A 288358-nucleotide genomic window follows, 5' to 3' on the forward strand; every position below is an offset into this window, starting at 1 on the left:
TCTTGGGGTAATCATTCATTATAATTCAGTGCATTTATGTTGTAAATATATTTGTAAAAACACAGCACTAAGTTTCCATGTAAGCAATGTGCAGACTATGAGCAGCTGAGCTGTGGCGACATATCAGGCAGTTGGAGAAGTCACAGACATCGGAGTGGCTGTAGCAGCTGGGCAGACAGGCCACCATGCAGAAAAGATGGCTAAGTCAGTATGCCACCCCTGTCAGCAGGGGGTGATGTAGCAGGTGATGGTGACCCACTTAGCGACCACAGGACAGCTGGTCGACATGACGTCATCGGGCTGTGTGAAGAGGGTCAGGAGCTGTCATCAGGTGGCTGGTGTCCAGCTGACATTGGCGCACTTTCGCTGCTGTTGCCACTACAAGATCCCCAGGGACCTACTGCTGAATGGATGTCCGAGGCCCGGGCCAGCAGGCACGCTGGGCAGTGCTGAGTGGAGGTATTCAAGTGTCTGAAGACACAGTCGGCGGCATCGGCGATGGCGGGAGGTGATTCACCTCAAACCTGTGTCCATATGCTTCCCGGGTCTTCCCATGACAGTCTTCGACAGCAGCAACGCATTGCCAACCACCACATCATCCAAGACGGTCAGTAATCGAGACGCCACTGATTGCTGCCACAGACAAGGTCCTGCCACACTGGGGGTGCTGCCGGTACTGTACATGCCATGAAAAAGGGGTAACCCATCTTGGCAAACTCTTCCCACGTAACTACCACATCTAATCTCTTACATGACATGTGTAGTGCAGTATTTTCATGTGACAATTGTAAATTAAAAAAAATAAATAAAAAATCAGACTCCCTAAAGACCTTTGAGAAGGGAGCTGTAGGAAGCTTTGTTTTCATTAATTGTTTTATGTATGTTTGTTTTACGTGTTTTATATGCGCCATGCTGTTTTCATTTTTACAAGATTACATGTATTTACCATGTTTTATTACCAAGTTTTATTTTTTCTTTAATGAACTAATGTAGTATTTTTTTCGTTTTGTGTAAAGATTCACCTGTTTTATGTCAATCATATGTGTTTTGTTGTTTTAACACATATCTTTTTACTTAAGGCGCAGACTGACACATTTTAGAGAAATAAATAGCACAGATAACACATGTAAAATGAAAACTAGGAATCTTTCATTTTGGGTGAATGTGAGAGCATTTGTAATCCTTGTTCTATCAAGGAGGAGGGGTAGTAATTTTCTATGGGGCAGAGAATCCTCAAGACAACACTATTATATTCAGGTTAGGGAATAACCTTCTCTGGCCCCAATTTCAGGATGAATGAGTAGATAAATTTATCCATGACACTGTAACCGTTTAGAAATTGTCATTTAAGTCTGAGTCTTCACGAATATGACCTGACAGTATGACCATCACATTTTTACTTACCACTTTAATATTGTAGTCATGCAGCAGAGAGTGTATGGATAACCCCTCAGTGAATGTAGTAAAGACAGGGAATAACATTGTGCTGGTATTTATGGTGAACAAAAGTTGATTCATGTTTGTTTCATTGACAACGACTCAAGTAAAGTATCACTATTTATTCTCTTCTGTGTCACACTAACCTTTTAAAGTGCGACACTTGTCATTATTAAATTAGAGAGGAATGGGGAGGATTTGAGAGATTGCGAGGCACTCTCACTTCTGATTCAATGTTTTGCCACTTCATGTTCTTAGGGAATATGATCTTTACTGCAATTTGATTTCACATATCTTGATGAAATGGTGGGCAGTAGTTAATGCTCTTGCTTGCATGCTCTGGGGAAGGAATAATGGTAAGCTTTACCTGCATTCAGAGGAATAGGGTGCCGACGGAAATGGCAGCTGTAAAAGCACGGTGATGGTGGGCCGAGGGAAGCGCGATTTTTCTGCCTAACTTGGATGGAAACATTTCCGGACAGCTGAGTTCCACGGTCTCATTGTAACAACGTTGGTTGGCGCTGGTTGGTGGGCAGCTGCGTCCTGGTAGACTGACTAGCACCAAGAAATCGCCGCTGCAGTGTCCAGCGCATTGTCGACCGGCAATAAAGCAGACGAGGGCCCTTGTTAGGCAGAAAGCCGACAAGACAATTGTGAGCATTCTGCGAATTTCCGTGGGACGGATCATCGGCTTCCATACCTCCACATTCTGTTACAAAACATATTTGTGAAAGCACGAGGCTTTTAGCAAGTTTACGACCGTTTTGGGAAACTTCGAAATGGACGCAACAGGTGCGATAACAAGATATTATGGAGGGATGTGGTTCCATCCTGATCATGTAGTTAGCAAAAGACAAGGAGTGGGAAAGAGGCCGCGAAGCTGAATCTTTTTTTTTTTTCTTTTTCCCAATTATCTTTAAAGTCTTAGATTGGTCAAATCAGTGTATGCAGAGCAAGGAGCGCTATCCAAGCTTCAAATACCATGCTCCAGCTCATGATTGGCTTTTGCTAAGGTGGGGGAGTCTAAGATGTAAACAGGCTTTTGCTACCAAGCTGAGGAAGAAAGCGGACAGAAAGAGAAAATCACTTTTGTACTGACGCTTCGCTAGTAATGACTTGCAGGTCTCTACCTAAACAGTGAGACTTGTGTCCTCTGCAAGTGTCCCACTTAGAGCTTGTGGCAGTCACTTTCTGAACTGTCAGAGGTACTGCTTCTAGCATCACACACACAACGAGTGATGTTTGGGTGTATTTATTTGTCTTGAGTCGGCCATTTATACATTTGACATATTCCGTCATGCATAGTCATGGCAAAAAGTCGAATTGGTTTGACAGACCAGCGAACAGGTCCACCTGCCCACTGGAAGCCACCGGGGTTTCAGAGGCTCATAGGGAAGTACCCGCCTTCCGTATTAACTGAAAGTGAGACCGCGTACTTGAATTTTTCGGGCGAGCGCCATTAAAAACAGATTCCGTCCTTCCATGACTTCAGTCGCCGAACGCATTGTGGAATGCCGCTTCACCAGCAGGATGGTAAAGTATTTGCTGCTACGGCATAGGGTTCCAATATATGTTTCTCAGCATCCTGTTCTTTCGAACCATATTTTTCTTTTTTTGAATAGTAGAGTATAGATGCTTGATGGTGATGTAGTTTTGTGCCATAACCTGTATCCACGTGTATGAAGTCAGATAAAGCGATTAGTGTTCTGGTTAGTGTCGTGTGTCGATCCCCAACTAATCACTTTGTCCATCATGAACCCCATGTTTCGTTTGTCAAACGAAAATGTTTGTGTGACGGATCTTTAATCATTTTTTCTTTGTCTTGTGATGTTAAGAATGAATAAATCTATTGTCATTTAGATCACAGCTTATGGATAAGTTGTGATTAGCAGTACCTTGCCATTTTTATTAAAGTCCAGATTATAAAAGACTGTAGCAAGCTTGCAAAGGTACCAACAAGGATGTGGAGCCGTGCCGAGTACAGTGTCTTGACCAGCTGCATTGGGTTTCTTAGGTAAGGACCCATGGCGGTAATAGCCCGACTGAGTTTGTCCCACAGATTCTCGATTAGGTTTTAATGCGGTGAGTCTATTGGCCAGGGGTGTACTGTAAATACATTCTGATGATCTTCCAACCATGCAGGCATACTGCGATGATGATGATGATTTGTTTTGTTGGGTGCACGGTCATCAGCGCCCTTACAAAGTCCTAATTTTTCACGCAGTCCAATTTCTTTACTCAGTCGAACTTAGCCGTTGTCACGAATGATGATGTTGATGAAATGAGGTACACAGTGAGGCGTACGATATGCTGCAATTTTCTGCTAGTAAATGCCACCAAGGAGAAATAAAACTGCATCTAGAGATTGTCTTGGTCCCCAAGGACAGATGTACACTTCTGTTGATGCACTGTGCCTTCCACAATAACTAGATGAGCCAGGGGATGCTATGAAAACATTTCCCATGCCGTAAAGTTTTCTCTTAGATGCAGAGTGTTTGTTTTCAGTCGTTTCGCACTATAAACGTCAAGAGCCATCTGTCCAATGGAGCATAAAACGTGACTAATCTGAAAAGACCGCCTGCCGCCATTCAGTGGGCGTCCAGTTCCGCTGCTGGCGTGAAAATTTCAGCCCCGGTTGCCGGTGCACAGCAGTCAGTACAGGTGCCTGCTGTGGAGCCCCATAGAAAGCAATGTTCGCCAGACAGTCCTCCAGGAGACGCTGTTGTTAGCTTCTTGGTTCATTTGGACGGTCAGTTGTTCAACAGTTGCGCGTTTATTTGTCTTTTTACGTCTCTGCAGCAGTCATTCACCCCCATGATCTATGGCCAGTAGTGTACACGCAACGGGAGTTTCGGTTCCGGTTTTGGATAGCGTCTTTTTGCCCTGCACGTTGTACTTTAACCACAGCCGCATGCGAAATGTTTGCAAACTGAGCTGTTTCGTAAATGCTTCCAGCATTGTCCCGAAAGCAAATGACCACGCCCATTTAGACGTCAATTAAAACGCTCCGTTTCCGCATAACGACAACGACCGCACTGTTGTCATCCGTTCGACAGGCATTATACACCTTCCACTGCCAGTTCGGCCACCTGCCGTCTGTGACTTGTTATTGCGTGTTGACGTCGAACGTAAGAGATGGTCACGATAACATGACTGGACCGTGTAATTAGCAACTGGAAACTAACAGTCGAATCCAGAAATCTTAACTACCGTTAAGGGCTTCTTAAAAACGTAATATCCTCCTCAGTAACACACAAAAATAAAGAAACACAGTATTTTAAGATGTGCATAATTTTAACAGAATTGGTGAATTCGGCCGTCAGCGAAATGAAGCTGGAGGCTTACCACAGGAGCAGGGGGGAGGTAGCGGGACCACTGTGCGGTTACGGTTAAACGATGTGAAAGAGATATTATCTCAACCCTTGTCTTCCACTACTGACGACTCATGAGCGTGCTCGATCGAACAGCTACAAAAATGGCCATCTGCAAATGCAATACACATTTTTAGCATGGGATATCAAATTAAATTGAGGCTTTTGTAATACAACGTAATGCGTTGAAGAAAATTGTTATTCGAAGTATTTAGTTAACATTTGTGATCGTCCCTCACACTGCATAATGCGTTACGTATAAATACAAATACTATTATTAATGAATAAATCAGACAACAGATCAAAACTTCATCAGGTAATTACAGTGCAACAACTTAGGGCTCGCTAAGGATGGCAGCAATCTGGAACAGAGAGCAGCAAGCACGAACTGTTGCGAATAGTACCGACTTTCGACGATCAGTATTAGGGGTCAGCAGCCAACTTATTGCGCCGTTGCTATATATAATCAAAATGGGGCTCATAACATAAAACTTTATATAGTTTATCAGTTAATAAGATTGCCACATATGCGGCCCGAAGTGCCAGCCCACAAAGACAGCATCGGCCTTGAGCAAAAGGGTTTGACGACCGCTGATCTAGATGGCATGGCACGGGGTCGAAGAGGTGCGTTGCACTTCCGGCATCGGCAGGTGGAGCCTCTCACTGGCGCCGATCTAAGGGGCCTCAGTGATGGTTTGTTTTACCTTCGATTTTACCCGGCATGGTTGGGAGAAGGCTGATTCGGGGCTAGTAGTTGTTGCGATAGCCTAGTTACCGGGCCATGCTGACGCAAGAGCGCCAGGCTGCTACTGCATTGAGTATTACATATTTGTAATTAATTCAGTGTATTATCACGAAATTATGTAAAGTACTTAATAGACAGAAAGATGTTGAAACGTTGACGAAACACGTTCCTGTTCTCTTCTTTGGATCCGTATTCGTTACCAGACTCGTTTTTACCCTGTCGCTTCCCGTAAGCTGCTCGTTGGCCAGTCCACTGATTTATATATACCAGCCTCGACATTTTCGGCGAACTATCTCCTGTTGGTCTGGGTTTCTCCATTTAATCGTTATTTGCAGGAACTGGTAATTTTAATTTGATCTTAGATGATCCAAATAATCAGTTTTCCTTCTTTTTATTGTGACTAGAAGTTAAATTTTTGTTTAATTGTACATAACTTAATTTCTCACTTGTTCTATGTAATATCGAGGAGAAGATTGTAGCGTGGCACGTTCCACTCCACCCCACTCCATTTTTTGCTACTTGCTGCATAGTAGTCTGATTACTTGTACAAAGTAGCAAAATAAGGTGTGCTGTATTAGAAATGTTTTGGGGTTATTCTGTGTACCTTAATTCTCTCACGAGCTACTGTGAGTCTGACTTTTCCTCGGAAGGGTGCAAGAGATACTAAGGCTTTAGCAGCTAACATGGTTGACTTCACAGCGTTTCTCACTTCAGAAGCGTACGTGGCGAGGTCTTTGGCTGACGTAACAGAGAGACACCAGTGTGGGACCTGCCCGCTGTTAAAGGCTTGGCGCCGAATTCATTTCTGGTCCCTGGGTGAGCAAATAAATGAATATCTGTGTCTCACTGGAATGAATAAAACTGTTAATAAAAACTGACTGTACTTTCTCATTTCCATAAACTTTTAATCTTAGATAAGACAGCATTATATTTTGTAGTAAATGCATTATAAGCCATTTTTACTCTTCTGTTGTTTGCTGTCCTGCCATGAACACAAAAACTTATCTACTTCACCGTGGAGGTGTAGTTCTTCCTCGTCAATTTCACTGATTATTTATTACTTTTGTCTTATAGTAACTGATTTTTAGGAATGCTTTCCAACTTAATCTGTAAAACTCTAAGCTGTTAAGTAGCCTATTATCTGCTATGGAGGTGTAAACAGAAATCATCACCAACATGAAGCTGTTTCATATGCCTTCATCAGCATAGTTTCCTTCTTCTTTCCATAACGTTTAATGGTATGAAAGACTCATCTAGGTAATATGTTTGTCGACAAGGAATCAGCTTGTCTGACAATTCCTTCATTATTCTTCTTGTCCTTCTTCTTCGCTTCACATATTAGGCACAGAACGATATTAGGAAACGAAAGATAATTTAACATGACGAAATTTGTGCTATGAAAATTGGTTCTAACCTAAAATACAAGAGAATAATACTACAAAATGTAACATAGTAATATAATGTAATTACCACAAAATACGTTTATTGTACGTATAAAAAGGAACGTGTATTATAGGCCTCTGAAAGTGCTTCACAAATGAAGAAGCAACAAGCGAACGGCAATAGACAAAGTGCCTTCAATAAGTTGCATAGACGGAAATTACCTCCACGAATTAAAATGTTTGACTTGCTCTATGATTTATTATTCAAGACTATTTTAGACTTTACTGGAAGTCTGCCCTGAAATTTCATCACTTTCATTTTATTTACCAATAGTTTTAGGTTGTAATTTGAGGCTATCTACTGCACTTATAGACTCAATCTGAAGGTCATCTCCATTCTCTGTAATTGAGTTAGGTAATCTGCAAATAAAATTACATTTAGCCTAGTGTCACGATCTAATGGGACTCCACATACAATAAAAGTTCAAATAAAACAATTTATCTATGTCAGTCACTTTTTATTTTCTCCTACGACGCATTTGTAAAGGTTATACTCTCATCTTCAGGTGGAAAACGGTGATATCTTGTTACATGTGTACCACCTGGATGCAGCTAGTTGTCTGTATTGGTTTCATTATGAATCTGTTACAGTGGACAGAACCCTGCAGTTAGTCATAAATAAACATTTTTGACTTGATTTTTTACACAGAAACACAAACCACTAATATAATACATAATTTGCATTAGTATATAATTTATATTAGTGGTTCATGTTTCTGTGTCAAAAATCAAGTCAAAAATGTTAATTTACGACGAACTGCAGAGGTCTGTACACAGGAACAGATTCACAACTAAACCAAAACAAACAACTAGCAGCATCCAGCTGGTACAAATCTAACAAGATATCGCTGTTTCCCACCTGAGGATGAGTGTATAAAATGGTTCAAATGACTCTGAGGACTACGGGACTTAACATCTATGGTCATCAGTGCCCTAGAACGTAGAACTACTTAAACCTAACTAACCAAAGGACATCACACAACACCCAGTCATCACGAGGCAGAGAAAATCGCTGACCCCGCCAGGAATCGAACCCGGGAACCCGGGCGCGGGAAGCGAGAACGCTACCGCACGACCACGAGCTGCTGACTGAGAGTATAACGTCGCAAAACGCGTCGTAGGAGAAACTAAAAAGTGACTGGCACATACAAATTGTATTCTTTTTTAAAAACTTTTACTGTCAAAATGGTCGCAGTTTCCTTAGAAAGTAGTCCGACATGGCCGACGCAAAATTAACTCTATTTAAGTTCAACACTTTCCATTCGCTGATAGCTTATCGTACCCCTTTTTGTTTATGTGTTGGCTTTGTTGTTATATTTCTCATACCTATAACAATTTCGGTCTTTGTGTATAGAACATTAACAATATTTCTGAGGTGAGATGGATAATCTCATTCAGCGTCAATATTCCATAGCATTTCTCTTTTCACATTATCGAATGCTTTCTGAAAATTCACAAAAGCAAGATGGGTTTTCCTACTGAAATCTTGTCTTTTTTCTGTAACTTGATGCAGTGTAAAAACATTACCAATAGTTCATCATCTTTTTATAAAACCTGCTGGTTCTTCAGACATTAGCTTTCCCATGATATTTCTGAGTCGTCCAGTCAGGATTTTGGCCTTCAATCTATAGGCTGCATTTAGGAGTCTTATCCCTCGATAATTACTACATTTATTTTTATTGTGCTTTTCAAAGATAGATATCACTTTAGCTCTTAGCCACTCTTTTGCTACCTTCTTATTTCTTAAAGATTCGTTAAATATGTGAATAACCCTCCGTATTTCCACTGTTCCATGTTAATATCTGTTAAACCAGAGACTTTGCTGTTTTTGTAGGTTTGTGATATTCTATCAGTCCTCTCATATCACTAACGGCCAAGCTTTTTGTGTCATTCGGTTCAGGTAACGTCTGAATAAAAGTATCATCATACTACAATTTTTTACAAGTACCTTTATCCAGCTGAAGAGCTGATGCACTATTCTGTATATTAATCAGTATATATATATATATATATATATATATATATATATATATATATATATATACTTCTCCAAGTCTCTTAGTGAAGGTTTCGTTGAAACTTGCTCCAAGTCTCTAATGCGCAGTTGAATAGACAGTAGGTCATACCTGTCAGTTTGTTCCATAATGATTAATTGTGCAATACTTAATAAATCCAGCTTGTTGCTTTGCCTGATTAAAATATAATATTATTTAAATGCAGCTGGTGAAACTATCGTCCCGCGTACTATTGAAGGGAGCGCGTCTAGAATTTTTTTATCTACCATTTCTTCTTCTGTTACAGAGCAATTACACACTTGCTTTATTATGGCCTGCCTTTGGATTTTCTGTTATACAGTTGATATCGTTTTTCTGCACGATACTTCAACGACCAAAATCGTCTTGTTACGTTGACAGTGCCTTACTTACTCCTTTTCCACCAACTTCAATAATTTTTATTCTTTTCATGGCGTCTCTGTTTCTTCATACTGATTTTAAACTCATTATTAAGCATTTTTTGTGAATGTGAAGTGGAAATTCTCCGATAGAATGAGGACTGACAATGTCAAACGATGATATCAATTTACGAGGAGAGCAGTGGAATAAAGTGTTTCAAAAGGTATATTACAAGGCGTGGTGGTTGGTGGACGGGTACCATGTGATCATATTGCACTAATAAACTTATGTTCAAAAACGCTTCTGTTGCGCGATAGGGCTTCTGAAATCTGGGGGATGACGTAGGCACTTTGGACCACACAAGCTTGCAAGGAGCAAAGGAGACGATGTACTTTATCACCAGCTCAGCTCACTTACCGAAGGTGCCCAATAAGACACTCACCAATTCGATGCACTTTGTGAATCGCCTAGTAATGTCTTGTCGAACCCTTGGAAAGATTCCCGGCATATTACGCGTGAGTCCAGCTGCTACACCTATTCGTACCACAAAATTTTATGGTGCCTTCATGGATACCACTCACATCACGGTTCTCGTTTATTCCCAGATATGAGAGTCCAATAGTGTCAGCTTCGGTGAGCGATGGCGCCAAGGTTTCGGCAAGGCGTCACATGACAATACACAAAATGTAGTTAACAACTGTCTGTAAATAAATTAAACTGATGTTTACCGACAGTAATGTACATTGCCAGGAGAAATTTCGTATGTTTGGAAGGTAGGAAATGAGATTCTGACGAAAGTAAGGCTGTAAGGACGTGTCGTGAGTCGTGCTTGGGTAGCTCAGTTAGTACCTGCCTGCAGAAGCAAAGGTCCTGAATTCGAGTCATGGTCAAGTACACAGTTGTAACCTGCAAGGAAGTTTCGGTAACGTACATTGCCTTCTTTACTCCTTGTTTAGATTGTGTGCTCCAAACTCTCTACGTCATCCTCCATATGTCAGATCTGATAGCAAGCAAAGAATGCGTTTCCAAACAGAAGTTTATAAGCACAACGTGCTCGAATGGTACCAGCCTATAAACGACATCATAATCATGGCTGGGATGCTACCACAGCACTGGAAAATCCGTGAATGACTCAGAGAGTATCCCATATCGGAGATAAAAAGAAAATGGCTCCGAGCACTAGGGGACTTAACAGCTATGGTCATCAGTCCCTTAGAAATTAGAACTACTTAAACCTAACTAACCTAAGGACATCACACAACACCCAGTCATCACGAGGCAGAGAAAATACCTGACACCGCCGGGAATCGCACCTGGGAACCCGGGCGCGGGAAGCGAGAACGCTACCGTACGACCACGAGCTGCAGACTCCGGAGATAAAAGGCAGTAAATGTAGAAATGCAAACAGTGAAACTGGGAACGCGAAATATAGGGCACCTCTAGTTGAAGAGGAATTGTGAAGAAAATACGTCGGAGCTGATGTTCGAGTCATGTAAAGAAACTGAAAGTGAGAGCTTAGAAAACGTTAATACCCTATGGTAACTACATACTGGAGTTGCAAGTACATAACAAAGAGCATACTTACGGTGTCAGTAGCTCGAATGTTATTCAAACTCTCTGTGTTTTATCGCACTAATTGCTAACTCACGGTACACCAAATGTAGCAGCTGAAAGTTTTCAAGGCATATTGTGAGTACTGCAGTATCTATTTTGTGCGATATAAGAATGAGCAAGTTTTCAATATCATTGTAAACTATATTCGTAAAATTACAGACAACGATAGTCTAAGAAACATCGAGGATGTTGCCGTTAATATGATAATTTTGAGCCAGCCGCTGTGAAGGAGTGGTTCTAGGCGCTTCAGTCAGGAACCGCGCTGCAGCTACGGTCGCAGGTTCGATTCATGCCTCGGGCGTGGATGTGTGTGATGTCCTTAGGTTAGTTAGGTCTATGTAGTTATAAGTCTAGGGGCTGATGACCTCAGATGTTAAGTCCCACAGTGCTTAGAGCCATGTGAATTTGATAATTTTGAGGCTTATGGTACCAGAAAGTAAATTATGCATTATTATGGCAGAAGACAGAAAGGATAAAAGGTTGATAGTTAAGACCATAACTACCAATGGAGAAGCCTTACGACAGAAGAGAAAAAGCTGACTATCACGATGAGAGTAGAAAACAGAGACAGGCATTTAGTAAACAGTGCACATGTTACGGATTTCCGTTTGTTGCATTACTTATTAGGTTAACGGTAAACATTAACTGCATGATATGAGGGATGTACATAAACCTAAAACATTGCATGACAAGAAAAGGGAGAACGACGATGCATGGTACTAACAAGTTAAATAAGACTACCCACTATTACTCTAATAATCACACATATGCAAATTTAGTATTTTGTAAATCTGAAATGAATAATAATGATAATAATGAGAGTCTATTCCAGCATGGATCGCTTAGAGGTAACTCCCCTCATAGTCATGGAGCGTCCGTCAGATGTGAAGCAGACTTGATATTGTAAAGGTATAAAATAGGAACTTTTTTTAGAGGATATGTACTCTCGCTTCTCACTGTGAAATATCTGTAAACTTTGTAAAAATTACGTACCCGGTGTTATTAGCAGAGATTTATGTAGGAATTATGAGTAATGTGCAGATGGAGATGCAGGCAGACGGATGAGTGAGCAGCAGTGAGTGGATGGCAACACAGAGGGCCGGAAAACGGTGCATCAAGCCTCAGGAAGGAAGGTATTAGCATTGGGCCTGATGACATGACTCAATTTCGCCAGCGTCAGAAAGGGTGGCAAAGCGGCGCAGAGGCATACGTCTACACCGGGACCCTATGGGGATTAGTAATCAGAAGTCGCATGGCTACGTGCGCCGCCTTGTGTGTGACGGGTCGCCAAACCAGCAGATTTCCGACAGCTTAGCTTTGTGGACTCTCATGCGGTACAGTGGAGATACCACGTAACACGGTTGGCATGCACCATCCACCACGATCGAGAAGGGACATTTTCCTTTTGCGAAACTGCCCGAAACAGCTGAAAGCGCCAACAAAAGCGAGAGGTGATATTGTAGCTGGTTTGAATGCGACAAGATGGGCAGGGTGCAACACGTGCCGAACTACACAGTATGTCAGTCCAGAATACCAATCAAATTCGTCTTTTTCACACCTTTCATGTTGTGCCGTGTAAAAAAAGAATCAAATGGCCTGTCCTCAACCAAGTTTGCTTACACCACCACGCCTTGTAAGGCACCCCAGAAAACGATGGTGGAATGTAAACTTGGTAGAAGCACCCTCTGGGTACCGCTAAAAACGGCTGATGGTGTAGCATTACTCTGAGACCCTATGTAGCTACACAGGGAAGCACGCTTCTCTGGACCAGCAAGCAAGGACTTAAGAACGTGGGGTCGATCTCAGACACAAGAACAACAGTGTATGTTATGCCAATACACGGACACCTATCGGCAACAAGCCATGACACACCCACGAAATCCCATTGTAGTTGATGCCACCGAGATGAAGAGACAGCAATGCAACACATGCGCATACCAATATGCCAACTCTTTGATGCCTTCAGCCGACGAGTAACAGTGTACCTTCACCCCCAAGTTCTGAATCACTTGCGTCTCTCTCCGATACCCTGACGAAACGAAGCAGTGCGTATCTCACTTTGTGCGCATGTGCCATCAGTGAACAACATGTTTCACGTATGAAGCAAACTTAGTTTGCTACTGTTGGGAAAATGCCTGTTACGGGAGCTTCCACGATTTTTTTTCAGCAAGACGTTACTGCTCTCAGTGTTTACTATTCTGTTTGAATACTCTGATTGTTTCTTGTACATTCCTTGACATCACAATTGAGAAACATAAAGCAACTTGTACAGGCATTCACATTTAACGACCACATATACTAACTAAATGAGCTGATACTTTTTATTCTCATATATGTACATTGTGTACAGCACGAACAGATACACTCAAATTACACATGTAAATTACTTGCAGTTGTGGTGTACGCATGAAAGATTTGCTACATTTTATTTGTTTTATTGTCTTAGGTCTTGTAAACTGGAAGTTATTTCTGATTGCTCATTTTTATTCTATATGTTTAGTTTGTTTTCATGTAATGTAAATGTTATATCTTCTTCCCTGAGAAAATGATGTATACTATAACGGCACGACCATATACTGATATGCACCAGTACATTTATAAATGCACTGGCAATATTTTTTGGTATAATCTCATTGTTTAATAGCTATAAATTTCTCACAGTTTCCTTTCTCTCATAAATCGTGCTCTGATATAGGTGGCATACGTGCGGGTGGACTAAGCAGTAATTTTGTTTCATGTAAACATATTATTAAGAAAGTCACCTATAATTTCTAGGAAGAGTGTTTAGCATGTGCACTCTTACCAAAATTAATGATTGAATGATTCTCTGTTTGCCAAGGTGAAACAAATTTTAATTTTAGACATTTTCTCCTCTGACATTGTTTGCTATTAATTAATAATTCCGAACATTAAATACATCATCTAATGAACTCCTTCTGTGGAATGGTCAGCTATAGTATGAGTACAATGATAACTCCCATTGAGGAATGTATGTGTTAGGATGTAGTTCATTGGGTAACCGCCCTGTTAAATTGTTAGAAGCTTAGTCAGCCGGTATCGTAATTTTCAAATGAGAGCCGTAGGAGGCTTCCTCGATTCACCAAGTGTCTATTTAGAAGAAGAAGGCTCGTGTAAAACATGTTCTCACTTGCGTCTATGCGTATAACTCACACGTCAGTGATTAAATCACTGACACTGAATAACTAACTGCCATTGGATAACTATACATTGCCCCGTTCATTCTTTTACCGTTCAAAAAGAACTGTAGCTCATGAGACCACTGGCTAGTTTTTACTAGTTTATACCCACGTTCGTTATTTGCTCTTGTATTTTCTCTTAAAACTGTATTGGTGTACATATTGCTCAAAATATTTCATTACACAAGTTGGTAGGTGAATTTCTTTTCGGACAATACGTGCCTCTAGTATTACAGTTCGCGATCTCGATACTATCTTACACCTCACAGGGCATAAGAGAACACGTTTTCAAGAACAACAGCACTCCTCTAACTTAGGATCGTGCTACAAATGCACTTACACAGCGAAACGCCTACACAAAAAAATTAATGCACCAAAAGTGCTAATAGAAATTGTTTCCGAATGAGGCAAAATTTGTGCAGTAACTACCCGCGAGTTACTGTGGGGGGGATTTCATCTCTACGTCACCCAAGAGTGTAACAACGCATGGCACACATCAAACCAGTATAATGAAATAAAAACACACAAATAAACAAATCACTAAACTTAATTTCACACATAAATAGAAAATTAAAATGCTAGGTAATACGAACTACAGACTGATAATGAAGCTTGGCTGTTTTGTGCTATACTGCTTCCTAAGTCTGTGTCTGTGTTTGTACATGATTTCAAGTCAGCGTGTTCATCATTGTATCACTGGTATGTGCAGAGAAAATCGGTGTATGTATTTGTCTAACATCAGTGTAGATTATTAGTACTTTAATGCCGAAGAAAAGATAAATCATTAAAATTCTATAGTATTACCGAGCATCAAGAAGTGTACTTCTCAGTGATCTTGGTAATATTTTATAAAGACGATCATAAATCGTAGTGACATTAGTTTAGCTTTGTTGCTTCTCATCGCCGGTTGAAGTCTCGTAGCATCTAGATGAACGTCACCTGTAAAAAATTTGTTTGTTTCGGCATTACCTAATTTCTCTGCCGGTCAGTTTCCTACAACTTACTTCGTACATATTTTATTTATTTTATCCATCTTTTTTTTTTTTTTTTTTTTTTTTTTTTTTTTTTTTTTTGGTAAGAGACGGTGTTAAGTTTGCCACAGATGACGTTTACAAAGCGTACCTCAACGGTGTACCTGTTCTCAAACGTGCGTATAAAGTTGAAAAATTATTTGTATATGTAAGACCACTAGTTTTTATTCATTGGTTATATATTTAGATGAACTTTACTTGTGTGTGTGGTGCCAGTATGTAGCACGCTAAACTTTCATTAGCAGCCAGAAATCATTTCATCATCGCAGTATACAAAAAAATAATACCGTTTTGCTCCACGTATTCGTAGATAATGCCTGGTGGTGCGGATACGTCAAAAAAAACCTCTCTGCAACATGGCATGTACTTGCGTGACCATATACTTACCTTACCATATACTTATGTACCTTAGGGAGTCCAATATTTTCTGTAACTTACCCTATACCTTACAATCTTGATGCGCAAGTGGCATACACCTACCTTGTTCCGAGGTCTGTGCTAGTTGTTCACTCCAGAATTCTTCGTACTTAAACTTAAAAACTAAGATAACACTGTGATCATAAACTATTCAGTCAAACCTTCCAAGTACACCCTGCGCTAACATTGCTATTCATCAATTCATGTGTATGTCTTAACTTGCTTGTGTATTGCATCCACAGTCACTGACAAATGTAAACAAATGTAGTGAAATGCTCTGATTCACGTAGCTGCATAAAATATAATTACTCTACCCTAATCGTATTCCTTCTTTTTTCCCACAGGTTACTTATTTCACTTGTGTGCGTAGATAGATGTAAAGTATGATTAACATGGCGGAATTTCCTCAAATCTCTGTGTGCATAGATTGCATAGAGTGCAACACCATGTAGCTGTTTGTCAAAATGTTTCTTACGACGTTGAGCTTGTTCTGTACTACAGACCAATACCTGGCTTACCTTAGATCGCCCCCACGGCCATCAATGGTCAACACTGGGGAGCAATGCCACGGTTAGTTTAACGCCCCATTATTACTGTCTGTAGTTGTTTCGTTTGTCACTTCTATAATATTCACTCCCGCCGTGTTGTTCCTCTGATGCGCATTCTGACCATGATTCTGCCCTGAGTCTATAGGCGTAATGTTACTTTGCGCTTGGGACTGATAGGGTTGATTACTAACCGGGTACTTCCACTGCTCGGTCAGGCGTGTTGTTGTTGCTAAATTGAGGCTGAAAATTACTGTAAGCGTTAGCCCACTGATTCCTGTTCTTGTTTCTATTCCAGTTTCGTGTCTAATTACCGGAGTAGCCAGAGTAGTTTCTGTCGCCATTTTTTCTTTTCGTTTTATACCCTGCGTTCAAATTTTGGCTATAGTTATTACTAAAATTGCCTCCCTAACTCGGGCCTGGCATATGCGCTGCTGCGACGGGGTCGACAAAAACCGGTCGTGACTCGGCCGCGCACGCTACGTTGCTGACGGCGTACTGCGGCTGGCGCTGCGGAGTTTGGTTGCCACCACTGCTACGGAAATTATTTTGGTTGGTGTGGATCTGTCTTGCATCTTGATTAATTAAGTCAATAGAGTCCAAGACAGATAGAAAATATTCCAAATTGCTGCCGGGTACTTGTACTAGCTTTTCCAGAATATTAAGCGGTGGTTTAGCTTTCAGAATGCGTAGGCCGTCAGTGTGTGTCACTGGCTCATCCCAGAACCTCGTCTTGTTTAAATATTTCTCAAAATACTTTCGCAATGATCCAGATTTTGGATTATATTGTTCAGGGTTGAATAGGGCTTTTCTTAGTCTCTTTTAAACGTCATGTGACCAGTACATTGAAATAAAGGCGTTTTCAAACTCTTCTAATGTCTAACAAGTTTCTGGCATTTCGCTGGACGGTGTGGTCGTGCGGTTCTAGGCGCTTCAGTCTGGAACCGCGTGACCGCTACGGTCGCAGGTTCGAATCCTGCCTCGGGCATGGATGTGTGTGATGTCCTTAGCTTAGTTAGGTTTAAGTAGTTCTAAGTTCTAGGGGACTGATGACCACAGATGTTAAGTCCCATAGTGCTCAGAGCCATTTGAACCATTTTTCTGACATTTCCATCGCCCATAACGCTCCAATTCCTTGGATATAACACGTAAAATATTGTATCTTTTGCTGTTCCGACCACGTTTTAGGCAATACATTTTTGAATGATTTTATAAAAGTTACCGGATGCACAGACTTCTTTTCAGAGATAAACACTTGAAATTGCCGGTGTTTTATAAGACTCTCTTCTAACAAAACTGATGACAAAGTGGGTTCAGCTATCTGCTGTTTCTTTCTTTCGTCACAATGTCGTACATCTTATACTTTGCACTTGTATCGGTATGGTGTCTGTTCTTTCGGACATATCCGAAAGAACAGACACCATATCCATATAAGTATATAGTTCTGGCAATACCGGCCATGACCTCCTTCTTATGTGCGGATGCACACATATTTCCCGAACTCTTACGGGACTTGGTAATAATGTCTTCCACGAGTAATGAGTGTGTTGGGGTGGGACACTACGAATGTAGTGTGTGGACATACAAGGTGAGAATGTGGGTTTCGCGGGAGGTGTGCGCGAGATAGTCCCTGCAGTACCACTATCCTCCGTGCCATGGCTCAGCGTGTTCGGTCAGAGGGTTTAGCTACCCTCTATGATAAAAAACTGAGTGAACGCATCAACTAATAACCTGAACGAGTGTCATCGGACGCCCGCCACGAACAAAGTCAACGAACAATACAAAAAAATGAGAGTAAAAAAATGAGGGATGGATAGAGCGTCTGCCATGTAAGCAGGATATCCTGGGTTCGAGTCCCGGTCAGAGCATACAATTTCATCTGTCCCTGTTGATGTGTGTCAACGCCTGGCAGCAGCTGAAGGTATTAATATATTTCTAATTTCATCCTATACTTTGGTGAACACACATGTACATTCAAGGTATGATAGCCCCTAATTATACTATTGCTTTCACATGTGGGTATGTTGTCTAGCTCTTCTTCTGCGTCTTGGTGTCGTTCTTTCATTGTACTAAGTTTCTTGTTAAGTTGCTCGACTGTTTGAATTTGCCAGCCTGGTAAGTACTGTGTCAAAGTTTTCTGTATCTGTCCTACGTCAGTTTGCAGTTTAACTACAAACGTGTATTGTACAGTGTACACTTGTTCCATTGTGTTACTTATTGCTTTTTGTAGCTCTGTTTCTAGAGTAGGGTTTATGTGTGTGTCTTTTCCTTCTAAAAAATCCTCAAATTACTGTTTTTGCTGTTTTGTCATGCCCCCAACTTGCTTTTCAGCTTCCTGCATTTTTGTATTGAGCTCGGTTTGCTGTAAACTCATAGCATTGAAATTTTTATTTACTTACGTATCTGATCTGGCACATACTTAACTGTGGTTTCAAATTATCAATATCCTGATTCACGGAATTTAAGTCTTCACGCACCACTTCCATTGCCTCTGCCGCTACCTTTCTTTTTAGTTTTGTCAGTTGTGTCGTCAGCTTATTGTGCATATCAGTAACGTTTTTTACATCACTGTCTGGCTTGTTCATTTTTGATGTTACATTTCCTACGGTGTTGTGTCATTGTGTACCTGTGTAGTGACATTGCTTCTCTGTGCTGTGACAGTTCTTATCTGTGTTGTGACATTTTCTATCTGTGAATTCATTTGGGCTGTTACATTCCCTATCTGGGTTGTGACATTTCCTATCTGTGTATTCATTTGGGCTGTTGTCTGAGCTACAAATAGTGACATCAAATCTGTCTGAATTACTCTAAACATTTGCATAATGTCTGACTCTACTGGACCTCGTGCATTTGCGGAATCCGGAAGAGTTTCCAAAGTTGACATATTATCGTCTGTCGCTTGCGACTGAGTACCACTAGTCGCTGCAACTGCGTTATCAGTATTTGAAATGTTTCTCCCTCTATTAGGTATAGGCTGAGCAGCTGATTCCTCATCGGCTGAATTATCCACCATTTTGGTTTCTTATCTTAATTTCACCATAGCTGTATATAGCCGTAAACTAGCGTGCAGCCAAACTTCACTACTATTGCGGCTCGTGCTACACGTAAACAAATCACAAATGACGTCGCGCTCGCTCGTGAAATTCAATTTAGTAAAATACGTTTCTGGTGAAGCAGTAGACTGATACGTAACTTCGACGCGCGCTGTCAATGAAAATGATCCGCAATCTTGTGATACATTCACGTATAATTTATTTACAATCTACAAAACTGTCAAAGAAAGAAGTTTTGGAAAAAAATGCGTGCTACGCAGTGGGTGTCGAAAAAATGCAATTCACTCCCATATGATCAACAAAAAACGTAGTAGTGCTGTTGCGTATTTTCTTTTGCCGGTCGGTTTTCTTGGTAGGAAATTTAACGTTTAATGTTACAAAAGTTCCTTCTTTTCCAAATTTTTTTTAGAATAAATATTTGTAAATTTTATGGACTGATTTCGGTTGTAATTTTCTTATCTGGTACGCAGTTCACGCAACATGTAACAGACACAACTGGTTATAGCCACAATAATGGATCGAAAAGATTACTTAGGTATTTCAACTTAAAATGTATACTGATTTTTCCTGAAACAATGGTTATGGCACTCGGTCACCATTGTAACCGCCCTGTTAAAATGTTAGAAGCTTAGTAATTTTTAAATGAGAGTTATTATCAATGTCGCGTAATAAGTATTTCGCGTGAAGCGCCGTTGCGACACAGGCAAAGGTTAATTGTGGAAACAAAGCCACTGAATATTATAAGTAACGTTATTAAAGAATACACCCAACTGACTACACAAAATAAGAGGGTACGTACATTCGCGGGTGAGTGGTTCAAAATAAGAATTAATACTGCGAAGGAAATGGGTCATAAGTATAGTTAAGTTGGTACACACTCTATGTACGCGAACGTACGATCGTAATAGAGGCACGTACGTTGTAAATACTATCATTCCCCGTTGCCTGGGTAAAAAGAACTGTGGTTAAAATGCATTTATTCATCTGAGAAAGAAAATAATCCGACTTCGTAATTAAAAGAGAAGAGCGAACGCAGGTTCTGAATGTCGCGGCAAATATATTGAAACTGACAATGGCGGCCACGAAGGGAAAGAGATGAACGTATTCACGTACCTGTATTGTTGAGCAGCGCCGTCGTGAAGATCGTCGCCTCCATCTAAATTCTCCATATAAAATGAAAATAATAATAATCTTCCAGAGTTACAGGAGGTTCCGTTGAATAAATTGCTTTCATTGTATAACACCATTTAACTTTAAAACTGCACAAAACGTCTTATCACCAGGACATGAGTACAACGAGAGGTAATTAATAGTAAAACTAATAAACGAAGAGCGTAAATCTTCTTTTGTCAGTCCGTGTTAAAAACTTTTAGAGTGGATCTTTGGTGTGAGAGTCGAATAATTATCCATACGGTACATTTATCAATAAGAAAAAATTATTAAGTTCCTTTATAGTTGTTGTGTTTTGTGCTCCATGATTTCTTCCAATAACAATTTTTCAGTTCATCGTATGGTGAAAGGTTCTGCTATTCATGATAACTACCTACTAGGAAAAAAATTGCTTTTAGAGTACGCACTACGTTCCAGAACATGTATCATCGACCTCGCAGTTTTTTCAGATGTAAGAAGGAGGTGATGAAAAGTGCCAAAGCAGTATGCCAGATGCCTTTTCATTCCGTGACAAGTTATTATGCAAATCAACAACATTTGTACATGCAAATTATTCAGTTTGACATGCAAATTACTTACATTTTAGTTAAATTTAATAGAAGTCGAGAAGACTGCAGAAAGCATCTTTATCTTCAATTGCAGTAAAACAACAGTGATTACATAGGTGATTTCTTCTTTTTCTTTTATCTTGGCACTTGTAGACGTCCTTGCCTGTTTACTGGGAACAGTGTGAAACGACTTCTGTGAGCTGCATCAGCTGGAGAGTAGACAGGATAGTTCAACAGAAGAACCCCCAATACTTTTATGGTTAGCTACTGCTGGCCAATAGATCTGGAACAATCGCCGGACAATTTCAGTTATATGACAACCACGATAAGCAATCACTGTTGTCAAGTCGCGGATTTCAAATGGTTCAGATGGCATTGAGCACTATGGGACTTAACATCTGAGGTCATCAGTCGCCTAGAACTTAGAACTATTTAAACCTAACTAACCTAAGGACATCACACACATCCATGCCCGAGGCAGGATTCGAACCTGCGACCGTAGCGGTCACGCGGTTCCAGACTGAAGCGCCTAGAATCGCACGGCCACACCGGCTGGCTAAATCGCGGATTTGGTAGGTTAAAATTTAATATGTTAGAGTGCTGAACTTACCATGTGCTTCCTTTCCTAAACTTTGCCAATCATAAGTCATTTCAATCTTATTTTTTGTTTTATCGTTATTGTTGTTATATTTGGCGTATCTTTTACTTGACAGTCACATATACTTGAAAATGTCTAAACGAAATCAATTTGTTATAATAACCTCAAGAATTTATCATAACTGTGAATTTCATTTTATGGTGCGTCATCCCTGTGAACAATTAATGAAATTTTATGGTTAACCCACCCTTCTCTTCAATAGCGACGCGAAAGAGGGGGGGGGGGGGGGGTTCTGCAACTTGAAGATCGCTGTTACTTGCACGTTTGCGTTGAACACTACTGCGCCACTACCACCGTCATAGCTGTCATTCCAACCTCTAACAGGTCTTCTGACACCGTTTGTAAAGGATATGCCGGAGTGGAGCGATTGGTTCTCTTCAGAAGGTGGAGAGCAGGTGTAGAAGATGATTATGGCCAATTGTGACAAAAAATTTACTAGCTTCTCAATCTGACGTGCATAAATGCACGCCCATGGGTGGGGGGAAGGAGGGTGGGGGGGGAGTAGCGGCCAGTATGGGCTGGCATGCCGGTTTCAATTCTTCTGGCGCTGTCACACCCAGGGGCTCAGAGCTGAGAGGATATTAGCTCAATGCCCGGCCCATTCAGCTACAGTTGGTGGCTCCGTTGGGATGGCGGAAGAGCTTTGGCGGCCTGTACGATGGCAGCCAACACACAACAAATGCCGATTTGAAGCCGAGCCGCCACAAGACAGCCACTTTTATAAATAACAAGGCAGATTTTTTTGCAGCTGTGGTGAAGCACGCAGCTCGGCAAGTCTTGGATAACGTCTGGAAACGCTCAGTATTGCCCAACGACTAGGCGAAAGTTGCAAGCTTCTGGGCATGGCGTTAGTGCTGAACTAGGAGTGTCGACAAGCGCCTGAATTTCGGCATCGGGTCCCAAGTTGTGCCTGTAACATTACAATTTATATCAAAGCTTTACAGAATGGGATAATTTCCACTTCATCCTATAGAAATCCAATAAGAACCAGAAATAATGAAATGTACCGGCATGAACAATGGATACGATCCTTACCTCATTAATCGATTGTCAGAACAGACAAAAAATAAACTGAACAAAGAACAACAAATGACAGCACAAGTGACAGCACCCCACCACATAAAGATGTTAAAATGCTGTGCCTTGGTGTAACATATGGCACATAAGTTAGATTATTCAAAGTACACTCGGAAAAATCAGCTTCGGCACTAAACAGAAACCTTTATGAAGCTTATTCACAATATTATACCGTCAAGGGCTGTACCCATGGCCTAGATGTAGCATCTTTGGCTAGTAACCAAACTGTCTTCAGCTCCGTGTTCGTACCTCACAACTACTTAAATTTTGAACGAAAATCATCAGCTGTGATGGCCGAAGACTTCTGGCAACGGCCTTGTCATAGAGGGTGGAGGAGCTAACAGAGGTTTAGGGCACTCTCTTGCCCTTTGTGTGGGAAGTCACCCCCAAAAGGCGGAAGAATTAGCAATGATTAACGGCATGAGAATACAGGCAATCCTTAGGATAGTGACATGCTTATATAAAGATGGCAGTAGTATCGTAAGCACAAGGTATGAAAAGACAGTAAATTTTTACTCCACTGATTCATGTGAAAAGGTCTCCGACGTGGCTATGACCGCACGACGGGAAATAATAGACTCTGATCGCAGAATAGTAGTTGGAGCTAGACGCCTGAGACATTCGGGAAATCGGTAGGGAATTCAGTATTCCGAGATCCACAGTGCCAAGAGAGTGTCAAAAATATCAAACTTCTGACATTACTTCCCACCACGGACATCGCAGTGGCCGACGGCCTTCACGTGACGACAGAGAGCAGCGGAGTCTGTGTAGAGTTATCAGTGCTATTAGACAAGTAACGCTGCGTGAAATAAGCGCAGAAACCAATGTGGGACGTACGACTATTGTATCCGTCAGGGCAGTGAGGTGAAATATGGCGTTAATGATGCGAGTGCCTTCGCTAACAGCGCGACATCGCCTATAGCGTCTCTCCTGGGCTCGTGATCATATCTGGTGGACTCTGGACCACTGGAAAACCGTGGCCTGTTCAGATGAGACCCGATTTCATTTGGTAACAGCTGATGGTAGGATGCGAGTGTGGCGCAGATCCCACGAAGCCGTGAACCCAAGCTGTCACAAAGCACTGTGCAATCTGGCAGTAGGTCTTCGCCGGTGTAGGCTATGTTTCCATGGAATGGACAGGGTCCTCTAGCCCAACTGAACCGACCATTGACTGGAAGTGGATAGGTTCGGCTATTTGGAAACAATTTGGAGCCACTCATGGTTGTCATGTTCCCACAAAACGATGGAATTTTTACAGATGACAATGCGCCATTTCACCGATTTGAAGAACATTCTGGACGATGTGAGCGTATGATCTGCCCACACAGACCTCCCGGCAAGAATCTCATTGAACATTTATGGAAGATAATCGAGACGTTTATCTGTGCACAAAATCAAACACCTGAAGTACTTTCGCAATTATAGGCGGTTATAATGTCAGAATGGCTCAATATTCTTGCAGCGGACCTCCAACGTCTCGTTGAGCGCATGCAACGTCGGGTTGCTGCTCTATGCAGGACAAAAGGAGGTCTTACACGATATTAGGAGTTATCCCATGACTTTTGTCAACGCAGTTTACAGAGAAATGATAAAGAAAATTGAGAAACTGTTAGGCGACAATCAGTTTGGCTTTATGGAAGGTAAAGGCAAGAAGGGGCAGTTCCAAAGATGCGGTTAATAATGGAAGTGAGACTGAAGAAAGTTAAAGAACTTTCGTAGGATATGTGAACATAAAAAAATTGCTCAGCCGTGTAAAATGGTGTAACGTGTTCAAAATTCTGACTAGTATAGGGGCAAAGACGTTAATACACAATATGTACAAGAGACAAGAGGGAAAATGTGAGTGGAAGACCGAGAAGGAAGTATTCAGATCGAAAGGTGTGTAAGAAAGGAATGCAGTCTTTCACTCTTATTGTTTAGCCTATACACTGAAGAGGCAGTGACGAAAACAAAAGAAAACTTCAAGAGTGGAATTAAAATTCAGGTTTAAAGGATATCATTGATGTGATTTGCTTTTGACATTGGTAACCTGATTGAATGTGAAGAAGAATTGAGGATCTTATGAATGGAATGAACACTTTAATGAGTATAGAATATGGACTGAGAGTAAATGGAAGAAAAAAGAAAGTAAGGAGATGCAGCAGCTGTGAGAACAGCGGGAAACTGAACAACAGATTTGGGGATAGCGAAATAGATCAAGTTAAGGAATTCTGCTACCTAGCAACAAAATAACCCGTGAAGGACCGAGCACGGAGGACACAAAAAAGCAGAGCAGCAGTAGTGACAAGGGAATTCCTGCCCAAGATAAATCTACTAGAATCAAACATAGGCCTTGTTTTGAGGAAGAAATTTCTGAGAATCTACTTTTGGAGCATTGTATGGATGTGAAACATGGACTGTTGGAAAACCAGAACAGAAAATAATCGAAGCATTTGAGATTTGTTGCTACAGAAAATTACGTACACTGATAAGGTAAGGAATGAGGAGGTTCTCCGCAGAATCGGCGAGGAAAGGTGTATTGGGGACACACTGAGAAAGAAAAGGGACAGGATCTCAGGACATACGTTACGATAGCAGGGAAAAGCTTCTACGGCATTAGAAGGAGCCTTGGAGGGTAAAAACCGTAGAGGAAAACCGAGATTGTAATACGTCCAGCAAATAACTGAGAACGCAAGTTGCAGGTGCTACGCGGAGATGAAGAGGCTGGCGCAGGAGAGAATTCGTGTAGGACCGCCTCAAATCAGTCAGAAAAGTAAACGTCCCGTAATATACAGGTCATGATACATCTGACATTTACAAAACTGCCTGCGGCAAAAGTAGCAAACATTGTGTGCAATATATAGGCGAAACGGGCAGATATTTCAGAACTCGATTTATAGAACATTTAGTGCTACAGAGTTGATAATTGTGACAAACAGCAACCACACACACTAGTCGCACAGGCGGCTCTTCACCCCGAAGCACCTTCAAATATGACTCACATCCGATAATAGTGAAAAAAACGTATGTTATGTAAGAAATAGAATATTCTTTCACAATATAAAAAGTTGAGATAACCGCTTTCAGAAACTCAGAATTCGTCAGTAGCCTTAACGCAATGCTAATACAATACATTTTAAGAATTGAGGCCCAAAGATCCGCAGGAATTTCGGAACCTCATGAGAACGGACGTGGCTTATTTCGACAAGTTGCTGTCGATAATAAAGGAAGTAATTCGTTCAAGTGACAGAGTAATGCCGGTGGCTGTTTCACCTAGTCGGAAGTAAGAATTAAACTATTTGTCAATTGATTTTGTGATCGGACTCTCTCGCTAACCATTGTTGATTTTTCCTACCTCGCATGCTGAAATAAATCAAGAGAATCGGTCAAATCAAACGTGTCCTATCGTCAAGTACGGTATTACTTAAACCAATCTGAAATCACACATATAAATTATTCGCACATTCACACAGAAATAAACCATTTCCGCCGTACCTTATAATCATACAGTGTGTCGTGATAAACATACGGACAACTTTCCTCACTATACGCCTGAATTAGGACCCTTAACACAGGTTTGGTCTAATCCATTCCTAAAATACCAAGCAGTCGGTGCAAATGATGCTTTTTGTAAATAGGTTGTACAATAGAAAGTTCGTTGGCATAAATATTGCTTTTGTTTAATTACTACAGTTGTGAAAATTTAATCATTGGAAAATTCGCGAAATGGTCAATATGAAAACCTGAAGTTAACTGCTGGCCTCACTGTCAACAACACCTGGAAACCGTATACAATAACAGGCAGAATGCACGTTAGACGACACATATATTATTAATGCACTTGGGAGTGAGGACGCTAAGTCTGTTTATCGCAACTTAGTGCGTAATGGGAGTTAACAGTGTATGGACAGTTGACCTGATAGCATTGTCAGTGTGATGCGTCTAAGTGAGCACTATACTTGTTTACTGTAACGTTACCACGTGTCTCGTACGTGCTGCCATCTTCTGCGAACGTTTGGAATTCTGCGAACGTTTGGAAGCTGTCGCACCACTGACGTCTGAATAAATCGTATCTGTTTCTCGTGCCAAATTGTCAAGGTTGTTTGTTTTCCGAAAACTTTCATACGCCAGTAGGAAACTGCGCAAATTAAATTACTAACACGTATTTATTTTGAGAGTTAGATGTTCCGAGACCTCTATTCTTTCATATCAATTTTTTTTAATTTACATTTACTGCTAAACAACCTCAGAGTTTTAAAAAGTCTGCCATGGGTGCCATTGCGTGACAAACGACCGGAATATGCAAAAAGGCAACACAAAGTCATGTAGCTCCATGATAACGCCTCATGACACACATCAAAACGGGTCAAAGAAAAGATCGAGGCGATGAGTTGGGAAATACTAGAAAATGGCTCTGAGCACTATGGGACTTAACATCTGAGGTCATCAGTCCCCTAGAACTTAGAACTACTTAAACCTAACTAACCTAAGGACATCACACACATCCATGCCCGAGGCAGGATTCGAACCTGCGACCGTAGCGGTCACGCGGTTCCAGACTGAAGCGCCTAGAACCGCACGGCCACAGCGTCTGACGGGAAATACTAGGCCATGCGACTTATTTTCCAGACTAGGCTCCGTCCGATTAGCATATATTTGCATCACTGGGACATGCTCTCGCTGAAACGTTTCAATTTGTTTGAAAATGTACGAAAATGGCTCGCTGACTGGTTCGCTTCAAAAGAACTGTTTTTTTGGGCTTGGCATTCATAGCCTGCCGGAGAGGTGGGAGAAATATATAAACAGCAATGGAGATTATTTTAAGTTAAATATTGATACCAGTTTCAAACAACAGACGTGTAAGTATTGCAAACAGATTTGGGTTTCATGCCTGGTAATCTTACGGATTTTTCGCACATTGTCTGTTACGTTGCCCAGACAGAGCGGTCATTCAGTTTTCTTAACAGAGTTAAGAGAAAAGTTCTTCGAGGATTACAGTGGGGCAGGAGCGGCTTGTTGGATTAGCTGTGCTCAGGGCAGATTCAGAGTAAGCCCTCTCGTTAGATTATACTGGGATTATAAAAGAATTCGCATCTAAAAATACTGGACAGGAACTATACTTTTGTAAAGTATCGAATTTATGTAAACCGTGAGAATTGAAAAAGGTTCTTAAAAATGCGTTGTTTGATTTTTTTATATTAAAATTTTCTGGCAAATCAAAAAACCAGAATTTAAAATAAAGTGTTGAAGGGTGGGGCCTAAGAATGCTTACTCGGGGCGCAAAAATCCTAGTGCTGGCCCTGCCTATGTATTTGCTCTTATAATCTTATGTGCCGGCCGGGGTGGCCGAGCGGTTCTACAGTCTGGAACCTCGCGACCGCTACGGTCGCAGGTTCGAATCCTGCCTGGGGCATGGATGCGTGTGATGTCCTTAGATTGGTTAGGTTTAAGTAGTTCTAAGTTCTAGGGGACTGATGACCTTAGCAGTTAAGTCCCATAGTGCTCAGAGCCTTTTTTCTTCTTATGTAAATGATGGTAATTTTAATTCATAATAACATGGCCTACATTATAAAGTATGTGTGTCTCGGAGTATTCCGCGGCGGCATGTCTGAATAAAATCTTCTCAGTTTTCAAACCGCGTCAGTTCACATAAAATTCTCGAGTTTTCGACGGTCATATCCGCCATCGTGGTCAGTAGTAAACCACTGATTACCGGGGCTTCCACGGTTTTCCTCTTATATGGTCATTATAATGTATAAAATTAACACAGAAGTCGTTTGCAAATGTATTAAGACCTAGTTTTCTTCTGCGCTATACATGGAAACAAATAGATTATCGTGCAATCAGTTCCTTATGCATCAAATTTTTCTGACTATATGTTGTGAAATGCTTCTTCTAGTGAAGAATGAACAGCGCAGACAACATTGCTTCTTAAATTATCTCAATAATATTATATGCTGAGAAGCAATAAATTATTCCGCTGACAATGCGCTGTAAATATGCAACATCACGAAAAAATATTATGAACACGCTTGAAAGTAATAGGCACATTGTTTACTCGTTTGGTTGCTTTTTTTGTTTTTTGTTTTTATTTTTATTTAGTCACACGGATCGCACAGACTGTCGCGAATATTTGTTTTAGACCTGTAAGAATGGACAGTTAAATAGCACATGAGTTTTTATCTGATAATGTCATGAAACTGCTGAAAGAGGCCACAGAAGGTCACACAGACGGTTTAGAATTTGGAGGAGACTCTGACGGACATGATGTAGCTGTTATTTATACTGTTCCAAACAGTAATACAGTAAGTTATCGTAGTGTGCATAACACAGCGTCAGGTGAACCAACAGCTGAAACGTCGAGTACTGATGCAGCACATAGGTAGACCGTTTCCCTGTGCTTGAAGATGCATTTCGTGTAATTCGTGACACTCTCTCTGTTAATGAAGTGGCTGCAAGTTTGGGGTATGTGCATAGTCTAAAGCTGGTTGTGAAACCCAGTCCTTTGGAAAATGTCTTCCTTTTGAGGGTATACGTTTACTAGCAGAAGTCGATATCACTAATTTCCTACAGATTTTACAATTTTTTCAGCACATACTTTGTGCACCTGATTCATCGGTATGAATTCATGTTGGATTTATAAGTACATAATAAATTGAAAGCCGGCCGGTGTGGCCGAGCGGTTCTAGGCGCATCAGTCTGGAACGGCGTGACCGCTACGGTCGCAGGTTCGAATCCTGCCTCGGGCGTGGATGTGTGTGCTGTCCTTAGGTTAGTTAGGTTTAAGTAGTTCTAAGTTCTAGGGGACTGATGACCTCAAATGTTTAGTCCCATAGTGCTCAGAGCCATTTGTTTAAATAAATTGAACAGTTGTATTTATTATTATTCCCAAAGAGTATACACTCGCATGTATTTAAGTGACATGCCAAATAAAACAGCTTGTCATTTACGAGTGTATGTGTTGTCATGTCTGTATGAGGCAGTGTAGTTCACATTTATCAGTGCAGACTCGCTATACGTGTTTATATATGTAATAATGTGTGAAACTTGAAATAATTCTACAGTCTATGTGATTAAACAATCCTGTCTGTCATTATTACAGATGGCTGTACGGTTGTGAAAGTCGAAGACAATATGAAAACAATTCATGGGGCTAAATGTGTTTCACTGTCGTCTGTGTACATGTATACTGAAGTCAAGAGGTGGATAATGAACTTAGGATCACAGCGAATCTCGCTGGTTGAACTTCTGTTTTGTGCTTCTGTTTTAGTTCACTCTGCTAAGTTCAATTCTTCATCGTGGGAGCTGAACGTGGGATGCACTGGATCCTGATGCCTCGGACAGGCTTGCCCGTGATGAAGACTGCGATCTCCTCCAGCTCCTCCCTAGTGCAGCTGGCGACGATGCGGAACTGCCGCATCACCATAGCCAGCGTCGTCTTCATCACCAGCATGGCGAAGCGTGCACCCACACAGAGGCGCGACCCAGCGCCGAACGGCAGGAAGCTGTAGGGGAAAAGTGCACCAGCGACGCCGCCCTCCAGGAAGCGACGCGGCTCGAACTTGTCGGGGTCGGGGAAGAGCGCCGGCTGGCGGTGCAGCAGGTTCAGGAAGACGAAGACGACGCTGCCGCGAGGCGCCACGTACCGCCCGTCGCTCAGTGGGATGTCTTCCGACGCGAACACCGGTGCGACTGGTACCGCGGGGAACAACCGCAGTGACTCCTAAGGCAGGAAGCAGGGAATCACATCGTTTTTATGAGAATAATTCGGTGTTAAATTAAATAACCTGGATTCATGGGGATAAAACTGATGGAGATGCAAGGAATAATTAGTACTAGGATTTCACCCGGAACAAGTTCCGCCCACTCACCCCCGGTTTTCCCGGCCTCTGTTCGGCGCCTGGGCATCGTTTCAGTTGACCCACGTGGTTTACCGCGTTCGGCTGCACTTGGAGTGAATGTTACATTAATATCCTGCTAGGTCTTAAATTTTGCCAGGTAGTTAAAAGACACGTTACAAAAAAAGTGCACAATTGGCCTCAGCTGTGCCAGGTACTTCCACAGCAAAATAAGGGAAAAAAATTTAGCACTGAATTCTTTAAGTACGAGAACTCAGCATTCAGATGAATAGCCTATGAAGAAACGTACTTCCAAGTGAGGAAAAGCACGCAAAGCTAAAACAGGATAAACCTACCCTCAAAGAATAATTTGCTTAGAGAAAGAGGAACCATAGTATACTTGAACTCAGACAGTATATGTGAAACAAGCACCAATATTCACTATACTTCCAGAGGGCATCAAAATTACTTTGTTCTTGCTAGATCGATCCAAGCTGTTTTTGCGTGCTATTCACTGAATAGCTTTGCTGAAAAGTTTTAGGGGTGAAAGAAGAACTAGCACAGCGTGAAGGACGTTTACAGCCGTGAAACACCGCAGCATTTATCTCCTCCATAACTGCTCTGTGACATACATACCCATTATTTAAAAAAAATGGTTTGAATAACATTTACGAAATTAATCAATCTTTTGGTTAAAAACACACAGGAAAAGAATAACGACACATTATTTTCCTGAGACGTTTGCAACAGCATATAGGTTACTAATCACACAGAAACAGTCAAAATTCTTTGTAACCTCGTTTATAATGCGCAGGTATGGTATTGGAAGAATTTACAAGTTAAATTTCAACCATTACCCATGCAAATACTAACGAAATATGTCATACAAGCAAATATCTTACTGCTTTCATTAGGCATTTCTACTTTATGACATTCTTATCTTCTTTAACTTTCGTGAGCTACTATGAGGGCATACATAAACAAAACAACCTTCACTTATTTCTATATAACGTTAATTTTAGACAACAGAGTTATTCGACTGCATCTATGGCTTTACTACCGACATGACAAATTCAAGACCATTGTTTTCGCAGTGTATGTTTGCTCTGCTGTTTCCCTCAAATACACGTATTATAATAAGTGAATTAGTTAATGAAAATTTGTCCTTATTGCCCTTAAATAACATCACGTAATTTTTTGTTTAATATTGCTGGCGGTACTTTCAATTCTCTATAAATACTTTTATTTCTTTAATAACGCAGATTCATATTACATCACTATCCAGAAAAACTTAAATTTCTTATCGTTACTAAATTTCATCACAGTTTAAGATGTGTTGGACTGTGACGATAACAACTTTGTTGTAGCTTCCAGTTTGATGAACTGGCGGCTGTTTAGGGGAGGGCCTTACACTATCGATGGGCATGGAGGGGGGTGAATGGGCGGGACTTGTTCCTGGTGAAATCCTAGCGCTAAGGGCACGTGAAGATGCACTGACATGAAAATAGATATCTGACGGATAACACTTGAATCTACAAGTGTTATGCTTGGTTTATATAGTACATGTCATCTTAAAGCAGGGTCATTCTATGTCAAGTGTCCCAGTTTAGAAGATGATCCCAGCCCGACCACCTTCAATTTTGATGAAATTTGTACAGGATGTACCTGAGGGCCCTAATGAACTTATGCAAAGTTTCAGGCTACCTGTAACTTGGTTGAGGTGCTAGAGCCATTTTCGTGAAGACAACTTTTACAGAGACCGAAAAGCCGTGAGGAAATCGTCAAGTTTGGCGTTCCATTGTTCCTAATGTAAAAGAGCCGGACTCTTGCTTCTGGGTATAGTGGTACAACTTTGTGTGCTCTACACACAAATGTTGAAAGTAGAGTTCAGAAAGAAATGCATTTGACGTAATCTCAGTTCAAAGTGGGCAACAAATCATATCACGAGAAATTTGCCCCATAGTTTAACGAGGCATACGTAGTGGATAAAGTTCGCTATGGGCCTGGTCTGTTGTCAAACTGCTGTTTGTCTGGGTGTTTAGTATATCACAAATTTTGGCCTGACTCGTGTGTTTAATTACTGTGCTACCATCCTGTAAATTTGCTAAAAGACTTGAACGTATCAAATATACCCGTGTTCAAAGCCATGTATCTCAAAATGGACACCTACCACATTACATTCATTAACACCATTCAACAGAGCACATTTCATTCTATTAGAATAACTTATTTTCATTTTGGTGTCTCTTTGGGTAAGGTGCAAAAAGTAACCTAAAATTTGGAATTTTGTTGATTATGTCTTCATTGTTTAAATATTCATTTTGCTGTTTGTTCGGTGATTTTAAACCTGTTTGTGACAGGTCCATTGCTAAATTTAACCATTTATGTGTACTAGACACTGCTACATAATTTTTTGGAAGCTGAATGCTTATTAATTTTATTTATTTTCTTTATTTAGGACTCGACAATTTGATTTTAGTGCCTGAAGCATATCAAGTTGTTGCTAAAATGGAAGAACAAGATCAAGTTAATGTATGCAGTTTTGGAAATACTGATTCCCCATGCCACTTAACGACCTACAGTGCCTTAAAAGGACTGAAAGTTGTAAAGCAACTTTCCTTACAAGAACAAGAATTACCCACTAGACAGAGTGGTTTACACTCTACTGAATATACTCAACAGTGCTTCCATCATGAAGCTTTACTCCTAAGAAGGTGCTCACCTATTTTTTAAGTTTTCCTGTTTTAACTGGACCTGACGAAAAAATGGCGCTGACTAGTCATTGCAGCAGTGCAGCAGTGCCAGGACTTTACCACCTATTTGAAGCCAAGCTCCTAGAACAGATAATGGCCGCAATAAGTATGGTAAAATTACGTGGCAACACCAGCAGCCTCTTCAGGATTTTTAAAAGTTGTATCTGGGTATAAGGTGAGTACTAGACTTATCCCCATTAAGCAAAGTGGGAGGTATGAGAACCACGTTCCCATGACTTCACCTGTAAACAAAGTAACAATGAAGATCAAAAACAAAATAAACTTTACTTAACTGGATGCAAAATAAGACTCTTCTGCAATGCCTCAGAAAGGCCAGCGCCCTCCCGTAGAGTAGGGAATAAGATGTGGTAAAAAAGATCAGATACTAATAAGTTTCTTTAATAAGTTTCTTCATATCGAGCAATAAATTTGTTAAAAGACCAACATTTCCCACCTTTACTGTTAACAATCACTGTTATTTATATCAAACGACGAGATAATCTCAGCACTGTGCCATTTGCAAGTACTACTCCTAGTGCCGTAATTTTACACCGTAAGCCTGTGTTGTTCCTCTTGGTATTCATATAAAGGAGCCTTCTTCGTTAGGATCGAAACTAACGAAGCACCACTTAATTTAAACGATATTAACCAAATAGTCACTGTAGTTTCATTTATTCCATTAGGTGTTAAGTCTACATTATCCGGCTCCCTTGTCGACACAGCAGCAGCTACCTGCCTGCCATGTGGCGCAATCTATCGACGCTAGTAAGCTTTCAGGCAAGAAGTGCCTACAGTTGGATGGCAACGGTACAGAAGACAGTAAAATTATATTATGGAATGGGCATTTGACCTTACATTAATAATACTGATTCGTCGGCAGATATTTCTTTTCTTTCTCGTGTAACGGCTGGAGACGAAATTGAGTTCATATCATGAGTGTGATAACATGACTGGAAACTTTTGTCCGGGAAGGAAATCCACCTAGGAGCTTCTACGAAGTGCTGGAAATCAGTGGCTCAAGTGAGCAAGCACACACGCCCAATTCTGACATGTCGCCTGTCAAAATTGTGGGGAGGAAAGTGGGAAACCAAGAATTGGCAAGCTTCTCCTCATCGTCGGCGAAGAATACTGCAGAAACGGAAGGATAAGATGGAGAACGAAAACCGAAGGCTACTATCGTCTTTTCATTTTAGTAGCTTCAAAACTGATCATTTTATATTAAAAAGTGAGGTTCAATAATTTCAGTCTGCGGATGGTTTTTTCTTTCTCTCAGCTTATCACGCGACTGCGTTTCCGCGCTTCCGTCACCGATGGAAAGTATAAACATAGAAAACAGAATCTTCTAAAACAGAGTAATCCTCCTTCTGCAAACAGGAAATTTTTGATAGGTCCCCGTAAAATTGATTCCACAAAAAATACATCAGCCCAGGATGCTGAGTGATTTAGACAATTAGTGAGGCCTGGAACGGTACTTAGATACTCTAACGTATCAGTCGTACGCAGGTAAATGAGTGAGGCGTAATCAGATACTGTGATGGTTAAGGTGCCTTCTCGCGACAGTCAGGACAGCAGAGTTCGAATCACTGTGAGACGGAAATTTCATTCATACGTCAGAATGTGGAAGCTGGAAACAAAAGTGAACAAAATGTAGCAGCTCAGTTTTGCATTCAGTTCACGAGAGAATCCATTCGCCAGCAAGAACGTCAGTATGAAAAACCAAGAAACTTGCCATGATATTATTTGTCACACTGACGTAAAAAAAAAAGAGCTACAGAAGAATGTTGAAGTTCATCCGGAATGGTGAGTTAATGAATGACGAAGTACTGAGAAGAATACAAGAAACCAGATCTGTCTGAAACCACATCTTAAGGAGAAAAGCTCTTAGGACATATCTTAAGACAACAACATCATTGAAAAAATAGTCGACGGAGAAATAGAGGGAAAGATTCCCTAGAGACAACTATACACACAGAAAGTTTTTTAATGTACGGATTGTACTACCGAAGGACGAGATGGACAGAAAAATGGAATCAAATCAAAGGGTCCTTACCTTCTGAACGCTAGGCAGAGAGAGAGAATTCGGGAAAGAATGGGAGAGATAGGGAGAGTGAGAGAGATAGAGAGAGAAAAAGTAGGTGATGGGGAGGCTAGAATGTGGTGGTGATTATAATGTGTTTCGGACTTCATGCTGTTATGTGAGATGCGTGACAGCTTACAATTCTTTCCTGACTTGAAATAATGTACAGGCAGCGATAAGGCCATTGGCTGTGTATCCTTTTCCAAAGCGATAGACATGAATGCGCTCTTCGGAGTTGGGAAGTGAGGGAACAGTATGGAGTTTTGAGGCTGCAGTGTTACTCCTTTCGTTGGCACGCAGAGTGTTAGCGCTCTGGCTTGTGAAGATATAATAATCTAAAATTATCGTTCACTACAGTCGCTCATCTTCATCCTACAATCGCCAGTCTCAGTGCATGCACTACGACGACAAACGAATTGCCTCAGTCTTCCAGCTACCCCTATTGCCTATTATGCAACGACAACATTCGGATCAACGTCGTACCTCTTCGGTTTTTATTTGGTTTTCATAAACTAATGACTTAACGTAATCAAACAGGAAAAAATCCATAGGAATGTCACCCTGGTGTTCACAGGTAGCTTTTATCGGCTATAGTCGCCAAATTACATCGAATTTGTTCATTCTACTGGAACTGCATACTTTTTCTGAGGCATTTGAAAGAAGCTTCTAAGGGTCTGGGGAGGGGGGGGGGGGGGGGGAGAGAGAGAGAGAGAATCGGTAGATGTGATATATCAGAACACACAAACAGTTATTCGACGTGGCATTGATTGACAGAGTTGTTGGACGTCCTTTTGAGGGATATCATGCCACCAAATTCTATCCAACCGTCGCTTTAGATCGTCAAATTCTGTGCTGGTTGAAGGGCCCTGCCCATAATGCTACAAACATTCTCCACTGGGGAGGGATCCGGCAACCTTTATGGCCATGGCAGGGTTTTGGAAGCACGAAGACTAGCACAACAAACTCTCACAGTGTGTAGGCGGCGTTATGTTGCTGAAGTGCAAGCCCGGGATCACTTCCCACGAAGGGCAACAAAACGGCCGTAGAATGTCGTCGAAGTGCCGCTGTGGTTGCCACGGATGACAACCAAGGGGGTCCGGCTGTGTAAGGAAATGGCACAGTAGCCATCACATCTAACTGCTGCCTAGTTGTCGCCAGCCATGTGGCTCGACAACCAGGAGTGATGGGTCGGAGTGCCGTTTCATATCACAACAGGACACCTTTCGTTTTCATCGGCGGCATCCGTGGAGTACATTACAAGCCATCCGGGGCTTGAATTTCAGTAAGATAATTCCCGCCCACAATTCGTGAGTTTGTAGTGCTTGTCTTTGTGCTTGCGAAACTCTTCTTTGGCCAACAAGGTCACCGGATCTCTCCCCAATTCAGAACGTCCGGAGCATTATGGCTAGGTCCCTTCAAACAGCTCAAGATTTTGTCGATCTAAAGCACCAGTTGGACAGAATTTGGCGCGATATCCCTTAGGACGACATTTAATAACTCTATCAGTAAATACGAAGCCGAGTACCTGCTTACATAAGGGCTAGAGGTGAACCAACACTTTATTGACTTGTCAATTTTTGAAGCTCTTTCTATTAAAAAAAATAAATAAATAAAAATCATAAAATTTTCTGAAATTTTAATCATTTGAGTCATTTGCTTGTCTATGCATGTACATCACATCTACCGGTTTTCCTCCCATTCGGATAATTCCTTCTTGGTGTCCTGTCATTTCTTTTCACGGCTCGTAATACGTGTGGGACGTGATAAATTAGTATCAAGATATTAGTACCACAAAGCATCGTCCCATCATCAGGAAAAGAGGATCCACAAACGTCTGCCGTATTTTACCAAATACCAAGCAAGCACTTGGGTATAGTTTATGTGTTTCTTATCATGGCAGTCATACCAAGTGCTCAAAATGGTGACGTTGAGCATTGCTATGTGCTATAAAGTTATTCTGGAGATAAGTTCAATTTCATGTGGAGTTAATGGTAGCACTAATTCGGAGGCTCTTCATACCTCTAGAAGTTTTCGCTGTTTCCTAAAAGACCTCTTTTTTTGATTTTCGCCTCAGGTAAAAGTATAGAAGTTAGGAGAGTGTTCAGTCCATTTTGCGTTTCGTGAACTATAATTCTGACGCTCTTCAAATATTGTTTTAATGGGGGTTTCTCATTTCACGCGCAGGAAGGGAGGGGCGTCCGTGGTGTTGGTATCACACTGACGCACTGATTGCCTTAATTTCTGTGGAATTCTTCCATTAACTGTGGCAGATGCATATCTTGGGAACTCCAGATACTTGTGTCTATATAGATTCCCGTCAATTAAGCAGGAACCAATGATGCAGGTTTTGAAGAACACGCACCGAACATTGATAGACCGAGAGCGTTGTTTTTATCCACTTCTGTAAGTTAGACTGGGTTTTTATCTAACGATTAGCGCATATTGCGAAGACTGGTTTGTCCATGGTTTTTAAATGATGCTTCTTCCTTTAAAAAATTTGGCAAGGCTATGCCGTACCACTTTGCACTTTCCATATATAACATTCGGAGAACTGTAACCTATTTTAGAAGTCATTGCAATGACGTGGTAGATGCAGTGAAATGTAAGGAGGATGAAATCCGATGGAGTGTAATATTCGCAGAATACTTGTTTAGTTGCTCTCTCTCGTACTTCCGTGATACCTCTTAGCGACATTTGCACTGTGTGTCACTGCTGCTAAAATATTAGTTTCATTCCTTTCAACAATCGCTCTTCGTTTTGCTTCGCGAATTTTATTCTTCACACTTCCAATTTTTATGAACGTTCTTTTATAATGTTTGGAAATCATGATGGCTTGGCACAATCTGGCTGCTCTTCAACGAACAGCTACACCGCTGCTCTAATAATTTGGTGACATCCCCTATAGAAGTTATCAGTTTTTGTAATGTCGTATACATAGTGAATGTCTCTAGGGCTTTATGAGCAAGTTGCCTGGTCGCTTCTGTGATATCGATAGCTACGATACCACAACGTATGTGCGCTCTACTAGGTTGGCACTACGACACCGACACCTACGACAGCTCCCTCTAGCCGGCGCTGTGCTCTAAGAGCGCCGCTCCAGATTCAGCACATTCGATTCCCAGTAGACATTATTTCTATTTCATAGTGGGCGAGCCACTACTGATTTTGCCTTTGTAACTTCTAGCCGCTGTTAGATTTGATTGGTGAATGGCTTCGCGCCTACGTGCTCATCTGTACGCTAAGTAAAAGAGTTACAACCATACGCAGTACCGAAGCATTTCACCTTTTGCTGCTCCTACTCACTTCCTACATTCGGCCTACTCGTCTGTTTACAGGAGCAGACTCACGCGCCGCCTTCCAGGCGGGATACAAAGCTTCAATAACAGAACACAGACTGTTGGGCTTCAAGCACACTTGTAAACACAACCATCATACGTGAGTCACATGTTTGCTTATATTTCGTATAATGAGGCAGATGGTTCTGGAACCTCTTCTCCTGTCTATGTGACAGTCGTTTGTGGTGCTGGTATCTTGTAAATATTTGATCAATTCCGAAAGTCCTATATCCGTTAGGTTGTAGAAGTTCTCTTTCAAATGCCACAGAACAAGTTTATATTCCCTAAGAAAAAAACAAATTCGGTGCCGTTGTTCAGTGACTATGAGCTTTAACCATTACACGCAAATGTCTCGAAATTTGCCACATTGTCCGCTATAACTTGAGCAAAACCGGACCTTATATATTCATTTATTCCGTAGGTATTTCGGGTGGCCTGTCTTAGCTGCCTCACCCTATTTTTTCGAAAACACTATATCAGAACCAACAGCAAGCTATTGTGGGAAATTCTGCTCCACATTGATGGAGTAACCTACCAGACATTCATCAAAAGCAGTGATACCAAGCCGCCTCAAGAAGTAATTCCTAACAATGTATTCACATCTGATGACGCTGCAGTGGAAAACCAGGATCAAATACAGAAACGTTTTTGATTTGGCTGTCATAATGAGGTTGACCTGTTTTATTTGAGTCAGACATGTTGCAGGATACTGAAGCAGTTGGTAAGGGATAATGCGAAACTTATTATCACTTTCGCCTGCTGGGGTGGCCGAGCGGCTCTAGCACTACAGGCTGGAACCGCGCGGCCGCTACGGTCGCAGGTTCGAACCCTGCCTCGGGCATGGATGTGTGTGATGTCCTTAGGTTAGTTAGGTTTAAGTGGTTCTAAGTTCTATGGGACTGATGACCTTAGAAGTTAAGTCCCATAGTGCTCAGAGCCATTTGAACGATTTATTATCTTTCAAACAGAGCAGAATTAATTTAAAAAATATTTATCAATAGTATGTAGCAAACAACATGACATTCACTGAATTTATTACCATATCCTGGACTCACATGCAGTAGGGCTGAATCGTCATTTATAAAACGAGAGCCGGCCGGATTGGCCGAGCGGCTCTAGGCGCTACAGTCTGGAACCGCGCGACCGCTACGGTCGCAGGTTCGAATCCTGCCTCGGGCATGGATGTGTGTGATGTCCTTAGGTTAGTTAGGTTTAAGTAGTTCTAAGTTCTAGGGGACTGATGACCTCAGAAGTTAAGTCCCATAGTGCTCAGAGCAATTTTTGATAAAACGAGAGTATTGAATGACAGACGATGCAGATGAAACATCTAAGAGTTTCTATTTAAAAGAAAGTGTACAAATATATAACTGTGTCAGTATATTATAGACTATGGGCAAATGTGCACACATGCAGTTTACTCCTTTTGAGTGGACGGTACACTGGCCAATCAGTGGTCTAAACTCTGATAGTTAAATTAAAGCAATTAACATAGACTTAACGGAACTGGATAGCATTAACAAGGCAGCTGCTACAGAAGGCGAAATGTATGGATCTAAGGTGGAACAGTTGGATGACAGAATCGAGCGATGTGATTCTATGTTGAGGGAAAAACTGAGCAGACAACGGAAGTCTCAACGGACAAATAACGTAACTGGATGGGTTTATCACAGGAGGCTGAAGTGGTGAAAGAGAAGAAGAAGAAGAAAAATAAGGAGGATGTACTGTCTGTTACGGCGTAAAGTCAGCGCCGGAAAGCCAGTCGGGAACGAAAGGAAAGAGAAAGCTGTGAAAAGAGGTCAGCCAATCGCAAACTGACGGACCTCTTTTCTGGACCACAGTGCCACAGCAGCGGCCGCCAGTTGAAGACGACGTAAGGATCATGCCCCACTTGTGACAGCCCACTTCGATAGCACCATCAAAGATAGGCACTTTTTTAGCTGATGCATCGTAGTCTCTTCATTATAATCTCTACGTAGTTCAGTTAGAAATCAGCAGTCAGTGCAGTTCAGTTGATGTTGTATGTCGCCCTTTGATTGTGACACATCTGTGTAATCAAAGATAAGTACTTGTATTTGTCTAGTTGTAATAAGACTCATTAATATGAGTTGTTTGATTGTTTGTCTAGCGAACCAAGTATGCTACATTCCTAGACACAACACTGTTAGCAATTTGATTAACCGCCACGGTGTTCGCCAAAGAGGTGCGACCTACAGGGTGTGCCAGGACCAACTGTATGTGCTGGGAAAGCATCTTGTTTACTTAACCGAGTATGTAACCCAGAATGAAAAATACTCCTATCATAGCACAAAATAGGCAAGTATGTCCTGGGCTGAGTTGGGGATTAAAAGAACGGAACTACCGTTCCTAAGAATATGGCAGCTTCAAAGACATTTAAATCATACCATCTTGGCATATTTGCGCTTTTTTACATGTTATTATTAGTGTCCAAATCTGTAGTATAATGTACCGTGTCAAGTAAAGTACGTTGATACGAGGTGTCATATCATATAACATAAACTTGCCATCATGTCATCCAGCATGGCGTTTGTCAAGTCATACAGTATGACACAATGTGTCATAAGTTTAGAATGTGCCTCCATTGTGGGACACATCCTATTATACGCAAATCAAAAAAAGTTTTGCATCATCACGGTTATCAGAACTCCTGAAGATAGACGTTGACTACGGATATTGCATCACAGACACAGTCCCTTTGATTGGTCAGAGCTGTCACTAAACCCACCCAAAGATGTAAACAACCATTCATGACCAGCGCTTATTAGAAGGAGGAGGTCAGATAGCTGCTCAGTTCCAGTCATTCCACCACGAAGGAAGTACACAGCTCGTGTTGTCTGTAGTTCAACCATGCCTAGACGGTCAAATCCTCGGTTAGATCGCGTCCGCATTGTTACTCGGTGCTAGGAAGGGCTCTCAACAATGGAAGTGTCTAGGAGTCTCAGAGTGAACCAAAGTGATGTTGTTCAGATATGGGGGAGATACAGACACACAGGAACTGTCGATAACATGTCTCGCTCAGGCCGCCCAAGGGCTATTACTGCAGCGGATGACCTACCTACGGATCATGGCTGGGAGTAACCGTGACAGCAACACCACCACGTTGAATTAAGCTTTTCGTGCAGCCAAAGGACGTCGTGTTATGACTCAAGCTGTGGGCAATAGGCTGCATGATGCGCAACTTCACTCTAAACGTCCATGGCGAGGTCCATCTTTGCAACCACGACACCATGCAGTGCTGTACGGATGGGTCCAACAGCATGCTGAATGAGCCGCTCAGAATTGGCATCAGGTTCTCTTCACCGATGAGTGTCGCATATGCCTTCAACCAGAAAATCGTGGAGACCTGTTTGGAGGCAACCCGGTCAGGCTGAAAACCTTAGACACATTGTCCAGCGAGTGCAGCTTCTTTGAGTAACATTTGGACCTATAGCCTACAGTATGGTGAATATAAAAATTTTGATTGTGCTTTGGTCATGGAGAAAACGTTTGATGGTCGTGCATATTGTAAAATAAATTTTATTGTGAGTAGAGAACCAATGGATTTGTCTAGTTTTAGAAGTAATCGAAGTCATGGTTGGTAGTGTGTATTGGTTATGGACAGTGTAACTCTGAAGACCACTCAGTGCTCTGTACAGAATACGTTCCGGTAAAATATTATACTTGTAATCGTTGGGGGTATGTGGCTAGGCAACGTCAAGAGTCGAGGTGGCTCATGATTAGACGTAAGAATTAAGGTTATGTAAATAAAAACACCCTGAAGAAAATCACTTTCAAGAGTTACCGAAACGTCTGTAGTTTTACGTACTGGCAATGCAATCACAACCCCAGAAAAAAATTACTGACTGTGACAATGGTCACGGAAGCTTACATTTGTATCAATATATTCCGTTCTCTTCTCTTGTGAGTGTTAGTTCCGAAAATGAATGTTTTTAAGAACAAAGCTTCGACAGAAACAGAGATGTAAGGTGTATCAGAGCCAGAAGCAGTACGCATATTGTTAGAAAAGGTAGCACAATTAACAGTCCATAATATAGAACTGTGTGGGTTGCTAGAATCGCGATTGTCATAATGGTGTGAAGATTTGTCAGCAGCAATTTTAATTGCTCCTCTTTCTAGTAAGGCAACCAAGGTTGCGCAGGCCTTTGTAGGACACCTTGGAAATCTGACTGAGACGAAAGGTTGGTGTGATAAGGAACTATTGAATGTTGCAAAATTGAGACTAAAAGGGGAAGCTAAAGCTTATGGAGGGTATACATAAGCTCTTAAGGAAGCTACAACGTGCTAAGAATTTGAAGAAGGCTTAATCCAGAAATATAAGAAATTAAATAGTGCCAAACACTGTAGGGAACAATGGGGTAGTAACTAAGAGAAATACGGAAACTGTGGAACAATATGCGGATATTATAAGGAAACTTAACGGATGTAACTATGAACTGTGACAGGCTGACAGGATGTTGCAGTCAATGAAATTATTTTGCAAAGTAGCTGTACAGAGGACGCTCGAAGCTTTTCAAAGAGGGTTTCATGCGCAAATATCAAGACGTGTACTGACAGGGACCCGATGGATTTGCACACAGCAGTGTGGTTAGCTATAGAGCGCGAGGAGATGGATTTGTCAGCTGAAATGCGGGGTAAATGGACAAGGTTTGCATTTGGTACAAGATGTTTCAGGGGTAGTTGAATGAGACAGTGTCGCCTGGCTCTAGGCGATGTGGGTAAGGTAAGAGGAAGTAATAGTTTTAGAAGCAGAGGATTGGGTAAGAATAAGGTGTTAGCGACCAAGGTATTCCTAACATTGAGTACGGAAAAGTGTAATTTTGTGATGGAAGAGGTGGCATACATATAGTAGGTCATTTCATAAGTAAAGATGGGGTTAAGACAGACCAATATTAAACAGAACTACACGTGAATTTTCTATCGCAGAATCTGTAAAGGAACATGCCTTTAAGCAGGTGAAAGAAGCTTTAACATCGAGTCCAATATTGGTATTTCCTGATTTTTATAGAGAACTTGCTTTATCATGTGATGCATCAAACCATGCATTTTTCTGTGTGTTGTCACAAGAGGTAGAAGGCGTAGAACATCATGTAACTTACCCGTCAAGCCAAGTAAATTCTGCAGAAAGAAATTATCCCACAAGGGATATAGAGATGTTAAGCCTTATTTATCGAATCGAATATTTCAGATGTTACCTATACGGGGAAATAACAGATCAAGCGGTATTAAAATGGTTCTTGGGTTACAGGATCCATCTAGTAGGTTGACGCGATGGGCACTAAGTCTGAGTGAATTTGATTTCATATAAACCTTGGAATAAGGATGGAAATGCTGATGGCCTGACTAGAAAAGTAGCAGTGTTACATATTGGGGGTAATGAGTATAAGGAATGGCGAACTGCACAGAGTGCGGATGACGAATGTAAGTAGTATTTTAAATAGTCACAGTTTTGTATGCAGCCGGCCGATGTGGCCGAGCGGTTCTAGGCGCTATAGTCTGGAACCGCGCTACCGCTACGGTCGCAAGTTAGAATCCTGCCTCGGGAATGGATGTTTGTGATGCCCTTAGGTTAGTTATGTTTAAGTAGTTCTAAGTTCTAGGGGAGTGATGACCTCAGAAGTTAAGTCCCATAGTGCTCAGAGCCATTTATTTTTGTATGCAGGATGGATTGCTATCCAGAGAAACCAAGTTCGGACCATGAGTAGTAAATCAGCGAAGCAAAGGAATAGAGTGCTACAAGAAGCTCATGATCAAGTATTAGTGGGTCATGCAGACTGCAAATCTACCAACAGAAGGGAGTCAGAAAAGTACTGGTGGAAGAATAGGCAGACGGACGTAAACCAGTATGCGAATAATTTTATACAGTGTGCACAGAAAGCAGACTTTTGTCGAATAAGGAGGAGGTTATCTGAAGCTTGGCACAATTCTAATTTATGGGGATTGATGTTTTAGGTCCATTCAGTAAAACACCTATAGGGGATAAGAACGTACTCACAATCACAGATCATTTTTCAAGATACGTAGAAACGGCCATGATGTCAAACCAGCAGGCAGCAGCAGTGGAACAAGCACTAGTGTATAATAGGATACTGGCGTTTAGAGTACCTGAAACAATAGTAAAAGACTAGGAAACGGATTTCATGTGAGATCAATTCAAGAAACTGTGTAGGTTACTAAACATGAAGAAATTAAGGACGAGCCCTCGCTATCCATAAGGCAACAAAAGAACTGAAAGAGTGCATAGGACAAACGGAAAGACGCTTGGATACTGCGTTGAGATACGTCACACCAGCTGAAAGTCCATTTAAAGTATGTCGTCTCTGCCTACAGCTCAAAACAGCATACAAATACAGAAGTAGTTCATGGTCGTAAAATGCCACCACCATTCGACATAATGAAAACGAGGAAAGGCAAGAGTGGAGAGTGTGTTAAGGAATTTGCCAAAGTGATATGGTAAATTTGGAATGGAGTACGGAAGACAAATACAAGAGTACTAGAGGAATAGGAAGAAGCAGTGGGCTGTATGGCAATAATGCTGTAATAAAAGGTTGGCCAGTGGATGATGCTATCAACTACGTATACGCCGAAGGGAAAGACAACGAAGTTTTTTACAAAATATCAGGGTCCATACCAAGTTGTACAGACCATGTCGCCAATAAATGTTAAAATTCAATTGCCGATGAGAACGACAGTTGGACCTATAAGGGCGCTGAAACCTTTTGATGGGAGTCCGGAATTTATTCCAGGGATAGGAGATTCACACCAGAAGGAAGAGTGAGGAGAAAGGCTTCGTAAGACAAGCAAGAGGTTGTGAATGAAACGATAACGAGGAACTCGTGTGGATTAAGGCCTAGGAGATAGGCATTTAATATTTTTATGGTTGGGTACAGAGTTAGTGTAATTAGTATAAGCAGTTGCGGAGCAACAATGAATTTAATGGGGAGGAAAGTAATATGTATTCCTGCCCATAGGTGAGACGCAGAGAAGGCGAGACGATGCTGTTCATAGCGGGACTACTGTTCTTCGTTCGGGTGGAAGCGTTACAAAACGAGCACCTGGAAGGGGGCGTGCTGTTCTCAAAGCAGGTTGACGTAGTCGTTACTAATCATCGCTGGGCGATACAGATGGTATTCGAGGCATGGGAAATGCGTAACGAGATGAGAGGATTGGAAGAAGCATTCCACAAATTCTGTCAGTGAACAGAAGGCACGGGATACACAAAGAAAGCGCTAGGTATTTGAGACAGTACATGGAGCGTACGAGAAATTAAGGAGTGAGGTAAACCAGGTGCTTGGGGTTATTCAACATAAACGAAAGAAGACAGGTTGGATCGATGCAACATTTGGCAATGCTGATGAGGGTGACATTCGAAGGTTGAACGACAAAGTAGAAGAGATTAAGCAGTGGGAAAAAGGGAACAAAGCTGTGAGTGATTGGCACCCTATGTAGATTGCGAGTTTAGAGAAGGGCGTATTGAATAACACACGACTACTACGGCAACTGACTAGAGAAGCAGTGCGGTATGCCAGAGCTGTTGAAGAGGCAGGGAATTACAAACCGAAGTAGAAGTCTTCGATAGGGAAGTAGTAATGATATAATGGTTGCCGTCCTTAGAAGGTAGTGTTTGGGAAGCACGAGGGAAAGTAATAGTATTACAGTAGGCTAAGCAGCAGGCTGCACGACGTCAGCTAGGGTGATGTCGCCACAGCAGTATTTAAAGGGTCTAACGAAAGTACAGAGGTTCTACAGCCAGAGTCGGCTTTGGCCGAGCACAAGAACTTGCCATTTAATTTCAAGGTAGCCACAGTATCGATGAGAACTGATGGAGCGAAAGTTTAAATTTCCATTTCTCTGCCAGTAGCAGGCATTACGAATGGTACATGGTTCATACATATCCTATCAAGTGGGGGATACTGAAGAAATTTGTAAGAGTAAAACCGCAGTGACTATTATTAATGGGAAAAGATAAAGGGAGATACATAGAAATTGAAAAAACAAAGACGCAAAAATGCTACTGATGGGGAATCACAATCGGATGTTGGAGCGCCAGGTACATATTCTACGGCCGCTAGCTCGGCTCCAGTTCACCACCAGCAATGCAGCGTGAAGCTTTGACATTGCCAGCCACTCGTGCTGGCGAAACGTCAGTAAAATCAACAGACGAACGGCGGCCGAAGAACTGGAGACAGAAGCCAATAGGCAGTTGGTGCCTAAGATTGTTGCCAGTGATTTCGCCAACGTATCTACTCGTTTCCCTTTTAGCTGTTCGACATTTATGTTCGGGTACAGCATCAGTCTGTCTTTTATAGCAATCCATAGGGCCGTTTTGTCTTTAATAGGCTCCTAATGTTTCTTAAATTTTTCTACGATAATTTGTTCCTGATCTTTTGAAAGTTTCTTTTACTTTTCGTTGCTAAGTCTTACTGAACCTTAAAGGACTGCTCTAATATATTTAATAATTCTTTCTTAGTCTCATTCTGTATGATGTAATAGTTTTTAGCTTACTCATCATTGCATAACTTGACTAACCAGTGCTACTGTTATAGATTCCTGCTAGTCAGATTCCTTTTTTTAGAAAAATAAGAATTTTAATTCTTTCCTGCATGCTAGGATAACTATTTTAAATACTACAGCGTTAAGATTTAAGTTAACCAATGAGATGTAATGACTTCCAAGACCTGTAGATAATCTAAGAGCACCTCTTGCTCATGCAGCTCTACTCACAAATTACCATCACTTAGCAAACTGCAGCATATTGCAATTTGTTCCATGGCGTGAACTGAAAATTTTCTCCACATATAAATTTACAGTAAGCAAAACTAGATGCAGGGAACTATCAGCCAATAAAAGGAAACTTCTAAGTTTCACTTTCCAACGACAGTGGTCGTAATTAGATATCTCCCTCACAACGAATATGGATTCTTCTCTTGCCCATGTACACTCCTTCCAACTCAATAATGATTTTTTTGTTGAACACAGAAGGGCAGTATGCAATAATTTACTGGAATATAGGGTCATGTCATGGTCGACAGCGTGACAGGTGATCAAAAGAAAATTATTTATTTATTATTATTATTATTTTATATGCCCTCTCTGACAATGCTCTCGTTCAAAGATGATGTGAAACAAGAGAAGTTGAATTTTCAGGGAAGATTATAATATGTGTAATAGCAAGGAAAAATTCTAAGCATTTCTAATATACTTAAAGCTCCACTGAAATTAAAATAGCAGATCATGTAACATTGCTGGCTAATTATTTCGATAGTTAAAAATCGACAATAAGCGTCAACACTACTGCCTTTACCACTACTGGGTGCTCTGGTCTCTCAGTGAAATACAACGCCACAATGTATTTGAATAACGGTCTTCACGGAACAGAAAACATCGCAAATTTCCAGAATGAGATTTTCACTCTGCAGCGGAGTGTGCGCTGATATGACACTTCCTGGCAGATTAAAACTGTGTGCCGGGTCGAGACTCGAACTCGGGACCTTTGCCTTTCGCGGGCAAGTGCTCTACCAACTGAGCTACCTTTTTTTTAAGTCTCATTTTGTTCGCTTTTGTTCGTTGCATCTGCTCGGGGCGGACGTCGTAAGACATCCGTTTAAGTTTTTGTTGATCGATTAACTCAGTTTTTTTTTATTACAGAGGTCTGCTAACCCTCTGACCGAACACGCTGAGCTACCGTGCCGGCGGCTACCCAAGCACGACTCACGCTCCGTTTCAACATCGCAAATGTTAATAAAACCTACCATTAATAAAATCTACCAAGTAAGTAGGCAGAGATTTAACCTTTATCTTTTTAATTAACTTCTTGATGAGTAGTTTCATGCGGACGTGTTTACAATTATCACTACACCTCATAATGCGTATCTTAATATCCTTTAATGAATAACATTTATTCTGTATAATTATTCAAGTTAAGTGATAATTCATTTAGTCATTCATAAAATGTGCAAAACGTTTCTCTTTTATAGGTGTATTTGACGGTTTATTGCTCTTCTCTGAGAGTGAGTCGCAACCAAAGAGAGAATACATAGGGAGAGTGTGGCATGTTATTCAGCGTTCCCTGCAGTGTCATGCCATGGTTGTCATGTTGTAGGAAGTTTTTCCATGGCTCTTTTTAAAGATAGAGAGTTCGTGTATGGTTTTGTAAGCCACATAATTGCTGAGTTTCATTTCGGAATCGTAACTCCCAATGTGTTCACAATATAAATGTACGCACATGTCTAGAAAAAAGGTATAATTATTCTTATATATTGTGTTCTGTAATTCTGCTGTGTTTTGTGTACAGTTATCTATTTGTTTACCTGTGTAATGAAGCTTGTTTCATACACATTCTTCTATGCATATGGTATTCGAAGAGTTTTGTGATGATGGATAAACTGACAAAGGTCTGCATCATACTTAGTAGCACTTCCGAAATGCCAGGAGCCTAAGATCGCCAGCCTTTTTTGTGATGGAAAACTTAGTTGCTGGTTTGAAAGTGTGGTCGATTATGTCTTTTTCGTACAATTCATTTTTTTTTTGACATTTGCGATAGGGATTACGCCAATAACCGTTTTTGTTGCTGTCTGGAAACTAAGTGAAGTTTGCTTTCACATTTGAAAATATGGATTATGGGAGAAAAGGTCAATAATTCCCACTGAACTGATAGTTTTTTGTTTTAAATTTTAACATCAAATTATAATATGAGCCCATTATAAGTAAAGTATAAAGCACAAACTACTCTGTGAGTCAATCTTGGTACGATTTTGTATGTGGACAAGAATTTTCCAAAGTTTGGACATACAAAGTAGTTGCATATTTTGAATTATAGATTCTGGTATTTCCGTAGACAAGGTATAATATACAAGGTGTAAATTAATCTGATCTAATGCTGAAACTTAGAAATCAAATGCAGAAGGGTAGTCATAGAGCTAAAATGCGATATCGGACGCCAACCCTCGACCCCCTCCCCGTGAAATTTTGGTTGTGGTGACCCAGACCTGTAGCAAAGCTTAATGTTTACTTTCCCCCTAATTTAACCGCTCTCTTACGTATTTAACGCACTTTTCGTCATAAAATCTAAAATTGTGTAGTAAATTCAGATAACTCATATTAGAAACAGGGCAAGTCTCCAAGTGTTTTGATGCAATTACGTACATATATTATAAATAAACTACGAAAAATGTAAGGGGGCAATTTACTACATAACTTTCTACAGTTTTTCTCTATACGTAACTATACATAAGCCGAGTAATCTGATTTGTGCGTATACAACTGCCTGCGTGCCTTAGGTCGTAAGTGTAGTATACCTGTTTTGTGAGGCGGTGCTCCCTGCTCAGTGAAACACAAGTTTTGCTTCGAATGTGAACTGAATGATACTTACAATTGAAAATAACGTAATATTGCTGTAAACGTTCGTCTATGAAATTACTGATACTCTTTGAAAGTTTTCTGTAGAAAAACGTGTACCAAATTACACGAAGATGTGTTCTAAACTAAATGTTGCAGACAGTAGTATCTTTTACTTCTAACTGTTGCACTAGTGACATCTCGTGTTACAATATTTATATGAAAGTTACTAATACAACAGACAGTGTATATGAAGTATCAGTGCACTGTACTCAGAAATAATATTATTAATAAACGTTTACAGCAGCAATTTCGTAATTTTCTTATGAACTGTCACGTACCACACCCCATTGATTTCACTTCTGAAAACGTGGTGCAGGCTTCTTCAGTTTTCTTCTCTCTGGTTTTAATATTGCCTCTCTATGTTATTTTATCTCTTTGGTCACCTACTTTCCGCACAACCGAGAAAAGTTGAAGGGACATGACATTTCTGCCATAAATTCCTCAACGTGTTTACTACAAGCGAGTGTTTTTCACAGTATCAAATTGACTGCCCTAGCTACGAACTGGTATGTGTGGAAATGCTCTTAATGTTTAAGAATGCTCACCATCAGGAGTGCTGCCCCTTTGTCATTTATGTGAATTTCGAGTGTCTCCTAGCCCCTGTGGCACATTGTCAAGGTGAACCCATTACCTCCTTCACTAACGCTGGCTGAAGGATTATATAGATGTCAATAGCGAAAAGAGGTCTGTCTGAATGTGTGATTCTGAAAATAATTTCTTAAAAGTCAGTATACAACTCATTTTTTTGGAAAGTGGTACCATCCCAATGCATTCGACACTTCCTAATATGCAGCTGATAATCCTAATGTTATTACAACAAGAAGATTATTATCGCCCTGATGAACGAGGTGAATAGCTTACACATTGCATAGTATGTGTGACTTAGATAAAAAAACGTTCCCCATACCATACTGACATGTGTCATCCAAATACAGGCATCATGTGGTCATAATGACTTTAAAGACTGATGATTACAAGGATTACTCAATGATGTTGGTAGTGCCGCAACTCACACCTCAACCTCCGCAATTCGTGCATCAAGTAGTCTATGGATCACAAAACCACGTGACACATCCTGATATCGCAGCTTAAGTTGGTCTTTCCCACCACGATGACAAATGGTTCATCTGTGGGAACAGGATCAGAGCCAGCCCATAATCATACTACTCACGTTCGTGATAGTGTTAGTAGTAGAATGGATGAATTTCTAGAGTATATGTGTGTGGATTAGTAGTAGGAACCGTTTGTCACCGATCTTTGTATGTCAGTAGTCACTGGATGTGTCATTGTGCACTATCTGTGTGTGAGAGTGTTTTGTGTGTGAGTGCGCGCGCGCGCGCGCGCGCGCGTGTGTGTGTGTGTGTGTGTGTGTGTGTGTGTGTATGTGCGTGCGAGACAGACAGAGGGAGAGAGAGAGACAGAGAGAGAGAGAGACAGAGAGTTAGTAGTACCAATTAGTCTAGTGAAATGTATACATCGTACGGCAAACTCAGTGCTCTGAAAAGATAACTGGATTGTTTAAAAAAGGTATGTCAGTAACGAATCGGAAAAATGACTGGGAAACGTAGTAGTATACACATTCTTTACTGATAGTTTCTCATTTTGTATTTAAGATTTGTCCCTGTTTGTATATAAGTTTTCTATTGAAGTTCAAGAAAATAACATAATGTAAAACATAACACTGAATACAAAAAATGTACTTAACAAACAAGATATTTGTTATATTACTGTTATTGTTTACGAGGAACGAGCTGTTACTGTAGGGTACAGAGCACGAATTATGAGGAGGGTAATGTAATTGCTCTGCAGAGAGAAGGAAAAGGAGGACGGGGTTGAGAAAAAGCTACTGTTATTAAAATCCTGTTATTAATTTGTTATTATAATTTATCGAAAATACCTACAAGTTGATCCTAAACATACATGATCTTCTCACTAATACAGAACTCAAATGACTAATGGATTTACAGTATGAAAAGGGAGGGGTGAGGGAAGGGGAGGGGAATTTCATTTCGGTTGGTAGGAGGTTTCCCGATTTTTTAAATACACGTAATCGGCCTAGATTGTTATCTGGCCTCGTATTGATATAGTGAAAGGATGACCTTGGTTTTCCCACTTTCGCAAATGCCCGATGTGCAAAACCCCACTAGACGTCGTAGTTGAGGACGATCCCAGAAGTCTTATCCTGTCAGTGAACTAGGGGTAGGATTGTTAATGGGATCAGAACATGCAATGCTGCTTTACTGTTGTTGAACGGTTACTAGATCGGGTGTGCTCCTGCTTCGGTATTCCAAGGACGTGTGGCTTGCGAGAGCCACCCCACACAAGCATTGCGATTCGTCTGGCTGTGTATGATGGGTTTTTCCTACTTTTATGAGCTGTTCGTGTATTAGACGATTGTGTGCGTCTCTATAGAGTTACTTTGTTGCCTTGTGCCGTTGACTGTTTGGCTTGAGTATTCTCCTTGTGCGTTTTGTTCCTTAATCTTGTTGTCTGTATCTATTGAATGGACGTTTGAGTACATATTTTAAGTGGGTGCCTTGGGTTCACCAGTGTCTGAGTTGTGTAATGTCATCGTGTGTTTGAGCATTAAATTCAGTAGTAAGGAACAATGTGTGGGTCCATTCGCTTACTCAATCGGTAGGATGAGCGCTGTACAGTGAAGACTATACCTGGAACGGGTTTTCTTGTACCAAACGCTATACCAGGGTTGGCACACTGATTATAGCAAGGCTGTTGCCGTATGCTGGTATGCTACAGTCAGTGCTGATCAAGCTAGTGCAGTATAGTTATAACAGGGCTGAATTCCTGACGTAAATTCGAATTGTGGATTAAGCTATGGCTAGCACCGTTTATCATAAGTGGCTTACCGTTCCGTGGGTGAGTAGTATCTCATGATAAACGACTATCGCCTTCGGGGTAAGTTACGCCGCCATCGTAAGTGAAACTAATTCATATGGCAGCTCTGGATTAAGAAGTACAGTAGCTCAGGTGTAGCTTAGTGAGTGGCTGCTACAGCATTCACAATATCTTCACTGCTAGCCATGTATACGGCAATAACTGCCTTGTATAGATAACTAACTCTGCTATGGATGTACAGGGTGTCCCACATAAAACCATTACGCCTCACGCACGAGATTAAAGTAACAACACGGTAACTAAAAAAGAAAAGACAACAGCGACGTTAAAAACACGTAGTTCCCTGTTTATAAGAGGTGCTCTAAGTGATGGGCATGGACTTTATGCTGACTTCGTGTGATGACTTCACAGCAACACACTGTAGTTCTGCCAACATGATGTTGTCAATTTCTCTAGTAACGTCCGGTCTGAGATCGTCTATTGTGCGAGGATTGTCAGCATACACTTTCCTTTTTAGTGTACCCCACAAATAAAAAAACACACAATATTAAGTCTTGGGATCTAGGGGCCAGAGGCCAGAGGCCTCTGGTCTGTCTTCAGAAAAGACATTGGTGGTGGGGGCCATACTTCGGTTGGAGTGTGAGCGGTTGCTGCACCTTGTTGTAATACAGCATACAGCTTCTCTGAGACTGTTAATTGTGCATAGAAGGGGTCGAAGATCTCTAGATAGGTGGCACTGTTTAAGGTGTAATTGAAAAATATGGTGCCAAAAATTCGCACGCCAGGCAAAATAAACCAAACTCCCATTTGAGTGGAGAGCTTCTCCGTGCCAAATGTATGGGTTGACTGCGACCAGAATCTGCAACTGTGTGAGTTTATGTAACCTGACTAATGAAACCAGGCCTCATCTGAATAGAAGTAAAACAAGGGGTCCAAGTAACCTTTAGCAATTTATGTTGACAGCCACTTACAATAATGAAGTCTTTCTTCATGATCCGCAAATTTCAACTCTTGCAACACACTCTTATGATAGGTTTTTAATTTCATACCTTTTAGTACACGACGATACGATGTACGAGATACATCAAGGTGCTGCAGTAATCTCCTTATCAACTTTCGGGGACTCCTCGTAATGTCCATGCAAATTCTGTCTGTAATTCCAGGGATCCTCTCTGTCGGTCGGCTATTGCTCTGCACATTCTGGACGGTTTCTACAGCCCCCCATTTCCTGTACAGATCTTGAGTAATGCTGGTCGTGTGGAGTTTCCTAACGGAATACATCGCTTGAAACATTTCTTTACATTGCTTGGTGGAGCCCGTCGTTACGTAACACACCACAATATCAGTTCCTTCTTCTAATGCAAACCGTCTCATTTCTGCAACAACTCAACAGTACAAGCTTCTTATAATAACTGACGCATGATTCACAGCTGCCCTCAATTTTCCAGTAAAATGCAGTGTAGCCAGCTTTCGAGAGAGAGTTGCACCTTCACAAGCAGTTCGACTACAGGTAGTTAACTGGTCCCCGAAGAGTATCAATTACGTGTGGGACACACTGCAGTTTGTTATTAATAAGCTGTAGTAGAGTCCATGCTGAATAACGTAGCTGGTAGATGTGTAATTAGCAGGGCACCCATGCAGAGAGCAGAAGTGATGGGAGTTACAGGCAGCCACTGTGGGGGAAATGGCGAGTGTTGGAGTGGAAATGCCGTTCTAAACTAAAGCCTACACTCACATTTTTTGTAAAAACTAAGTGGAGCTCCTCAACGTCCGCACTTGCATGGTGACCATTCTGAAAGATCTACTCCCACCGTTACTTCGGCTGGTATCTAAAAAGAATTCTGCTGAAAATGCAATAACAGTAGCGATTTATATTCACCTGGCTTGTTAATCACTTGTAACTTTCAGAGAAGTGTCATATGTGGTGAACTTTGAGAAAACCTACACATTTGTCTTGTTATCGTGTTAAAATTTACTTCTTTTAACAAACACAGTGGAATTTACACAATGTCACCTCACTAACATGTTGTGCAGACGCACTTGTAAGAGACTTTTGAAACAATGATTTCTTAAGTTTGTTTCTTAACTGAGGAGCTGAGGAAAAGTGGCGTCAGTAGTTTACGAAGTGATTCATCCTCAGCACAAAAATTAATGGGTAATGTCTTCAGGTATGTTGTACCAAAACCCACAGAATTTCTCGTTTCACCAGCTATCGATGGTCCTTAAAATTTACATTCTTTCATCGAAAAACTCTGTAGTTAGTGGAAAAATACGGTAGATAGTGAAGTTCATCATAATAACCATATAGCAAAATACTCTTTTCTTTGCGTGCTATCATTTGCCAAAATCTCACTTTGGCATCTCGAACCATTTATGAAATGCAATGAATGTTGTTGATATTTCACTCTGGCTTTATCGCTGGCGCACGCGATGAGAAGTGTGTGTCTGTCATCAATCTTGAGATAACTGATCTGATGTAGAGCTCCACCCAAGTCTAAAGAAATATTCAATACGTTAGCTAAATTTTGTATACAGAAACTTGTTATGTAGTATGTATCAAATGCAAAATAATGGTGCCCCTACTTTTCATTGCAAGCTTTCTTGAATTTCGCGCAGTGTCTTACTTCCATGCAAATATCACAGTAGTTGTGAGCATTAACGAAGCGATGGGCAAATCACCATGAGGCTGACATGTGAAACTTTAAGTTACATAAAAATGAAATTTTTTAGCAAATATTTTCTTTGAAATCGTTTGAGAAAGGCCACAGGGCGTTTGACTCGATCCTGTCATCGCTGACCGACCGAAAGGGGGCAAACACTGTCGGCCTCCCGGTCTGAACAAACGAATGAGCTCGCCCAGCGGTTTGGACGAAAACTGGTCACTGCGGACGGCCCACCATACACTGTGCGGGCTCTAACATTTGAACCTGTGTGTTTACGAGTGTTGGTTGGTTGAGGTGAGGGGACCAAACACTGAGGTCATCGGACCCATCCGATAAGGGAAGGACGGGGAGGAAAGCCAGCCGTGCCCATTCAAAGGAACCCCCCGGCATTTGCGTGAATCAGGATGACCGGAAGCGGGTTTGAACCGTCGTCCTTCCGAAGGCAAGCCCAGTGTGCTAACCACTGTGCTCGTCGCTCGGTTTTACTAATGTCAGCCCCTGGGTACAGCTGTGTAAAGTAGCGTGCACTGATTGTGTGCGTACAATCACATACCGAATACAAGTGTGTTGGTGCCTCGTCGTTTAATGTTTAGTGAGCTCAGAAAGTCATTTCTTGAATTTTCTATTTAGTGGTGTTTAGTAGTACGCATTTTTCCTTAAGTCTTAAATCGTTTAATCAAATGTGGTTGGTATGCCTGAAATGTTGTCAGCCAGTGGTATTGTTAGTAGCAGTCAGATAGGTCATATTAGTTATTCAGATTCTTGTTTTAGAGCAAGAGCGTTTCCGCTTTCTAATTGTCTTCCAGCCTCTGCAAAGATTCACTCCGTCATGCTACCAACGCCTCACTGCTCGACCTTGTTCATGTTCTGACGTCTGGTGCCGGGTAACTCTCAAAGTGTCACGTGTTCCACATCGCGTAACGCACCGAAGACGAAAAAAACTGCATATTCATGAAAATTGAAATCAAGAATTGAAGGAAAATATTCTTCACCTCAACTTACTCTCAGCTGGAAAAGGCCAGCGCTCAACCTGCCAACCACATTCTATACCTCACTGTCAACGGGTTTATTTGTTTTGCGCTTAGTAGATATAACTGGAGCCGTAAATAGCTAACATATAGTTGTATTCGCAATGAAATCATTCATACAAAGTCTGTGAGTAGACTTGCTCCCACACGTTTCGATAAAACCAATCCACGTGATCCGCGAAACGTGTAACCGTCAACATGTTTCTTTATCCTCTTACATCGGTGATGTCCTTAGGTTAGTTAGGTTTAAGTAGTTCTAAGTTCTATGGGACTGATGACCTCAGATGTTAAGTCCCATAGTGCTCAGAGTCATTTTTGAACCAATGGGAAATATCTGTGCCGCGCGATCGGAGGCTCCTTTTTTTAAGTTAGATTACGTAGTGCGTAAGCTTAGGGACCGATGACCTGAGCAGTTTGGTGCCGTATGACCTTACCACAAATTTCCAAAAAATATCTGTCTTGCTTCATAAAGTATTTAATGAAGTGAATGACTTGATTTTTTTGAGTACACATCAATGCCTGTAAGCCTGTCTGTCTCTCTCTATATTTCTCTCACACAGACACACACGGTACGAAAGTGAACCCTGAGTGTTGCTTACCTTTATGACAGCCTCAGTGACCTTCAGCTGAGCAAGGTCACTGTCGATAGCGGGTCTCAGGTAATGATCCCCAGTTCCGAAGATTTCGTCCACTTCCTTTTGAATTGCGTCCTGCCATTCTGGGTGCAAACCCAGAAGTGCAAATATAGAGCTCAGAGCCGTTGCGGTGGAGTCACTAGCCGCTAGTACAAATGTTCGTACCTGTTGAAATGCAAAGATGACACACGAATGAGTGTTTGACGAAGTGTTAGGACAGACAGCGTTGTCGAAGATAAATGCGGCATTACGTGAAGGTACAGAGAGTTGTTCAACGTGAACATTTTTAGGGAAATACATGAGTAGCAGTAAATATGTAAGGCACATGAAGAATGGAACGTTTCGAGTTAAAATATGCATTACTTTTGCGGCAGCTGTTTGAATCTGACCCACAAGTTGCACGGATCAACACGCTTGTATTACGATATAAGAATACGCAGATGACACGCACTTAACGTATCAGTTGTGACATTCAATAGACAGTGATTATCTGAGCTGTCTGAATATCAGTACTGACAACAAAGCTGGACATACGCGCACCTGGAAAATTTAGCTGCCCTCGACGGACCTTACGATGATGTCGATGGTTTATGTTACATTGCGCTAATTAACGGCGTCATCAGCGCCCTCACATGAAATAAAAAGAGAAAAGAGCGGTGAAAAATAATGTAGAAATTAACAACACATCATCAAACGAATCAGTATTAACAAAAATAAATGTATACATGGTGGTCAGAAACAATCTGAAAATCTTCTAAGGTTGATGCCAGAGAGGTTGTTCTGATATTTAATTGTTAAGAAAGGAATAAAGAACATTGCGCCATTTCAGATTCAATTAGCATTGAAGTTAGCCAATTAAGTTGTTGCGCCCGAAAATTCAAGCGACCCGCCAGATGCAATTAGTGTCAGTTGTTGTCTTCAAGCATATGATAGGGCACTAAACCGTCCAGCCTTCCACTCAGATTCGATTCTTACTATTATCAAACGTATTGCTCTCGCGAAAGCTTTTAGGAAACAGAACAAAAACACGTTTTTGAGACACTGTCTGTGGCGGGCCGCGCGAGTTTGCGAGTGCAACGGGCTGACTGTCTATCTTCAGGGCAAATTAACTCGAAAACGGCGTAATGCATAGAAAGCTTTTTTTAACAATTATTTCTCAGAACAATCTGTTCTGCCACACTCTAACGAGCTTTTCAGGTTGTTTCTGACCACCTTGTATATGCAAGTAATCTCTGCCTCTCTCTTTCTCTCCGTCCGAACAGGCCATGAGGCACAACGGTACCGACCTGCCGCTGTGTCGTCCTAAGCCCACAAGCTTCACTGGATGCGGATATGGAGGGGCAGGGGCATGTGGTCAGCACACCGCTCTCCCGGCCGTATGTCAGTTTACGAGACCGGAGCCGCTACTTCTCAATCAAGTAGCTCCTCAGTTTGCTTCACAAGGGCTGAGTGCACCCCGATGTAAGTAAATTGGTGTCTAAAATTAAAGCAAAAAACGGAAATTTAGCAAGGTGGCGTTTATTTTGCCAAAAAGCAGTATAAATAGGTGACAGTAATGTAGAAACAATGTAAAGAACACGGAATGTAAACAACCGCAACACACGTAGCGGTAGACGAAAATATTTTTCGTTTTTTCCTGGCTCCTGGATTCGAATTATTCATTGCTTAATTTTTGTATTTTTGTATGAAAGTCATAAGCAATGGCGGCATAAGAAGTCACCCCAGTCATGACAACGCACTCAGCAAAGAGGGTGGGGAGTGGACTGATGTTCTGGACCACTTCTAAAATGCAGATGAATTAGCAATGATCAAAGACGTGAGTATGCAGAACTTAATCAAAGTACTGCTTTAAAGATCCAAAGGTGCTTCCACAGGACATTTGGTCTGTAATTGACATACACATGTGACACGTGCCGGACACTCACCTGAAGATATTTGGACGGTTACCAGCCGAAACATTATGGCAAGAAGTCAACATGACCCGGCTGCAGTCCCTTAACCTCATAGAGTATTCAGTACGCAAGGAAAACTTCAAAAATCACAATTGACTTAGTGTCATTATGACCTCTCCATTTGTGAAAGATTACGGATTGATCCCACTCGGATTTCCCGAAGAGGAATGTCCAGGGGGAGGTCACCAGGTCACCATGAGAAAAAGGTGCAACAGCAAACGAAAAGGTGACATTCTACGAGTCGGGTGTGTAATATCAGAAGGTTGAACATGGCAGGGAGCTAGAAAATTGAAAAGGGAAATGCTAACAATCAATCAATATACTGTATAATGGGGGGATGTGAACTGAAATAGAAAGAAGACAAGGATTTCTGGTCCAACGAATACAGGGTAATATCAACAGCACCAAAAAATGGCGTAAGCGAGTGGGATTCGTTATGAATAAGCAGATAGGGTAGAGAGTGACTTACTATGAACAATTCTGTGATAGGATAGTTATTTTCAGCATCGATAGAAAACCAACGCCGACAAAAATACACTCCTGGAAATTGAAATAAGAACACCGTGAATTCATTGTCCCAGGAAGGGGAAACTTTATTGACACAGTCCTGGGGTCAGATACATCACATGATCACACTGACAGAACCACAGGCACATAGACACAGGCAACAGAGCATGCACAATGTCGGCACTAGTACAGTGTATATCCACCTTTCGCAGCAATGCAGGCTGCTATTCTCCCATGGAGACGATCGTAGAGATGCTGGATGTAGTCCTGTGGAACGGCTTGCCATGCCATTTCCACCTGGCGCCTCAGTTGGACCAGCGTTCGTGCTGGACGTGCAGACCGCGTGAGACGACGCTTCATCCAGTCCCAAACATGCTCAATGGGGGACAGATCCGGAGATCTTGCTGGCCAGGATAGTTGACTTACACCTTCTAGAGCACGTTGGGTGGCACAGGATACATGCGGACGTGCATTGTCCTGTTGGAACAGCAAGTTCCCATGCCGGTCTAGGAATGGTACAACGATGGGTTCGATGAAAGTTTGGATGTACCGTGCACTATTCAGTGTCCCCTCGACGATCACCAGTGGTGTACGGCCAGTGTAGGAGATCGCTCCCCACACCCTGATGCCGGGTGTTGGCCCTGTGTGCCTCGGTCGTATGCAGTCCTGATTGTGGCGCTCACCTGCACGGCGCCAAACACGCATACAACCATCATTGGCACCAAGGAAGAAGCGACTCTCATCGCTGAAGACGACACATCTCCATTCGTCCCTCCATTCACGCCTGTCGCGACACCACTGGAGGCGGGCTGCACGATGTTGGGGCGTGAGCGGAAGACGGCCTAACGGTGTGCGGGACCGTAGCCCAGCTTCATGGAGACGGTTGCGAATGGTCCTCGCCGATACCCCAGGAGCAACAGTGTCCCTAATTTGCTGGGAAATGGCGGTGCGGTCCCCTACGGCACTGCGTAGGATCCTACGGTCTTGGCGTGCATCCGTGCGTCGCTGCGGTCCGGTCCCAGGTCGACGGGCACGTGCACCTTCCGCCGACCACTGGCAACAACATCGATGTAATGTGGAGACCTCACGCCCCACGTGTTGAGCAATTCGGCGGTACGTCCACCCGCCTCCCGCATGCCCACTATACGCCCTCGCTCAAAGTCCGTCAACTGCACATACGGTTCACGTCCACGCTGTCGCGGCATGCTACCAGTGTTAAAGACTGCGATGGAGCTCCGTATGCCACGGCAAACTGGCTGACACTGACGGCGGCGGTGCACAAATGCTGCGCAGATAGCGCCATTCGACGGCCAACACCGCGGTTCCTGGTGTGTCCGCTGTGCCGTGCGTGTGATCATTGCTTGTACAGCCCTCTCGCAGTGTCCGGAGCAAGTATGGTGGGTCTGACACACCGGTGTCAATGTGTTCTTTTTTCCATTTCCAGGAGTGTAGTTTCAAAAACATGGCGACGTCGCCAGTAGATAGTAAAAGTGTTTGAGGATATTGAATGGGTAAGTCAGTACGGAAAGTGAGACAAAAATCTAATAATGATGGACGACTGGAATGCGGTTGTAGGAGAAGGAGTACAAGAAAGTGTTACGGGAGAATATTGGCCTGGTGGCAGGTATGGAAGAGGGGAAAGAGTTCTGCTATAAATTTCGGCTAGTGATAACAAATACTATGTTCGATAATCACAAGAGGGGGGAGTATTTGTGGCAAAGACCGGGAGAAACAGATAGATTCCATCTGAATTACACCATGGCCAGGCAGAGATTTCGAATTCAGATATTGGCTTGTAAGGCGTAGCCAGGAGAAGATATAGACTCGCGTCAAAATTTAGTAATTAAGAAAAGTAGATAGAGTTTAAGGGAAGCGTACGGATGAATCAATGTGGAATGAAGTGAGATACTCAAGTACTGAGGAAGGATGAGGCGTCTGATGTTCGCTGATGATGTGGATACTGCAACAAGCAATAACAGAGTATACAGTTCAACTGAGGAGAAGTGGACATCTCGAAAAAGAACCCTCTAGGATATTGGAAAGACAAACATAGGTGTTTGGAAGGTAACTGTGCAGAAACCATGGGTAACAGAAGAAATGCTTAAATTGATTGACCTGAGATGGAGATACAAAAATGTTCAGAGAAGACAGGAATACAGCAATATAAATCACTTAGATATGAAATAAATGGGAAGTGCATGGAAGTCCAAGAAAACTGTTTGCAGGAAAAAATGTGAAGAAATATTAAAAGAAATCATCGACGGCAGGCCTACCCCAGCATACTGAAAAGTCGAAACAACCTTCGTTGAAGTTAAAAGAAGGGTTTCACATTAAGAATGAATCGAATGCCACTGTTAAAGAAAGAGGAGAGAGCGGATAGATGGAAAGAGTACGATGATGCCCTTTACGAGGGAGAGGACTAGATTGATGACGTATCAAAAGAAGAAAAAAGGAAATCGAAACGAAGCTGGAGTCAATGTGGAAGAGATAAGAAAACTATTATCAGCCAGAATTCAGAAGGGATTTGGAAGACTAAAGATTAAACAAGACAGAACGGATTGATAACATTCCACCTGAATTTCTAAAATCACAAGAGTATATGGCGCCGGCCGTTGTGGCTGTGCGGTTCTAGGTGCTTCAGTCTGGAACCGCGTGACCGCTACGGTCGCAGGTTCGAATCCTGCCTCGGGCATGGATGTGTGTGATGTGCTTAGGTTAGTCAGGTTTAAGTAGTTCTACGTTCTAGGGGACTGATGACCACAGATGTTAAGTCCCATAGTGCTCAGAGCCATTTGAACCATTCATTGGAGTATGTGGCAAACAATCGACTAGAATCTTTGAGAGTGACGAAATACCATCAGACTTCGTAAAGACGTCATTCAAACAATTCCGAAGATAGTAAACGCTGGTAAATGCGGGAAATATCACATACTCAGTTTAACAGCTCATTCATGCAAGTTGCCGACAAGAGTAACGTTCAAAAGAATGGAAAAGAAAATTAGTGGTCTGTTAGATGATCAGTCCGACTTTAGGAACGGTAAAGGCACCAGATAGGTCGTTCCGACGTTGTGCTTCATAATGGAAGCAAGACAGCTGAAAATTCAAGACAATTTCATAAGATTTGTTGACCTATAAAAGCGTTTGCAAATTTAGAATTATAAAAATAAGGGTATGTTATAGGGAAAGACGAGTAGCACATCTTACGTATAGGAACCAAGAGGCATCAATAAGGCCGGAAGACCAACAACCAATTCCTCCGATTAAAAAAAAAAAAAGAAAAAAGTTCAAAATTTCGAGAAAGGGATGCAATTTCTTGCCCCTACTGTTCAATCTAAATATCAGAGAAGCAATGACAGATATAAAGGGATGTTTTAAGACCGGGATTATGATTCGTGACGAAAAGATATCAATGATAAGATTTGCTGATGACAGTGCAATGTGAGGAAGGATTACAGGATCTGTTGACTTGAAGGTTGGGTTAGGTTAGTGTTTTTTGACGTCCAGTCGACAACGAGGTCATTAGAGACGGAGCACAAGCTCGGGTTAGGGAAGGATGGGGAAGGATATCGGCCGTGCCCTTTCAAAGGAACCATCCCGGCATTTGCCTGAAACGATTTAGGGAAATCACGGAAAACCTAAATCAGGATGGCTGGAGACAGGGATTGAACCGTCGTCCTCCCGAATGCGAGTCCAGTGTGCTAACCACTGCGCCACCTCGCTCGGTGTTGACTTGAAGAAACAGTGCTATGAATACGGCATTTGTAGTGAGAGTGAACCGAAGAAGGCCATGAGAAATAGCAGAAACGAAAATAGCGAGAAGACTAACATCAGAATTAGTGATCAGAAAGCAGACGAAGTTAAGGAATTCTACTACATTGGAGGCAATATAACCGATGACAGTCGAAGCAAAGAGGGTGTATGAAGCAGACTATCACAGGCAAAAAGGGCATTTCTGGCCATGAGAAGTCTACCAGTATCAAATATGGGCTTAATTTGGATGATGAAATTTAGAGAATTTATGTTTGGAGCACGGAATAGTACGGTAGTGAATCATGGACTGTTTGAATCCTGAACAAAGGAGAATCGAAGCAGTTGAGATGTGATGCTACAGAAGAATGTTGAGAATTAGGTGGACTCATTGGGTAAGGAAAGAGGAGATCCACGCAGAAACGGAGGAGTAAGGTTCAAATGGTTCAAATGGCTCTGAGCACTATGGGACTCAACTGCTGAGGTCATAAGTCCCCTAGAACTTAAAACTACTTAAACCTAACTAACCTAAGGACAACACACACATCCATGCCCGAGGCAGGATTCGAACCTGCGACCGTAGCGGTCGCGCGGTTCCAGACTAGCGCCAGAACCGCTCGGCCACCAGCGGCCGGCTGAGGAGTAAGGAATATATGGAAAACACTACTGTCAAGAAGAAAGGGCAGGATTATAGGAGACCTGTTAAAACATTAGGAAATGTAGGGAGCTATAGTGCGTGAAAACTGTAGACTAAGACAGATATTCTAATACATACAACAAATAGTTGTCGTAGTCTGCAAGTGCTGCTCTGAGATGAAGAGATTGGCGCAGTAGAGGGATTCATGGTGGACCGCCTCAACCAATCAGCCATCTAAACCTTTATGAAGGTAGCAATGGGAGATGTTTTTAAACGTCATCTCCTTCCTCTTGATCACAAGAAGCACATTTTGGTTTACGACTTCGTGAGCGTCTTTACTAAAGCCAATCGTATGTCCATAGTCAGCCTCAGTCTTTTGGTGCAGTAGGAGTGAACACTTCCAGATGGTGCACTCATTGAGTTTGGAGTTGTGTTGTGTTAGTGATTCATCGTGTGGTTCCCACGAGCAGCTAGAGATATGAAATTCCACCCGAACAGAGCCCCACTTGCCTGGGTTAAGCCGATCATAAGTCAGGTATGCAAGATGTCCCAGAGGCTGTCCACTAACGACTGCTCCGCCTCAGCAGTTATGTATCATCACCAAGTAGTACACCTTGAGATTAAGGTTTTTTTAAAGATCTTTTTACCATCCTCTCTATCTGGGCGTACGTGAAGGTTACAAACAGGCTGCACATGTTACTCTAACACTTGGTGTGTTCCATCTATGGTCTGACAGAGGAGGTGGCTGTCCTGCTAGCCCGTCACTCAGAATGATGACAGCCTGGCTTCTCCGATGCCATAGATTGACAGTCCCCATTCCATTGTGGGAACAGGGTCTACTAGCCAAACATCGGTGTGAGATCAGCGCGCGTTCCACTGGGTAATGAGGCGGGTCGTACTCCACGGACGCTGACGTAGGACGACTAAAGGCAGCTCGCTTTTAACGTGGGATGGGCAGCTGACGTGTCCCCTTAGCGTGTGACAAAGAAGGGTGGCCCAGCTCTTTCCCTCAAGCAGCTGGAGCTAGTAACTCGGCTCTTGAGCGTGGACCAACATTTGCCTACCAAACACCTTCACTAGTTTACAACAGAAATTTACGAACATTACTGTACTCAAGGCATCTTAATATTATATCCCATTTTCCAGAGTAATATAAAAAGCACTTCTTCAGATAACAAGCCCCGTTTGCTGTCGCCTAAATAAACCTCCATAATGCATAATTCAAAAATTTTGCAATGTTCTACTGATTCACTGAGTGGCGTCCTCACCAATGGGAGTGCGATACAACCGTATTCAAATAAACAAACAGCTAAAAATATCGTCTTATAATAACGATAATAAAAAAGTAAGACAATTTACGTTAACACGATGGAACTTTTACTAATTTATTACTCTTTTGCACGATTGATAGGAATGTTAACATTTACCTTGCAAACAAAGGCGAAAAAATGCCTTAAGGGCATTAAACCCATGTACTACCATTTCATCTAAAGTACAAGATCATACCAACTAAGTACATGTCTACTTTCTACACTCCACACCTTAGTAAACTGTTGATCTATCCACAGGCTGCAGTTTCAGAAGTTACCCACAATTCATTCGACTACATTGACCAGCTCATTCACATCCAACTTTCCTATGAGTCAACTTCCACTTTTAACCTTATTTTTGAAATACTAAGGCCGCTTTCTTGTGAACACCAGTGATCGCTTTCTTATGTTTCCAACGCGTCATATGAATTACTTGCTACACAAAAATAGTACCTGTTTCCTCTTCAATTACATAATTTAGCAAATACCATTGGTTACCTTGTTGGGATGTTTTGCTGTCTTTTATATCACTTCCTTGCTTGCATCCCACATTCAAAAGTGTTGTTATTTAAGATTTTCATCGCTATCCTTGTTGAACTCATCCACCTCAATAACATCTTTCAGTTGTCCTCTTGCCTTTAGGACTCCATGAGAGAAGAAAACTAGAAGAAGTCATGGTGAGTTGTCAATTCACAAGAGAGGAAAAAGTCTAATTCTGAGTGTTCTCTCTTTCCACCTGCTAGGTTCCACTCATTCCACTTACCACTACATGCTCACGTCCATATTACATCTCCTTCAGAGCACATTTTGTGCCACAGGGTCAGAGTATTCCCAGCAGCAACAAAAACAAATACTCAACAACAACTCTCCTTTCCAATATAAATAGGCACGGTGCTACTTTGGCAGCTGAAATTTTATCATACAACAGCCTCATATCCTGTGTGTGGGCACTTAATTAATCAATGTCACTACTAACAGTAACAAAAGAAAAGGTGAAGCGTAAAAGGCATTCATATGATCCAATAGCTGTCCAGAGCCCCACACACAAGTTCTTAAACCTGCACTTCCTTTGTGTACAGATCACTTCCACAAAACCTCAACCCTATCCTAACACCATAAGACCCAGGACCATCTATTATACAACCAAGAAGGCTTAATTCAACGAAGATGATGGCAACTAACTAAAGAGGCCCCAAAAATCACAAATAAACTGCTAACTTGGAGGGGCCCAGGCTTATTAGGTTACGCATATTTGGGGTGAAAAACAAATGAGAGAAAAAGAACTTAGCAATCGATGTCCATTATGACGATTAACTATCAGTATCTTCAAATCTGAAACGTGAAGCACTCCCCTGAAATGTTTGGGCGAGAGGGTTTCTAATTCTATACTGTTCGGATGTAAAATCTTCCTTATGTGAAAAAGCCTGTAATAAAATTTAAAAACTTGTTGAAAAGGTATTTCTGTCTCTTCAACAACCAGTGCACTTTTAGCAGAACTTTGTCCAGTTTTAAGTTTCTTCTTTGAAACTGCTTCCTGCAGTCTGCGCTTCCTCTTCTCTGCCTGCACTGTGTCGACTCTTTTTACATTTACCTTCACTCCCGTTTTATTCAATAAATGTTCACTTCCAAGTGATCGGTTGCTGAAACATGCCATGAATTTAGGGTTGTGGTCCATGCCTCACCTTAAACCTGGCATTAAATTCGCATTTCCTGTACCCAGACAACCGTAACTGAGCATAACGCCATCGTGGCGTTCCCATGGCTGTTCTTGAACAGATAGCACGCACATCTCCGTCTTCCTTTGCTTTTTTGCATTTGCGCAACCACTCGTTCCCCACTTTGCTTATTTCATTGCCAGCTCGTGTGAAGGCGACAAGAGGTTTGTTCATCAGTTCTGCTCAATCAAACATTCGGAGCATCTGAGACAGAATAGGCAGCCTGAAGTTGTTGCAACCTTTTGAGTTATACAGATTACACAGCCAACTACAGACTTGTCTGAGGTACTGAATCCCCCAGTAGATCTGACATCGGCAACAAATGCGTGTCGCAGTATAGCTGCTTCATTCAGTGCCAAATCACTTGCCTGACGTCCCACAGATTTGATTTCAACACAGACATTGCTACTTGTATCAGTGGTGCTTTCAAGATCTTGGTCACACTTCGCTTGTCTGTGTCTGTTAGCATTAATCTGCACTCCGCACGTTCGTCAGTCGTTTCGCGATGATCTCCAGTTTTACTGCCGGCAATTTCCTTTTACCTTGATATTGCTCCGTTCCGAAATTCTGCTACTGTCACACCTAGCCTACTACTAAATTTTCTAATCTCTTTTTAAATTTATTTCTGTTCCTGATACGGTTCCTGGAGTTCCTTACTCCGTTTTTGGTCTTTTATAGAAATAGTTCTCGGAGTTCCTTACTCAGTCTTCTGAATAATCCTCAAGAATGTTAATACCAAGTGATAGTGAGACTGTTTCCTCTGCAACGCCCATTGCTATGGGTGGGACTGCCTCTTGCACAACGTGCCAGACCGATTCTACTTCTACATACTCAAGTCTGGTGGCTGAAGACGAGATCAATTGATGTGTCTCAAGATTAATTTCCTCACTCATTATGTTATTAGGATGATTGCTTATCGTCCCTTGCTGCAAACTGTTCCCATGCTTGTCGAACTAGTGGCCTGAATGTTCTGCATTTCAAAATAAACTGTCTCATCTCTTGTTTCACTCAATGTTGATCGTATTCTAGAGCTTGATCGAGTGGTTACCCCGTTTCCTACTAATTTTTGTCTACAGATAACTGAGCAAATCTCACTAACACTACAAGGTAACATTTTGCATTTCCAATTTGTGTAGCATGCCAAAATTGTAAATAACTTCACGTGAGCAAGAATCATTATAATATTCAAGCCCACATCATTACAAATTGAAAATAAAACAATAGAATACCCCCAAAAGAAAAAAAGCACCAAAACATCAAAGTGCTAACAACAAAATATCAAGTAACAAATCAACGCAATTAAGCAACGCCATTTAAGTGCAAACGTAGAAATGTGTGACTTATGGAATTAAAAACACAGGTTATTAAATGACGTTCTACTATATGTTTTATAGAAGATCGCTAAATAAAGATTGTCTTAAGTGGGATGTATCCCATGAAAGCTTACCTGTTCTTTGAATTTTACTGTGAACTTTTTCTTCCATCTCTCATTGTGAGGTCTTCCTCCCTCAAGTCCGTTCATTTCCCTGGCAATCTGATGAACCACGTACCTCACTTCATAATTAGTCCAATAAAATAATTAATAACATATCTGCTGCTGATGTGCAGTCGGTAAAGACAACAGGAATTTTTGGATTTCAGGATTACCATAGTGGAGATCGGGGCATAACTTCGCAATGCTGTCCTCGACTTAAGTAGTTTAACGCGCACGAGACGCAGTTTCCTTTTAATGGTCGCTACACTTAAAACTGTCATTCAAATTATACACCTTGTACAGTCTCACTGGGTGTGGATGGGAAATCCGTTATGAACTATGGATCTATGATTAGTCATACCTAGATAACCTGACCACGAAAATAATTTATTCCTTAACATCAAAATTGAAACCTGTTCAGTGTACAGTTTCCTGCTAAGACTTTTGAAAGCAATATAACATATCCCGTTACGAATGGTCCCGTATGAAGACGTGCCATGCTAGATACCTAAATGCAAAAGGTAAAATCATGACATACAGTTCACTACCTAAGGGTCAAAAAAATGGCTCTGAGCACTATGGGACTCAACTGCTGAGGTCATTAGTCCCCTAGAACTTAGAACTAGTTAAACCTAACTAACCTAAGGACATCACAAACATCCATGCCCGAGGCAGGATTCGAACCTGCGACCGTAGCGGTCTTGCGGTTCCAGACTGCAGCGCCTTTAACCGCACGGCCACTTCGGCCGGCACCTAAGGGTCAGAGGATCAAGTAGGAAGAGAAGGGATGCATGCTCGAGTAACTTGTACACTAATTCATGCAGTATGTCATCATTTCTAATCTAACTAGCAAAATACGCGTCAAAACTTAGACTACACTGTACAGTGTCAGAGTGGTACATTTAGGTGGACTGGTGTATTTGACGATCAACACATCTAAGAAGAGAGAAACACAAATTTCATTCTGACACCGTTCCTCACAAGTGACTTCTAATAAAATTGTGTGCCTGCGGAAAGTCGTCTCAGCTGCGTGGATGAGTTCGTGATTTCCTGCCAACATGGTCACAATTCGTAGTAACTGACGGAAAGTCATTGGGTTAAATAGAAGTAATATCTGGCGTTTCCAAAGAAAGTATTGTAGGCTCTCAGTTGTTCCTGACCTTCCTTAAGGATTTAAGAGACAATCTGAGCAGTCCTCTTAGCCTTTTTTTTTTTGAAGATGATGCTGTCATTTACCGTCATGTAATGTCGTCAGAAAATCAAAACGAAGTCCGCCTGCTTAGCTGAGTGGTAACGTACTTGCTCTCTCATGCACTGGGCCCGCGTTCAATTGCCGGCTGGGTCGGAGAATTTCTCCGCTCAGGGACAAGATGTTGTGTTGTCCTCATCATTATTTCATCCTCGTCACCGGCCGCAGTCAGCCTTCGGCGGCGCAGTGGTTCGGACGGTGTTTACGTCCCTGGCGCACGTCTGCGCGAGAGGTGTTCACGTTAAGTGTGTAGCGGTGTGTCGCGGTATACATAGAACGAATCATGGCCTTGTCGTTCCGCAAATCGACACTGAAATTTAGTTTTGTTAACGAATATGCTCGACCGAAGGCTTACGAGGTCGAACGTTATTTACGGGACGAGGTGAAAATCGAACCTGGCGTTCTAGTTGGAATACACTTATCTATAGTCAGCAGCGTGGTCTTTGTCAAGCTCAGCAATGAAGCGGCATGTGACGAACTACTACTTCGACACCGACAAGGACTTCGTTGCTGCCATTCGGACGGGAATGTTGGAGCGGTAACAGTTGAACACGCCGGCATGAACCTCCGAACGATCCGCGTCTTTGAGCTTCCATTCGAAGTGCCAGAAGAATTGGTGACAGACGCCCTGCGTCCTTACGGAACGGTCCTATCCCACGTGGATGAAAAATGGGCGAGTTTCAAGACGTATCCTGTCTTCAATGGCGTCAGACAAATACGGATCGAACTCCCAAAACACGTCCCGTCATACTTGTACATCGCCGGTTGTAGGGCGATTGTCGTTTACGACGGACAACCAAGGACGTTCTCTGGATGTGGGAAGGAGGGACACATACGTTCTGAGTGTGCTCAACGAAGGTTATTACAGCTGCCACAGGATGATCCACCCCTCACGCCGCATCCGACTGTGCACCCCATGACTTACGTCGCCGCATTACGCGATGACGTGGGCCGCGAGACAGACGCGTACCAGAACACACAGACAGCGGCGGATCGCGGCGAGCCACAGAAAGACGACGTTGCGCTGGACCGCCTCCAGCAGTCACAGGACGCCCTCTCTTCGGTTCCGCTTGCGGCCCCTTCAGATAAGGCACTTGGAGACGTCGATAATACGACGGCGCACGATTCCGACGCCCCCCACGAACAACTGGAGACCATGCTGATCTCTGATTCCGAGGCCCGGCAACGTTAACAGCGATCACCAAAACGCCGGAAGAAGCGCCGCCTCACGGTGGAGAACGACCACTCTGATCTAGCAGACAATTCTGAGAAGTTTACGGGTACAGCACAGACGACCATGGATACAGAAGAACTGCCTAGCGTGGATGCAACGGTGGCCAGCGGGACGGCGGCACGACCTACCGCTGACGATGCTCCAGACACAGCGAAGGAGCTCGATAGACGGCAACAGGCTACTGAGGAGGCTACGGCGCCTGCACCGCCCGACAACGATGGGACACTAGGGGACTGGTCAGAAGAGCCATCCCCGTGCGGAACAGATGATGCCGGAGGAACTGTTCCCACGCACTCTCCCGGTGTAAGACCGGCAGAGTGCACGGAATAATGACAGACCATACGAGGGGACGGCGGGGGACGTTAGTCCGACAGCAGCCTATGTACGGCAAAATTAGCGACAGTACGGTACCCTATCTACGTTGACCGCCACGCAACAAGCTTATCGGATAGGGTCTGTTAACATCAATAGCATTGGGACGCCGGTAAAAATCAAGATGCCCAGTGACATGATAAAGGCTGCGGATTTAGACATAGCACTATTACAAGAAGTTCGGGTACTTCGCCCCTCGGACTTTTACGGTTACGACATTTACTGTTCCCCGTGTGACGAGAGAGGCGTTGGCACAGCTATACTATTAAAGGAAGGGATACTTGCAGTCGAAGTAGAGTAATTGCCTTCTGCCCGTGGTACGGCCGTGACCATAGGTGGAATACGTTTGATCAACATATACGCACCGTCAGGCTCGGATAAGAGAAGGGACAGAGCAGATTTTTACTCCCATGAGGTTACACCATTGTTCCAGGGACGATACGATGGTTGCATACTCGGCGGAGATTTTAATTGTGTGCTCGACAGAAAGGACCAACAACCTAACTATACAACTAGTCCAGAACTTAGGGAGCTGATCAACGGGATGGAATTAGTCGATACATGGGACCTGAAGTATCGCAACCAACCAGGATATACATTTTTTACTAGCCACTCCGCGGGCCGTTTGGACCGGATCTACATTTCAAGGGCGTTAGCAATGTCGACGGTGGACGCAGAAATATGGCCGACAGCGTTTACAAACCACGAGGCATATATTTGTACCGTTAACCTTGATAGACAGCAGGTGTGGAGACGGAGGGGTAATTGGAAGATGAACGTTTCCCACCTGCGAGATGCAGAACGCCGACGCATGGTGGAGGACGCGTGGCATGGCTGCCTCCGTCGACGAAATTCTTTAGGTTCTGTCCTGCAGTAGTGGATCGAGTGCGCGAAGCCAGCTTTACGGAGGACGTTAATAGGTTATGGGAAGGAGGTTTCTCAATGGCAGCGCACGACCACTGAGTTTTACTTTACGGCTCTCCGGGAACTGTTAGCTCAGCGACCTACACCAGAACGCCAGACGGCCGTCCACCGAGTTAAGGCGAAGCTGGTACAACTTGCGACGCTGAGGATGGCAGGTACGATGATACGCGCGAGGTCGCAGGATTTCCTGCCCAACGATTTTCCCTCGATGCATTATGTGATAAAGGAAAGACGAAGAAGACGCAGGAATTTAATACATGAGATCGATCTCGGCGATGGCCGTCGTTTTACAACACAAAGGGGCATAGCACAGGCGTTCACGGATCATTTTAGCAGATTCTATGCGAGAAACGGGGAGGGTCAGAGGGAGCTGGGGAACGTCCTGGAAGAGATCCCAGACGCGACGAGTGTGAACGGGGAAGCGGACGGGTTATCTGAAATTACGTGTGAAGAGCTGGAGGAAGCGATTACATGAGGTGCTTGCAACAAGTCCCCAGGTCCAGACGGATTCCCGTTGGAATTTTACCGTGCCTTTGTGACCATTATGACACCGATGTGGCTATGTATGTTTAATGAGCTTCTGCGGCAAGAAGTACCGGTTCACGTTCAATTCACGGAAGGGCTGATGATACCGATACCGAAGCCCCGTGGTGGCAAACGGCCTTGTGATTATCGCCCCTTGACCCTCCTTAATAGTGACTACAAGATCCCCATGCGCATCCTGGGAAGTCGTATCAAAAAGTCGCTGGAGAATCGGATACATGCCGATCAGACTTGTCTTGGCGGCATCAGTAATATCCACACAGCCTTGGGAGACTATCGTGACGTCGTCGCCCTCCCGGCTGCATGCCGCCTCCGGGGGGCGATGGTTGCAGTAGATTTCGATCATGCTTTTGATCGCGTGGATCATGTGTACCTCGCGGCGGTGATGAACAGGATGGGTGTCTCGCCATTATTGACCAATGCTGTGATGCGGCTGTTGCACGGCGCCAGATCAGCGATGGTGGTCAACGGAGGGAGAACTGAGTATTTTAAGATCTTAAGATCAGTGAGACAGGGTTGCCCCTCGTCGATCCTCCTTTGTGCGATCGCCTTAGAACCGTGCCTCGCAGGCCTTCGCCGCCGTCTTACCGGGATCTCCCTACGGCATTTGTCATTCAAATGCAAAGCATACGCGGATGATATTGTGTTCCTCGTACGGAATGATAGGCAGACTCAAATAGCACTGGATTGGCTACAGGCTTATGGGATGGCAGCTGGAAGTGTGGTCAACTACCGAAAATCACAATTCATGCATGTGGGGCGTGGACTAGAACCAGGAGCGGAAGGACCCTTACCTGCGGTGGAAACCGTCCGCTGTTTGGGTAACACCTCTCATTAAGAGACAACGAGAACGGCTGCGGACAACTACCGAAGACTGTTACTCAGAGTCCGCACGGCAGTACGACTAAACGCCCTACGGTCGATGGATATGCTGCAGCGATTGCTACCGTCAACCTTTATCTCGCGCCCATGATGTGCCACCTGACACACCTTCTCCCCTTGACGCGCACGATGGCTTTGAGGATTCAGGCGGCTTTTGGGTACTATGTGTGCCTGGGATAACTCTTTAAGGTACTGTACAACACGCTTACCCTCCCAGCGCGAGAGGGGGGCGTTGGTTTAGTGAAAGTGTACGAGAAGGCGAGTGCCATGTATATTAATACTATGCTGAAACGGTGGCGCAACAGGAATCACTCTCTTACGGGGACGATCATCGAAGAACTCGTACCAACATCGCATCTTCCTCCAGTCAGTGTCGGCCATATATCGCCCCCTTTGACGTATGTGCGCACGTTCATCGTGGAACACAGTTACGTTCGAGAGCGTTTACCGACGACCCGACAGTCGACATCGAAGGATGTGTACCATCTGCTTCTTCGACAGATCGCCCGGAATAGGGTGGAACGCAAACATCCAGCTGTTAATTGGCACGTGGTGTGGCGCACGGTCCACCACCCCCACCTACCTACATCAGTCAGATCAACATGGTACATTGTCGTGAACCGAAAATACCCTACAAATGATAAAAAGTACGCAATACATTTGGCGGATTCGCCCTTGCGTCAACAATGCGGCGTGCTGGATACGGACGACCAAAGGCTGGTCTGCGGCGAGGCATTGGCTGTCTGGACTCTCGCAAGAAAGATAATAGCGTTCATGCGGCCCACTATCTATACAGCAGTCTGTTCTGACATAGTCTTTTTTCCAGAGGAAACGTATTTTCCGCGTCATAAGGCGAACGCAGTGGCGTGGATCACAGGTATGACGGTCCATTACATCTATAGAGACACACGTACGAACTTACTGAACGTCCTGGATTACTGGCAATACTTGCAAGATGAACACACAAAACTATTACGGCTACAAAAGTACAAGGATTGGTATGCCAATTTCCTAGTAACGGTTTTTGCGGACCCGCCATATACTTGGGGTGTGCCGGGGGCGCAAAGATGAGCGGCGGTGCTTTCGTTGTGAAACCGACCAAGTAATGTGATCGACTAAGAACACTATGCGAGTATGCGACCTACGAAAAACACAGGCTTGAACAGTTAGCAAATGGATGTACTTCAAATTTTTTTTTCATATCCATAAATACTTTTCTTTAGGGTGCCGCAGGTGGCCCCACTTTGATTTTGTTGTTATTTCATGCTGCATGGTAGGACGGCAGCGAGGTTCCTTCCCGGACAGTTATCATGTGTCAGGACGTATTATGTTTATTTTGTGAATAATAAAGGTTTCTGTTTCTCCTACCTTCCTTCATATAAAATAAATAAATGAATAAATAAAAACCCCTCATTCAAAACAAAAAAAAAAGTGGTAAGGTACTTGCTTCTCATGCACTGGGCCCGGGTTCAATTCCCGGCTGGGTCGGAGAATTTCTCCGCTCAGGGACAAGATGTTGTGTTGTCCTCATCATCATTTCATCCTCGTCACCGGCCGCAAATCGCCCAATGTGGCGCCGACTGGTTTAAGACTTGCAACTGGCGGCCGAACCCGAATGGGACATCCCGGCCAACGGTGCCATACGACCATTTCATTTCATATCAAAACGAATTCCCAATGATATAGGCAAGATATCTGCGTTGTGCAAAAAATGTCACTTGACTCCAAATCATGAAAACTGTGAAGTCGTCCACATGGGAAGTAACACGAATACGCTAAATTTCAGTTACACGATAAATCACACAGACGTAAAGGCTGTAAACTCAACGAAATATTTAAAGATTACAATTACGTATAATTTAAATTGGAACGGTCACATAGAAATGTTGTGAGGAAAGCAAACCTAAGACTGCTACTCACAGAAGACTTAGAAAATGTAACAGGTTTACTAAAGAGACTGCAGTACAGTTATGCGATGTGCGATCCGCGTCACATAGGATTGACGGAGGATATCGAAAAAATTCAAAGAAGGGCAACTCGTTTTGTATTAGCGCTTTATAGAGGAAAGAGTTCCACGGATATGATAGACGAATTGGTGTGGCAGTGTAACAAATGCACTTTCCGCTGCGGCAGCATCTTGTTTATGAAATTTCAATCACCTACTTTCTCCTCAGAATGTGAAAATATTATGTAGGCACCGAACTACTTACAGAGAAATGATTATAATAAAATAAGAGAAATCAGAGCTCGCACGGAAAGAATGAAGCGTTCGTTTTCCCCTTGCGCTGTTCGAGAGTAAAACGGTAGAGAACTAGCTTAAAGATGGTTCCATGAACCCCCTGCCAGGTATTTAATTGTGAATTGCAGAGAAATATTGTAGATGTAGATTAAATGGAAGGAATTTTCCACAAGTATATATGTGACAATCTTATATAATCAATAAGTACAATTCGTAATCAGTCCATGTGGTTGGCTCCTGGCTAAAAGATGCAATCGGTTTTCAGTACATTCAGAAAACGCATATAATTCAGAATTGAACATTCATATGGGTACTCTTTAAACTCAGGACAATGAGATCTAAATTCTTAACATAGACACAAACAGAAAATACAATGAGGTTGGCTAATTGCTGCTTACTGTCAAACACTCACAAAGGAACCTGTGATAAAAATAGGAAAAATCTCACAGATCCGATCTGATATGTGGATGGTTGAAACACAGAAACCCTTTGCAAGCAACATCCCCGCTTTTTACGTTACCACAGACACCAAGAGTTAAGAAGTTTGACGGTCGTCCTCCCAAGGAAAAGCAAGACAAAGAATACTCATTGAACGTCAAAAAAGCGTGATTTTGCAAGATGAAAAATTTAGATTTGAAAATTCCCATGAAACCTTTGCACTAACTATCTACAAATCTGCTCCAAATTAAGTGCAAACTGCAACCAGACTGTTCTAATCTAATGCTTGGTCTATGGTTCCAAAGCAGAGCTCGCGAAAGCGCTTGCTTCACTTGTGAAATCTCACGTATCAAACAGCTTCAAACTTGTGAATAATTTACAAATAAGTTAACATTTTATACATTTGATGTTAAGTGTGTAGAAAAGGTCTGAAATCATGTCTAAAGTGTGTTGGAAGTTATGAAGAAGTGCTTTCGTTGCCAAACACTGGATGAGGCTTGTCTGGGTAATCTGCGCTCCGTTTCAAGCAAAAGCTGGTTTTTTACGCAGCTCAATGTTTTTGTCGTCATATGTTTGGAGCTATGTGTCACCGAATTACATAAATTTGCTGTTACATTCAGTGGCGGGCGTTGATATCGTCTGCATGATGTGTTGTGAATAGAGTTATTAGTACAGAAACAATAAATTACATCGCCGTGCCTGATCGGTACCTCTACTGCATGGACAGCGGAAGTGTAGGAAATAATTTTTTTTTTCGTTTCATCATTTTGTCGAAGGGGTGGGGAAGGGGGTCGGCGAGAAAAAGTTTCGCAAAGGTTTCAAATTATGTATATTCTCAAATACTGGACGAATATATTCTGGGTGTCTGAGCACGGTGATTTACAGTGCCTCAAGACATACACACTGTTCCAAGTGTAAAACTTGCGTTATTGTGTTAAATCTTTAACATCAGACAGTACTTTTTCATGAGCAGATTATGACATCATTTTAAATTTTTAAATTCATGAGGTAATCTGCAACTGAAGAAGTGTACCATGAATCATAAAACATGAACCGCGAACCATGGTGCCGGAAGGTGGGGGGGGGGGGGGGGGGGGGAGGAGAGGGGGAGGGGTGAAACTGTCGGCGACCAGCACACAGGTGGTAGGTTCAAATGGATTCCGACTCCACTAGATGTGCAGAAACCAGGAGGCTTCACAAGATAGATAAGCTTAGAGAGCTCCATCTTCGGAATGAGGACCACAATAATAAAAGCAAGGGAAACTGTCAGTGGTAAGTTACCGGAAGTGTTTGAGCACCATCTCATAAACGTTTCCTGATTTCCCGAAGTGCGCCATGGCACAAGCGAATAATAACACCAGTCTACAAAAAGTTGAACAAGGGGATGGATTTCCATGGCTGACGTTAGTCGCTTTAGCAAACTTTGCAAGTGTGAGTGGAGGTTTGAGTTTTGAAAGACGCACTCAGTGCTGGAGTTCATCGTATGGCGTCCCTTCTTCGCGTGCATTTCTGTCATCGACCGATACTATGAGCTAGATATACCATGTGTATGTCCCCATTCGTAAAGACCATGAACGTAATCTTCATGACTACTTACCGAACTGCGATAAGCATCAGCGCTGTATCACAGGAACCCTGTTTCCGGGTGCACTAATAAGTTTTAGAAGCTGTTACTCGACACAGACGGTAAAAGAACAAGTCCAGTTCAGATCTTGTGTAACAACCGCAATCGAGAGCACACGAAGAGTGCCAGTATCGCAAAGCCATGAAAACGACCGTATCTCATTGCTATGCAGCAGGCAGAGCTCTAGCAAGGAGCGTAAACCGTGCAGCACTACGGCACCCAGAACGTCGTTCTGCAAACTCCACAGTGTGAATTAGTAAGAAGCCAAATCAGAGGAACTCCGCCAATCCTAGGCATGCTAGTATTTTTGGCAAATGCAGAGGCAAGGCAAACTGCCCGTACTTCAGACCCTTCGGTGCGGACATGACTGAAGACACCTCTGTTTAAAAGAGAGCGAATGGCCACCTAAATTGTTATAGTGACATCTTGCCCTCAGTATATCTCTTCACTCCATCTGCATCACCGAATCCCATAGAACGACAGTTTCAGTTTTTACAAGCCAGAGCTGCTGAAAAAACAAGAAGTGCTTTTGCCACCTGTCTGAAGACTTTAGTTTGTGGGTGGACTTCGCTCCACGCCGTAGCTCCTGATAGGTGCAGCCGTAAACGACAGAAGTTGCAATCCTAATAGGCCTTCTTCTTGGTGAGTGACCCGGCCGACTGACTGGAAGCGGCCATCTGCGTGAGCGCCTGAGTGCCAACTCCGAGGTTTAACATGTAACGTCTTCCTGGCTGTACGCTGTGAGTGCTGAGGCAGCCCTGAGCTTCCATCTTCACGAGGACCGCCATCCGCAAGATGCTGTGGGTGTAGGTGTAAGCGCGCGTTCCTCTTTGAGTGCGCCGAGGCCTTACGAGTTCATAGCAGCTCTTCCGCGGGCTGCTACACGGGTCCCGATTGCGCTCTCGCGCTGCTTCGCTGTCAAGCAGATTGTCTGATCTGGTGTAACAGTATGCTGACTGTTTGGGTCCAGTGTCCAGCATTTCTCGGCGACACCGGAACGAAAAGCCTGACCTGTTTTCTGAGCACCAGAAGGAGAGTACTCACTGTGGCAAACACGTTAACAAAATGCTATTTCAGAAACCGCTTCTCCTCTGGTGCCTCCAGGCGTAAGGATGAAACACTCACAAGCTGTCGGAGCTCGGCCTGCGACATACTGTGAGATTAACGCCTCACCTGTGCAATCTCAACGACCACTGATCTCCCGACCCGAGTGGTGGCAGTAAGTGTTAACATTTACACCAAATGAACACCAGGATTTTCTCAGCCAGTAACAAAAACGATCCAACAAACCATTACGTACAAGCAGGACCTTTATGAACGCAAGTATTTTCACCAGCATTTGCGTCAATGCAGAGACCACCACAGTACTTAGACCCATCTCCACTGCAGAGTACAAATCAGACTTCATCGACGTCACAAGAAGTGCTACCGCCAGGAGTACAAATTAAACTACTTATGCAGTTTTTAAATCCACAGCTATAGCCCCATCAGAACAACAATGTCGCCTGAGAGTTGAACGAAAATTAGCAAAAATGGCTCTGAGCACTATGGGACTTAACAGTTGAGGTCATCAGTCCCCTAGAACGTAGAACTAGTTAAACCTAACTAACCTAAGGACATCACACACATCCATGCCCGAGGCGACCGTAGCGGTCGCGCGGTTCCAGACTCAAGCGCCTAGAACCGCTCGGCCACTCGGGCCGGTGAAAATTAGCAACAGGGAACAGAAACTATCTGAAATGACCTATCTAATGCACGTTACTTGAAGCTGCCTGAAGCGTAACCAATTTTGTACAAGCGCTTCCTTATTACTGGACTTCGAAAATGTTCAGATGTGTGTGAATTGCTAAGGGACCAAACTGCTGAGTTCATTGGACCCTAGACTAACACACTACATAAACTGACTTATGTTAAGAACAACACCACACCCATGCCTGAGGAAGGACTTGAACCTCCGGCGAGAGGGGACATGCAATCCGTGACGTGGGGCCTCATACATCGCTGCCATCCCGCGCGGCGCGTTCTGTGAGACTCCTTCGGTACATAAAGGTAATTACTTGTTTTCGGTACGTCTAGAATAGCTTGACAATCAAAAATCATAAGATTTGTTTCTTAATTAAGTTTACTGTGGTGCGTGTCAAAAAGAAAAAGTCAGCAATCTCTGATCTGTCAGTTTATGCATAACCGTGCGTAACACCACATACGTCACAATGGCTTCGTCCTGTGATTCCTTTAGAAACTTCTAGCTCTTGTACTTTGTGTCTTCAATTGGTATCTTCGACAGAATGAGAACTGTAGTCACGTTCAAGGTGAATAAATGATTTAAAGTACTTACCTCGTCAAAGACTTCGTTTTCGGAGAGAAGGAAATTTCCACGATCATCTATCATTACATCCAGAAAGGTTTTCCTCTTTTTCGGTAAAGCTTTCAATTTTTTCTCCCTTAAAAGCGCAATTCCCTTCTTCACTATGCCGTTTAACACCGTCATCTGTTCTTTTAATGCTTCCCCGTCAGGTGTTAGTGAGATTATCCAGTCAATTTGCAACCATGGCTGGTAAAACCGCTTCTGTTAGAATAAACACGACAAACTTGGAGACAAGTCATTTAAATTAGGAACACTACATATCTATCTTCCACACAATGGGTTTGTTACATGGAGACTTTGGAGAAAACTTTGTAGCAAGGTAAACCTGATTAAACCTAGATATAAAATTCAAAGTTTTCATTTAATTCCTTGCACACTTGTTGATAAGACTCCACAGATTAACCTGATGTTCAATAATTATTTATGCAATTCATTAGACTGAAAATTACCATATTAAGTGAAAAGCGGACATTAAGGTAACACATTAAATTTTTAAGTAAATTATTTTATATGGAATGTTTCTTCAGCGCCACCCTTATGCGAAAAATCTTGTAACACTAAAACAGTGTGAGGTATTTTTGTCAATTCTTCCTTCAGTAATAATGTTATAATCAATGCATGTTTTATTTTCGTTAGGTTAGTGATACAATAGGAAGTTATTGTCAGTCTTGCGTATCGAATCAAGCAACTCTGGTATCTAGTAAGCCTGGAATTTAATTACTGAGTCTACAAAGTCATGTCATCCGGTCTAAGGTGTTGTTTGGCAGCTAAATGCTTTAATTTATGTTGTAAGTAAATGCTTGCTATCAAACTAGTTTTGGTGATCTGTTTAGAGTGTAATCGCCGACATACTAGTAGATTCACTCCATGTATGATAAACCACAACTCATTCAGAAGCATATTTATAATCTGTTGTTATGTACCCTAATGGTTGAGTGTAACGAGAAGCTTTTTTAAGGAATAGATATGGCTTCACTTGGCAAACATAGAGGAGAACTGTGTCAGGTAGAAAGATCACTTAGCTACCCTCACATACGCGAAGATTTACATGGCAGTTTTAGTACAGTCAATCATTTTTCTGACAGCAAACGCAGAAAGGAGAAACTCATCAAGAATAAAATGGAAGAGATTAAAAAGGTATAAAATTGAAAGTTGCGGAAGGTGGAGATATCTTTCTACTTAAGAAATAAACTCGCACAAGATAGCGGAAATATGAATAATAACAGAAACAGATTACAAGTGAAGGAAACCCTTTTCATGGAAGTATGTCTACTTATTTCAGATCTACAAATGAAAACTAATCGGAAGCTTTTGACGTTGTACATCGAGGGCATGGCGTGTTATAACAGTTAAATATCGACCACGAAAAATCTGAAGACGTAACATATTTAGGAATGTTAAATATCAAATTGTTGCACTGTCTACGAAATGATGAGGTACAGCGTTGGACAAAATGAAACCACAGCGAGAAATACATCTTTGAATGTAAATGCAGATGCTAGCCAAGCCTGCATTTGCCGCTGTTTTATTGAGCACGAACGCCACCCGTGCAATTTTCTCGACGTGTTGACTGTTTCAGTCGTGCTCAGACAGTATTCATGTAGTTGTGAGTGGATTATGTCACAACCAAGAGAAGTCGAACGTGGGAACATTATTGGTGGTGGTATGGTGCCCCTAAAAGGTGGAAGAATCGATGATGATTAACGGCTTGAGGGTGCAGAAGGCAATGGAAACCACTTCATTAAATACAGGTAATTTCTATCCACAGAACATGTGGACTGTAACTGAAAAAATGACATCAAGATCTCACCATTGGCAAGGGATTCCGAATTTAGATCCCAGTTCGGCTCTTTTATCGAGGAGTGCCAAATGGGATGTGCCCATGAGGAAAAGATGGAATAACTAACGTCGTGGTAACATTCAACGAGTCGGAGCATGGTATGCTGGAAGTCTGAACGTAACAAGAAAGCTAGAAAATCTGAAAAGTTATATACAAAGGCTCAATCTAGATATAGTGGGGGTAAGTGAAGTGAAATGGAAAGAAGATAAGAATTTCTGGTCAGAGGAATATGGAGTAATCTCAATAGCAGCAGTAAATGGGATAACGGGAGTAGTATTATTTGTGATAGGGTTGTTTCCATCAGAGAATGTGTCTAAGGATACTGAATACGTAATTCAGTATGTGAGGGAGGTGAAAATCTAATAACTACGGAGGACAGGAACATGATTATAAAGGAAGCAACAGAAGCAAACTTATGGGAGAATTTTGGCTTGGCATTTAGAATGAGACCGAAGAATGGCAATACATTTCACCTTGTAATAGTGAACATCTCATTCAGAAATCACAAGAGGAGGAGGAAGGGAAACGGCAGGGAAGTATCGGAAGACCCAGCTGGATTACATCTTAATCAGACAGAGATTCTGACATCAGTTATCGGATTGTAATGCGTACCAAGGTGAAGATGTAGACTCATATTACGATCTATTAACGATAAAGTGTACACTGGAGTCAAAGAGAATATTCCGGCAGAATCAGTGTGGACGGAAGTGGAATACTGTGGAACTGAGAAATGACGAGACACGTTACGATAGCTGGGGATGTGGATAATGTGATAAGGATTACCAAATTAGGGAATTCAGTTGAAAAGAAGAAGATATCTGCAAAAAGGGTAATCACAGATGTTGGACAGCTATAGGCACATCTAAGATAACTATAGAGAAACACTGGGTAATAGAAGAAATACTTCCATTAATCGAAGAAACAAGGTAGTACAAAAACATTCAGGAAAAGGCAGTAATACGACAAAATAAAACCCTTGTTGTTGTTGTTGTGGTCTTCAGTCCTGAGACTGGTTTGATGCAGCTCTCCATGCTAATCTATCCTGTGCAAGCTCCTTCATCTCCCAGTACCTACTGCAACCTACATCCTTCTGAATCTGCTTAGTGTATTCATCTCTTGGTCTCCCTCTACGATTTCTACCCTCTATGCTGCCCTCCAGTGCTAAATTTGTGATCCCTTGGTGCCTCAGGACATGTCCTACCAACCGATCCCTTCTTCTAGTCAAGTTGTGCCACAAACGTCTTTTCTCCCCAATCCTATTCAACACGTCCTCATTAGTTATGTGATCTACCCACCTAATCTTCAACATTCTTCTGTAGCACCGCATTTCGAAAGCTTCTATTCTCTTCTTGTCCAAACTATTTATTGTCCATGTTTCACTTCCATACATGGCTACACTCCATACAAATACTTTCAGAAACGACTTCCTGACACTTAAATCTATACTCGATGTTAACAAATTTCTCTTCTTCAGAAACGCTTTCCTTGCCGTTGCCAGTCTACATTTTATATCCTCTCTACTTCGACCAACATCACTTATTTTGCTCCCCAAATAGCAAAACTCCTTTACTACTTTAAGTGTCTCATTTCCTAATCTAATTCCCTCAGCATCACCCGACTTAATTAGACTACATTCCATTATCCTCGTTTTGCTTTTGTTGATGTTGATCTTATATCCTCCTTTCAAGACACTGTCCATTCCATTCAACCGCTCTTCCAAGTCCATTGCTGTCTCTGACAGAATTACAATGTCATCGGCGAACCTGAAAGTTTTTATTTCTTCTCTCTGGATTTTAATACCTACTCCAAATTTTTCTTTTGTTTCCTTTACTGCTTGCTCAATATACAGATTGAATAACATCGGAGAGAGGCTACAACCCTGTCTTACTCCCTTCCCAACCACTGCTTCCCTTTCATGCCCCTCGACTCTTATAATTGCCATCTGGTTTCTGTACAAATTGTAAATAGCCTTTCGCTCCCTGTATTTTACCCCTGCCACCTTAAGAATTTGAAAGAGAGTATTCCAGTCAACATTGTCAAAAGCTTTCTCTAAGTCTACAAATGCTAGAAACGTAGGTTTGCCTTTCCTTAATCTTTGTTCTAAGATAACGTGTAAGGTCAGTATTGCCTCACGTGTTCCAACATTTCTACGGAATCCAAACTGATCTTCCCCGAGGTCGACTTCTACCAGTTTTTCCATTCGTCTATAAAGAATTCGCGTTAGTTTTTTGCAGCTGTGACTTATTAAACTGATTGTTCGGTAATTTTCACATGTGTCAACACCTGCTTTCTTTGGGAATAAAACTCTTAGGAATGAAATAAATAGGAAGTGCAAGGCAGCCAAGGCGAAATGACTGCAGGAATGAACGTCGGGAGGATTGAATCAGCATATAGAAAAAACTCAAAACAACCTTCGCTGAAATTAAAAGCAAGGATGGAAAAAAAATTGAGTGCAATGGGAAATCCAGTGTTAAACACAGAGGACAGAGGGCTTATGTGGAAAGAGGACACTGAATGCCTCGGTGAAGTATAGTCTGTTGACGCGATAGAAGAATAAATTATAGTCGACATAGAAGACATAAGAGGGCCAGTATTTGAGTCATATTTTAAATGCCTTTGATTGACTTGAGATTAAATAAGGCAGATGGGATTGGAAACATAACACCCGAACTTTTAAAACCATTATGGGATGTGGTACCAAAACGACTACTCAAGTCGGTGTGTGAGATCTATATGACTAGCGACATACCGTCAGACTTAGGGAGAAATAGCACCCACACAATTGCAGCTTAACAGGCATTCATTCTAGCTGTTGAGAAGAATAAGATACAGAAGAATGGAAAACAAAACATAGTATCTATTAGGTGACTATCAGTTTGGCTTTAGACAGGGTAAAGGCAACACAGAATCTGTTCTGACGCTGCGCTTGATAACCGAAGTAATACTGAAAGAGAAAAGTCAAGACCAACTCATAGTATTTGTTGACTGTTAAAAAGGGTTCGACATTTCGAAATGATGCCGTATGTTTGACATTCAGAGAAAAATAGAAGTAAGGTATAGGGAAAGAGGTGTAAGTACAAAAACGAAGAGGTAACAATAAGACTTGAGGAGCAAGAAAAATGAACTCGGAGTGAAATGGTGCAAGACAGGGTTGCAGTCTTTCACTCGTACCGTTCAATCTATAGATTGAAGATGCATTGAGGAAAATAAAAGAAAGACCCGATGATAACAGCTTAGATCTTTCGAAACCAGTAACAGTAATAAATAGAATTACTAGCTATTTTGTCAACTTTGATTCTTCGGGAATAATAAAAAAGAAAAGTTTAAGAGTGTGATTAAAATTCAGCGTAAAAGGATATCAGTGATAAAATACGTTTATGTCATTGCTGTCGTCAGTGAAAGTGAAGACAAATTGTAGTATCTGTTAAATGGTAAACAGTCTAATGAATGAAATGAAATGCCGTGTGGCTAGGGCCTCCCGTCGGGTAGACAGGTCGCCTAGTGCAAGTCTGTTGAGCTGACGCCTCTTCGGCGACTTGCGCGTCAATGGGGATGATATGATGATGATGAAGACAACATCCAGTCCTTGAGCAGAGAAAATCCCCGACCCAGCCGGTAATTGAGCCCGGGCCCCTTTGCAAAGCATTCGGCCGCGCTGACCACTCAGCTAACGAGGCGGACAGTCTAAAGAATACAGAATGTGGATTGAGAGTGAACGGCAACAAACGAAACTAACCAGGTGTAGATTTAATGCGAATAGTGAGAAACTTAATAACAATATTGATGATCACGAAGCAGACCAAGTTAAAAAGATCTACTAACTAGGAAAAGTTTAAAAGATCTACTGACTTGGAAGCAAACGAACTCACAATGGACCAATTAAGGAGGGCATAAATAGCAGATTAGCACAGACAAAGTGGGCATTACTGGCCAGCAGAAGTTAACTAGTATCAAACACAGGCCTTAATTTGAGGAAAAACTTTCTCAGAATATGCGTTTGGATCACGTAATTGTACGGTAGTGATCGTGGATAGTGGGAAAACAGGAACTGCAGACAGTCGAAACGTTTGGGATGCGGTTCTACAGAAGAATGTTGAAAACTAGGAGGATTAATAAGATAAACAGTCAACAATTTGCCTGCAGAACCGGGAAGGAAAGGAAAACATGGAAAATGCTGACAAGAAGAAGGGGCAGGATGATAAGATGTGTGTTGCGTCACCGGGGAACAATTTCCATGGTACTAGAGGGCGCTGCAGAGGGTAAAAGATGTAGGGGAAGACGGAGATTAGAATACTGAAGACGTCGGGTGCAAGTGTCTGACGAAAAATAAGAAGACAACAGCTGCAAAATTCACTGCAGAACACAATGTCGCATTCGTTAAACTGTCAGCACCCATACAACATGAATCGAGCACCTTGGCAGGGAATTCCAAGGCGAGCTGGAATTACAAAGGAGTCATTAGTAGTGCAAATGTACGAAACAGGAAAACGTAGGAGAGAAGACATAAAACATGGACTATGGAGCAATGAAAGAAAGCCGCTTGGTCGGATGAGTGTTATTTCACACAGTTTCTTAGTTAACGTCTCGAAAGCGAAACATGGCAGAGATTAAGTGACTATTTGTGCAGCCATGTCATGATATTCCATGAGTCCCATTGCTATCCTGAAAGGTCGAATTACTGCCTAGGATTTTTGAACGTTTTGGCTGATCAGGCCATCCGTGGTACAACGCTCATTTAGTAATGGTGATGCTGTGTTTGAAGATGGCAAGAGCCCCTGTTCATACAGATTGTATCGTCGAGGTCTGGTCCTGTGAGCACAATAATAAATTATCACATCTGTCATTGACACCACTGCCCACAAACCTCAGTATTATTGAGCCTTTGTGGTCTACCTTGGGGAGAATGGTGGGTGACCGCTGTCCACCTTCATGATAGTTATCCGAACCTGCCACTATTTTGCAGGATGAATGATATAAGGTTCCCTTGAAAACCATGCGAGATCTGCATATATCTATACCGAGTCGACTGGAAGCCACCGCCTTTCCTACGCTCTATTAGGCATGATAATGTGTTTTAGGTGCTTCCATATATTTGTCCACTGCTGTACTAGAAGGAACTTAACAGGAAAGAAATCTGTCTTTCCTTGCCAAAACTGGAAACAGAATGGGGCTGTGTAGACGTGTCTACGACACCTATGTCCCATTGCATGAGACAGTAGTCAGTAATAGATGAAAACTAAGGCGAAAACAGGACCATTGTTTTCTGACATTGCTATGATGTGGTGCTAACGAATTATTCTCGTATGGGGTATACCTTTGCAGGAGCATACTATCAGAACTTCCGGTTACGGGTGGCGGTCAAGACGAAACGTTACGGGAGCCTTCCAAATGGGATGTCATGCTCCACGATACCACCCCAGCAGGTTCTGAACGGGAATAAGTCGCAAATGCTGCTTTTTTAGGTTATCGAATTTTGCCTCACACCTAGTATTCTCCTGACATTGTACCCAGTGGCTTATTCCTCTTTCGTGGCAGATATATGATTTGCAGAATGACGACGGTGTGATTTTCGAAGTGGAACATTTCCTAGGCAGCGAAAATGCAGCCTTATACAACCCAAGGCCTCTGGAAGACGTCCATCGCTGGAAAAGAAACAGTTGAACTGGAGGATGCTTATGTAGAGAAGAACAAACGGCAAGTTTCTTGATTAGTTCGACAGCATTACAAAGATTGATATGAATACTGCTCAGACTTTCTGTCAAATAATAAGTGATGTGTGTAACAAGTTTCACTCAAATTGCTCCGACGTTAAAAAGTTCCTCAAGGATATACACAAACAGACAAACTGTTAATTTATTTACCTGAATTAGTTCGAGGGCGGCGAGGGAAACGGTAACGAATTCAGCTTGTTTTCTTCTATCAGGTTCTAGTTCGTCGACACTGATACCAAAAAGAGAGAGTGCGAGAACATGGAAAGACGTATGGTGAAGCATCTTGCTTATGTCTATTGCAACACCCTTTGCCTCTTCTAGTTGCGAACACAGGAAACGTGCACCTTCATTGAATGCCTCCATGTAGCCGTTCAAAACCTGCAAAATAATTAGACTGCTTTAATTGTAGTACAATAGCAAATGTGTTATTTTCCTCATTATTATTTTTTTGCCAGTTTACTTTCTTGAATCAAATGAATGAAGCACCTGATATCTGAAAAGCTCTTTAAATCTTAGTTTCTACACTAACTTACAAGTATTCGACCATTTTATTGCATTACTTAAGTGTCTGGCTTTCACCCATAGTCTTACTGTTGTTACGGATAGGATGGTTGCCCTTGTTAGCTTTTTCTTTAGTTTATTTCCCACTGGAATCGATCACACACACATACACACACACACACACACACACACACACACACACACACACACACACATGGTATCTACCAGCAGTGCAGCGCAAAGTGTCACACATGTCACAGTGTTCTTTCGTGATTCGAAGAACTCCAAGCTTACCGTACTACTCTGGCCACCAAATTCCTCGGATTTAAATCTGTGGATCAACCTTGCGCGGACTGTTCGCACCATAGATCCTCAACCATGAAACCTAGCGGTGCTAGCCACGGCACTGTAGTCAGCATGGCTCCACATCGGTGTCATTACCTTACAAAACCTCACTGATCTCTTCCTACAGATCTCTCATGTGGCGATTATCCAGGCTTCCATCAGGTGTCACTGGACAATGTATTTGTGCTTATATTCGACGATTAAACTTTCTCATGATACAATCTGAGGCGTGACTACGATTTAAATTGGGGAGCGTTGTTGGGAAAACGAACTTCATTGTACCTCGTGTAGTAATACAGTGGCTAGATAATCTAGATTTCATTTCGTCCTCCAGTGCTAATGGCACGATGCCTGACTACATATATCTGTGTAGGTCTAATGCTGAGAAAATTTCTGTATTAAATCAGAGGATTAATTTTTGAAATGAAAGAATAATTAGTGTTAATTTACTTTTAAGTCTCTTTCTTGTTGGTACTGGTTTCCGTGCTATTCAACACACTACATTCCACTCTGAGATAAGTACCTACACAAAATGTTCACATTACGCACATCACTGATTCTCGAGACCAGTTGATTTTGGCAGTCAGACTATTATCTTTATTGTGTAAAACAATAGAGTCTTCAAATGGCCGTCATGAAAATTTGTTCATGATATATTACCAGGTCAGTATCGATAATCAAAGAGGAATGATAAGTCACGCTCCATTCTATTGTCTCTTAAAAATAACATTTCAAAGTTTCTGCCGCGGTGAGAAATCTATACAGCAAGCAAAAGTTAACACTGTCTCATGCAGTTTGCTATGAAATTGTGCATTTCCATAAGATGTCCAGCGGAATCCAGGTTTCAGAATTAAATATCTCGGAAACTGAGATCGGTAAACGTGTTAAACAAACAATATTTTTTTGCGAATGCTGTAAGAACTTTATATAGAAGCTATACAGAAGTTCATAAATAGTTCGAGAATTTGCTAACAGATAGCGCTGTAATGCCAATAGATAGAGCCTGTAAATAGTGTGGCGCAGCTCAGAGCGATCAGTTCCACCGATCAATCGTGAAAGGAGTCTGTCGTGCCTGAGCAATGCCGCAGTTTAGTACACCGTCCTACTAGAGTCTAACAAATGAATCACGAAACTCGCAGAGATTTTCTGCAGTTTGCTACTATAGCGCTGCCAAGTGGCCGGCCAGCATGAACGTAACATACTGTGAAACGATTGTGTGTGTGTGTGTGTGTGTGTGTGTGTGTGTGCGTGTGTTTGTGTGTGTGTGTGTGGAAGGGAGAAGCACATAAAACTACGGTCGTAATTTGGCTCTTATTGTGGTGCTGTAAACTGTTGTACCAATCAAAAATGTAACCCGGAAATATCTCTTTCTTCGATTTCCAAAGGAGGCTAAGAGATAGGTGAATAATGTTTCGAATAGGAATTGCTCATTTTAGGGATCCTATCTATACTCTCGGGAATGTGGAAAAATATTTAACATTTAGATTCACTTGTAGTGTCTTTAGAACTTTGGCTCTTAATGGGAACAGCAAAATCTTAACCACCAATTCATGGTGTTAGTATTGAAGTGTCTGGATGTTCCTCTGTTACATATTAGCAATCGACAATTTTTTCAGTTGGACCTACTTAGTTTCCTACTTAAACTATAATATTTTACTGATAGAGTCTTCTGGTCCAACGCACACTAGGTATGGCTTTTTTCATAAAATAAAATCTTATTTTCACTCCCTAGGAGCAAGAATTAGCTTACAAATACGAGAAGAGCCGATCTTATGAAGAAGGATACTCAGTAGTTCAACATATGCACATAAATAAGAAGGAACTCCAACAGGTGGACATTATGATACCTTGGAAGCAGAAAAGATAAATATGATGGGTTCGCATAAGGTATATAAGCAAGGACAAGGTGAATAGGGCGTTTATAAGAAGAAGTAGCACCTAATTTCCAATAATGTAAATATCATTTCTAGTTTTGAATGTATTAAAATCCGCTAAAAAGCTCGCGAAACGAACTACAATCGGCGCGAAGCATCAGAAAGTACTCGCCAGCCACCCGAATATAACCATAATCAATTCTTTTTGAAACCGGCCAGAGTGGCCGAGCGGTTCTAGGCGCTTCAATCTGGAACCACGCGACTGCTACGTCGCAAGTTCGAATCCTGCCTCTGGCGTGAATGTGTGTGATGTCCTTAGCTTAGTTAGGTTTAAGTAGTTGTAAGTTCTAGGGGATTGATGACCTCAGATGTTGAGTCACATAGTGCTCAGAGTCATCTGAAGCATTTGGATTTTTTTTTAATTTAAACGCATCTGGTTACAAATCGTGTCTCGTCCTATACAATTTTCGACTATAATATTAAGACTTTTTTAGACTGAACTGTATGTATGAGGGTCGTTCAGTAAGTAGTGCCCCACATATTTTTCTCAGAACATATTTATTGTTAAGAGTCAGAATTTGGTGATAATGTACATCAACATGTCTTGTACATCAACATGTCTTGTACATGACCTGTTTTTCTATGGCCGTACGCCAACGTTGTGGAAGAGCATGTATTCCCTGCTAGTAAAGGCTCGTGTCCTGTAGGCGTAGCCATGATTTCACTGCATGACTGACACTTTCGTCATCTTCAAAGTGTGTTCCCCATAGAAAATCTTTAATCTCCAACAATTAAGATGAAATGTCCTTTATTTGAATCTTGTGGTCTGCTGTGAGTATTCGTGGAACGCATCGTGAGCATCTCTTTGAATACTCGAGAGTCTCTGTCATTGCAGACGCACCTCCAATGCTGACCGACAGCTACAGACCCAATTGTCGAGTTGTGATGCTCCGGTTGGCACGAATAACGGCATCCGCACGATTCAGCATGTCTGAATCAGAGGCTTTGACAGGAAATCCCGAGCGTGGCCGATCATTGAGTTCTGTGTCTGTATTTCCTGAGGCTGTAACTATTTTTACCCATCGCCCAACTGTACAGCATCGCCATACACCGCACAATAACGTTTATGGATGTTCACCACGGTTTCTTCTTCTGCGCACAAGAATTCAATTACTTCCTGTAACGTGAGTCGTATGCAGAGGCCATTTTGACGCTGTACTATGATTCTGCCATCTGCCAGAGCGGTTCGAAACTTAACCAGCGCACAGAAAAAACATCAAATGTGAATCACCAATAAGGAAGTTTGTTTATGTATATTAATGGCTTTTCAAAATATGTGGGGCATTGTTTATTGAACGATACTCATATTACACTGCACTGCCATATTATTATTATAGATTGATATTAAGACGAGGTAAGACATACTTTAATCACATTTTCTTGTTTATTTTGGGAAATTCACCACCACGATTGGTGACTAGGAAATATGAAGTAGTAGCATTAAAAACAGCAAGTTTTCCGGTTGTATCATATCATTCTTGTGTTATTATAGGCTAGCTGCTTGGAGCGCTAGAATCTTTCAACTGTCAAATGGTTGCACCTTTTACCTACAGATTTTCGCGACTGTTTGTGTCAGACTGTGGCCCTACGCCAACCATTCTTCGCAAGCTATTCGCCAAATTCTAACGAACAAGCAGCGTGGCTGGTCACGTAGATGGGATATTGACCGCAGGCAAACTGTAGTTACTCCTGAAAATGACGTCAATATTTCCGGAATTGTTTAGCAAAATCCAAGGAAATCCGCCCAATAAATTACAGCAGAGATTGATTTGAAGCGTTCTAGCAAGCAAAAAATGTAGCGACAGGGCCTCCACCTGTTTCCGTTCCAAATCGAAAGTCCCCAGGCCATATCCGTACGAGCCGTGTGACAGAGAACTGACTTTGCGAACTGGATTCTCAAGATGACTGATAAACAAAGATTTGAGGTAAGTGGCATCTTGTTTACGTATCAAGCACACTTACACCAGAATGACGTCGTGAATAAACAAAACTGGCGATTTTGTGATTCTGAAAAACTCTATTTGGGTCAAGTGAAATCATTGTATTCACCCAAAGATAATGTTTGGGCAGTGATATGCAGCAGAGCCATTATAGACCTTTTTTAAGGCGAAAAAAATCACTAATTAATGTTACGTTGCAATTGAGGGATCGATCAGGTACCGCGTACTTCATGCAAGATGGGGCCAGACTACGTCGCCTCGATCAGGGGTTTTACTTTCATTATGAAAAGTTCGGGAACAGACTCATTTTGTTGGATTGTTGCAAATTCACTGGCGTTGGAATGGATTGGCTTCCATATTCTCCCGGTATGGCTCCCCATGACTACTTTTCGTAGGACACATTGAACGGCATTGTCTATCGAAGCCATCATATGAAGCTGGACGAACTTGAATCGGTTATCTGTGCGACATCTGAATCCATTTCCTTTGAGACACTACTCATGTGACGGCAAATATCATTATTCATTTGTGCCACCTCCGTGCCATTAGTGGCGGGTACTTGGAAACGACTGTGATTTGATTGCAAAGACTGCTTGCAGAAGACGAATTTAATTATGCACGCTGATAAGGTACATGCATGACAGGGTACAGCGACTTCTGTTAGAAGATTTTCGAATTGCTTCGAAATTTCCTCATAAAGTTCTTACAGCTTCTACAATAAACATACCTTTTGTTGCATTCGCCTGTCGATCATAGTTTTGTAGATATTTAATTGTGAAATGAGGGACTGCTTTGCTGCACAAACTGATTGTGTCTATACCAATGTGCATTGAGATATATGAATCTAGACGAGCTCATACAGCAGTTCTTCAGAGGAATTTATGTACTCTGTGATGAGCAAATTACTGCGGTTCCCCTGTATCCCAGACAACAAAGACCAAAAACTGTTCTACACTGCTATAGAAAAAATTGATTCCTGGTCAACTTCTAACGCAATTCCAGCTTTCTTCCAAGATAGTCGACTTTCTTTAGCATGAGCTCTGCTCGCTTTTCAGTTTACAGACAGACTGTCTTGTCAGCATTTACTGTCCTTTCCTCTTCTGTAAGTAGAAAAAATAACTTCACTGAGTTGGTGTTCATGTAGCCAAGATATTTATAGTTTACTGTGTCCCTGTTTGCAGTTGTTGAGTGAGCTTTTATGTGAAGTATGTCTCTGTATACAATCGCTGAGAAGTGCTTAATTTGCAAGTGTGATGTTGTCAGTGACAGATGTATGTTGGTGGGAAAGGGACTGGATGGGAAAATGTCGTATTTTGCAACTGACTATCGCTAGCAGCTTTTTGTAAGGACATGTAGTCACTTGATGGTGAATTAATGAGTGACCAAAAAGTTACCGCACTTCCCTCACCATTAATTGCGTTACTGGTAGACTGCAAAAATCTCTCCCAGGCAGTAATTTCTGGTGCTTGAAGGTTAACTGCACTGAGTGGAGCCACTTATCACACATCCTCAGCATACCTTGCGAGGCGACTGTCAACGCACTTGACAGAATAGGACTGACCATGTTTAAAGCTACATAGATCAGTTATCTGCTGTAATGCATTGCTTGACGTATGTTGAAATATCTGAAATTCTGTAACACATAGGTGTCCCAATTCTGTTACAAGGGAGCCAGTTTAGCCCTAGTAATTGCAACATATTTTTGATAGCGTGCTTTAACAACGGAATATACTTTACTCGCAGCAAAGAAAAGATTTAGAAAAACTAAATTCTTTAATTGTTGTTGATTAATTACTAAAAACGTACTTTTTAAAGGCCCAGAATATGAAAATATCGTTTAACACACTTATAGCAACATTTACACATTTTCCGTAACTTGTACAACAGGGAGGGATCCTTTATGCCCTCCCTTAAAAATTTTTAAAATACAAATTTCGTTAGTTGTTGTTGACTTTTACTCACAACACGCTGTTTAAAGAGATATTGAAGTGTCAGTAAGGTCCTGAACCTGAAAATATTGAATACGGTATTCATTGGAGAAAGTGGCATCTACTACCGAGAGCAAAATTTTAGGTTAAGTTTAACTAAAAAATTTAAAAATTTATGGAATCAGGTAGAAGAATTCATTAGCAATAATAAATACTTAAAAAAACTTTAAAACGTAAAACAACTGTCTACATTACAATATTTTCAAAAGGAGAGCACAAACTACACCCTCCCCCTCCTCCTCTGGTTTGCGAGATTTAAACATCTGGACCTCTTCAGACAGTGGGAGAGCAAGGCTAGGGTGACGGATTTGATGCATTCATGCAGAGGGAAGTATTTCAGCCGCTGATAGTGAAGAGAAGGAAACTCATATTGTCGAACGCGTATTGTCAAAATGTTAGACTTGGGGCAGACTCTTCAGCGTAGTAGAGAGTTGACAGCCACAACTGTTGAACTTTTTACATGACCGCTCATTTAACGACTGCAAATAAACATTCACTTAACAATCTGAAAATAGCACCTGTAACAGAATCACAATTAATTTATTTTATCTGTTTACATGAGAGAAGTAGACAGGAAACGCTGGGATGATACAGTGTGCCTGTAAACCGCAAAACGAGCAGCACTACTGGTATGGAAAGTAGCATTTCCTGGAACAGCATCACACCTGCTGTGTAGGATGACTAAGAATCACTTTTGCTTTAGCATCGTAGAACTGTGTCCTGAGATTTGCGTAAATTCTGTATACAGGAATTTCTTACTTAAGCATTATTAGTAATTCATATCTGTATTTCATGTGGTGTTACCCAGTGAGGTTGCGGAGTGGTTAGCACATTAGACTCGCATTCGGGAGGACGACGCTTCGAACCCGTGTGCGGCCATCCTGCTATAGGTTTTTCGTGATTTCCCTAAATCGCTTCAGGCAAATGACGGGATGGCTCCTAACCAACCAACCATGTAATGTTACCGTACCCTGCAGAAAATAAACATCCTTGAACATGTCCGCAGACCGCATTGTTAGTGATTCATACGGTGAAATGCGGAATGGTTGCTACAACTTCGTGAAATACTCTTTAATTTCGTCTTGGGGTGTAATGCCTTGGAGAGCATGGGGAGCTGCATGCTTCGTCCTCATTTTGCAGACCTGTGCTTGTTACATTAAGGAGACGAGGCTGATTGTTCTATAATTTTGAACGCCTTGCCTGCCTTCCCTTTTTTGATTAAGAATTATTATCCTACACCATTGCTCGAGTTCAGGGGAATCGACTTCCCTCCCAGATGCCCAGTGAATACATTTGAAACTTTAATTTACGTTACATTGCCTCCATTAGTAGCCATGTCTACTGAAGCACGAACATTTCCAAGTACGCCAGACTTCAAATGACTTTACACATACCATCTGCCGCTTTATCGCAACATCTGGGATGCCAATACTTTCGCAATTCACCGTCAACTTTCTGTACCAAACAAATCTGCGAACACTTGCCCAATTTTTCCTTATTGGTAGTTATAGCTCCATCTGCCTTTTTAACAGATGAAATCTAGTGTTAATTGTTCATTTTCTCCTCACAATCGAATTAGCTGGATACCCAGTGTTGCCTGCGTTTGTATTCCAATGCTATTAGTCCTGTACCTTCTGTCCACCTCCTAATCCCCCTCCCGGTCCGTTTCCTCCTCGTCACTCTCTCTAAAAATGGTTCAAATGGCTCTGAGCACTATGGGACTCAACATCTTAGGTCATAAGTCCCCTAGAACTTAGAACTACTTAAACCTAACTAACCTAAGGACATCACACACACCCATGCCCGAGGCAGGATTCGAACCTGCGACCGTAGCAGTCCCGCGGTTCCGGACTGCAGCGCCAGAACCGCACGGCCACCACGGCCGGCGTCACTCTCTCTGTCCATCTCCTCCTCCCCTCGCTCTCTGTCCATATCATCCTCTTCCATTCCTGTGTCCCTCTTGACCTCTCTGTCTCTGTATACATCTCCTCATTCGCTTATCATGATCTATTTCCTTTGGACGCTGTCTGCGAAATATATTTTGAGTAGTGTTAGTAGAAAAGACGTAATAAATTAAAATGTCATGCGTGATCTACATCTACATCTACAACTACATCCATACTCCGTAAGCCACCTGACGGTGTGTGGAGGAGGGTACCTTGAGTACCTCTATCGGTTCTCCCTTCTATTCCAGTCTCGTATTGTTCCTAGAAAGAAAGATTGTCGGTATGCCTCTGTGTGGGCTCTAATCTCTCTGATTTTATCCTTATACTGCTTGACTCCTCGGTGAGGGTATGTTCTCGAAACATCAACAAAAGCCGGTACCAAGTTACTGAGCGTCTCTCTTGCAGAGTCTTCCACTGGAGTTTATCGAACATCTCCGTAATGCTTTCGCGATTACTAAATGATCCTGTAACGAAGCGCGCTGATCTCCGTTGGATCTTCTCTATCTCTTCTGTGAACCCTATCTGGTACGCATCCCACACTGCTGAGTAGTATTCAAGCAGTGGGCGAACAAGCGTGCTGTAACCTACTTTCTTTGTTTTCGGATTGCATTTCCTTAGTATTCTTCCAATGAATCTCAGTCTGGCATCTGCTTTACCGACGATCAGCTTTATATGATGCCTACTCCCAGATAATTTATGGAATTAACTGCTTCTAGTTGCTGACCTGCTATATTGTAGCTGAATGATAAGGGCTCTTTCTTTCTATGTATTCGCAGCACATTACACTTGTCTACGTTGAGATTCAATTGCCATTCCCTGCACCATGCGCCAATTCGCTGCAGATCCTCCTGCATTTCAGTAAAATTTTCCATTGTTACCACCTCTCGATTTACCACAGCATCATCCGCAAAAAGCCTCAGTGAACTCCCGATGTCATCCACAAGGTCATTTATATATATTGTGAATAGCAACGGTCCTACGACACTTCCCTGCGGCACAGCCGAAATCACTTTTACGTCGGAAGACTTCCCTCCATTGAGAATGACATGCTGCGTTCTGTTATCTAGGAACTCGTCAATCCAATCACACAATTGTCTTATAGTCCATATGCTCTTACTTTCTTCATTAAACGACTGTGGGGAACTGTATCGAACGCCTTGCGGAAGTCAAGAAACACGGCATCTACCTGGGAACCCGTGTCTATGGCCCTCTGAGTCTCGTGGACGAATAGCGCGAGCTGGGTTTCACACGATCGTCTTTTTCGAAACCCATGCTGATTCCTACAGAGTAGATTTCTAGTCTCTAGAAAAGTCATTGTACTCGAACATAATACGTGTTCCAAAATTCTGCAACTGATCGACGTTAGAGGTATAGGTCTGTAGTTCTGCACATCTGTTCGATGTCCTTTCTTGAAAACGGGAATGAGCTGTGCCCTTTACCAATCATTTGGAACGCTACGCTCTTCTACAGACCTACGGTACACCGCTGCAAGAAGGGGGGGCAAGTTCCTTCGCGTACTCTGTGTAAAATCGAACTGGTATTCCATCAGGTCCAGTGGCCTTTCCTCTTTCAAGCGATTTTAATTATTTTTTATCCCTCTGTCATCTATTTCGATATCTACGATTTTGTCATCTGTGGGACAATCTAGAGAAGAAACTACAGTGCTGTCTTTCTCTTGAAAAAGCTTTGGGAAAAGAAATTTAGTATTTCTGCCTTTAGTCTGTCATCCTCTGTTTCAGTACCATTTTGGTCACAGTGTGTCTGGACATTTTTTTTTTTTGATCCACCTACCGCTTTGACATAAGATCAAAATTTCTTAGGATTTTCTGCCAAATCAGTCCATAGAACTTTACTTTCGAAATCACTGAACGCCTCTCTCATAGCCCTTCTCACACTACATTTCGCTTCGTGTAATTTTTGTTTGTCTGCAAGTGTTTGGCTATGTTTATGTTTGCTGTGAAGTTCCCTTTACTTCCGCAGCAGTTTTCTAACTCGGTTGTTGTACCACGGCGGCTCTTTTCCATCTCTTACGTTCTTGCTTGGCACATACTCATCTAATGGATATTGTACGATGTTTTTTAACTTTGTCCACTGATCCTCAACACTATCTGTACTTGAGATAAAACTTTTGTGTTGAGCAGTCAAGTACTGTGAAATCAGCTTTTTGTCACATTTGCTAAACAGAAAAATCTTCCCACATTTTTTTAATATTTCTATTTACAAATAATAGATTTCGGCTATCAGTCGTCCTTTGGAATTTTTATTGGCAGATCTAGATTTCAGTTAGAAACTAGCCATTCTCAGTGCACAATCTTTTTTTTTTTTTTTTTTGTCAATGCATGTAATGCCTGTTGGTCTGGCTTTGTACACAGGTCATTGAATACTGTGCCGAAAACCAAACATCACGTTAAAATAGTGGGTAAGACAAGTTCGTAAGCTCAAAGGGGATATCAAATGATACTACAAGTGAACTCCAGCCCCCGCCCCCTTGGGTGGGACGAGGGCCCAACTTTCAAATCTTAAATGGAAGCACTAATTTTTTTTGCAAATTCAGATTCTCCACAAAAAATAATCAAGTTTTGTCTGAAACATTTGTTTTAAACTATTGACAGATTGTACTGAAATCGAGAAAAAAGTAAAATGGGGGAAGAACATTCATTTATTTAGAACTATCCGAGAGAGACGCATCAGATCGATAAAAAATGTGCATCAATTCTTTCGTTACGCCAAATTAAGCTATTTTTGTACAAAATGTACTGTATCCTACTTTTAACGTTACCTACGAACGACGACATGGATGTTCAAATTTTTGAAATGGCTCTGAACACTATGGGACTTAACCTCTGAGGTCATCAGTCCCCTAGAACTTAGAACTAATTAAACCTAACTAACCTAAAGACATCACACACATCCATGTCCGAGGCAGGATTGGAACCTGCTACCGTAGCGGTCGTGCGGTTCCAGACTGTAGAGCCTAGAACTGCTCGGCCACCCACGCCGGCGACATGGACGTAGTAGAATGATGTTCCCTTGGGGTGTTTCATTAGTTGAGTGTCCTTGCCTCTCACAATTAATGGGGTGTTAATTAATGAAATTAGCCACGAAGAAATTGTTCAAAATTATACCCATTTGCTTGAATGCATGAAGTCAATCGTCTGCGAAAGTTGTTCACAGTTTTGAGCAGCGCTTCCCGTGGTGTGGCTGCACATGCCCTTCGAATGCATTGCTCCCTATCGTTTCACGTTGCGGGCTGTATTTCATAAACAATATTTTTTAAGGAACCCCACAAGAGAAAATCTGGAGATGTTAGGTCTGTTGAACGTGGAGGCCACTGACTTGGTCCGCCGTGTCCTATCCACCGACCAGGGTACCATAAATTTAAAACGTTCTGCACATTTTTAGAATAATGGGGAGCTGCTGTGTCCTGTTGGAACCACATTCGTTGCCTAGTTTCTGAATAATCTCGCATTAGCTCCAACAAATCATCACGGAGAAGTTTCCTAGTAACATTTCTGTCATAAAAATACGCTCCTATCAAGTAACCGTTTAAAATTCCACACAAAACCGTTAACGACCATTTGTGTTGGTCGTCAACGGATCTGTGCCAGTGTGGATTGACAGGGGACCAATGATGACAGTCATGACGATATATTTCGCCATTGGTTTTGAATGTGGCTTCATTGGTGAACATAACGTCTCTAAAAAAAATCGTTGTCACCTCTTATCATTTACAATACCAATTGGCAGAAATGCAAGCGTATTTGCATATCTTTCGGCGTTAATGGCTGTGTCAGTGTGATATGATACATATGATATGTATGTGGTTTCAAAATCCTCAAAACAGTTGATCTCAGTATTCCAGTTTGTCTCTCTGAATCGCACGACTACTCATTTCGGGATCCAGTCGAACACAGACGAGAACGACAAGGGTACGAGCGTCATTTTCATTGTACTCGCGATGACGAGGTGGATGGTGCATGTATCCATTTCGAGCTCGTTGAGTGCAATTTCGAATAATGTTTTCGCTTGGATGTCATCTGTTTGGGAAACGATCCGTGTACAATTGCGCAACTGCAGCGTAATTGTTATGGCACTCACCTAAAATTTCACATCATATCAACAATCTCTGTAGGAGGATAGTGAGCCATGTTTCACTAAAGAATAATTTACTTTCGTCAGTTGATGTTTACGGTTCACAATCTGAAAGGGAAGTGACGTCTGATCCCATTGCACTGACCTTTATACTGAGCCATAGTTCGCAGTTTGGCCACGGCAGCGTCACAGTCGGGTGAGTAATGCAATTGTGAAGAGTTCCCTAGCGAGATTTTAATACCACTCCGCCTCCCTCCATCACAAACCGTGGCGGGTAGGATACATTTTGTAAAAAATAGCTTAATTTGGAGTAATGCAAGATTGGTGCACATTTTCTATCGATCTGATGCGTCTTTCTCGGGTAATTCTAAATAAATCGGAGTCCTTCCCCAATTTTAATTTTTCTCGATTTCAGCGCCATATGTCAATGGTTTAAAAAAATGTTTCAGATGAAACTTGATTACTTTTCTATGGAGAATCCGAATCTGCAGAGAAATGGGGGTTTTCATTTAAGATTTAAAAGTCGTCCCCCGCTCCACCCAAGGGGGCGTGGGCTGGGTGTCATGTTTAGTATCATTTGATATTTGATGTCCCCCTTTGGCATAAGGAACTTGTCGTACCCACTACTTTTACCCAATGCATAGTTTTCGAGATAATCTCATCCGAAACTTCAGATGGACCAGGCTATATATATATATATATATATATATATATATATATATATATATAAGTGTAGGGGGGGAGGGGGGATGGATTGTTTTCAGATATTTCGTGAACAAATTTTCGATTTGCCTTCTGCTATCCTGTCGAGAGCATTTGCAATAATTTTGGCAAATGTAGCACATTTCATCCACTTCCTATTATCGTTTGCTTCGCCTTCTCTTTAATACTTGCCTTGCTCCATGTGAGATTTCTATTATTTTACTTTCTGTGCATCTACAACACATTTTACTTTTCTGAAATAACTGTCCCTTTAGCATATCTATGTAAAATCTTAAATTTCTGTGTTGCTGAACATGCTATTTAATTTAATTTATTACACTTGTGTCTTTGATGTCTCGTACAGTGCATGTAGTGTGGTGTACTTGTTGGCGTCACTGTCTGGCACACTGCGGGACACTAGTTTTCCTAACCAGCAGCAATTACTTGTTATTTAGCAATCACTGCTTCTCAAGGTTCTTAAAATATTTAAAGTTTATTGTAATGCTTGTATATTCTGGACTGTTCAATAATTCAGTTTAGTTCCGGCTGTATATTGGTGTCAGTAATAAACATGCTCTCAGTTGTAAGTGCTGCACTTGATTGATGATCTTGCCTGCGAACATGAACTTCATTGTTGTTACGACATGACGTTGTTTTGTGGAGACAACTCCGTCTCTCCAATTAGGAAACGCAAAATCCATCTCCCACACGGACAGGAACCGAAATACACTCCTGGAAATGGAAAAAAGAACACATTGACACCGGTGTTTCAGACCCACCATACTTGCTCCGGACACTGCGAGAGGGCTGTACAAGCAATGATCACACGCACGGCACAGCGGACACACCAGGAACCGCGGTGTTCGCCGTCGAATGGCGCTAGCTGCGCAGCATTTGTGCACCGCCGCCGTCAGTGTCAGCCAGTTTGCCGTGGCATACGGAGCTCCATCGCAGTCTTTAACACTGGTAGCATGCCGCGACAGCGTGGACGTGAACCGTATGTGCAGTTGACGGACTTTGAGCGAGGGCGTATAGTGGGCATGCGGGAGGCCAGGTGGACGTACCGCCGAATTGCTCAACACGTGGGGCGTGAGGTCTCCACAGTACATCGATGTTGTCGCCAGTGATCAGCGGAAGGTGCACGTGCCCGTCGACCTGGGACCGGACCGCAGCGACGCACGGATGCACGCCAAGAGCGTAGGATCCTACGCAGTGCCGTAGGGGACCGCACCGCCACTTCCCAGCAAATTAGGGACACTGTTGCTCCTGGGGTATCGGCGAGGACCATTCGCAACCGTCTCCATGAAGCTGGGCTACGGTCCCGCACACCGTTAGGCCGTCTTCCGCTCACGCCCCAACATCGTGCAGCCCGCCTCCAGTGGTGTCGCGACAGGCGTGAATGGAGGGACGAATGGAGACGTGTCGTCTTCAGCGATGAGAGTCGCTTCTGCCTTGGTGCCAGTGATGGTCGTATGCGTGTTTGGCGCCGTGCAGGTGAGCGCCACAATCAGGACTGCATACGACCGAGGCACACAGGGCCAACACCCGGCATCATGGTGTGGGGAGCGATCTCCTACACTGGCCGTACACCACTGGTGATCGTCGAGGGGACACTGAATAGTGCACGGTACATCCAAACCGTCATCGAACCCATCGTTCTACCATTCCTAGACGGGCAAGGGAACTTGCTGTTCCAACAGGACAATGCACGTCCGCAGGTATCCCGTGCCACCCAACGTGCTCTAGAAGGTGTAAGTCAACTACCCTGGCCAGCAAGATCTCCGGATCTGTCCCCCATTGAGCATGTTTGGGACTGGATGAAGCGTCGTCTCACGCGGTCTGCACGTCCAGCACGAACGCTGGTCCAACTGAGGCGCCAGGTGGAAATGGCATAGCAAGCCGTTCCACAGGACTACATCCAGCATCTCTACGATCGTCTCCATGGGAGAATAGCAGCCTGCATTGTTGCGAAAGGTGGATATACACTGTACTAGTGCCGACATTGTGCATGCTCTGTTGCCTGTGTCTATGTGCCTGTGGTTCTGTCAGTGTGATCATGTGATGTATCTGACCCCAGGAATGTGTCAATAAAGTTTCCCCTTCCTGGGACAATGAATTCACGGTGTTCTTATTTTAATTTCCAGGAGTGTACAAATAGTACATCGATTCTATATTCCCGAGAGAGATGGATTCCAAAACAGTAGCAAGCCAGCTGCACATCAGGCATCCAGAAGTGTTTTTGGAGACGTCGCTTAGGACTGGACCAAATGGTTGAAAGAATTCGACCGCGCCACCAAACACGCGTCTGGCAAATGTGTGCTTTCCCTTGGACGGCACGGTCCACCAGTGGTTAAAGAATAATGAAGATAAGTTTAATAGTTGGGACAAATTCCAGGCCTAAATGAATGACGTCACAGGGAAAGACACAGTCATACATACAGTACGTTACGGCCTTATGCCACAAAGTGAATCAGAATGTAATATACACCGACAAAACCTGACAAGAAGTCGCAGAAGACGTCTACCAAGCTCTTCTGGTAAAGGATGCCACAACGACAGAGGAATTCAACAACTATGGCCAGCAAATCGAGGAAATGCAACAGAAAAAGTGTGTACCAAAACGCGAATGACCAAATGCTAAAGGGGGCCCTATGGCAGTTGTGGAAGAGCACCTAGTACTCCAGGGATAGCAGCGGTGACATAGACCTAATATGTCAGGAGGTAATAGAGAATGTCGAAGAACAGTTGTATCGACGTGTGGTACCAATCTACGCCAGTATTAGAGTGCGCCTTGAAGATTGAAGTCGGCCACGTCGAGCTTATGCCGCAATCGTCAAACGACAACCCAGAACCCAGCTAACGCCGGTACAACCAAGCCGCCTCCAACGTCCCATAGGAAAACAGGCATTTGGAAGACGGAGAAGAACACTCCGGTATGTTTTCGCTGTGGACGCCTGGACAGGTCGTACGCTATCGCAGACAGAAAGACGAGAGACATGAAATGTATTCGCAGTCGAATATGAATCACCTTCGCTGCTTAATGGGACGATGACAATGAGAATTCATACCAGACCGGAACTCGAACACAAGTTTCCCGAGGTTGCCTTAACATCTTTTGTACGTCGTCGTCCTTGTGTCATGCCGGTACTCGTAAATCCCATTAATGTTATGGCCATGTAGGGGAAACCCTTTATGTATAAGTTGTAACGCCATTATCGACAGATAAACACGAAACTACTGTGCCTATTTTGTGAAAAAGTGCGATGCCGGCGCTCCTCCGGACGTGTGTTCGACGACTATTTGACGCACACGCCCACCATCACAACACTTCTATTCAGGCTAGGCAACTGCTGACGATTACATTCGACCTGTGGAGCGAAGCCGTCGCCACGCCCTGACGGCCACGCCCTGGACATAGTCGCTCCCCAACACGCCGTAGCCGTTACCTGTCATCGTACAGGAAGTACCTGCCGCTTACCTAGGAACTAAATAAGGCGACCTCCTATAGAGGTGAGGCCGCCTCAGATGCAAATCCTCCACGGACGACAGTCAAACCAGGGTGACAGGAAACCTTTTCTGTAATTTCGCATGCACATCGAGGCCAGGTAAATAAGACAATGTTACGAGATATGAAAGCGACTGTACTGAAATTAGCAAATGGGAAATACATTCGCCGACAGGAACATGTATTGCAAAAATTTCCAAAAATGGTTTTAACAGAAAGTAGCTAGAGTGTTATTCTCAGGTGGGACTTGCAAGCGTCACAAGCAGTCAGACTAAGGAAGATCAGCACTCCAGGTTGACAAAGCTATTCCAACGAGGATGGACTCCAAAGATTGCTCTCGGAGGTTGCTCGATATTAAAACGGGTTGGGAGAGGACGGGTCACTCTTTCGCTATTCTCCACGTTCAAGGGTGCAATTTAATGTTGATTTTTCATCCAAGAGACGACTGGAGGTTATCAGCATGAGTAGGCATTAATGGAAGTATGTACATTGTTAGTGCATGCAATGTTTTTATGGTGGATCTCCTTCGAATAGCATTTTCCTAGAGTTGAGAACAACTAGCCAGTTTGGGCATTTAACAGTAAATCTTGCAGTGCATATTTCGAGCTCGAAAGCCACATGCAGCTATTATAGAAGGGAACCTCTCGAAGCACTTACTAAGGACAGAATGCAGGGCCCAAGAATTTTTCCCACAGTGTGCAGACAGCGCGTTCGGTCGAAGAGGAGGAAACCTCAGGCCTCCAAACAGTTTAGAAGGAACGCAACATTTATGGTTGCTCTGAAATGATCTACATTGAAAAGCCAAAGGAACTGGTACACTTGAATGATTTAGTGTAGGGAAGGAAGTAGCGGGTGTTAAAGAAGAACTATAAGGCGTCAAGTATGCATTAGCTGAGACGCAAGAGCTCGCGAACGAGGTGAAACGTGATGCCAGGACGGCAAGATTAGTACCCGAAGGTGCAACCAGCGACGCCTTGTTAGCTAAAGAACAAGCAAAACAGGCGAAAACCGGAAGTTGGAAAACGAAAATGGTTCTTGTCCCACTCCAAAAACGGGGAAGAGAGCTCATCCAGGAAACGTAAGAAAAAAATTTGCAAGAACGTGAATCGCATCTAACAGATCGAAAGCAGACGGGCAGAAATATCATAGGTTAAAGAAGAGCAGACTCGGATCAACGCACAGCAAAACGAGTTACAAAAGGTGTCCAGCAAGCACGTCATGGGTTGCGCAGTTAGAATCACTGTCTGATACGGCAGCACTCCCCCGTAGTCAGGGAAGGAGAAAGGAGCATGTAGTTCGACATTTCGGTGGGCAACATTAGGCTGCTTCACCGGCATGAAGGTGAATGCCGCAGGAGAACAGACCAGCCGTCAGACTGCTTGCCGTCGGATATGCAAAGTATGGCAGAAACCGTACCAGAACACAATTGTGTACGTCTTCGACGAACGGAAACATTACTCCGTGAATCTGAAGAAGTAAGAGGTGGCATTAAACAGTGCACAAGAATCGTTTGGACACCGACTTATGGAGAAGCGTGCTGCAGAAACGAGGGAAAATTCGTTCGCAGGAAATGTCGAACCATTCGACCACAAACATTTCTTATCCATTCAAAATTTACATGTGTATTAAGGGAATAACAATACACTACGTCCAAAAAGTTGGATAGCCCCGTTAGATAAGATGCTATGGGAATCGTGGTCACTGAAATATAAGCTGGAATTTATTTGCGAATTTTTAGAGGGATCGATTACGGAATATATGCGTAAAGTTGCTGAAAGCTGTCGCTCGTATAAAGAGTTCAGGGATGAGTTCCTCAATACATATTGGTCGCAACACACGTAGGAAAGAATCAAGCAGGAGATTATGTTGGATAAAGATGTAGTATTCCGTAGACCGGTGAAGATCTTTCAGTCGCTAATTAAGATGAATCGGTTTTTGGACCACCCGTACAGTCTCAAGGAAATATGAGTCTCTGTTATGTCAAATTTCCACTGCACTACCAACGACTCCTCATCAGAAAGTGCAACGATTCCACTGAATCCTTCAAGAGCGCACTGCGCAAATTAGACTACGCCAACGAGATACAAAACGCAACAGACAGAAACAAAACAATGACCCCAGTTGCCAAGGCTCGTCAGAAACGAACAACGTGCAAAACGGGCGAAACTATCAGCCGCAGTGAAACAACAGCAACTCGAACCATAGAGGTAATAACCAGCCACTACGGGATGGCAGAGGTAGACGATGTAATTCCAACGATAATTACAACGAACGGAATAAAGGTAACTTTAGAAAACAACGACGTCCAAACCATTTCCAGTGGGATACTGGAAAACCACAGGACCAAAGAAACAACTGAGAGAACATCAGATGATGGTAGCATGAAAACCAACAAGATCATAATATTCAGATTAAGTCACCCAGTCCATCACAGGGGAAACGAAGCAGAAGTTTAAATATAAATCTAAGCTCGGCTGCTGAGGATACAGCTCAAAACAAGACCGCAGAAATAATCAGAACGTGAAACATGAACATGCTAGAATAAGAAGACACAAGAGAGGTTTTGTGTGAAGAAAAAGAAGTCATGACACTGTCGGACCTACATCCTATTAATCACGTCGCCATAGGCAACATCAGCCTGAACAGAATTGTGGACAGCGGAAGCCACGTTACGGCTATCTCGGAATCTCCGTACAAGAGATGCACTGCAAATCACTCAAGGCCAACACTTTCGCCAAATGAAACGAAAATCAACGGCGCAGTGAGAGGAAATCACACGGAGGTTTGGATACAAATCGGGTTTATGTTCAACTGCCAAGTGGACACCTTAAAATCGAACATTCTCGTCGTCCCTTCATAACATTCGGCATGGAGTTGCTGAGCAGTATCATGCCGTATTGGACATGGGACAAGGAGAGCTCACACTGCAAATAATGTCAGGAAAATTACATTTGCTGATAAAGCAATATGGGTGGCAATTCCTGCCGTTTACATCAAACTAAATTACATCACTAAACAGGAGGAAGATAGAAATGAACTGTGGCATGGTGATCGTTGTCGCACCCCACAAGGAGGTGACCAAACTCGTAGGGAGATGCGCAGTGCCATTGATAATATGTTGGGGAACCTAGAAAGCATTTCAGTGATTGACAAGGACGACCTGGAAGAAGTCATACTTGAAAACGCGGATGTACGAATATTTTGCCGAAAACGGGAGCTGTCCATAATTATGAATAAGCTTTCCGAGTGCGTGCGCACACAAAACTCTTCTCACTATCTCACCAGATCTACCTGGCATACCGTCTTAAAGTTTCATTAGAGGTCAAGAGGATGCTAGAAGATGACATCATTGAACCAGCAACCTACACGTACAACAACCCCCTCACGGTAGTTGAAAATTCCGACGGCTCAGTCCGTTTGGTTGTGGTTTCACGCCAAATTAATACCATCATGGAACTAGAAATAGATCATCCCAAGATGATGGAGGAACTCCTGCAAATCATCCATGGCGTAACAATATTCTCGTCCCTCACTTACGGCCAAGTTTCTGGCAAATTACACTCCACTCATAAAGCAGGAAATACACCGTATTCTTCACCTTCGTTAGATATTACCAACTGAAACGCTACCATTCGGATTAGAAGTGTCCTCAGCTGCCATCTTTAGGGGACATTATGGCATCTTAAAGCACTGCATGAAACAATGAATCACCATTTAAATACACGATCTCTTAATTGCGGAACCCAAGTGGAAGGGACACAATGTGATCTTAAGGGAAATACTACAGGCCTTCAAGGACTGCAATGTAATTGCCAACATCACGAAGTCATCTATTGAAACCTCACGAGTACATTTCCTCGGCCACAACATCACCGTGGAATGAATCTCGCCAGATGCGGACAAGATCGAGGCGATAGCAAAATTTGCATGCCAACAACCAACAAACAACTCCGCGGATTTCTCGGTATCACAGTTTTCTGCAAAAGATTCATTCATCTAAAGACACTAGCAACACTGTGATTATGCCAGCTCACCAGCAGGAACGCACCGTCAGACTGGGACGATGTTTGGGAAGATGAATTCCAGACCCTCCAAACAGAACTAGTTAATGCACCGATTATGCCGCACACTAAACTGGCGGAGGAATATTGCATGGCAACGAAGAGCTCATACTCTGTTCTTGGCGTATTAATCTTTCAGAGGTGTCAGCAAGGGAGGAACATGGTGCATCAGACCACTACTTTTGGAACCCGTGTCATCAATAAATGTGAGGAGAACTACTCGGTAACTGACTTGAAAGCACAGATGGTCGTGTTTGGCTTAGAAATATTTCGATTCTTTCTGTATGGGAGAAAAACAAGAATCTTCATCGATCACAAAACCTTAGAGTTCTTACCCTTGGCAAACACTACAGCCTGTACTATGTTAAAAAGGTGGCGTTTGAGAATTACATCACCATGAGCCTTAAGGACATCAGCAGCACACAAGACAAGAACCCAGGTTAAAGGACACGACGGAAACTAAGCTCAGGCAGTTCTACCTATTGCGGAAGGGAATCTTATTCTTTCACAGTGAAGGAGAACGAGCTCACTGGCGTCTTAGTATTCCAGATGAACAAGTGAACTAGGTTATCTGGCACAGTCAGCTATGCACATTTTGGAGCCAGGCAAAGCTACCTGAAACTACCCATACTGTCCCACTTCAAAAATATGGAGGGAAGAATTCGGAAGGTTTTGGCGGTTTGTAAAGCTTGACAGAAATCAATGCAAGATAAGGCGACAATGTAGGTTACGGCCAGACTAAAATATGTCGCTGCAGCCTTCCAAAGGAGGGACCCTCTAACATAAAAAAGCCCCATGTGTACGCCACTTGTACTCCGCTACCCTAGTAGCCGCTTCCTACGTGTAGTGCACGCCTGACCTCTTAAGGGGAACCCAACAATTCTGCACCCGATGGCGGAGGTCGAGAAATTCTCATCCGATATCATCGCAGAGCCATCAGAAACTCTGGTGTAGACCTTCCACTCTGCTCCAAACAAAAGGACCCCGATCGACCCTGGGTACTATGCTACATATAGACAGCCTGCACACCGCGTGCGTTGCTAGTTGCCTTCACCAAATCAGCCAGCCGCCGAAAGGAGCCGAGGATGGCCTCAGAACCCAAGCGGCAGGGGAACCCAACAATTCTGCACCCGATGGCGGAGGTCGAGAAATTCTCATCCGATATCATCGCAGAGCCATCAGAAACTCTGGTGTAGACCTTCCACTCTGCTCCAAACAAAAGGACCCCGATCGACCCTGGGTACTATGCTACATATAGACAGCCTGCACACCGCGTGCGTTGCTAGTTGCCTTCACCAAATCAGCCAGCCGCCGAAAGGAGCCGAGGATGGCCTCAGAACCCAAGCGGCAGGCGTAGCCGCCGGCAGGGCCTCCTCCACATCACGGATGAGATCTCCCGGCAAACATACCGAAAGCACACTGGAGTTCTTTCGCACCTTGTCTGCTGTCTCCCTGAGGGGTTCCATCACCCGCCTAACATTGGAGTTCCCAATGAATAGCATACCCACCCTCTGTACTTGTCCGAACTGGGCAAGAAAATCGACCGCTGGCCCAACAGGAGAGGCACCCCTTGCTGGCTCAGAGTTATCATCAACACTGGGAAGCAACTCGTACCTGTTGCTAAGACGTAGGGAGGCAGCCGCACGGCCTGCCTCCTCTTTCGCCTTCCGCCCAGTGACACGCGAACCCACCACCGTCTGCCACCCACTCTGGAGTGAGGACAGACACCAAAGTTGTCGCAGGTCTCGTCACTGGCGTCCCGACGTCACCATAACTCCAAGCAATAGCTAGAAGCTTGTCGACGGTAGCCAACGCAGCTTTCAGCTGTTTACGGACAGCAGCCAACACTCCTTGTGTCCGCTCACAATAAGCGCAGTCCCTAGCCATGTGGTGTTGCATATAAAGTAGATATATGGTCTCAAATGGCGCTACTGAGATTAAAAATATACCAAATGAGAATAAAGTAACACTGAAAGTTAGTGTGTACATTTCTCACTGAACTATGAGACCGCAAGCTATTAAACAGAATTAAATTTCTACACCTAAAATTTATGCTAGGAAGCCGCCCAACACAAATATATTAACAAGACTTACGCAAAAACAAAAACGACGATTAATTTTCTGACCACTAGTCTACACAGTGAAATATGCACGCACAGTTTACTTCCTTGCAGAAGCACGTGAACAAACAATAAAGACTAAATTAATTTACAGTTTCACACACAAGTGCTTCTGCTGCTCTGCTGCGCGTCCTCTCGGCTCGGCGGCTGCCGCAAAGCCATCTGCTTCGATTTCTTCACCCAGGAGGGCCCTGTAGACCTATCTCCGGCAATGGAACCAAGTTTATGTCAGATAAATGGGAAGCTATGCTAAAGAAACACAGGATTAAACCGATACATGCAACCATACGGCATCCACAATCATCACCGTCAGAAGGAATAATGAAAAACCTGGGAACCCTTTGCCGTACATATTGCGCGAAACGACGCTCCAGCTGGGATGCTTTCCTATGCAACCTCGAGATTGTAATGAACGAGTTGCCATATGGAATCACTAAGACAGCACAAGTGACTGTTCTCAAGAACAGGTAACCTACAGATTTGAGGCCTCCGTTAGAGAGTAATTGCGGTCCATCTAACAGATCGGCAGCCGCGACTTCGCACATTTCGTGTCCACGATAGGCAATGACAGGCACTGCACATCGCTCCTCTGCAGAGCCCGTCATCTGAGACAATGCCGCACATGGAGAAAAGGGCCATTATATTGCTGCTCCGGCTTGTTGGATAAACAGAATCAGAATCTCGCCACTTGTTGACAGCCACACATGGAGAAAAGGGCTATTATATTGCTGCTCCGGCTTGTTGGATAAACAGAATCAGAATCTCGCCACTTGTTCTCAGCTGCAACTGCGTGGTATAACTTCTGTACATAATAAATTCACCTAGGTCTATTCAGTGTTAGATAATTTCAATTTGCATTGTACATATTTTGAGACAGAATAAATAGTCCAGTGCGACAAACCTTAGTCTTCACCAACCAGCTGCGCCACAGGGTTGCTAACTGTTCCTTGCCTATTTGTGTTGCCATTAGATCATGTTTCTTTTTTGTCATCACGCTTAACATGTTTGTTTGTTCTATTTTTAAATAATAAACTTGTATCGTAACTTTTATAAAAAAAATAATGACAAGGACATCATTTCATTAATACTATTTCAACATTCAGGATCATTTAGTTGCTGATGACCCTGATAATCTCTAAGGCAGGCTGTCAAGACAGACGCAGTTAAAGGGCCAGGAGATTGGTGGGGCAGGTAGTCAAGTGGAAGGTTTACTAGTTAAAGTGTTTGCTTTCAGGCCAGTAACTGAGAGTCGCCTGTCGCCATCCAAAACATATCGCTAGTCCAGTGCAGTCCTGCAGGTAGTTATCCTGCCATCATCAACGAGCCAATTTCCAGTCGTCGGTTTAAAAGCACTGTTAATCTGTTGAGCATTTGTCGATTTCAAAAAGCTGCTCAGGCTCATAAAAGTAATCTCCATGCATGCAATGATCATAAACATTGTAAGCAGTCAAGTGGAAATTGGAATTCTCAGAAATGATCCATAGAGATATGTGCATAGGGACAACTGAATGATTACAGGATGAGTCATCAACGGAGAATCGTGCCCCATTACCAGTACAGACGACGCTGGGAAGGATGTTGCTATCTAGCTGCCAATACTATCTGGCATGTTCGATGAAGAGCGTCGATGAGTGATAGCTGTTGTATGTCAGTTTGCGAGTACTGTCAAATCCAGAGTGGAGAAAAGGCAGATCGAACAGCCAATGGTAAAACATCATATCAATACTGGACATCATCCACCAATTAGCCAGTACTCATGTAGACTGTTCTCGACTGAACGGAGGAAGTGGAGAAGACAGTGTATGACGACATCGGTGAACCTTCAGGTAGTTCCTGGTTCTCTCCAATGGTTTTCGTGGCGTTGACTACTGGGTGCTTGTATGGGTGTAAGGTTATGGCATTTGAACTCTCTAACGCCACTTTAGAATGTATGATGCACAACCTAATTCGACATTTTCACTTGACAATGTATCTTTGTTATCGGATGACATTGTTTTATGGACGATATTGTAGGACACCTAGCTGTCTGACAACAGTCTTGATCTGTATTTGGACTGCATGCCTCCACCTGGAGTAGAAATGTGCCTTTTCGCAGCCAAGGAAATAAAAATCTCAAGACAACTAGTGAATGGCAATGGGGCGCGTCCAAATCAAGAGAATGTTACCAGCTCCCCAATTCATTCGTGCTATGAGGAGTCTTCTAATAAGGTGTCTGTACTACTGGCCGTTCATAAAGGAGTTCCAGATGGAAGCACGTCCCTTGGAAGAACTACTTCTAGGAGACGCCAAATTTTACTGGAACGACACTCAAGAAAGAACTCTCTTGTCCTTACGGAGGCTCTAAGTTGTTCCACACTTCTAGCACTATATGACGAGAAAGCTGCGACAGAACTTCACACAGACTTTTTGGAATGGGGGCAGTACTAGTAAATATGCAGGAAGGTGGTGAAAAGGTGACAGCTTCCGCTTCCAGAGCACTCTCCAGAACGAAGATAATGTGTTTTCTACAAGCGAGAATTTACAGCCGTATTTACTTGGCAAACGATTCACCTTTGTGACGCACCTCCATTCCCTATGGTCTATGACTAGCCCGAAGGATACGCCGAGTTGACTTGGTATTTGGTCAATGAGACTTCAATACTGTGACATCACAGTAGCATATAAAAGTGGATACAAACACAAGACTGCCGACTTCCTTTAAATGAGTCTTTTGGTATACTAGAATTGATGGCGTAATCTGCCAACACTGCACTATAGGAAACTGTTGCTCAAGAGAGGAGGATCCAGCACTGCTGAAAAAAATAGAAGACTTGGGTAGTTCATGTTTCAATATTGATCATAATGATGTGGCGGTATAATGGTCAGTATTTATGTCTAGTAAGCAAGAAGACCCGGGTTCGAGTCCTCACCCTGCCACAAATATTAATTAGTTTCATCAGCTTCCATCATTATTGCCTTAAGGAAGGTTTCAATTAAGTAATGGAGCATTGTACAAGAGGAACTGTGATCCAATGGTCTGAATCGGTTGCTCATCAGTCCAGCTCATCCATGGCCAGGTATCATCCACTATTTCCACCACGCTCCAACATCGAGGGTTTGTAAATGCTCCAGATAGGATCAGTCGCAAGTATTACTGGCGATATCTCTACTGATCATATGGACACTAATTCAGCCGCTGTAAGGAATGCCAGTGATGCAGGTATGTACCACAGCTACCTCAGACCTGCAGCACCTTCATTTCATCGAATGGAAATCGATTTCTTGGGGAGATTTCCGAACTCGACAAATTTGAATCAATGGATAACCACACTGACTACCTCATCTGCTATGCTGTCACGAAAGCTGAGCTGATAGCTGAAACTCCGCAAATAGAGTGTTTCTAGTAGACGGTGTAAAGCACGCGGTTGATGATTTCCGATCGTTGAAACGTTTTCCAGTTGAGATTCGTATCAGAGATAATTTCACGTCACGACAACATCCGCAAGTTCATAACTTCCTACCATTTACAGACAAACGGCATCACAGAACTGTTTGACAAGAAACTGTCTGATACACTCTCGATGTACGTTTATCTCGAGTGGGATATAATAAGGACCGTCGTGACATTCGCGTACATCGCAGTGAAGCAATACACAATAGGATTGACAGTTTTCTTCCGCTCCACGGCCGCGAGGTCGAAACAAGAATGGATAGACTGTTCTCGTTTCAGCCAGACGTTACTTGGGATGACTACATGAAACACCTCATCACCAGGGAAGAAAAGGCAAGACAGCTGGCTCGCTTACTGACGCTGCACACCCAGGAGGAGGACCGAGAGTGCTACAGTACCAAGCACCGAGCAATGAAATACAGCCCTGGACCCGTGACATGGATTTTAAAACTGTGCGGAAAGTGGAACTATCGGAAAAGTTACTAAAGTGCTACTTAGGGCCGTATCGTACCTTTTGTAAACATGAATGATCGAGTAAGCGAGCACAAAATCGAGATGGGACGAGCACAGCCTACCTGGATAGGCTGCCCGCATCACATATCGTAGCCGAGCATGGAAGACATGAGCAAATCGTAGGTAATGTCTGATGCCAAATACGATAAACGTGCCCTTATCTGTGAACAACTACCACCATCGATGGCTTCTCGTTTGTGGCATGTCTGTCTGTCATGATGCAGCACGATCAAGATAGTGCAGTGAGACTGAAACCAACATATTGACATCAAGGAAACAGGAAGCCCTAAAATGCGAACTATGGAGGAAATTTCTGTGGTTTGTGGCGAGACACGTCAAGTCCACTGGATACTTATCATGCATGAACTGCTTTACGTTATTGTGATTCCAGTCGGGAAAAACATCCTACATGTACTTTCTCTCTACTATAAGCAGACATGTCAAGGATCAGGTTAATGGAATTTGAGACAGCATAACGCCTCCTGCTATTAAGGCAGTTATTAATTAAAGATTTGCCGCAACAGCTAATATGTGGGCAGATTCACGTAATGAGATGCATTATTTGACGGCTACAGCACATTACATAAACACGGATTGGTGTCTTGTGAATATTTTTTTATTTAAAACTAAATACCAGGACATTAAAATATGGAAGCAAATATTGAAAGTGAAACAGAGGAGAGTATGGCTAACTGAAAGACTTCACCAGGCGTGTAGCGTAATTTTGTTTTTGTCTTTCACGAGCTAGTTCAGTAGGTTCTAGCTCAGTTTTCATTTTCTGGCTCACTCACTCATTTCACTCCCTTGTTCACTAGAAAATGAAAACTAACCTAGAACCTACTAAACTAAGCTCCTACAGCCAACTTTTCATGATTAACTCACTAATTTCACTTAAAGTACTAGGAAAACTTAACAAATATGAAAATTTTTTCAAATCACATTTACCAGTTTCTAAAACTAAATATTTTTTCTTACAGAAGTGTAACATAAGGAAATAAAATTTAATATTTCTTTACAAATGGTGAACTTACGAAAATAAAATGTAATATTTTTCATAAAATATATAGTACTTTTTATAAAATAAAACGAATTATAGTGAATCTAAAAAAGTAGATAAATAAATTTGCTATCAAAAAGGTAAAAATTTTAACAGAATGAATTCCATTTCATGAAATTCATTGTTTCTGTTGTTAAGTTTCTTCCTTCTTTTATATTTCAGCTTCATCTGTTTATTTTTAGTTAACTGAAAATCCTAATCAGTAATTAATGTAGAATATCTATCTGGTAAAGTAATTTTAAACTTATTATTAAGCTCTATAATTTTTTTCTCTATATCATGTATACAAGTATTGACAACCAGTACTATTATACAAAATATTTATCATTAACTCACATAAGTTTTTAGTCTCTTTCGAGACACTTGCATTGTTGAGCTTCTTGGTTAGTGTCTCCATTTATGAAGAAAAATTTTATCAGATATTTTATAATTTGTAATATGCATATAGTAAGATACCTATATTACTTTCCTAAACATATGTGTTAATTAGGTGTTTTTCACTTTGAACCACATTAATTCTTCTGTACCATACTCTATTGTTGAACAATAATTCTTTATAATCTTCGATGCTTATTCTGTTTTTTGATAATACATTTCTTAACTCTTTAGATTTTTTTCTCTGTTTTATCACCAACTTCAGAAGCATCCATTTTTGTCTCTCAGATCACAAAATTCTTCCATTATTTTTCCATTGTATTTGTCTTTAATTTTTCTTACAACTTTCTTGTTAACTTTCAAAATACCATCAGGATAATTACTAGTATGGAATTTATCGATCATCGATTTCATATCATAATATAGATTTTCAGTTTGTATATTATACTTGTATATTGTACTTTCCATACCTTGATAGCAAAATTCAATATTTTCTCCATATTTAGTTTTCATTATTCTATAGTGAAAATCATATGTCAGTTCTTTAGATAAATCAAGTTTCCTTACCAATGTAGATGACTTTGTTAAAAATGATTTTCGTCAATAGCAACAAGATTTTCTTGCTTTAATGTTTGGGTTTACTACTAATTTATCTCATTTTTCTCCATATGACACTAATTTTATATCCGCACTATTTCTAACATTTTCCTATGTCTTGCCCAGTACTGAATTATTCACAAGTTTATAGAAATTGAATTCAAAATCATTTTTCGATTTAGTTCTCATTTTTGTATTTAAATCTATATACTTCATCAATCAATCAATTTGTTCAAATTTTGAAACTCTACGCATTTTCGTTAATTTCATACCTAGAGACAGACATTGCTTAGCAATTGTTCAATGAATTACATTTTTATTTTTATCGTTCAGAGTAGTCAACAACTTACTTTCTCTAGTTCCAGGCACAATTTTACTTTCAATATTGAGAGGAAAATCTCTATGTAAATCATGTAATTGTTTTGGATACTATAAACCTACTTCCAAAGAGTATCCAATTTTATTAGTATCTGAAACTTCACTTATTTTTGTACTATCAAAAGAATCTGGATTATCTCATTCCATTAATCCAGAAGGTAAGTACTTACTCTAGCATATTCATAGGAATTATTCACAGCTAAATATCCTAGTCAGTTTGATATCTTTTCCCTATCAAAATCGTTATTGTTTGCTGTAATGTATGATTTGCAACTCTGCAGTATTCCACTTCTTATTCCCTTTTCAACCATTAAAATCATATCATAATCATGTAATAAGTCCAGTGGTTGTTTAGTCATTTTCAACATTCTGCCCCAAGATAATCCTGATGCAGTAAAGTATAAAGATGGATATAGATCATAAGCTTTTATTCAAGTTTCACTAAAATTCTCAGTTACATCAGACAATAAAAATACATCAGTTTTAACATATGGATCATGTTATTCACCTAGATTTTTAGTATTAAATTTCTGTCAAACATACTTTTGGATGTTTATGATCTTCATCGTTTATATCACAGTCATTCAGTGTATTATAAAATTCTACTTTTGCTGGTAGTGGCGTCTATCCAAATTTTTTCCAAGAATCCCCTTAGTCATAAATATATACCTTTTCTGATCAGTAAATTGAGTAATTCTTTGGAGAAAAGTTTTCAAATGTTTTTCATTTGATCTATTTTCAAATTTGATAAAATTTTATGTTGTGAAGAAGCTATAAATTTAAATGTGCCAATAAATAAAATTTTCATACTTTCTGTCTTTTTATGACTATTTGGTCCTCTGTAAACAAAGGATCTTAATAGTGTCCATTTACAAATTTAATATAATAATAGAATGCACTTGCATAATGTTTGTAATATAGATGTTTTGTATATGAATTTTCCAAACTTGGCTGCCAGTCATCCATCTTCAACAGTACACTTGTATGTGTTGATAATTTGTAAAACCTATGTAGGAACATTTCACTGGTATTTGTTCTTTTAATGGTTTGTTAAATAAACAATTTGTTGTAATTTTTCAGTACAAGTGAAATGGAGTAAACACAATTACAAATAAATTTTACTTCTTCATGTTTATTAATTTGACTCGAAACAAGCCCAGCTAAATATGTTATACAACAGTATTGTGAATTATTTCCTTCCTGGAAATAAAGGAGATGCAGATGTTTCATTTCTTACTTGTAATGTTTAATGGATACACTTGATTTTTTCATAAAACAAAGAAACATTAAAAATACATTAATTGTATTTTTAATTTATGGACCATGATCAACAATTACTTGAAACTCAAAATTTTCGTTTCTGACCAACATTTTTAAATTTCGTAATTCTTTCGAAATCTTTATCCACAGTATATTTTACACATCACAGAAAACACTTTTCATCCTTATTTTCCACATTAACACATGCTTTCTTACTTTTTATTGTATTTGTTAATTCAATATAAGATGATCCTCTCAATAGAACATTCGATAGTACCTAGTTATGTACCAATGATTCTATTTAATCTCCATGCTTCATAATCTCTGTGCTTGAGAATCACCAATTCTTGATGAAATTTACCAATCTTGAATTTTTTTATTATCACTCGTTCATATTTGATCCTATAGTTCTTTGTCTCAAACTGAAATTCCACAGTATTTCTGCTTGTGTGCATCAGGTACTCAGACAAAGTCTGAAAGTTATTTTCAGTTTGAGATATTTTCTTAACCTTTTTCAATTTTCATAACTTTCGGTTTTAGAATTGAAATTTTAATTTTCGAAATTTGTAGTTTGTAATCTGGTTTCAAATAATCTGTTTTCAAATGCAGTATCAACTAAATAATCTAGAACTGTTTTCTTCTTGTGCTTTATCAAATAAATTAGTATAAAATGGCAATAATACTTCAATATTAGTTCTAGGTTTTATTTTCAGAAACACATCAGTTTTAAATGGAAATATATTTTCAATGGTTTACCTTCATTATTAGTTGTAGTTCTTTGTTTCTCAAAGATGTAATTAGATAATGGAATTATTTTTTCAGAGGTTTATCTTAGTTATTAGTTCTAGTTTTTTGTTTCTCAAAGATGTCATTAGGAAATGGAAATGATTTTTCTCATTGATTTATCTTCTTTAGTTTTGAAAACCTTATTATCATTTTTAATTTTATGACAGGATAACTGCTTTCAAAGACTTTCTCTTTGTAGACTTAAATTTGTGACCTGATGTCTTAATAAAACTACTTAGATTGGTTTCATTTAATTTGCTATAACCTCTTAAATTATTTCTTTTACAATAATCTCAGAGCTGTGAATTGCTCTATTTGCCCCCTCAATGTATAGAAAATGAAGTTCATTCAATTTATGAAAACTGATTTTTCAAAATTCGTTCAGTAAGAATTCCATCTAATATATATTTAAGTACTAAGTACAAGGAGGCTTCACTTCCCACTCTTTTGTATTTTGTATAAGAGATTATAAGTATTTTTATTAAGGTTATTTTTAATAAGAAAGATGTTTGAAAAAGAATCTAAATTTTTCATCACTTAATGAGATTTATTTGCTTGGCTGCTGTATTGGTTTCTTGTTTTCCTTCATTTTCCATTGACAATAAAATTTTCGAATGTTCTTCCCTTGGAATTCATTGTAAATAAATTTTAAAAATATTCAGAAAAGTTTTTTCCGTGTACATGAGGAACTAGATTATTATTGTATTTTTTCATCTTATTCACTTACAAATCACTTTATATCGTTCTATATCCATGTTTTATATATTTCTATGAAGTAAAATTATCGATTTACTTCTCAGTACCACTATATTACAAAATTTGGATATGATTTGTTGTTCAATCTGCGCCAATCATATAGAAAAAATTGATAGATTTGTGAAAAAGTAAAATATTATAATAGTAACCTGTTCTCACTTATCATCACTATCAGTATAAGATTCATCAAAAATTATTAAGTTGTCATCAATTTGATTCCTAGCAGATTTTCCATTGTATATTTTAATTACACTTCTACACATAGGATTTTATTTCGTTTTTAACCATTCATCAGTACACATTTTAGGAAAAAGCGACTAGAGCTTCTTTTTATCAACTGATGATTCATATTACTTAAGCACACAAGACATTAATATTTTGTAGATATTTACATAATTATTTCATAAAGGTCAATAATTTTCTCTAAGACTGCTTGAGCTAGATTTTGATTTCTTAACATTTTTCACAAGTTTATCTTTAAACTCAATTAAAAATTCTTCAGACAATGTTCTTTCACCCGATACACCATTCCTATCTTGAAGTACTCTCATAAAATCTTCTGACATTTCTTGTGCAATTTATATATTCATCCAGTTTCATTTATTTTGGAATTCTCTCATGAATTCTTCAGGCATTTCTTATCTACATCATGTTGATTTTTAATTTAATTTATCTTGAAAATCCCAGATAAAATCTTCAGATAGTGCCTCATATTTTGATATATTCTCCCCATTTAATTTATAATGAAACTCTGTCATAAAATCTTCTGATAATTTGGGTCACTCGATTTATATGTCCAAACAAGGTTATCTTGAAATTTATTTATGCAGTTACCAGATAATTTATTAAACTTTATGTTAAATGTTTCTCAAAATGGATTTCCGTTTTGATGTAATCAACTATTTCGCCTAATGTTTCATTTGTTTAATACGAGTCATATAACTGGTTATAATTTAATATTTTTCACATAAGATGTATCATCTGAATAAGTTGTTTTTGTTTAGTTCTTCATTCATTCACTTCACTCCACAGCAAGAGTTCACACTTAACATGTTAATATCATTATTTAATTCTTTATTAATATTAAGGTTACTAATAAGACCAGTAAGTTGTTCTTTTCTTATTTTAGAATAAACATAGAGGTTGTAAATCATCTGCTCTAGCTTTCGGTTCATTGACTTATTGACTTTATTAGAAAGAATTTTATTCGATTTGTAAAAAATGACAATTAAAAAAATGCGATTATCCTTTTAGAAATTATTCCATTCTTTAAACAAAGGAATGTATGAAATACGTACAAATGATGTTTTAACTTTTCATTTTGGTTTCCAGAATGGAACATTTTTCCCTAGAAAATTTAAAGAAATGGAAAAAATTATACCGACTACTAAGCCAAAAACTGTATTTATGTTCATCTAAATTGCATTCATCCAAAAAATTAAAATTCTACTAAATTTTTCTCTTAAATAGACTCGATTATAGATTTAATCAACAACAAACTTACATATAAGAATAAGCAAGTGGTTATGATTAACAATGAAAAGAATAATCCATGGTTTTAAGCAAATCAAGGCAGTGATCTTTTAGGATGTAATTGTCCTCTATTTACTATTAAATGTCTTCCTAAAGGAAAGTATTCAAATAATATAAAAATTTCAGTAGCAGTGAAAGACAGCTATTTAAAAATATATAAAATTCAACAAAATCTATCAATGACCCAGGTCTATATTATTTAGTTATGAGATCCAAAATTACTTTTACACAAGATTTTCAAGATTGGGTTTATGAAGAAGTTATATCATTTGTTAAATATGTTATGAATATAAAATTAAAAAAGAAATAATATCTTTTTATAAAGATCAGATAAAACATAAAAAATATTGTATAGAACGACTGTAACAATGAAACAGAAAAACTAAGAAATCATTAAAATAGAGGAGAAACGAAAGAAAATTTAAGGGAAATATTTACTGTTGCTTCAAAAATAGTAAATGAGAGAAATGAAGAAATAAATACATTATTAGATCATATTGTACCTCAAACAGGTACTGAAACTTTAAGATACCTTTCGTTCTTTTGAGATTATTTGAGAGTGATTGTGACTACACTTACCATGTCATTAGGACCCAGAGAAAAAATTTATGAAGAAAATTATTGTAAAGAATAGAAGGTGGACATTCCAACTGTGAAGAAATGATAAAACTTTATTACAATCCTAATTCCCTAAATTTATATCAATGACTGAAAGAATTTTTAAGAAATATTTGGCACAACTATTTTAATATTTAAATGATTACACTCAATAATAACTGATTAATGATACAATAAATCTAAACACATCAACCGAGTTTACATTTTCTATGTGGAATTGCAGACTTAGTAATTTCCTCACTGTAAATGTGACACAAGTAAAATTTTATACTTTGTTTATGACGATTTTCCAGTGGTTTAGTGTTTAACCATTTGGAATAAAATACATTTTTATGGTGTGAGATATTTTACAACCTACATGAAACAACACCAAAGAAATTACATAAAAACTCTGTGATGATATATTATAGTCACTGAAATAAGAATGAGAAAAATCATAATTTTTCCGAAAAAATGAGAAAGTTAATAGAATTTTTTTTATAAATAGTGGCAATTCCAGTGACATATAGTCACAGACTGTAGTCTGCTTTCTTTCACACTGATTCAGAATCATCAATGGTGAAGCAAATTACAACTTCAGACTGTGTCAGTTTATTTGAGTTTATTCAAGATAACAACACGATTGTTTATACTAGAGAAGAAATTTTTGTGATAATTGTTAAAGAGAGGAAAGGTTAAAGTGATAATGTTAGAGGGAACGAATTTAAAAATTGTAGCAAATAAAGTGTAGCCAACTGGTAAGGAAATGGTTATGTGTATTTTGAAGGAAAGAAGAGATTCAAAACCTTAGAGAACAAATTAATGGGAAAGATGAAGTAATTAGAACAATTCAATCCCATATTGGTACGCCAACTAATAATACTGATTTGAGATATGTTTGTTCTTTCAAAATTATTCGACAACAAATATGAATATGATTATTATGTCATTAGAATACAATGGAGAAATGTACAAAGACAGTTATATGGACTTACTGATAGGCATCCATATTGTGAGGAAATGTTAAGACTAGAATATCATCCTAAATAAATTTATTCCAAAGAATGAAAGTGAAATTTACCTTTGTGTATCACCTGATTTATTGTACTATTATGGATGATTATACACAAGAACAAATAGTTATTGACATAACAAAACTGCAGCTGACTGAATTAATATAAGTATTCTTTTTAAAGTATTCAAGAAGAATACAAATACCTTCTCCACTGAGACCATAAATGATTCACCTTTTCATTAGTTAATTCATTTATCAATTTAGTAAAAAAATTATTTTCCTGTTAGATCTAGCTCCCATTCATAAACTAACCAGCAATTAAAGCAAACTATAGTATTTTTATTTACCCAGCTGTTTCGTGAATTAAAAAACTCTAAACTATTTCATTCATTTCTTTTCAAAACATTTTACAAGAAGGTATGCATCAAGATAGTTCTATTTTTTGGTTCTTATTCACAGCAATTCGCTTTTATTTGTTCAACATTTTAATGTTTCAATTTATATGTGATCGGATTAGTACACAATGCAGTCTGAAGACTGCTTTTGATGTTGACAGTCTGAAGACTACTTTGGCTATCGTCATAATGAAAAATATTTTCAAAATTTAAGTTGATGAATTGACCATATGTCCTTCTTCAAAAATTGATTAAGTTACTGATCCTCTTTTAAATGTTTTTAGCTTGAGTTACAAGAACAGTTGGTTTATAATTATTTTCATTAACTTCCATTTTTGTAGCTGAATGTTTTGTGTCATTACATCCATCAACTAATTTTGAAACTAAGTGAACCTACTTATAATTTCTTCAAAGAGCAAATTTCTTGCAGTTACTTTCTTTGAATGTTCTATTTCGTATTCCAATAACAGATGCATGTAATTCTCTAAAAATTGAATAAGGATTAATATTATATTTGTCATGAATTATTGAAAATATTTATTATAAACTTCCTTAGCAAAATCTATTTTTTAAAGTTTTTGGTCTGTGGCCTTCTCTATACATTTTTTAAGAATCATCAACTCCATTCCTACTTGCTTTATCTTTAACGGGAATAGCTCAAGCAAATTTTAAGAAACACCTAGAATAGTTAATGAATATTTATATACTTTATTTATTTCCTGAAATTCCTGTCAACTAAATTAGCTTGTTACAAATCATCTGTGCCAAAAGAAATTACATTTCTTCTTATTAATTTTTTCCTTATTGTTTTATGTAATTTATTACTAATTTCTTCATGAATATGTCCTAAATACTAAGCACATGTTCGATAGGCATAGTCAGACAATCGCCTACAAAATGTTTTAGTGAATTTACTAATATTAGTTTTACATACTGTGTAAACTCTTTCAATTCCTTGTCTTCCATTTTTAGCTGTTACTTTGTGAAGATTATGTGTTTCAGTAAACTTTTTACACATAAACAGTAAATATCGCTTTCCATTATACAGAATAAAAATTTAATAAAATTTTAATTATTTCACCAAACATAATTAACTTTACATCAACTGGATCAGTTTTCTCAGAATCATGTAATCTTATAGTTAGAAAAAGGGATTTATATACTATCATTGAATGATTAGTAGAAGTTATTTCATAAAGATTGTAGTAAACACTTACTGTAATATCAAAATCATGTTATCTTAATTATTTACTTATATTTCAACCAATAACAACAATTTAAAAAAAATAAACGTTTACTTCAAATTGAGTTTTTGCTGTTCACCTCCAGTCGTAAAATTAAATTCAGTAACTTGCTTCTCATATACAATAAGATTACTTAAAATATTGAAGTGTTTCTAGAATGAAATTTTCATTCTGCAGTGGAGTGTGCACTATTATGAAACTTCCTGACAGATTAAAACTGTGTCCAGACTGAGACTCGAACTTGGGATCTTTGCTTTTCACGGGCAAGTGCTCTACCATCTGAGCTACTCAAGCACGCCTCATGACCCATCCACATAGCTTTAATTCCGCCAGTACATCGTCTCCTACCTTCCAAACTTCACAGAAGCTCTCCCGCAGACCTTGCAGAGCTAGCACTCCAGGAAACATCCCCCAGGCTGTGGCAAAGCCATATCTCTGCAGTGTCCTTTCTTCCAGGAGTGCTAGTTCTGCAAGGTCTACAGGAGCGCTTCTGTGCAGTTTGGAAGGTCAAGACGAGGTACTGGTGTGTTTAAGTGTTTTGCATTAAAATACTTGTATATTAAATTTTTGTAATATATTCTTTTTCTAAAGTCTTCATTGGTAAGCATTTACTGGTCATTTATATTCGCAATTATCCTACCACTAAAATCAATATAACCTTTACTTGTTTTAAAAATGACACATAACTCCTTTTGCATTCATATAACCAAACTTTCCAATTCTGGAAGATTTCTTGATTCTAGTTCATCTTTTACATTTTCTACATTTATTTGTCCATTAATCATGTAACCTTTAGTCTGTGCCTCATTTCCAAAAATGTCCATTTTTTAAGGTCAAATTATGATTAAAAATATAATTCATGCATAATAGTTTTAAAACAAATAGACACAAATGCCCACACAGTATTTCATAAAAATTCTGAATTCTTTGCCCATTTCAGTACAACTCACTGGAACCGAGATATTTACTCAATTTGTTCAGAATATTTCCATGAAATTAACCAAATAAAATTTTAGTTATTCTTATAATAACGAATCCAGTGTGTACCAGGATGATCAGATGTGTCTAAATTAACTATTCCACATTCTAAGTTTATTGGTTCATGATTTAAATCATCGATTAGAAAACGCCATGAAAATAATTAATTTTTAATTGTTTAACTAATTACCCTGAGTCAAAATTAGATAAAGGATTATTATTTTTTCGAAGTTTTTTCTAGATATAGATCCAGATTTCTTTTCCATTGCTTCATAATGTCTTTTCTCTTCTCCCAAATCTGCATTGGCTTTTTTCTTGTTTGTTACAGCAATTGCGATTGCTGCAGGGCCACCTGCAAGTGAACCAATAGTTGCTAGAGTTGGTAATGCAGCTAATAGTGATGGAAGAAATCTACCTTCATTATGTGTTAGTTCCTTACCTACTTTCTTTTCAGTTAGGTATTCAATAATCTTTTTCACAATAAGAATACCTAATGTAACAAGCAAATTTCCACCAGTTTTAGGATGCTTTGTTGCTCTATATGACTTTTTTTGTATACCAGTTAAAACTGGTTCAGTACTATGTAACTTTCATTATTTTATTTAATTTTAATTGATTTTGGTTCAGCTTTGTCATTTGGTGGCAAAGTATAATCAACTGCAAAGTTAGTCATCTATATAGATGAAAATTTATAAAGATACATAATTTTTATAGGTCTATTGTTATGGCTCCATAAGAGCTTCTTTAAATAGTTTTCCCTTATCACATCTTGTTTACATTCTTAGTCTATTTCTAATTTTCCATTTTCATGCCATTCTGTATCTAGTATATGTCTATGATAATAATCTCTTCTGACTTCCAGTTTCTTATCTTTATGTCTCGTTTTCTCACGATTGTAAGAATGTGCTAAAAGCTCATTCAATAAAATTTATTCATTGTACTTTTATATTTCATTCTGCTTTTCAGTTCTAAGTCCTCTCCTTGATGGAATGACGGCAGATCTTCCAAGTACAGTTCTAAAATTCTTAATTACTAAATTTCTCATATGAGCTGAAATTGATTTTTGATTTCCTTTTCTAGCATCATCTCGGTGAACAACCACCCTTCTGCATATCATTATACTAGCAATTTCAATACATGTTTCATTGTCAATTTTGACTGTAATCTTGTATATTGTGCCATGCACTACATTCCTTTAAATACAAAAATTTTTATTAGAAAAATAAATTAACCTTTAATTCTCTACCATTTTTTCAACATCTAAACTGGTGATGGCTGAAGAAGTCACAGTTGCACCCATTCCTAACTAATGTTTTCCATACATTTTTCCTCCAACTATAGTAGCTCCAATTTTGTCTTTCAAACTAGCATCTGAATTATGCATTCTTTCATTCACAGCTACATGATGTTCTCTATCAGATTGATGTGTAGGTCTAAGCCTTCATTATCTCCATAGGCAATATCATGTGTTTTACAAGCAACATCTAATGGATTAATTGGTTTATCTAGTCTTTCTTCAATGTTAGTAAATGGTCCACAATAACTAAATCCTGGTAGATTCATCTCTGGGAATGATAAATTGCTTAAATCCCAATTTACTCGACCTTTTCAATGTTTTTAACTTTTCTGAATTGGATGTGGTAAATTATTCAAAAATCTAATTAAATAGAAAATTTCTTTTAGATTATTAACAATAAAATGTCTAAATCGTTTGTTAACATCTGTGTTATTCCTCTTTTTCATTATGATAGTTTTTATATCTGGGTAATTTTTCTCCAAGAATTACTTTAATCTGTTGATCACATCTCTATCATTCATCAAACATATTCAGCCAGGTTTTTTTCATATTTTTTAATTAAATCATTGCTGTTTCTGAATCTGCATAATCTGAATCTGATGATACTTGATATACTTTTGGAAAATAGACACTAACAATTTTATATCAGTTTATTGTATTCTTTACGTCTGCTTCACTTTATTTTATTTGTATTACTTTCAGATATAGTGTTTCTTAACAGTATAATATAATGTACCATTTGATAAATCAACAGAATCAAATTTTTCACTCATATCCATGCTAATTTGTTTTTTTGTTAAGTGATTCATTAGACCAACTGTGCCTTCATATTCTTTTCCACCTATTTTTAATTTATTGGCATCGAAATCAACTGTAAAACGTCCAGCAAATTTAAATCTATCAACCAGTTTTAATCCAAAAGTTGGATCTTCACTATGAGTAATAAACTTTAACATCTTTCTATGTATTTATTTCTTAAGAACATGCTAGAGACTGCCAAAAGTGTGTTTAGTCTGTGTCCCTCCTATTTTTTTATTGGATTGTATCTCGTTTTATTTTTGGAACAATACCTTTTCTCTCTAATTCATATCTTCTGAAACCAGCTTGTGAGTCATACTTACCAGTGTTATCATCAGACCAATCATGTGTTTTGTAATTGCTGATAAATCTCAAAACTTTCTAATTAAAGATTATGATAACGAACTATTTGTTTTTCTGATTCTCTATTTCACTTAGTAGCTTTCAAAACATTCTCACTTAATTCTTCGATTCCTTGTTTTACTTGTTCAATAGCGTCAATAACTGGTTCATCTTCTTCTTTGTATTTTTCATATTTTCTTTGTGGTTGTTTCTACCAAATCCTGAACTGTGCTTTCAGTTCATCAGCTTTCTTTCTATTTTGTGTAGCTTCTTTAATAGCTTCTCTGTTGTATTTTACAAACATACATTTGAGATGAAAAAATATTAATTAATCATTTTTAATAGGTAACATTGATTTTTAACGTTCTTGATTCATTACTATAGCATGAACTTTTAGTACAATATTCACCAAACATTGATTCAAGTTTTTTTCGAATTTTTCATTTTGTTTTAAATAATCAAGAACTATTTTAAATCATTTTATGTGATCAGGTAAAACATCATCACTGTGGTCTAATATATATGAGATACCATTTTTTAAAGTACTCATTTAATGAAGATAAAAACATTAACACTTAATGAAATTGTGTATTTTATTTATGAAAGACCTTGATTCGGTTTTCTTGTCATGTCTAACATAGAAAATCCAAATTGACTATTCCAACATTTACCACACTTTCTCTAAAATCAGCAGTCTTTAAACAATGATGAACAAACTTGTGATAAATATGATTTAAATTTGTGTCATCTTGTCTGAAAATATTTAAGAAATTAATATTACATCAGACTAATTGCTTTGGTATTTTTGAGTAACTGTGTGCTAAGTAAAAAGAACCTGTTCCTTTATGTTCTCCACTAGTAAAATATAGTCTACTATATCCTGAAGTTATCAAATAATACTTCATAATTTTCTAAACATTGATCTAATGGAATAACTTATTCATTATATTTAATGAAAGTTGTATTTTTTCATCTTCAGTTTTGCAAATATTTTTTATAAATTCTTGATATTGTGGTTGATCTAAACTTTTTGAATTAACATACAAATGATTAATTTTATTCCACCTAAACCATCCTTTAGATAGAATATGATAATAGTTTTTCAGAGCCACTTGTTTCTAGTATTGCACACTGAATAGAATTTGATAAACATTTTCTTTTTTATTTCTTTTCCAGAACACTTAATTTTGATTCCCAATCTGTCATTTATTTAAATAAATTCTTATTAAGGTAAATGGAACGCCAATATCAATTGAATGTGTGTCAGCTATTCTTAAAAAAGGATTAACCATTCCAATAAGAGAAACTTATTAAAATGTGTCACTAGTTGAGCTTTATTCAACTTCTTGAACTCCAAATATTACATCAAAAAATAATTAACTTTACTCTGATGCAGAAATAACAAGGTTATCAAAAAATAATAAAGTATATTCTCACATAGAAATGACAGAAATTCCTGTTGGTCGCTAAAGTTTGAAAAAGTTAGAAAAATTTATTCAATCAGAAAACACAATATAAGCATTAAAGAAAATTTTGGGTGCAAAGTGATGTTAAATTCTTTAAAGATAATGAAATTGTGTTGGTGAAGTTTAAGGATATAACAATCGGATTTTTTATGATAATGTAAGGACTGTTGCTAATGATGTTCCTAAATTTATTCCATTCGAATTAATTAACATAAATTTTAATCTAGGAGATGGAATGATTATTAAACATAATGTTTATTTTCACAGAGAATGATTGTTAACCATTTCATTTTCACAGAGAAAGTGACGTCAAATTGTTAACAGATAGGGAAATTGTGTTGATGAAGTTTTATGTTTTAATAATCAGATTTTTGAAGGTAATTGAAGACTGATGCTAAAGATGTTCCTGAAATTATTCAATTCGAATTAATTAACATAATTTTAATCTAGGAGATGGAATGACTGTTAACCATAATGTTCTTTTTAACAGAGAAACTAATATTGTTGCTTCATTATACCCAATGCTGAATTTGGTGACCCAGTAGTTTATGAACCACTTTATCCTATAAATATTCCAGGTTTTTATCCCATTCAGTATTAACAAATTACTGTAACTGATGAAAATGTTAATCTGATTGACTTTAATGATGCTTACTAATAATTGTTAAAAAATGTAACATAAATTTTATCATTAATAAATCATGAACAATATCGAGGGCTATCATTATTACTCATTCCCTGTGAATGATAAGACAAAAAATAATTCAGATGCACCAAACAAGGATACTGAGAGTGAAATAAGTATTGCTGATGGGTGGCTTCATCTCAATCATGCACAATTATACATGAACATTAGAAGTGGTATAGTTAATCTAGATGGACTAGAATCAGATTATCCAACATACAGCAGAAAATCCAATAAAAAATTAATAGATAATTATGTGGCAAAACTGTTTGTTTTTGTGACCTTAAGAGAAGGCAATAATATTCTATCTACAACGAAACATCCTTTTATTTCATTAACAGATATCATATATTTGACTTCATCTGTTACTGATAAAATAACTAAGAAAAATAAAGTACTTCATCCCTTATCAATGCTTGGTGGATTTTTTAAAGATTATAAAGAAATTATGTGGGAAGGAGATTTAACAGTAGTTTTTACTAGGTCTTCTAGTTCTGGAGATTCAATACATAGATTGCCTGATTATAATATTGTGAGAGTTGGAATTAAAGATAGAGTTAATAAGGAAGAAAAAATTGTAACCGAATTGATGGAAATTCATGTACCAATTGTAATCTATAAACCAACTTATGAGTTAGAACAATGAGAAAATATTCTGAAAAATTCATAAGTTCTGATATCTTTTGATGAAGTACAAACTGTAGAAAATGCAGGACTGAGTAGTAAGAGAAATTTAGAACTAGATGTCACAAATTACTATAACTCTGAAAATTTGATATGCCATATTTTGTATTTGTTACATATCAGAAAAAGCATAAAAATAATCATTTACTAGATTCGACCCGGTTACTTGATTCAACCACATTAATCAGCAGAATATATCCTTGAGAAATCGAATAAACGAAATTTTCCCACAGGAAATATGGCATATTAATCCTCTACATAATTTTCTCAAAGCATATACTGCATTCCTTGATTTTAAATGAGTTACACTACCCAAATCAGACGCTGACATGTCTCCATATAATTTGATAACAAACTATCCTATCTATTTGACTAACATGATTCATAGAAAGAATATTGTATCTTCACAGGAAACGACTGTAAAACTTTTGTAACTTTTACGAAAAAATTGCTAAAGATGCTTTACCATATGTCACAATCTATGGCAAGAAATAATTAACTTATGATGCACAGCACAGGATATTTACAGACAATTTTTAACTATATAAAAGAATAAAAAATTAGAAAAAGTTAAGGGAATCTGTACACCTTGTTTGCATTTCATTTTGAAGTATTTTCAGAAGGAAAGAGACAATAAAAACTGAATGATTTAGTAAGGTAACTAAAACATGATAGCCAACTGTAATTTTTCTGAGTAACAATTTTTGTAAAGTCTATGTTAGCATTTTATATTTTGAAAATCGGTTAACATTTGCATGAGATCGATGAGAGATTACAACTCATATTTGTCCAGCAGTGTGGGGCCTCTAGATAAGTTAGCACAGCACTTCCCGCCAGTGCAAGCAAGGGCATGCAATGAGTGAACTTACATAAACATTTTCTCACACTGATTGTGGCCTGCATTCACTCGCATCGAACTAAGTATTCAGGGATGTCGCTATGTAGGCTATATTGAAAATAATATGGGAACATCTCTCACTTTAAACATAAATTAATTATGTTTTTGTTTTCACTATTTGTACTAACTTTTATTATAGTTTGCACTTCGTCTTTCCAAATGAAGCTTTATAATCTGAAGAAAATAATTTATTGATGTCTGAAATAAACTGATAAGTGTAGTACTGTTAGACTGTACTTTGTTACTCGGATACCAACCACACATATCAAAAAAAGTATTCCATTACCTCAGTTCCGAGAGTTCCGGAACCTGTACAGAAAATTGGAATAAAGATCAACATAAACATCATTTCCACCCTTATTATCACTCGAGAAAACCAAACGTTGCTTGTTGTACCACCATACAGCGAGACATTCAGAGGTGGTGGTCCAGACTGCTGTAAACACCTTTACTTCTAATACCGAGTAGCATGTCCTCCTTCATTGATGCATGCCTGTTTCCGTCATGACATACTATCCACAAGTTCAACAGCGATTTGGCGTAGATCCCTCATAGGAGTTGGTGGGTTATGTCGTCCATAAGCAGCCCTTTTCAGTCTATCCCAGGCATGTTCGATAGGATTCATATCTGGAGAACATGCTGGTCAATCTAATCGACCGATGTTATCCTGAAGGAAGTCATTCACAAGATGTGCACGATGGCGGCGCGAATTGTCGTCCATGAAGGCGAATACTTTGCCAATATGCTGCCTATATGCTTACACTATTGGTCAGGTGATGGCATTCATGTGTTGTATAGCCGTTACGGAGCCTTCCACAACCAACAGTGGCGTATGTCGGCCACACACAAAGTCATCCCAAAACATCAGGTTACCTCCAACTTGCTGCACTCGCTGGACAGAGTGTCTAAGGCGTTCAGCCTGACCATGTTGCTCCAAACATGTCTGCAACGATTGTCTCGTTGGAGGCATATGTGACATCTGGTCAGTGAAGAGAACGTAGTGCCAACCCTGATCGGTCCATTCAGCATGTTGATGGGCTGATCAGTATTGCATTGCATGGCTTAGTGGTTGCAAAGAGGGACCTCGCCATGGACGTCGAGAGTAAAGTTGCGGATCATGCAGCGTATTGCACACAGTTTGAGTCATAACACGACGTCCGGTGGCTGCACAAAAAGCATTATTCAACATGGTGGCGTTGCTGTCAGGGTTCCTCCGAGCCATAATCCGTAGGTAGCCGTCATCCACCGTAGTATTAGCCCTTGGGTGGCCTGAGCATGGCATGTCATCGACAGTTCCTGTCTCCCTGTATCTCCTCCATGTCTGAACAACATCATTTTGGTTCACTCCAAGAGACCTGGACACTTTCCTCGTTGAGAGCCCTTCCTGGCACTATGTAACAATACAGACGCGATCGAACCGCGGTATTGACTGTCTAGACATGGCTGAACTACAGAGAACAAGAAACATGTACCAGCTTCCTGGTGGAATGACTGGAATTGATTGGCTGTTGATCTCCGTCTGTCTAATAGGCGTTGCTCATGCATGCTTATTTACATCTTTGGGCGGATTTAGTGACATTTCTCAACGGCAAAGGGATGGTGTCTGTGATACAATATCCCCAGTCAACATCTGTATTCAGGAGTTCTGGGAATCGGGATGATGCCAAACTTTTTTTGATGTGTATACATATACAATCATAGAGGTTTTTTACTCTTAACTGAGTATGTAGATTGAATGATTGTGGCCTTTATCTCATGAAGTCAACAAAATGTTTGTGGTTGTAGAAGAGCTAACTATTTGACAAAACAATTAAAACACATGCCTGTGTACTCAACAACAGCCAGAATAAATGGCAAATTCTGTTAATTCAGAACTTAGTCTTCATGTGTTTCTGTGTAAGTAGGGTCAGAGGAGTCCCAAAGTTGAAAATTTGGTTGTTGTTTTGCAGTTTTTGAGAATGAATTTTATTTTTTCTTATTAAATTATCTAATCTTTAAATGAAAAATACCAAACAGCTAAAGCAGTGTGGTGACTGTCTAAAGAAAAAGAATATTAATGAATTTAATAAAGATATTTATCAAAAGGATATATTTTGTTCTATTTGTACAGAATGTGTATCAAGACATCAGAAAATTTAAGTTAGATGTGAGTGTGGTAAGACTGTAAATCGATCTTATCTTAAAAAATATTTATAAACAACAGATCACAAAAATCTTATGACTGATTAAGAAGAAAGAATTGAAAAAATTTTGGGTAAGGAAAAGATTTCTTACATTCATTTTTTTTATTTACTTACATTCATTTTTTGAAGAAATATTAAATTTTATTTTCTTTTGTTCATCTTTTACAAAAAAATATTAATTTTTTCCCTATGTTCACCTACTGTGTGAATAAGCAATTACTTTGAAAATTGGTGAACTTGCTTTGAAAGCAACTCATTTTCATTAATTTTTCTAAGTAATTTAAATGAAATTAAGTGAATTATAAATGAAAAATTGATAATAGCAGCTTGGTTTGGTAAATTCTAGGTAAGTTTTTATTTTCTGGTGAAGGGGCGTGTGAAATGTGTGTGTGAGCTATAAAATAAAACTGAACTGCGTGTGAAATGTGTGTGTGAGCTATAAAATAAAACTGAACTAGAACCACCTAAAACAAGCTACTGTTGCCAATATAATTAAAACTTTGGGAAACCGCGAAAGGCTTCTTTGTGGTGCTCATTGTACGGCATTTAGACACATTTTTGGTGAAAATAGATACTTGTTAAATGATATCCTGAATATCACAGCAACAATAAATCCTCAAAAATTCATTGCATGGTACATGAAGGAAGTGATCTCTGCTTATCTCTGATATCGTCATGTTTGAACATGTTTGAACAGGTTGTATATTGTGCTAGAGTCTTTAGACACTCTGTTGTGGCTGTAGTGACAGAAAAGAATTCTTCTTAATCTGTTAAGTCGGAGGTATGGGAGAATAATACCCGAGCCTGGTTTCTTGGCGTGAGAAAGTTGTAATTACTTCCAAATATAAAATTGCTACATTACTTTGGCCATCTTTCCCTCATATCACTATGTTTGACGTAAATGAAAAAGGAGAAAATTTTTAGTAGTACGCTACTAAAGTGTGATAGTTTTGCAGGTACTACATGGATTAATGTAATCGTTTTTATATAGTTACTGCATAGCGTCTTATAGCCAAACGGAAGGCCGTGCTGGGTAGTCGCGGGGCCTTAGGCACCTTGCCAGGGTTCGCGCAGCTCCCTCTGTAATAGGTTCGAGTCCTCCTTCGGGGATGGGCGCGTGTGTTGTCCTTGTCATAAATTAGTTTAAGTTGGATTAAGTAGTGTGTAAGCCTAGGGACCGATGACCCTAGCAGTTTGGTGGCATATGTTACTACAAAATATCAAATTTCCAACGCAAGTTTTATTAAAAAAACTACATTTTCTACAGCCACTTCATTGTGCAGTTCTCTGTCACCTTCTCACTATTGTTTATTAACTTAGAGCCTTCATTTATCGTCTCATCTTCACACAGAAACAGAGATCGTCTCAAGGTCAGGAGGAATAACGTAATCTCCACTGCATGTGAAATAAATCGCTATATTTTAATGCACCTAGGAGATGATCGAGACATGTTAAAATGGTTTTCCAAAAATAAAAGAATCTACTGGTGATGGCTGCTGTTACGCGATGTATTTTGTGTAAACCTGCAGCAAGCGCTCCTAGTAAAATGTGGTTTAGGTTTTAGAAAAGCTAGCACGTTGCTAACATTTCGCAGCAGTCTATTATATCCAGATACTGTCAGTGATCTAGTGTTCATCAGGAGCAGCTATTTTCTTCAAATGAAAAGTGTAAGAAGTTACAGCTGTGAATGTACACTCGATCGCCAAAGAAACTGGTATAGGCATATGTATTCAAATACAGAGATATCTAAACAGGCAGAATACGGCGCTACGGTCGGCAACGCCTATATAAGACAACGCAAGTTATCAGCATTTAAGTGAGTCTGAACGTGGTGTTATAGTCGGCGCATAAGTGATGGGACGCAGCATCTCCGAGATAGAGATGGTGATTTATCCCGTACCACCATTTCCGAGTGTACCCTGAATACCAGGAATCCCATAAAACATGAGATCTCCGACATTGTGCAGCGGCCGTAAAAATATCCCGGAAGAACGGGACCAACGATGACTGAAGAGAATCGTTCAATGTGACAGAAGCGCAACCCTTCAGCAAATCGCTGCAGATTTCAATGTTGGACCATCAACAAGTGTCCGCGTGGGGACCATTTAACGAAACATCATCGACATGGACTTTAGGGGCCGAAGCCCCGTCCGTGTACCCTTGATGATTGCACGACACAGAGTTTTACTCCTCGCCTGGACCCGTCAACACTACATTGGACTACTGATGACAGGAAACATGTCTCCTGGTCAGAAGAGTCTCGTTTCAAATAGTATTGAGCGTAAGGACGTGTCCGGATATGAAGACAAACTCATGAATCTATGGACCCTGCATGTCAGCATGGGACTGTGTAAGCTGGTGAAGGCTCTGTAAAGGTATGGAACATGTGCAGTTGGAGTGATATGGGACCCCCAGTATGTCTCTAGATACGACTCTGACGGATGACGCGTATGTTAGCATCCTGTCTGATCATCTGCATCCATTTATGTCCATTGTGCATTCCGACGGAACTGGGCGATTCCAGCAGGTCAATGCGACACCCCACACGTCCAGAATTGTCACAGAGTGGCTCCAGGAGCACTCTACTGAGCTTAAACACTTCCGCTGGCCACTAAACTCCCCAGACGTGAACATTACTCAGCATATCTGGAATGCCTTGCCGCATGCTGTTCAGAAGAGATCTCTACCCCCTCGTACTCTTATAGATTTATGGATAGCCGTGCTGGATTCATGATGTCAGTTCCCTCGAGCACTATTTTACGCATTAGTCGAGTCCATGCCACGGCGTGTTGCTGCAATTTTGCGTGCTCAAGGGGGCCCTATACGATAATTAGGCAGGTTTACCAATTTCTTTGGCTTTCATTTATAATGCTCTTCGTACGTATTTTTTTGTAAAAACATTCGTCTCTTAAATAAGGAATTTATTTATTTAAGGTGTATGTAGTGCCCTATTACTCAAGAGCTAAATAGATGTTCTGTTTAGAATGAATCTCTTCTTCTGTGTTTGCCCTGAGTATCAAATTATTTTCTGTTTGATATTAACTGTCACATTAGCATTCTTAGAAACATTACTTTTGCTTTAAATAAGAGAGAGAGAGAGAGAGAGAGAGACAGACAGACAGACAGAAAGCAAGGGGGAGAGAGAGAGAGAGAGAGAGAGAGAGAGAGAGAGAGAGAGAGAGAGAGAGAGCAAGAGAGGGAGAGAAAGCAAGAAAGAAAGTAGAAGGAAATAGCCAGAGAGACAGGGAGTAAGGGGGAGCGAGAGAGAGAGAGAGAGAGAGAGAGAGAGAGAGAGAGAGAGAGTGAAAGAGAGAGAGATAGTGGTGTTGGGTTTGCGAAGTGCGACAAGGGAGAGCGACTTATCGTCGAAGACCGGTCATCCCTGGTTATTTACCGAACTGCTGTCCAGACAACAGACACTGTGTTAGTCCATGACCGAACCGAGTAATGTGGAACCAGACACGACCGGCTCGATCCTCTCGTAAGCAGGCTAGCCATAAATGGTCAAACTCATAGCGTTGCAGCATTCTAGTATCCTTTGTCACTTACCTGACGTCACTTTCGACGTTGAGGATTATGACCCTTCATCATGAAGACAACTATGCAGAATGGTCTTCCATTTTCTCCGTTTCAACCATTACCACACACCGTAGGCGCAGTTCGACGAAGGGAAATTCAAGGGATTAAAGACACACTCGCCAATCGCGAAGCTTCGACCGGAAGGCTTAACTTCGATACTGAACACGACCGAAAATGCAACGATCCGCCAGCAACGTCATACAGAGGTCGATTGAAAAGATATAAATCCGGGATGCTTTAGTCAAAACCAATGAGAACTTCCGGAACAGAAGGTTGTTGTTTCTGCAGCAAAGCAAAGTCAGTAACTGCGGTGCATGTAGTTTGGTGTAGTTGTTAGCGTCACTAGCTTGTGTGCTGTGAGTCACCAGCTCGATCCTGAGCACCAGAAATTGCTTCTTACTCAGTATTAACCATTTATGGAAAGCTATGGCAGGATCTGATGGTTGCAATGCTTCTGTATTCCGGAATATTTAACCTTTGTACAAATACAGGCATTCTGGAATACTCAATGTATGTATAAATAGGTTCACTTCAGTTATGGCTGTATATTTGTCTCAGTAACGAATGTGCCTTTAGATGTAAGTGTTGCTTTAATTGACGACCCTGCCTCCAGCTTCTGACTTGATTCTGATTCCGACATGACGATTGGCAAACTTCGTACCTAACCGAATCTGCTTTTCTTTTTCTTCCTTTTTTTACTTTTATATCGACCTTTAACCTTCGATTTCATTAAGTTCCCTTGAAGATAGTTACTTTTTTCAAGTACCCACTGACACTACGAATATCGTTTAAAATCAAATATTGGTAACTCAATATACTGAGATACGGAAAGACTAATTGATATTTCTATATAAAGTAAGCAGAATACTTCATTGCCGGTACCACTTTCTCCTAGGATCAGAGCAAAACTTATAAGAGCTGTTGCATCTACTGTTACATCGTAAAAGTCTAGCTGCAGTTGACAAACTTTTTGTGAAATTTCTGTACATGTAAAAACATTTAGCAAAGAATAGAATAGAAAAAGCAAGTGTATTACGAAATATGTGCCTTAATTATCGGCGTACAGTACAAGAAACTTGTTCTCTGTAGATGACTATGTGTCCACTATTCAATCAAATCCCGAGAATGGCTATACATAAAAATTTTAAACGAACGCTACTGGACGTGACTCATAGGTTTGCTTGGAGTGGTATAAATTTAAATATGGCAGTACATCGATGTGCTGTAAGGGTAACAGAAGGTTCCTTTATTTATTTCCATGTTAATGCCTAAACCTATGTCTCCGGTTAATTCCATAAGAACTGCAATTTTCGAACCAGAACAAATCGAGGCCTTATTTACAACAGTAAAGGTAAACGTCAAACGTCAGATATGCTTCACTAGTTCAACCTCACATACATTAGTAACCCTACATTACCCGCTGCTTCAACTTCACAATTTTTTGGCTGATGCTCTACCACTAAAAGTAATCGTGTTATTCATGTGACCTCTCTCAGGTTTCCCACCTTGCTTATTGAAAGAATTTTATCTACTCTACAACAATGTAATTTTTCATGGTCATATGTGAGGTTGCCTTAGTGCACACTGCTTCAATCGCGTGGACTGTGTGGTCTGTACGAATATCTTTTTGTTTTCCTTTAATCGAATTTTTATGTTTTTCACAAATTGTAACACCTTCTAAACATCCACGCAAAGTAAGGTCATAGAAGCACGATCTTGGCGAATGTACTTCTGAATAAAAAGCGATTGTAGTAGCGGGAGGCCAAGGTTTTTGTTAGTCATCCCTTTTGCGGTCTTGTGGTGGTGTTTCGATTGGAACATCATCCTCTAACACATATTTCTTTATATGTAAGAGAGAATTGGAGTACCAGTTTTCATAGATTTACCTATAAATTTTTTGATTACAACGAAATATTTTCTGAAAAATTTTCCAACCCTGTTTTACCCCATTAGTGGCTGAATTTCCAAAAACTCTGAAACACTAGTTTCTTTAATTTCTGACTGAGGAACCAAATACCAATTTTCGTAGTTCTAGTTTGAAAATTTCCTCAATAGTGATGTATTTTCAAAAAGCTTTTCATCTCCTGTTTCACCCTTAGGAGTGTAATTTCGAACTATCCCTTCTTAAACGACGCCTCCAGTATAAGATCCATACCCTCGTCAAATTTCGAGTTCATATCATTAGAGGTCGGGGCTGGGCCATAATGACTTTCTAAATCAGTGAGACCCTGTTCCACTCCCTTAGGGATTGAATTTCCAAAGGCAGTCAGACGAATATTTTTTAATTTGTAACTGAGAAGTCAATTCCAAGTGTCATAGATTTTGCTTTAACAATTCTTTCACAATGAAATATTTTGATAAAACATTTCACCCCACATTTTACTCATTAGTTGATGAATCTCCAAAAGCAGTGAAATGCATGATTTTAGTTTCTAACAAAGAAACTAAAGGCAAATCTCATAGATTTATTTTCAGAAATGCTAACTTAATGAAATATTTTCATAAGACATTTCATTCCCTGTTTCATCCCAATAGGAGTTCAATTTCCAAAAACAGTGAAACACGAATATTTTTATTTATATCCGCAAATACAGATTTTGACATATTTAGCTTTAAAAATGCTTTCATAATGAAATATTTGATAAAAACCTCCTTATGTTTTAAATGTCCTAAACCACTGAAACGCATATCTTTTTATATGTCACCAAGAAATAAAAACCAATAGCGATAGATGTGGCTTCAAAAATACTTTAGTAGTTCCTTAATAATGATTCATTTTGAAAAAACTTTCACAGATTATTTTACGCCCATGGCGGTTAAATTTCAAAAAAATTGTGAAAAACTTATTTCTTTATTTCTGACCGAGAAAGCAAATACCTATTTTCTTAGGTCTAGCTTCAAAATGGCCTTAATAGCGACATGCTTTCAGATACCTTTTTATCTCCTATTTCACTCACCTTGAGGTGGAATTTCGAAAAATACCTTGTTAAACGACTTCTATAGTACAAGCTCAAAATCATCTGCAAATTTCAAGTTTCTTTCCTTAGCGGTTTGGGCTAGGCGATGATGAGGGAGGGAGTGAGTCAGTCGCTTGGGACTTTGTCTCTTATGCATTATACAAAAATGAAAATCTCATCGCTGAAATTATGTACGTACCTCTGAGTGAAACGTAGGTTCGATTATCTTTCTGTGTGCTTTCCATAGTTCACCCTTACTAACGATAAGCCCATTGCCTGTATAGGCGAAGAGTGCGCGAGTGGCGAAGTCGTCTCTCTCTCGCACCTTGCACCCCACCAGCAGCCTTCTTGCATCGTTCGGCTGCGTCGCTACCAAGATCAGTTTAGGTCCTAAGTAGAACCTGTACATAAATTATCAAGTCAGCTACACAGCCAGGAAACGAAGTATCAACTATATTTCTAGATTCTGAGTGCCGGAGCACCAGCTGCTCTAAGTCGCTAGCTGTATCACCTGGCTGCTACGCTAACACCCTCCCGAGGTTATGTGCCGCTTGGTGGCGTTGTGACTTTATAGGGGAACTGGAGCATCTCGTGCTCCGCATCTCAGAATCTGTACTTAACTACTCAATAAAAAGAAAGTACAACTGATCAGTATAACAGTGTGCTACTATAGTTACAGCACTAATGAATTATTCTGTCCAGTGTTCGTGATCTAGTCCAGCAGAAGTCTGTTTTGTACAGAGTTGTTTTCTATTTCTGATGGTGTCATCAGGGGAGTTTTTCTGGTGTCACATCAGTGGCTCTCTACCCTCAGAGCGAATCTATTCCAACACCCAACACTAAGCCCCCTCAGGAAGCTACTAGGATCCATGTCTCATAGAATGTAGCAGGAGAACCTGTAACTCGACACTCCACTCCACCCCGTCAGTTATGCACTCAGAAATTATTTTAAATTAACAGTTCTTCTGGCGCTGTTCTTCTGTATACTCTTGACTACTCACATTGTATGAACGTCCACGTCTTCATCTTCATCTTGTAACGTAACACATTGTGTTACGGGCCCTGCCTAGAACTTCACATGTAGAACGAGTGCGTGGGAGGCCACACAAGGCCGGAGGGAAAGGATAATTCGAGAGTAAAAGAGTAAAATGTAATCATGTGACAGATTCGGGACGTTTTGACGAGGAACAAACCTCTGCTCAATCCAGTTTTATTTATATGTATCTAAAGATACAGTCGCGAATTAAAGCGCCTAAATACTTACAGAAACGAAAGAAACCGTGTACTAATAATTCCCTACGTACGGAGGAACCGAGATCCGTAGGCAGACCTCGGCTGCTATCATTCTAAGAGGAATTAATAAATTGTTCAAAATTGTGGCTGTCGTTAAAAAGATTCAAATTTAAACGGAGTGTCTTTTTCTTCTTGAGATGCGCACGAACACATTGCATCCTGCTGTCTCAAATGCTGAGCCTGCGCCAAGTTAGGATACTTAGGGGGCAAAAAGGAAGCGGGCAGGTCTATGGGGCAGCAGGTGGCAGTCTGCCGTTTGCCCACGCAGCAAGTTAGCACCGGAACTGTTTACAGCTGTAGACAAACTAGTGTGAGGTGCCAACCAGCTGTCAAAAGCACTGTGCATCGTCGCTTTAGCCCCCATTCTGGAAAGTCTTCTTAGAAGGTCCACTACCTGTTGTCTCACCCGCGACCGCCTGTTGTCCGTACGTACGCCCCACCATGCGACGGCAAAGCTTAACGCTTCGTGACTTCTGGCCCAGTCTATTAGTGACGCTCGAATTCGATCACCGTTTTGGTCGTTCTGCAATCACGAATATTTCGCGATGTTTTATGAGAGAGTAGCAGCGCCAGCCATGCGGTAAGATTCACCGGATTTTGCGCCCCTCCCCCCCCCCCCCCCACTTCCCCTCTCTTCCTGAAGTGTTTTCGGTTAAATTAGTGTAGATATGCATGAATTCTATTGCTATATGTCATTCTGTGAATGTGTCTACGTCAGTGCTCGTTGGCCTCTGTTAAGAGTGCGTTGTTCTGATCTCATTTCAGAATGTATTTCTTTGAACTGCGTTCCAAATCTTTTATTTTTTGTTGCGATTTCTGCCACCTTCAAACAGTACTTATTCAAATCAGTGGCACCCTGCAAGTAGGTCGTAGTTCATGCCTTCCCACGGTTTGATACTGGATATAATGATAATATGAGATTCCAATGGCAGATCAGTATTCATCTCGCCTACTAAATGGACAACCTCTTTTCATTCAAGATACCTGGATATGGAAACTGTCGCAGTCAGTTTAGGTGTGGTAGTGCAATCTACAGGGATCATTAGAACTGCTGTACAGTAAATCCAAATCAAATTTTGTAACTGCTGCTGACTTCTCATTCTTGTCTGAACTTCTTTTATTTTTATATTCATCTAGTTTAACTTACAGTTTGTACTTTCCTTTATTACAGACTATATATCATAACTGTCTGCTCTGATATCCACTCCCTATCTAAATTCAAAGTATTAATCACATTCAGACAAATATATTGAGATGCATGCACTTCTGCAGTCTCAACAAACTGTATGAAAAGCGCTCAAGACATTTTCTAACCTATATACTACTACTGCACTAGTGTACCAAGAAACAAAAATCAAGCATAAAAAGTATCAAGTTCAAGAAACAATATATAATGAAAAAAGGGATACCTGATTATGTAGATGTACGTATTGAAGCCTCTACAAACGTAGAAAAACGCGTTAATGAAAAGAAATGAAGCTGAGAACACAGAAGAAATTCGTGAAAAATACAAATTGAAAGGCTTCTTGAACCAACAGCTTGTCTTAGCACATATGAATCATGGAAAATCTTACCTCAAGCTCATTTGCATCTAATAACAGAAACAACAGCCAAATATCCGCGTGGAGAAATTGGTGTGATCTGGTAAAGTCACACCAAGAAGCTTATTACTCTTAACTAGAAAACAAATAACGACAAAAGAAAGACGCCAATAATTCAGATTTTACGTTATATGAAAGACTAATAAAACTTATTGACATACAGTTTGACGCTAAAAAAGAGGAACTATTTTATAAAGAACTACATAACAACAATACTTAATAATGCTAATATTGAATCCACAATTGCCTGTACTGTTGTAGCATTAGATACAGTTAAGTTACCAACAATGGAGCAGAACCACATCAGAATCAAAATCGCAGTTTCATTAAAAAACCACTACAGAAGGATAAAACTGTTAAAAATAAATTGATGAAATTATCAACTTCAAGAACATCAACAATAAACTGTAATCACACTCTGAGATAGCAATAAATCAGACAAAATCAGTACAATCATAGTTATACAGAAAGAAGACTATGTTACAAAACAAAGAATTTTTTCTGGGGGAATAAACTTTAGAAGTTTGAGAACAGACCAATGAACAAATTTCAGACAGTTATTAAATTAGCTTTTAAAATTTATGTTTCTACGTTGTGTTTAGGAAATGAATAGTTGTGCAAGGACTTAAACTGTCAGTGCAACAAAAATTACAAGAAAAAGTGATTTCTGTTACAGCTGTTGTAAATTAAATAAGTAGTCCAGCATACAATCTTCATACACTCTTACAAAATGCTAAATACATTGCTAACCCAGCGCTCTTCATATATCAAGAAATACTCAATGGATGTAATTGATCTGATTGAAGACACAAAACTATCAATTATTGGAAAATTTCTTGTCGCCAGATGTCTATTATCTATATACAAATGTGACAGTTACTGAAATTATGAACGAAATAAGAAATAACCTACTAAATTTGGCAAGATTAGCTAATTATAAATACATAAACTGATCAGTTTACTAGGCGATACATAAAAGCACAGTGATGAGCTGGCTGTGGGAAACTGACTTGCAGGAACCTTGGAAAATATTTTCTTAGAGCACTGACCTCGTGTTCTGTCCTGGAATTATAGGATACAACTAGCATGATGTTATTAGCATGTGTTGTGACACCTTCAGTAAACTAACTCTTTGATGTATCTGTAACATAGGTTCTATTGTGATATTCCGAAAAATCATGTGACCATCATTTCGTAAGTCCCCTAGTAATTTTGTCTACGCTTACCACAGCGCAACTCTAACTTTGACAGTAGTCTATAAAACTACACTAGAAGGATAAATGGAAATTCCCTTTCCTAAGCTATGCGAACGGTGGAAACTAACATAAGTAATCGAAAACTCCGAAAATATTTATCGTAATCTCAAACAAATATTGTCGCATGTGTTGTCAGAACCAGATACCATGCCTGTCTTGAGTTCATTCTTGTACAAATGGTATGACTATTTCCTCTCCACCGCTGTGCTTTTATATCATTGCCCTTTTTATGTGGATTTCACCGTCCCCGTCTGGGGCGTCTCCTGGGAGTGGAATCTCAATGAGATATTTGACAGAATCCTTGCCATTAATTGTCACAGAATTATTAGTGTCCTTAATTCTAAGGTGATTAAAGATCTTTCACTTGCAGTCTTGAACTGTGTGTCCCGTTTGTTTAAGTGCAACTGATTGTGTACATAGCAGTATCATTGTTCAACTTTTGTCCGCAGGATTAAATCATAATACTGTTGTTTTGCAGCAAGATATTCTGGTAGTCGCCTCTGTTGTTCCACAGGCCGCACAGAATATTTTAGTGCCTTCGGAGTACCGTCACGGTTACACTCAGATTTCCCAGCTCAGCTGGTTATAAGTAGAAGACCGATACGTTTGACAGGAATGGCCGCTTTTTGTATACTCTAAATACTGTCAATTAACTAACAGAGTAAGGCTGGGAATGCAGTGAACTCATCAAGGGCAACGCTCGCGTGCTGATAGGAAGAGTGCTATGTTTTCTGACACTCCACCCTAAACTTCCTACGATGATGGAGGTGTATTAAAGTTAGACCCTATCATCGGCGATCGCAGTCTTTGTTGTGCGTCAAAGTGGACAAACGACACGTTTGTTACAGTGGAACATTAATGGAAACAACATGGTATCCACTTCTGTCTATTCGTATCAATATGAACCGCTGCCACTACACTGGTGGTATTGTAAAGTGCGGCGTACCTTCTTCCGTCAGGAATATCATCATAGAATATTTCAGCAATATAATAGTCGCTCACATGTAGCGAAGAGATAAAATTTTCGTCGATTTTAACTTTGCTTTACTGTGCTGTGCCCTACACTGAAATTAAGCCATCGAATATTTCGGAATCGTACTAATGGGGAAAATGAACAAGAAAGTGACGCCGAAGTCATTGAAGTAGAGGAAGAACAGCAGCCAGTTTTTAGGCATAGAATGAATGTGCACTGAAAAAGATTATAGGTGGGAAGGCGGCAGAACTAGAGGGGCTGACAGTAGATGTGATTAAGGCAGCAGGAATCCAAAGAATGCAGTGGTTACATCGGATGCTCGGGGGTGATATGGAAAGATAAGAAACTGCCGGATGATTGGAAAAACGGAAATATAATACAACTGTTTACGAAAGGAAGTAAAGAGAAGTGCACTAAGTACCCAGGAATCAGACTGCCCTATGACAATCGAAAAGATCGTAGAAAAGATAGTGAGGAAGATTCTCAGAACATCTATTTGAAGAACAACAGCAGAACGATAGATCTCATATTATCACTCCGTCATTTAATGGAGAAGAATTGAGAAAAAGGAAAGCATCTGATAATAGTGTTAAGGAGAGATGAACAACGAGGTAATTTGCTTCCTTCGCTACTCTTCATTGCACTTATGGACGTAATTATGAAAGAAATCAAGGAAGTAGAAAAGGTAGAACTCATTGCTTTTTCTGCTGCTGATGACGTCGCGATTTGGGAAGAGAGGGAAATGAAGGTTCAGAGGAGACTGGATTACTGGAAATAGACTAAAGAATTAGAGTTGGCTGTGAGTAAGAGAAAGACGCCCGCCCGGTTAACTGTGCGGTCTAACGCACTGCTTTCCAGGCGAGAAGCGTGTCGGTCCCCAGCACGAAACCGCCCGTCGGATTAGTGTCGAGGTTCGGTGTGCCGGCCAGTCTGTGGATGGTTTTTAAGGCGGTTCTCCATCTGTCTCGGCGAATGCGGGCTGGTTCCCCTTATTCCGCCTCAGTTACACATTTCGACGATTGCTGTGCAAACTCTGTCTGCACGCACACACACAACACCATTACCCTACCACGCCAACATTTGGGGTTACACTCGTCTGGTGTGAGACTTTCCCGAGGGATCCACTGGGGGGCGAACCGCACAGTAACCCTGGGTTCGCTGTGGGGCGGTGGTGGGATGAGTGGACTGCTGTAGCCTGTTGTGGGGTTGTGAACCACTGAGGGCTACGGCGTGGACGAAGCCTCTCCGTCGTTTCTAGGTCCCCACATCAATACAATACAATACAACAGAAAGACAGTGGTACTGAAGATGAGTAGGATACCCACGTCATGTTACATCATACAAAAGGAGAGAAAGTTGAATGAGCGAAGAGTTTCAGTTATCTGGCTGTTGTCTTCCAGTGTGATGGAAAAGCCAGATTAGAAGTTTTAAACAGATTACCAAAAGCATCCAACTTCTTCCAACTAGTACAAAACCTAACATGAGACAAGGGAGTCTCTTTAACAGCTGAAAATATCATGTACAAAATGTGTCTGCTGCTAATCACGACGTGTAGCATGGAGATATGTGTCATGAATAGGAGAGATACAATTCAGATGCAGGCATGTGAAATGAAGTTCCTTAGGTTAGCTCTACAAAAAAGCAGTAGAGACAGAGTCAGGAACGAGTATATAAGGAGAGACATGCAGGTGACCTTGGCCATGGAGGACGGAATCAGCACTGCGGGAGTGAAGTGGTTATGTCATGTGAATCAAATACACCGAAATGGACTTCAGGTTTGTATTTGGTGATGGAGGTACCTGGAAAAAGACCGATTGGGTGGTCTAGGAAGAGATGGACACACCAGAGGAGAGGAGGACAGTAATGTGGCAAGCAATGGTGAGAGAAATCAATGGGGGCATTTCGTTTACATAGTTCCTGTCCGGACGCTGGAAGGAAATCATGATGCTGCTGACAATGATGACTCATATTGCGTTGGTACGTTTCATCAGTAACTCGCTCACTGCAGCTCAGCAATCACAGCTGAGTGTGTGCCGCCACGAATTCCTCTGCTTGGTTCTAATGGCTCTGATCACCATGGGACTTAACATCTGAGGTCATCAGTTCCCCAGTGCGTAGAACTACTTAAACCTAACTAACCTAAGGACATCACACACATCCATGACCGAGGCAGGATTCGAACCTGCGACTGTAGCGGTCGCGCGGTTCCAGACTGAAGTGCCTGGAACCGCTGGGCCACTCTGGCCAGCGAATTCCTCTGCTGTGCCAACATTTTTATGTCAGAGTAACGATTGCAGCCTACGTCCTCAATTATTTTCTGGATGTATTCCAACCTTGCCGATTCTGCGGAGAAACTCCCCATTCTTTGCCTTATCAGTCCATACAATTTTCAACATTCTTATGTAGCATCACATCTCAAATAATGTGCCCCAACCGTTCATACTAAGAAATTTATTCCTCAAACTATGACCTATGTCTGATATTAGCAGGTCATTAATGTCTTTTTGCCACTGGGAGTCTGCTTTTTATGTCCTCCTTACTCCGTCCGTCATCTGTTATTTTGCTACCTAGGTGCATAATTCCTTAATCTCGTCTACTGTGTGATCAACAATTGTGATGTTACGATTCTTGATATTCTCATTTTGGCTGCTTCTCATTTCGTTTCTCGTCGAAATACTCTCAGTCGACATTCTGAACTCATTAGACTTCTCAGTCCATTCAACACATGCTGCAACACTTCTTCACGTTCACTGAGGATAGCAAAGTCGTCAGAGAATCTTATCATTGATGTCCTTTCATCTCGAATGTAGGTCCCCCTCTTGAAAGTGTGTTGTATTTCCTTCACTGCTTCTTAGATGTAGAGATAGAAAAGTAGGGGCAAAAGACTGTATCCCAGCCTTAAACCTTTTTCAATCCAAGCATTTGGAAATTGCTCCCAGTCTTATTGTTCCCTCTCTGCGCTTATACATATTGCATTGTACCCGTCTTTCCCTATCGTTTTCCCACATTTCTCTCAGAACGTCGAACATCGTGCACCATTTTACACTATCGAACGCTTTTTCTAAGTTGCCACTTCCAATGAACGTGTCTCAGTTTTTCTTCAGTCTTGCTTACATTATCAGACGCAACGTAGGAACTGCGTCTCTCGTGCCTTTATCTTTTCTAAAGCCAAACTGGTAGCCATGTAACAGATATTCAGTTTTCTCTTGCATTCTTCTATATATTATTTCTGTCGTCAGCTTCATGCTTCAGCCCTAAGCTGATTATGCGATAATTCTCGCACTAGTCAACTCTTGCAGTCTTCGGAGTTGTGTGAATGATGCCCTTCTGAAAGTCTGATGGTATATCGCCAGTGTTATACATTCTACACATCATCGTGAATAGCCGCTTTGTTGTTGCTTCCCACAATGATTTTAGAAACCCCGATAGAATATTGTCCATCCCTTCTACCTTATTTGATCTTAAGTCTTCCAAAGCCCTTTGAAATTGTAATTCTAGGAGTAATACTGGATCCCATATCTTTGCCCTGTTGACTCCTATTTCTTCTTCTGCCACGTTGATATGTCTTTCCCCTCGTAGAGGCCTTCAATGAACTCCTTCCACCTATCCGCTCTTTCCACTGCATTTAACAAAGCTATTCCCTTTGTACCCTTGATGTTACCACTCTTAATTTAATTTCACCCGAAGGTCGTTTAGACTTTTCTATAAGCTAAGTTCATTCTTCCGACAGCTATTTCTTTTTCAGTTTCCTTACATTTTACATGCAGCCATTTTTTCTAAGCTTCCTTGCATTTGCTATTTCTTTCGTTTCTAAGTGATTGGTCTAACTGTAGTCCTAAACTGTTGAGAACATTTTTATACTTCTTTTTTCCGTCGATCAGCTAAAGTATTTTATCTGTTTATCCATGGTTTCAAATCATTCGCCTTCCCTCTATCTACAGTTTTCTTTCCAACTTCTGTGACTGACCTTTTTGGAGATGCCCATTCCTCTTCAATTGTTATTCCTTTTGAGCAGTTCATTAGAGGAATTTCTATAGACTCAGGGAACTTCAAGAATGTCTCTTCATTTCTTAGTACTTCCGTATTCCGCCTCTTTGCGCACTGATTCATCCTGACTAGTTTCTTAAACTCCAGCCTTCGATTTACATCACTGAATTGTGTTTTGGGTCTCTATCTGCTTCTGAGTACGCCTTAGTATCCAATATCCGATTTCGGAATCTCTGCCCGATGATCACGTAATCTAAGTGAAATCTTCGAAATCTCTCCGTATCTCTCGATCTTTTCCAAAGTGTACCTCCTCCTCCAACCACATTACAGTCTATCGTGACTACTACATTTAATTTCTCTTTACACACTGAATTACCCGTTCAGTATCCTCATATACTTTCTCTATCACAAGTTTTTTTGTGCTGGCCATTTTCTTCCTTCATGTCCTGGTTAGATCGTCCAGATGTATATCTGAACCATTGTTGTCAGTGTTGGTTTGATGTCGCTTATGATGAGAGCAATCCTGTCACTGTACGTATTTAATGTCACTGAATTTATTTAATTTATGTAAAAATGAATGAGCTGGTGCATTTAAAACTTGATGTTTAGAAAAAACTCAAATTTTATAGTTAATTATCTCGATTTTTACCACAGTTTTTAATAGATTTGAAAAATTGTAGAGTTTCACACACCTGTAAGTATGGTTTGCATGCTGTGCAAAATTCATCGAAGAATCTCTCTTGCTTATGGAGGAAAGTATAGCTATAGCTACAAATGTAGCCAATAGTATGTGAAAAAGTGATGAAGTTACACATGTAAAAGAATTATTTTGTTTCGTTTATGAACTTCCACTGCTATGAGTGTGAACAGTGAATCCTTCCTGGTCAGGCTGAGAAAGGTTTATGAATTTATTTGTAAAAGTATAGACAGTGGAAATTAAAATGTCCTGTGGTGCCTCTCCTGCTCCAAGTCGGCCCGTTTGACGTCCTACCCCCCTTAACGTCACATTTCGGCGTTCTGCCCTTACGGATACGTTCGTCGTGCGTCCCACATTGTTTTCCGCTATTGTTTCATGCAGTGTTGCTTGACTGCTAGCACTGAAAACTCTAACGCTGCTCTCAGTCGTCTAGTGAAGGCCGTCGGCCAGTGCATTGTACGTAGAGAGAGGTAATGCCTGAACTTTGGTATTCTCTACTCACTCTTGATACCGTGGATCTCGAAATATTGAATTCGCTAACTATTTAAGAAGTGGGATGTTACATGTTTCTGGCTCCTACTACCATTCCGCATTCTAAATGTGTTAATTCTTTTCGTGCGACCATAATCACGCCGGAAACCCTTTCACATAAATCACTTCCATACCAATGACAGATTCGCCCATGTACTGTCCTTTTATATTCTGCTAACTAGATGCTAACGTCATATGTACATGTGTATATCGCTATCCCATGACTTTTGTCTTACTTAGCTGAGCGGTCTAAGTCGCTGCAGTCATGGACTGTGCGGCTGGTCCCGGCGGAGGTTCGAGTCCTCCCTCAGGCATGGGTGTGTGTGTTCGTCCTTAGGATGATTTAGGTTGAGTAGTGTGTAAGCTTAGGGACTGATGACCTTAGCAGTTACTGATGACCTTAGCTGTTAAATCCCATAAGATTTCACACACAATTGAACATTTTTTTTTTTTTTTTTTTTTTTTTTTTTTACTTTTGTCACCTCAGTGTTTAACAAGGTAGCAGTCTGACGCTGAAAATTTAAATACCTGAAGACGTCGCCATAGCAACGTTGCAGCTTCCTAAAGTCGTTCACGACGACGGGCAGCTTTCGCCAGAAATGTGGGAGGTTTCCCAACAGCGGCAGCGGAGTGGGCCCGGGCGCGTTGGTGCGAGGCCGAGTGATCCAGAGCCAGCTGAGAACGGCCAGCAGAGCTCCCACCACGAGGCCGAGGCCCTGCCAGCAGGCGGTCCACACGCTCATTTCTTCTGACGGTCCGTACAGAAATGCAGAGCGTCCTGGTACGTCTCCTTCAACCACAGCAGTTCTCCACTGTGTTCGTTATATGCAAGGCTGGTCTCTCGAATTACTTCTGGAACATAAAACGAGTGGAAGAGTTCACATATCGAGAAAGCTGACTTTATATGAGCTGCCGACTAGATAATTTAAGAATTTATTTTAGTATTCCGCGTCTACGTGAGCAACGCGTCAAACAGCTCGGTAGCGTAACTTTGCTCTTTCGATCCGAAAGGGGACGCAGAAATCTGGTCTGGGTATAAATTTTGTTGATTGTTACTTAATTCATGTTTCTATCACACTGTTCGTTCCGCTTCAGAAGCATTATTTTTATACACGGACAAAAGAGTTCAATGAAGTAAATATGAAAAGAAAGAAGGCATCGTGTGAGACTGTTAGCCCGGGGGGAGGGGGGGGGGGCACCTTAACTAGGTTCATCAGTCTAATCGGAAAGGAATATCTTTTCACGCGCGCGTCCCTCTCCTCGCGATGTGTGAGTATTTGCGTCTTCGTTGTATCGGAATCTACAGGATGGTCCACCGATCGTGACAGGGCCAAATATCTCACGAAATTAGCATCAAAAGAAAAAAACTACAAAGAACGAAACTTGTATAGCTTGAACGGGGAAATCAGATGGCGCTATTGTTGGCCCGCTAGATGGCGCAGCCATAGGTCAGACGGATGTCAACTGCGTTTTTTTTTTCAAATAGGAACCCGCACTTTTTATTACATATTCATGTAGTACGTAAAGAAATATGAATGTTTTAGTTGGACCCCTTTCTTCGGTTTGTGATACATGGCGCTGTAATAGTCACAAACATATGGCTCGCAATTTTAGACGAACAGTTGGTAACAGGTAGGTTATTAAAAATTAAAAAACAGAACCTAAGTACGTTTGAACATTTTATTTCGGTTGTTCCAATGTGATACATGTACCTTTGTGAACTTATCATTTCTGAGAACGCATGCTGTTACAGCACGATTAACTGTAAATACCACATTAATGCAATAAATGCTCAAAAGGATGTCCGGTAACCTCAATGCATTTGGCAATACGTGTAACGACATTCCTCTCAACAGCGAGTAGTTCGCTTTCCGTACTGTTTGCACATGCATCGACAATGCGTTGACGCATGTTGTCAGGCGTTGTCGGTGGAAAATGGCTCTGAGCACTAAGGGACTTAAATTCTGGGGTCATCAGTACCCTAGAACTTAGAACTACTTAAACCTAACTAACCTAAGGACATCACACACATCCATGCCCGAGGCAGGATTCGAACCTGCGACGGTAGCGGTCACGCGGTTCCACACTGTAGCGTCTAGAACCGCTCGGACACCCCGGCCGGCGTTGTCGGTGGATGACGATAGCAAATATCCTTCAAGTTTCCCCACAGGAAGAAATACGGGGACGTTAGATCCGATGAACGTGTGGGCCATGGTATGGTGCTTCGACAACCAATCCACCTGTCATGAAACATGCTGTTCAATATCGCTTCAACCGCACGCAAGCTATGTGGCGGACATCCATCATGTTGGAAGTACATCGCCATTCTGTCATGCATTGAAACATCTTGTAGTAACATCAGTAAAACATTACGTAGGAAATCAGCATACATTGCACCATTTAGATTGTCATCGATAAAATGGGGACCAATTATCCTTCCTCCCATAATGCCGCACCATACATTAACCCGCCAAGGTCGCTGATGTTCCACTTGTCTCCTGTCATCGTGTATTTTCCGTTGCCCAGTAGTGCACATTATGCCGGTTTACGTTACCAGTGTTGGTGAATGACGCTTCGTCGCTTAATAGAACGCGTGCAAAAAATCTGTCATCGTCCCGTAATTTCTCTCGTGCCCATTGGCAGAACTGTACATGACGTTCAAAGTTGACGCCATGCAATTCCTGGTGCATAGAATTATTGTACGGGTGCAATCGATGTTGATGTAGCATTCTCAACACCGACGTTTTTGAGACTCCCGATTCTTGCGCAATATGTCTGCTACTGATGTGCGGATTAGCCGCGACAGCAGCTAAAACACCTACTTGGGTATTATTATTTGTTGCAGGTCGTGATTGACGCTTCACATGCGGCTGAACACTTCCTGTTTCCTTAAATAACGTAACTATCCGGCGAACGGTCCGGACACTTGGATGATGTCGTCCAGGATACCGAGCAGCATACATAGCACACGCCCGTTGGGCATTTTGATCGTAATAGCTATACATCAACACAATATAGACCTTCCCGCAGTTGGTAAACGGTCCATTTTAACACGGGTAATGTATTACGAAGCAAATACCGTCCGCACTGGCGGAATGTTACGTGATACCACGTACTTATACGTTTGTGACTATTACAGCGCCATCTACCACAAAGCGAAAAAAGTGGTCCAACTAAAACATTCATATTTCTTTATGTACTACACGAATATGTAAAAAAAATGGGGGTTCTTATTTAAAAAAACGCAGTCGATACCCGTTTGACCTATGGCAGCGCCATCTAGCGGGCCAACCATAGAGCCATCTGGTTTCCCCCTTCAAGCTAGACGAGTTTCGTTCTTTGTAGTTTTTTCGTTTGATGCTTATTTCGATTCCCGGCCGGGTCAGGGATTTTCTCTGCCTCGTGATGACTGGGTGTTGTGTGATGTCCTTAGGTTAGATAGGTTTAAGTAGTTCTAAGTTCTAGGGGACTGATGACCATAGATGTTTAGTCCCATAGTGCTCAGAACCATGCTTATTTCGTGTGATATTTCTCCCGGTCACTACCAATGGACCACCCTGTATATCTGTACAGTGCATACCACAGTGACATGTTTGGTAATAATTACTTTCAATTGTCATGGTAAATGATAACAACTAAACAGTTGCACGATAAAGATTTATTCAGATCCTTGACCACGGTTTGGATATATCTAAATATACATTCATCAGAAGCAAAAATACACTAAAATCACATTCTGCAGTGGAGATACATAAAACTGACATACTACTGACGATGCCATTGGCACGATTGTTTTATGTATCTCCACTGCAGGATGTGATTTTATTGTATTTTTGCTTCTGATGAAGGTATATTTAGATATAGCGAAACCGTGGTCAAGGATTTGAATAAATCTTTATCGTGCAACTGTTTGGCTGTTATCATTTACCGTGACAATTGAAAGCGTGGTCAAGGATTTCAATAAATCTTCATCCTGCAAATGTTTGGCTGTTATCATTTACCGTGCAGATTTTCAACAGTTGCTGCTTCAGCCATGTTTAAAATGTTGAGACTTTCAATTGTACTACTTTTTAGGTACCTGCCCAAATAGCCGAGGGCGCTAAAGCGTGCGCTTCTGGGAAGCAGGGAGTCAAGCCGGCTCTTGACAGAATCCGTCTTGCGGCTTAACGACGAAGTCGAGGTAGCCTACCAGCCTGGATATTGTTTTCAGGCGGTTTCCCACATCCAGTAAGTCAAATACCGGTCTCATACCGGTGCACTCCTTCAGTTAAATACTACGCAACTTAGGAACCGTTATCACACTCGTACATGAGATCTTTACTAGACGCACATATACAGGGTGTTCCGATATTCCAACTACAAACTTTTCGGACCTGAAGAGAGGAGTGAGTACGTAATATCTTCAGTAGCAACCCATGTCTGGGATCGAACGGTTTCAATTCACGTGTTTAACATATCCACATCTGCTTGAGGAATTGAATTAGGCGTGAAGCAGTACAATTATTAGGTAACAGCTGTAAAGGAAACATAAGGAAACATTCTTTTATCACTCAAGTACATTTATTTGTATTAGCTCATAAACATGACATATTTACATTATTTAAAAATAAAAAAAACTGCATACTCTACGTGCTGGATAGTAGTGACGCAAGACAAAGGTTAAGTGGGATCGGGTGACCGTCTGACGTAGAACACGACATCCTGTCTACCCTATTTTATACCAGGACGAGCAATTCTAAGATTTTTCTCTTTCCTTAAGCAGACGTGGACGCGTTACACATCTGAATTGAAACCGTCGTAGAACGGAAACGATACGTTTTCGGACATCGGTTCCTATTCGAAGTACTACAAGTTCTAGGCGTTTTTAACTGGAATTTCCGAACACCATTTGTGGAGTACACAAAGTTTTCTTCCGGTGTGGTGTCAGGAAGGGCACCTGGCCACAAAATACCAAAAAGGATGCTAAAACCGATGACAATGCACTCCCATAGAGAAACGGGAAAAGACAAAGGAAAGAAAGGAGGTAAGCACTACTGATTAAGGCCCCTCCCAGTTCCATTCGCGAATATTGCATTGCAAGAATGCCTGCTTCATTTCCTGTGTTTAGAGTAATCTTGTGAAACTTCAATTTCAACCATCGTATGAAATCTTCACACGACTTATGGGATTGCAACAGGGCGGGGGCTTCCACAACCGCCGATATTTCAACATACGCACGTCCCATAATTTTCGAGACACAAATGCCTCGTGTTCCGAAATTGACGGGATGTGCAGCAGTCGAGATATCGGTCGTCGTCGAAGACGTCGCCCAGCTATATTGCCGTAAGTTGTTTGAACTGTCTAATCTTGATTGTCCCTGCGGGAGCAATACTTATCATTGCTGTGTAAGTAGATCCTCACTTAATACTTCACTAAAAACAGTTTACGTCTGTTTTAAGACCTCTGCCATTGCACATTTTGCAGCACCTCCATGACGCTCTCTCACTGTTTAAACAAATCGGTGACTATAAGTACTGCTCTTTTTTATTACGTTCGATGTCCCGTGTGAGTCCTTGAACAGGTTAGTGACACCGGTTTGTGGGGACTGCAAAGAACTGGGTACAAAAAATTCTACAAATAATGAAACTCCAGATCCTTGACGATTTTTCACACATACAGATGTGATGCCTTCATGTATGAGTATAAATGTGTCAGTATTTATTAATAACGCCTGTTAACGCTTTGCGTGTTCAAATTTCCCGAAAAGCACAAAAAATTTTAACTTTACAAAATTACCAAAAAATTATAAACTTGCTGATCATAATTTTAGAAAAATTAGTCAAATAAGATGGGTTTCAACAGAAAAGAAAGAAAACGTAATAGTTACTGTTGCCAGTAATTTGTTCCATAGTGAACCAACTTACATGTAAGTAATTTTTACAGTTACCCAATCCACAGATCGGTCAGTTTTCAAAATTGCTCATGCCACTACTGTCTGGCCTCAGCAACTGCAAGGTGCCTCTAGCGATACAGAGCAAGTTACAAGTGCCATTAGACTGAAGGTTGTGTAAATGAACACCCTAGTAAAAAAAATGTATCTGAGCACTATGGGACTTAACTTCTGAGGTCGTCAGTCCCCTAGATCTTAGAACTACTTAACCCTAACATCACACACATCCATGCCCGAGGCAGGATCCGAACCTGCGACCGTAGCGGTCGCGCGGGTCCAGACTGTAGCGCCTATAACCGCTCGGTCACAGCGGCCGGCACACACTAGTCCGCTGAAAAACCTCTTCTAAGAGCCCTTGGGTATACGGCTTTCGCAATATCCCGTCGTACTTCCTATAGATCATGTTCGTAATACAGTTCTACCGTGTTTTTCAACATGACTACTTCTTTTTGTGAGTCCTAAACCCGAAAGCCACAGCTCAAGTGGTCACAGTGCCTCAAAAGTTTCCAAGGTCTACAAACGATATAGTCTTCTCTTTTTAAGCCTGAGTGCTTTTTCGCAGTGAATCGAAGTCCGCCACCCATTTTACCTACGAGAGACCCCATGTAATTATTTCATATCCTTATAAATTCTTGTATCCAGGTATTTGTATGAGTTTTAAACATGGTTGACCTTCTTATTACAGAAGTTTCTTCACCCATATCACACAAAAATACACAATTATAACTAGATTCAGCGAAATTAAATCTCCATCTTCAACTCATTTGTAAAGAAAAAAGTTTAGCATGGCCAGTCCATTTCGTCGACTATTCGCTGCAACTATTAATAAGTGTGCATTACTATGCGATCTGGGCGGATTAACTTCTGTAATAACAGGAAGAACCCCGTTTAGATCCAGATATCGCTTCCAATACAGCTGACAATATCAGGTAATCATGCCTACATCAGATTTTAAGTGCAGATGACTATAATGGTGTTCGCGTAGGGCTGAGTCCGGTTCTTGTAGTAAGAAGATATGAGGAGATGACGAAACCAGGAGTCGTCCTGCAGTAACATGCCGTCATTCAGTGAGATAACGCAGAGTGTCTCAAAATTTACTCCATGATATTTGTGAAAATTCACGTGATCAAGAACTTCTGGTCATCAGTTAACCTCTGCCTGGTCAAATATAAATGTTGAAAATTTGTTCCACGGTCAGAATTCGAACCAGCTACCTCCGATTAGAATGACCCAGCCAGGTGGCGCAGTGGTCAACACACTGGACTTGTATTCGGGAGGACAACCGTTCAAATTTCCGTCCAATCACTGCGACTAAATTTTTCCGCGACCTCTCTAAAATCACTTAGAGGAAATGGCAGGATGGTCCGTTTGAAGTGGGCACCGGCGTGTTACGTCCACTTTCTCGCCTAATCTGAATCTGAGCTCCATCCCTAATGGTGTCGCCGTCGACGGGACATTAAAATTTAATGTTTCGACTAGAGAGCAACGTCTTAGGCGTACGTAGCCAACTCTGGCAGAGAGGCGAGTTGTGCCAAGAACGTACAGCATATGTATTCAACGAGAACAAAGTAAATGTAAAATATTCATGAAATGTGATACCTTTTACCCATCGACAAGCTAGAAATATGAGCTTTTTGTATTTTTTGTTTATTGTTTGAACATTATGCCCATGTATTACCACGTTCAAAAGTATTCGAAAACGGTTTATTGCGTTCGTTTAGCAAACGTGCTGGTTCGAACCGATTCGCATGCAGCAACTTTCTTGAAAGCGCTCTAATCTGTTTCCGGTGTTGTCGTTTGGCTGTACGACATGGTTATCACAAGAGACACCTAGGGATCACTGCTCTGTATGACAATAATACTAGATATAAATATTAATATCACTATATTGCAAACGTCAGAAACGTGGTGTTACAGATGACATACGACAAAATGCTTGTAAACTGAAATTCATGACAATAAGTGACATTTCGAAAATGTTACCACTACTGTTACTATTTGAAATTGTTAATAGCCGTAACTCTGTCACATAAATTTTACAGTTTTTTATTATATTTATTTATTTATTTTTTATTTTGCAAGAATATCTAAACTTCTACGAAAATTCAATGTAATCTTGGCCTCTAAAAGGTTTGACAACTCGTCGTTCGCTTGGCTAGTGAGTTTTCATTTTTTTGTAAAATAACCAGTTCGAAAAACCGCGAACGGCACGGTAAGATCTTTATGGAAACCTCAACATCAACAGCGTGAAACCAGTAATTTCACTGTACTCGTTATGTTAGTGGGTCTCTTTGCCATTCGAAAGTCACTTTTCACCCTTTTTATCTTTCACGAACTGACATTCAATATCTAGGACTTCTACAACCAGTTAGCTGTGTGCGTGTTTCAACGTGCTGAACAATTTTGCTCTGGACATGGATTCAAACTCCGCACGTACAGCCAACGCCAAAAATTTTTCCCGTCATTCCGAGACTCAAACACAGCACGAATCGTCATTGTTGACTATGTTGGTTTGTTGGTTGGTCTGGGAGATCAAAGGGACCATACTGCGACGGTCGTCGGTCCCTTTTTCCAAAAAACTGAAACCACCCAAAGAGAATAAAAACGAACAACAGGAAAGACGGTAGATAACACAGGACATGAAAGACTCACACTGAGATCAGACGAAACAAATTGAAATCACACCGAGTGTGAAGGTGGTTGGCCGACCATAGAGATAAAAAAGGAAAAGCCAACCACCGAGAACACATTAAAATCTCAGTTTAAAAACCGTAGGCCAAAGGCCAGAATCAACACAAAACAATAAAATAAAACATAAACACTCAGAGTAAATGATAAAAACCCCCTGCCCGAATAAAACGCAAAAATTAAGCCAGCCATAGCAGGGTCATCAGTTAAAAGGGCAGGGAGCGTATCAGGCAGCGCTAACGTCTACCTGAGCACAGCTAAAAGGCGATTCTCCAACAAAATGTGCACCACAGATAAAACGGAGCCGCAGCGACACAGAGGTGGGTCCTCACGGCGCAATAAGTGGTCGTGCGTCAGCCGAGTGTGCCCAATGCGCAGCCGGCAGCGGACAACAGACTCCTGGCGGGAGACCCGCATGGACGACCGCCACACAGTCGTCGTCGCCTTGATAGGACGAAGCTTGTTCAGCATGGGCAGGTTCCGCCATTCAGTGTCCCATGTGTCGAAAACTTTTCGGCGTAAGATTGCCCGCAAATCAGTCGCCGGGAGGCCAATCTCCAGAGATGGTGCACTGGTGGCCTCTTTAACCAGGCGGTCAACATTTTCATTGCCTGGTATCCCAACATGGCCCGGGGTCCACACAAAGACCACAGAGCGGCCGCAACGGGCAAGAGTATGCAGGGACTCCTGGGTAGCCATAACCAGATGAGAACGAGGGAAACACTGGTCGAGAGCTCGTAAACTGCTCAGGGAATCGCTGCAGATCACGAAGGACTCACCTGAGCAGGAGCGGATATACTCTAGGGTACGAAAGATGGCGACCAGCTCAGCAGTGTAAACGCTGCAGCTAGCCGGCAATGAACGTTGTTCGGAATGGTCCCCTAGAGTTAGTGCATAACCGACACGACCAGCAACCATCGAGCCGTCAGTGTAAACAACGCCAGAGCCCTGATACGTTGCGAGGATGGAAAGAAAGCGGCGGCGGAAGGCCTCCGGAGGGAATGAGTCCTTCGGGCCCTGTACCAATTCCATCTGAAGGCGAGGGCGAGGCACACACCACGGAGGTGTACGCAGAGGTGCCCGGAAAGGAGGCGGAAGAGGTAAAGCCCCAAGCCCGGAGAGAAGCTCTCGGACGCGGACCGCGATCGTACATCCAGCCCTGGGCCGACGACCTGGAAGACGGACGTGCGACTGTGGGAATAGTAGCCGATAGTTAGGATGCCCGGGAAGCTGAAAACATGGGCAGCATAAGCGGCCAGCAAACGTTGGCGCCGTAACTACAGTGGAGGGACACCTGCTTCCACTACTATGCTGTCCACAGGGCTGGTATGGAAAGCACCAGTGGCAAAGCGTATCCCACTGTAGAGGATTGGGTCCAGCACCCGCAACGCAGATGGGGATGCTGAGCCATAAGCCATGCTCGCATAATCCAGACGGGACTGGATTAACGCGTGGTAGAGCCGTAACAGGGTAGATCGGTCGGCGCCCCAGCGGGTGTGGCTCAAGCTTCGCAGAGCATTTAGATGCCACCTACACATCTGTTTAAGCTGCCGAATATGAGGCAGCCAAGTGAACCGGACATCAAAAACCACACCCAAAAACCTATGTGTCTCCACCACAGCAAGAAGTTCGCCGTCAAGAAAAATCCGCGGCTCCGGGTGAACAGTGCGTCGCCGGTAGAAATGCATAACGCAGGTCTTGCGCTACAGCCCAAGACTGCGCCTTACGGATAGTGCCCTGTAGCTGACATTCAGCAGCTGCAATGCCAATAGAGCTGCAGTAAAGGCAGAAGTCGTCAGCATACAGGGAAGCGGAGACAGAATTTCCCACCGCTGCAGCGAGCCCGTTTATTGCAGTTAAAAACAGTTAGACACTGAGGACAGATCCCTGTGGTACCCCGTTCTCCTGGACTCGGGAGGAACTATAGGGTCGCGACTTGCACGCGGAAGGTACGATACGACAGAAAATTGCAAATAAGATCGGCAGAGGGCCCCGAAGACCCGATCCATGAAGCGTAGAAAGGATGTGATGACGCCATGTCGTATCGTACGCCTTCCGCATGTCGAAAAAGACAGCGACCAGGTGCTGACGGCGGGCAAAGGCAGTACGGATGGCCGACTCCAAGCTCACTAGATTGTCGGCGGCGGAGCGGCCTTTACGGAACCCACCCTGAGATGGAGGCAGAAGGCCCCGAGACTCCAGTACCCAGTTCAACCGCCGGCTCACCATCCGTTCAAGCAACTTGCAAAGATCGTTGGTGAGACTAATGGGACGGTAGCTGTCCACCTCCAAAGGGTTCTTGCCTGGTTTCAGAATGGGGATAACAATACTTTCCCACCATTGCGACGGAAACTCACCCTCGACCCAAATACGGTTGTAAAGGTCGAGGAGCCGTCGCTGGCAGTCCACTGACAGGTGTTTCAGCATCTGATAGTGGATGCTATCTGGCCCAGGAGCGGTATCATGACAAGCCGCGAGGGCACTGTGAAATTCACACTCACTGAAAGGAACATTGTAGGATTCTGGATAGTGGGTTCGAAAAGAAAGGCTCCGACGTTCCATCCGTTCTTTAATGAAGCGGAAGGCCAGTGGGTAATTGGAAGAAGCGGAACTCAGAGCAAAATGCTCTGCCAAGCTGTTGGCAATTTCGTCGGAGTCTGTACAAACTGCTCCATTCAGTGAGAGTGCAGGGACGCTGACAGGGCTCCGATAGCCATAGAGGCGTCGGATCTTGGCCCAGACCAGCGATGGAGAGACATGGAGGCCAATGGTGGACACATACCGCTCCCAGCACTCCTGCTTGCTTTGGCGGATAAGGCGGCGGGCCCGCGCACGCAGCCGTTTGAAGGTGATGAGGTGTTCAATGCAGGGATGTCGCTTGTGACGCTGCAGCGCCCACTGGCAATCTTTAATCGCCTCAGCGATCTCAGGCGACCACCAAGGCAGAGTCCTCCTCCGAGGGGACCCAGAAGAACGGGGAATTGAAGATTCTGCGGAAGTAACGATGACGGTGGTGACGGAGTGAACCACCGCATCAATGGCAGCATTAGAGAGAGGCTCAATAGCGGCAATGGAGGAGAACAAGACCCAGTCAGCCTTATTCTTAGCCCATCTGCTAGGGCGCCCAGAAGAGTGACGCTGTGGCTGTGACAGAAAGATCGGAAAGTGGTCACTACCACACAGGTCGTCATGCACTCTCCATTGGACAGAAGGTAAGAGGCTAGGGCTGCAGATCGAAAGGTCGATGGCGGAGTACGTGCCATGCACCATGATGAAGTGAGTGACTGCACCATCATTTAAAATGGAAAGATCGAGCTGTGCCAATAAACGCTCAATAGTGGCGCCTCGACCTGTTGCCACTGACCCACCCCACAGAGGATTATGGGCGTTGAAGTCGCCCAGTAACAAAAAAGGTGGCGGCAGTTGAGCTAGCAGCGCAGCCAGGTCATGCTGCGCGACATCACTATCCGGTGGAAGGTAAAGACCGCAGACGGTAACAGTCTGTGGCATCCACACCCGAACAGCGACAGCCTCTAAATATGTTTGTAGAGGGACAGACTCGCTGTGAAGAGACTTAAGGACATAGATGCAGACGCCACCAGACATCCTTTCATAAGCTGCCCGGTTCTTATAATAACCCTAATAGCCACGGAGGGTGGGGGTTCGCATTGCTGGAAACCAAGTTTCCTGAAGAGCAATGTAGAAGAAAGGGTGAAGGCTGATAAGTTGTCGGAGCTCAGCTAGATGATGGAAGAAACCGCTGCAGTTCCACTGGAGGACGGTATTGTCCATGTCTGAGAAAGGCGTGACGGGACTGGAAAGGCAGATTACGCCGCAGGGTCACCTGCTGCCTCCAATGGAGCACCCGTGCAAGTGCTATCCATTGCGTCTGAGGGACCGGCGAGATCGAGGTCCTCAGCGGACGCAAGAATCTCCACCTCATCCTCAGACGCAGAGCATGTAGGTAGCGGTGGAGTAGGTGCCACTGCAGGTGCCTTGGTCTTACGGGTCTTCAATGTCGTTTTTTCTCGCTGTTCCTTTGGTTGCCGTTGTTGAGAGGGCTTATTGGAGTCAGTCCTATTTTATTTAATGTGTACACTAACGATCAGCCACAGCCTCAAGGATGAAAAGGTTTCATATATGCTGATGACCTTGCTCCTGCTGCCCAGGGCTATCGGTTTGAAGATGTAGAGATAATGCATGCACACGGTCAGCAACAGCTTGGTACTTACTATGAAAAGAATCAACTGGCACCCAATCCTAAGAAAACGCAAGTGTCTTCATTCCATCTGAAACATAAACAAGCTGACAGGAAACTTGAGATATTCTGGAATGGAGTTGCACTAAAATATTGTTCCCACTCCAGATATTTGGGTGTCACTCTCGACCATACACTGACCTACAAGGAACATTGTCTGATGCTGAAGCAGAAAGTATCCTCCAGAAACTGCCTTCTCCGGAAACTGGCGAGATCGAACTGGGGTACACATCTACAAACTTGCCTTATGCTATTCTGCAGGAGAGTTTGCCAGCCCAGTGTGGTACAATTCAGTACATGCAAAGCAGGTTGATGTAGCCTCAAATGACAGATGTGGGATTGTTACAGGCTGCCTAAGGCCAACACCCATGGACAAAGTTCAATGTCTCGCTGGGATTGCTCCATGTGACATCAGAAGAGAGGTCACCGCTAACATCGTGAGGCATAAATCAAATACAGTGACCTCACATCCACTCTTTGGACATTAGCCTGCCAAGCCAAGTCTGAAGTCCAGGAAGTGTTTCCTAACAACTTCATAGCCATTAGAAAGATCAGCTGCGGCTGCCCGACTAGCCAAGTGGAAACAAAGATGCCAACACTGTGAAGCTGGATGACACCACAAGAATCCCTGCCGCCTGGACACATGGAGAAGTGGGTCATCTGGAAGTCCTTGAACAGACTACGGACTGAAGTCGCAAGATCGAGGACAATCTTCTTAAATGGAACTTCCAACTGCCAAATGCCAACACAATACTGTGAGAATGCGGTGAATTGCAGACAACAACACGGCATCTCTTCAAATGTAACTCAAGCTCAACCAGCTGTAGCATGAAGGACTTAGCGTCTGCAACACCCAATGCAAACAAATTTGCCCAATTCTGGATGACTACTGTATAATTTTCTTTGTATGTACTGTATATGTGTTCATTTTTGTGTACCTCTGACACGAATAGAGAGAGACCTCCAAACCATTGGGGAATGTTATGTGTCGAAAAGGCATGACTTTAAAGAAGATACGTTCATCTTATAGAATCTCCAAATACTATTGCCTCCACCCAGTTATTCGGAGATTTCACTCAAGTCTATCGATGAAATGTTTATTTGAGGTGGATCAGTTGCTCAGTTGGAGAATAATTATGAAGGAATTTAGACGTAGCATCTTTCGAAGACTCGTCTCAGTATTCGCGTGGGCAATGGAAAGGAAATCATTAGTGCTGCGAGACATACTCGGATTTCACTTCCTCCTTTCATTTTCATCTGCAATACCAACGCAAAGTGTAACTGCTTTTGTTATTCGTCGTTGTCATCGACTCAGAAAAGATGCAAGTGAGGCTAATATTCTTTCTTGCACAGTGAAGACAATGAGGGTTAGGTTTCTTTAAAGCTACATTGCTACACGACTTTTCTCTATGTTTGCCTCTAACGAAATTGTTATGAGCGATGTACTAACTTGCAATCAACCAAAAAATGTCTCTCCGTACTAAGTAAGTCCTCGACGCAGGTGTCACGTTTCTAGAAGAGAAAGTTGCTTTGCAACTGATATTTTATTGGTATGAACACAATGGAAAACGGTATTCACTTATGGAAGGGACTGTTTAAAATATCACACGACAGAGGAGTATCTAAGGTTCGTAAAGAAAGACAAAACGTGTTACTAACAATTGCTGGAGAAATATCTGTCTCCAGCTTATCACAGGAAAGGATGCCAAAATCCTCCCTAAAGGAAGATAAGTAGCTTGACAGAAGACTTGAAGAACTTGCGAAAGTAATCGCTATGTAGAGAAACACATTTTTCTTTCATATCTTGATTACTAAAAATCATTATCATATGTAGGAACGTAGTATATGGCAGTAAGTGGCATAGTAATACAAGAACAGAAATGAAACAATCGTAATGACATAAAGCATGTCATTTTCCGCTTGTAGCTGTAAGTTGCTTCTTATGCTATTACAATTTCTGCGTTACGTAATTATCGGAAATAAATATCCCATGCCATGTCACAGTACGTATATCAGCTAAGCAAGCTTCAGAGAGGTGTAACATTGAAACTCAAAAAACAGAATAAAAACGCTCACAGTCATAAGACGAACACATCGTTTATACAACTCGTACAGGCTGGAGAGCCATATTATAATATGTTAATCGTACTAGTGTTATTAAATTAATGTTATGGAAGCATATCATTTTGTGACTAAAATAAGAAGTGCAAGCAAAGTAAAGATACCGAACGACTGGAACACTCAACGATTGTAAGTAAATAACCGACAGAAGTGCATTGTGATGGATCTGAGAACAAACGAAAATTGGTCGTTTGCGTCTGTCCACTTAAGATTATATGCACACTATTGGTTTCACCAACTTTCTTGTCCCTTGTCCGCATGCTTAGCTGGGTGGTAACGTGTTCGCCTCCCATGCAAGCGGGTCCGGGCTCGATTCCTGGCCTGGTTGGAGATTTTCTCCGCTTGCGAACTGGGTTTTGTGTTGTCCTCTTGTTCTCATCATAATTTCATCCTTATCACCGGCGCGCAAGTCGCCCAATGTGGCATCGACTGAAATAAGACTTGCACTTGGCGGCCGAACTCGCCCGTATGGGGCCTCCCGGCCAGCGATGCCATACGCTCATTTTTTTTCTTGTTCCGATATGGACGATCAGCATTGAACGGCTTTGATCAGTAATGATTGTAAAACACACTAAGAGCCTTTAGTAGTCTCTGTTACTAATAGTAAATGCAGATCAAATGAACAACGACTCTAGTTTAAAGATGAACTGTAACATTTTTAAGATCTATTTACACTATGAAACTACTTCTGACATGCAGTGGTATCGTGTTCGGCCGTTCCAAAGTCAAATGTTAATCTCGTTGCCTCCTTTTCCCATCGAGTTTTTCTTATCTCGAGCTGGAGTCAGTGCACTGTGACTTATATCATACATGCTTCAAAACAATTTCACCTTGATATCTGTAATCTGTTGTAGATAGACTTTCTGCAACCATTACTTTTCTACATTGTGTAACACGCAGTGAGATACAGTTGTAGATAACGCAGAGCATTCTTCATTTTATTACTTGTTCACCGTGGAGCTTCGGCGTTACATTCCCAGACTTATGACTTACTTCGTCGTCACGATACGTTAGTTTAATCTCAGTACATCTTGTTCTAAGGAAACTATTATCGATTACAATTTACCCATATAATGACCTCAATACAGAAAGGAATGTACTTCGTAAGGTAGGTCTTCATTAAAAAGTATCGTCCGAGGTGACATACTGTAACAGACAAAATAATCTTATTCGGGGGGGAGTGTGATTCATATCCTATTCCGTTATGCCCATATAGGCTACTCGTGGTTATCGGTTTCTCTTGATTCTGAGAAGTGACGCAAACTGGGCTAGAATCGAGAGGACGACGGTTCAGATCCACGTACGGCCATTCATATTTAGGTGTTCCATGGTTACTCTAAAACGGTTAAGGCAAATGCTGCTGTAGTTCTTTTGAGGGACATCATCGATGTATTTCCAAACCTTCGCCAGCCGGAGTTTTCACTCTGTCCTCAATGACCTCATCGGCAGCGGGTTGTCAAACCCTATTCTTACCAGACACGAGGAATCTCTGACACGTTGGCCGCCGCACACTTGTTGAGGTATGGCCTACCGCCAGGTGAGGCTGCTGTAGCAAAGTCTTGTAGGTGGTGCTGGCCCACGGCGTCGGGCGTAAGGCACTAATGTGGCCGCCGGCGGCTCCGTGGTTAAATCACACTACGGACCATTTTCTGTCCCCTCCTTAACTAGTACTAGCTACTGGGTTAATAATCTGATGTCAAAATGAGGTTAAATTCTAATCTACCTGGCTTCTTGTTTCACAGTGGGATGGAAAATGTCTATTCCTCATTAAAACAGAAACTCTGCTACATGCATGCTTCTATTTGCATATACGTAAGTAGTTCAAGAATGTACCATACACAAACCAGTTCATCCACAGTCCTCTTACGCCACCAGCTGGGATCCTGTTGTTATGACGAGGTCGAGCGAAGAACAGGGTTGAGAGATTCTCCGGGGCCTCGGGGAATTGTTGTTGTTGTGGTCTTCAGTCCTGAGACTGGTTTGATGCAGCTCTCCATGCTACTCTATCCTGTGCAAGCTTCTTCATCTCCCAGTACCTACTGCAACCTACATCCTTCTGAATCTGCTTAGTGTATTCATCTCTTGGTCTCCCCCTATGATTTTTACCCTCCACGTTGCCCTCCAATACTAAATTGGTGATCCCTTGATGCCTCAGAACATGTCCTACCAACCGATCCCTTCTTCTGGTCAAGTTGTGCCACAAACTTCTCTTCTCCCCAATCCTATTCAATACTTCCTCATTAGTTATGTGATCTACCCATCTAACCTTCAGCATTCTTCTGTAGCACCACATTTCAAAAGCTTCTATTCTCTTCTTGTCCAAACTATTTACCGTCCATGTTTCACTTCCATACATGGCTACACTCCATACAAATCATTTCAGAAATAACTTCCTGACACTTAAATCTATACTCGATGTTAACAAATTTCTCTTCTTCAGAAACGCTTTCCTTGCCATTGCCAGTCTACATTTTATATCCTCTCTACTTCGTTCATCATCAGTTATTTTGCTCCCCAAATAGCAAAACTCCTTTACTACTTTAAGTGTCTCATTTCCTAATCTAATACCCTCAGCATCACCCGACTTAACTCGACTACATTCCATTATCCTCGTTTTGCTTTTGTTGATGTTCATCTTATATCCTCCCTTCAAGACACCATCCATTCCGTTCAACTGCTCTTCCAAGTCCTTTGCTGTCTCTGACAGAATTACAATGTCATCGGCGAACCTCAAAGTTTTTATTTCTTCTCCATGGATTTTAATACCTACTCCAAATTTTTCTTTTGTTTCCTTTACTGCTTGCTCAATATAGAGATTGAATAACATCGGGGAGAGGCTACAACCCTGTCTTACTCCCTTCCCAACCACTGCTTCCCTTTCATGTCCCTCAACTCTTATAACTGCCATCTGGTTTCTGTACAAGTTGTAAATAGTCTTTCGCTCCCTGTATTTTACCCCTGCCACCTTTAGAATTTGAAAGAGAGTATTCCAGTCAACATTGTCAAAAGCTTTCTCTAAGTCTACAAATGCTAGAAACGTAGGTTTGACTTTCCTTAATCTTTCTCCTAAGATAAGTCGTAAGGTCAGTATTGCCTCACGTGTTCCAGTATTTCTACGGAATACAAACTGATCTTCCCCGAGGTCAGCTTCTACTAGTTTTTCCATTCGTTTGTAAAGAATTCGTGTTAGTACTTTGCAGCTGTGACTTATTAAACTGATTGTTCGGTAATTTTCACATCTGTCAACACCTGCTTTCTTTGGGATTGGAATTATTATATTCTTCTTGAAGTCTGAGGGTATTTCGCCTGTTTCATACATCTTGCTCACCAGATGGTAGAGTTTTGTCAGGACTGGCTCTCCCAAGGCCGTCAGTAGTTCCAATGGAATGTTGTCTACTCCGGGGGCCTTGTTTCGACTCAGGTCCTTCAGTGCTCTGTCAAACTCTTCACGCAGTATCGTATCTCCCATTTCATCTTCATCTACATCCTCTTCCATTTCCATAATATTGCCCTCAAGTGCATCGCCCTTGTATAAACCCTCTATATACTCCTTCCACCTTTCTGCTTTCCCTTCTTTGCTTAGAACTGGGTTTCCATCTGAGCTCTTGATGTTCATACATGTGGTTCTCTTATCTCCAAAGGTCTCTTTAATTTTCCTGTAGGAAGTATCTATCTTACCCCTAGGGAGATAAGCCTCTACATCCTTACATTTGTCCTCTAGCCATCCCTGCTTAGCCATTTTGCACTTCCTATCGATCTCATTTTTGAGACGTTTGTATTCCTTTTTGCCTGCTTCATTTACTGCATTTTTATATTTTCTTCTTTCATCAATTAAATTCAATATTTCTTCTGTTACCCAAGGATTTCTATTAGCCCTCGTCTTTTTACCTACTTGATCGTCTGCTGCCTTCACTACTTAATCCCTCAGAGCTACCCATTCTTCTTCTACTGTATTTCTTTCCCCCATTCCTTTCAATTGTTCCCTTATGCTCTCCCTGAAACTCTGTACAACCTCTGGTTCTTTCAGTTTATCCAGGTCCCATCTCCTTAAATTCCCACCTTTTTGCAGTTTCTTCAGTTTTAATCTACAGGTCATAACCAATAGATTGTGGTCAGAGTCCACATCTGCCCCTGGAAATGTCTTACAATTTAAAACCTGGTTCCTAAATCTCTGTCTTACCATTATATAATCTATCTGATACCTTTTAGTATCTCCAGGGTTCTTCCATGTATACAACCTTCTATCATGATTCTTAAACCAAGTGTTAGCTATGATTAAGTTGTGCTCTGTGCAAAATTCTATCAGGCGGCTTCCTCTTTCATTTCTTAGCCCCAATCCATATTCACCTACTACGTTTCCTTCTCTCCCTTTTCCTACACTCGAATTCCAGTCACCCATGACTATTAAATTTTCGTCTCCCTTCACTATCTGAATAATTTCTTCTATTTCATCATACATTTCTTCAATTTCTTCGTCATCTGCAGAGGTAGTTGGCATATTAACTTGTACTACTGTAGTAGGTGTGGGCTTCGTATCTATCTTGGCCACAATAATGCGTTCACTATGCTGTTTGTAGTAGCTTACCCGAATTCCTATTTTCCTATTCATTATTAAACCTACTCCTGCATTACCCCTATTTGACTTTGTGTTTATAACCCTATAGTCACCTGACCAGAAGTCTTGTTCCTCCTGCCACCGAACTTCACTAATTCCCACAATATCTAACTTTAACCTATCCATTTCCCTTTTTAAATTTTCTAACCTACCTGCCCGATTAAGGGATCTGACATTCCACGCTCCGATCCGTAGAACGCCAGTTTTCTTTCTCCTGATAACGACATCCTCTTGAGTAGTCCCCGCCCGGAGATCCGAATGGGGGACTATTTTACCTCCGGAATATTTTACCCAAGAGGACGCCATCATCATTTAATCATACAGTAAAGCTGCATGCCCTCGGGAAAATTTACGGCCGTAGTTTCCCCTTGCTTTCAGCCGTTCGCAGTACCAGCACAGCAAGGCCGTTTTGGTTATTGTTACAAGGCCAGATCAGTCAATCATCCAGTCTGTTGCCCTTGCAACTACTGAAAAGGCTGCTGCCCCCCTTCAGGAACCACACGTTTGTCTGGCCTCTCAACAGATACCCCTCCGTTGTGGTTGTACCTACGGTACGGCTATCTGTATCGCTGAGGCACGCAAGCCTCCCCACCAACGGCAAGGTCCATGGTTCATGGGGGGGAGGCTCGGGGAGTTAATGAAACATTATTCATCAAAAATACATTTACTGGCGGAAGTGTTGCAAAAAATGGTTCAAATGGCTCTGAGCACTATGGTACTTAACAGCTGAGGTCATCAGCCCCCTAGAACTTAGAACTACTTAAACCTAACAAACCTAAGGACATCACACTCATTCATGCCCGAGGCAGGATTCGAACCTGCGACCGTAGCGGTCGCGCGGGGAAGTTTTGCTATCACTCCGTCTACTTGCCGGCGCTGCCTAGCAGCGAGAGTGCGGAGTCCGCGCTGCTCGACGCGAGGTGGCACGGTAATGCTAGGCAGGGAACTTGCTGAGCACAGGTCCTGCGTTGCCTGCGGTCAGAGCTGTCGCCTTGTCTCAGGGGGATGCGGCGGCCGCGTGTCCCCACAGACTGGCGTGGCTGTTGACGCTGTCAGATAGCCTCAGCGCTCTCAATGAATGAAGGTGCAATTAGGATCGGCTCCAGCAAAATGCATGCCCCTGTTGTCGGAAGTTGGTAGGCAGAGCGGCCAGAAGTAACACGAATGACAGTGGAAGCCACAGCACATACACTACTGGCCATTAAAATTGCTACACCACGAAGATGACGTGCTACAGGCGCAACATTTAACCGACAGGAAGAAGCTGCTGTGAAATGCAAATGATTAGCTTTTCAGAGCATTCACACAAGGTTGGCGCTGGTGGCGACACCTACAACGTGCCGACATGAGGAAAGTTCCCAACCGATTTCTCATACACAAACAGCAGTTGACCAGCGTTGCCTGGTGGAACGTTGTTGTGATGCCTCGTCTAAGGAGGAGAAATGCGTACCATCACGTTTACGACTTTGATAGAGGTCGGATTGCAGCCTATCACGATTGCGGTTTATCGTATCGCGACATTGCTGCTCGCGTTGGTCGAGATCCAATGACTGTTAGCAGAATATGGAATCGGTGGCTTCAGGAGGGCAACACGGAACGCCGTGCTGGATCCCATCGGCCTCGTATCACTAGCAGTCGAGATGACAGACATCTTATCTGCATGGCTGTAATGGATCGTGCAGCCACGTCTCAATACCTGAGTCAACAGATGGGGACGTTTGCAAGACAACAACTATCTGCATGAACAGTTCGACGACGTTTGCAGCAGCATGGACTATCAGCTCGCTGCATCACAGACAGGAGCGCCTGCGATGGTGTACTCAACGACGAACCTGGGTTCACGAATGGCAAAAGTCATTTTTTCGGATAAATCCAGGTTCTGTTTACAGCATCATGATGGTCGCATCCGTGTTTGGCGTCTTCGTGGTGAACGCATATTGGTAGCGTGTATTCGTTATCGCCATACTGGCGTATCACCCGGCGTGATGGTATGGGGTGCCATTGCTTACACGTCTCTGTCACCTCCTGTCCGCATTGACGGCACTTTGAACAGTGAACGTTACATTTCATACGACCCGTGGCTCTACCCTTCATTCGATCCCTGCGAAACCCTACATTTCAGCAGGATAATGCACGACTGCATGTTGCAGGTCCTGTACGGGCCTTTCTGGATACAGAAAATGTTCGACTGCTGCCCTGGCCAGCACATTCTCCCGATCTCTCACCAATTGAAAACGTCTGGTCAATGGTGGCCGAGCGACTGGCTCTTCACAATACGCCAGTCACTACTCTTGATGAATAGTGGTATCGTGTTGAAGCTGCATGGGCAGGTGTACCTGTACACGCCATCCAAGCTCTGTTTGACTCAATGCCCAGGCTTATCAAGGCCATTATTGCGGCCAGAGGGGGTACTGATTTCTCAGGATCTATGCACCCAAATTGCGTGAAAATGTCAGTTCTAGTATAATATATTTGTCCAATGAATACACGTTTATCATCTGCATTTTTTCCTGGTGTAGCAATTTTAATAGCCAGTAGTGTAGTAGTTAAGGGGTATCCGTCCTGTCCCAGTAGCGGTGACACAGGCCCTCAGCCCACAACATAAACATCTTGCAGATCGGTTCTTCATCCCCGGAAGATCGAAAAAAATGGTTCAAATGGCTCTGAGCACTATAGGACGTAACTTCTGAGGTCTTCAGTCCTCTAGAAGTTTTTTTTTTTTTTTTGGTCATCAGTCTACTGACTGGTTTGATGCGGCCCGCCACGAATTCCTTTCCTGTGCTAACCTCTTCATCTCAGAGTAGCACTTGCAACCTACGTCCTCAATTATTTGCATGACGTATTCCAGTCTCTGTCTTCCTCTACAGTTTTTGCCCTCTACAGCTCCCTCTAGTACCATGGAAGTCATTCCCTCATGTCTTAGCATATGTCCTATCATCCTGTCCCTTCTCCTTATCAGTGTTTTCCACATATTCCTTTCCTCTCCGATTCTGCGTAGAACCTCCTCATTCCTTACCTTATCAGTCCACCTAATTTTCAACATTCGTCTGTAGCACCACATCTCAAATGCTTCGATTCTCTTCTGTTCCGGTTTTCCCACAGTCCATGTTTCACTACCATACAATGCTGTACTCTAGACGTACATCCTCAGAAATTTCGTCCTCAAATTAAGGCCGGTATTTGATATTAGTAGACTTCTCTTGGCCAGAAATGCCTTTTTTGCCATAGCGAGTCTGCTTTTGATGTCCTCCTTGCTCCGTCCGTCATTGGTTACTTTACTGCCTAGGTAGCAGAATTCCTTAACTTCATTGACTTCGTGACCATCAATCCTGATGTTAAGTTTCTCGCTGTTCTCATTTCTACTACTTCTCATTACCTTCGTCTTTCTCCGATTTACTCTCAAACCATACTGTGTACTCATTAGACTGTTCATTCCGTTCAGCAGATCAAATAATTCTTCTTCACTTTCACTCAGGACAGCAATGTCATCAGCGAACCGTATCATTGATATCCTTTCACCTTGTATTTTAATTCCACTCCTGAACCTTTCTTTTATTTCCATCATTGCTTCCTCGATGTACAGATTGAAGAGTAGAGGCGAAAGGCTACAGCCTTGTCTTACACCCTTCTTAATACGAGCACTTCGTTCTTGATCGTCCACTCTTATTATTCCCTCTTGGTTGTTGTACATATTGTATATGACCCGTCTCTCCCTATAGCTTACCCCTACTTTTTTATATTGTCGAACGCTTTTTTCAGGTCGACAAATCCTATGAAAGTGTCTTGATTTTTCTTTAGCCTTGCTTCCATTATTAGCCGTAACGTCAGAATTGCCTCTCTCGTCCCTTTACTTTTCCTAAAGCCAAACTGATCGTCACCTAGCGCATTCTCAATTTTCTTTTCCATTCTTCTGTATATTATTCTTGTAAGCAGCTTCGATGCATGAGCTGTTAAGCTGATTGTGCGATAATTCTCGCACTTGTCAGCTCTTGCCACCTTGGGAATTGTGTGTATGATGCTTTTCCGAAAGTCAGATGGTACATCGCCAGACTCATATATTCTACACACCAACGTGAATAGTCGTTTTGTTGCCACTTCCCCCAATGATTTTAGAAATTCTGATGGAATGTTATCTATCCCTTCTGCCTTATTTGACCGTAAGTCCTCCAAAGCTCTTTTAAATTCCGATTCTAATACTGGATCCCCTATCTCTTCTAAATCGACTCCTGTTTCTTCTTCTATCACATCAGACAAATCTTCACCCTCATAGAGGCTTTCAATGTATTCCTTCCACCTATCTGCTCTCTCCTCTGCATTTAACAGTGGAATTCCCGTTGCACTCTTAATGTTACCACCGTTGCTTTTAATGTCACCAAAGGTTGTTTTGACTTCCCTGTATGCTGAGTCTGTCCTTCCGACAATCATATCTTTCTCGATGTCTTCACATTTTTCCTGCAGCCATTTCGTCTTAGCTTCCCTGCACTTCCTATTTGTTTCATTCCTCAGCGACTTGTATTTCTGTATTCCTGATTTTCCCGGAACATGTTTGTACTTCCTCCTTTCATCAATCAACTGAAGTATTTCTTCTGTTACTCATGGTTTCTCCGCAGCTACCTCCTTTGTACCTATGTTTTCCTCCCCAACTTCTGTGATGGCCCTTTTTAGAGATGTCCATTCCTCTTGAACTGTACTGCCTACTGCGCTATTCCTTATTGCTGTATCTACATCGTTAGAGAACTTCAAACGTATCTCGTCATTCCTTAGTACTTCCTTATCTCACTTCTTTGCGTATTGATTCTTCCTGACTAATGTCTTGAACTTCAGCCTACTCTTCATCACTACTATATTGTGATCTGAGTCTATATCTGCTCCTGGGTACGCCTTACAATCCAGTATCTGATTTCGGAATCTCTGTCTGACAATGATGTAATCTAATTGAAATCTTCCCGTATCTCCCGGCCTTTTCCAAGTATACCTCCTCCCCTTGTGATTCTTGAACAGGGTATTCGCTATTACTAGTTGAAACTTGTTACAGAACTCAATTAGTCTTTCTCCTCTTTCATTCCTTGTCCCAAGCTCATATTCTCCTGTAACCTTTTCTTCTACTCCTTCCCCTACAACTGCATTCCAGTCGCCCATGACTATTAGATTTTCGTCCCCCTTTACATACTGCATTACCCTTTCAATTTCCTCATACACTTTCTCTATCTGTTCATCTTCAGCTTGCGACGTCGCCATGTATACCTGAACTATCGTTGTCAGTGTTGGTCTGCTGTCGATTCTGATTAGAACAACCCGGTCACTGAACTATTCACAGTAACACACCCTCTGCCCTACCTTCCTATTCATAACGAATCCTACATCTGTTATACCATTTTCTGCTGCTGCTGATATTACCGAATACTCATCTGACCAGAAATCCTTGTCTTCCTTCCACTTCACTTCACTGACCCCTACTATATCTAGATTGAGCCTTTGCATTTCCCTTTTCAGATTTTCTAGTTTCCCTACAACGTTCAAGCTCCTGACATTCCACGCCCCGACTCGTAGAACGTTATCCTTTCGTTGATTATTCAAACTTTTTCTCATGGTAACCTCCCCCTTCGCAGTCCCCTCCCGGAGATCCGAATGGGGGACTATTCCGGAATCTTTTGCCAATGGAGAGATCATCACGACACTCTTCATGTCCTGTGGATACACGTTATGTGTCTTTAATGCAGTGGTTTCCATTGCCTTCTGCATCGTCATGTCGTTGATCATTGCTGATTCTTCCACTTTTAGGGGCAATTTCCCACCCCTAGGACAAGAGAGTGCCCTGACCCTCTATCCGCTCCTCCGCCATCTTTGACAAGGCCGTTGGCAGAATGAGGCTGACTTCTTATGCCGGAAGTCTTCGGCCTCCAAAGCTGATTATTTATCAAAATTTAGGATGTGGCGGGGATCGAAACCGCGGGAGAAGACGTTTTGATTATGAATCAAAAACGCTACCCATAGACCACGGGTCTAGAATGTAGCACTACTTAAACCTAATTAACCTAAGAGGATCACACTCATTTATGACCGTAGCGGTCACGCGGTTCCGCACTGTAGTGCCTAGAACCGCTCGGTCACACCGGTTTGCCACGAAATATCGGCTTGGGCCCCATCCTCAGTCACAGCTGTGATGAAGAAGACTGTGACTTGCAGATCAGAAATCCCCTCCTCGGCTGGACAGCTATAAGTTTCCGTCAGTGGACTGAAATTTGGCTGTAGCTTGTATACACATGTTGAATTAACCAGAGTACCCAGCAACTCAATACAGCTGGTCTTCTATTTGTATCCGTAAAGCAGATGGAATGGTCTAACTCTAAGAATGGGCTGGAAGAGGTTGCAACGTTAGTAGCAGATGATGATGGCAATCTCCCCCTCCCCCACCACACTGGTAACCGCATGTACTCTCCTTTTCTGAACGCGTCAGCGCTCTCGGATGCTCCAGGATGCTCCAATGTTTAACTTCCGGGTTTCAAAACGGTTACATCCTGAGTGAAGTTACGGTAGATCATTGTGTTCTGCTTTGCACTGTTGTCAAATTGCTGATTCGGTTGTTCCTGGCTTCCCTCTCTCATTCTATGATGAGACGAGCTCCCAGCTTCTTTGTACTTCAGGCCTCCCACGTTGACACTCAGTTACGACACCATGGCGTAGCAGCCATGCGCGCCCCTCGCTCTGCACTTAATTTTCTACTGTGCGTCCATTTACATCGAATGAACATTTCAGGAAACTGCTTTGTCGGCGGTAAGATGTGGGTGGGCATAATGACAAACAGTTGGGCATTATAAAGATGTCGAATGGCGATGGAGATGCGCCATACCATGGTAGGCTACTGAGGGTTGAAAGCAGTTCCAACTATGACTGCGATGGTAACGCGTTCATCCTCATGTCGTTCACAGACAGTCTGAATAGTGTGTAACCAAACGTTTTGCACCAAGAGAGTATTTAGAAGGACCCTTATCTATTTCGAAGAACTGGTCCTGAATGGTTGATATAGCAAAACGGCGATTGGTATCTCCAGCATGAACTTTAAAAGTGAATTTAGTCGTAATTTAATAGAGTATCCACGTCGAATAACAATGAAAGGGATACTTTGGTATGAGGCGTTGTGTGTTTTTCACGCATGTAAATAGTTTTACGCATTTAAGGACTTTGTTAGTTATTTGCTTGTATTGTGAATCACATTTGTGACAACTCGCTGTGATCTACGAATAGCAATGAAGATATAGGCACGTAGATAGCTATACTTTGTATGAATGCGTGGTGTCTGTTCTTTCAGTGCAGAGAAGAGTGAGTAAATTGACAGGGACTGCGAATTCGTGGCGCTCGGTGGGAATGTAGATTGGCCGTGAGAAGTACCAAGATAGTCCGCGTAATTGCGTTAACGCTGCGTCTCGAATGGCGCTGGGGTTAACGCACCTGCATAGTAACAGATGGCCTCCCTCTGGAATTCTACAGTACCCTTAGCTATGTGATAGCACCACGGTGGAGTACGATCTGCCACGAATTAATGTGCTCTGACGTTCCCTTACCGCCGGCTTTTGTGGAGGGGCTGATTATCCCGATACACAAACACTAGCCGCGCGCGATTAGCCGAGCGGTCCAGGGCGCTACAGTCATGGACTGTGCGGCTGGTCCCGGTGGAGGTTCAAGTCCTCCCTCGGGCATGGATATGTGTGTTTGTCCTTAGGATAATTTAGGTTAAGTAGTGTGTAAGCTTAGGGACTGATGACCTTAGCAATTAAGACCCATAAGATTTCACACACATTTGAACATCTGAACACAAACCCTAGGGTGGTACACGGGTACGGGACTACCGACCACTGACGCTCCTCAACTGCGACTTTAAAATATTCACCAGATTATCAGCGGCAAGCCTCTATCAAACTTCGCTTGGCGGAAATAACAACATTCAGACGGCTCTTGTTGGATATCGCGACTTCATCGCCCTAGCAATGACGTGCCGACTCCGTGCTGCACTATATTCTTTTGCAGCAATATATTTTGATAGAGTGAGTCATACCTATCTTGCAGACGTCCTGCACACATGCGATTTCCACGACCATTTATCACTGTCGTGATGCGGCTACTCAACAATGCCTCCTCCAAAGTGCTCGTCAATGGACGTACGACCAAATCTCTCGTCGTAGCGAGATCGGTCCGACAAGGATGTTACTTATCTACGACGTTATACGCACTGGCTCTCGATCCATTACTTTGTGGCCTATAGCACCGCTTGACAGGACTGACTTTGCGATGATACATTTTGACGTGCAAGTCATATGCGGATGACCTGGTGCTGATAGTCCAGAATGAAAACGATATGAATGTGACTTTAGATTGGATACGCAAATACGAAACAGCACTATAAATGTGGACAAGTCTGTAGCGATGAATATTGGTGTTGGACTAACGGAAGAATGTGTAGCACCCATACGGCTCGTGGATACCTTGAAACGCCTAGATATTGTTTTCACCCATGAAATATGTTGCACAGCATCGTAAAACTATAAGAGACTACTACAGTTAGTCCGGACTGGCGTCAAAGGGAACATCACACGGGCATTAGACATGAACCAGCGGGTCACGTATGTTAAAACCCACCTAGCGTCACGAATTCTGCAGTATGCTCAAGTACTCCCAATGCCGGTAATAACAACACGACAAATACTGTCTGCGTTTGGTTCCTTTGCCTCGTGATGACTGGGTGTTGTGTGATGTCCTTAGGTTAGTTAGGATTAAGTAGTTCTAAGTTCTAGGGGACTGATGACCACAGCAGTTAAGTCCCATAGTGCTCAGAGCCAATTTCGTTTGGTTCCTTCGTGAGTGCAGGTCTACTGATTGAAGTAAGACACGGTTCCCTTACCCTCCCTCTCAGCAGGGTTGGACTTGGTGTTGCGCATGTTCATGACCGAGTGGTAGTACAATGTTAAAACTGTGGAGACGACATCAGACTTGTCGGACACAAATCTTAATAGAAGAACTAGCACCAGTTTGTCGAATGACACCAGTTGAGGCCCAGCACATTTCCCAGTCACTCCACCACATACGCACTTTTTTTTAATAGAGTACAGTTACGTTCAGACGCCTATGCCGGGAACCAGACCTGCAAACGCCCGTGACATCTATCGGATACTAACGACCGGACGACACAGCAATCCTATTAAGAGGAAGCATCCACATATCAGTTGGAAAGTAGTATGGCGATCGATACAGCATGTTTCCTTAGATACAGAGACACGTGCAATGTGATACCTAGCAGTTAGTGGTAAAAATGTCACCCCATCCAGACTCCATGCGATTCACTCTGGACAACGATGAACAACGCCTCATACGCGGCCCCTGGGCAGATGTGTGCGTTTGGCGACATAAATGATCGCTTTTTTTCTTCGATTTCTTCGAATGCCACAAGGGGGGGGGGGGCAGTTGGAATGAGCATCAGAGACGCTGGCAATCATGGGGGATTTCCCCGCGATAAGTCAATCATCTTCCCACTCAACTTCTACAAAACGTAAACGGAACGAGACTAATTATTCAAAGTCAACCTTCCCGCTGCATCACGGTTCCTCGTGGTCTCACGTACTGAAGATGGTCTGTCCTTCGCCACAGTAAATCCGTTTATTATTTAGGGAATGACACTTTGCTTTCGGAGACCACTTCTGATTCTCAAGCACAACAACTGCTTGCTGTCTCGCTTCTCCACTGTTACCCTGTTCGAGGCCCACAGAACTTTCAATTCTTCCAGTGGTGTAATTTACACCAGGCTGCTCGATGATCTAAACTGAGTTCAAAATACAATCTTACATCTCCGATCATCGTCTAATGAAAAGGGCAGATTCCTCCTTAGTGCCTACCCATACTCTCTTTCTCACCTTCGACAGAGTGGTGCTTCCGTCCAAGCTCAAAGCAGGCTATGAAATTATCACTGTCCGGCCATACATTTCGAACTCAATGCGCTGCTACCAGTGTCATCGTTTTAACCACACTAGAACGTGTTGTCGACACCTAGCCAAATGTGTCACCTGTCGTAGGAATGCGCACGAGGGTGGTTATCCACCTTCTTCTGCCCGCTGTATGAACTGCAGCGGCGGCCATGCCGCCTCCTCTCCGGAGATTCAGGTGTATCTTGATGAGTAGGCTGTGCACGGGAGATCCAGGTAAAGGAAAAGGTACCTTATCTAGTTGCTCGCAATTAATTGGCTAGTCGCAAACCCTGTGTTCTCCCGTCTGGTACCTATAGCTCTGCTGCTGTTATCCCTTGCTCCATGAAGGACATAGCCACACTGATATGCGACCTACAATTCAGCTCTGAGGTAGTAAAATCGCCCAGTGTCAAGGAAGCATCGCCATGCCCTAATCCAGCTGTGCAACAAGCCGTCAAATTCTCGCCTCAAGTTGCGAAACCACTTGCTACACAAACGGTAGGCCGGAAATGACAGAAGGACTACTCCTGTGAAGACTTCCTCCGTCCCTCCAGCCAAACAACACCCGAGTCTCATCTAACCGGAAGGGCTCGAAGAAGTCCTCCAAAGGCAACGGTCTTCTTCTTCGCCACTTCGAAGATCCTATTCGATGGTGTCGGCACGTGATACCTTAGCCCGGCAAGCTTCCATGTCGCCGGAGCGCACCAAGAACCGTCTCTCGACGTTGGACTCCACAGACCGACTGCACAAGCAAGCTGATGCTTCTGTGGACCCCATGAAGCAGGCTCCTCCTGCTTCTGTGCCCTGTAGTAACACCTCTTCCCAGCTGCCACTCGGCAGCCGCCAAGACGCTGGGGTGTCACACCCCAGCGTCTTTTCATCATGACTCTCCTCCAATGGAACATTCGCGGCTTTTTGTCCCACAAACAAGGTTTACAGCTGCTTTTAGCGTCGCAGCGTCCCCTTATACTCTGCCTTCAGGAAACGAAATTGCGCCCTCATGATCGCTTTGATATTTCACATTCCTTACCGATTCGTTTTGACCATCCCCCTGAGGTCGGCATTGCCCTCATGGGGGCGTCATACTGCTCATCGGGATGACATTCATAGCCAACCCATCTCTCTGACTACCAATCTTCAAGCTGTGGTAGCTCGCCTTCTCCTTCCCCACTTGACTTTTTCCCTCTGCACTATATATGTACCACCATCATTCGCTGTCATGAGAGCAGACTTTCTTCAACTTATTGGTCAGCTACCTTCCACATTTTTGCTACTCGGTGACTTTAAGCCACATCAGCCCCTTTGGGGTTCTCCCAGAACCTGTCAGAGAGGTGCCCTCTTGGATGACCTTCTTAACAAACTTAACTTCTTCTGCCTTAACACTGGAGCACCCACTTTCCTTTCCGACTCCTCGCACACCTATTCACATTTGGACCCATCCTTCTGCATTGCCCAGCTTGCTCATAGTCTTGAGTGGTCTGTTCTTCCTGACACCTACTCGAGCGGTGTGCTGTCCGTTTGCTGACCCCTACCCAGTCTGTGTGCCAACCTAAATGGCAGCTTCGTAAGGCTGACTGGCAGCTTTACTCTTCCCTGACGACCTTCGAAGTCCAAGATTTCCCCAGTGGGGATGACCAGGTCGAATATCTCACAAATGTTATCTGTACTGCTGCAGAACGTTTCATCCCCTGCACTTCCTGTCTACCTCGTCGTGTCCCAGTCCCGTCATGGACTGAGGCATGCCGCGAAGCAATTCGTGCACTCAGACGTGCTCTCCGCATTTTTAACCGCCACCCTATGCTGGCAAACTGCATTCATTATAAGCAGATGCGTGTAGAGTGTCGTCGCGTCCTTCGGTATAGCTAAAGAGCTAGCTGGAATCCATTCACTAGTTCTTTTAACAGTTCCACACTTTCCTCTGACGTGTGAGCCAACCACGGTCGGCTCTCTGTAAACAAGATCCATTCGCCAATTTCCGGCCTGACAGTAGTAGACGATGTTATTGTGGACCCTGTTGCTATCTCCAACACCTTGGGCCGCCATTTTGTGGAAGTATCGAGCTCTTCTCACTATCACCCTGCGTTTCACCATCTGAAACGAGCGGTGGAGGCTCGGGCGATACCCTCCTCTTCTCCGAATCGTGAGTGCTAAAATGGCGTCTTTACTATGAGGGAGGTCGAACATGGTGAGTTCATCCCAATCCTTCACCCCAGGGCCAGACACCAACCAAATTCAGATGTTGTAGCAACTTTCTCTTGAGGGCAAGTACTATCTGCTTAACATGTACAACTGCATCTGGGCAGAGCACACATTTTCACGACGTTGGCGGGAGGCCTCCATCATACAAATACCTAAGCCCGGTAAGGACAAAAACCATACTTCAAGCTACCGCCCCATCTCTCTTACCAGCTGCGTTTGCAAGGTGATGGAACGTATGATTCATGCCTGGCTGGTGTGGTGGCTCGAGTCTCGACATTTACTAACGACTGCACTGTGTGGATTTCGAGCCCAGCCTTCTGCAGTTGACTATCGTTACTTTTTCCACCCATGTAATGAACGGTTTTCTATGTAAATCCCAGACTGTGGTCGTGTTTCTCGATTTGGAGAAGGCCTACGACACCTGCTGGAGAGCTGGTATCCTCTGTAATCTTTACACATGGGGCTTCTGTGGGCGCCTGCACTGTTTTCTTCGGGCATGTTTACAAGACCGGATTTTCAAGGGGCATGTGGGTTCTGCCATGTCTGACACCTTTATCCAGGAAAATGGTGTGCTTTCCATCCTGAGCGTCGTCCTCTTTGCTATCGCCACTAACCCTATAATGGCCTGTCTCTGGCAGGGCATGTCTGGCACTCTTTTTGTAGACGATTTTTCCATCTATTGCAGTTCTCCAGGGACCTGTCTCACTGAGCGGCGTCTTCAGCGCTGTCTTGATTGTCTTTACTCCTGGTGCATTGACAATGGCTTTCGCTTTTCCCCAGACAAAACCGTCTGTATGAATTTCAGGCGGCACAAATGGTTTCTCCCACCATTGCTACATCTTGGGCCTGTTGCCCTTCCGTTCGTTGAAACTACAAAAGTCTGGTGTTCATGCTCTATTGGTCCTTCCATGTGTCTTACCTGGCAGTCCACTGCACACTGACCCTCCTCCATTTGTACCAGTACCTTGTACATTCGAAACTCGACTATGGGTGCTTTGTTTATGCGTCTGGACGCGCATCCTTCTTACGCTGTCTCAACACTATCCACTATTGTGGCATCCGTTCGGCCATGAGAGCCTTTTACAGCAGCCCAGTTGAGAATCTGAACGCTGAAGCTGCTGAACTACCAATGTCCTACTGCCGTGACTTTCTCCTCAGCAGGTATGCATGCAGTTTCTCTGCCATGCGTGGCCACCCATCCTATGCCTCTTTCTTTGATGATTCCTTTGACTGTCAGTATGGGGCTCGTTCCTCTTCTGTGCTACCTCCTGGAGTCCGCTTTCACCACTTGCAATGGCGGCTTAACTTCACACTACCTGCAGCTTTACCAGTGGATGTGAACCCTTCACCACCTTGGGTTTGCGAAGCGGCCCATTTTAACATTTACCTTCATTCGCTTCCTAAGGACACTACTCCAGCCTCTGTCTATCGCCTCCAGTTTCGTCACCTTCCCATGGAACCCCGCCATAGTTCCTTTGTCTACACTGATGGCTCTCGGACCGACTGTGGTGCCCGGTGTGCCTTCACCATTGCCACCCGAGTCGTTCGACATCGGCTTCTGGCACACTCCTCAGTATTTACAGCCGATCTCTTTGCCTTGTATCAGGCCATGGAGTACATCCGGCGACACTGCCTTTCCAATTGTGTCCTCTGCTCAGACTCACTCAGTGCTCTCCAAAGTCTATGTGCGCTGTACGCTGCTCATCCCTTAGCGCAGTGGGTCCAGGAGAACTGTCACTTGTTCATTCTTCGTGGAGCCAGAGTAATGTTTCTTTTGGTCCCTGGTCTTGTGGGTCTGCCAGGAAACGAGGTTGCTGACGCTGCTGCAAAGGCTGCAGTCCTCGTACCTCAGCCCACGATTACCTATATTCCCTCCGATGATCTCTGCGTTGCCGTCTGTCAGGAGTTGGTGTCCCTTTGGCATCGCCAATGGTCCTCCATTCACGGGAATGAGCTTCGGCTTAAGCCTCTCTCAGCGCGTTGGACAACCTCCTCTCGGCTCTCCCGCCGGCAGGAGATTATTTTAACTCGGCTGCGTATTGGGCACTGCCTTTTTAGCCATCGTCATTTGCTAAGTGGCCCTACCTCACCACTTTGTACACACTGCGTCCAAATTTTAACTGTCCACCACTTTCTGCTGGAATGCCCTGTTTTTCTAACCATTTACGTTGCAGCTTCGCTTTGCCCTCTGATTTATCAGCAGTTATAGTGAATGACGCTCGGGCTGTCGACCGAGTTTTACTTTTTAGCCGCCGCAACAATATGGCGAAGGCCATTTAATTTTTAGTTTTGGAGTTCCATTTCTGTATGGTGTTTTTTAGCCTTTTTTCCACGTGCCCGTTTTTAGCAGTCTCCTCTTCTGTCTCTTGGTACGGACTTACAATGGTGTAACTCCTCTCTGTATTCGTGTTCTATAGTTTTGACTTCGGCGCATAGGACACCAATTGCATTTTGCGCCCTAATACAAACCAAAACAAAACAAACCATACGCCTACGAGAAGACAGACACGGATGACACAGCAGCAGAGGCACTGGAAATACGGATCTCCATTGCGGTATGCGTTTCTTTCTTTGTGTAATCCGAGAACAATGTTCAGTTTACTAGCTTTCAAGAAATACAGAAATAATATTTGTAGTATGACAGTGAAGTCGTTGTTACCGAAATTTAACTTCACTTAAATGTTATATGTGAACCATGATTTGCTTTAGTTTGTGAAAGATGTTTATTGAAATCTGAAGCATGGTTGGAGAAATATATCTTTTTAACATAATTTTATTGTGTTTTTCAATTTCTGACATAAAACAAATAAGCAGGAGACCCCAGGTTCGAATCCTGGTCCGGTACATATTTTGGCTCGTCGCCGCTGATTCCGCAAAATGTCCCACCTCAGCCGACAACAATTTATACATATAGCTGTACTTTTACGAGTACTTTAACTGTCATCTACTATAGAATTTGCCAAAAAAAAAAAAACAGAAGTTATTACCAGAGGTTATCGGGTAAAATGAATTCTAAAGCTGAAGTAATTTTTATTACTTTTTAAGACAATTTTTGTTAGATACATTAGGTATAATTAGTTATAACTTTCCACCGTGTGCTAAATTATCTGCATTATTCACTACAGTTGCTCTACACATCCATATCTACGTAACAGTATTCACTCTCATACGGAGGTGCATGGTTTGAGGAGTGTCCACAGAGGCGTGGCAGCATACTACGATTGGAAATTAGAGAGAGAACGATAGGATAGTAGGAGACAAGTTTGCGGATGACGTAGGTTGTTAGAGGTGTTCAGTGTGAGGAGAAGTGGAAATTTCGTGATCTGGGAAAGGATACATGGGGGAAGGTAAACGGATGTGGAAGGCGAGATCGAGTGCCATATGTTCAATGATTTGGAGAAACGTGGATGGGGCAGATATCCGTGCAATATTTGCAAAGGAAAGGATGTGTCTGATCGAGGTTTTCTACGTGTTGAGGACAGTGAATGCGTGTAATTCCAAAGACCGTCCTGATAGTAGCTTTCGTAGCTTTAGTGTAATTGGGTTTTTTGTTACATAGGTAGAAGTTGAGGTTCCTATGTTAACTGCGGTCGATGGTTAGTACAAGATACTTTAGTTCAACAGTTAACTGGATTCAATGGCTGTAAATGGCAAAATAGATATCATGGTGTTTGAATGTGTGGTTGGTTTGTCCCATAATTATTACCTGTGTTTTGGTAGGGTTGATCTTGAGGAGCCATTGGTTACATTAGGAGCGTGAACTGAAAGATGGGGTTTGGAGGAATCGTTGGGATTTCAGCAGTGTAGGATGGAGGGCGGGAAAAGCGTTATCATCAATGTACTGTAGGAGGTGGGCTGCTGGAGGAGGTTTGGCCATCTAAATAGTGAACAAGAGATAAAGAAGAGGAGAAAGGGTGGAGATTTGGCGCAGTGGGATGGAAGTAACGAAAATTGGAATTGTTAATAGTGTCAAAGGATGAACGATTAGAGAGGAAGGCTGTAATAACTGGAAATGCATAGGTCTGAAGTCCGCAAAGGAGACCAGAGTGCCATACATGATCGTAGGCATTATCTGGGTGAGTGCAGCAAAAAATAGAGGAATTACAAATGTTACCTGGTGGGTTAGGAGATCAAATAGATGCACGAGCTGGTCACCAGAGAAGAAGCTAGGATGGAAGCCACACTGGTTACTGGGAAGGAAATGGTTTTGACTCAGATGTTGATTGATGCTTTGTGAGAGGATGGAATAGAAGACTGATAAACACTGAGATAAGGTGTATGGACAGTAGGAGGAAATATCAGTAGAAGGTTTACGCAATTTTTTGGAAAAACAGGGTTTAGGATGTTTTCCGCAATTCTGGAGAGTAGACTGTAGGTAGGATTCTTGGAGTAGGGGCAGGGCTTATAGGGGAAGTGTGAGGCGATGAGGACACATTGCCTTGATAGGACTGTGGGCGGATATAGCGTCTGACAAAGTATGCTGCAGAAACGCCGTGGCTGGACTGCTGGAAGGTGAGGGGGTGGCTTCTAGTCTGGATATCTATGGACTTTCCTGTAGGCAGTCAAGGAGATGAAGATATGAGGAGAGCGTTAGATGGTCACTTTCTATTAAATCAAGGGCTTCAGCAGTCAAGTATCCGAGGATGGAGGGAGTTACTACGACTATATTTGGAGTGGTGTTGCTCTCAGGAAGGGTGCAATGTGGGAAGGGAAGAACGTGACTTTGGAAGGAGTCTGTAATCTGACACCAAACCTGCTGTTATGCAGGTAATCTACTACAGATGTTGTGGTCAGCGGCAACAATTTAGTTGTCGATGGTGGGGGAGACTTTGAAGACTCACTTAGGGAAGACAGGGCCTGAACTATTGTTATATGTGGAGGGGGGGCATGTGGGCATGGTAGGAATTCAGTTCAGAGACCCCATCTTCTCATGTGATCTTATGACCAACCTGCTTTATCATAACAGAGGGGGTGGGAGGACAGCAGGCAGGCTGTGGTAATTTGGATTTGGAGATGTTGTATTAGGTAGCGGGGAAGAGGGGGGACGGGGGGAATATTGGAGAGTGGGGGGGACCACGAGGACTGGGGCCAATGGTGATGCATGGGATTTTGAGGAGGTGATCTGTATGGAAGTTGGGGTTTGTGGAGGGACGTACTTGAGGGATTTGGCATGTAGGAATTTAGGGTCAGGGTTGGATAAGGGGAGGGTGTAGTCTAAGTGAAAACATGTGCAATTTTCAGTCTGAAGAGAAATTTACGAATGTATGCTATAAGATGTATATATGATGAACGTCAAATGATTCCGTGCTGTATTTGGCAATTCTTTTCAGTTGTGATGACTAAAAGAATGTATGCTAGAAGCTAAACAAGTAAAAAGATAATAGTTTCATCGCTAGCAGTGCATTAACCAATAGAAACCGTAGTAACACATCATGATCTGACTCATTTGGATATTATACGTGCCAACCACGTTACATGTAAGCGGGCTACAATTAATCCGTTCAGGAATCCGTGATATAACATCAAATAATGAAACACAATTGGAATGGCTTAAGCTTCTTATAGCATGGAACACGTACAAATTTACAATATTCTTGTCTACTTTGTATATTTGGTCATCAGTTCAGTGTTATCTATCATTCAAGAGCTATGACACTTAGGTGGCATATTGACATATTTATATGCAAGAAACAAATCTGATACTCTGCCAGCCGTCAGTGGTTTATTGAGAAGAGGAAACTGGACAACAGAAACTGAACATCATTTGTAATAGTAACAATTTTTTTTATCTCGTTGTGTACCATAAAATTTCAACGCGGTATTTTAACAACATAATACCAAATTGATACTGCTCAAGTTATAAACAATCAAGTCGATTCCCAATGGCACGTCGGGAGACAGGACTCAAACCCCAACGTCGCAGACTAGTCTGGACGCGCCACAATACACACTTGTCAGATTAAGCAAGTACTAGGTGTGCACAGGGTATCTCAAAAACAAATACAAAAATGTAAGAACCTGGACCGACCTTTCCAGTCAATAAACAGTTTAAGAAAGAGGCATATTTATTTTAAGATAAAAGTGAACTGTATCTGTTAGATGCATTTCATATTATTTACACGAAATACACACAAATTTGATTTATTTGGTACTTTCGGTTTGCCCCCATTCAGTGATATAGAGCTACATTAAAGTATTTACTTTTCCGGAAATCATCCAGTTCCATGTACGTTACCTACATTTTTGCTTCCAAATTTTCTTTTTCTCTGTATCCTCTGTATGAGTGAGTGAATGAATGTGTATGTTGAGTTTGTCTTTTATGTGGTAGCAGTACAGTAAGTTAGCTGTCTGTTGTGGTAGTAACAGTGTCGCGAACGCAGGTTTTTCAGTCAAGGTAAGGATATTTGTGTCCTTTCGGTATTCATTCGACAATAGTTAAGTTTATGGCGGAAAGGACACCTTTGGTCTCTTCCAGCTACTTGGGATAAGTTCGTTACAGGACGATCGTGCTTTTGTCAATCGGGACTCAACGTTTGGTGCGTGAAGATGGTACTCTTAGAGCGACTTGGCGCTGGTGAGTGTGTTAATATGTAAATTTGTGATAGTGTGTAAGCGTTTGATTTACTAGTTCGGTCTCATTTAGTTTTCAGAGTTTAGTCCTGAATATTTTTTTGTGTTCAGTAAGTTTTTCCGGTCTTTGCTTTGTGTAACCAGAACACCATGTGTACGAAGATCGTAACTCCATCGCAGGTTTAAATCTCAGTTGCCTGACGTCTCTTTTAATTTAAGTGTGTGCATGAACTATTCTCACGTGTGTTTTATTTCTTCTGCTTTTCATTTCGTTTCAGTTTTAAGATTGGGTATCTTTGTTCATACCGCGTGGTGGTATTTCACTGTGTGTAATTTCAGTACCATCTTGAATAAGTTTTATTCTTAATTATGCTTGACATTTTATTGCTCTTTTTGTCTTTCCGGTTTACATTTGTGTTCTTGAAGTTTTAACGAGTCTTAGTAATTTTGCTTTGTAGTTGAATATTCACGGCATTAGTGCGTGTTTCACATCAGCATACCTTAGTTTCATGTGGAAGATAATTGTCCGAAAGTGTTCCGTAGTATTCGTATTCACAATTACTCAGTCACAGCGATAGAGATGAACCTCTCTGCTTTGACTTGTTACGAGGGGCAGAATTCTTTTAATCTCTATTCTTACGTAAATGAATCGTGTATGAGCGAACTTTTCCTACACGCGCCTAAGATTTCGTTCTGATTTATCACTGCAGTATGCCTCAGCACTCAGTATAATAATAATTTGATTAAGTTAAATAATTAAATAACAGGCAACGACAAATCATAGTTGAAAATTTCTTGACGAATTCTTAATATGATGTTTCATTTCAATAAACTATGTTAAACTGTGATTACTACTTCTCAAACAAACCTCTACCCCCTTTGTAATATTATTTTAATACATCCAGTGTGTGGTTTCTGAAGCGCAAAAGGCAGACCTTATATTTCTAAATTTTTGTCTGATTATGTTATTTTTTTGTTGAGGCTTTAGCTCCTGCTTGCTCTGAATTATTTGATTTATCGCGTGTATTTAAATTGTTTCCATATGCTCATTCCCTCTATTAGCTTGGATCTTTTTATTAATGTTATCACTTTAGCAATGCTTACCAATTCAATGATTAATTCAGTTCTTTTGTCTCATATCTTCCGAATTGTAATTAAATTGGATGGCTACCTAGCAAGGTTTTGTTGTACGTGGAACTTACACTACACTTCAGAGTCTGACATTGGCCTACTTCCCCAGTTCCTGTTTGCAAATCTCTTTCCAGTTAACCATACACACATTAATAACCATGTAATAACATTAAAAACTCTTCCTTTAAAATAACGCAACACAGCGAACAGTAAGTAACAAACCCTTCCACAATTTGTCACTGGCCAATAAGCGACCAGAATATTAGAATAGGGGATTGTTATTGCTATAAAGCCGAGTACTATTAGAAAAAAGAGTTGATAACACCGGTGAAGACGATCTAGACATGGCAGAAATTTACAAATAATGCCACAGTTTAAATAACTCCCAAAAGTTCATCATCAAGCGCAGAAACAATAATAAAATACATCGATCAACATACAGAGTAAGAGACTGAGCTGTATCACAAGGGGGAGGGGGGGGGGGGCGACGGAGGGGCAGACTTGGCAAAGCGCCTGTGTAATGATTTCAATGCGGCCGACACACTGCCACTGTTCAGTCACAATTTAACCAATTCTAAACACTCTCAGACGGTATAGTCCTTTGGTAGCAGTAGTCTACCGATGACACAGGGTGTCCGGGAAGTAGGGATGAATATTAAAGTGCTATAGAACATACAAAACTTATTAAAGTGTTATGTTTCTTTTACTACCGAAAGAAAATACCATCACGTTCACCGCATGGCATCAGCGCATTGCACGGCATCTGCAGCAGCAATTTGAGCCGCAGTTGGTACCACAGAGACACAACGAACTGTTACAAATCGTCTACTTGAAGGTTGGCTTCGAGCCGGTCTCACTGAACCCAAACCACCGCTATTTGCGACTTCATAGGTGTTAAACGAGACTGCACGGGAGGGAAAGACGGAGGTCTGTTGTACTTTTTGATGAAAGCTGGTTCAGCCTCGGTGCCAGTGATGTCCGTGTGTTGGTTAGTAGGAAGTCGGCTGAGGCCTTGGTGCGAACCTGTCTGCATGCTAGACACACTGGAACTACGACTGGGGTTATTGTCTGGAGTGCGATTTCGTATGACAGCAGCAGAGCTCTCGTGGTTATCCCATTCCAAGCAGCCTGACTGAAAATTTGTACATCGGTTTGCAGTTCTTGAACAGCATTTCAGGGGGTATTTTACAACAGGATAACGCTAGCCCACGTGCCGCTGTTGTAATCCAACTTGCTCTACAGAGTGTTGACATATTATCTTGTCCTGCTCGATCACCAAACCTATCTTCACTCGAGCACATATGGGACATTATTGGATGACAACCCCAGCGTCATCCTCAAGCAGTGGTAATCGTCCCTGTTCTGACCTACCAAGGGCAGCAGGCATGGAACTCCATCCTACAAACTGACAACCCCCACCTGTTTGCATGTAGTATTCAACCTTCCGCCGGTTACACCGGTTGTTAATGTGCCAGCATTTCATATTTGCGACGGCTGATCTCCTTACATTAATCTTCATTCATAATCACTTAAATACGGTGCCTAGACAAATGCATTCCCGAAGTTAATAATTTCTTCGTAGTGGTTTCAAAAATGGCTCTGAGCACTATGGGACTCAACTTCTTAGGTCATTAGTCCCCTAGAACTTAGAACTAGTTAAACCTAACTAACCTAAGGACATCACACACATCCATGCCCGAGGCAGGATTCGAACCTGGGACTGTAGCGGTCTCGCAGTTCCAGACTGCAGCGCCTGGAACCGCACGGCCACTTCGGCCGGCTATATTGGTTTCTTTTGCAGTCAATGTATATTGTAGATTGTGGTTTAAAATGTTGCAGTGAAATAAAATTATAATGTCGTAAGTGTTTAAAGCTTAAAGCAAAAGCCCCTTAGACCAAATGTGTGCTCCATTATATCCAATAAGTCTAAATTACAGACGTATCATGCTGGTGCTTGTACAGAATTGCTTTGTGCTTATCGATTCTAAAACGCAAAGCATGAGCTGGCCAATGTGTGCGTAGGATAATCGTTAGACGGCTATATTCACTCTAGGTATGAAGTATTGACATATAAAACCTAAAGTAAGAGGATATATTCTCCTTTCTGTAGAGCGTTTTAATCTTACTACCAAATAAGTTTGTATATACTTTAGACACTGGTGTGTGTAAAATGTGTGGACGAAAGTAGCTTGTGTATGATATGTCACCGCCACGTAACATAGATCGATGAAACGTGGACCACTCATAGAAAGAACTCCGCTGGTATAGTGTGGAAGACAGTGGAAAAAAAAACATAATGAGAGAAACAGAAATAACGCTTTTATTCAAACATAACAATTACACGTAAGTCAGCGCGGTTTGTGGTGGGTCCCTGGGTATTACAAATGGCGTGACTTGGTTCTTAACAGAGTGTGTGACGACCACGGAGGGCAGTGAGAAGTACACCCATGCTTGCCTCAGTGTGGGTAAGGAATTCTTCTGGGTGTGGCCTCCATTCCCACAACAGCGCGTTTGACAACTGCTGGATGGTCATTGTTTCATGTGGACGGAATATAACAGATGTCCCGAATGCATCCAACATGTGCTCAACGGAATGTAAGTCGGGGGAACGGGCAGTCCAGTCCATTTACAGAACGTTCTCTCGTCGCAAGGGCTCCTCCACCGGCACTGTACGATGCTGTCACGCATTGTCATCCATAACAATGAAGTATGGGCCGAATTCACCCCCGAAAAACCGCACACGGGCTAGGAATGGTCTCACAATAGCGTTGACCGGTGACTGTACCGTTATAAAATGTTCGGAAATCAGTTCGCCCATGTAACTTCATGCCTCCCCACAACATAGTACGTGCACCACAAAAACGACCACGTATGACAATGTGGTTGGATTACGTGTTCTCACTCTCTCACCACATGAGGTTATACCCACAGTCGTAATCAGACCGCTCAGATTAGCGTGAGAGGTCAATAGTTATCGGCGAGCTAACTGATGTAATCTGATTTGACTTCGGCACAGAAAATCCTGCAGATACTCAGGAAGCCGAGCTGAAAGTAATAAATAGGGCAAAAGAACATTCATTGTCCGAAACACGATTGACAAGGAATCTCTGGAAACAGTAATAACAACAGGAATAATAATAAAATACCTCATTTTCAGCGCGCTGAAAGACCTAAAGTAGAACGATCACACAGAACTACTGGAAAAGCAGAGACCAAGCTGAGATAATTTCAGAGGTTCCTATAGACTTTGTTTATCCATCCATGAAAGAGGTGGCTTACAAACCAATCTTTCGACGTATTCTTTAGTTCGCCGGTCTTGGGTTCTTACGAGGTGTCATTAATAGAAGAGGGAGTAATGGCTCAACAAAGCGGGACGCTTTTCGTCGCTAGGTCGTTTAGTAACTATGAGATTGTAGTGGAAAGGCGCACTTAAGTATTCAAGCAGACGCTAAAAGAGAGGCGGTATGCATTAGAGACAGAATTAAAGTTAAAATTTCGAGCGCGTGCTCTCTAAGGAGAGTGAGGTATCGTATTGCGTTAGTGCATACGAAAAATGTGAAGACCTGAGGGCGCAATGTCAGGTGAACAAGATGGGTCCAGAATAACTTCCCACCCCAGATCCTGTACAGTGTTTATGCCAGTCTAGCAGAATGCGACCTGATGTCATCGTGGAATAGCTTTACGTCACTCAGTGTTCCTGGTCGTTGTTCTTAGACTTCATCTGCAAGATGTTTCAGTTGCTAGCAATAGATGTTAGCAGTGATGTTTACACCTCGAGGAAGGAATTCGTAGCTCACCACACAGTCGCTGTTCCACTAGATGCATAACATTATCTTTTGTAGATGTGCGCATGTCTTTGTACGAGCAGTTGCTTCTTTGTTTGGGCTCAACCATTCCTTTCTTTTCCTTATGTCAGCATAAAGAAACCATTTCTCGTCACTAACAACGATGCAGGATATGAATGGTCGCTGTTGTTCATGAGCCAGTTGATGACTAGCAAGGAGAGTTGCACACGTGGCCACACGCTGGTTTTTGGGATTTTGGATTTTAGGGTGCAGTACCCACACACTCGATTTATGAACCTTCCCCACTGATGCAACTGTCGCACGATGGTGGACTGATCACAGTTAATCACATTTGCCGGTTCTCGAATACGTTGACGTGGATAATTGCAGATTAATGCTTTTAAACTATCTTCATCCAACTCTAAATGTTTTCGTGAACATAGAGAGTCACTAATGTCAAAACGAACCTACTTAAAACGAGAAAACCATTTTCTTTGCCGTGTTCTATCCAGCGGCATTATATACAGCACAAATGTCTCCCCCTACTGAATTCAACTAAAGGAATATGTTGGAAATGTTCCGATTTCTCCACTTGGCACTCAATTTTCTAGCTCCCACAGCTCCACTCACTCTTCAAATGAATAAATAACTGTATGTAATCCCAAATAGCATCAGTGAACTACATATAAAAATGAAAATCAATAAATAAGCCCCTGGATACCGGAATACCAACACGCAAAACAAAAGCCGCTACGAACTTATGCATCAACCTAATATTGTTTCACTTCTCATGCATTATCCGATATGACCTTAGTGGGAAAATCATACAATTTTGTAACATCCACGAGATAAATTTTAGCTACAGTGCGACGAGAGGAATTTATGCCTCTAACAGTTGTAAGCATTATCTGTCCGACATATGAAAAAACAGTAAAACAAAACGATGATAAATATTAATTATTTATTTATATTTTATGATGTAATTGGACATATCGATGTGTATCATACAAAGACAATGATAATTGTAAATTTCTTTTATAATTTGCGTTTGTCTACCTTTGTTTTTACCTTTTTATGGTTGGCTTTTGTAGGTTGCGGACGCAAGACGCATATCAAACTGACATCTGTTAAGAAATATAATTATTTGTTAATTATTACTTGAGAATAGAGTTCAGTATTACTATAAATATGAGTGAATAATTATTTGTAACTTTAATTCCTCCCTCAATAAGCATTATCTCTGTTAATTATTTCTTTCCGCTGCAAGGAGCGCAGCCATTGATGATAGCGATTCGTATCGCGTTTTTATCTGTGGTTCTTAGGAAAAAATCACAGGTTTTCTTGATGAAAATTAGTGTAAATAGTGCACAACATGAAAGTAAAGTTTAATAAGCATTTCAAATACTTATCCTGGTAAAAGGAAAGTTGATCTGACAACAGAAAGTCTCTATTAATTGTCTGCCGTCATCTTAACAATTATCTCAGCGGCAAATTCAAATTACGCAACTCTGCAGACATAAATGCCGAAGGTAATAAAAACGTGTAAAAATAAATGTGCAACGGCGGTCCCGAACTTATTTTAATGAAAATAGTTCGAATCAGATTGGTTCTTCAAAAACATTGCTCATAGCACACGATCCATGTAACAAACTTTTTCTTGCTGATGTGTGGGGCTGCAATTAATTGCGCACGAGTTGCGAAGAATATTGTGTCAGCTAACATACGTCAGTGTTGTGCGTGGCTGATATTCGGTGGTTTTAATGATCATTTTGCTGAAGATAACTGTTTCCATCGTAATCAATAGTTGTACAGAATCTGTTGTATCAGCAAATCAGGTTGGGGAGGCATGAGCGATAAACACAGATCGCCTAACCAAGCTAGTATGACAATTTAGCCTCCTTTGAAACATTAATCTCGCAAAGAGAAGGTTTTCATTTTTGACAAAACAGTTACTGTGTTTCTCGACACCATACCGGTACAACAGTCAATTGTATGACTTACGACTTCAAATGGATCTCACGATCTTGCTTGGTGCACTTTCATACAGCTTTGTCCTGTCTGCGAGATTTTGAAGAAATTTTGCTCCTGGAGATGATCTCTCCAAATGCAACGACATTCTGATGCGTTAGGGTTTGATGTTCTAGTGTGGTTTCAGACAACTATCACGGACATCATTGGTCTCAATGTTCCTAACACATTTCGTTGATAGAGTGTTTTTGTTTTTCCTGGGACTGGGCCACAAAACCTTGCTGCCTTTCTGCACTAGACCGTCGTGGTCTTGCAGTGGAACAGTCAGACACATTTCACAATTTAAATTTCTGTAACTAATACTGTGCTGTATGTCCCTAACTGTGTCTCATCATGAAGGGTAGTGTTTGATTTCTTGTCGATATCAATGCGATTGGTGGCATGTCCTCCAAACTAGTTGTATACGGATGAGGAAATAAATTGTCTACGTCCAAATGAAACCATCTATTATATAGTTTTGTCAAGTAAATGCTAAGCCACAATATCCGACCCATCTTCCTCATATTTAAATGTACAAAACCGGTAACAAAAGCGGTATTCCCATGAAGTAATTTAGAATAACCTCAAAAGCATATTTAGTAAGGTTTCTGGTATTCCTGCCTACCGTCTACTGTGTTATGAGAAAGTGTCATTACACTGCAGTTTAGCAATCATGCGATATTCTTTTCTCGTGGTCAGCTTTATGTAGTTGCCACATAACGATCTATCCGTGTATTCCGGATACGTCGCGTTAACGAATCAAAACACATAGAAAAACTAGCGTTACTTCATATAATACGTGTAGTAGCGCCACCCTGTTATAGGCCATGATGACTGCTGGTGACTCGTTAGTTTTAAAATGGTACACTAGCACTTAGGGAACGCTTGCATATCAGTAAGTCTCAGAGCTAACTAGGACTGTACAAGCAAATCGATGAACTTCTTTCCTTCGTCAACTCACAGAGGCTTTAACGTTAATGGGCAAAAGCTACATTTTCTTATTTTTATAATTCCATGCACAGTAAGATTACCGAGTCTAAAGAATTGAACAAAAATAGCACAACTTGCCAGAGGTCCTCCTTGCATCACAGGTCTTCAGTTTCAATGTTTCAGGCAATTTCAGAAAAGTTTCTCCCAGATGTCATCGAGAACGAGTAGCAACAGTTCTCACTGGAGCCCGGTTCGCTAGAGCTTCGTACGAATGCCACTGAATACGTAATCACAGGGCGCAGATTTTCACTGCATTTCGTGCTGACATTCAGCTGATAATGAGAGGTCACGGTCGCTCTATCAGAGCCAGAACTATGAACTAATTCCCGAGTCTGTGTTTTTTTTCTTTTTTACCACATATTTGCATAATATTAGCGAAGAGACTAGAGGTAATTCCAAAGGCGCACATTTAACAAATGAATGAAACAATTGCAGTAGACCACAACGAAACTACGAAATGACAAAGAAAATAAAACAAATGTTTGGATACGTAATTGATACATAGTCTCGGAGTAGCTAATTTTTTTTTTCTTTGCGTTAAGATATCACGTAGATCTTTGTAGACAGATCATTATCCCTTGTATACTCTTGTGGTTAGATTTATTTCAAGCCTTAGCGAAAACTAGTACTAAATGAATTAACTCTTGACCCTTTAGTGGAACCGTAAAACGGATATATTCACTTTTATCCATTTTAACCTGATGTAGAAATAAGCTGAATCAACCGTGATTAATACGTAGACGTATCACGGCCATGAGCATCGTCCTACACTAACAATTTCAGAGAAAAGTTACACAGACACTTAACATAAATTTTCCAGTAATTTTTGTAATGATATCTTGGGTTGTATTTCCATTTACAGTGTTCTAAGATACGTATCAACTGAGTCCTTCGATGGTATTTTAACAAGGTTAAAAACAACGAATAATGAAAGAAGAGCGCTAAAGCCGTACGAACACTTCCGGTAATCCGTGAATATGGATGTTCTGGAGCGAAACTGTGGAGAATGAGCTGTATCTATTTTTTACTTTGTGTTGTAGAACAATAGTGTTGTTGCATTACTGGATCTTTTGCATGTTTTCCTCGCCTGTTCATGTGCCCTCCCAATGTGGGAGTTCTGCCCTGGGACCAAAGAATTGAACATACCTATCGACGACGCCAGAAGCGAGTATTAAGGGGCAATTGCACCGTTTCATACACAAGCATCATACGCATTTTGTATTAGACGCAATAGAAAAGGCGTGGAAATCTTACCAGTGCAAAGTAGTCACAAAGATAATTGGAGGAACTAAGTTAACGAATTAGAATGTGACGAGTCACTATAAACCTGAAGTTCGATATATAAAACGTTCACAGAAGGATAGATATGAAAATCTTAAACACCAGCCTCAGCTGAAGTGGAAAAAAATTGATTGCATCAAATGAGTGAATTTTGTTTTCTTATGAGCTCATAGTTGGCTGGCTGTCCGGTCCCCAGTTTTATGGTAACAAATGAACTGGATCCCTCCATTTGGTCTAAAGCACTGTCTTTGTACAATCCCCAAATAGTTAAGCTCTCATGTGACAACGGAACAAATAAGCTCTTAGCCTTTGAAATAACGGTCTACACATTTAATCAACAGGTCATTTATTGTTTACGGATTTTGAAAAGTAGTCTGTATTTGGAGAACAGCCTCATAGCAATGACATCTTCAGTGGGAAATAAAGACTTTCTTCGGGCCATAAGCACTGAAAGTCACACTGCACACATGAGCGTGAGACAGATTTCAGCGTCAGTGAATAATAAAAATTTTGTCCTCAGGATATACAGATAGCAAGATACAGCTTTTAAGTCATCAAACACCTTAACATAAATTTTCTGCTTCGACCACGCTTTCTGTATTTTGATGTTTTCACCCTGCTTCTCATCGGTTTATTTTGACGGAAAGTCGTGGATATAGTGGCCGGGAAAGGGCTTGACTTACTTGAGTTCACACTTAGAAGCACAATAAATGCATAACACCGAATCATTAAGAAGATAAACGAATAATAGATACCGACAAAAATTCTACTAACTGATTACTATGACCGACGAGGTTTTAATTAGCGAGTTGAATGATTATTTAAACACAATTTAAATATGGAAGAACGGCACCTTCTAGATTTTAGCCTATGCGGACCTCCAGATTATGCTACAGGTGAGGATAGGCATTGTAGGTATGGTGTCAGTTAGAGCAGAACAGGGAACCAATGATCATAAAGCCGTTACACAATCACTGAAAAAGGCTGTAAATAGTAATACAAAGAAAGGCGGGAAGATATTTCCGTTTAGCGAGAGTGACAAGAGACGGATTTCAGATTGACAGGTCATCACGAAAGTTGTCTCTAGCACTGACGATGTTGAGCACCAGTGAACAAAATTGAAAAGCTTCATACAATACGATTTGGACTAGCATGTCCCGAGAAAAATTGTGACGGATGAAAAGGACCCACCGTGGTTCGACCACAGTTAGGAAGCTGCAAGAAAAGTACACAGAACTTTGCTACAGATTTAAACGTGGCAAAAACCTCACAGGTAAAGATTAAACGAACCCAAAATTAGCGTAAGTGAAACTCCAGCTACCAATTTGAGAAAAGACCGATAGGAGTTCTGATTTTTTTAAAGTCCGCCATTTCACAGAATGTATCGTTTATTCTACTGTACAATAATGATTTCGGCCTCGTACTTAGTGCGAAGAATAAACACATAAATAGAAACACAGAATTAATGGGGAAAGAACCACAGAAGTAAACGCTCTGTCTCGGTAGTGTAAGGTGTTGAAGCAGACCACGCACAGGAAGCGAACTTTGAAGTAAAAAATTTATTACTTAAAACTGTTACAGTATTAATTGAAAATTCGACAAATAAGTGATTCCAGGTGAACGCAACACCCGCAGGGTGCCACAACATTACACGGAAGTAAGTTTCTAACAGCTCATTGCAATTAAAACATAACAAAAACGCTTTAAGGGAGAGCACCACTTTAAACCAGTTATCTCACGGTGAAAGCAAGGAATTTTTACATGTAACGGATCGATACTCACCGTTTACATAATTCAGTGCGGCAGACACGACAAATAGATTCCATGAGCCAGTTATCCTTCCACTGACAGTGCTCGACAACTGTGAAGACAGGATTTAGCAAACGCCCCCGTTTATCCAAACTGAATCCACCAAACTCCTTTTACTTTGGTCCTTGAACACATCCACACATCGCGGCTATGATGGCTAGACACATCTAACATTCAGTGTGCCGATGGACACACAGCACACCGTGCCCCAGTACAGGCAACAAACCACGGTGAGCCTGGTACAACTTCGCCATCTCAAACGGAAGCATTCAAGACCGCTAACACTGGGCAGGACCTAACAGATAACGATTCAATTCCACGCATAGTACGCAAAATAATTTACCCCTCTACTAGAAGCAGTGGTCCGTAGGTCTTGAGGAGAGAACCTTTCATAATGATAGGTCATTCTCAATCTCAAGAAGTGTCGTCGAAAAAACGCTCAAAACCATATTGGACTAGTGTAGATTTTCGAGCATGTTTTATGCTCACGTATTGTGACATCTCCTCTGTAGGAACCAGTATGGGTTCGAAAACGATTGTTTGAAACCCAGGTCGCTCTGTTCGTCCATGAGACACAAATGACCTTGTAGATAAGACGGAAATTTCATGAACCTTTTTGCGAGTGAGGCTGCTGTATACAAAGAAGGCGCGACGCTAGAAAATTAAAGGAAAATGCTGATGTAACATAGACTGAAATACCTTTTGCTGTACGATTACGAAATTGCAGAACAGCCACAGGTGCTCTCGTAAAATATCTGAGAGTAAGCCTACGGAGCAATGTGAAGTCGAACGACCACATAAAATTAATCGTGGATAAGGCAGATGCCAGACTGAAAGAATGCTCAGGAAAGGTAGTCCATCAACGGAGGAAGAAGTTCAGGCGACCAATATTTGAATAATTCTCGCCGTTTTGGGATCTGTACAAGGTAGAACTGACGGAGGTAACAGAGAAGATTCAAAGAAGAGCAGCGCGTTTCGTTACGGATTCTTTTAGCAAGTACGAATTCGCCATGGAGATGGTCAGCCAACTCCAGTGCCAGACGCTGCGGGGGAGGCTTTCTGCATTATGTTATAACCTGTTGTTAAAGTCCGAGACCGTACATTCCTAGAAGAGCTAAACAGTATATTGGCTCTTCTTACGTATACCTCATGAAAAGGTCATGAAGTTAAAATTAGGGAGATTCGCGCCCACCCGGACGCTTAACACCGATCGTTCTTTCCATGAACCATACCCGACTGGAACAGGAAAAGGGGGAAGTGTCACTGCCACAGGAAATATCCTCCGCCACACACCGTAAGATGGCTTGTATCGTATAGATGTAGACGCAGAAGCACAATAACGCCTCATTGGTGGTCAGCAAAGGTGGGCACAGCCTTCAAGCAGTTAAACACCAGAATGACCTTAGTTCAAGATGGCTGATACATATCTTACTAGAGGCCATTGGATTTCAAGTCCCTGCAGAATTTGATGGAGGTATCCATTCCCCGCTACTCTAATTTAGCGGCGGCTGTGGCGGAGTGCGCACTAAGTGGCGTCGGAGGTAACAACGAAGTAGGAAAAGTACATCTAGACCAGTGGTCGTCAAACTGTGGCCCAAATGAATTATTCGTGCCTCCCGCGGTTCTCAGACGTTGTTTATAATACTGTGTCCAGTCCTATTAACGCGACCACCTGCCCAAAAGCCTAAATAACCACCTTTCTCAGTGGGAAGAGACACAGTGAGATCCTGGAAGGTGAGAGATTGCAGGGCACTCTCACTTCTGTTTCGGTGATATGCCACTTCATGTTCTTTGTGAATATGATCGTCATTGCAATTTGACTTCATACATCATGATGAAATGGTGGGCAGTAGATGATGCTCTTGCTTGCATGCTCTAGGGAAGGAATAATGGTAAACTTTACCTGCGTTCAAGAGAATAGAGTACCAATTTAAACGACTGCAGTGAAAGCAGTGACAGTGGGCACAGGGAAGCGCGTTTTTCCGGCGGAACCTGGATGGAAACATTTCTGGACGGCCGAGTTCCGTGGTCTCACTGTGCAGACACGTTGGTTGGCACCGGTCGGTAGTCAGCCTCGTCCAGGTAGACGACGACTAGCGCCGAGAAGTCTCCGCTGCAGTGGCCAGCGCATTGTAGACCGGCAATAAAGCGGAGGTGGGCCCTTGTTAGGCAAGAAGCCGACACGCCAACTGTGAACGTTCTGCGAATTTCTGTGGGACAGGTACTGGAGCTCAGATGTCCAGACTCTGTTACAAAATATATTTGTGAAAGCACGAGGCTTTTAGCGAGTTTATGGGCGATCTTTGGAAACTTCGAAATGGACGCAATAGGGGAGATAACAAGCTTTCATGGAGGGTTCTGGTTCCATACTGGTCATGTTGTTAGCAAAAGACACGGCGTCAACTCGTGGGAAAGAGACCGCGAAGCTGAATCTCTTATTTTTCTTTTTCCTGTTTAATTTTAAAGTCTCTGATTGGTCAAATCAGTGTATGCAGAGCAATAGGCACTCTCTGAGATTCGAATGCCACACTCAAGCTCTTGAATGGCTTGTGCTAAAGCGGGGGAAGTGTAAGATGTAAATACCCTTTTGCTACCGAGCTGAGGAGCGAAGGAGACAGAAGGAGAAGAACACTCTTGTACTGGCACTTCGCTGGTAAAGAACTGCAGGCCAGTGCCTAAACAGTGAGACTTGTGTCCTTTGCTAGTGTTCCACAGAGCACCTTCCGAACCATCAGAGATACTGCTTCCAGCATCACACACACAACGAGTGATGTGTGGGTGTATGTATTTGTCTTGAGTCGGCCGTCGAAACATTTGACATATTCTGTCATGAATAGTCGTAGCACGGAGTCAAACTGGTTTGGCAGACCAGTAAACGGGTCCACCTGCACATTGGAATCCACCGGGGTTTCAGAGGCTCATAGGGAAGTACCCGCATTCTGAATTAACTGAACGCGAGACCGCGTAATTGCATTTTTCGGGCGTGCGCCATTAATAACACATTGCGGCCGTCCATGACTTCAGTTGCCGAACCCACCATGCTGTGCCGCCTTGACCAGCAGGAGGCTGAAGTATTCGCTACTACGGCATAGGGTTCAAATATACACTCCTGGAAATGGAAAAAAGAACACATTGACACCGGTGTGTCAGACCACCATACTTGCTCCGGACACTGCGAGAGGGCTGTACAAGCAATGATCACACGCACGGCACAGCGGACACACCAGGAACCGCGGTGTTGGCCGTCGAATGGCGCTAGCTGCGCAGCATTTGTGCACCACCGCCGACAGTGTCAGCCAGTTTGCCGTGGCATACGGAGCTCCATCGCAGTCTTTAACACTGGTAGCATGCCGCGACAGCGTGGACGTGAACCGTATGTGCAGTTGACGGACTTTGAGCGAGGGCGTATAGTGGGCATGCGGGAGGCCGGGTGGACGTACCGCCGAATTGCTCAACACGTGGGGCGTGAGGTCTCCACAGTACATCGATGTTGTCGCCAGTGGTCGGCGGCAGGTGCACGTGCCCGTCGACCTGGGACAGGACCGCAGCGACGCACGGATGCACGCCAAGACCGTAGGATCCTACGCAGTGCCGTAGGGGACCGCACCGCCACTTCCCAGCAAATTAGGGACACTGTTGCTCCTGGGGTATCGGCGAGGACCATTCGCAACCGTCTCCATGAAGCTGGCCGTACACCACTGGTGATCGTCGAGGGGACACTGAATAGTGCACGGTACATCCAAACCGTCATCGAACCCATCGTTCTACCATTCCTAGACGGGCAAGGGAACTTGCTGTTCCAACAGGACAATGCACGTCCGCATGTATCCCGTGCCACCCAACGTGCTCTAGAAGGTGTAAGTCAACTACCCTGGCCAGCAAGATCTCCGGATCTGTCCCCCATTGAGCATGTTTGGGACTGGATGAAGCGTCGTCTCACGCGGTCTGCACGTCCAGCACGAACGCTGGTCCAACTGAGGCGCCAGGTGGAAATGGCATGGCAAGCCGTTCCACAGGACTACATCCAGCATCTCCACGATCGTCTCCATGGGAGAATAGCAGCCTGCATTGCTGCGAAAGGTGGATATACACTGTACTAGTGCCGACATTGTGCATGCTCTGTTGCCTGTGTCTATGTGCCTGTGGTTCTGTCAGTGTGATCATGTGATGTATCTGACCCCAGGAATGTGTCAATAAAGTTTCCCCTTCCTGGGACAATGAATTCACGGTGTTCTTATTTCAATTTCCAGGAGTGTATGTTTCTCAGCACTCTGTTCTTTCGAACCATAGTTTTCTTTTTTTGCTTGATGTTGGTGTAGTTTTGTGCCATAACTCGAATCCACGTGTATGAAGTCAGATAAAGCGATTAGTGTTTTTGTTAGTGTCATGTGTCGATCCCCAGCTGATCACTTTGTCCAGCATAGACCCCATGTTAGTGAAAGCGTTTGTCAAATGAAAAAGTTTGTGTGACGGTTCTTTAGTAGTTGACACTTCTGTGATGCTGCCAGTTTGCGTACTTGCAGAGTGCTCATTAGAAATCCGGACAGAGCAGACAGGACGATATCAGAACGCAGTATTGCGGATACAACACCGAAGAAATCATGTATGAGTTCGGACGATCACGATACTGAGGAAAATGAGGAGGGCTTCAATCTAGTGGCATTTTTAATGGGAATGGAGAAGAAACTGGATAGACTAAAGGGAAAGGAGACTGGAGTAAAAGGAATGGAGGACAAAATTAATGAGACGAGGACGGACATAAGAAATATCGGTGGTCAGGTAAATCAGATGCGAGAGGAAAACAAGTCTTGGGCAAGTAAACTCCAGGAAAACCTAAGGGAAGTAAACACCAAAGCAATGAAAGGTGTAAACATTGCACATGATGCTAAGAAGATGGCAGCGAGTGCCAAGACAGTTGCAAGTTTCGCAAGACGAGTAGCGCCTGAAGCATCGAAAGCGAGTAAACGCATAGGATTGCAAGGACGAGAGGCGTTGATCAGTTTGAGCAAGAAGGTCGAAAGCGTGGAAAAGAGGCAAAATGACGCGGAGCAGCGCATCGACACAAAAATACGTGAAGCCACGTGTTTTCATGCGACAGCGCCCATGGACAAATTAGAATCTGAGCTGCACAAATTAGGGACTGGTTCGGAGGTAACAACTGCCACTCCAGTGAGCGGGACTGAAGAGATCGGGACTCTGTTTTCGTTCAAATCGCAGCAGGAAGCGATCAACACGCATGTGGAGAAGAAACTGGAGGAGTCGCTAAAGAAACAAATTCAAATACGGCCAAGCGCGAACGCAACAGAACCAGAAAGAAATTCAGACGGGGCGGATAACTGCATACCGTTAGCAGCGAGCAGAGAACATGGTGAGATGACGTCGCATTTTCTCGAAGTCGAGGAGGGAGCACAAATATGGGGACGTCGAACGAGGACATCCAAAGGTCTGATATTTTCAGTAAGATGGAAGTTGTCGATTAAACGCCATTTGATTTTCAACACTTCTTACAAGTACGAAAATTCGACGGGGGTAGTTTTACTCACCCACGCACATGGATATCACAATTTGACCTCTCTTTATCTCCAAATTGGCCTTTAAATACAAGCTGGACTTTATTTCCGTACACTTGAAAGGATCAGTTGCGGAGAAAATTCGTGGAATATCAGCATCGGGTAGAGGTTACTAGGAGTTCAAGGACAGCTTCCTAAATATCTACTGGTCCAAGGAGACGCAAGAGCGCATTAAATACGAAATGATTGTTGGCAAAGATTTCGAGAGTTTAGGTTACAAAAGCGCAGTCATGTTCCTTGATGCAATGATTGACAAGAACCAGTATGTTGACGTACCATGCTCTACCGGTGAAATTATTCGTCATTGTTACACCAAACCTCCGTCAGCATATCAACAAGTATTAGCTGGCAGTTGTAATGTGGAGCTTAGTACTTCCCGTAACACACTTTACGAATTCGACTACGCATTCCGAGCAGAGAATATCAGAGAACACAGAGGAAAGTCTGACAGATACGTCGCAGCCTATATGACGCGTTCACAATATAACTCCAATAACAGGAACGGAAATGTACGGAATTGAACGCCTTACGGAAACCATTCACGGTCGGGAAATTTCGGGACTAATGAAGTTGAACAACGAAGAGACTGGAATGGAAGCCGCAGTAATTATGTACTACCCAACAGAGGCGGGAATGGAAAGAGGAATGAAGGCTACGGACCACAAAACAACGGATGGCGAAACCATTAAACCGGTTTCAATGACAATAGAAGATGGGCGCAATTGAACAACAGAGGATACGGAAATATAGCTCCGATCGAGGAAATTGCGATTCGGGGACAGAATCCAGGTCGAGGGGCGCAAGGAAATGATAACCAACGTCAATGACTAGTTAAGTATGCAGAAGAGGCTCAAAACGCCTGGGCAACTAAGTTCGGACCTAGCCTCATCAATGTTGAAACTTCCTGGCAGATTAAAACGGTGTGCCGGACCGAGACTCGATCTCGGGAAGGCAAAGTTCCCGAGTTCGAGTCTCGGTCCGGCACACCGTTTTAATCTGCCAGGAAGTTTCATCTCAGCGCACACTATGCTGCAGAGTGAAAATCTCATTCTTGACTCATCAATGTTATTAGATACGACGATATTGAAGAAACTTTGTTGGAAGAAAGAGCACAGTTCACTCAAGATGACGTGCATCCAATTGTTATGGTTACCACCGGAGGGAAGGAAGTTAGAGCAATCCTGGATAGTGGTAGTGAGATTCGGCCATCGCGGAAGAGACTTATAGATAATGTAAGGGACTGCAAGACAGGGTGGAACTATCGGTGAAGAGACTAAGAATAAAAGGAGCAATAGTGGGGAAGGTAACTGAAGTAAACATGCAGACAAGGCTAGAGCTACTTTGTCAAGGACACCTGCTGGTGAGAAACTTCCTGATCGTCCCAAAACTGACAACTGAGTTGATTATCGGAACCGATTTTCTAAGCGAGTACAATGCAATACTGGATCTAGGACGTCGTACAACTTCATTAAACAAGGATAAAAGAATCATGCTTCATTTCATTGATCGGACGATACGGGCGCAAGTCCCGGCTAGGTGCCTTAAGATCTACGTTAGGTTCAGAAGACTGGCATTTAGTGAAGGCGAAATCAGTGATGAGAGATGAAAGGGATTGCCACTGTGACCTAGAGGACACTGAGGACGAGATCTGTCGTCATGCGATACAAGAGAGGGTTTGTGGTATTGACAATATTACCGAAGAGGAGAGAGCAGAACTACAAATAGTGCTACTGAACAGCACTGAAATGTTCCTACCTAAGACAGGAGCCAACAAGAACTTCCATTATGCATTCCGTGTCAACGAACATCAAAAGTTCTTCGGCCCACCTTATCCCATTCCCATCGCATACAGAGACAAAATCCAAACAGAAGTACCGTGAATGCTGCAACAAGGGATCATTGAAAGCATTGTGTCCACATACAATAACCCATTGCAGGTAGTTGAAAAGAAAGATGTGTGTTTGATTCGAGGCAGATCGACACGGTAATCTTGCCGGAGAAAGACCGTCCGGAGAAGCTGGAAGATCTCTTGCAAAGATTTCATGGTGTCAAAGTGTTTTCGTCCATTGACCTCCGTTCAAGTTTCTGGCACACTAAATTGCACCCTTCGTGTCGTCAATACACGGCTTTCCTAGTTGAACGACACTGCTATCAGTCTGCAGCATTCATCAGGGGGCTGAAGCGAATTTTTTTGGAGAGTCTGAAGAACGACATCACTTCCTATGTTGATGATATCCTCTTCGTAAAGCTCGCTTGGGACGAACACAACAAGGTCCTTGGCGAACTACTAGGAACATGAAGGCAACATGGTGTCCCAATTAATTTAGAAAAATATTGTTTCCGAACGAGGAAGGTGAATTTTTTTGGCCACGTGATTTCAGATGAAGTTATTGCACCTAATCCGGGAAAACTCGAAGATATAGCACAATTCCCGAGACCACAGACCACTAAGAACCTCAGAGGGTTCCTGGGCGTCTTATGTTTTTGTAGGAAGTTAATTACAACGAAAGAGAATGGTGCATCAAGGCTTTGTGCCTTAACAAGAAAGAAGACAGAGTGGTTATGGGACGAGGCAGCGGATCACGAATTCAGTTGGCTTAAAAAAAACCTTGTGGAGGCACCTATCCTAGCTCACCCAGACCTAACAGCGGATTTTTGCATGTGGACTGACGCAGAGAAAACAGGTCCTGGCATAGTAATATTCCAACAAATTATGGAAGAGGGGACATTATTAAACAAGACCATAGCATTTAGGAGCCGGGTCCTTACGAAGTGAGAAAGGAATTACTCAGTAACTGAGTTCGAGGCACTGGCAACCGTGTGGGCTTTCAAAAAATTCAAATATTTCCTGCTGGGACACAAAACCCATGTCTTTAAAGACCACAGAGCAATGGAATTTTTATTGTCGGCAAAACTGGGACGCGATAGGTTGACACGTGGGTTTTATTCCTCCAGCAATTTGACTTCAGCATCACATATGCTCCGAGAAAAACAAATGTGATTGTGGGTGCACTTTCACGTTTGCCGATTGGGGGACCAGATGAAAAGGGAGAAAATGCGAAGGATAGTCACTTTAGTCTATTCTATCTGCGGGGAGTCCCCTTAGAGAACTTCATGACTGCATCATTACAGGATATAAGAAGAGAGCAAGATAAAGATCCGGAATTGAAGCAGCTGAAAGAACGATGGAAGGAGCGCCAGGAAGTCGAAATACGAATGTTCTACCTTGTAAGGAAGGGGATCTTATTCCACCGCCGTAACGCAAAAAAATGGTTCAAATGGCTCTGAGCACTATGGGACTCAACTGCTGTTGTCATCAGTCCCCTAGAACTTAGAACTACTTAAACCTAACTAACCTAAGGGCATCACACACACCCATGCCCGAGGCAGGATTCGAACCTGCGACCGCAGCAGCAGCGCGGCTCCGGACTGGAGCGCCGAGAACCGCACGGCCACCGCGGCCGGCACCGTAACGCAACCAGCACGATATGGAGCCTTTGTATACCAGACGAGCTAGTTAATAAGTTAATCTGGTACACAAACTTAAGTTATTGTCACTTCGGACCACGGAAATGCTTCCTTAAATTCAAGGACCTGTGCCATTTTAAACAAATGGAAAGACGCATAAGGAAGGTTCTATCAGTATGCAAGGCATGTCAGAGGGCAAAACCCGGCACCCCTCCATCCAATCGTTCCAAAGAAACTGCGAAATATGATGGCCACGGACTTAATGAGACCGCTCCCGGTCATTCGGCGTGATTTTCAATACGTTTTAGAAGTCGTTGAATTAACATTGAAGTTTTCTACATTTACTCCGTTACGATGAGTGACGGCAGTCACTGTTTGCAAAGCGTTAATGAAAGACTTCCTAGCGCAAGTAGGTAGGGTGGACAAAATTATTACAGATAGCGGGGCTCAGTTCCGGTCAAAACGATGGAAGTGCACTCTGGAGAGATATAGGATGGCACCCATTACATATCGGGACATCACCAGAGTTCGAACTCCGCCGAACGATGGATGAAGAACCTGGGGAATCTGTGTATCATCTACTGTTATCGACAGCGCAGCACATGGGATGTGATGTTGTGGGATTTCCAAAATGTCGTGATTGAACTTCCACATGGTTCAACTCTCTTGGCACCGATAACTGTGTTGAAGAACAGAGACCCACCAGAGAAAGTACGGAAGCTACTTGAATTTCCCCGGCGTAAACAGATTCCGCACCGAGAGGTAATCGGGATGGTGCTGGAAAGGCTTCGGAAAGCTGGAAGGAGAAGGAAAGAGTGACAGTATAAGAAGGCTCGGGTCTGTGAATTTCGCGTTGGACAGAAGGTTCTCATCAAATCGTTTAGGCTCTCAAACAAACAAAGGAGACAGTGACAAATGTTCTTCAGCGTGTATAATGGACCGCTTCGGATACGGCGTTTCGCGCACGAGAATGCTTATGAGCTGGAGTTCCTGAGATCTGGAAGATCGGCAGGAATGCATCACATATCACATATCAAACCCATCATTGAATAAAGCTGAAGGTCACGATAGCAGCAGTTACAGCAGGCTGAAGGAGAAGAGAAGAAAATAGAAGGGAGGACATACGACGGCAATTTCTTATTCTGAACAAGCCACAGATAGTTTAAGGGTTGGTGACAACCGAACATAGCCATTGTAGCAAAGGTTTGTTGAGTCATAATAATTTTAAAGATAACAATCTTTCTTTTTTGTGATTCACCATGATAATTAGCATAAGAAGGTTTTATGAGTTATAATAATTTTAAAGATAACAGTCATTCTTTTTGTGATTCACCATGGTAATAAGAGTTGGCATTGTTAGAATTTCACTGTACAAGTATTTTTTCGTAACGTGTATCAGGTGTGTAGATATATAGTTGGTCTTCCCAGAGCTGAATAAATTACAATTGTTGAGTGTATAAATGTGCCGAATTCACGACAGAATTTTCGTTGTTTATTTGACTCCTATTTCGCGGGAGTTAATATGTTCTCATAGCAGTTTTGCAGTTTGCACGGAACGACAGAATCAGGTGTCACAACAACGACAGAATTTTATATCTCTGAGTACGAAACAAGTGCACGAGTATTGGGGACAGTCACATCTTAGAGATCAGCTAAGATCATATTTCTTCTGTTTATTGTGTGTGCATCGCAGTACACGCCCTTGTACGATCCGGTATATAATTCGTAGTATAGTGTGTGGGAGGGGCGTCGTTGAGATTAGTTTGCGAGATTCTTGGAGGTATTTGGCAGGATGGTTGTGTACTGTCCACGCAAAAGGCGTGTTGACTTCCTTGTGTGTTTCGCTGTGGTTTGTGACCAGTGCCCAGTGCAATGTGTCTTCATTGTGGGCTGATTATTGATATCGCCAGTGGTGCGATGTATTTGTGGTGTGTTTTTTGTCTGTGGATGTCGCGTTTGGTGCGATGTTTTTCTATCAAATTGGATATTTTATTCGAGTGTGGTTACACAGATGAGCTATCGTGTCTAATGCGGTTGTTGTTCACTGTGGTTATTTGCTTGTGGTTTTCTCATGTGGTTTTCCGCACTTTTGTGTGAAGATATTCGTGTGGTCATACGCAAGTAATTCACGAGCGACTGAGTCGTAGATCTTGGGCGATAGTTTGTACTATGTGGCGTGAGAACAGAATGTGTGAGTCACTTTGGTATGTTTTCGCAGAGTCAGCGAGGCACACCATCAAGAACGGAAGATATGTAGCTTTGCAGTCAAATGCCACTAATATGTTGTGCTTTTTATGTTTCTTTCAGGGGTTGGAATGGAAAATTTGTACAACAGCCTGAGAAAATTTTATGTCAGTTTCGGCGAATAGAGAATTTCACTTTTTTTTATCCCACTGTGAACAACGAGCAGATTGGTGACGTCGGACTCATCGAGATTCACGCCATACACCAGTGTTAGTGCCATTTTAACGACAACAAAATGGGAGTATAGTGGTTTGCATATCTTTTATAGTAGTTGGGTTGCCTGAATAAGTAGTATACTTAGATGGAATGAGAATGACTGAACTGAATATGTAGTCTAAGCCAGCTTAGTACTTGAGTGTATGAAAGGTTATGGGAAATTAACACTACACTATCATACAGTACAACATATCACCACTACTTAAGATTACAAAGATTGAGACACAGAAAATTAATCATTTAAAATTATTGCTGTAATAATACCCAATTTTTGTGAAATAGAATAAGATTATATTTTTGTGATAGAGTTGTAAACCATTTTTTTTAATTCTTGGGGTAATCATTCATTATAATTCAGTGCATTTATGTTGTAAATATATTTGTAAAAACACAGCACTAAGTTTCCATGTAAGCAATGTGCAGACTATGAGCAGCTGAGTTGTGGCGACATATCAGGCAGTTGGAGAAGTCGCAGATATCGGAGTGGCTGTAGCAGCTGGGCAGACAGGCCACAATGCAGAAAAGATGGCTAAGTCAGTATGCCAGCCCTGTCAGCAGGGGGTGACGTAGCAGGTGATGGTGACCCACTTAGCGACCACAGGGCAGCTGGTCGACATGACGTCATCGGGCTGTGTGAAGAGGGTCAGGAGCTGTCATCAGATGGCTGGTGTCCAGCTGACATTGGCGCACTTTCGCTGCTGTTTCCACTACAAGATCCCCAGGGACCTACTGCTGAATGGATGTCCGAGGCCCGGGCCAGCAGGCACGCTGGGCAGTGCTGAGTGGAGGTGTTCAAGTGTCTGAAGACACAGTCGACGGCATCGGCGATGGCGGGAAGTGATTCACCTCAAACCTGTGTCCATATGCTTCCCGGGTCTTCCCATGACAGTCTTCGACAGCAGCAACGCATTGCCAACCACCACATCATCCAGTAATCGAGACGCCACTGATTGCTGCCACAGGCAAGGTCCTGCCACACTGGGGGTGCTGCCTGTACGGTACATGCCATGAAAAAGGGGTAACCCATCTTGGCAAACTCATCCCACGTAACTGCCACATCTAATCTGTTACATGACATGTGTAGTGCAGTATTTTCATGTGACAATTGTAAATTTAAAAAAAAAAATCAGACACCCTAAAGACCTTTGAGAAGGGAGCTGTAGGAAGCTTTGTTTTCATTAATTGTTTTATGTATGTTTGTTTTACGTATTTTATATGCGCCATGCTGTATTCATTTGTACAAGATTACATGTATTTACCATGTTTTATTACCAAGTTTTATTTTTTCTTTAATGAACTCATGCAGTATTTTTTTCGTTTTGTGTAAAGATTCGCCTGTTTTATGTCAATCATATGTGTTTTGTTGTTTTAACACTTATATCTTTTTACTTAAGGCCCAGACTGACAACATTTTAGAGAAATAAATTGCACAGAAAACTCATGTAAAATGAAAACTAGGAATCTTTCATTTTGGGTGAATGTGAGAGCATTTGTAATCCTTGTTCTATCAAGGAGGAGGGGTAGTAATTCTCTATGGGGTAGAGAATCCTCAAGACAACTATATTATATTCAGGTTGGCCCCAATTTCAGGATGAATGAGTAGATAAATTTCTGCATGACCCTGTTACCGTTTAGAAATTGTCATTTAAGTCTGAGTCTTCACGAATATGACCTGACAGTATGACCATCACATTTTTACTTACCACTTTAATATTGTAGTCATGCAGCAGAGAGTGTATGGATAACCCCTCAGTGAATGTAGTAAAGACAGGGAATAACATTGTGCTGGTATTTATGGTGAACAAAAATTGATTCATGTTTGTTTCATTGACAACGACTCAAGTAAAGTATCACTATTTATTCTCTTCTGTGTCACACTAACCTTTTAAAGTGCGACACTTGTCATTATTAAATTAGAGAGGAATGGGGAGGATTTGAGAGATTGCGAGGCACTCTCACTTCTGATTCAATGTTTTGCCACTTCATGTTCTTAGGGAATATGATCTTTACTGCAATTTGATTTCACATATCTTGATGAAATGGTGGGCAGTAGTTAATGCTCTTGCTTGCATGCTCTGGGGAAGGAATAATGGTAAGCTTTACCTGCATTCAGAGGAATAGGGTGCCGACGGAAATGGCAGCTGTAAAAGCACGGTGATGGTGGGCCGAGGGAAGCGCGATTTTTCTGCCTAACTTGGATGGAAACATTTCCGGACAGCTGAGTTCCACGGTCTCATTGTAACAACGTTGGTTGGCGCTGGTTGGTGGGCAGCTGCGTCCTGGTAGACTGACTAGCACCAAGAAATCGCCGCTGCAGTGTTCAGCGCATTGTAGACCGGCAATAAAGCAGACGTGGGCCCTTGTTAGGCAGAGAGCCGTCAGGACAACTGTGAGCATTCTGCGAATTTCCGTGGGACAGGTCATCGGCTCCCATACGTCCACATTCTGTTACAAAACATATTTGTGAAAGCAGGAGGCTTTCAGCAAGTTTACGACCGTTTTGGGAAACTTCGAAATGGACGCAACAGGTGCGATAACAAGATATTATGGAGGGATGTGGTTCCATCCTGATCATGTAGTTAGCAAAAGACACGAAGTGGGAAAGAGGACGCAAAGCTGAATCTTTGTTTTTCTTTTTCCCAATTATCTTTAAAGTCTCAGATTGGTCAAATCAGTGTATGCAGAGCAAGGGGCGCTATCCGAGCTTCAAATACCATGCTCCAGCTCATGATTGGCATTTGCTAAGGTGGGGGGTAACAGAAGAAATACTTAAGTTGATTGATGAAAGGAGGAAGTACAAACATGTTCCGGGAAAATCAGGAATACAGAAATACAAGTCGCTGAGGAATGAAACAAATAGGAAGTGCAGGGAAGCTAAGACGAAATGGCTGCAGGAAAAATGTGAAGACATCGAGAAAGATATGATTGTCGGAAGGACAGACTCAGCATACAGGAAAGTCAAAACAACCTTTGGTAACATTAAAAGCAACGGTGGTAACATTAAGAGTGCAACGGGAATTCCACTGTTAAATGCAGAGGAGAGAGCAGATAGGTGGAAGGAATACATTGAAAGCCTCTATGAGGGTGAAGATTTGTCTGATGTGATAGAAGAAGAAACAGGAGTCGATTTAGAAGAGATAGGGGATCCAGTATTAGAATCGGAATTTAAAAGAGCTTTGGAGGACTTACGGTCAAATAAGGCAGAAGGGATAGATAACATTCCATCAGAATTTCTAAAATCATTGGGGGAAGTGGCAACAAAACGACTATTCACGTTGGTGTGTAGAATATATGAGTCTGGCGATGTACCATCTGACTTTCGGAAAAGCATCATACACACAATTCCGAAGACGGCAAGAGCTGACAAGTGCGAGAATTATCGCACAATCAGCTTAACAGCTCATGCATCGAAGCTGCTTACAAGAATAATATACAGAAGAATGGAAAAGAAAATTGAGAATGCGCTAGGTGACGATCAGTTTGGCTTTAGGAAAAGTAAAGGGACGAGAGAGGCAATTCTGACGTTACGGCTAATAATGGAAGCAAGGCTAAAGAAAAATCAAGACACTTTCATAGGATTTGTCGACCTGGAAAAAGCGTTCGACAATATAAAAAAGTAGGGGTAAGCGATAGGGAGAGACGGGTCATATACAATATGTACAACAACCAAGAGGGAATAATAAGAGTGGACGATCAAGAACGAAGTGCTCGTATTAAGAAGGGTGTAAGACAAGGCTGTAGCCTTTCGCCTCTACTCTTCAATCTGTACATCGAGGAAGCAATGATGGAAATAAAAGAAAGGTTCGGGAGTGGAATTAATATCAATGATACGATTCGCTGATGGCATTGCTATCCTGAGTGAAAGTGAAGAAGAATTAAGTGATCTGCTGAACGGAATGAACAGTCTAGTGAGTACACAGTATGGTTTGAGAGTAAATCGGAGCAAGACGAAGGTAATGAGAAGTAGTAGAAATGAGAACAGCGAGAAACTTAACATCAGGATTGATGGTCACGAAGTCAATGAAGTTAAGGAATTCTGCTACCTAGGCAGTAAAATAACCAATGACGGACGGAGCAAGGAGGACATCAAAAGCAGACTCGCTATGGCAAAAAGGCATTTCTGGCCAAGAGAAGTCTGTCTACTAATATCAAATACCGGCCTTAATTTGAGGAAGAAATTTCTGAGGATGTACGTCTGGAGTACAGCATTGTATGGTAGTGAAACATGGACTGTGGGAAAACCGGAACAGAAGAGAATCGAAGCATTCGAGATATGGTGCTATACACGAATGTTGAAAATTAGGTGGACTGATAAGGTAAGGAATGAGGAGGTTCTACGCAGAATCGGAGAGGAAAGTAATATGTGGAAAACACTGATAAGGAGAAGGGACAGGATGATAGGACATATTCTAAGACATGAGGGAATGACTTCCATGATACTAGAGGGAGCTGTAGAGGGCAAAAGCTGTAGAGGAAGACAGAGATTGGAATACGTCAAGCAAATAATTGAGGACGTAGGTTGCAAGTGCTACTCTGAGATGAAGAGGTTAGCACTTCGTGGCGGGCCGCATCAAACCAGTCAGTAGACTGATGACAAAAAAAAAAAAAAAGGTGGGGGAGTCTAAGATGTAAACAGGCTTTTGCTACCAAGCTGAGGAGGAAAGCGGACAGAAAAAATCACTCTTGTACCGACGCTTCGCTAGTAATGACCTGCAGGTCTCTACCTAAACAGTGAGACTTGTGTCCCCTGCAAGTGTCCCACTTAGAGCTTGTGGCAGTCACTTTCTGAACTGTCAGAGGTACTGCTTCTAGCATCACACACACGAGGAGTGATGTTTGGGTGTATTTATTTGTCCTGAGTCGGCCATTTATACATTTGACATATTCCGTCATGCATAGTCATGGCAAAAAGTCGAATTGGTTTGGCAGACCAGCAAACAGGTCCACCTGCCCACTGGATCCACCGGGGTTTCAGAGGCTCATAGGGAAGTACCCGCGTTCCGTATTAACTGAACGTGAGACCGCGTACTTGAGTTTTTCGGGCGAGAGCCATTAAAAACAGATTCCGTCCTTCCATGACATCAGTCGCCGTACGCAATGTGGTATGCCGCTTCACCAGCAGTATGGTAAAGTATTTGCTGCTACGGCATAGGGTTCCAATATATGTTTCTCAGCATCCTGTTCTTTCGAACCATATTTTTCTTTTTTTGAATAGTGGAGTATAGATGCTTGATGGTGGTGTAGTTTTGTGCCATAACCTGGATCCACGTGTATGAAGTCAGATAAAGCGATTAGTGTTCTGGTTAGTATCGTGTGTCGATCCCCAACTGATCACTTTGTGCATCATAGACCCCATGTTAGTGAAAGCGTTTTTCAAACGAAAATGTTTGTGTGACGGTTCTTTAGTCATTTTTTCTTTGTCTTGTGATGTTAAGAATGAATAAATCTATTGTCATTTAGATCACAACTTATGGATAAGTTGTGATTAGCAGTATCTTGCCATTTTTATTAAAGTCCAGATTATAAAAGACTGTAGCAAGCTTGCAAAGGTACCAACAATGATGTGGAGCCGTGCCGAGTGCAGTGTCTTGACCAGCTGCATTAGGTATCTTAGGTAAGGACCCATGGCGGTAATAGCCCGACTGAGTTTGTCCCACAGATTCTCGATTAGATTTTAATGCGGTGAGTCTAGAGGCCAGGGGTGTACTGTAAATACATTCTGATGATCTTCCAACCATGCAGGCACACTGCGATGATGATGATGATTTGTTTTGTTGGGTACACGGTCATCAGCGCCCTTACAAAGTCCTAATTTTTCACACATTCCAATTTCTTTACTCAGTCGAACTTAGCCGTTGTCACGATTGATGATGTTGATGAAATGAGGTACACAGTGAGGCGTACGATATGCTGCAATTTTCTGCTAGTAAATGCCACCAAGGAGAAATAAAACTGCATCTAGAGATTGTCTTGGTCCCCAAGGACAGATGTACACTTCTGTTGATGCACTGTGCCTTCCACAATAACTAGATGAGCCAGGGGATGCTATGAAAACATTTCCCATGCCGTAAAGTTTCCTCTTAGATGCAGAGTGTTTGTTTTCAGTCGTTTCGCACTATAAACGTCAAGAGCCGTCTGTCCAATGGAGCATAAAACGTGACTCATCTGAAAAGACCGCCTGCCGCCATTCAGTGGGCATCCAGTTCCGCTGCTGGCGTGAAAATTTCAGCCCCGGTTGCCGGTGCACAGCAGTGAGTACAGGTGCCTGCTGTGGAGCCCCATAGAAAGCAATGTTCGCCAGACAGTCCTTGAGGAGACGCTGTTGTTAGCTTCTTTGTTCATTTGGACGGTCAGTTGTTCAACAGTTGCGCGTTTATTTGTCTTTTTACGTCTCTGCAGCAGTCATTCACCCCCATGATCTATGGCCAGTAGTGTACACGCAACGGGAGTTTCGGTTCCGGTTTTGGATAGCGCCTTTTTGCCCTGCACGTTGTACTTTAACCACAGCCGCATGCGAAATGTTTGCAAACTGAGCCGTTTCGTAAATGCTTCCAGCATTGTCCCGAAAGCAAATGACCACGCCCATTTAGACGTCAATTAAATCGCTCCGTTTCCGCATAACGACAACGACCGCACTGTTGTCATCCGTTCGACAGGCTTTATACACCTTCCACTGCCAGTTCGGCCACCTGCCGTCTGTGACTTGTTATTGCGTGTTGACGTCGAACGTAAGAGATGGTCACGATAAAATGACTGGACAGTGTAATTAGCAACTGGAAACTAACAGTCGAATCCAGAAACCTTAACTACCGTTAAGGGCTTCTTAAAAGCGTAATATCCCTCTCAGTAACACACAAAAATACTTAAAGAAACAGCACTATTTTAAGATGTGCATAATTTTAACAGAATTGGTGAATTCGGCCGTCAGCGAAATGAAGCTGGAGGCTTACCACAGGAGCTGGCGGATGTAGCGGGACCACTGTGCGGTTACGGTTAAACGATGTGAAAGAGATATTATCTCAAACCTTGTCTTCCACTACTGACGACTCATGAGCGTGCTCGATCGAACAGCTACAAAAATGGCCAACTTCAAATGCAATACACATTTTTAGCAAGGAATATCAAATTAAATTGAGGCTTTTGTAATACAACGTAATGCGTTGAAGAAAATTGTTATTCGAAGTATTTAGTTAACATTTGTGATCGTCCCTCACACTGCATAATGCGTTACGTATAAATACAAATACTGTTATTAATGAATAAATCAGACAACAGATCAAAACTTCGTCAGGTAATTACAGTGCAACAACTTAGGGCTCGCTAAGGGTGGCAGCAATCTGGAACAGAGAGCAGCAAGCACGAACTGTTGCGAATAGTACCTACTTTTCGACGATCAGTATTAGGGGTCAGCAGCCAACTTATTGCGCCGTTGCTATATATAATCAAAATGGGGCTCATAACATAAAACTTTATATAGTTTATCAGTTATTAAGATTGCCACATATGCGGCCCAAAGTGCCAGCCCACAAAGACAGCATCGGCTCTTGAGCAAATGGGTTTGATGACCGCTGATCTAGATGGCATGGCACGGGGTCGAAGAGGTGCGTTGCACTTCCGGCATCGGCAGGTGGAGCCTCTCACTGGCGCCGATCTAAGAGGCCTCAGTGATGGTTTGTTTTACCTTCGATTTTACCCGGCATGGTTGGGAGAAGGCTGATGCGGGGCTAGCAGTTGTTGCGATAGCCGAGTTACCGGGCCATGCTGACGTAAGAGCGCCAGGCTGCTACTGCATTGAGTATTACGTATTTGTATTTAATACAGTGTATTATCACGAAATTATGTAAAGTACTTAATAAACAGAAAGATGTTGAAACGTTGACGAAACACGTTCCTGTTCTCTTCTTTGGATCCGTATTCGTTACCAGACTCGTTTTTACCCTGTCGCTTCCCGTAAGCTGCTCGTTGGCCAGTCCACTGATTTATATATATCAGCCTCAACATTTTCGGCGAATTATCTCCTGTTGGGCTCGATTTCTCCATTTAATCGTTATTTGCAGGAACTGGTAATTTTAATTTGATCTTAGATGATACAAATAATCAGTTTTCCTTCATTTTATTGTGACTAGAAGTTAAATTTTTGTTTAATTGTACATAACTTAATTTCTCACTTGTTCTATGTAATATCGAGGAGAAGATTGTAGCGTGGCACGTTCCATTTCACCTCACTCCATTTTTTGCTACTTGCTGCATACTAGTCTGATTACTTGTACAAAGTAGCAAAATAAGGTGTGCTGTATTAGAAATGTTTTGGGGTAATTCTGTGTACCTTAATTCTCTCACGAGCTACTGTGAGTCTGACTTTTCCTCGGAAGGGTGCAAGAGATACTAAGGCTTTAGCAGCTAACATGGTTGACTTCACAGCATTTCTCACTTCAGAAGCGTACGTGGCGAGGTCTTTGGCTGACGTAACAGAGAGACACCAGTGTGGGACCTGCTCGCTGTTAAAGGCTTGGCGCCGAATTCATTTCTGGTCCCTGGGTGAGCAAATAAATGAATATCTGTGTCTCACTGGAATGAATAAAACTGTTAATAAAAACTGACTGTACTTTCTCATTTCCATAAACTTTTAATCTTAGATAAGACAGCATTATATTTTGTAGTAAATGCATTATAAGCCATTTTTACTCTTCTGTTGTTTGCTGTCCTGCCCTGAACACAAAAACTTATCTACTTCATCGTGGAGGTGTAGTTCTTCCTCGTCAATTTCACTGATTATTTATTACTTTTGTCTTATAGTAATTGCCTTCATCACCATAGTTTTCTTCTTCTTTCCATAACTTCTGTGGCAAAAATCAAGTCAAAAATGTTAATTTATGACGAACTGCAGAGGTCTGTACACAGGAACAGATTCACAATTAAAACAAAACAAACAACTAGCAGCATCCAGCTGGTGCAAATCTAACAAGATATCGCTGTTTTCCACCTGAGGATGAGAGTATAAAATGGTTCAAATGGCTCTGAGCACTATGGGACTTAACATCTACTTAAACCTAACTAACCAAAAGACATCACACAACACCCAGTCATCACGAGGCAGAGAAAATCGCTGACCCCGCCAGGAATCGAACCCGGGAACCCGAGCGCGGGAAGCGAGAACGCTACCGCACGACCACGAGCTGCTGACTGAGAGTATAACGTCGCGAAACGCGTCGTAGGAAAAACTAAAAAGTGACTGGCACATACAAATTGTATTCTTTTTTAAAAACTTTTACTGTCAAAATGGTCGCAGTTTCCTTAGAAAGTAGTCCGACATGGCCGACGCAAAATTAACTCTATTTAAGTTCAACACTTTCCATTCGCTGATAGCTTATCGTACCCCTTTTTGTTTATGTGTTGGCTTTGTTGTTATATTTCTCATACCTATAACAATTTCGGTCTTTGTGTATAGAACATTAACAATATTTCTGAGGTGAGATGGATAATCTCATTCAGCGTCAATATTCCATAGCATTTCTCTTTTCACATTATCGAATGCTTTCTGAAAATTCACAAAAGCAAGATGGGTTTTCCTACTGAAATCTTGTCTTTTTTCTGTAACTTGATGCAGTGTAAAAACATTACCAATAGTTCATCATCTTTTTATAAAACCTGCTGGTTCTTCAGACATTAGCTTTCCCATGATATTTCTGAGTCGTCCAGTCAGGATTTTGGCCTTCAATCTATAGGCTGCATTTAGGAGTCTCATCCCTCTATGATTACTACATTTATTTTTAACGTGCTTTTCAAAGATAGATATCACTTTGGCTCTTAGCCACTCTTTTGCTACCTTCTTATTTCTTAAAGATTCGTTAAATATGTGAATAACCCTCCGTATTTCCACTGTTCCATGTTAATATCTGTTAAACCAGAGACTTTGCTGTTTTTGTAGGTTTGTGATATTCTGTCAGTCCTCTCATATCACTAACGGCCAAGCTTTTTGTGTCATTCGGTTCAGGTAACGTCTGAATAAAAGTATCATCATACCACAATTTTTTACAAGTATCTTTATCCAGCTGAAGAGCTGATGCACTGTTCTGTATATTAATCAGAATATATATATATATATATATATATATATATATATATATATATATATATATATATATATATATAATGTGTAACAACACCTTGTTTCTCCAAGTCTCTTAGTGAAGGTTTCGTTGAAACTTGCTCCAAGTCTCTAATGCGCAGTTGTATAGACAGTAGGTCATACCTGTCAGTTTGTTTCATAATGATTGATTGTGCAATACCTAATAAATCCAGCTTGTTGCTTTGCCTGATTAATATATAATGCTACCGCACGACCACGAGCTGCGGACTCCGGAGATAAAAGGCAGTAAATGTAGAAATGTAAACAGTGAAACTGGGAACGCGAAATATAGGGCACCTCTAGTTGAAGAGGAATTGTGAAGAAAATACGTCGGAGCTGATGTTCGAGTCATGTAAAGAAACTGAAAGTGAGAGCTTAGAAAACGTTAATACCCTATGGTAACTACATACTGGAGTTGCAAGTACATAACAAAGATCGTACTTACGGTGTCAGTAGCTCGAATGTAATTCAAACTCTCTGTGTTTTATCGCACTAATTGCTAACTCACGGTACACCAAAAGCAGCAGCTGAAAGTTTTCAAGGCATATTGTGAGTACTGCAGTATCTACTCTGTGCGATATAAGAATGAGCAAGTTTTCAATATCATTATAAACTATATTCGTAAAATTACAGACAGAGATAATCGAAGAAACATCGAGGATGTTGCCGTTAATATGATAATTTTGAGCCGGCAGCTGTGAAGGAGTGGATCTATGCGCTTCAGTCCGGAACCGCGCTGCTGCTACGGTCGCAGGTTCGAATCATGCCTCGGGCGTGGATGTGTGTGATGTCCTTAGGTTAGTTAGGTCTATGTAGTTATAAGTCTAGTGGACTGATGACCTCAGATGTTAAGTCCCACAGTGCTTAGGGCCTTGTGAATTGGATAATTTTGAGGCTTATGGTACCAGCAGTTATTTCGAAGGGACTTCAGAAAGTAAGTTATGCGTTATTATGGCAGAAGACAGAAAGGATAAAAGGTTGATAGTTAAGACAATAACTACCAATGGAGAAGCCTTACGACAGAAGAGAAAAAGATGATTATCACTATGAGAGTAGAAAACAGAGACAGGCATTTAGTAAACAGTGCACATGTTACGGATTTCCGTTTGTTGCATTACATATTAGGTTAACGGTAAACAGTATAGATCAATGCATGAACTGCATGATATGAAGGATGTACATAAACTTAAAACATTGCCTGACAAGAAAAGGGAGAACGACGATGCATGGTACTAACAAGTTAATTAAGACTACCCACTATTACTCTAATAATCACACATGTGCAAATTCAGTATTTTGTAAATCTAAAATGAATAATAATGAGAGTCTATTCCAGCATGGATCGCTTAGAGGTAATTCCCCTCATACTCATGGAGCGTCCGTCAGATGTAAAGCAGACTTGATATTATAAGGTATAAAATAGGAACTTTTTTTAGAGGAAATGTACTCTCGCTTCTCACTGTGAAATATCTGTAAACTTTGTAAAAATTACGTACCCGATGTTATTACAGAGATTTATGTAGGAATTATGAGTAATGTGCAGATGGAGATGCAGGCAGACGGATGAGTGAGCAGCAGTAAGTGGATGGCAACACAGAGGGCCGGAAAACGGTGCATCAAGCCTCAGGAAGGAAGGTATTAGCATTGGGCCTGATGACGTGACTCAATTTCGCCAGCGTCAGAAAGGGTGGCAAAGCGGCGCAGAGGCATACGTCTACACCGGGACCCTATGGGGATTAGTAATCAGAAGTCGGATGGCTACGTGCGCCGCCTTGTGTGTGACGGGTCGCCAAACCAACCGATTTCCGACAGCTTAGCTTTGTGGCCTGTCATGCGGTACAGTGGAGATACCACGTAACACGGTTGGCATGCACCATCCACCACGATCGAGAAGGGACATTTTCCTTCTGCGAAACTGCCCGAAACAGCTGAAAGCGCCAACAAAAGCGAGAGGTGATACTGTATCTGGTTTGAAAGCGACAAGATGGGCAGGGTGCAACACGTGCCGAACTACACAGTATGTCAGTCCAGAATACCAGTCAAAATCGTCTTTTTCACACCTTTCATGTTGTGCCGTGTAAAAAAAGAATCAAATGGCCTGTCCTCAACCAAGTTTGCTTACACCAACATGCCTTGTAAGGCACCCCAGAAAACAATGGTGGAATGTAAACTTGGAAGAAGCACTCTCTGGGTACCGCTAAACGGCTGATGGTGTAGCATTACTCTGAGACCCTATGTAGCTACACAGGGAAGCACGCTTCTCTGGACCTGCAAGCAACGACTTAAGAACGTGGGGTCGATCTCAGACACAAGAACAACAGTGTATGTTATGCCAATACACGGACACCTATCGGCAACAAGCCATGACACACCCACGAAATCCCATTGTAGTTGATGCCACCGAGATGAAGAGACAGCAATGCAACACATGCGCATACCAATATGCCAACTCTTTGATGCCTTCAGCCGACGAGTAACAGTGTACCTTCACCCCCAAGTTCTGAATCACTTGCGTCTCTCTCCGATACCCTGACGAAACGAAGCAGTGCGTATCTCACTTTGTGTGCATGTGCCATCAGTGAACAACATGTTTCACGTATGAAGCAAACTTAGTTTGCTACTGTTGGGAAAATGCCTGTTACGGGAGCTTCCACGATTTTTTTTCAGCAAGACGTTACTGCTCTTAGTGTTTATTATTCTGTTTGAATACTCTGATTGTTTCTTGTACATTCCTTGACATCACAATTGAGAAGCATAAAGCAACTTGTACAGGCATTCACATTTAACGAGTACATATACTAACTAAATGAGCTGATACTTTTTATTCTCATATATGTACATTGTGTACAGCGCGAACAGATACACTCAAATTACACATGTAAATTACTTGCAGTTGTGGTGTATGCATGAAAGATTTGCTACATTTTATTTATTTTACTGTCTTAGGTCTTGTAAACTGGAAGTTATTTCTGATTGTTCATTTTTATTCTATATGTTTTGTTTGTTTTCATGTAATGTAAATGTTATATCTTCTTCCCTGAGAAAATGATGTATTCTATAACGGCACGACCATATACTGATATGCACCAGTACATTTATAAATGCACTGGCAATATTTTTTGGTATAATCTCATTCTTTAATAGCTGATAAATTTCTCACAGTTTCCTTTCTCTCATAAATCGTGCTCTGATATAGGTGGCATATGTGCGGGTGGACTAAGCAGTAATTTTGTTTCATGTAAACATATTATTAAGAAAGTCGCCTATAATTTCTAGGAAGAGTGTTTAGCATGTGCACTCTTACCAAAATTAATGATTGAATGATTCTCTGTTTGCCAAGGTGAAACAAATTTTGATTTTAGACATTTTCTCCTATGACATTGTTTGCTATTAATTAATAATTCCGAACATTAAATACAACATCTAATGAACTCCTTCTGTGGAATGGTCAGCTGTAGTATGAGTATGGTGATGACTCTCTTTGGGGAATGTATGTGTTAGGATGTAGTTCATTGGGTAACCGCCCTGTTAAATTGTTAGAACCTTAGTCAGCCGGTATCGTAATTTTCAAATGAGAGCCGTAGGAGGCTTCCTCGATTCACCAAGTGTCTATTTAGAAGAAGAAGGCTCGTGTAAAACATGTTCTCACTTGCGTCTATGCGTATAACTCACATGTCTCTGATTAAATCACTGACACTGAATAACTAACTGTCATTGGATAACTATACATTGCCCCGTTCATTTTTTTACCGTTCAAAACGAACTGTAGCTCATGAGACCACTGGCTAGTTTTTACTAGTTTATACCCACGTTCGTTATTTGCTCTTGTATTCTCTCTTAAAACTGCATTGGTGTACATATTGCTCAAAATATTTCATTACACAAGTTGGTAGGTGAATTTCTTTTTGGACAATACGTGCCTCTAGTATTACAGTTCGCGATCTCGATACTATCTTACACCTCACAGGGCATAAGAGAACACGTTTTTAAGAACAACAGCACTCCTCTAACTTAGGATCGTGCTACAAATGCACTTATACAGCGAAACGACTACACAAAAAAATTAATGCACCAAAAGTGCTAATAGAAATTGTTTCCGAATGAGGCAAAATTTGTGCAGTAACTACCCGCGAGTTACTGTGGGGGGGGGGGGGGGGGGGGGATTTCATCTCTACGTCACCCAAGAGTGTAACAACGCATGGCACACATCAAACCAGTATAATGAAATAAAAACACACAAATAAACAAATCACTAAACTTAATTTCACACATAAATAGAAAATTAAAATGCTAGGTAATACGAACAACAGACTAATAATGAAGCTTGGCTGCTTTGTGCTATACTGCTTCCTAAGTCTGTGTCTGTGTTTGTACATGATTTCAAGTCAGCGTGTTCATCATTGTATCACTGGTATGTGCAGAGAAAATCGGTGTATGTATTTGTCTAACATCAGTGTAGATTATTAGAATTTTAATGCCGAAGAAAAGATAAATCATTAAAATTCTATAGTATTACTGAGCATCAAGAAGTGTACTTCTCAGTGATCTTGGTAATATTTTATAAAGTCGATCATAAATCGTAGTGACATTAGTGTAGCTTTGTTGCTTCTCATCGCCGGTTGAAGTCTCGTAGCATCTAGATGAACGTCACCTGTAAAAAATTTGTTTGTTTCGGCATTACCTAATTTCTCTGCCGGTCAGTTTCCTACAACTTACTTCGTACATATTTTATTTATTTTAGTCATTTTTTTTTTGGTAAGATACGGTGTTAAGTTTGCCACAGATGACGTTTACAAAGCGTACCTCAACGGTGTACCTGTTCTCAAACGTGCGTATAAAGTTGAAAAATTATTTGTATATGTAAGACCACTAGTTCTTATTCATTGGTTATATATTTAGATGAACTTTACTTGTGTGTGTGGTGCCAGTATGTAGCACGCTAAACTTTCATTAGCAGCCAGAAATCATTTCATCATCGCAGTATACAAAAAAATAATACCGTTTTGCTCCACGTATTCGTAGATAATGCCTAGTGGTGCGGATACGTCAAAAAAACCCTCTCTGCAACATGGCATGTACTTGCGTGACCATATACTTACCTTACCATATACTTATGTACCTTAGGGAGTCCAATATTTTCTGTAACTTACCCTATACCTTACAATCTTGATGCGCAAGTGGCATAAAAAACTTACACCTACCTTGTTCCGAGGTCTGTGCTAGTTGTTCACTCCAGAATTCTTCGTACTTAAACTTAAAAACTAAGATAACACTGTGATCATAAACTATTCAGTCAAACCTTCCAAGTACACCCTGAGCTAACATTGCTAGTCATCAATTCATGTGTATGTCTTAGCTTGCTTGTGTATTGCATCCACAGTCACTGACAAATGTAAATACATGTAGTGAAATGCTCTGATTCACTCAGCTGCATAAAATATAATTACTTTACCCTAATTGTATTCCTTCTTTTTTCCTACAGGTTACTTAGTTCACTTGTGTGCGTAGATAGATGTAAAGTATGATTAACATGGAGGAATTTCCTCAAATCTCTATGTGCATAGATTGCATAGAGTGCAACACCATGTAGCTGTTTGTCAAAATGTTTCATACGACGTTGAGCGTGTTCTGTAATACAGATCAATACCTGGCTTACCTTAGATCGCCCCCACGGCTATCTATGATCAACAATGGGGAGCAATGCCACGGTTAGTGTGACGCCCCATTATTACTGTCTGTAGTTGTTGCGTTTTTCACTTCTATAATATTCACTACCGCCGTGTTGTTCCTCTGATGCGCATTCTGATCATGATTCTGCCCTGAGTTTATAGGCGTAATGTTACTTTGCGCTTGGGACTGATAGGGTTGATTACTAACCGGGTACTTCCGCTGCACATTTCGTGGGTCAGGCGTGTTGTTGTTGCTAAATTGAGGCTGAAAATTACTGTAACCGTTAGCCCACTGATTCCAGTTCTCGTTTCTATTCCAGTTTCGTGTCTAGTTACCAGAGTAGCCAGAGTAGTTTCTGTCGCCATTTTTTCTTTCCGTTTTACACCCTGAGTTCAAATTTTGGCTATTGTAACAGTTGTGACACTAAATGTAACACTTCTGCTACTAAATGTAACTGGGTTTTCTCTTTGGATGCTGTCAATTGTCAGGATGAGCATTCTAAAGCATTCTTTTAGGGTGAAAATATTAAATAAATTAACTTTTCTCTCTTAACAACATGTGGGCAGGGTGGGTTCTTCCTTGGCTCGGGTATGACGTAGAATGAAACAGCATTTTTACATAAGATAACTTTTATTGAAAGTTTCGTACAACTGTATCTTACTGGATGTTCTGGTTCGGAGAACGGCAGCTGTGTCGTTTGCGTAGCCTTCTGCTGCGGCAGCGGCGGCGGCGGCGGCGTCTGATTACACGTAGCGATGTGTATCCCGTGTCGTCGTCTCGCCCAGCTGACTGGAGACGCACAGCGCGAGGTGGCCCGTTTAATTATTGCGAGCGAAGTCGTGCATCGGATGGTGGTACCTTGGATGTGGCGTCCCAGAGTTTCTCTTCTCTAAGCGGTCGCGTGTGTTGTGCCTCGGCCAGCGGAGCGGCGCGGCGGTGGAAGGCCATTGTCCCGGACTCGAACAACGGACTCCCGCTTGCCAGTCCTCGGCTGTCAGATCTTCATCCCAGCTCACAGGTGACTGCTGATGTGAGGCCGTCTCCTTCCCGTCCTCACGAGTCACCCGGGTACGTAAACATCAGACTTCAAATACCTTTTAACTTCTGTCTTCTGGCGCCGAGGCTACTGCTTGCCATTCCATTACAGCGGCGGACTTGGTGCGTCTGTGCATGATGTAGTCTCTTCTTGCATGACGGTCTTCAGCACCGAAACTGACTTAAAACAACTGCTACGCTTCTTAACTTCTTCGTCTTCTTCGTTGCTCCTCTCCGTTTCCGTCTCCGTCTTCGTCTGTCGGGCCCACCGCGTCTCGCGTATTTATTCACTTCAGTTCACTGGAGGTGAACGACTTCACGGCCATTGCCTCTTCTGTCACGTTGAAAAGCTTCTCGAAGAATCTTCTTAACGTCGGTCATTGGCTCTTGGGATGTAGGCGAGGGCCTTTGCTCACATGTGACAACTGAGAAACACGTGAGCCGGTCATTGCCTCTTCTGTCACGTTGAAAAGCTTCTCGAAGAATCTTCTTAACGTCGGTCATTGGCTCTTGGGATGTAGGCGAGGGCCTTTGCTCACATGCGACAACTGAGAAACACGTGAGCCGGTCGGGCGATGCCCTGACGGCTGAATCGACAGCGGAACTTGCTGACTTCACGGTCATTGTCTCTTCTGTTCTGCTGTTCTGCCTGCTGAATGCCAGTATGTAACTCTCTAAACTAAACCAAGTTTTTCATTTATATTCTAATTTCTAGTTCACTTTGATTTCACTAATTTATTTACTTAAGTACCACTCAACACTATAGTTATTACTAAAATTGCCTCCCTAACTCGGGCCTGGCATATGCACTGCTGCGACGGGGTCGACAAAAACCGGTCGTGACTCGGCCGCGCACGCTACGCTGCTGACGCCGTACTGCGGCTGGCGCTGCGGAGTCTGGTTGCCACCACTGCTACGGAAATTATTTTGGTTGGTGTGGATCTGTCTTGCATCTTGATTAATTAAGTCAATAGAGTCCAAGACAGATAGAAAATATTCCAAATTGCTGCCGGGTACTTGTTCTAGCTTTTCCAGAATATTAAGCGGTGGTTTAGCTTTCAGAATGTGTAGGCCGTCAGTGTGTGTCACTGGCTCATCCCAGAACCTCGTCTTGTTTAAATATTTCTGAAAATACTTTCGCAATGATCCAAATTTTGGATTATATTGTTCAGGGTTGAATAGGGCTTTTCTTAATCTCTTTTAAACGTCATGTGACCAGTACTTTGAAATAAAGGCGTTTTCAAACTGTTCTGACATATCGCCGGCCGGTGTGGTCGTGCATTTCTAGGCGCTTCAGTCTGGAACCGCGTGACTGCTACGGTCGCAGGTTCGAATCCTGCCTCGGGCATGGATGTGTGTGATGTCCTTAGCTTAGTTAGGTTTAAGTAGTTCTAAGTTCTAGGGGACTGATGACCACAGATGTTAAGTCCCATAGTGCTCAGAGCCATTTGAACCATTTTTCTGACATTTCCATCGCCCATAACGCTCCATCGCCTTGGATATAACACGTAAAATATTGTATCTTTTGCTGTTCCGACCACGTTTTAGGCAATACATTTTTGAATGATTTTATAAAAGTTACTGGATGCACAGACTTCTTTTCAGATATAAACACTTGTAATTGCCGGTGTTTTATAAGACTCTCTTCTAACAAAACTGATGAGAAAGTGGGTTCAGCTATCTGCTGTTTCTTTCTTTCGTCACAATGTCGTTGGTTACCGTACATCTTATACTTTGCACTTGTATGGGTATGGTGTCTGTTCTTTCGGACATGTCCGAAAGAACAGACACCATATCCATATAAGTATATAGTTCTGGCAATACCGGCCATGACCTCCTTCTTATGTGCGGATGCACACATATTTCCCGAACTCTTACGGGACTTGGTAAGAATGTCTTCCTCGAGTAATGAGTGTGTTGGGGTGGGACACTACGAATGTAGTGTGTGGATATACAAGGTGAGAATGTGGGTTTCGCGGGAGCTGTGCACGAGATAGTCCCTGTAGTCCCACTATCCTCCGTGCCATGGCTCAGCTTGTTCGGTCAGAGGGTTTAGCTACCCTCTATGATAAAAAACTGAGTGAACGGATCAACTAATAACCTGAACGAGTGTCATCGGACGCCCGCCACGAACAAAGTCAACGAACAATACAAAAAAATGAGAGTAAAAAAATGAGGGATGGATAGAGCGTCTGCCATGTAAGCAGGATATCCTGGGTTCGAGTCCCGGTCAGGGCATACATTTTAATCTGTCCCTATTGATGTGTATCAACGCCTGGCAGCAGCTGAAGGTATTAATATATTTCTAATTTCATCCTATACTTTGGTGAACACATATGTATATTCCAGGTATGATAGCCCCTAATTATACTATTGCTTTCACATGTGGGTATGTTGTCAAGCTCTTCTTCTGCGTCTTGGTGTCGTTCTTTCATTGTACCAAATGTCTTGTTAAGTTGCTCGACTATTTGAATTTGCCAGCCTGGTAAGTACTGTGTCAAAGTTTTCTGTATCTGTCCTACGTCAGTTTGCAGTTTAACAACAAATGTGTATTCTACAGTGTACACTTGTTCCATTGTGTTACTTATTGCTTTTTGTAGCTCTGTTTCTGGAGTAGGGTTTACGTGTGTGTCTTTTCCTTCTAAAAAATCCTCAAACTACTGTTTTTGCTGTTTTGTCATGCCCCCAACTTGATTTACAGCTTCCTGCATTTTTGTATTGAGCTTGTTTTGCTGTAAACTCATAGAATTGAAATTTTTATTAACTTACATATCTGATCTGGCGCATACTTAACTGTGGTTTCAAATTATCAATATCCTGATTCACGGAATTTAAGTCTTCACGCACCACTTCCATTACCTGAGTCGCTATCTTTCTTTTTAGTTTTGTCAGTTGTGTCGTCAGCTTATTGTGCATATCAGTAACGTTTTTTACATCACTGTCTGGCTTGTTCATTTTTGATGTTACATTTCCTACGGTGTTGTGTCATTGTGTACCTGTGTAGTGACATTGCTTCTCTGTGCTGTGACATTTCTTATCTGTGTTGTGACATTTTCTATCTGTGCATTCATTTGGGCTGTTACATTCCCTATCTGTGTTGTGACATTTCCTATCTGTGTGTTCATTTGGGCTGTTGTCTGAGCTACAAATAGTGACATCAAATCTGTCTGAATTACTCTAAACATCTGCATAATGTCTGACTCTACTGGACCTCGTGCATTTGCGGAATCCGGAAGAGTTTCCAAAGTTGACATATTATCGTCTGTCGCTTGCGACTGAGTACCACTAGTCGCTGCAACTGCGTTATCAGTATTTGCAATGTTTCTCCCTCTATTAGGTATAGGCTGAGCAACTGATTCCTCATCGGCTGAATTATCCATCATTTTGGTTTCTCATCTTAATTTCGCCATAGCTGTATATAGCCGTAAACTAGAGTGCAGCCAAACTTCACTACTATTGCGGCTCGTGCTACACTTAAACAAATCACAAATGACGTCGCGCTCGCTCGTGAAATTCAATTTAGTAAAATATGTTTCTGGTGAAGCAGTAGACTGATACGTAACTTCGACGCGCGCTGTCAATGAAAATGATCCGCAATCTTGTAATACATTCACGTATAATATATTTACAATCTACAAAACTGTCAAAGAAAGAAGTTTTGGAAAAAAATGCGTGCTACGCAGTGGGTGTCGAAAAAATGCAATTCACTCCCATATGATCAACAAAAAACGTAGTAGTGCTGTTGCGTATTTTATTTTGCCGGTCGGTTTTCTTGGTAGGAAATTTAACGTTTAATGTTACAAAAGTTCCTTCTTTTTCAAATTTTTTTTAGAATAAATATTTGTAAATTTTATGGACTGATTTCGGTTGTAATTTTCTTATCTGGTACGCAGTTCACGCAACATGTAACAGACACAACTGGTTATAGCCACAATAATGGATCGAAAAGATTACTTAGGTATTTCAACTTAAAATGTATACTGATTTTTCCTGAAACAATGGTTATGGCACTCGGTCACCATTGTAACCGCCCTGTTAAAATGTTAGAAGCTTAGTAATTTTTAAATTAGAGTTATTATCAATGTCGCGTAATAAGTATTTCGCGTGAAGCGCCGTTGCGACACAGGCAAAGGTTAATTGTGGAAACAAAGCCACTGAATATTATAAGTAACGTTATTAAAGAATACACCCAATTATTAAAGAATACACCCAACTGACTACACAAAATAAGAGGGCACGTACATTCGCGGGTGAGTGGTTCAAAATAAGAAATAATACTGCGAAGGAAATGGGTCATAAGTATAGTTAAGTTGATACACACACTATGTACGCGAACGTACGATCGTAATAGAGGCACGTACGTTCTAAATACTATCATTCCCCGTTGCCTGGGTAAAAAGAACTGTGGTTAAAATGCATTTATTCATCTGAGAAAGAAAATAATCCGACTTCGCAATTAAAAGATAAGAGCGTACGCAGGTTCTGAATGTCGCGGCAAATATATTGAAACTGACAATGGCGGCCACGAAGGGAAAGAGATGAACGTATTCACGTACCTGTATTGTTGAGCAGCGCCGTCGAGAAGATCGTCGCCTCCATCTAAATTCTCCATATAAAATTAAAATAATAATAATCTTCCAGAGTTACAGGAGGTGGGATTCATGGTATCGTAAGTGAGAAAGTCGTTCGGTTGCATAAATTGCTTTCATTGTATAAAACCATTTAACTTTAAAACTACACAAAACGTCTTATCACCAGGACATGAGTACAACGAGAGGTAATTAATACTAAAACTAATAAACGAAGAGCGTAAATCTTCTTTTGTCAGTCCATATTAAATACTTTTAGAGTGGATCTTTGGTGTGAGAGTCGAATAATTATCCATACGGTATATTTATCAATAAGAAAAAATTATTAAGTTCCTTTATTGTTGTTGTGTTTTGTGCTCCATGATTTCTTCCAATAACAATTTTTCAGCTCATTGTATGGTGAAAGGTTCTGCTATTCATGATAACTACCTACTAGGAAAAAAATTGCTTTTAGAGTACGCACTACGTTCCAGAACATGTATCATCGACCTCGCAGTTTTTTCAGATGTAAGAAGGAGGTGATGAAAAGTGCCAAAGCAGTATGCCAGATGTCTTTTCATTCCGTGGCACGTTATTATGCAAATCAACAACATTTGTACATGCAAATTATTCAGTTTGACATGCCAATTACTTACATTTTAGTTAAATTTAATAGAAGTCGAGAAGACTGCAGAAAGCATCTTTATCTTCAATTGCAGTAAAACAACAGTGATTACATAGGTGATTTCTTCTTTTTCTTTTATCTTGGCACTTGTAGACGTCCTTGCCTGTTTACTGGGAACAGTGTGAAACGACTTCTGTGAGCTGCGTCAACTACAGAGTAGACAGGATAGTTCAACAGAAGAACCCCCAATAATTTTATGGTTAGCTACTGCCTGGCCAATAGATCTGGAACAATCGCCGGACAATTTCAGTTATATGACAACCACGATAAGCAATCACTGTTGTCAAGTCGCGGATTTCAAATGGTTCAAATGGCTTTGAGCACTATGGGACTTAACATCTGAGGTCATCAGTCCCCTAGAACTTAGAACTATTTAAACCTAACTAACCTAAGGACATCACACACATCCACGCCCGAGGCAGTATTCGAACCTGCGACCGTAGCGGTCACGCGGTTCCAGACTGAAGCGCCTAGAACCGCACGGCCACACCGGCCGGCTAAATCGCGGGTTTGGTAGGTTAAAATTTAATATGTTAGAGTGCTGAACTTACCATGTGCTTCCTTTCCTAAACTTTGCCAATCATAAGTCATCTAAACGAAATCAATTTGTTATAATAACCTCAAGAATTTATCATAACTGTGAATTTTATGGTGCGCCATCCCTGTGAATAATTAATGAAATTTTATGGTTAACCCACCCTTCTCTTCAATAGCGACGCGAAAGAGGGGGGGGGGGGTTCTGCAACTTGAAGATGGCTGTTACTTGCACGTTTGTGTTGAACACTACTGCGCCACTACCACCGTCATAGCCGTCATTCCAACCTCTAACAGGTCTTCTGACACCGTTTGTAAAGGATATGCCGGAGTGGAGCGATTGGTTCTCTTCAGAAGGTGGAGAGCAGGTGTAGAAGATGATTATGGCCAATTGTGACAAAAAATTTATTAGCTTCTCAATCTGACGTGCATAAAAGCACGCCCATGGGTGGGGGGGAAGGAGGGTGGGGGGAGTAGCGGCCAGTATGGGCTGGCATGCCGGTTTCAATCCTTCTGGCGCTGTCACACCCAGGGGCTCAGAGCTGAGAGGATATTAGCTCAATGCCCGGCCCATTCAGCTACAGTTGGTGGCTCCGTTGGGATGGCGGAAGAGCTTTGGCGGCCTGTACGATGGCAGCCAACACACAACAAATGCCGATTTGAAGCCGAGCCGCCACAAGACAGCCACTTTTATAAATAACAAGGCAGATTTTGTTGCAGCTGTGGTGAAGCACGCAGCTCGGCAAGTCTTGGATAACGTCTGGAAACGCTCAGTACTGCCCAACGACTGGGCGAATGTTGCAAGCTTCTGGGCATGGCGTTAGTGCTGAACTAGGAGTGTCGACAAGCGCCTGAATTTCGGCATCGGGTCCCAAGTTGTGCCTGTAATATTACAATTTAGATCAAAGCTTTACAGAATGGGATAATTTCCACTTCATCCTACAGAAATCCAATAAGAACCAGAAATAATGAAATGTACCGGCATGAACAATGGATACGATCCTTACCTCATTAATCCATTGTCAGAACAGACAAAAAATAAACTGAACAAAGAACAACAAATGACAGCACAAGTGACAGCACCCCACCACATAAAGAAGTTAAAATGCTGTGCCTTGGTGTAACATTTGGTACATAAGTTAGATTATTCAAAATACACTCGGAAAAATCAGCTTCGGCACTAAACAGAAACCTTTATGAAGCTTATTCACAATATTATACCGTCAAGGGCTGTACCCATGGCCTAGATGTAGCATCTTTGGCTAGTAACCAAACTGTCTTCAGCTCCGTGTTCGTACCTCACAACTACTTAAATTTTGAACGAAAATCATCAGCTGTGATGGCCGAAGACTTCTGGCAACGGCCTTGTCATAGAGGGTGGAGGAGCTAACAGAGGTTTAGGGCACTCTCTTGCCCTTTGTGTGGGAAGTCACCCCCAAAAGGCGGAAGAATTAGCAATGACTAACGGCATGAGAATACAGGCAATCCTTATGATAGTGACATGCTTATATAAAGATGGCAGTAGTATCGTAAGCACAAGGTATGAAAGGACAGTAAATTTTTACTCCACTGATTCATGTGAAAAGGTCTCCGACGTGGCTATGACCGCACGACGGGAATTAATAGACTCTGATCGCAGAATAGTAGTTGGAGCTAGACGGCTGAGACATTCGGGAAATCGGTAGGGAATTCAGTATTCCGAGATCCACAGTGTCAAGAGAGTGTCAAAAATATCAAACTTCTGACATTACTTCCCACCACGGACATCGCAGTGGCCGACGGCCTTCACGGTCGGCCTTCACGTGACGACCGAGAGCAGCGGCGTCTGTGTAGAGTTATCAGTGCTAATAGACAAGTAACGCTGCGTGAAATAAGCGCAGAAACCAATGTGGGACGTACGACTATTGTATCCGTCAGGGCAGTGAGGTGAAATATGGCGTTAATGAGTTATGGCAGCAGACGAACGATGCGAGTGCCTTCGCTAACAGCGCGACATCGCCTATAGCGTCTCTCCTGGGCTCGTGATCATATCTAGTGGACTCTGGACCACTGGAAAACCGTGGCCTGTTCAGATGAGACCCGATTTCATTTGGTAACAGCTGATGGTAGGATGCGAGTGTGGCGCAGATCCCACGAAGCCGTGAACCCAAGCTGTCACAAGGCACTGTGCAATCTGGCAGTAGGTCTTCGCCGGTGTAGGCTATGTTTCCATGGAATGGACAGGGTCCTCTAACCCAACTGAACCGACCATTGACTGGAAGTGGATAGGTTCGGCTATTTGGAAGCCATTTGGAGCCACTCATGGGTGTCATGTTCCCACAAAACGATGGAATTTTTACAGATGACGATGCGCCATGTCACCGGTTTGAAGAACATTCTGGACTATGTGAGCGTATGACCTGCCCACACAGACCTCCCGGCAAGAATCTCATTGAACATTTATGGAAGATAATCGAGAGGTTTATTTGTGCACAAAACCAAACACCTGAAGTACTTTTGCAGTTATAGACGGTTATAATGTCAGAATGGCTCAATATTCTTGCAGCGGACCTCCAACGTCTCGTTGATCGCATGCAACGTCGGGTTGCTGCACTATGCAGGACAAAAGGAGGTCTTACACGATATTAGGAGGTATCCCATGACTTTTGTCAACGCAGTTTACAGAGAAATGATAAAGAAAGTTGAGAAACTGTTAGGCGACAATCAGTTGGCCTTTATGGAAGGTAAAGGCAACAAAGGGCAGTTCCAACTCTGCGGTTAATAATGGAAGTGAAACTGAAGAAAGATAAAGAACTTTCGTAGGATATGTGAACATAAAAAAGTTGCTCATCCGTGTAAAATGGTGTAAGGTGTTCGAAATTCTGACTAGTATAGGGGCAAAACGTTAATACACAATATGTACAAGAGACAAGAGGGAAAATGTGCGTGGAAGACCGAGAAGGAAGTATTCAGATCGAAAGGTGTGTAAGAAAGGAATGCAGTCTTTCACTCTTATTGTTTAGCCTATACACTGAAGAGGCAGTGACGAAAACAAAAGAAAACTTCAAGAGTGGAATTAAAATTCAGGTTTAAAGGATATCATTGATGTGATTTGCTTTTGACATTGGTAACCTGATTGAATGTGAAGAAGAATTGAGGATCTTATGAATGGAATGAACACTTTAATGAGTATAGAATATGGACTGAGAGTAAATGGAAGAAAAAAGAAAGTAAGGAGATGCAACAGCTGTGAGAACAGAGGGAAACTGAACATCAGATTTGGGGATAGCGAATTAGGTCAAGTTAAGGAATTCTGCTACCTAGCAACAAAATAACCCGTGAAGGACCGAGCACGGAGGACACAAAAAAGCAGAATAGCAGTAGTGACAAGGGAATTCCTGCCCAAGATAAATCTACTAGAATCAAACATAGGCCTCGTTTTGAGGAAGAAATTTCTGAGAATCTACTTTTGGAGCATTGTATGGATGTGAAACATGGACTGTTGGAAAACCAGAACAGAAAATAATCGAAGCATTTGAGATTTGTTGCTACAGAAAATTACGTACACTGATAAGGTAAGGAATGAGGAGGTTCTCCGTAGAATCGGCGAGGAAAGGTGTATTGGGGACACACTGAGAAAGAAAAGGGACAGGATCTCAGGATATACGTTAAGATAGCAGGGAAAGCTTCTACGGCATTAGAAGGAGCCCAAGAAATAACTGAGAACGCAAGTTGCAAGTGCTACTCGGAGATGAAGAGGCTGGCGCAGGAGAGAATTCGTGTAGGACCGCTTCAAATCAGTCAGAAAAGAAACCGTCCCGTCATATACAGGTCATGACACACCTGGCATTTAAAAAACTACCTGCGGCGAAAGTAGCAAACATTGTGTGTAATATATAGGCCAAACGGGCAGATATTTCAGAACTCGATTTGTAGAACATTTAGTGCTACAGAGTTGATAATTGTGACAAACAGCAACCACACACACTAGTCGCACAGGCGGCTCTTCACCACGAAGCACCTTCAAATATGACTCAAATCCGATAATAGTGAAAAAACGTATGTTGTGTAAGAGACAGAAAATCATGCACAATATAAAAAAGTGAGATAACCGGGTTTAAAAACAGAGAATTTGTCAGTAGCATTAACGCAGTGCTAATGCAATACATTTTAAGAATTGAGGCCCAAAGATCTTCAGGAATTTCAGAACCTCATGAGAACGGACGTGGCTTATTTCGACAAGTTGCTATCGATAATAAATGAAGTAATTCGTTCAAGTGACAGAGTAATGCCGGAGGCTGTTTCACCTAGTCGGAAGTAAGAATTAAACTATTTGTCAATTGATTTTGTGATCGGACTCTCTCGCTAACCATTGTTTATTTTTCCTACCTCGCATGCTGAAATAAATCAAAATAATCGGTCAAATCAAACGTGACCTTTCGTCAAGCACGGCATTACGTACACCAATCTGAAATCACACATACACTCCTGGAAATGGAAAAAAGAACACATTGACACCGGTGTGTCAGACCCACCATACTTGCTCCGGACACTGCGAGAGGGCTGTACAAGCAATGATCACACGCACGGCACAGCGGACACACCAGGAACCGCGGTGTTGGCCATCGAATGGCGCTATCTGCGCAGCATTTGTGCACCGCCGCCGTCAGTGTCAGCCAGTTTGCCGTGGCATACGGAGCTCCATCGCAGTCTTTAACACTGGTAGCATGCCGCGACAGCGTGGACGTGAACCGTATGTGCAGTTGACGGACTTTGAGCGAGGGCGTATAGTGGGCATGCGGGATGCCGGGTGGACGTACCGCCGAATTGCTCACCACGTGGGGCGTGAGGTCTCCACAGTACATCGATGTTGTCGCCAGTGGTCGGCGGAAGGTGCACGTGCCCGTGACCTGGGACCGGACCGCAGCGACGCACGGATGCAGGCCAAGACCGTAGGATCCTACGCAGTGCCGTAGGGGACCGCACCGCCACTTCCCAGCAAATTAGGGACACTGTTGCTCCTGGGGTATCGGCGAGGACCATTCGCAACCGTCTCCATGAAGCTGGGCTATGGTCCCGCACACCGTTAGGCCGTCTTCCGCTCACGCCCCAACATCGTGCAGCCCGCCTCCAGTGGTGTCGCGACAGGCGTGAATGGAGGGACGAATGGAGACGTGTCGTCTTCAGCGATGAGAGTCGCTTCTGCCTTGGTGCCAATGATGGTCGTATGCGTGTTTGGCGCCGTGCAGGTGAGCGCCACAATCAGGACTGCATACGACCGAGGCACACAGGGCCAACACCCGGCATCATGGTGTGGGGAGCGATCTCCTACACTGGCCGTACACCACTGGTGATCGTCGAGGGGACACTGCATAGTGCACGGTACATCCAAACCGTCATCGAACCCATCGTTCTACCATTCCTAGACCGGCAAGGGAACTTGCTGTTCCAACAGGACAATGCACGTCCGCATGTATCCCGTGCCACCCAACGTGCTCTAGAAGGTGTAAGTCAACTACCCTGGCCAGCAAGATCTCCGGATCTGTCCCCCATTGAGCATGTTTGGGACTGGATGAAGCGTCGTCTCACGCGGTCTGCACGTCCAGCACGAACGCTGGTCCAACTGAGGCGCCAGGTGGAAATGGCATGGCAAGCCGTTCCACAGGACTACATCCAGCATCTCTACGATCGTCTCCATGGGAGAATAGCAGCCTGCATTGCTGCGAAAGGTGGATATACACTGTACTAGTGCCGACATTGTGCATGCTCTGTTGCCTGTGTCTATGTGCCTGTGGTTCTGTCAGTGTGATCATGTGATGTATCTGACCCCAGGAATGTGTCAATAAAGTTTCCCCTTCCTGGGACAATGAATTCACGGTGTTCTTATTTCAATTTCCAGGAGTGTAGTATTGGCGCGTTAAGTAGCGATTCTTTCAAAGAATTGAATTCCAACTGTGCTTGTTCGTCCCAGTTCCAAATAGTATTTTTTCCAGTGAGAGAACAAAGTTTTGGTGTAACAAGAATTTGCATGTTCAGAAAACGACGGTAAAAATTTACGAGCCCTAGAAAACTGCGGACTTGTCTTTTTGTGGATGGAACTGGAATGGCTCTGATTGCTTCTAACTTTTCAGGATCCGGCTGAATAGCTTCAGAAGAAATAATATGTCCCAAAAACCTCACCTTTGACCTACCGAATTCAGACTTTTCCAAGTTAACTGTAATTCCAGATTCTGCAAAAATACGTAACAAACTGTTGAGGATGCGATTATGTTGTTCCCATGAAGCTTCTGCTATTAGAATATCGTCCACATATAAGGTGATGTGACGTTTTAAGAACTCAGGTAATATGGAATTTTGCCCACGAATGATGCTGCCGAAGAAATGTTCAAACCAAAAGGAAGTTTCCGAAACTGATAACAAACGCCGAAACAAAGGAAAGCTGTGTATTTTCTACATTCTGGATGAAGTTCGATCTGATAAAAGCTGGATCTGAGATCAATGGAAGACAACACTTTTACACCATTAAAATTCTGAAGAAGTTCTTCCAACGTTTGCGGCCTGTCTGTTTCAGGAATAATGATAGTATTGATTTATCTCGAATCTAAGACAAGCCTGATCGATCCATTCTTCTTCTCAACAACATGTAATGGATTGTTGTATGAGCTTACTGCAGGCTCAATAATGTCCTCGTCAAGCATAGATTGTATTTCTGTTCTAACACGGTCCCTATAATGTGCTGGAATTACGTATGGTCTAACACAAAATTTAGTATGCTCACGAACACGAAATTGGTATTGAAATCCCTTCATTGTTCCTGTTTTGTGAGTAAAAACTGCGGAATGTTCTTGTAAAATCTCAGAAAGGTCCTGCCTATCAGTGTCATTACAATTCTCAATTGTTTGAATTTTATTCTGAATTAACTCATTAATTTTAAATATGCCGTCGATATCATCCCTGTCAGTACTTGCAGAGTGATTGTTAGTGTCTAGTTCCGTAGAAAATTCCGAACTGTTGTCATGGTTTGAGAGCCAATCTTCAAATTTCAAAGCTATTGACTTACCTTCCTTCTCTAAACTTATTTCAGCATCGTGAAAGTTTAAGATTGCTTTGTATTCATTCAAAAAGTCTACTCCCAATATAATTTCCGTCGACAATAATGGAACAATAAGAAAGTTCATAGAGAAGCTGTGGCTTTGGCAAAGGAATTCTAAATTGGTTTGTTGGCGTACATCTACACTTTTTCCAAAGATTGCACCTTGTAATTTAATCTTACGTAATGGAAGTGTGGGGCGATCGTTCGATTTGTTGCATTTGCTAAAAGCTGTTTCACTAATTACTGAAATGGGACTGCCAGAGTCAAGTACTGCTGTAAATTTTACGTCATTTACAGTAATGTGAATCACAGGATATGCAATGTTGTTCCTGGAGTAAGATGTCCCTAATGTCTTCCATTTTTACGTAATTACTAGCTACGGCAGTTGCGTCGTCAGTTTCATAAGTACGTTTTGTGGCTGCCAGCGTTGTGTGTCATTGCCTATTGTCTCTTTGTTGGCGCGCGTCGTTATTGGGATTTGGAGACCTAACTTCTACAAATTCACCTCCTCGAGAGGGCCCTGCTCTGTTTGAGTCCCACCAGTTCTGATGCAATTCAGGTCTGTCGTTACGATCACATTGTCTGTCGTCATGTCGGTAGTTCCTGTAGTTTCTTTCTTGTCGGTTAAGTGGTATAGAATTTCTCCCTGAATCGTAACTGCGCGCTGGACCGATGCGTCTAAAGTTATTCTGTCTCCCTTGATAATAATTATTTTGGTTCCCAAATTGTCTGTTTCTCTGATTGTCTCTGTGATAGTCACTACCGCAGAGAGGTGATCTTTCCCTGTAATTATTACTACTCTTCCACCAGTTGTCATACGGGTGGTGTCTGTTTTGGTCACGATATGTGTTGTGAGAATAGCATTGTCGTGTCCAGTTATTATTTCTTTCATCGCAGAATTGTGACAGATGTGAGCTGTAATTGTTGTGCTCCTGTTTCCGCGTTCCCCGATTGTTAGTGTCAATTTCCAGTTCTTGTAACAGTCCCTGAAAAGCCTCAATGTCTTCTTTGCAACGTCCTGCTAAAATAATATGTCGTTAATGTTCAGGTAATTTGATTAAGCAAATGCGGATGAGTTCTGAGGGGCTGTATGGGTTTGACAGGTACTGATTCTCGTGCAACATGTCTTCAAAATATTTCAAAAGACTGGAGAATTCAGATTGTTCGAAATGTTTCATCATTATGATGCCATGTTTTACTCGGTCTTGTGTGGCTTGAGACCAATATGCTGAGAGGAAGGCATGGTAAAATTCTCCTTCACTGTGGCAATCGTGAATGACCGATCGCATTCTTACAGCTGGTTCATTCTGTAAGTAGCCACACATAAATTCTAATCTGTGTTCTAACGATCAGTTGGGAGGAAAACAATGAGAGAATTGATGGAGCCATGCTTGTGGAGGAATGTCGTTGCCAGAATTCTTAAATGTTTTGAATTTACGTGTAGTAATGAAGAGCTTATAGTTAAAATCATCATGTCGGCGAGTCGCATATTGGTCATTGTTAGGTCGTGTCGGCCGTTCCATCTCAAAATTCGGTGCACATTGCCAATTTCTTTCATAACTTCCGAAATGCCCTGTGTTATTATTTGGCGGCTTTTCCGTATTTCTAAGTCCCTCTTCCTGTGTGGGAGCGCGAGTGTCCTCTGAAATTTGTAATTTTTGTATTGCTTGTGCCAACTGATCTTGTACTTCCCAGATTTCTCTTTTGTACTGTATATTGATTTGATTTTGATTGAATTTCCTAATTTGTTCGCACTCTTCTGTGTCATTAAAGACTACCGGTTTTGTGTCATTCAGATTATCATCTACCTTCGTAGATAAATTAGTGAATTGATCCGAAAGTTCGGCTACTTTCTCCGATAGTGTACTTATTTCCTCAGTGTGTTTTTCTGAACCAAGTTTCAGAGTATCTACTGTGTCCTTTAAGTTTTCCTGAGTTTTTGCAAGTTGCGTAACCGAATCGGTAGATGCAACTGAGTCAGATTTAGCTTGCAAGGTCTCATGATTTTCATGAACAATAGTTTGCAGTTCTTTTATGGCTGCTTCGTGATTCTGTAATGCATTTTCATGCCGCGAAAAAATAGGTTGAAAATGCTCACAAATTTGAGTTTTTACGTCATTACAGACTTTTTGACATTTCGATTCATGTTATGTAACTCAGTAGTTAAATCTTCACGTGTTTGTTCAAGAGTTTGTTCCAATGAGTCTAACTTTTGAAGCTGTTGCTGTGTTTGTCTCTGATTTTGTTCCATCGTGTCTAACTTTTGAAGCTTTTGCTGTGTTTGTCTCTGATTTTGTTCCATTGTGTCTAACTGTTGCTGTGTTTGTCTCTGATTTTGTTCCATTGTGTCTAACTTTTGAAGATTTTGTTCCATTGTGTCTAACTTTTGAAGATTTTGTTCCATTGTGTCTAATTTTTGTAGCCTTTGTCCCATTTGTTGCATTAACTGTAATAACAATGCACTGGTGTCTGAAACATGTTCCTCAGTGCTTTTCGGCAGTGAAGTTGCACCGGCAACATTCACATTTTGACAAGCAGAAAATGTTTCTTGACTCATTTGAGAAAACGGTGAGAACCCAAAACCTGAGACTACAGTTTTTGCAATATTGTGTTCTGTCATTCCCGATTCCTGAGGCGAGCTGTTGCCGACCGATCGATCGATAATGCTTCCCTGTTCACTACCTGTTTCACTGTCTACACCATTATTTGACGCCCGCTCCATTTCCCTATGCACAGTTACCAAATTACTACTTTGAATGTCTGTTAATTCATTACACAGCGGTGCTCGTAAGCTACACTCATCGTCACTATTATTTCTCAGTTTACTTTGGAGCCTAATGTTACGTTTTTCACACGCCATTATTGTCACAATATTTCACACGATAACACAGAAAAGCACAATTTGAAGAGCAAAACTAAGAGAACACATTAACATAGCACTGAAAATAATATTTAGTTAATTGCAAGCGCAGCAGCGAAATACTTGGTGCAAATCTACATGCATGCCACAACTCTTTTACTGTACAACAATGAAAGGCTGTAACTATAAAGGAGATTCTCTCTACAATTACGCGCTACCAATAAACAATAGCTACACTAATTACACAAACTACAAGAAAAAAATCAGAAGATTCCAGTGAGGTATCCTCGGCTAAGGGTCGACATATGAAACGTCCCCTTAGAACAATTTATACAAGACTGTGCTTAAACTGACATACAATATTTTTAGCGCAACGCAATCTGACTTTCAAAAATCCCTGCAAAAGAATGGCCCTGAGTAACATTAAACTATACCTTTCAGAAATCACTTACCTCACAAAAATCTTCATTACTCGAACTACTGCAGTACAGCGAGCGCCACTACTGCCAGCTAAATAAAAGATTCAAACTACGGAAGGCACTAACTACTGATAGGGATAGTTAGCAAATGAAAGATATTAATAGAGAACAAACAATGTATTTACCTTGATAGTCATAATATATATAGCATTTCATGACAAATTACAAAACTCCGCCATCTCTCTCCCCACATCCACCACTGCTGGCGGCTCGCCTCCAACTGCGCAATGCTATGCGCTGTTCACATCCAGCTGCCGCTGCCCAACACTGCAATGGCAGACAACAATGCAAACCAGCCACAGACTGCACACAGCACAGCCAGTGATTCTCACACAGAGCGCTATATAACGTTGCCAATAAGAAAACATAAACGGCCTACTTACAAACTTTCGTCAGTTGATGCTTATGGTTCACAATCTGAAAGGGAAGTGACGTCTGATCGCATTGCACCGACCTTTATACTGAGCCATAGTTTGCAGTTTGGTCACGGTAGCGTCACAGTCGGATGAGTAATGCAATTGTGGAGAGTTCCCTAACGAGATTTTAATACCATTCCGCCTCCCTCCATCAAAAACTGTGGCGGGTAGGATACATTTTGTAAAAAATTGTAAAGAATTGGTGCACATTTTGTATCGATTTGATGCGTCTTTCTCGGATAATTCTAAATAAATCGGAGTTCTTCCCCAATTTTAATTTTTCTCGATTTCAGCGCCATCTGCCAATGGTTTAAAAAAATGTTTCAGATAAAACTTGATTACTTTTTTATGGAGAATCCGAATCTGCAGAGAAATGGGGGTTTCCATTTAAGATTTAAAAGTTACCCCCACCCCACCCAAGGGGGTGGTGGCTGGGTGTCATGTTTAGTCAGACGGGAAGCGAAATACAAATAGTACATCGATTGTGGATTTCAAAACAGTAGTAAGCCTGCTGCACATCAGGCATCCAGAAGTGTTTTTGGAGACGTCGCTTAGGACCGTACGAAATGGCTGAATGAATTCGACCAAGCCACCAAACACGTCTGGCAAATGTGTGCTTTCACTTGGACGGCACGGCCCACCAGTGGTTAAAGAACAATGAAGATAAGTTTAATAGTTGGGACAAATTCCAGGCCTAAATGAATGAAACATTAGGTGACAGTTAACAGTAAGTCCACTTAGTGGAAGAACAATTGTAGATCAGGGCCCAATGTCACAGGGAAAGACACAGTCATACATACAGTACGTTACGGCCTTATGCCGCAAAGTGAATCAGAATGTAATATACACCGACAAAACCTGACAAGAAGTCGCAGAAGACGTCTACTAAGCTCTTCTGGTAAAGGATGCCACAACGACAGAGGAATTTAACAACTATGGCCAGCAAATCGAGGAAATGCAACAGAAAAAGTGTGTACCAAAACGCGAATGACCAAGTGCTAAAGGGGGCCCTATGGCAGTTGTGGAAGAGCACCTAGTACTCCAGGGATAGCAGCGGTGACATAGACCTAATACGTCAGGAGGTAATAGAGAATGTCGAAGAACAGTTGTATCGACGTGTGGTACCAATCTACGCTAGTATTAGAGTGCGCCTTGAAGATTGAAGTCGGCCACGTCGAGCTTATGCCGCAATCGTCAAACGACAACCCAGAACCCAACTAACGCCGGTACAACCAAGCCGCCTCCAACGTCTCATAGGAAAACAGGCATTTGGGAGACGGAGAAGAACACTCCGGTATGTTTTCACTGTGGGCGCCTGGACAGGTCGTACGCTATCGCAGACAGAAAGACGAGAGACATGAAATGTATTCGCAGTTACGAATTTGAATCACCTTCGCTGCTTAACGGAACGATGACAATGAGAATTTATACCAGACCGGAACTCGAACACAAGTTTCCCGTTTTACGCGAGAGATTGCCTTAACATCTTTTGTACGTCGTCGTCCTTGTGTCATACCGGTACTCGTAAATCCCATTAACGTTATGGCCATGTAGGGGAAGCCCTTTACGTATAAGTTGTAACGCCATTACCGACCTGTAAACACGCAACTACTGTGCCTAATTTGTGAAAAAGTACGATGTCGACGCTCCTCTGGACGTGTGTTCGACAACTATTTGCCGCACACGCCCACCATCACAACACTTCAATTCACGCCAGGCAACTGCTGACGATTATATTCGACCTGTGGGGTGAAGCCTTCCCCACGCCCTGGGCAAAGTCGCTCCCCAACACGCCGTAGCCGTTACCTGTTATCGTACAGGAAGTACCTGCCGCTTACCTAGGAACTAAATAAGGCGACCACCAATAGAGGTGAGGCCGCCTCAGATGCAAATCCTCCACGGACGACAGTCAAACCAGGGTGACAGGAAACCTTTTCTGTAATTTCGCATGCACATCAAGAACAGGTAAATAAGACAATGTTACGTGATATGAAAGCGACTGTACTGAAATTAGCAAATGGGAAATACATTCGCCGACAGGAACATGTATTGCAAAAATTTCCAGAAATGGTTTTAACAGAAAGTAGCCAGAGTGTTATTCTCAGGTGGGACTTGCAAGCGTCACAAGCAGTCAGACTAAGGAAGATCAGCACTCCAGGTTGACAAAGCTATTCCAACAAGCATGCACTCCAAAGATTGCTCTAGGAGGTTGCTCGATATTAAAACGGGTTGGTAGAGCACGAGTCACTCTGTCGCTATTCTCCACGTTCAAGGGTGCAATTTAATGTTGATTTTTCACCCAAGAGACGATTGGAGGTTATCAGCATGAGTAGGCATTGATGGAAGCATGCACATTGTTAGTGCATGCAATGTTTTTATGGTGGCTCTCCTTCGAATAGCATTTTCCTAGAGTTGAGAACAAGTAGCCAGTTTGGGTATTTAACATTAAATCTTGCAGTGCATATTTGGAGCTCGAAAGCCACATACAGCTATTATAGAAGGGAACCTCTCGAAGCACTTACTAAGGACAGAATGCAGGGCCCAAGAATTTTTCCCACAGTGTGCAGACAGCGCGTTCGGTCGAAGAGGAGGGAGCCTTAGGCCTCCAAACAGTTTAGAAGGAACGCAATATTTATGGTTGCTCTGAAATGATCTACATTGAAAAGCCAAAGGAACTGGTACACTTGAATGATATCGTGTAGGGAAGGAAGTAGCGGATGTTAAAGAAGAGCTATAAGGCGTCAGGTCTGCATTAGCTGAGACGCAAGAGATCGTGAACGAGGCGAAACGTGATGCCAGGACGGCAAGATTAGTACCCCAAGGTGCAACCAGCGACGCCCTGTTAGCTAAAGAACAAGCAAAACAGGCCAAAACCGAAAGGTGGAAAACGAAAATGGTTCTTGTCCCACTCCAAAAACGGGGAAGAGAGATCATCCAGAAAACGCAAGAAAAAAATTAGCGAGCACGTGAAACGCATCTAACAGATCGATGCAGACGGGCAGAAATATCAGAGGTTAAAGAAGAGCAGACTCGGATCAACGCACAGCAAAACGAGTTACAAAAGATGTCCAGCAAGCACGTCATGGGTTGCGCAGTTAGAATCACCGTCTGATACGGCAGCACTCCCCCGTAGTCAGGGAAGGAGAAAGGAGCATGTAGTCCGACATTTAGATGGGCAACATTAGGCTGCTTCACCGGCATGAAGGAGAGTGCCGCAGGAGAACAGACCAGCCGTCAGACTGCTTGCTGTCGGATATGCAAAGTATGGCAGAAACCGTACCAGAACACAATTGTGTACGTCTTCGACGAACGGAAACATTACTCCGTGAATCTGAAGAAGTAAGAGGTGGCATTAAACAGTGCACAAGAATTGTTTGGACACCGACTTATGGAGAAACGCGCTGCAGAAATGAGGGAAAATTCTTTCGCAGGAAAGTTCGAACCATTCAAAAGTTACATGTGTACTAAGGGAATAACAATACACTACGTCCAAAAAGTTGGATAGCCCCGTTCGATAAGGTGATACGGGAATCGCGCTCACTGATATACAAGCTGGAATTTATTTGCGAATTTTTAGAGGGATCGATTACGGAATATATGCGTAGTGTTGCTGAGAGCTGTCACTCGTGTAAAGAGTTCAGGGATGAGTTCCTCAATACATATTGGTCGCAACACACTTAGGAAAGAATCAAGCAGGAGATTATGCTGGGTAAAGCTGTAGTATTCCGTAGACCGGTGAAGTTCTTTCAGCCGCTAATTAAGAAGACTCGGTTTTTGGACCACCCGTACAGTCTCAAGGAAATTATGAGGCACTGTTATGTCAAATTACCACTGCACTACCAACGACTCCTCATCAGAAAGTGCAACGATTCTACTGAATCCTTCAAGAGAGCACTACACAAATTAGACTACGTCAACGAGATACAAAACACAACAGACGGAAAACGAAACAATGACCCCAGTTGCCAAGGCTCGTCAGAAACGAACAACATGCAAAACGGGCGAAATTATCAGCCACAGGGAAACAACAGCAACTCGAACCATAGAGAGAATAACCAGCCACTACGGGATGGCAGAGGTAGACGATGTAGTTCCAACGATAATTACAACGAACGGAATAAAGGTAACTTTAGAAAACAACGACGTCCAAACCACTTCCAGTGGGATACTGGAGAACCACAGGACCAAAGAAACAACTGGGAGAACATCAGTTGATGGCCGCAAGAAAACCAACACGATCATAATATTCAGATGAAGTCACCCAATCCGTCACAGGGGAAACGAAGCAGAAGTTTAAATATAAATTTAGGCTCGGCTGCTGCGGACACAGCTCAAAACAAGGCCGCAGGAATAATAAGAGCGAGAAACATGAACATGCTAGAATAAGAAGACACAAGAGAGGTTTTGTGTGAGGAAAAAGAAGTCATGACACTATCGGACCTACGTCCTATTAATCACGTCACCATAGGCAACATCAGTCTGAACAGAATTGTGGACAGTGGAAGCCACGTTACGGCGATCTCGGAATCTCCGTACAAGAGATGCACTGCAAATCACTCAAGGCCAGCACTTTCGCTGAAGGAAACGAAAATTAACGGCGCACTGAGAGGAATACACACGAAGGTTTGGATACAAATCAGGTTTATGTTCAACTGCCAAATGGACACCTTGAAATGGAACATTCTCGTCGTCCCTTGATAACATTCGGCATGGAGTTGCTGAACCAGCATCATGCCGTATTGGACATGGGACAAGGAGAGTTCACACTGCAAATAATGTTGTCAGGAAAATTACATTTGCTGATAAAGCAATATGGGTGGCAATTCCTGCCGTTTACATCAAACTAAATTACATCACTAAACAGGAGGAAGATAGAAATGAACTGTGGCATGATGATAGTTGTCGCACCCCACAAGGAGGTGACCAAACTTGTAGGGAGATGCGCAATGCGATTGATAATATGTTAGGGAACCTAGAAAACATTTCAGTGATTGAGAAGGACGACCTGGAAGAAATCATACTTGAAAACGCGGATGTACGAATATTTGCCGAAAACTGGAGCTATCCCTAATTCTGAATAAGCATTCCGAGTGCGTGCGCGCGCAAAGCTCTTCCCACCACCTCACCAGATCTACCTGGCATTCCGTCTTAAAGTTTTATCAGAGGTCAAGAGGATGCTAGAAGATGACATCATTGAACCAGCAACCTACACGTACAACAACCCCCTCACGGTAGTTGAAAATTCCGACGGCTCAGTCCGTTTGGTTGTGGTTTCACGCCAAATTAATACCATCATAGAACTAGAAATAGGTCATCCCGAGAAGATGGAGGAACTCCTGCAAAACATCCATGGCGTAACAGTATTCTCATCCTTCACTTACTGCCCAGTTTCTGGCAAATTACACTCCATTCATAAAGCAGGAAATACACCGTATTCCTCACCTTCGGTACATATTACCAACTGAAACGCTACCATTCGGATTAGAAGTGTCCTCAGATGCCTTTATTAGGGGACATTATGACATCTTAAAGCACTGCATGAAACAAAGAATCACCATTTACGTAGACGATCTCTTAATTGTGGAACCCAAGTGGAAGGGACACAATGTGATCTTAAGGGGCTCCGGAACGCCCTATACTTGCAATGTTAAAATAACGCTAATAAATTACATCTTTCCTCACAAAGTATTTGAGGTAGGAAGTTGAACTTTTTACAGATTATTTATTGGAATATGGGCTACAACTTAACACAGGGATTTTACAAAATTTTAGTTCAGTTATTAAAGATGATTTTTTTTTCAATTGTAATGAAAATTCACAACATTTTTTTGCAATTTTTTATTTATATATTCAAAAATATACAGTTTTTTGGAAAAAGGCTGTGTTAAATTATGCAGAAGGTACTGTGTAACATTTACTGAAAGTTTGAAACAAATATGTTTGGAAGATCCTTAGAAAACATGTAATTAGTATGAGAAAATAAAAGTTTTGTGAATCGAGTGACAAAGATTGGATTAACTTTTTAGTGCATTCCAGGTCCATAGGATGGATTATCTTCATCCTCTGCAATCTCCTCCTCCAGCTTATCTTGTTCCTCCTCCTGTTTACTCTTGCTTGTATTTCTAGACTCTTTACAGCCCTGTCTGCAGCCCGAAGGCGTTCCTTGTCTAAAGCAAGCATCGCTCGTTGTTGTGTTCGTAGATTTTGCTACCATTTTCTTCAGTTGCAGTTACTGCAACACTGTTCCAAAAGGTGGTCATGTATGAACACTTACCACATTTCAGTTGTATTTCACTAGCAAGTCCTACGTGCTTTAGTATGGAGAGTTCCAGACCAACTTCACTACAATGAATACATCTTACACAGTTTGAAAAAATTCATTTGAGAACCGACATATCAAATATTTCATTCACATCCGATTCGCCCATAAAACATTCATAGTTTTCACTCATTGAACCAAGCTTCTTCTGTGAAGTATTTTCTTTCCCACTTCGACTGCTATGGGCAGGTGTACTTGAGAGGTTAGGTTCACTCACTTGGTTATCGTCTTTATTGTTTACTGTAATAACACATACCTTTGGCTTTCCAACATTTCTCCTTTTCTTAAAAGACTTCAGAGGATTTCTAATAACTTTACTTTTACTCATTATTATACTTCAACAAAACAGACTCAAGAAACAGAATTAATTACGAATATTTTCGAGATAACGACAGCGTAAATAAACATGAAACAATCGACAATCACACCAGCGATATATATTGAACCATCACAGGTTAGCCACAACACATAATTTATCTCACATCACTAAAATGTACCTGATGAACACGGACGTTAATAATAACACCATTTGACAGCAGTTTAACAGTGCCACAGTGGGTCACGCCCATGTAGAACACATTTCAAAAAATAATTTAAGAATAGTTGTAGTCTTCGGAATTGAATAAATTATATATCTATTAAGAGGTAATAGTCTGCAGATTCAGAAAACGCAAAAAAGTAAAAATTGAACTTTCCGGAGCCCCTTAAGGGAAATACTACAGGCCTTCAAGGACTGCAACGTAATTGCCAACATCACGAAGTCATCTATTGGGACCTGACGAGTAAAACTCCTAGGCCACAACATCACCGTGGAAGGAATCTCGCCAGATGCGGACAAGATCGAGGCGATAGCAAAATTTGCATGCCAACAACCGACAAACAACTCCGTGGATTTCTTAGTATTAGAATTTTCTGCAAAAGATTCATTCATCTAAAGACACTAGCAACACTGTGATAATGCCAGCTCACCAGCAGGAACGCACCGTCAGACTGGGACGATGTGTCGGAAGATGAATTCCAGACCCTCAAAACAGAACTAGTTAATGCACCGATTATGCCGCACACCAAACTGGCGGATGACTATTGAATGGCAACGAACTCTGTTCTTGGCGTATTAATCTTTCAGAGGTATCAGCAAGGGAGGAACATGGTGCATCAGACCATTGCTTTTGGAAGCCGTGTCATCAATAAATGTGAGGAGAACTACTCGGTAACTGACTTGAAAGCACAGATGGTCTTGTTTGGCTTGGAAATATTTCGATTCTTTCTGTATGGGAGAAAAACAAGAATCTTCATCGATCACAAAACCTTAGAATTCTTACCCTTGGCAAACACTACAGCCTGTACTATGTTAAAAAGGTGGTGTTTGAGAATTACATCACCATGAGCCTTAAGGACATCAGCAGCACACAAGGACCCAGTTTTGCTTGCTCTGAAAAAAAGGTTAAAGGACACGACGGAAGCTAAGCTCAGGCAGTTTTACCTATTGCGGAAGGAAATCTTATTCTTTCACAGTGAAGGAGAACGAGCTCATTGGCGTCTTTGTATTCCAGATGAACAAGTGAACTAGGTTATCTGGCAGTCAACTTAGCTATGCACATTTTGGAGCCAGGCAAAGCTACCTGAAACTACCCATACTGTCCCACTTCAGAAATATGGAGTGAAGAATTCGGAAGGTTTTGGCGGTTTGTAAAGCTTGACAGAAATCAATGCAAGATAAGGCGACAATGTAGGTTACGGCCAGACTAAAATATGTCGCTGCAGCCTTCCAAAGGAGGGACCCTCTAACATAAAAAAGCCCCATGTGTACGCCACTTGTACTCCGCTACCCTAGTAGCCGCTTCCTACGTGTAGTGCACGCCTGACCTCTTAAGGGGAACCCAACAATTCTGCACCCGATGGCGGAGGTCGAGAAATTCTCGTCCGATATCATCGCAGAGCCATCAGAAACTCTGGTGTAGACCTTCCACTCTGCTCCAAACAAAAGGACCCCGATCAACCCTGGGTACTATGCTACATATAGACAGCCTGCACACCGCGTGCGTTGATAGTTGCCTTCACCAAATCAGCCAGCCGCCGAAAGGAGCCGAGGATGGCCTCAGAACCCAAGCGGCAGGCGTAGCCGCCGGCAGGGCCTCCTCCACATCACGGATGAGATCTCCCGGCAAACATACCGAAAGCACACTGGAATTCTTTCGCGCCTTGTCTGCTGTCTCCCTGAGGGTTTCCATCACCCGCCTAACATTGGAGTTCCCAATGAATAGCATACCCACCCTCTGTACTTGTCCGAACTGGGCAAGAAAATCGACCGCTGGCCCAACAGGAGAGGCACCCCTTGCTGGCTCAGAGTTATCATCAACACTGGGAAGCAACTCATACCTGTTGCTAAGACGTAGGGAGGCAGCCGCACGGCCTGCCTCCTCTTTCGCCTTCCGCCCAGTGACACGCGAACCCACCACCGTCTGCCACCCACTCTGGAGTGAGGACAGACCGGTCAGACGTTGTGCATCGGAAGCCGCAGCGACGTCCGGGTCACCAGGGGATTCCAGTGGCACCAAAGTTGTCGCAGGTCTCGTCACTGGCGTCCCGACGTCACCATAACTCCAAGCAATAGCTAGAAGCTTGTCGACGGTAGCCAACGCAGCTTTCAGCTGTTTACGGACAGCAGCCAACACTCCTTGTGTCCGCTCACAATAAGCGCAGTCCCTAGCCATGTGGTGTTGCATATAAAGTAGATATATGGTCTCAAATGGCGCTACTGAGATTAAAAATATACCAAATGAGAATAAAGTAACACTGAAAGTTAGTGTGTACATTTCTCACTGAACTATGAGACCGCAAGCTATTAAACAGAATTAAATTTCTACACCTAAAATTTATGCTAGGAAGCCGCCCAACACAAATATATTAACAAGACTTACGCAAAAACAAAAACGACGATTAATTTTCTGACCACTAGTCTACACAGTGAAATATGCACGCACAGTTTACTTCCTTGCAGAAGCACGTGAACAAACAATAAAGACTAAATTAATTTACAGTTTCACACACAAGTGCTTCTGCTGCTCTGCTGCGCGTCCTCTCGGCTCGGCGGCTGCCGCAAAGCCATCTGCTTCGATTTCTTCACCCAGGAGGGCCCTGTAGACCTATCTCCGGCAATGGAACTAAGTTTATGTCAGATAAATGGGAAGCTATGCTAAAGAAACACAGGATTAAACTGATATATGCAACCATACGGCATCCACAATCATCACCGTCAGAAGGAATAATGAAAAACCTGGGAACCCTTTGCCGTACATATTGCGCGAAACGACGCTCCAGCTGGGATGCTTTCCTATGCAACCTCGAGATTGTAATGAACGAGTTGCCATATGGAATCACTAAGACAGCACAAGTGACTGTTCTCAAGAACAGGTAACCTACAGATTTGAGGCCTCCGTTAGAGAGTAATTGCGGTCCATCTAACAGATCGGCAGCCGCGACTTCGCACATTTCGTGCCCACGATAGGCAATGACAGGCACTGCACATCGCTCCTCTGCGGAGCCCGTCATCTGAGACAACGCCGCACATGGAGAAAAGGGCTATTATATTGCTGCTCCGGCTTGTTGGATAAACAGAATCAGAATCTCGCCATTTGTTGTCAGCCGCACATGGAGAAAAGGGCTATTATATTGCTGCTCCGGCTTGTTGGATAAACAGAATCAGAATCTCGCCACTTGTTCTCAGCTGCAACTGCATAGTATAACTTCTGTACATAATAAATTCACCAAGGTCTATTCAGTGTTAGATAATTTCAAATTGCATTGTCCATATTTAGAGACAGAATAAATAGTCCAGTGCGACAAACCTTAGTCTTCACCAACCAGCTGCGCCACAGGGCTGCTAACTGTTCCTTGCCTATTTGTGTTGCCATCAGATCATGTTTCATTTTTGTCATCATACTTAACATGTTTGTTTGTTCTAGTTTTAAATAATAAACTTGTATCATAACTTTTATAAAAGATAAATCCCGTGTTAATATATTAATCATCCATCAACAGTTGACAAAAATAATGACAAGGACACCATTTCATTACTACTATTTCAGCATTCAGGATCATTTAGTTGCTGATGACCCTGATAATCTCTAAGGCAGGCTATCAAGACAGACGCAGTTAAAGGGCCAGGAGACTCGTGGGGCAGGTAGTCAAGTGGAAGGTTTACTAGTTAAAGTGTTTGCTTTCAGGCGAGTAATTGAGAGTCGCCTGTCACCATCCAAAACATATCGCTAGTCCAGTATAGTCCTGCAGGTTGTTATCCTGCCATCATCAACGAGCTAATTTCCAGTCGTCGGTTTAAAAGCACTGTTAATTTGACGAGCATCTGTCGATTTCAAAAAGCTGCTCAGGCTCATAAAAGCAATCTCCATGCATGCAATGATCATAAACATTGTAAGCAGTCAAGTAGAACTTGGAATTCTCACAAGAGGTCAGAAATGATCCATAGAGATATGTGCATAGGGAAAACTGAATGATTACAGGATGAGTGCGTACTGTCATCTATGGAGAATCGTGCCCCGTTACCAGTACAGACGACGCTGGGAAGGATGTTGCTATCTAGCTGCCAATAGTATCTGGCATGACCGATGAACAGCGTCGATGAGTGATAGCTGTTGTGTGCCAGTTTGCGAGTACTGCCAAATCCAGAGTGGAGAAAAGGCAGATCGAGCAGCCAATGGTAAAACACCATATCAATACCGAACATCATCCACCAACTAACCAGTACTCATGTAGACTGTCACCGACTGAACGGAGGAAGTGGAGAAGACAGTGTATGATGACACTGGTGAACCTTCAGGGAGTTCCTGGTTCTCTCCTATGGTTTTCGTGGCGTTGACTACCGGGTGCTTGTAGGGGTGTAAGGTTATGGTATTTGGACTCTTTAACGCCACTTTAGAATGTATGATGCACAACCTAATTCGACATTTTCACTTGACAATGTATCTTTGTTATCGGATGACATTGTTTTCTGGACGACATTGTAGGACACCTAGCTGTCTGACAACAGTCGTGATCTGTATTTGGACTGCATACCTCCACCTGGATTAGAAATGTGCCTTTTTGCAGCCAAGGAAATAAAAATCTCAAGACAACTAGTGAATGGCAATGGAGCGCGTCCCAATCAAGAGAATGTTATTAGCTCGCCAATACATTCGTGATGTGAGGAGTCTTCTAATAAGGTGTCTGTACTACTGACCGTTCATAAAGGACTTCAAGTTGGAAGAACGTCCCTTGGAAGAACTACTTCTAGGAGACGTCAAATTTTACTGGAACGACACTCAAGAAAGAACCTCTCTTGTCCTTAGGGAGGCTCTAAGTTGTTCCACAGTTCTAAGACTGTATGATGAGAATGTTGTGACAGAACTTCACACCGACACTAGCTTTTTGGAATAGGGGCAGTTCTAGTAAATACGCCGGAAGGTGGTGGAAAGGTGACAGCTTCCGCTTCCAGAGCACTCTCCAGAACGAAGATAATGTGTTTTCTGCAAGCGAGAATTTACAGCCGTATTTACTTTGCAAACGATTCACCTTTGTGATGCAACTCCATTCTCTATGGTCTCTGACTAGCCCGAAGGATACGCCTAGTTGAATCGGTATTTGGTCAATGAGACATCACAGTAGCATATAAAAATGGATACAAACACAAGTCTGCCGACTTCCTTTAAATGAATCTTTTGGTATACTAGCATTGATGGCGGAATCTGTCATCGCTGCACTATATGAAACTGTTGCTCAAGTGAGGAAGATCCAGCACTGCTGAAAGCTATAGAAGCCTTGGAAAAGGAGAAACCGACCAAAGGAGATCGTATAGATCCTATAATTAAATTTTCTCTGAGACATTTGTGTCTCATCTTTTCTACGATAGTGATGGCACCTGATGAAATGAATTAAAATTTATGTTACAGCCAGGTCTAGAATCCCGTCTTCTTGTTTACTAGGCAGAAATGCTGACTATTAATGTCGAAATCCCTCCCCACCACAAACTTCAATTCATATCTTTAGCTTATTTCCCCCTAAATTGTAACTATTGCTAGGGCATTCGACTTGGGTAGCTCATGCTTCAATATTGACCATAACGATGTGGCAGTGTAATGGTCAGCATTTATGTCTAGTAAGCAAGAAGACCCAGGTTCGAGTCCTGACCCTGCCATAAATATTAATTAGTTTCTTCAGCTTCCATCATTATTGCCTAAAGGAAGGTTTCAGTTAAGTAATGGAGCATTGTATAATGGTCAGCATTTATGTCTAGTAAGCAAGAAGACCCGGGTTCGAGTCCTGACCCTGCCATAAATATTAATTAGTTTCTTCAGCTTCCATCATTATTGCCTAAAGGAAGGTTTCAATTAAGTAATGGAGCATTGTACAAGAGGAACTGTGATCCAGTGGTCTTAACTAGTTGCTCGTCAGTCCAGCTCATCCATGGCCAGGTATCATGCATTATTTCCACCAAACTCCAACATCCAGTGTTTGTAAATGCTCCAGATAGGAGCAGTCGCAAGTATTACTGACAATTTCTGTACCGATCCTATGGACACCAATTCAGCTACTGTAAGGAATGCCAGTGATGCATGTATGTACCACAGCTATCTCAGACCTGTAGCAGCTTTATTTCATCAAATGGGAATCGACCTCTTGGGGAGATTTGCGAGCTCGGCAAATTTGAATCAATGGATAACAGTCTGCACTGACTACCTCATCTGCTATGCTGTCACGAAAGCTGAGCACACAGCTGAAACTCCGGAAATCGAATGTTCCTAGTAGAAGGTATAAAGCACGTTCCGATTGTGGAAACGTTTTCCAGTTGAGATTCGTATCAGAGATAATTACACGTCACGACAACATCCGCAAGTTGATAACTTTCTACCATTTACAGACAAATGGCATCACAGAACTCTTTGATAAGAAACCTCATCACCAGGTCAGAAAATGCAAGGCAGCTGGCTCGCGTACTGGCGCTGCACACCCAGGAGGAGGATCGAGAGTGCTACAATGCCAAGCACCGACCAATGAAATGCAGCCATGGACCCGTGACAGGGATTTTAAAACTGTGCGGAAAGTGGAACTATCGGAAAAGTTACTAAAGTGCTACATAGGACCGTATCGTACCCTTTGTAAACATGAATGACCGAGTACGCGAGCACAAAATCGAGATGGGACGAGCACAGCCTACCTGAATATGCTGCCCGCATCACATATCGTAGCCGAACATGGAAGACATGAGGAAATCGTAGGTAATGTCTGATGCCAAATACGATAAACGTGCCCCTATCCGTGAACAACTACTGCCATCGATGGCTTCTCATTTGTGGCGTGTCTGTCGGTTATGATGCAGCATGAGCAAGCTAGTGCATTGAGACTGAAACCAACATATTGACGTCAAGGAAACAGGAAGGTCTAAAATGCGAACTATGGAGGAAATTTCTGTGGTTTGTGGCCAGACACGTCAAGTCCACTGGATACTTATCATGCATGAACTGCTTTACGTTATTGTGATTCCAGTCGGGAAAAACATCCTACATGTACTTTCTCTCTACTATAAGCAGACATGTCAAGGATCAGGTTTATGGAATTTAAAACAGCATAACGCCTCCTGTTATTAAGGCAGTTATGAATAAAAGATTTGCCGCAACAGCTAATATGTGGGCAGATTCACGTAATGAGGTGCATTATTTGACGACTACAGCACATTACATAAACACGATTGGTGTCTTGTGAATATTTTTTTTATTTAAAACTAAATACCAGGACATTAAAATATGAAAGCAAATATTGAAAGTGAAACAGGAGAGTATGGCTAATGAAAGAGTTCGCCAGACGTGTAGCGTAATTTTATTGTTGTCTTTGATGAGCTTGGCAGTAGCTTTGTTCAATAGGTTCTAGCTCAGTTCTCATTTTCTAGCTCACTCATTCATTTCACTCGCTTGTTCACTAGAAAATGAATACTTACCTAGAACCTACTAAACTAAGCTCCTACAGCCAACTTTTCATGTCTGACTCACTAATTTCACTTAAATTACTAGGGAAAATTAAGAAATATGAAAATTTTTTCAAATCACATTCACCAATTTCTAAAACTAATTATTTCTTCTTACAAAAGTTTAACATAAGGAAATCAAATTTAATATGTCTTTACAAAAGGTGGACTTATGAAAATAAAATTTAATATTTTTCGTAAAATATAAAATACTTTTTACTAAAGTAAACCAATTATAGCGAATTTAAAAAATTAGATAAATGAATTTGCCATCGAAAACGCCAAAATTTTATCAGAATGAATTCAATTTCATGAAATTCATTATTTCTGTTGTTAAGTTTCTTCCTTCTTTTATATTTCAGCTTCATCTGTTTATTTTCAGTTAACTGAAAATCCCAACCAGTAATTAATTTAGAATATCAATCTGCTAAAGTAATTTTAAACTTATTATTATGCTCCATAATTTTTTCTCTATATCAAGTACATAAGTATTGACAACCAGTACTATTATACAAAATATTTATCTCTAACTCACATAAGTTTTTAGTTTTGTTTTGAGACACTTGCATTGTTGAGCTTCTTGATTAAAGTCTCCATTTATGAAGAAAAATTTTTTCAGATATTTTATAATTTGTAATATCCGTATGGTAAGATATCCATTTTATTTTCCTAAACATAGGTGTAAATTTGGTGATTTTCACTTCGAATCACATTAATTCTTCTGTACCATACTCTATTGTGAACAAGAATCCTTTATAATCTTCTATGGTTATTCTGTTTTTGACAATACATTTCTTAACTCCTTTAGATTTTTTTCTGTTTTATCACCAACTTCATAAGCATCCATTTTCTTCTCTCAGATCACAAAATTCTTCAATTATTTTTCCATTGTATTTGTCTTTCATTTTTGTTACAACTTTCTTGTTAACTTTCAAAATACCATCAGGATAATTACTAGAACGGATTTATCGATCATCGATTTCATATCATAATATATATTTTCAGTTTGTATATTATACTTTCCATACCTTGATAGCAAAATTCTATATTTTCTCCATATTTAGTTTTCATTATTCTATAGCGAAAATCATATTTCAGTTTTTTAGATAAATGAAGTTTCCTTACCAATGTAGGTGTGTGTGTTAAAAATGATTTTTGTCTTACTCATATGAATAGCAACAAGATTTTCTTGCTTTAATGTTTGGCTTTACTACTAATTTACCACATTTTTCTCTGTATGACACTAATTTTATATCCACACTATTTCTAATATTTTCCTATGTCTTGGCCAACACCGAATTATTCACAAGTTTATAGAAATCGAAGTCAAAATCATTTTTGGATTTACTTCTCATTTTTGTATTTAAATCTACATACTTCATCAATCTATCAATTTGTCTCAATTTTGAAACTCTATGCGTGTTTGTTAATTTCATTCCTAGAGACAGACACTGTATAGTAATTGTTCAATGAATTACATTTTCATTTTTTCGTTCAGAGTATTCAACAACTTGCTTTCTTTAGTTCCAGGCACAATTTCATTTACTGGAGTGAGATGCGTGTATGATTTACAACACTGCAGTATTCCACTTCTTACTGCCTTTTTGACCATTAAGAACATATCATAATCATGTAATAAATCAAGAGGTTGTTTAGTCATTTTCAACATTGCGCCCCAAGATAATCCTGATGCAGTAAAGTATCAAGATGGATAAAGATCATCAGCTTTTATTCAAGTTTTTCTCAAATTCTCAGTTACATCAGACAATAAAAATACATCAGTTTTAACATATGGATCATGTTATTCACCTAGATTTTTAGTATTAAATTTCTTCCAAACATACTTTTGCATGTTTATGATCTTCATCACTTATATCACAGTCATTCAGTGCATTATAAAATTCTGCTTTTGCTGGTAATGGCGTCTATCCAAATTTTTTCCAAGAATCCATGTAATCATATGAATATATACCTTTTCTAATCAGTAAATTGAGTAATTCTTCTGAGAAAAGTTTTCAAATGTTTTTCATCGTATCTCTTTTCAAATTTGATGAAAGTTTATGATGTGAAGAAGCCATAAATTTAAATTTTCATACTTTCTGTCATCTTCCCAAAACTAATGTATCTCTCTTCCTTGTTTGCTATTAAATTATTTTTTTTCTATCATAACAAAGTTCTTTCACAAACTGTTATGAATCATGTCTTGATGAATTATGTAAGTAATGTATCAAACTCAGATGTTTAAACTTTAAATTACATTTATTATATAGTGGATTCATATGTTTTCCACTCAATAACAAAAGTTTTTATTGTTTGTCAAATAATATCAGTTACACAATATACATTTTTTTGACCTTGCACATATTGATTGTTGTTCAGGAGTTAATAGTTTCGTTTCTTCAATTTCAGAATACGTTTTTCCAATTTCTTCAACCTCCTTTTTTATACATTAAATAAATTTTAATGACTATTTGGTCCTCTGTAAACAAAGGATCTTAATAGTGTCCATTTCCAAATTTAATATAATAATGGAATGCACTTGCTTTATATTTGTAATATAGATGTTTTGTATATGAATTTTCCAAACTTGTCTGGCAGTCATCCATCTTCAACAGTACACATGTTTATGTTGACATTTTTTAAAACCTATTTAGGAACATTTCACTGGTATTCACCCTCTTAATGGTTTGTTAAATAAACAATTTGTTGTAATTTTTCAGTACAAGTGAAATGGAGTAAACACAATTACGAATAAATTTTACTGCTTCATGTTTATTAATTTGTTTCGAAACAAGTCTACCTAAATATGTTATACAACAGTAGTGTGAATTATTTCATTCCTTGAAATAAAGAAGATGTAAATGTTTCATTTATTACTTCTTATAATTTTTGTTGGATACACTTGATATTTTTCATAAAACAAAGAAACATTAAAAATACATTAATTTTATTTTTAATTTTTGGACAATGATCAACCATTACTTGAAACTCAAAATTTTCGTTTCTGATCAAGATCAAGACCAACATTTTTATATTTCGTAATTCTTTCAAAATCTTTATCCACAGGATATTTTACACATCACAGAAAACACTTTTCATCTTTATTTTCCACATTAACACACTTTCTTACTTTTTATTGTATTTGTTAATTGAATATAAGATAATCCTCTCAATGGAACATTTGATAGTACCTAGTTATATACGAATGATTCTATTTAATCTCCATCCTGATCTCTGTGATTCAGAATCAGCAATTCTTGTTAAAATTTACCAATCTTCAATTTTTTATTATCACTTCTTCATTTTTGATCCTATAGTTTTCTGTCTCAAACTGAAATTCCACAGTATTTCTGCTTGTGTGCATCAGGTACTCAGACAAAGTCTGAAAGTTATTTTCAGTTTGAGATATATTCTTAGATAATGTTTTGCAATTTTCATAACTTTCGGTTTTACCACTGTTAAGAAATGATAAGGTTCTACCGAGTTTGTTTATTTTCGAAATTTGTAGTTTGTAACCTGGTTTCAAATAATCTATTTTCAAATGCAGTATCAACTAAATAATCTGTAACTGTTTTCTGTCTTGTGCTTTATCAAATAAATTGGTATGAAAAGACAATATTAATTCTTTATTAGTTCTAGGTTTTTGTTTTAGAAACACATCGGTATTAAATAGAAATATATTTTCAATGGTTTACCTTCATTATTAGTTCTAATTCTTTGTTTCTCAAAGATGTAATTAGAAAATGGAAATATTTTTAAGAGGTTTATCTTTGTTATTAGTTCTAGTTTTTTGTTTCTCAAAGATGTCATTAGGAAATGGAAATGATTTTTTTAAATTGATTTATCTTCTTTAGTTTCGAAAACAACATTCTGATTTTTAATTTTATGAGAAGGTAATTGCTTTCAAAGACATTCTCTTTGAACACTGAAATTTGTGACCTGATGTATTAATAAAACTAGTTAGATTGGCTTCATTTAATTTGCTATAACCTCTTAAATTATTCCTTTTACAATAATCTCAAAGCTGAACAACTGTGAATTGCTCTATTTTCCTCTCTATTTATAGAAATTGAAGTTCATTCAATTTGTAAAAATTGATATTTCAAAATCCTTTCAGTGAGAATTCCATTTAATATAAATTTAAGTACTAAGTACAAGGAGGCATCACTTCCCTCTCATTTGTATTTTGTATAAGACAATATTTGCATTTTTCTTAATGTTACTTTAAATAAGAAAGATTTTAGGAAAAACAATCTAAATGTTTCATCTCTTCATGAGATTTAATTGCTTGGCTGTCTGTATTGTTTCCTTGTTTTTTTTTTTCATTTTCCATTGACAATAAAATTTTTGAGTGTTCTTCCCTTGGAATTCATTGTAACTAAATTTTATAGTAATATTTAGAAAAGTTTTTTCCACATAGATAACAAACTCTATTATTGTTGTAATTTTTTCATGTTAGTCACTTACAAATCACTCTATATCGTTTTAATCTATCTTTTATATATTTCTGTGAAGTAAAATTATCAATTTACTTCTCAGATCACTATATTAACAAAATTTGTATCTGACTTTTTGTTGAATCTGCTCCAATCATATAGAAAGAAATTGATAGATTTGTGAAAAAGTAAAATATTATAATAGTAACCTTTTCTGAATTACCATCATTAGAGTATAAGCTTCATAAAAAATTATTAAATTGTCATCAATCTCATTCCCAACAGATTTTCCATTGCATATTTAAATTACACTTCTACACACAGAATTTTATTTTTTTTAACCATTCATCAGTACACATTTTAGGAGAAAGTGACTACAGCTTCTTTTTATTAACTGATGATTCATATTACTTAAATATACAAGACAATCATATTTTTTAGATATGTCCACAAGTATTTCATAAAGTTTAATAATTTTTTCAAAGACTGCTTCAGCTAGATTTTGAGTTCTTAACATTTTTCACAGTTAAATTTTATCTTTAAACTCAATTAAAAAACCTTCAGACAATGTTCTTTCACCTGACACACCATTCTTATTTAATATATCTTGAAGTACTCTTATAAAATCTTCTCACATTTCTTGTGCAATTGATACATTCACCCAGTTTAATTTATTTTTGAATTCTCTCATGAATTCTTCTAATCTACATGGTATTTATTCCCAATTTAATTTATCTAGAAAATCCCTGATAAAATCTTCAGATAATATCTGATATTTTTATATATTCTCCACTTTTAATTTATCATGGAACTCTGTCATAAAATCTTCTGATTATTTTTGATCACTCGATGTATGTGTCCAAACAAGTTTATCTTGAAATTTGTTTATTCTGTTACCAGATAATTTATTAAACTTGACCTTAAATGTTTCATAAAATGGATTTCCTTTTTAATGTAATCAACTATTTCACCCAATGTTTCATTTGTTAAATACAAGTCATACAACTGCTTACAGTTTAATATTTTTCACATAAGATATATCATCTGAATAAGTTGTTTTTGCTTAGTTCTTCATTCATTCACTTCATTGCATGGCAAGAGCTCAGACTTAACATGTTAATATCATTGTTCAATTCTTCATTAATATTAAGGTTACTAATAAGACCAGTAAGTTGTGCTTTTCTTAATTTAGAATAAACATAGAAGTCGTAAATCACCAGCTCTAGCTCTCAGTTCATTGACTTATGGACTTTATTAGAAATAATTTTATTTGATTTGTAAAAAATGACAATTAAAAAAATGCAATTTTCCTTTTAAAAATAGTTACATTCCTTAAACAAAGCAATGCATGAAATAAATATTATGTTTTAACTTTTCTATACGGTTTCCAGAATGGAAATTTTTTCCCTAGAAAATTTAAAGAAATGAAAAAATTATACCGACTACTAAGCCAAAAACTGTATTTATATTCATCCAAATTGTGTTCATTAAGTTTAACATCTAAAAGAAATTAAAAGTCTACTAATTTTTTTCTCTTAAATTGTTTCGATTATAGATTTAATCAACAACAAGCTCACATATTACAATAACCAAGTGGTTATGATTATTGATGAGAAGAATAATTCATGGTTTTAGGCAAATTAAGCTATTTAGGGTGTAATTGTCCTCTACATTGTATTAAATGTCTTCTTAAAGAAAAGTATTCAAATAATATAAAAATTTCAGTAGCAGGGAAAGAAAGGTTTCTAAAAATATATAAAATTCAACAATATCTATCAATGAACCAGGTCTATATTATTTAGTTATGAGATCCAAATTTGCTTTTACAGAAGATTTTCAAGATTGGGTTTATGAAGAAGTTATATCATCTATTAAAAATGTTATGAATATGAAATTGAGAAAGAAATAATCTCTTTTTATAAAGATCAGATAAAACAAAAAATATTCTATAGAACAACTATAAGAACAAAACAAAAAAACTAAGAAATCATTAAAATAGAGGATGAACGAAAAGAAAATTTAAGAGAAATAGTTACTATTGCTTAAAAAATTGTAAATGACAGAAATGAAGAAAATACATTATTAGAACATATTGTACCTCAAACAGGTACTGAAACTTTAAGACAACTTTCGTTCTTTTGAGACTATTTGACAGTGATTGTTACTACACTTACTATGTTATTAGGACCCAGAGAAAAAAATTATGAAGTAAATTATTGTACAGAATAGAAGGTGGACATTCCAACTGTGAAGAAATGATAAAACTTTATTACAATCCTAATTCCCTAAATTTATGTCAATGACTGGAAGAAACTTTAAGAAATAGTTGGCACAATTATTTTAACATTTAAATGATGACACTCAATTATAACTGATTAATGATACAATAAATCTAAACACATCAACCGAGTTTACATTTTCTATGTGGAACTACAGAGTGAGTAATTTCCTCACTGTACATGTGAAACAAGTAAAATTTTATACTTTGTTTATGACTATTTTCCAGTGGTTTAGTAGTTACCCATTTGAAATAAAATACATTTTTATGGTGTGAGATATTTTACAACCTACATGAAACAGCACAAAATAAATTACATAAAAAGTCAGTTATTATGGTCACTGAAATAAGAAAGAAAAATCATAATTTTTCTGAAAAAGTTAGAAAGTTAATAGAAATTATTTTTATATAGATAATGGCAATTCCAGTGACATGCAGTCACAGACTATAGTCTGCTTTCCTTCACACTAATTCAGAATCATCAATGATGAAGCAAATTACATCCTCAGACTGTGACAGTTTATTTGAGTTTATTCAGGATAACAGCAGTGAAGAAATTTTTGTGATAATTGGTAAAGATAGGAAAGGATTTTTTTAGGTGATAATGTTATAGGGCACGCATTTAAAAATTGTAGCAAATTAAGTGTAGCCAGCAGTTATACTTACATCTAGATAGTGTTTTTATTAATGAACCAGGTCTATATGAGCCTCATGCTGAGATTGGTGTTGTGGTAAACTTTTACCTTCTATTAGGAAACAAGGTCAATGCAAACTGCAGTAAAAAATTGAAAATTCACATGTACAAATTGGAGATTTGCAAACTGGTAAAGAAGTGGTTATGTGTATTTTGAAGAAAAGAAGAGAAGAGATTCAAAACCTTAGAGAACAAATTAATGGGAAAGATTAAGTAATTAGAGCATTTCAACCCCATGTTGTTGCACAAACTAATGGTACCGATTTGAGACATGTTTGTTCTTTGAAAATTATTCGACAACAAATATGAATATGTTTATTATGTCATTAGAATACAAAGGAGAAATGTATGAAGACAGTTATATGGACTTATTGATAGGCATCCAAATTGTGAGGATATGTTAAGGCTAGGATACAATCCTAAATAAATTTATTCCAAAGAATGAGAGTAAAATTAACGGTTGTCTGTCACCCTATTCATTGTAATATTACAGATGACTATACATATGAACAATTAGTTATTGACATAACAAAACTGCAGCTGACTGAATTAATATGAGTCCTCTTTTTAAACTATTCATGATCAATACAAATTTCTTCTCCACTGAGACTGTATAAATGATTCACATTTTCATTAGTTAATTCATTTATCAATTTAGTAAAAACACCATTTTCCTACTAGATCTAGCTCCTATTTATAAACTGACGAGCAACTAAAGCAGACTATACTATCTTTATTTACCCAGCTGTTTTGTGAATTAAAAATCCTAACCTATTTAATTCATTTTTTCAAAACATTTTACAACAAGGTATGCATCAAGATAGTTCTATTTTTTTTGTTCTTATTTACAAAAATTCCCTTTTATTTATTTAACATTTTAATCTTTCAATTTATATGTGATCGGATTAGTCCCCAATGCAGTCAGAAGAGTGCTTTGGATGTCGACAGTCTGACGACTACTTTGGCTATCGTCATAATGAAAAAGATTTTCAATTTAAAAAATTTAAGTTGACCAATTGACCATATGTCCTTCTTCAAAAATTGCTTAAGTTACAGATTCTATCTTTGTATCCTCTTTTATATATTTTTATCTTGAGTTAGAAGAACAGTTGGTTTATAATTCTTTTCATTGGTTTCATTTTTGTAGCTGAATGTTTTTTGTCATTACATTCATCAACTAATTTAGAAGTGAACGTACTTATAATTTCCTTGAAGAGCAATTTTCTTGCAGTTCTTTTTTTCAATATTCTATTTCATATTCCAATAACAGATGCATTTAATTATGTAAAAATTGAATAATGATTAGTATTATATTTTTCATGAATTATTGAAAATATTTATTATAAATTTCCTTAGCAAAAACTATTTTTTAAAGTTTTTGGTCTGGCCTTCTCTATACTTTTTTTCAGAATCATCAGATAAATTCTTACTTGCTGCATCTTTAATGGGAATAGATCAAGCAAATTTTAAAAAACATCTACAACAGTTAATTAATATTTAAATACTTTATTTATTTTTGTAATTCCTGTCAATTGGCTAAGCCCATTTCAACTAAATTAGCTTGTTAAAAATCATCTGTGCAAAAAGAAATTACATTTCTTCTTATTAATTTTTTCTGTATTGTTTTATGTACTTTATTACTAATATCTTCATGAATATCCTAAAAGACTAAGCACATCTTTGATATGCACAGTCAGATGATCACCTACAAAAATTTTTACTGAATTTACTAATATTAGTTTTACATACTGTGCAAACACTTTCAATTCCTTGTCTTCCATTTTTAGCTGTTACTCTGTGAGGATTATGTGTTTCAGTAAACTTTTTACACTTCAAAAAGTAAATATCGTTTTCCATTATATAAAATAAAAATTTAATAAAATTTCAATTATTTCACTAAACATAATTAACTTTACATCAACTGGATCAGTTTTCTCAGAATCATTTAGTCTTATAGTTAGAAAAAGGAATTTATATACTATCATTGAATGATCAGTAGAATTTATTACATAAAGATTGTAGTAAACACTTACTGTTACATCTTAATTAGTTACTTACATTTCAACTAATAACAACAATTTCTTTTAAAAATAAACATTTACTTCAAATTGAGTTTTTGTTGTTCACCTCCAGTCATAAAATTAAATTCAGTAACTTGCTTGTCATACACAATGAGATTACTCAAATTATTTAAGTGCTTCTAGAATGACATTTTCACTCTGCAGTGGAGTGTGCCCTGTTACGAAACTTCCTGGCAGATTAAAACTGTGCGCCAGACTGAGACTCGAACTCAGGATCTTTGCTTTTCATGGGCAAGTGCTCTACCATTTGAGCTACCCAAGCACGACTCATGACCCATCCTTACAGCTTTAATTCCGCCAGTACACCGTCTCCTACCTTCCAAACTTCACAGAAGCTCTCCTCCAGACCTTGCAGAACTAGCATTCTTGGAAACATCCCCCAGGTTGTGGCTAACCCATATCTCTGCATTGGTCTTTCTTTCAGGAGTGCTAGTTCTGCAAGGCCTATGAGTGCTTCTGTGCACTTTGGAACTCAGGATCTTTGCTTTTCATGGGCAAGTGCTCTACCATTTGAGCTACCCAAGCACGACTCATGACCCATCCTTACAGCTTTAATTCCGCCAGTACATCGTCTCCTACCTTCCAAACTTCACAGAAGCTCTTCTGCAGACCTTGCAGAACTAGCATTCCTGGAAACATCCCCCAGGTTGTGGCTAACCCATATCTCTGTGGTGTCCTATCTTCCAGGAGTGCTAGTTCTGCAAGGCCTGCAGGAGTGCTTCTGTGCACTTTGGAACGTAGGAGACGAGGTACTGGTGTGTTCAAGTGTTCTGCATTAAAATACTTGTATATTAGATTTTTGTGATGTATTCTTTTTCTTAAGTTTTGATTAGTAAGCATTTACTGGTCATTTATATTCGCAGTTCTACTACCACTAAAATCAATAATACCTTTAGTTGTTTTAAAAATGACACATAACTCTTTGTGTAATTGTTTAACCAAACTTTCCACTTCTAGAAGATTTCTTGATTCTTATTTAACTTTTACATTTTTTAAATTTATTTGTCCATTAATCGTGTAACCTTTGCTCTGTGTCTCATTTCCCAAAATGTCCATTTATTAAGGTCAAATTATGACTAAAATTACAATTCATGCATAATAGTTTTAAAACAAATACACACAAATGGCCACACAGTATTTCATAAAAATTCTAACTTCCCTGCCCATTACAGTACGACTGACTGGAACCGAGATGTTTACTCAATTCGTTCAAAATTTTTCCATGAAATTAACCAAATAAAATTTTTAAATATTCATACAATAACGAATCCAGTGTGTACCAGGATGATAAGATGTGTCTAAATTAATTATTCCACATTTTAAATTTATTGGTTCATTATTTAAATCATCAATTAGAAAACACCATGAAAATTTTTAATTTTTAATTGTTTAACTAATTAACCTGAGTCTAAATTAGATAAAGGATTATTATTTTTTCGAAGTTTTTTTCTAGATATAGATCCAGCTTCCTTTTCCATTACTTGATAATGTCTTTTGTCTTCTCCCAATTCTGCATCAGCTTTTTTCTTGTTTGTTACAGCAATTTCGATTACTGCAGGGCCACCAGCAAGTGATCCAATAGTTGCTACAGATGGTAATGCAGCTAATAGTGATGGAAGAAATCCATCTTCATTATGTGTTAGTTCCTTACCTACTATCTTTTTTGTTAGTTATTCAATAATCTTTTTCACAATAAGAATATCTAATATAACAAGGAAATTTCCACCAGTTTTAGGATGCTTTCTCGCTTTATCTGACTTTCTTTTTTGTATACCAGTTAAAACTGGTTCAGTACTATGTAACCATTCATTATTTAATTTAATTTTAATTGACCTTGGTGAAGTTTTGCCACTTGGTATCAAAATTTAGTCAACTGCAAAGTTAGTCATCTATATAGAAAAAAGTTTATAAGGATTAATAATTTTTATAGGTCTATTGTTATAACTCCATGAGAGCTTCTTTATATAGTTTTCACTTATCCCATCTTGTTTACATTATTTTCTATTTCAAATTTTTCCATTTTCATGCCATTCTGTATCTAGTATATGTCTATGATAATAATCTCTTCTAATTTCCTGTTTCTTATCTTTATGTCTCTTTTTTTTCACGATTGTAGGAATGTGCTAAATGCTCATTCAGTAACATTTATTTATATAATTTTATATTTCATTCTGCTTTCTAGTTCAAAGTCCTCTCCTTGATGAAACAACGATAGATCTTACAGGTTCAGTTCTAAAATTCTTAATTCCTAAATTTCTCATATGAGCTGAAATTGATTTTTGATTTCCATTTCTGGCATCATCTTGGTGAATAGCCATTCTTCTAAATAACATTATGGTAGTAATTTCAATACATGTTTCATTGTCAATGTTGACTGTAATCTTGTATATTGTGCCATGCACTACATTCTTTTAAATACAATAAATTTTATTAGAAAAATAAATTAACTTTTAATTCCCTACCATTTTTTCAACATCTAAACCAGTGATGGCTGAAGAAGTCACAGCTGCACCCATACATTTTTACTCCAACTACAGTAGCTCCAATTTTGTCTTTCAAACTAGTATCTGAATTATGCATTCCTTCTTTCACAGCTACAGGAAGTTGTCTATCAGACTGATGTGTAGGTCCAAGCCTTCATTATCTCCATAGGCAATATCATGTTTTTTACAAGCTACCTCTAATGGATTAATTGGTTTATCTCCACATACTAGTCTTTCTTCAAAATTTAGTAAATGCTCCACAATAACTAAATCCTGGTAGATTCATCTCTGGCAATGATAAATTACTTAAAGCCCAATTTATTGGACATTTTCAATGTTTTTAACTTTTCTAAAAATTGGATGTGGTAAATTATTCAAAAATCTAATTAAATATAAAATTTCTTTCAGATTATTAACAATAAAATCTCTTAATCTGTTTGTTAACATCTGTGTTATTCCTCCTTTTCATTATGATAGTTTTTATATATGGGTAATTGTTCTCCAAGAATTACTTTTATCTGTTGATCACATCCCTATCATTCATCAAACATATTCAGCCAGGTTTTCTGGATATTTTTTAATTAAACCATTGACTGTTCCCAAATCTGCATAATCTGAATCTGATGATACTTGATATACTTCTGGAAAATAGACACTAACAATTTTTTTATCAGTTTGTTGCATTCTTTACCTCTGCTTCACTTTATTTTATTTGTATTACTTTCAGATATAGTGTTTCTTAACAGTACAATATAATGTATAATGTGATAAACGAACAGACTCAAATTTTTCACCCATATCCATGCTAATTTATTTTTTGTTAAGAGATTCTTTAGACCATCTGTGCCTTCATATTGTTTTCCACCAATTTTTAATTTATTGGCATCGAAATCAACCGTAAAACGTCCACCAATTTTAAATGTATTAACCAGTTTTAATCCAAAATTTGGATCTTCACTATGATTAATACACTTAAACATTCTTTCACTAGCATTTATTTTTTAACATCATCCTGGAGACTGCCAAAGGTGTATTTAGACTGTGTCTCTCTTATTTTTTTAATGGATTGTATCTCGTTTTATTTTTGGAACAGTACCTTTTCCCTCTAATTCATATCTTCTCAAACCAGGTTGTAAGTCGTACTTACCAATTTTATCTTCAGACCAATCGTGTGTTTTGTAAATGGTGATAAATCTCAAAACTTTTCTAGTTGAAGATTATGATAATGGACTATTTGTTTTTATGATTCCCTGTTTCACTTAGTAGCTTTCAAAACATTTTCACCTGATCCTTTGAATACTTGTTTTACTTGTTCAATAGCATCAATAACTGGTTCATCCTCTTCTTCATATTTTTTATATTTTGTTTGTGGTTGTTTCTACCAAATCCTGAACTGCTCTTTCAGTTCGTCAGCTTTCTTTCTATTTTGTGTAGCTTTTTCTAACAGTTTCTTTGTTGTATTTTACAAACATATATTTGAGATGAAAAAATTAATCGTTTTTAATAGATAACATTGATTTTTAACGTTCTTGCTTCAGCAATAGCTGGCTTTAACCAGTGGCTTGTGTAACTTTCATAAAATTTAATTAGATGACGAATTTTATATATACACAACATGTATCTGGTCCCGATTTTGCTTCATTACTATGCCATGAACAATTACTATAATATTCACCAAACATTGATTCAAGTTTTTTTAAATAATCAAGAACTATTTTAAACCATTTATGTGATCAGATAAAACATCATCACTGTGGTATAATATATATGTGATACCATTTTTTAAAGTACTCGTTTAATGAAGATAAAAACATTAACACTTAATAAAATTCTGTATTATATTTATGATATACCTTCATTCGGTTTTCTAGTCATGTCTATCATAAAAAATCCGAATTGACTATTCCAACATTTACCACACTTTCTTAAAAATCAGCAAACTCTAAACAATGATTAAGAAACTTGAGATAAATGTGTGTAATCTTGTCTGAAAATATTTAAGAAACTAATATTACATCAGATTAATTGCTCTGGTATTTTTGAGTAAGTGTGAGTGCTCAGCTACGATCTACTCTCTTCTGCAAGAAGGAAGTCAGTACCAAGACTAAGTTATCTGTGCACCGTTCAATCTTTCGACCAACTTTGTTGTATGGGAGTGAAAGCTGGTTGGATTCAGGTTGAGGTTATGGATATGAAAGTAGCTAGGATGACTGCAGGTACTAGTAGATGGGAACAATGGCAGGAGGGTGTCCACAATCAGGAAATTAAAGAAAAACTGGGAATGAACTCTATAGATGTAGCAGTCATGGTGAACAGGCTTAGATGGTGGGGTCATGTTACACGCATGGGAGAAGCAAGGTTACCCAAGAGACTCATGGGTTCAGCAGTAGAGGGTAGGAGGAGTCGGGGCAGACCAAGGAGAAGGTACCTGGATTCGCTTAAGAATGATTTTAAAGTAATAGGTTTAACATCAGAAATGGCACCAATGTTAGCATTGAATTGGGGATCATGGAGGAATTTTATAAGGGGGGCTATGCTCCAGACTGAACGCTGAAAGGCATAATCAGTCTTAAATGATGATGATGATGATGGTGTGAGATAAATAAAAAGAACCCGGTCCTCTATGTCCTTCACCAGTAAAATATTGTCTACTATATCCTGAAGTCATCAAATAGTACTTCATAATTTTCTAAACATTGATCTAATGGAATAACTTCTTCATTATATTTAATGAAAGTAGTAATTTTTCCATTGTGTTTATCTTCAGTTTTTCAAATATTTTTTATAAATTCTTGATATTGTGGTTGATCTAAACGTTTTGAATTAACATACAAATGATTAATTTTGTTCCACCTAAACCATCCTGTAGATAGAATATAATAGTAGCTTTTGAGACCCACTTGGTTCTAGTATTGCACACTGAACAGAATTTGATGAAAATTTATGAAGTTTCTTCTTTATTTCTTTTCTGGAACACTTAATTTTGATTCCTAATCTCTCATTTATTTAAATAAATTCTTATTAATATAAATGGAATGCCTATATCAATTGAATGTATGTCATCTATTCTTAAAAAAGGATTAACCATTCCAATAAGAGAAACTTATAAAATGTTTCGCTAGATGACCTTTATTCAACTTCTTTAACTCCAAATATTACATCAAAAAATAATAAACTTTGCTGTGATGCAGAAATAATAAATTTATCAGAAAATAATTAAGTATATACTCATATAGAAATGACAGAAATTCCTGTTGATTATTAAAGTTTGAAAAATTTATAAAAATTTATTCAATCAGAAAACCCAATATAAGCATCAAAGAAAATTTAGGTAGAAAGTGATGTTAAATTCTTTACAGTAAGAGAAATTGTGTTGGTGAAGGTTTAAGATTTAAGAATCGGATTTTTGAAGGTAATCTAAAGACTGTTGCTAATGATGTTCCTAAATTTATTCCATTCGAATTAATTAACATAAATTTTAATCCAGGAGATGGAATGATTTTTAACCATAATGTTTATTTTCACAGAGTATGATTGTTAACCATAATGTTCATTTTCACAGAGAAAGTGATGCCAAATTTTTTATAGATAGGGAAATTGTGTTGATGAAGTTCTATATTTTAATAATCAGATTTTTGAAGGTAATTGAAGACTGATGCTAAAGATGTTCCTAAAATTATTCCATTCGAATAAATTAACACAATTTTAGCCTAGGAGATGGAATGACTGTTAACCATAATGTTCATTTTCACAGAGAAACTAATATTACTGCTTCATTATACCTAATGCTGAATTTGGTGACCCAATTATTTATGAACCACTTTATCTGATAAATATTCCAGTTTTTCATTCTATTCAGTGTATACAAATTACTGTAACTGATGGAAATGTTAATCTGATTGACTTTAATGATGCTTATTAACAACTGTTTTAAAAATGTAACACAAATTTTATCATTAATAAATCATGAACAGTATCAAGACCTATAATTGTTACTCATTCCCTGTGAATGATAAGACAAAAAATAATTTAAATGCACCAAACAAGGATACAGAGAGTGAAATACGTAAGCTGATGGATGGTTTCATCTGAATCATGCACAATTATACATAACATTAGAAATGTTATAGTTAATCTAGATGGATTAGAATCAGATTGTCCAGTGTACAGGAGAAAATCCAATAAAAAATTAATCGATAATTATGTGGCAAAACTGTTTGATTTTGTGATCTTAAAAGAAGGCAATAATTTTTTATCTACAACTGCTATCTTATATTTGACTTTACCTGTTACTGATAAAATAAGTAAGAAAAATAAAGTACTTCATCCCTTATCAATGCTTGGTGGATTTTTTAAAGATTATAAATAAATTATGTGGGAAGGAGATTTAACAGTAGTTTTTACTAGGTCTTCTAGTTCTGGAGATGCAATACATAGACTGCCTGATTATAATACTGTGAGAGTTGGAATTAAAGATAGCGCTACTAAGGAAGAAAAAATTGTAACAGAATTGACGGAAATACATGTACCAATCGTAAAATATCAACCAACTGATGAGTTAGAACAATGAGATGATATTCTGAAAAATTCAAAAGTTCTGATATCTTTTTATGAACTACAAACTGTAGAAAATGCAGGACTGAGAAGTAAGAAAAATTTTGAACTAGATATCACCAATTACTATTTGATATGCCATATTTCATATCTGTTAAAATCAGACAAAGCATAAAATAATCATTTACTAGATTCGACCTGGTTACTTGATTCAGCCACATTAATCTGCAGACTATATCCGTGAGAAATGGAATGAACGAAATTTTCCCACAGGAAATATGGCATATTAATCCTCTAGATAACTTTCTCAAAGCATATGCTGCGTTCCTTGATTTTAAATGAGTAACACTACCCAGATCAAACGCTGACATGTCTCCATATAATTTGATGACGAACTATCCTATCTATTTGACTAACAGGACTCACAGAAAGAATATTGTATCTTCAGAGAAAACGACTGTAAAACTTTTTTAACTTTTATGAAAAAATTCCTAAATATAATTATCATATGTAACAATCTACGGCAAGAAAAATTTAACTTACAATGCACAGCACAGAATATTTACTCACAATTTTTAACTATATTAAAGAATAAAAAATTACAATAAGTTAAGGGATTCTGTACACCTTGTTTGCATTTCATTCTGAAGTATTTTCAGAAAGAAAGAGACAATAAAAACTGAATGATTTAGTAAGTTTACTAAAAAATGATAGCCAACTGTAATTTTTCTGAATAGCAAATTTTATGAAGTTCATTTTAGCATTTTGTATTTTCAAAATCGGTTAACATTTGCATGAAATCGATGAGAGATTACAACTCATATTTGTCCAGCAGTTTGTGGCCTCTAGATAAAGATAGTACAGCACTTTCCGCCAGTGCAAGCAAGGGCATGCAATGAGTGAAGTTACATAAACAATTTCTCACACTGATTGTGGCCTGCATTCACTCGCATCGAACTAAGCATTTAGTGATGCCGCTATGTAGACTATATTGAAAATAAAATGGGAACATGTCTCACTTTAAACATAAATTAATTATGTTTTAGAGTTGTTTTCAGTATTTGTACTAACTTTTATTATAGTTTACACTTCGTCTTTCCAAATGAAGTACAATAATCTGAAGAAAATAATTTATTGACGTCTGAAACAAACTGTTAAGTGTAATGCTGTTAGATTGTACTTTGTTACTCGAACACCATCCACACATATCAAAAAAAGTATTGCATTACCTCAGTTACGAGACTTCAGGAACCTGTACAAAAATTGGAATAGAGATCAATAGAAACATCATTTCTGCTCTTGTTATCACTCGAAAAAACCAAACATTGCTTGTTATACCACCATACAGCGAGACATTCAGAGGTGGTGGTGCAAATTGCTGTACAGACCTTTACCTCTAATACCGAGTAGCACGTCCTCCTTCATTGATGCATGCCTGTTTCCGTCATGACATACTATCCACAAGTTCAACAAGTCAATGTTGGTCCAGATTGTCCTATTCCTAAACAGCGATTTGGCGTAGATCCCTCATTGGAGTTGGTGGGTCATGTCATCCATAAGCAGCCCTTTTCAGTCATGTTCGATGTTTTCAGGCATGTTCGATAGGATTCATATCTGGAGAACATACTGGTCAATCTAATCGAGCGATGTCGTTATCCTGAAGGAAGTCATTCACAAGATGTGCACGATGGCGGCGCGAATGTCGTCAATGAAGGCGAATACTTTGGCAATATGCTGCCTATTTGCTTACACTGTCAGTCGGGGGATGGCATTCATGTATCGTACAGCCGTTACGGAGCCTTCCACGACCACCAGTGGTGTATGTCAGCCACCCATAAAGTCATCCCAAAATATCAGGGAGCCTCCACCTTGCTGCACACGCTGGACAGAGTGTGTAATGAGTTCAGCCTGACCAGGTTGCCTTCAAATACGTCTGCGACGATTGTCTAGTTGGAGGCATATGTGACACTGATCAGTGAAGAGAACGTAATGCCAACCCTGATCGGTCCATTCTGCATGTTGTTGGGCCCATCAGTATTGCACTGCATTGTGTAGTAGTTGCAAAGAGGGACCTCGCCATGGACGTCGAGAGTAAAGTTGCGGATCATGCAACCTATTGCACGGAGTTTGAGTCGTAACACGACATCCGGTGGCTGCACGAAAAGCATTATTCAACATGGTGACGTTGCTGTCAGGGTTCCTCCGAGCCATAATCCGTAGGTAGCCGTCATCCACCGTAGTATTAGCCCTTGGGCGGCCTGAGAAAGGCATGTCATCGACAGTTCCTGTCTCCCTGTATCTCCTCCATGTCTGAACATCATTGCTTTGGTTCACTCCGAGAGGCCCGGACACTTTCCTTGTTGAGAGCCCTTCCTGGCACAATGTAACAATACAGATGCGATCGAACCGAGATATTGACTGTGTAGACATGGCTGAACTACAGACAACACTAAACATGTACCTGCTTCCTGGTGGAATGACTGGAATTGATTGGCTGTTGAACTCTCTCCGTCTAATAGGCGTTGCTCATGCATGGTTATTTACATCTTTGGGCGGATTTAGTGACATCTCTCAACGGCAGAGGGACGGTGTCTGAGATACAATACCCGCAGTCAACGACTATATTCAGGAGTTCTGGGAGTTGGGGGTGATGCCAAACATTTTTTGATGTGTATATATATACAATCGTAGAGGTTCTATACTCTTAACTGAGTATGTAGATTGAATGATTGTGGCCTTTATCTCATTAAGTCAACAAAATGTTTGTGGTTGTAGAAGAGCTAACTATTTGACAAATCAGTCAACACCCACACCTGTGTACTCAACAACAGCCAGAATAAATGGCAAGTTCTGTTAATTCAGAACTTAGTCCTCGTGTGTTGCTGTATAAATAGGGTCAGAGGAGTCCAAATGTTGACAATTTGGTTGTTGTTTTGCAGTTTTTGAGAATGAATTTTATTTTTTCCTATTAAATTACCTAATCTTTAAATGAACAATACCAAACAGCTAAAGCAGTGTGGTGACTGTTTAGAGAAAAAGAATATTAATGAATTTAATAAAGATATTTATCGAAAGGATGTATTTTGTTCTATTTGTACAGAATGTGTATCGAGACATCAGAAAATTTAAGTTAGATGTGATTGTGGTAAGACTGTAAAGAGATGTAATCTCAAAAAATATTTATAAACAACAGATCACAAAAATCTTATGGCTGCTAAAGAAGAAAGAATTGGAAAAATTTTGGGTAAGGAATTTTATTTATTTTCTTACATTCATGTTTCTTAAGAAACATTAAATTTTCTTTTCTTTTGTTCATCTTTTATAAAAAAATATTAATTTTTTCTCTTTGTTCACCTACTGTGTGAATAAACAATTGCTTTGAAAATTGGTGTACGTGAAGCGAAAAATATTCATTTTTGTTTATTTTTCTAAGTAATTTAAATGAAATTAAGTGAATTATAGCTGAAAAATTGATAATAGTAGCTTGGTTTAGTAAATTCTAGGTATGTTTTAATTTTCTGGTGAAGGAGAGTGTGATATGAGTGTGTGAGCTATAAAATAAAACTGAACTAGAACTAACTAAACCAAGCTACTGTTGCCAATATAACTAAAACTTTGGGAAACCTCGAAAGGCTTCTTTGTGGTGCTCATTGTGCAGCATTTAGACACATTTTTTGGTGAAAATCGATACTTGTTAAATGATATCCTGAATATCACAGCAACAATAAATCCTCAAAAATTCATTGCATGGTACGTGAAGGAAGTGATCTCAGCTTATCTCTGATATCGTCATGTTTGAACATGTTTGAACTGGTTGTATATCGTGCTAGAGTCTTTAGACACTCTGTTGTTGCTGTAGTCACAGAAAAGAATTCTGCTTAGAAAATACAGGGCTATGACAATGAGCTTCCACAAAGAATATTGTGGATTTCCTGAAACAATTTACAGAGGCAATAGATGGATTAGGAGGCTAAAAAGGACCTACACTCGCTAGTCTTCTTTAGTTTGACAACAAATCTGCAGTGTCCATGAAAATGACTGAGGGGTTAGTTCAGTTCAGCAGTTACAAAACTGCTTTAGTATGATTCGAGTGAAAGTTAGATTTATAATTGATTAGCCTAAGTGATGCATACTGACATATGCATTTGTCAAGTCGGAGGTATGAGAGAATAAAACCCGAGCGCTGTTTCTTGACGTGAGAAAGTTGTAATTATTTCCAAATACAAAATTGCTACGTTACTTTGGCCGTCTTACCCTCATGTCACTATGTTTGACGTAAATGAAAAAGGAGAAAATTTTTAATAGTACGCTACTAAATTGTGGTAGTTTTGCAGGTACTACATGGATTAATGTAATCGTTTTTATGTAGTTACTGCATAGCGTCTTATAGCCAAACGGAAGGCCGTGCTTGATAGCCGCGGGGCCTCAGGCGCCTTGCCAGGGTTCGTGCAGCTCCCTCCATCATAGGTTCGAGTCCTCCTTGGGGGATGGGTGCGTGTGTTGTCCTTGTCATAAATTAGTTTATGTTAGATTAAGAAGTGTGTAAGCCTAGGGACCGATGACCTGCAGGTATAGTCTCATTTTCACACAGAAACAGAGATCGTCTCAAGGTCTGGAGGAATAATGTAATCTCCACAGCAAGTGAAATAAATCGCTATATTTTAATGCACCTTGCAGATGATCGAGACATGTTAAAATGGTTTTCCAAAAATAAAAGAATCTACTGGTGATGGCTGCCGTTACGCGATGTATTTTGTGTATCCCTGCAGCAAGCGCTCCTAGTAAAATGTGCTTTAGGTTTTAGAAAAGCCAGCACGTTGTTAACAGATCGGAGCAGTCTATTAAATCCAGATAGCGTCAGTGATCTAGTGTTCATCACCAGCAGTTATTGATTTTCTTGAAATGAAAAGTGTAGGAAGTTACAGCTGTGAATGTACACTCGATCGCCAATGAAACTGGTATAGGCATACGTATTCAGATACAAAGATATCTAAATAGGCAGAACACGGCGCTGCGGTCGGCAACGCCTGTATAAGACAGAAAGTTCCTGGCGTGGTTGTTAGATTGGTTACTGCTGCTACAATGCAGGTTATCAGCATTTAAATGAGTCTGAAAGTGGTGTTATAGTCGGCGCATCAGCGATGGGACGCAGCATCTCCGAGGTAGAGATGGTGATTTTCCCGTACCACCATTTCCGAGTGTACCCCGAATACCAGGAATCCCATAAAACATGAGATCTCCGACATTGTACTGCGACCGTAAAAATATCCCGGAATAACGGGACCAACGATGACTGAAGAGAATCGTTCAATTTGACAGAAGCGCAACCCTTCAGCAAATCGCTGCAGATTTCAATGTTGTACCATCAACAAATGTCCGCGTGGGGACCATTCAACGAAACATCATCGACATGGACTTTAGGGGCCGAAGCCCCGCCCGTGTACCCTTGATGATTGCACGACACAGAGCTTTACCCCTCGCCTAGACCCGTCAACACTACATTGGACTATTGATGACAGGAAACATGTCGCCTGGTCAGAAGAGTCTCGTTTCAATTTGTATTGAGCGTAAGGACGTGTCCGGATATGAAGACAAACTCATGAATCTATGGACCCTGCATGTCAGCATGGGACTGTGTACGCTGGTGAAGGTTCTGTAAAGGTATGGAGCATGTGCAGTTGGAGTGATATGGGACCCCCAGTATGTCTAGATACGACTCTGACGGATGACGCGTATGTTAGCATCCTGTCTGATCATCTGCATCCATTTATGTCCATTGTGCATTCCGACGGAACTGGACGATTCCAGCAGGTCAATGCGACACCCCACACGTCCAGAATTGTTACAGAGTGGCTCCAGGAGCACTCTACTGAGCTTATACACTTCCGCTGGCCACTAAACTCCCCAGACGTGAACATTACTCAGCATATCTGGAATGCTTTGCCGCATGCTGTTCAGAAGAGATCTCTACCCCCTCGTACTCTTATAGATTTATGGATAGCCGTGCTGGATTCATGATATCAGTTCCCTCGAGCACTATTTTACACATTAGTCGAGTCCATGCCACGTCGTGTTGCTGCACTTTTGCGTGCTCAAGGGGGCCCTATACGATAATTAGGCAGGTTTACCAATTTCTTTGGCTCTTCATTTATAATGCTCTTCGTACGTATTTTTTTTTGTAAAAACTGTCGTCTCTTATATCAGGAATTTATTTATTTAAGGTGTATGTAGTGCCCTATTACTCACGAGATAAATAGATGTTCTGTTGAGAAAAAATGACTCTCTTCTTCCGTGTTTGCCCTGAGTATCAAATTATTTTCTGTTTGAAATTAACTGTCACATTAGCAATCTTAGAAACATTACTTTTGCTTTATATAAGAGAGAGAGAGACAGACAGACAGAAAGCAAGGGAGAGAGAGAGAGAAAGAGAGAGAGAGAGAGAGAGAAAGCAAGAGAGGGAGAGAAAGGAAGAAAGAAAGTAGAAGGAAATAGCGAGAGAGACAGGGAGGGCGTAAGGGGGAGCGAGAGAGAGAGAGAGAGAGAGAGAGAGAGAGAGAGAGAGGGTGAATGAGAGAGAGAGAGAGAGAGAGGTGTTGGGTTTGCGAAGTGCGACAAGGGAAAGCGACATATCGTCGAAGACCGGTCATTCCCGGTTATTTACATAACTGCTGTCCAGACAACAGACACGGTGTTAGTACATGACCGAACCGAATCATGTGGAACCAGACACGACCGGCTCGATCCTCTCGTACGCAGGCGAGCCGTAAATGGTCAAACTCATAGCGTTGCAGCATTCTAGTATCCTTTGTCACTTACCTGACGTCACTTTCGACGTTGAGTATAATGACCCTTCAGCATGAAGACAACTATACAGAAAGGTCTTCCATTTTCTCCGTTTCAACCATTACCACACACCGTAGGCGCAGTTCGACGAAGGGACGTTCAAGGAAATTAAAGACACACTCGCCAATCGCGAAGCTTCGACCGGAAGGCTTACCTTCGATACTGAACACGACCGGAAAAGCAACGATCGGCCAGCAACACCATACAGAGGTCGATTGAAAAGATATAAATCCAGGATGCTTTAGTCAAAACCAGTGAAAACTTCCGAAACAGAAGGTCGTTGTTTCTCCAGCTAAGAGAGCAAAGTCAGTAACTGCGGTGCATATAGTTTGGTGTAGTTGTTAGCGTCGCTAGCTTGTGTGCTGTGAATCACCAGCTCGATCCTGAGCACCAAAAATTGCTTGTTACTCAGTATTAACCATTTATGGAAAGCTATGGCAGGATCTGATGGTTGCAATGCTTCTGTATTCTGGAATATTTAACGTTTGTACAAATACAGGCATTCTGGAATACCCAATGTATGTATAAATAGGTTCACTTCAGTTATGGTTGTACATTTGTCTAAGTAATGAATGTGCCTTTAGATGTAAGTGTTGCTTTAATTGACGACGCTGCCTCCAGCTTCTGGCTTGATTCTGATTCCGACATGACGATTGGCAAACTTCGTACCTAACCGATTTTGCTCTTCTTTTTCTTTCTTTTTTATAATTTTATATCGAACTTTTAACCTTCGATTTCATTAACTTCCCTTGAAGATAGTTACTTTTTTCAAGTAGCCACTGACACTACGAATATCGTTTAAAATCAAATATTGGTAACTCAATATACTGAGATAAGGGAAGACTAATTGACATTTCTATATAAAGTAAGCAGAATACTTCATTGCCGGTGCCACTTTCTCCTAGGATCAGAGCAAAACTTATAAGAGCTGCTGCATCTACTGTTACATCGGTAAACGTCTAGCTGCTATTGACAAACTTTTTGTGAAATTTCTGTACATGTACAAAAAAAGCGAAGAATAGAATAGAAAATGTAAGTGTATTACGAAATATGTGCCTCCATCATCGGCGTACTGTACAAGAAACGTGTTCTCTGTAGATGACTATGTGTCCACTATTCAATCATATCCTGAGAATGGCTATACATAAAAATTTTAAACGAACGCTTTTGGACGTGACTCATAGCTTTTCTTGGAGTGGTTTGAATTTAAATATGGCAGTATATCGATGTGCTGTAAGAATAACAGAAGGTTCCTTTATTTATATCCATGTTAATCCCTAAACCTATGTCTACAGTTTATTCCGTAAGAACTGCCATTTTGGAACCAGAACAAAGCGAGGCCTTATGTACAGCAGTAAAGATAAACTTCAAACGTCAAACGTGCTTCACTAGTTCAACCTCACATACATTAGTAACCCTACATTCCCCGCTGCTTCAACTTCACAATTTTTTGGCTGATGCTCTACCACTGAAAGTAATCGTGTTATTCATGTGACCTCTCTCAGGTTTCCGACCTTGCGTATTAAAACAATTTTATCTACTCTACAACAATGGAATTTTTCATGGTCATATGCGAGGTTGCCTTAGTGCACACTGCTTCAATCGCGTGGACTGTGTGGTCTGTACGAATATCTTTTTGTTTTTCTTTAATCGAATTTTTATGTTATTCACAAATTGTAACACCTTCTAAACTTCCACGCAAAGTAAGGTCACAGAAGCACGATCTTCGCGAATGTACTTCTGAATAAAAAGCGATTGTAGTAGCCGGAGGCCAAGGTTTTTGTTAGTCATCCCTTTTGCGGTCTTGTGGTGTTTCGATAGGAACATCATCCTCTAACACATATTTCTTTATATGTAAGAGAGAATTGGAGTACCAATTTTCTTAGATTCACCTTTAAATTTTTTTAGTGCAACGAAATATTTTCTTAAAAATTTTCCAACCCTGTTTTTCCCCATTAGTGGCTGAATTTCCAAAAACTCTGAAACACTAGTTTCTTCAATTTCTGACTGAGGAACCAAATACCAACTTTCGTAGTTCTAGTTTGAAAATTTCCTCAATAGTGATGTATTTTCAAAAAGCTTTTCATCTCCTGTTTCACCATCTTAGGAGTGTAATTTCGAACTATACCTTCTTAAACGACGCCTCCAGTTTAAGATCCATACCCTCTTCAAATTTCGAGTTCATATCACTATCGGTCGGGGCTGGGCCATAATGACTCTCTAAATCAGTGAGACCCTATTCCACCCCCTTAGGGATTGAATTTCCAAAAGCAGTCACACAAATATTTTTTCATTTGTAACTGAGAAGTCAATTCCAAGTGTCATAGATTTAGCTTTAATAATTCTTTCACAATGAAATATTTTCATAAAACATTTCACCCCACATTTTACCCTTTAGTTGTTGAATCTCGAAAAGCAGTGAAATGCATATTTTTTGTTTCTAACAAAGACACTAAAGGCAACTATCATAAATTTATTTTCAGAAATGCTAACGTAATGAAATATTTTCATAAGACATTTCATCCCCTGTTTCTTCCCAATAGGATTTCAATTTCCAAAAACAGTGAAACAGATATTTTTTTATTTATATCCGCGATGTCAAATACAGATTTTGACATATTTAGCTTTAAAAATCTTTCATAATGAAATATTTGATAAAACACCTCCTTATGTTTTAAATATCCTAAACCACTGAAACCTGTATTTTTTTAAATGTCACCAAGAAATAAAAACTAGTAGCGATACATGTGGCTTCAAAAATACTTTAATAGTTCCTTAATGATGATTCATTTTGAAAAAGCTTTCACAGATTATTTTACGCTAATGGGGGTTAAATTTCAAAAAAATTGTGAAAAACTTTTTTCTTTATTTCTTACTGAGAAAGAAAATACGTATTTTCTTAGGTCTAGCTTTAAAATTGCCTTAATAGCGACATGCTTTCAGATAATCTTTTATCTCCTATTTCACTCACCTACAGGTGGAATTTCGAAAATTACCTTGTTAAACGACTTCTAGTACAAGCTCAAAATCATCTGCAAATTTCAAGTTTCTTTCCTTAGCGGTTTGGGCTAGGCGATGATGAGGGAGGGAGTGAGTCAGTCGCTTGAGACTTTGTCTTTTATGCATTATACAGAAATGAAAATCTCATGGCTCAAATGATGTACGTACCTCTGAGTGAAACGTAGGTTCGATTATCTTTCTGTGTGCTTTCCATAGTTCACCCATAGTAACGATAAGCCCATTGCCTGTATAGGCGAAGAGTGCGCGAGTGGCGAAGTCGTCTCTCTCTCGCATCTTGCACCCCACCAGCAGCCTTCTTGCACCCCACTAGCAGCCTTCCTGCATCGTTCGGCTGCGTCGCTACCAAGATCAGTTTAGGTCCTAAGTAGAACCTGTACATGAATTATCAAGTCAGCTACACAGCCAGGAAACGAAGAATCAACAATATTTCTAGATTCTGAGTACCGGAGCACCAGCTGCTCCAAGTCGCTAGCTGTATCACATGGCTGCTACGCTAGCACCCTCCCGAGGTTATGTGCCGCTTGGTGGCGTTGTGGGGTTGTGACATTATAGGGGAACTGGAGCATCTCGTGCTCCGGCGCTCAGAATCTATACTTAACTACTCAATAAAAAGAAAGTACAACTGATCACTATATCAGTGTGCTACTATAGTTAGAGCACTAATGAATTATTCTGTCCGGTGTTCGTGATCTAGTTCAGCAGAAGTCTGTTTTGTACAGAGTTGTTTTATATTTCTGATGGTGTCATCAGGAGAGTTTCTCTGGTGTCACATCAGTGGCTCTATACCCTCAGAGCGAATCTATTCCAACACCCAACACTAAGCCCCCTCAGGAAGCTACTAGGAGCCATGTCTCATAGAATGTAGCAGGAGAACCTGTCACTTGACACTCCACTCCACCCCCTCAGTTATGCACTCAGAAATTATTTTAAATTAACAGTTCTTCTGGCGCTGTTCTTCTGTATACTCTTGACTACTCACATTGTTTGAACGTCCACGTCTTCATCTTCGTCTTGTAGCGTAACAAATTGTGTTACGAGCCCTGCCTAGAACTTCACGTGTAGAACGAGTGCGTGGGAGGCCACACAAGGCCGGAGGGAAAGGATAATTCGAGAGTAAAAGAGTAAAATGTAATCATGTGACAGATTCGGAACGTTTTGACGAGGAACAAAAGTCTGCTCTATCCATAATTTGCTTATCAATTTTATTTATATGTATCTAAAGATACAGTCGCGAATTAAAGCGTCTAAATACTTACAGAAACGAAAGAAACCTTGTACTAATATTTCCCTACGTACGGAGGAACCGAGATCCGTAGGCAGACCTCGGCTGCTATCATTCTGAGAGGAATTAATAAGTTGTTCAAAATTGTGGCTGTCTTTAAAAAGATTCAAATTTAAACGGAGCGTCTTTCTCTTCTTGAGACACGCACGAACACATAGCATCCTGCTGTCTCAAATGCTGAGCCTGCGCCAGGTTAGGATACTTAGGGGGCAAAAAGGAAGCGGGCAGGTCTATGGGGCAGCAGGTGGCAGTCTGCCGTTTGCCCACGCAGCAAGTTAGCACCGGAACTGTTTACAGCTGTAGACAAACTAGTGTGAGGTGCCAACCGCTGTCGAAAGCCCTGTGCATCGTCGCTTTAGCCGCCATTCTGGAAAGTCTTCTTAGAAGGTCCACTACCTGTTGTCTCACCCGCGACCGCCTGTTGTCCGTACGTACGCTCCACCATGCGACGGCAAAGCTTAACGGTTCGTGACTTCTGGCCCAGTCTAATAATGACGCTCGAATTCGATCACCGTTTTGGTCGTTCAGCAATCACGAATATTTCGCGGTGTAATGGGAGAGAAGCAGCGCCAGCCATGCGGTAAGATTCACCGGATTTTGCGCCCCCCCCCCCCCCCCTCCACTTCCTGCTCATGGTTGATTATTCTCTACCTGAAGTGTTTTCGGTTAAATTAGTGTAGATATCCATGAATTCTATTGCTATATGTCATTCTGTGAATGAGTCTACGTCAGTGGATGTGGGCCTCTGTTAAGAGT

The 288358-nt window shown here is 41.1% G+C and overlaps 1 protein-coding gene across 4 annotated transcripts; it reads right to left on the reverse strand.

Annotated features, from left to right (window-relative positions):
* Window positions 1-29546: 29546 nt before the first annotated feature.
* On the reverse strand, window positions 29547-197778 carry LOC124789524 (cytochrome P450 4d2-like). 4 transcript variants are annotated; one of them, XM_047256913.1, is made up of 7 exons: window positions 197640-197778; window positions 151844-152167; window positions 141177-141378; window positions 88191-88418; window positions 80460-80690; window positions 57242-57442; window positions 29547-30400 (listed from the first exon to the last, which is right to left on the reverse strand). In XM_047256913.1, exons 2-7 carry the CDS (start codon window positions 152056-152058, stop codon window positions 29963-29965), a joined length of 1515 nt encoding a protein of 504 aa, XP_047112869.1. In that variant the 5' UTR covers window positions 152059-152167; window positions 197640-197778; the 3' UTR covers window positions 29547-29962. The 4 variants fall into 4 exon arrangements, with proteins under 4 accessions (XP_047112869.1, XP_047112870.1, XP_047112873.1 ...); XM_047256914.1 differs by having other exon boundaries at window positions 151844-152164; window positions 197640-197774; XM_047256917.1 differs by lacking the exon at window positions 80460-80690.
* Between the last annotated feature and the right edge of the window lie 90580 nt (window positions 197779-288358).

Source organism: Schistocerca piceifrons, chromosome 3, assembly GCF_021461385.2.
Source record: "Schistocerca piceifrons isolate TAMUIC-IGC-003096 chromosome 3, iqSchPice1.1, whole genome shotgun sequence".
Lineage (NCBI taxonomy): Eukaryota > Metazoa > Arthropoda > Insecta > Orthoptera > Acrididae > Schistocerca > Schistocerca piceifrons.

Coding starts and splice junctions, on each gene's coding strand:
- LOC124789524 (XM_047256913.1), bottom strand. CDS start 152,058: ATGAGCGTGTGGACCGCCTGCTGGCAGGGCCTCGGCCTCGTGGTGGGA. Junction 88,419..141,176: donor AACCTACGTTTCACTCAGAG/GTACGTACATAA, acceptor ATTATTTTGCAG/GTTTTGAACGGCTACATGGA. Junction 30,401..57,241: donor TCACTGAGGCTGTCATAAAG/GTAAGCAACACT, acceptor TTCCTGCCTTAG/GAGTCACTGCGGTTGTTCCC.